The sequence below is a fragment of the Rhinolophus ferrumequinum genome, chromosome 2 (assembly GCF_004115265.2).
Source record: "Rhinolophus ferrumequinum isolate MPI-CBG mRhiFer1 chromosome 2, mRhiFer1_v1.p, whole genome shotgun sequence".
In the NCBI taxonomy this organism is placed as follows: Eukaryota; Metazoa; Chordata; class Mammalia; order Chiroptera; family Rhinolophidae; genus Rhinolophus; species Rhinolophus ferrumequinum.
This window is the reverse complement of record NC_046285.1, coordinates 24,526,545-24,814,902: the sequence shown is the minus strand read 5'-3', so window position 1 is coordinate 24,814,902 and position 288,358 is coordinate 24,526,545. Positions and strand designations below refer to the sequence as shown.

General features: G+C 36.2%; 4 protein-coding genes and 1 pseudogene across 6 annotated transcripts; 2 read left to right on the top strand and 3 right to left on the bottom strand.

Moving 5' to 3' along the window:
* Nucleotides 1-97,449: 97,449 nt before the first annotated feature.
* NSUN3 (NOP2/Sun RNA methyltransferase 3) lies at nt 97,450-141,368 on the bottom strand. Of its 2 annotated transcripts, XM_033121346.1 has the most exons (7): nt 141,207-141,368; nt 141,127-141,156; nt 140,197-140,306; nt 132,676-133,019; nt 122,865-123,019; nt 122,014-122,135; nt 97,450-98,947 (listed from the first exon to the last, which is right to left on the bottom strand). In XM_033121346.1, exons 2-7 carry the CDS (start codon nt 141,139-141,141, stop codon nt 98,677-98,679), a joined length of 1,017 nt encoding a protein of 338 aa, XP_032977237.1. In that variant the 5' UTR covers nt 141,142-141,156; nt 141,207-141,368; the 3' UTR covers nt 97,450-98,676. The 2 variants fall into 2 exon arrangements, with proteins under 2 accessions (XP_032977237.1, XP_032977229.1); XM_033121338.1 differs by having other exon boundaries at nt 141,127-141,368.
* A 4,662-nt stretch (nt 141,369-146,030) lies between these two features.
* Nucleotides 146,031-211,088, bottom strand: ARL13B (ADP ribosylation factor like GTPase 13B). Of its 2 annotated transcripts, XM_033087477.1 has the most exons (10): nt 210,747-211,088; nt 193,060-193,130; nt 190,123-190,372; nt 164,383-164,488; nt 163,249-163,451; nt 160,431-160,545; nt 157,044-157,269; nt 154,426-154,542; nt 153,376-153,444; nt 146,031-148,257 (listed from the first exon to the last, which is right to left on the bottom strand). In XM_033087477.1, exons 1-10 carry the CDS (start codon nt 210,803-210,805, stop codon nt 148,181-148,183), a joined length of 1,293 nt encoding a protein of 430 aa, XP_032943368.1. In that variant the 5' UTR covers nt 210,806-211,088; the 3' UTR covers nt 146,031-148,180. The 2 variants fall into 2 exon arrangements, with proteins under 2 accessions (XP_032943368.1, XP_032943377.1); XM_033087486.1 differs by lacking the exon at nt 153,376-153,444.
* STX19 (syntaxin 19) lies at nt 168,956-181,060 on the top strand. Its single transcript, XM_033087496.1, has 2 exons — nt 168,956-169,205; nt 180,151-181,060. The coding sequence occupies exon 2, from the start codon at nt 180,164-180,166 to the stop codon at nt 181,046-181,048; it is 885 nt and encodes a 294-aa protein (XP_032943387.1). The 5' UTR covers nt 168,956-169,205; nt 180,151-180,163; the 3' UTR covers nt 181,049-181,060.
* Nucleotides 205,230-209,790, bottom strand: LOC117037524 (heat shock cognate 71 kDa protein-like; annotated as a pseudogene).
* Nucleotides 211,089-218,361: 7,273 nt separating the features above from the next.
* On the top strand, nt 218,362-286,504 carry PROS1 (protein S). Its single transcript, XM_033135377.1, has 15 exons — nt 218,362-218,741; nt 243,486-243,643; nt 247,116-247,140; nt 255,281-255,367; nt 256,937-257,059; nt 257,159-257,290; nt 260,321-260,446; nt 263,128-263,249; nt 265,313-265,428; nt 270,283-270,472; nt 275,192-275,359; nt 276,650-276,818; nt 280,546-280,694; nt 282,620-282,845; nt 285,745-286,504. Exons 1-15 carry the CDS (start codon nt 218,666-218,668, stop codon nt 285,903-285,905), a joined length of 2,028 nt encoding a protein of 675 aa, XP_032991268.1. The 5' UTR covers nt 218,362-218,665; the 3' UTR covers nt 285,906-286,504.
* Nucleotides 286,505-288,358: the final 1,854 nt, after the last annotated feature.

The window sequence follows — 288,358 nt, the reverse complement described above, 5'->3', positions numbered from 1 at the left end:
GCAGGAGAGAAGACTCTAGGGTCCTATAAGAAGCATTTATTATTAGTGACAAGGAATCTGAATTGGTGATTCAGGCTGATTCAGTGAGGCTTGGTTCTGGTACAACATGTAGCTGAAGTTGGTTGCTCGTTTTAGCCAATACGAATCATACTCTGGAAACAACAGCTGAGCATGTGAATGTGAACTAAAATGATGCAAACCTAAGAGAAAATGTGGACCACCCTTGGCTGAAGGAGTGAGGTTAACCTCTATCAGAGAACCTGCGCAAGGATCTGGACCAGTTAAGCATAAATGCTGCAGCAGATCCTGCCAAACCAATTTATAAAAGCAACACTGTACACCAGTTACAGAAACAATAGAAGCAGATAAATGAGTCCCACTCGTGAATCAGTCAGTTTTCCAATTCTCTCTCAGTGAGGCAATTGTAAGCACAATCTGCCCTTTTGAGTAGTCCTCTGGAGTCATTAAACAATTCTGAAGAGAAAGAAAAAAGGTCCTGGACAACCTGCTGTTTTGGAAATTATGAAATTGAGTGGGATTTAATTTATTTTTTTTTGTTTCCAGGTAAATATGGTCAATTAATGCATTATAGGCCTCTGCTGTCTTCTAAAAACCCTGTAAGCTGTATTTTTAAAAAATAAAGGCATGAAATCACACGGACAAAGAGTATTTGGAAAAGATAAAAAATTGACAATTTTAGAAGCTAGAAAGCAGCTGGATGAGTGGTAAATTACTTGACAAATCTGAGAAAGCTTAATTGTAAGCCAGCAGAAGCAAAAGCTGAGAAGCAACATGATACATGCGCTAGAATCCTCCAAGACCCAAGATTTAGTAGACCAGGTATCTCTGGAAAAACTGGGGATGATAAAAAACAGCAAGACTATTTGAGAGCCATTTTTGAGGAAAAAAATTAGACCTCCTGGACCCTCACCAATCCTGTGAAGATAAACAACCATTCCTCTCTCACTCTGGCAGACTAGAAGTTTACTCTACAGAGTAAAACAGGTTGTCTCTACTAGAGGACCACCAGGCAGAATTTCAGGAAAAGGTACCATAATGGAAATAGGGGAATTCAATGAAAGTTCCCATACTGAATGTTGAGGCCCCCAGCTTCCCACCCCATCCCCACCCCACCCTCCCCACACACACATGTACACATAACACACTCTCAGAATGCTAGCTCTGAGGACTATACCTTCCAAGCAGGAGGTCAAAAGCAATTTTTCTGGGCAATATTGCCAGTCCAAGACAAAAGACTTAAAAAGGCTCTCATAAAGGATTTCTCAACGAGACATACTAGTCAAATCACTCTATTCTGAACCCTATGGTCCACGTACCCCCACATATGCTCACAACTTCCACACAGGAGATTTTTGTGCTCTCTTCTTAAATATAAATGGCCAATAAAGATATTTGAGGCGAGCCCTAAATGATAGAATGGCCAAACCAAATATTCCTAAAAGCAACTTGAAGGAAACAATACTACACTGGAAGAAGAAAAGTAAATTTTTAAAAGAACATTAATACATGCTCAGAGAAATAAAAGCAGATATTGAATGAACTAAGCAAACTAATAATAATACATTAATTAAGGAATTCTAACTGCTACGATAGAAACACTTTGGCAAACTCAATGTCTTAACACAGATATTTATTTCTTACCTATATAAAGTCCACTTAGCAATGGTGGATGAGCGTTGTTCCACAGAGTCCTTCAGGGTCCCAGGCTCCCTCCATTTGTGACTTCTCCGTCTCTTTGGTCCTTAGAGTTTTATCTATTCATCTGTAAATGATGAAAGAAATGTCAAAGGAAGCACATCTAGTCCCTAACTCTTTAGCCTAGAAAAACATACGCTATTTTTGTTCACTTTCCATTAGCAAGATGCAAGAGGATCTTAGAAATGTGGTTCCTGATTGAGCAGTCACTTTGCACCAGCAATTCTATTTTAAGGAAAGAGATACAAATCTATATTGGATAACTAACTATCTATGCCACACTACTAAAAGAAAAGGTGGGGGGAAAGGGAAGGAGGAAGGAAGAAAGGAAAGCAAAATAGATCTTGGAAAATAAAAGTATAATAGCAATTGTTATACAATCAATGTAAGATCTGGAAGATGAAATTGAGAAAACATGGCAGAAATTATAGCAATAAGGCAAAGGGATGGAAAATAGCACAAAAGCATTAAAAAAATATTAGAAGTCAGTTAATAAGGTCTATTATCAAAATAATAGGAGTTCCAGATAGAAAAATAGAGGGAAAAGAGTGGAGGAAAATAATCACGTCAACAATTCAAGACAGATTCATAGAGCTAAAATGTATGAATCACTAGTTTGAAAATTTTCACCAAAGGTCTGACACAGTAGATAAAATAGACCTACACCCACAAGATACATTACAAGATGTTTAAGATCACTAAGGAAAACAAAAAGATTTTTAAAATATTAAGAGCAATAAATCATATATCATACAATGATCAAGAATTAGAATGACCCTGGATTTCTCAATACAGAAGAGAGTGGAGCATTGTGATCAGAATTACAAAGGGACATAATTTTCAACCTAGAAATTCTAGAACCAGCCAAACTAGCAATTAAGAGGGATGGTACAATATAAAAACAGTTTTAAACATCCCAAGCCTCAAAATATTTACCTATCATGCAACCATATTCAGAATGGTGTAGAAATTGTGTTCCACCAGCACAAGGAATGAACTGAGAAAAGAAAAGCCAGAGAGCTACAAAAATAGGATCCGATATGAAAGAGAAATGAAGAGCATCTTCAGGATAATGGAAAACAGAGATGTCAAGACGGCAACTGTGCGTCAGACCCAAAAATCAGCCAATCTATATAGAATCAGGGAAATGTATCATTTAAAAGATGAAATTGATAGTATATCTGCAATACTGACATTATGTTAAGAGAATAGTTAAATAGCAAGGAGAAAGCCGGAGATAAATTAGTCATAGTAGTAGTACTGGTAGTAACAGCAATAGCAGTAGTGGTAGTATTACAAAAAAAAAAAAAAAAAGAAAATTAATTTACTTAAAACTGGCTGAAGGAAAAAAAAACTGTGAAGGAAAAGAATGAATTAAACAACATGCGTATGTATGAAATACTGGTAATATAAATAATTGTGTAGTCAGGTAAAATTGCAGATTTTGTAAAATGTCTAGCTCTGCCTTAAAATATATAGGTTGATTATTTTAATTTTTCACATTCAGTTTGTTGCAGTTTTCAGGGACTCATCCTCTCTGAAAGCAGAAGGCCTATGTTGCCCCTATGGAGATAGATGCACATTTTCCTTCCAGGCGTGGCCTAGTTTTCACTTTCTCCTAATTGTCGCCTTTAATATGCAGCACTAAATTGAAATCATTTGGTAACCCCTGTAAAAATATTGGCAACATTTTTCAAGATTTTATTAAAATTTTGATCTTTTAAAGTTTGAATTATGTCCTTTGAGGAAAGGTATTGGCAATTCCTTGTGAATGTTATGCAAAATAAAATTAATCTTTAATAATTAAGAAGGAGAAAGGCAAGCTGGAACTCTGCAAAAGTAGGAGACCTACCTATCCATCTGGTACAATTTGTGCCAGCCATACCAATTAGAACAAATTTAATACTTGCAAGAAATTTTCTATAGTAAGTAAAAAAATAAGCCATGTTACCCTGACCTAGCTTTCAGGAATCATCTTTGCTTATTCATACCATAGCCAGGCTTACGTGAGAGGAAAATAATACCCCTATCTTGTTTAAGGTAGGGGATTTGTTTGTTTGTTTGTTTGTTTGTTTGTTATGTGCATCTTCACTCAATTTTTGATTGTTGAAGACACCAAAATACATTCCCACCCGCCCCCCCCCCACTCCCACACCAAACAGCGGTGGGTCAGATAACGTAGCATGAAGCACTGCTTAGGGGGAAAGGTTAACAGGGTTTCTCAAAGGGCATCTTGTGAATTACATACCTAAGAACTGTCTGAGTGTTTGTTAAAAATACAAATTCTTAGGCCCTGACACAGAACAACTGATTCAAAATCTCTCTGGTAGTTCTGAACTTTTGATTTTTTTTTTATTTATAAATATCCCATGTGATTCTCATGCAGCTGAAATCTGAAGACACACTGATTTAGGATGTAGGATCTAAAGGTCAGATCACTCATTACAGAAGTTTTACTGCCACAGAGTTCAAGCAAAGGCACGGGAGTCCCATTCTCAGAGACAGAAGCAAGATAAGTTTCCTTTGGAAGTCACAGAGTCACTGAAATTGGAGAGTCAGAAACAAGCCTTGAAGATACGAGTTGCATGGACATCTTGGACAGCTTTATTATTTTATTACTTTTATAACTCTAATTTTACAAATTTTATTTTTTTTAAATAAAGAATTAAGATAAAGTAATGGGGGGTGGTGGTATGTTTCGGTGCCTTTAACTGTTAGGATTGAGTATAGCTGACTATATAAGAAAAATAACCCTGGCTTAAGCAAGATGGGAGTTTTATTTTCCTTTTACATAAGAGCTGATCAAGCAAGCCCACACTTCCTCAGTAGCCTGTGCTCCTTCCAGGTCTTTGCTATACCATCCTGATAGTCTGGCTAGGAGCTTGGCACATATTATGGTTGTTGGGGCTCCAGGCATCGTATCCTGTTCCACGCAGCAAGAAGGACCAATGGCAAAAATGTGCGTATCAACCAAGTCAGCCCCTTAAGGCACTTTTCCAGAAGCCCTACAAAACAACTACTAACTACATCTTGTCAGCCAGTTAATTTCTATCTGCTATGCAAAAAAGCCTGTGAAATGTAGTTTGGGCTGGGCACATTGCAATCTCCAGCAAAACTGGAGTTCCATTGCTCAAAAAAAAGGGGAGAATGGATATTGAGTAGGTACGTAGAAGTCCAAATTCTGTTCTGTACTTAATATTTAGGCCATCTTCCCTAGGCCTCAGTTTACTCATGTGTAAAACAAAAATGGATGCTTACTTTTCATCAATGTTATAACATTAGAAATAACACATGTAAAAGTCTTGACAGATAGAAGGTATTTAATAAATGAAACAATTACCAAAAAAGCTCTAACTTCTAAAATATATTTTTGTAGTTATTGAACAATGTCATAGAAAGGTTAACTATCTGATTATGTATAATACTATCAAATACTGGAATTAACATCACACTGCCTCACCAGTGTAGTTCAACTACTCACCAGTGTAGTTCAACTACTATCTAATTCCATTATCTCCACCCCACCCTCTGGGGAAGTGCTGGTTAGGAGTTAACAGACTCTTACAAGGTTAGTCAACTGCTAAACTAAGTAGCTAGGAATAATGGAAAAGACTAATTAATAATGAAGAGATCCACACAGCATATGTGATGGGTAATCCAAGCCCATATAACCCTTTACTCACCACCAAAACAGTGGTCTCAGTAGCCCAACAGACATTTTGTCTTAAGTAGATACCACTTTCCTATTTTAAAAATTTCAAGTCCAGTCTTCTCCAGTAATGTTTCTATGAGGAGACCACATAATCTAAGCCTGTCTCTTTTACTACCATGTTTCCCCAAAAATAAGACCTATCCAGACCATCAGCTCTAATGCGTCTTTTGGAGCAAAAATTAATATAAGACCCGGTCTTATATTACATTATGTTAGATAAGACCCGGTCTTATATTATATTAAAATAAGGCCGGGTCTTATATTAATTTTTGCTCCAAAAGACTCATCAGAGCTGATGGTCTGCCTAAGTCTTATTTTCGGGGAAACATGGTATTATTCATTTCTCTACTTGTTTTTTTGGTTTTTTTTTTAATAACAAAAAACATGACCACCAAGTCCTCCCATCCCTGTATACATACCCCTTTGCAAACTGACTTATCATTCTTCCTATCAAGAGTTGGATTCTGTTTCCAGACCTCTTGAATCTGAGCAGATCTTGGCCTTGCTTTGACCAATAGAAAGTGTGAAAAGTGACGTGCTATAACTTACAAGACTGGGTAGGCCTCAGTAGGCCTTACAGTTCTGGCTTTACCCACTTGGAGCAGTGCCCTGAGACCACCCAGTAAGAAAGTAGGTCTAGCCTACGCGGGGGCAGGCATTAAGTGCTCTGGCGCTCTGGGGGACAGCGCCACCTGCCAGACATGTGAGTTAGGACATCTTAGACCTTCTAACCCAGGAGATCCTCCAGCAAAGTGCAACTGCATGTGAGTGAGTGAGCCCAGAAGAAATTAGCAGAGGGACCACTGAGCCAACAGACAAAACAGAAGTAATAAACCGTCCTTACTGTATTCCATTAAGCTTTGAAGTGATTTGTTACACAGCAATATAAAATGAAATAATATTACTCTGGGAAGAAATAATTGAAGCTTTTATTTGCCTTACAGTGATCTTTGACTCTGTAAAAGGAAACGTAATAAAGTCTTAGCACATAGTGGGTGCTCAGTAATTACTTGTAAAATGAATGAATAAATAAGTCATGATGAGCCTCCCTGAACTCAGTAAAGAGCCATGGTTTTTAATCTGCGTCATTACATCTCCACCAGAATCAACATCAGAGCACCATCTGTTGGTCAGTCAGATAACTTAGAAGAGGCAAAGTAAGGACCAGCTCCCAATCGCTTCTTTTTAATGTGAAACTTAATAATTCAGAAATACTTTTGAGTTAGTCATATGCTCGCCTCAGAGAAGAAAAACATTTTTTTGATAAACTGGGGCTTTTTTCTTCTACTCTCTCCCTTATATTAGGAGCAGCTTCAACATACAATGGTTTCCACTATTTTATTGCTATTTAAAAAGCTACCCCAAGACAAAATTCACCCTTTGTGGACTCAGACTCTCCAATGTCAAATGGGATTATTTCTAACTTTTCCTATGTAAAACATAACATATAGTTACCTGGTGTGCATTTTATATCTAGTTACCATTAGAAACCCTTAGGAATTTACATGGCTCAAAAGTAAATGTTTTAGGAATATCTCACTGAGAATTGTTTTTAATCACCACAATGGAAGATCGGTAAAATATCCTTTGAAATCTTTACAGGCTTAAATCACTGTGCCTGTGCTCTATGATGGAGAACTTTAGTGCATCAATTGCCCATCTGAGTGTTGGAGTAAACTCAAATTGTCTTGCTAGGAAAATCTTGGCCTTGTGCACAAAATCTCATCAGGCTCATATCTGCAAAAGGTTGTGTGGCCTTCGAATCAGATGTATGTGCTGTGAGGGGAAAAAAGATTCTCCCTTTACTGCTGACCTTTATGCAGCCCGTAGAAATGGGCAGGGTGCTCAGCAGTACCTCATCTCCACAAGCCATTTGGTACCTTTTAATTGGCACTTTACAGACCTCTTCCCAGCTTGAACAAGCAGTCAGGTATCCCCTTTATGAAACAGACTTCCTTTGTGGTTAGGGGTCTCCTTTTCTAACAACTATTTTTCCCTTTACTGTGATCATAGGTTTCTTTGTGACAGGAGAATCAGTGTAATTTGTATAGTGTAGGAGTTCCTTGTTATACAGGGAAAACTGGTTAGGGCACCTTGTAACAAAACAGTACTCTGGGTAGAAATGTCACATTACAAAGAGGAGTTGAAGCCAAAGGTAACATAGGTGGGCTTCAGAAACTCTCTGAAGCGTAGAGGTGATTGTGTCTTTGTTAATGCTTAAATGTCAGGAGAGATTTCAGTTAACTGGTGAAGCACATACAGGATTTGTGCCCTTAAAACTATGACCGGGAAATGTAATCCAAAATCCCTTCCATTTAATTCTTATTCTTATCAGAAGTGTGTGTGTGTGTGTGTGTGTGTGTGTGTGTGTCTCTGTGTGTGTGTGTGTGTGTGTGTGTGTGTGTGTGTGTGAGAGAGAGAGAGAGACAGAGAGAGAGCGAGATCATTATACTACTCCTAGTTGATTCCCTGAGGCCATGTCATGCTTCCATTCCTCTAATTATTCTAAAATGTATTCCTAGATTGAGCCAGACCATAAGAGGAAAGGATATGTGTATTTCATCATTTTAACCATCATATAATTTTTTTTTTCATTTGAGCAACTATCATCTTTTTTCAGAATTTCCTACAATGTCCTCTTCGCTGGTCTTTCCATATCTGTTTTTACTCCCCTGTCATGCTTCTCTACGTACTAATCAGACTATTCCTTGAAAAATCCAAATCCTAACTTGTCACATGTCTGCTTCAAAACTCTGCGACTTCCTAACAAACTTCACGTTAAAGATAAAATCTTTAACATTACCCACAGGACCATGCGTTATCTCATCCTTACCCACCCAGTTTCCCCGAAAATAAGACCTAGCCGGACCATCAGCTCTAACATGTATTTTGGAGCAAAAATTAATATAAGACCCGATATTATATTATATGACCCCGTCTTACAGTAAAATAAGACTGGGTCTTATATTAATTTTTGCTCCAAAAGACGCATTAGAGCTGATGGTCCGGCTAGGTCTTATTTTCGGGAAACACGGTACCTCTACAGTTTCTTTCTTAGTCACTTGTCCTCTTTCAGTAACCTAATGGAGTTATAAGGGAGGAGGTCCAGAAAACAATGTTCCTCTTCTCTATACAAGTTCTACAACTGTTTAGCAAAAGGCAAAAGAGCAAGATAAATGAGAGACATTTTTAAAAATCGTTCTTACATATTACATTGGTATTGGAGGATATAACCTTTAAATAAAAGGAATTTCTGAAGACTAAACCTGAGAATCAGGCAGCGCTGAATGACTCTCCTCATGGGCAGAGAGCCTCAGCTACTAAGTTTAGCTCCTGGCTATAATTCAGGAGAGCTGAAGTATCAAACGATCCCAAAATCTCAGTGACTTAAAGCCACAAAGGCCCATTTCTTGCTCATGTCTATCACAGGTCAGCTGAGACCTCTGGGACCCAGACCGAAGGAGCAACCACCATGTCAAACTATGCTGGTTGCCATGGCAGAAAGATAAGACACGGCTTTGGAAAGTCTGTCTTTCTGGCTATCACATGCTCTGCTACAAAAGCGAATCACACCATTTTCAATCCCAACCCAGGGGATACAACTAATAAAATGACCCCAGCAGGAAATTTTGCCTTCCTTGTGCCCAGAGAAGAGAACAGGATATTGGTGAGACACAATAGTGACTGTCTCCATCACCAAGAGCAGCTGTGAACAAGTGCTCTCTGCAGGCCTGCTGGCCTAAGAGACACAGGGTGAGAGGTGCCAGTCTACACATACCACACGGGGCCACTCACAGTTTCCTGTAGATGTATGAGGTGAAATGTCTTTAGTGAAATCCTTCCTCATGGAAACTAGATGAATGGGGAAAAGGTATTCCCCCTGATGGGAACAACTGTGAAAATTTGACATTTGAGTTCAGCTGGGATTATAAATTAAGCACAGCTGGAATTAGGCATTGTTTTGAAAATGTGGGCCGCTTCACAAAGAAAAACACATTACAGAGATCATGCCAAGTGTGTAGGAGGCTCCCAACAAATGGTATAACCAACATGGATTCCAGAAATTATAATGCAGATCATTAACCCTCCAGGAATAAAGAAAGAAATTTGTTTCTGCAACTCGATTTTTACAAGGTTTGCCCCATAGTTTTCCAAAAGGGAGGCTCTGAGACAACGAATAATGCAGTATGTTTGTGCATCATGCCATTTTCCTTGATAAAATTTTAACTAAAATATTGTGTACACACAGAAAAGTATAGAAATCATAAATGGACAGTCTGATATATTTTCCCAAAATGAGTACATCTGGGTAATCAAGCACCCAGATCATTGTTATCACCTGAAACCCCCTTGTGTTTCCTTTCATCACTAATACCACCTCCCAAACTGTAATATAGACAGTGATTATACTATTGAGGAGGAGAGTGGGAGTGGAAAGGTAGGTAAGGAGAAAATTTCAAATTTTGCCATGTGTCGTTTTGATTTTTCACATCAAGAATATAACTATATATTATTTTTGCAACAAAACAATTTAAACCCTACTATCTTGACCCAGTGATCCCCTCTTCTGATCCTGTATTATCAGGTTCCATTCAGGTGCAGTGATTATGAGCACAGCCTCTGGAGTAAAACAGAAAGGAGTTGAAGTCATATCACACCAATACAAAACAGTTTCTGGGCCTCGGTCAAGTTACTCATACTCTCAAAGCCCGAATTCCGTCATCTACAAAATTATAGCAATAACAATAATTAGTCATAAAAGAGAAATGAGATAATATTTTTAAAGTACTTAAAAGAATACCAGAAACATACTAAGAGCTCTATAAATTGTACCTGTTATTATTGTGTGAAATAAGAATATCAGATAACTGGCCTTTGGATATTAAATAATATACTCTATTCAAATCATTCAATTAAAAATGTATTTATTCTCTTTTTACTTTGAATAGTTGAAGATAATGACTGGCATTCATTCACCATGCAGTGTCCGAGAAACAAAGAGCTAGTTAATGCTATCTTAGAAATCATCAGATTCATTCATTCATTTGTTTATTTACACAAATGAATAAGCTGAAACCAAGACAGTTGATGACTGATTTCGACTCACACCATTTGTTGGCCAAAAAGCCAAGAACCAGATTTCAATTTCTCTGACTTCCAGTCCAGTGCTTTCTCCACTATACTATGATCCATTCACATAGACATACCCTAGTAGAGCTAACAGTTATTGAGTGTCTTATCAGTACACGCCAATAAAATTCAGACCAAAATGCCCCTCCGAGGAAAAGACGGAAAAACACTTTCTATTAGATCAAGCTGACTTCTATTTATTCCATCAGCAGCATCTGTGCTTACTGGAAAGGCCTGCAAGAAGATTACCTCTGTATTAGAAGATTGCTAATATGTGGTATTAAAAATTAATTCTGGGTTGAGGGGTGGCTCGGTTGGTTAGAGCACGAGTGCTGGGCAATGGAGCTGCCGGTTCAATTCCCACATGGGTCCTCCACAACTAGAATGAAGTCAATGAGCTGCCTGCCACTCAGCTTCCGGGTGGCCATATGACTCAGTTGGTTGGAGCGTGTCATCTCAACCACAAGGTTGCTGGTTCGACTCCCGGAAGGGATGGTGGGCTGCGCCTCCTGCAACTAACAACAGCCACTGGAGCTGGAGCTGAGCTGCGCCCTCCACAACTAAGATCGAAAGGACAACAATTTGATTTGGAAAAGTCCTGCAAGTACACACTGTTCCCCAATAAAGTCCTGTTCCCCTTCCCCAATAAAATCTTTAAAAAAAAAAATTAATTCTATTTCTGAATATACTGAACAAAAGAGGATCTCTTATCAGCCATCTGCTGCTGAGTCCTCTGTTGTCCTGGTTGCTTATATTTATGCTAATGAAAAATCAGCCCTCAGAGCTCACAAAATCTTTTTCTTTCTTCCTTATACATATCCTACCTGGAGAAAGAAACTGAGACTGAAATTAGAGAGTTGTGAATTCAACTTTAGTGGACAAACATAAGGAGACAAGTTGGGTTGCCTCAGGAAGGAAGGCAGCAGAATTTCCTCAAGTATCGATGTCTTTGGTTTGGAGATGGGAACTTGTGATTTACTTCCGAAAAAAGCTTGGAACTTGTGTTTGAATCTTGACTTCTTGGAGTTGAATCTTACTGTCAATTCTGTGGCATCATTTTAGTCCCTTCTTTTACTTGGCATTCATTTCCTCATCCCCAGAACAACTTCTATAACTGATCTCTGAAACTAATATAATTTTCAGCAGCGATAAGATGAAAGGATTTTAAACTGTTTAAAATATAAAGAAAGCACTGAACGTACTACACAGTTAAATTTGTCTCATAATTATTACTTTTATTGTTCTCTCTTAAATCTTATAGACAAATCAGGGAAAACTTCTTTCCTTTCAAAATATTTAAGATTGAGAAGAGTACATTTCCTGTATTTTCTTTTAATACATAGAAAGGAGTACTGTAATCAGCAAAGAAGATGCATTGGAGATGCATATATTGGCAGATCAAATAACTATTAATATTTAATACACTGGAATAAACATAGGGGAGTAGAAAAAGAAACTTTTCTTAACTACTACATGCTTTTTATCAAGTGACCATATATTTTATGTTCTTTCAAAAGCATAATGCATGGAGATAGCATCAATAAGTCCAAGTAGCTATTTTGTTAATGGACAATTTTTCCCTCAACAATAGATAAACAAAAGGCAGCTATGGATCCAGTAATTCCACTCCTAGGTATCTATCCGGAGAAATCCAAAACTCCAATTCAAAAATCTTTATGCACTCCTATGTTTATTGCAGCACTATACACAATAGCCAAGACATGGAAACAACCGAAATGCCCATCAGTAGATGACTGGATTAAGAAACTGTGGTACATTTATACAATGGAGTACTACGCAGCCATAAAGAAGAAAGAAATCTTACCATTTGCAACAACATGGATGGACCTAGAGAACATTATGTTAAGTGAAATAAGTCAGACAGAGAAAGATAAGTACCATATGATCTCACTTATATGCGGAATCTAAAGAAAAGAATTAGTGAATGAACTAATCAGAAACAGTTTTGGAGACAAAGAAGAAAAACTGAGGGTTGCTAGATGGGAGGGGGGGTGGGGATAAGGGGGAAGGTGAGGGGATTAGAAAACAATCAGTAACCACAAGATGGCCATGGGGTTTTGAAAATTAATCTGGGGAACGTAATCAATAATGTTTAAAGATTTTGTAGGGTATCCGATAGACACGTGTCCCATTTGGGAGACCACCTCAGGGATGATGTAGATGCCTGATCACTTCACTGTACACCTGAAGCTGAACAATAATGAATGCCAACTATAATATTATATATATATATATATGTATATATAGGTATGTATACATTTACAAGAGGCAGAGTACAGCATTGGCAGTGGAGATAGTGGAAATGGGATGGCTCGGTGCGATGTCAGAGGGGTAGTGGATGGGGGAGGGGGGTCCACAGTGTGAGGGATATAAATGATAAACGTCTAAGGAAAAAAAAAAAACCTCATAGACACGGACAATGGTTTGGTGGTTACCTTTGGGTAAGGGGGGTGGGGGGTGGGAGATGAGGGTAAGGGGGATCAAATATATGGTGATGGAAGGAGAACTGACTCTGGATGGTGAACACACAATGTAATTTATAGATGATGTGATACAGAATTGTCCACCTGAAATCTATGTAATTTTACTAACAATTGTCACCCCAATAAATTTAAAAAAAAAAAATAGTCATAGCAAAAAAAAAAAAGGCAGTTATGGGATGATCTTGTTAGTATAGTATTAAAAATAAGTAGTATCACCCTATAGCCTTCTGTGAAACACTTCAAAGAGATGTATTCCTTATGTGTATGCATTCATAGTACTGACTCTCAAACGTCAAACACTATTGAAAGCACACAAGAATCATCCTGAAAACAAACTTTGATTTCCATCTTAATAGTCGGGTATATTTATAAGAGTAACATTTTCAAGGAATTTTATTCAATAAAACATCAAAAACGTAGTGGTTAATAACCATAAAGGCTTAATTAATCTTTAATAGAAAGTTTCCTTTTTTCCTGTTTATATTCTTCACAGTGAACAGATATGTTGGTTTATATCATCCAAAGAATAATAGATTAAGGAATCCTTTTTGAAGTAATTTTATCTACCCTTATTGTGAAGTACCATACTCACAAAAAGTACATTAAACACAAATACACAATATGGTGAATAAATATAAAGCAAATACCCATGTATCGACCACCCAGATGAAGACATACAGTGATGACGGCCCTATAGATGTCTCCCATGAGTTTCTTTTTGTATATATGCCCTCTCTTCCCACTTGGGATAACCACTGCCATGACTTTTACTGCCATAATATCACTTCTTTTTCTTTATACTATTATCACCAATGTATTTGTTTCTAAAAATACAGTTTACTGAGTGTGTTTTGATTGGGATGTATTATTTTATGACTTGCTTCTTTTTTCCAGCAGTATGCTTATATAGTTCACCCATATTACTGTATAGTTTTAGTTCGTTCACTTGTGTATACAATGCATACAATTTCGTTGTATAAATGTTCACAATGTATTTATCTATTCTAATGTTGACAGATATTTGGTTTGTTTCCAGTTTGTGGATATCACAAGCCATTCTGTTCTGAATATTCTTGTAATATACCTTGGTACAAATGTGCACACATTTCTCTAGGTGTCAAAAATTGTGGAAGTTTTGAGATTATACCCTGCTTGCATGCCAACAAGTCAATCTGCCACAGTTTCGTGAATGTTGGTAAAAGACATGAGATTCCTGTATCAAAAGCAAAGGACAGTATATTTTTCACAGGAGTAGTATTAGCCAGAAAGTCAGCATTTGCAGTGGCTCTCTGAGCCTTAAAAGTTGACACAAAGAGGGCTAGATGGATGTCTGTAAACAAAGAGGGCTGCATTACAGAAGAGGAACCCTAAGCTCAGGAAACACAAATTCTTGTAATAGACGATAAGCCTAACCAACCTTTGCTCCAGTAGGAACACTATCTCTATCTTCCAAGTTTATTTTCTGGAAAAGATAGTCAGGAAAAAGACAGTGCCTCTTCCCAAAAGATGTACAGAAATGTAAGAAATCCATGGAGAATTATCTCCCAATATTAGGTCAAGACAATTTTTATCTTTTCTTTTTCTTTTTACTTTTAATAGCTATGAGAGGTATTCATGAATTGTGAAGGTATTAAGATTTCCACTTATAAAATATATTTTAAAACATGAAATGAATTATTAGAGGCATTTTAAATTTTTTCTCTTTTAAAAACTCTAAATTTCGTGGTTTAAACATAGCTCAGAATATAACTTTTGTTTTCTTTTCTTACATTATAGCTGGTAAAATAAAATTACCTGCAAGCTGTTTTTTATTTCCTCAAATTCTTAAGGAAAATTCTATTTCCATGCTCCATTCTCTAATCCATTTTAGGTAACATTTCATCACTGTAATGCAACTGTAAATGCATTAGTGGTTTGCAGAGCAGATAAAAGTGAGTCATCACACAGAAGGCGGAAAATCCTAAACTTTAATCATGACTGAAATCCATTCCTAAAACCAAGGTGAGCTCCAGGTGATTACATAGAATGCTATCATGACCCTCTGCACATTACCTTAACTCTAATGTCTCCCCTATCCAAGCCCTTCTGCATAGTTATGTCAGAGAATTTGTTTTTAAAAACAGATTACATTACATTACAGCCTTGCTCAAGCATGTCAAGTGCCACAAATCAGGTTGTGTTTCCTTGGTGTTGTTTTGTTTTAAACATTTACCAACTATATTAAGCATGTCTGTCTCTTCTGATGCTTAGACATCTTAGGTCCTCGCTGACATTGAAAGAGACTGCCCCTTCCAAGGTTGGCTAATTCCTAGAGATAACAACTTGCCTGAGACCTTGTCTTTTCTATGCAAGCCAATCAATCCAGGGCCCGTGCCCCACAACTTCCTCCTTTATCTAGCTCTTATACTAGAAGCCACTCTTCGGCTACCCAGGTCCAGGTACCAGATAACTCGGGACAACTCTTGTTTCCCAAAGCCCACTAAAGTTATTTAAACTAACCAATTCTAAACCTGCTTAACCCACTTCACCCATTCCCTGTCATTGTTCTGGAAATCTTAGTCAATGTAAAAAAAAGCAAGAAAATTAAATAAAAGAGAAGAATACTTAACTCCCAGATTTCAGTTTCTAAATACTTTCCTCCAACAAAAGGAACCAGAGCTCCAGAAGGGATGCCTCTTTCCCACACTGTCTTCCAGTCCCTCTGCTTCTGACCAGTCCTGGTGTTTCTCTTATGTGGCCAACCATGGTGTGCCTCACGTTTCTAGCGATCTGTGAGTATAAACACATCTTCCATCATGACAGTCATTTCTGTGTCTGTGTGTTATTAAACCTGATTAAAACAAATCCAAGGTATATTTTTAAACACCAGTGCACCTCTCATAGCCACCAACTCTAACTACACCTTACCCACACAAGGGTATTTTTATAATCATCAAGAGTTCCCTTTCTTCCTGCTTATTTTCTAATGTTGGTTTAGAAATGATGAAGGTAGAGAGAGGACACACTTTTGACTATACTTTAAATATAAGAAAAGAAGGCAATAAAGGGTGAAACTCAGCATGAAGATCCCTGCCAGGCTATACCCAAGGAAGAATTCTTCTAGTATGATTACGTAACATGGACTCCAAAGAATCTACAAGAGAGTTTTTAATTGGGTTGCTCAGGACAACAAAGTCAGTTATACACACACCCCTCTCTATGCAGCTCATTATGTCCCATTGTATTTGTCTCTGTGTCACACAAAAATGGAGAACATGAGTCTTTCCAAAGTTGGAACTCTCCTGCGATTAATTTCTCAGGGATTTTGCAAATGATTGTCTGGAGAAGTGTTCTTGAAGGGTAAGTAAGTCAGCAAAAGGATATTTTGCCATGAGTCTTATAGGGGCAATTCAGGTTTCATATTTAAGGAAATGTATCCCAACATCTTGCTTTTATGAGCTAGAACTGGAGAGACCCATCTGGAACAGAAAGAATCTAATATAGCTAGTATATGTAGGGAAGAATCTTAAGAGAGTGCTATGACGTGAACACTTGTCTCTTATGATGAAATTTATTTAAGAAAATATCGACTCAGATTTATTATAGAGCCAGATTCAGTATTGAGAACTTATGAGGAAATCCAGCAAGAGTCTGGTAAGCAGTTATTACCCAAGGAAAAAGCGTACAGGAAAAAGAGGAGACCCAGGAAAGAGTGCTGGCTGTGATTATGGCCAGGTTACCGGAGGAATTAAAATGCAGCAGAAAAGAAAGGGAGATGCTCATAAATGAGGAGGAGAACAGAAGATTATTACTATACTGTCCCCCAACTCTCTCACAGTGCTACGAAGAAAGGCAACCACAGATCTGAAATGATTGCAGGCAGCCAAGGAGGTCAAGAAGGAAAGAGATGGGAGGTCTCTGAATAAGCAAGTCATTTGGGAAGAATCTAGACAAGAAACTAACCTCTTCCAGATCAGGGCACATACTCTTATGTTGTTGGTTCCAGGGAAGAGCACTTTTACAAAAGCCTGTCACTGTAAGTTAGACTAGGACATTTGTTTACCCAGCAATGTGCCAGAAGCAGAAAGAGGACTGCATAGGCTGAATAGAGAAGCACTTACTATATTTAACCAAATCTGAGGGTGAACTTGGGAATCTGTCTCAGTGCAAAACAAGACAAATAGGAGAAGAGCAGAAGGGCAGTCAGGCGCTAGCTGAGTCACGCGGGAAATGACTAAAATCATTGTGGAGACAATGACTGTCTCTCTAATGTGAGATCACAGACTCCACGACGATAAATTGAGTTTGAAAAAAAAGGTGGCGGGGAGACAGTGACTGGTTCAGAAACAGCAGTTCTCAAGCCTGCAGCACAGTTTCCCAGTCAAAGATTCCAGTGCTTTCATTTGGCCAGAGACCATCAAAAGATCAAGGAGCAAGGAGAGGAAAATGGATGTTATGAGTAGCTGGATACCTATTAGCGTAATAAAATAAAAATGTAAGCACTGCATTTCATTTGACATTCTTTGCCAGCAAGGCAATTATTTCGTCTGGATAAAATAAGTCATAACCTTAAAAGTTCTATCACTTGTACAAATGTGTACAAATGCCCCTCTCTAAAACCACCCTTCAGGGGTCCGCTCCCACTTCATCTTTGAAGTTGTTACCAGTTTTTCCGCCTTTACTAATACCTTCTAATTTTTAAATTCTATCAGTTAGTACCATAGAGATTACCACCTAATTGCTTTCTAATTATTTCATGTGTGCTAATTGCCAGTTCTCAACTAGCTTATCAGATCTTTGAGGAAAGGTATCATATCTTCCCCAAGCCCTTTTAATTCCCAGACCTCCTGGAATAGCACTAAGGCTTAAAGTAAGCCCTCCATGAAGAACTGTTTTTAGAGGCTCCTCAATTATGCCTTAACCAACATTTTTTTTTTTCACTTTAAAAGGAGATAGTAGAGTAGGCTGAAAAATAAAATTTCACTAGTTAAAAGAAGCATTTGTAAGAGACTGGCTCCAAAATTTTGGCTTAATATTCAGAATTTTCCTAACTTAGTAAGGGCAAAATTGAAACTGAAATGCAGTCCCACTACTACAAAGCTCTTCTTATAGGGAATTAAGGTGGTTAAGATGAGAATCTCGGAATCAGAATGACTTGCAGCCTGTCTATCACTTAATGAGCAGGTGCTACTGGGTATAGTCACATAACTATGGCAGAACCAATTTCCTCATTTTTAAAATGAGCATATTAATGATACCTACCTCAGAAATGACGTTGGGATTAAATGAGAAAATGCATATAAAAAGTCTTAGCGTAGTGTTTTGCACATAGTCACTACTCAATACACGTTAGCTAGTTAGAACCTTTATTCAGCTACTGGACATCCCATTATATATATATGTGGGACATTTACAAATTCTAATCAACATCAAAGATATTGGCTCAGTTTTGAAATTTTTAAGATTATTAAATAAAGTTGTACCTTTAATTTAGTTATGTTTCAAATAAAATGTGAAAAAAACATTACTATGACTCGTCCTTGTCATGTGAAGTCAGTATTTGGTTAGTATTCATCATGCGCATTCACAAGTGACTGAAATAAAAAGTTTTAGATACATATGATAAGTGAGATAATACTAGGTACAGGATGTGTAGAAAGAAAAAAGTAATAAGACGTAATTTCTGAATTTGTAAAAGACAATAATCTTGAGAGCCAGAGAAGCCAAGAAGAGATGTATACTAAATGCCTCAGTTTTCATTCAGTAAGTACTTTTCTTCAGACTGAGAAAGATACACACAAAAATATGGGACTTGGTCAATGAACTTTAGGAGGCAACCAGGTTGAAAATGAAGCGTAGATTAATTTTTAAAGCATTTATTTTAGTACATAAAGAAGGGTCCAAATGAGTGATACAAAAAGTAAGCTGGTTCGAACAATCAGAGATTTAGAGGTAGTAGGAGTGGTGTGCTGGTTTAAACACTGGTTCTGTGCAGGATTTTATATTTGCTCATTGCTGCTGTATAAATATCTCCACCACTGCTGATTTTAAACCACTAATGAGATATCACTGAATGCAGAGTTGAAAAGAGATGTACACACTTGACTCAGGCTTCAGCACACCAATGTCGGAATTTGAGGGGAATCTGGAAGGACTGACCGCCTCAGAAGAAATTAGAGAGTAGAAAAAGTTCCAAGTGGAGAAAAATAACTGGAATAAATCCTCTGAGAGAGGATGAAGTACAATATGTTAAGGGAGATGGTGCAATGTTAGTCGGATTAGAGTATAAATGGTGAGTTTAGAAAAGTGGATTCAGACAAGCTTTTGGCAATTTCTTTTTTTTTGAATTAAAGTTTATTGGGGTGACATTGGTTAGTAAAGTTACATAGATTTCAAGTGTACAATTCTGTATTACATCATCTATATATCACATTCTGTGTTCACCACTCAGTCAGTTCTACTTCCATCACGATATATTTGATCCCATTTACTCTCATCTATCACACCCCTCCCCCCTTACCCTCTAGTAACCACTAAAGTCTATGTCTATCAGTTTTTGTTTGTTTGTCTTGTTACTTTGTTACTTTCAGTTTTATCATACCAGTGAAATCATATGGTTCTTGACTTTTTCTGTCTTATTTATTTCGCTTAGCATAATAATCTCAAGATCCATCCATGTTGTCACAAATGGCACTATTTCATCTTTTCTTACAGCAGAATAGTATTCCATTGTGGAATAGTATTCTACCATATCATCTTTATCCAATCATCTATCAAAGGACACTTTGGTTGTTTCCATGTCTTGGCCACCGTAAATAAAACCATAATGAACATTGGAGAACATATATCTTTATGGATAAATGTTTCCAGATTTTTTGGGTAGATAACCAGGAGAGGAATTGCTGGGTCATATGGTAATTCTATTCCTAATTTTTTGAGGAACCTCCACACTGCCTTCAGTAGTGGGTGCAGCAATCTGCATTCCCACCAATAGTGTTTAAAGGTTCCTTTTTCTCCACAGCCTCTCCAACACTTGTTATAAATTTCAAGTAGAGTAAATGGTCTGAACTTCATGTAGTAGCAAATGGGGATCAGCAAAAATTTATGAAGAAACAGTTGGCCTCCTGCAAGTGATCCTTTAAGAGGAGTGATTGTTCTGTCGTATTCTGTAAGTGTACGAGTAAGAAAAGGGAAATGATTGGAGACCTGAAGACTTGGTGCAAGGTGACAGCAGCGGGACTATAGCGGCAGCACTAAGTGAAAAGGCAGAGAAAATTGGAAGTGTCATTGTGGGGGGAATAAATTTGATGGCATCTGAAGACGTCTTGGATATGGAAGATACAGAAGAAAGAAAAGAGAACAATGACTAAAACTTTCATGTCAGAGTTTAGAGTAGAATTGTCACATCACTGAACAACTTAGGAGAATTAATTGACAGAAACTAGTTTATGGGAGCAACCAATAACTTCCCCTTTACACATATCCACTCAAGACCCCAGTAATGTTGGCTCTACTCTCCGCCCTTCAAAATTCCATGGGCCACAGAGATATAGGTCCTCCTGCCCGTTTACTGTGCCCTGTTATCCTCAAAACCCAAAGACCATACCAGAATTCTCTGCAATTAAATGATACAGCAGAGATCTTAAATTATTTTTCTTGTTGGAATCATCCCCTCCCTTCCCTTTTATTGTTTTTGCTCCTACCCTCTCCATCTACTTACTCTCTTTACAATCTGAATCTGAGAATCTTTCTTTTATAGTAAATGTCCTCACTTTTGAAAAAAAAATTCCTTTCTGTAGTACATTCCAGTACTAAAGGAGTAGTGTAGTGTGATAATCCATATTTTGAATATCTCACTTTAGATATACTGGTGTATTTATTATTCCACTCACTCTTCTACAATATCCTATGAGATATGTAAGGTAGCTATAATTAAGCTCATTCTGTAAATAGAGAGCCAAGGCATAAGAATAATTAATATAATCACTTAACTGATTTAGAGGCAATCACTGATTTAGGATTTCCTTCTCAATAAACAAAAAAGTTTCCTACTCAATAAACAAAATTTTGCTTTCAACCTCTTAATTTCCTTAAAAGATAGTACACACATTTATTTTTGTTGTGTATGGTAATATAATTTCAATTATACAAGGTAAAATCTAAAGGAGAATTAAGAATTAATGCCTCTTAATGAAAATTCCATTGCTTTTTCCCAAACTTGACTTGCTTTTATAGGATTATTTATAACAACCAAAGGAGAAGACTACTAAACAAAATTCTAAAAGAAGATAATTCTAATGATTTTGATCTTGTGTGCCATAAGTTACTACTCAAATAGGATAAAATAGAAACAAAGCACTTAGCTTGCATTACCATCTCTAGCCTGAACATAAAAACCGTATAATTTTTAGTATATCTTTTTAGGTAATAGAATATGTTTAAACACAAACAACAGGATAGAAAGGAGGAAACGATGCAAGCCAGTTTGGGGTCCAAGAGGTGCTTCACTGTAAGTATCTCAAACGGGAGTCTCCTCACGTCTCAGTTCCTCAGCAAAAGCATGCAATCAAGCCTCCATTCTGCGCTGAATGTTTCTAACTTATTAATTCTAACACACAAGATAAGGGGAAAGAAAGCCTCTGAAGCATATAAATTCCATTGTTTTAATGTTAAAGCAGTTTTAACCCTGAAAGGTAGCTAACCTACTATCGAGGAGCCCTCGAATGCTGAATGATGTTCTTCATTTTGAGTTCAACACAATTATTCTGTCTATGGGCAACTGTTCCTGCAAACACTGGCTTTAAAATTTAGACCAGTTGTTCTCAACACTGGGAGGCAGATATCTGAGAAACAATAGGGTTACAAGGTCTGAAGCAATAGGGACGTAAGTACATTGAATGTAGACTGAGAGAATCGTACTCTGCATTTACAGAATGAGGTTAATTAGAGCTACCCTCAGTTATCTCATAGGACTTCTCTAGGAAAACGAATGGAATATTAAACATTCCAGCATAATTCATAGTAGATTTGCTAATTATGTATTTTCCAACCAATGAACCTAAAAGTGCAAGTTCTATCTTTCTGACATCTTTAAAGTATTTTGCCACTGTGCAAGGATTTTCATACTATAAAAAAGTCAGCATCCATTACTTCCATTTTAGAGTGGGCAGAGTGTTATACTACTGGAAGGATTATTATCATTTAACATTTTCCGATATTTCCATTTTATATATTTTGGAATATATTTTTAAATCAACAAATAAACATGAGAGCCATGTATGATAAGCAAAACATGTAAAATATAAAGAGACAAATGTTATTATAAGGGTCCCTCAAATTTGCGTGTTACTGTGAACTATCTCTATAATACGTCCCACTTGAAAAATGGGAATATAGCTACTTTACCATTTCCTTATCTGTGGAACTATTTTTCAACATTTTGATTTTTTATATTAATGGTGAAGTCATATTTATAAAGTGCTTTGAACTCCTTGGAGAAAGGGACAATGTAAATGCAAAGCCTCACTATTATTATTCTGTAATAAATCCTAGCTAACATAGTAGACAATTAAGGGGGAGAGCTGGGGAGTAATTAAAAGTAATTGATATCTCAGTGTCCTTGCAAGGTGCTGTTTTTGCTGTTCCTTGATACCTTCAAAGTAGTGTCAAGTACAAAAAATAAATAAATAATTCTTAGATGAAAGCAGAAATCTGTCAAGTGTCCTTTTTCTAACCAGGATATTCTGAGACATGCCATCACCAACCTGAGAGGCCCTTACAGTAACTCATGGACCTTGTTATTAACAGAAAATAAGTCAGAGGTTTCAGAGTCCACAATGACATCTAGGCTCTTTGTGCTTCTCACACAAGTGGCGAGTGTTAATGCACTGACTGGTATAGTCTGAACACTCAACTGTTTTCTGATTTGTTGGGATACAAAATAAGTTATTCAGAGCTCAAAAACACAGATTGCCTAATTGCATGAGTTATAAGGAAGTCAAGTTTGTGGGTGTTGAGATTTTTGACAGTGATTCCTCCAGTCCCCTTTACTTCCAGCTGAAACCTCACTACCTGGTCTTTAAATTTTGAATAAGCCAGGATCATCCCCGCTGACATAAGTTTATGTCTCAAATAAGAATGACCTGCCTGTTTTTCCCTCTACTCAAAGTCTGTCCCTCACTCAAGTCCTGCTTTCCCATGATTTCATTTTTTTCAGATAGAATTCAGATGTGTCTTCGTAGGATCGTGTTTAGAATTGCTTGCTCCCAAACCTTAACGAATGCTAAGGACCCCAGCCACACAACAACAGACAGTGCTGATATTTAGGCAATATTATCTGAATGAGGTTATGGGATGCAGGCTTTCTGGAATCGGGAACCTAAAGGAGGTTTGAAAATGTTTTGGTATTCTTTCAGACTGTTACGGTGTTAAGTCTTTAGCAATCCACATGAAATCATGCTGGAGTAAAACAGTAGGGCAGGCAAAATTGACCTGTGCCAGCAATCTTGTTATGCAGGAGGAATCTCTGAGATTGTTTTAGCCTTGGGTAAACCCTGGCCCATAACAAGCAGCACGAAACAGTATTTCTTCTGCCCTGACACTACGTCTGCAGGTTGGCTTCAGCATTTCCTCCAACTACTTCTTTTAACCTACAGGAAATGCCTACATATTTAGTTATCAACACAGTTCTTTCAATGGTAACATTTTGGTTTTCTTCCCCCTCTGCTATAGCTCCTTGTGACAGCTACTCCTGAAGTTATCATGTTGGTGAAGCCACCAGCTCTACTGAGACAGCTTCTTGCCCAAGGCACCTTCACTGCTGGTTGTGATGGCTTGCAGGGGCTGCCAAAGTCTGCGGATATGTCTGGACAAGTCCAACTCCTTGGGAGGCTGTTCCTGTCCAAGTTGAGATTCCCAAATGGTGGCCAGCTAAGGCAGATACAAAGAAAAAATAAATTTCCGTTCGTAGAAATTTCTATGCCAGCCAGGTATTAATAGGTGGTTCATCCTTATTTCAGTAGGCCTTACAATAATCTTGTTGAGGACATAGAGACTTGGAAAAGGTAAGTGGTTTTCCCAAGGTCACATTATTTCAGAGCCAGAAATGCAACTCAGGTCTGAGTCCCTTCAAAGCTCTGCTTTCCATTGTGCACATGTGCATGGTCTTGGTGTCTGAAAAGCACGAAGTCCACTGAAAGTGCCACAAAAGTAAGCAGCTGGGAGAGCTCAGACCATTTGTTCTCTGAACTGTTTTCACTGCTGGTTGAGTGTAGAGATTTTGGGTTTACCCATGGTGATTATAACCAGCTTCTAGAAACTGCAGGTAAATAGATCTGCCATTCGGGGAACCTAGGACAGACAGGATGGAATTCTCTCCCAAATGTAAGTGGAAAGGATAAAATAAATAGAACGCAACACTGTGTTCCAGTCTTCAGAGAATACATATTAGTCAGTAATGTTATAGCAATGGCTGCTGTAGATACAGGGGTTTCTACCACTGTGAGACAGTTGCCTTTCTCATTCACAGCACCCCTTAAGTTGAAGCACTGTGAGAGACATGACAAATGCATGTCACCAGAGATTGGCTTGCTGTTTTCTATGAATTTGACATATCCCTGCTTTCCCATATGCCTTGCCTCTTCCTGCCACACATTGCCTCCCACTCTCCCTCCTCCTCTTCATTTGTCACCTTCTGTTCCCTCCCCTGCTTCTTCTGTTTTCAGTTTAGTGATGCTAAATGTTTTAAGTGTGAAATAATATGCATAATACCAAGGCTCTTCAGGAGAACAATAGAAATATATATGTACCATCACTCTCAATGTGTGTGTGATTATAGTGCATAAGCCACCGCAATAATATTCATAATCATATGGTATGAAACCTGAAATAAATGTGCGATGGGTGAGTTAAGGTGTTAATAAAAACATAAAGCATGTCTCAGAGCACTCTAACTGTCCTTCTTTGGACCTTGATATCCACTGCTATCCATGTATCATTACAAAAGCATTGGCAAATGCAAGAAGCTCTGATAATTATTTTGCAGAGTAGTATAAAGGTCTGCATGGCTCTGATATGTTTTGAATATATCAGCATGGCAACAGAGCATCTACTTGGGTATCAGTAGGATGTCAGTAAGGATGTAGATAAGTTCGAGCACAATATATTTCTCCGATTTTAAAAACCTCAGAGTACTTTATAGATGACAAAATTTACAGACAGAGATCTCAAGCTCAATGATAAAGTGTCCTTTATATGAGTAATCTTTAAAAACTGGTGATCTCTGAGACAGGGTTCATAGTACAAGGATATCTGGATTAACATAAATTTTCCTGAATCAAAGGTCAGGTATGGACATGGTTGGAATAACTGTTGCTGTTCTTAGTACAAGGTCAGCTGAAATAACAAATGAGGAAGATGAGATAGTGGTGATCTTTTCAAGCAGATTAATTCTGGGTCTGGCTGACACAAAGGCACGGTCTGGGGCCCTGCAGAAAGGCCCATTCACCTGGGAAGTAGGGAGCATGGTGAGCTGCTAGGTTTGATCTTGCTTTGCTTCCAAGGGGAATTGGAACGTTCAAACACTGAAGGGTGGGAACTGAATAAATAGAAAAAGAGAAATAGTCAAAGAGGAAAATTCCTTCCAAAGATAATTATAGGATGGGATCTACCTTCTGAAACATTTCCCAATCCTTTCTATATTGTTTATTAGCAGGACTAGCAGAGCAGTGCAGGTAGACTTTGTAAGAAATAACTGCAAGTCCATGTGACAAGTGCTGTAATGCTATGGTGGTAGAAGATAGAATCCCTTCTTTGGCTTTGAGATGGGAGGATTTTAGGAAAGCTTCCAGAGAAGAGGTTATGTTAGAGCAGATGTTAAATCATGCATTGGTTTTTGGGCAGAATAATAGGATAGAAACTTCTGATGGTGGGGAAAGCATATGCAAACACAACGAGGGTATTTTGGAAATGACAAGGAAGCTGGCTATGAGCAGGACAGGGCCAGCTGTGGGAAGCATTGAGGATAGAGTTGAAATGTATGATAGGCTCGATACAGAAGTGTTCTGTAAGTCAATCTACAGGGTTTGGACCTAGAGCTAATATTAAGCAGGAGTGTGACATGATCAGGTTTTTGTTTTTAAAAAATAAGTCAGAAAACCATATGAATCATCAATTAGGGTGATGAGATGTTGGAAAACAAATAAAACTACTGAATGCTTACTGAGGAGTCAAGGAAAGAGATTACATAATCTAATTTGTACTGGAAGTATAGAAAGGAGGAAAGGATGGATAGAGGAGAAACTAAGGGGGTGGAGATCCTGGGTGTACAGATTAGACGTACAGTGTTAGGGAGAGAAAAGAGACAAGTAGGACATTAAGATTTCTCTGCTTAAGGGACAAAGTAGGTAGCGATGTTTTTAAACAAAGCAGAATACTCATATATAGCCCAAATGTTCATTGTTTCAATAGTCTTCTATCTGCTAGCAGTAGACCCTCAGCTTCTTCCTCAAAGTTTTCTTTCTTTCTTTTTTAATGTAACCACTAATCAGTAAGTCAGCTAAAGTCAGTAAGTTGCACCTCCCTTGTTCTAGAAAGGACTTGCTTGGGCTCCCACTCACCCACATCTGCTGCCTGAAAAGAAACTTGGAAGAACTTCCCCATCTGCCACAAGAACATGCCTTGTCGATGACCAAATCAAAGACACGATATCTGAATGATCTTAAGGCTTCCATGTGTACAGCCTCCAGAATGGCACTGCCTTCCACGCCAAGGCAGAACACTGGGCAAAAGTGGGCTCACCCACTAGAATTTCTCCTTCACTAAAATGTATGCTCTCTGACTGCAAAGACTTTTATGTTTAATTTACTAGAACACTGTCTGTATCTATAGTTCCTGGCACATAACAGGTGCTCAATAAATATTTTTAATTAAAGTTTTTATTTTAAGGTAACTGTAGCCTCACATGCCATTGTAAGGAATAACATAGAGGGATCCAATGTACCCTTTAGCAATCTCCCCAATGGTAACATCTTGAAAATCTATAGTACAGTATCACAGCCAGATATGGATGTTAACGCAGGCAAGATACAGAATATTTCCATCACCACAAAGACCCTTCACGTTGACCTTTTATAGCTGCACCCACTTCCCTCCGAAGAAATTTGCTCCAAATATTACTATCAAATGAGCCCCACGGGAAGCAAATGTAGAAGATCACAGATCGTCTACAAGAATGCTAAACTCATTGTCTCACAATTAATTTAACTTTACATCAGTTTAAAGAATCTTAAATGTGTCCAGCTGAGACTGCGGTTTAACGAAAAGGAAAAACGAAAAAAAGGACAAAAAGGAATTCTAATCAGTGTAGCTGACGTTAGGGCCAATTAGATATTGGTCCTATCTCAAAACATTCACAATTTATTTTTATTTACAGTATATTTATTTAGGTTAAAGTAGCATTAAAGGTGTATATACTTATTTTAAGGTGATTACTCCATATTTTATAAAACCTTTTTGATTAAGCAACTACTGGTCCCAAATGTCTTGTGTTAAAAGCCTCCTACCTTAGGTTCATCACTGAATTACATCTTTCTCTTTCAAGATGGGTCCAAACCTCAGGGAACAGAGGGCGACAATTCCCTTTCTCTTGTTTCACTTTCCTTCTTTTTAGCCTTTTCTGCCATCTCAAGTTTTGTTCTCTTCTAACTACAAAAAAAAAAAAATTCCATGAATATGATTTAAAATATTGATGTGAGATATTGAGGAGGAGGAGGAATAAAGGTCACCATCTTTAAGCAGCAGCAAGCCACAAATCCTCTCTTACTGAAATAGAAAAAAATTGAAGCAATAAGACACTTAGGGGGAGCTGGCAGTCAGAAAATAGGTTCGAGACTGAAGATGTTATGTTTCCAAACTTGTCTCCTCGTATCCAATCTCCACAGAGCCATAAACGTGCGTGTGTAACTCCCTTGCTTGACTCCCCACTGCCTGAAGACAATGTCCAAAGTCATTCACATGGTCTATTGAGATCCTTCATGTTCTGATCCCTGGCCATTTCTCCTGTTTTCACCTGTCGCTCCTGCCATGTACTTCCCTCTCCATAAACACCAAATAGCATTTTTCTACACACACACTGTGTCTCCCTTCAGAACCTCTGCTGGTACTATTCCTGCTACCCTAGCTGCACGCTCACACCCACCTTCGACTTTATCCTCACACTTCCTCTGGCTAGAAACTGATTCTTTTTGTGTTTTTTTTTTTTTTTAGTTTCAGGTGCACAAAACAATGTAATAGTTGGACATTTATACCTCTCACAAAGTAATAACCCCCTCCCCCCATCCACTACCCCTCTGACATCGTATAGAGCTGTTACACTTCCACTGACTCTATTCCTTTATGCTGTACTCCACAACTATATATAAAATTATAGTTGACATTCATTATTATTCAACTTCAGCTTCAAGTGTTCACTGCACTGGTCAGGCACCTATTCGCTTACTTCTTATTCACTTCACACATTACTTTTCCACAAAGCTTTTCTGGAAGCCTTCCCTGTCACCTACTAAGTTCGATAACTTGAGTCTCTTAATAAGTGTTCCTTTTCTCTAAGCCAAGAAACCCAATTCAAATGAGCTTAGGAGAACAAAGAAAGTCTATGTCACTCAAATATAAATTATGGAAAGAGCATCCTATAGATGTCCATTCTCCTGTGAAAAACCTGCACTCTTTTACTTAATGCATGCTCTTAGCATCTGTTTATGTTTCTATCTTCCTCCATCTATAGACCTGAAGTTATTCATCTTAGGATTTCCTAATATCAAACACAATGTCCAGTGTAGTAGAAGTTGAATATATGCTGGTTTTATAAAGGAAATCATTACATTTCTATTGGAAATTCAGGAAAGTCATATCTAGAGGAAATATTCTAAATATAGGAGGTCTTGTTTATAAGTATAAATAAAGAACTTGGTGAACAGAATTTCAGAATGAAAGAAAAATGATTCTATGCTTACATTTTGAACTTGGGGGAAAATAGGAATGCCTTTCCATTGAAACAGGAGGTAAGAAGGTAAAGTCAGTGATGATGCAAGTGAGATCAGCTCAGAAGTGAAGAGATGAGTTGAAAGAACTCATACCTGCGGGTCTCTCCTTCCTCTTGAGGAAAGTTGGCAGTGTCATCTGTTGAAGAGGAAGAAGACAGTGGTATTTGGAACTGAGGTAGGAGGACGAAGGAAAATGGTAACTTATTGAAAAAGCTGCTGAGGAAAAGAAGAAGTTTCTTTCAAGGAACAAGGAAAAGTAAAGTGGAGGGATGATTTAATTCCTGCGTTACCACAGGCCCCACAGTTCAGCCAAAACAACCTGGCCAGGAAACTCCATAAATGTTGATGCATGATTTCACCCACTAAGTTGGCTCTTCCTAGAAAGCAGTCCTTTCTATTTACTTGTGTATTCATACCTATATTTTTACCTGTCTTCCTCCGTTCCCACTTCCTATGAATAGTCTCATCTTACTTATCCTAAAAAGGAGCTTTTCCTTTCCATGTAACTTAAGTCTTTTCTCCTTCTTCTCATCCTACGAATTTTTGCAGAGTGGTAATTATCTACTCTCTCCTATTACTTACTTTCCATTTACTCTCTCGTCTACTGCTCTCTGGCTTTGGCTCCAGTGATACTGAAATAGCTTTTGCAACAGTCACTATCATGTAGTTACAAAGAACCATGGCCTTTTTTTCTCAATATTCCTTTTTCTCGTGTTTCTGAAAGACTTTCAGCCCAATGACAATCCCCTCCTTTTGAACCAGTCTCATCCTCTGGCTTTGGACATAGAAATCAGAATCAACACATGGAAGGAGAAACTGTCATGGGACAATGCAAAGACGGTAGCCTGAATCCAGCCATGCAGTTTCCTCACTGTGTGGTGATAGAGAACTTAACTGGTAACTGCACACCTCAGTTTATGGAGCTGCAAAACAGATATAATGCCCACTTAGCAGTACTGCCCTCAGAACGCAATCATTTAACACTTAAGAAATACCGAACACCTGCTATGTACCTATGTACCTGAGTGTTTGGGATAGATCAAAGGGAAAAAAATAAAAAACAGACAAAAGTCCCTGCATTATTGAACTGACAAAGAGAGACAGACACTAAAGAATAAATATAATAAATACATATATGGTGTAGCATGCTAGACGGTAATTATGATATAGAACAACAGAAGCCAGGGAAGGGAATTGAAAGAGTCACAGTGGAGGAATGGATTTCAATTTTACGAGGCCGGGGCAGGCCTTACTGAGAAAGTGACATTTGAGCAAGCAATGTAGAGGGCAGGAAATGAATCATGTAGAAATTTGAGAAAAGAGTGTTTCTGGCAGAAGAAACAGACTGTGTAAAGGTCAGTAGGAGATGAGTCTGGAGAGGAAAGAGTGGGGTGTGCTCTTGCAGACCATTGTGATTATTTTGCCTTTTACGTTGAGTAAAATTGAAAGCCTATGGCGGATTTTGAACAGGGAAGTGACATGGTTTCTCATGTGCATTAACATAACAGGACCACTCTGGCTGATGTGTAGAAAACAAACTACATGAGGTAAGGACAAAAGCCAGAAACTAGGACACTATTTCAACAATCCTCATGAAAGATTATGGTGGCAAATATCAGACAGATGGTGGCAAGTTGTGGTGTAAGTGGTAAGAAGTAATTGGACTGCAGACAGATTTTGAAAGTAGAAATGAAAGGATTGGACTGATTGTAACAGCAACAGAAAAGAAATGCATTATCCCAAGGTAGGTCTGCCATTTTCTGTGATGGGAAGACTTTACGGGGAATAAATGTCACATAATAAAATGGGTAGAGTGAAATATTCTTCTGTTTTTGAATTTGCCTCTTTGATTCAAAGATTTGAAGTAATTGTTCCCTTTCTTATCACATAGCCTTGCTTCATTCTTAAAGTAAATTCATACACAAAATTTCACATGTTTTGATATTTATAGCCAATTTTTTTCAGAAAGAAAGAATATATATAATTATTCCCCACGTAACACATGAAACGATTAAGGCTCAGAAAAGCTATGAGATAGCTTTTAACTCAACATGGTTGGAATAGATTACGCACTTAAACCTTGAGTTTTTTGTCTCTTTATCTGGTACACTTTAAATCATATAATGCTTTCCAAGAATCAGGGCAGTGTAAGATAACTTTAAGACCATGCGGTCCAAACTATTCTACATTATACCTGAAGAAACTAACTCAGAGAATCCATGTAATCTGCTCTGAGTCACTCGTTTTTGCTTTTGAAATCTTCCAGAAACTCTCAAAAGACTTTCTATTGAGATTCCATTTTGGTATGTTGAATGACTAACGTGCTACATTTTTCAATCAGAAAAATTCCTAGGGGGATAGGAAGAAAAGTAGAAGAGAGCAAAATCCTGGAAGCCAAATGAAGAAAGTGTATGGGAAAGGGCAATCCTCCGTGCCAACTTCTGCTAACTGAGCAAGAAGAATGAGGCCTGAGAATTGGCCACTGGTTAGCAACATGACGATTACTGGGACCTAGACAGGAGCAGTTTCAGAGCAGTGGTGAGGGCAAAAGCCTGAATGGAGAGGTTAAAAGTGAAGAGAAGAGAAAACTTGGAGACAACAAAGAGTATATTACAAATGAGAGCAGAAATATGGAGTCAAGAGAAAAGGTTTCTTTTTCTCTCTCTCTTTTTTAAGATGGGGGAAAAAAGCAAGTTTGTGTGCTAATTCAAAGAGCCACTGGGCAATGGAAAAAATGGCGATGGACGAGAGAGAAGTAAGAATCACGAGGGTAATGTCTTTGAGTGGGCAAGAGGGATGAAATCTAGTGTCCAAAGGGAAGGATTGACATTAGAATGAGATGTGTGTAGTTCTTCAATGTAACAGGTGGATAGTAAAAGTATGCAGACACAAAGGCCACTAGGCAGGAAGACAAGGGGACATCGGTGAGGGTTGTCTCTGGGCGTTTCTGGGTGCATAGTGAGGTAGGAGACACGTCATGTGCAGAAAGTGATGATGAAGGAGAAGGAGTTGAAAGTTAGAGGAGAGGAAAGTGATGTAAAATAGACACATAAAAGATTCAGTGAATGGATGACCCAGGTAAAGACAGCATGATTGTCAGGGTAAACTTAAAGATGAACTTGCTGTGCCTGGTCCAAGGCCATGGGAGTGTCCACAGTCCAGGGTGGGTAGCCCAGCACCAAAGGTTCCCTGTGTGCTCAGCAGTGGTAGCTATTATTACTGTGTTATTCAAAAGTGTCCTCTTCCTTAATAGAGGTGTTAGAGAACACTGAATTATCTACATGGAAATTGCTCAACATTGTTTAGGCAAAAATTTAAGAATTTCTTCTTTAATGTCCAATTATTTGGCATTTCCATAATCCTTTATATTTTCAAATTGCTCCACAGTCATGCTCATTATGTATGCTTTACCATATCACTGACTTACACACAGAATAAAATCAAGTGAAGTGAATCAGAGGAAATGCTTTGCTCAGTCAGTGCTTGGCAGCAGGGAACACATAGGATCTATCCTGAATTCAACAGTTTACAGCAGTATTTCCTCAACATATATTTTTAATGGCATACAATTAAGTCTACAATTAATCCCAAAACATGCTCCATGAGTAAGAGTTATATGGTCAAATAAGTGTGGGAACTTCACATGGTATATCCTACTTTTAGACTTTCACGATACACATTAGCATCTTCCAGAAGCCTGGTGTTAAAGACATCTCCTTAATTTTATTTCTGAGGCTTATTTGACCACAATTTTATTTTTTTTTTTAAAGGGAGCCTACTTTTACACGTGTACGTAGTATTCATTGACGGGTCAGTTCCCATGTCTATTTATCCCTTCTTCCTTTGCAGCAGAATTCCAGTTTTAGCTAGGCACATGACTGCTGAGCCAAAAGGTTTTATTTCCAGCTCCCTTTGCAGCTAGTCCTGGCCACGTAACTAAGTTCTTATCAATAAGATGTAAGTGGAAATGATACACGTGACAACCTAGAAATAGCCTTAAAGGAAGAAGGCACTCCTTCCTTGGACCACCCACCTTCCTCCCCTTGGCAGGGCAGAATGCAGAGTAATGGCTACCGCCATAGCAGTGGAACCAGTAGGAGGCTACTGCAAGAAAGACAAGAAAGCTGCAAGACACTTGCAGCTTGATCACTGTGGAGCCACCACCCTGGCCACAGAGTGCCTACCTCCAGACTCCTGTAAGTGAGGGAGAATCTTCAATCTTGCATTCAGCACTGTTACTTTTTTTTCTTTTTCTGTTAGCCTGAATCAAACTCTAACTAATACAGTGTAATGCCTACCGTCATCTCCTGGAACCGCGTCCTTCAGAAACACTTTGAGAAGTGCTGATCTCAACTCAGCCACTGAAACTTCAGCCTCTTTCCTCCCAACAAAAGCATCTTTGTCTGAGTCCAGACTCATGAAATCTGCATTTGTGTCTGGTATTTTCATGACATTCCAAATATTCTCATACAAAAAGCCGTAAGGAACTGGAGTGAGTAATGGCGTATGTCAAAAAAGAAGCATTCAAGTCCCAACTCTGCTTCTTGACCCTGGACAGGTATTCTAAACTTTGTTCCTCAGTTTCCCTGAAGGCATAGTAGTAATAATATGTTCTCTGCTTCACACAGTTGTTATAATGGTTAATGAGTTATATACCTCCCGCCCGCTCAGAAAAAAAATCCTAAGTGTTACGTAGCACAGTACACAAAATATTTTACTGTAATTGTTATTCCACCATACCAGAGGGAGCTCTGGTCCCAAACTTACTAATGTGTGGGTGTGTGGACTTGAGCTCTCTCCCATCATTTCTATAGGCGTCCATCTCTGTGGACAGGTACAACCTGATAGGGTCCTTGGTCCTATTCCAATGCAATTCTAAGTGCAAAGGGCACTCTTAGAATCTTACGCTAGGTGGGGCCTTTGGGGGCTCCTTAAGTCTATGTCTCTACATTAAGGTGAGAGATCACCTACACTATGCTGGAATTACAAATGTATTTGTTTATAAAGACCTTGAGAGAATAAATTTTAAATCCTTGCCTTCAAGAACATATCTGAGAATTTAACAGCCTTGGCTATAAGAAAATTGCTCCTCAGAATTAAATTTAAATTCTTTATCCTAATTTAAGTCTCAGGTTCTCTTGTGTATACTTTGATAGTCAGCATAAAGCTGCTATAATTTGTTCAATATTCATCTTTTTTGTGTTTGAAGACAGTTCTTAAGACAATCCTCACATGAATACTGAGCCTAAAACTCATACTTGCCATGGCAACTGCTGTTTTCTATAGCCTAAAAAAATCATGCAAGATACCTAACTCACTGACGAGGACTTTCATGAACATAATAGAAGTAACTTACTTATAAAGTTATGGATATTTAGATATCTATTTATAAAGAAAAGAGATTGGGTAACAAATTTGCAAATTAAAACATGCTTTTAAAGGCTAAAATTATCATTTCTAAACTAAGTAGCTGAAAAATATAAGGCTATTAGTTAAAATAGGTACATACATTATGCAAATGATATAGCTAACATTTTAAGCTTAAAATAAATGAAAAACAAATGTCTAATTGATACTCATTTATTCTTGTCACTATGTAACCAGAACAGTGCAAACTAGTTTTGTATGGCATCATTCACAGACAGAGTGTCCCTACATCTTTTACAAATTAAAATAATGCATAATACTAATTTTGTTTGTTTTCAGTTTTAGGATACATGTGACATATATTACTGGGTATATTTAGTCTCAATTTGCTGTTTTTATTGTAAATCCTGATGAAGGGGTATTAGCATTGCATTCAACAAAATTCATCAAATGATTGCTTTTCTTAAACCAATATGAAATTAGCCTAATAAAATGGAATTACTTAAAAACATTAGTTAAATGTTGGTGTTTGCTTATCAACCCTGATCCCCGGTGTACTATTTAACTGTATAACTCTACAACACCACAGTCTCCATTTGTCTCTACTGACAAATTTACTTTTATGAGATCTGAATCGCAAGGAAAGTTGAAGTTACAAGTAGGGGCAAAAGGGCCATAAGAGGAGAGTGCTTCTTTGGTAACCATCGAAAGTCATATTTATATGTAAACATATTGTGGCAATGAGAGGGAGTTGTCTCACTGCTAGAGATCTGAGTTACAAATAAAGAAAGAAAGAAGGCTGGAATGAACTCTGTTGTAGTTGACTGGAATCAGAGGTATTTATATCAGTTTTTTAAATATAAAGATGAATAGATAGATATAAACATACAGGTATGTCTGTATGCATAGTTTACATACATATATTTTCCAGCCCTGTCCACTGAGAGAGTCTAGTAGCAATACTGTTCCAGTAGTTATGAGAATACCTAGCTCCCAGATTTTAGTTTCTAAATATTTTCCTCTAATAAAATGAACCAGGGCTGTTGGAGGAATGGTGGATTTCAGGGCTCAAGCAGGGAAAATACCAGACAATCCTGTAATATCTTGTGGTGCCAGAAAGAAAAGAAATGCTAGAAAATGATGGAAGCACACTGAAGAACAACATAAAGAATTTGAACGGCCACATCTAGGTCAATTCGAACAATAAAATAAATGATAGATTATAATCCATATTCCAACATGATATAAATAAATAATTGAATAAATAAACAAATGAAGGAGAAGGGACAGCTTTTGTTACAGTCCAATTTTAATTATAAATGTAGAAGGAATGATGAAAATAGAAAATCATCATGAGGCAAATACCACAATAATAATTGTTGCAGGCAACAGTCACAGATGGATGCTAAAATTAGCAGATAAAATATGATAAGAAACAGGCTATTTGCATAGTTTCAAAATATGTCCTCACAAGTTACTTATTAATTATGAAGGGAACCAAAGATTCACCACCCCAAAAATGTGCCTTTTCAGATATTGATTTTAAGGTGGTTATTAAGAAACAAAAGACTTAGAAACAACTTTGACCCTCCCAGTTCCCTACCTAAGAGGTTTAAGATGGAAAGGCTTACTCCAAAAAGGGAATCTTAGCATATTCACCTTAGCATTAAATCGGAAGGGTACAAGAAGGGGCCTGCTAGGTAGATTCCCCTCAATGTGTCCCACTGTTTCTAAGTTGCTCAACAGAAATGTGTTTGCCACGTGTGTTCCACTCTTTTCAGCTACCTGTTAATTGCCTTTTTCTCCCTTTTGAAATCCCAGACCCCTGCCCCTTTTGTCCTTTGTCCATAATGTCATATAAGCCTCAATTGCCCAATGCATTTCCAGTCTCATTCTTATGGCACCCCCAAATGTGCATTCAAATAATAAATTTTGGACATTTTCTCCTGTTAGTCTGTTCATTTGATTATTAGTCAACTTAGAAGATGGGAGAAAATTTATTTTTTAGTCCCCACAATTACAAGTGAAAAAATAACCTTACAATGGAGAAACCTGGCAGACACAACCTTAACTTTTAAGTGATAAAAGTTAAAATTGCATAAGACCCAATGAATTAAGACATGTCTTAATGCTGCGCCTCCTGATATGACACACTGTGAAGGTTACAACATTACTTCTGTGATATTCTTGCCAAAAATGCATAACTTGAATTTAATCATGAGGAAACATCAGATAAACCCAAATTGTGACATTCTACAAAATAACTGGTCCATGCTCTTCAAAATGTCAAGGTCAAAAAAGACAAGCAAAGACAGAGGAATTATAATAGATTTGAAAAGGCTAACAAAATACAACTAAAGGCAAAGTGGGATTCCAGATTGAATCTTGTACTAGAAAAAAGGCATAAATTGTACAACTAGAAAAATTCAAAGGCTCTAGGTTAGTTAACAATATTATTATACAAATATTCATTTTTGGTGTCATTAATTTCACTGTGATTATGCAAGATGTTGACATTAGAACCTGGGTTAATGGTATATAAGAGCTATTCATGCTATTTTTGCAACTTTGTAAGTGTAATATGATTTCAAATGAAACCTCATTTAAATAAGTTCATCTTCAACCTCATCTCCATGAGTTTCAGTTGACAATACCTTTGCAGTGTGATGGTCTATTGCTGTGAAATAAACCACTTCAATCAATAATGTTTGTTATTATGTCTCATGGTCCTGGAGGTTTAATTTGAAATCACCTTATACTTCTAGAAAGTAGCAAAAATAACACAGAGAGCTTTTATATACCATTCACTGACCTTTCTGTAATGTTAATATCTCATATAACCGTAATAAAATTAGTTACCTCAAAAATGAACACTGATCAAATGATATCATTATTATGTCTCATGGTTGTAGGGGTTGATTAGACTGGGTGGTTCTCACTCAGAGTTCTTCATGTGGCTCAGGTCAGATAGTGACGGAGTTTGGAGTCATCTAAAGGGTTCAATTACTGTATCTGTAGTACATGTCCTGTATTTTGAGAAATATCAATCTATCTGAACTCTCTCCAATATGAGCATTCTTGATTGTATCTATTCTCTTTGTTATAATCATTGTTCTCTTTCTAACACCTATGCACTTAGGGGGCTCTGTAAAATATCCTTTAGAAGAAATATTCACTTTCCCCTTATAACTAATAATTAAATTAGAAAAACACACACAAAAAAGCAATAACTAAAGCACAAATTCACAATTTTTAATTATTTATAATTTTTATAAGAATAGCATACTAAAACAAGACAAACATTTATCTAATAACAACAACTACAAAAAAAAAACCCATAGGAAACATAATAATTATAAAATATCTGATGCAATAAAACCAGGCACAGCACAATACAATTTGTTGCTGTCATTGTTCTATAAATCTTAATCAATGTAACAAGGCAAAAAAAATTAAATAAAGTAAACAATTTAAAGAGAGAGACAAAATTTTTTTCTCAGATACCATATAACTGTCAACATATAAAAACAGAATAGCATAAACAGGTAAACTTAGAAAAATAAGAAAGCTTGATGAATTTTCTGGATGTCAGGATAACATATAGAATCAACAGCATTTTCATAATTCAGTAACAACAAATCAGTTAATGAAAAAATGTGAAGAATAGCATGAAAAACTATAAAGTCTCTAGGAACAATTTTTACAAAGGTAGGAAAGATATTTATGAAAAACATTACAAAATATGGCAGAAGACTTTTTAAAAGACCTAAATAAGTGGAAAGGTATATACTCTTATCACCCAGGAAATAAAAGAGATTTAGAAGCTATGTGTCAGGAGCTGGAGTCAAAGACCAAATATTACAATAAAAGATGGTCCTAGTGTTCTTGTCACTTAGGAAATTACAAGGGTTTTAGGAGCACTGTGCCAGGAACCAGGGACAGATATATATATATATATATATATATATATATATATATATATATATATATATATATCTCATTCTATGAGACCAACATTATCCTATTACCAAAACCAGACACTTTATATATATATATACACACAAACACTTTATATATATGTGTATGTATATATGTATATATATCTATATATCTATATATAGATATATATATATCAAAATAGATCTATATATATATAGATATATACATACATATATGTATTTTTTATATTATTTCACAACATCCTTCTATCAAAAATGGACAGATTTGGAAGGCAGAAAATCAGTAAAGGCCTAGTTGAATTCAACCGCTCCATCAATCAAGTGGATATCATTAATATCTATAAACTATTTTATCCAACAGCAAGTTACACATTCTTTGCAAGCTCACATGGAATGTCCATCAAGATAGATCATTTATGTGGGTCATAAAACACATTTTAATAAATTTAAAAGAACAGATATTACACTATCTCTGCTCGCAGTCTAAAATGAATTAAACTAGAGATCAATAACAGAAAGATAGCTGCAAAATCCCAAAATACATGATAATTAAATAACACACTTCTAAACAATACATGAGTCAAAAAAGTAATCCCAGGAGAAATTTTTAAATATTTGAACTAAATTAAAATGAAAATAAAACTTAATCAAAATGTGTGGGATGCAGCAAAAGTAGTGCTTTATAGGGAAATTTATAGTAAGTAGTGAATGTATATTTTAGAAAAGATGAAAGAGCTAAAATTAATAATCTAAACTTATACCTTAGAAAATGAGAAAAAGAAGAACAAATTTAAATCCAAAGTAGCAGAAAAAAGAAAAGAAAAAAAGAATTAGAGCAGAAATCAATGAAATTGAAAATAGGAAACCAGTAGAGAAAATCAATAAAACTAAAAGCTGATTCTTTGAAAAAATCAATAAAATTGAGAAGCTTCTGTCCAGGTTAACTAAGATAAAAAAGAGAGAAGACATAAATTACTATATCAGAAATGAAAGACAGTACATCACTACAGATACTATGGACATTAAAAGGATAATAAATTAATATTTGAACAACTGTAAGCCCACAAATTTGATAACCTAGATGAAATGGACCAATTCTTTGAAAGACAGAATCTGACATAATTCACACATGAAGAAATAGACAATTGGAATAGACCTGTATCTATTAAAGAAATTTAATTTAATAACTAATAACCTTCCAAATCATAAAACACCCAGCTCAAATGGGTTCACTAGTGAATTTTACCAAACATTTAAAAAAGAAGTTATACCAATTCTTTACAATCTCTTCCAGATGATAGAATCAGAGGGAATATTACTTAACTCATTCTATGAGACCAACATTATCCTATTACCAAAACCAGACAAACACTTTACAAGAAAAGTACAGACCAATAACTCTCATGAACATAGATGCATAATTCCTCAACAAAATATTAGCAAAATAAATCCAACAATGGTATAAAATTATTATACACTATAACCAAGGGGATTTATAATAGGTATATGAGGCTGGCTCAACATTCAAAAATCTATTAATGTAATCCATCACATCAACAAGATAAAAAAGAAAACTCACATGATTATATCAATAGATGCAGGAAAAGCATTTAACAAAATCCAACAACCATCCATGATAAAATTCTCAAGAAGCTAAGAATAGAGGGGAATTTCCTGAACTTGACAAAGAACATCTACAAGAAAACTGAAGTTAACATCATAATTAATGATGACAAACTTAAAGCTTTCCAGCTAATATCAGGAATAAGGCAAGTGTGTCCTTCCCTTGTCACTACTGCTTTTCAACATTGTATTAGAAATCCTAGGTAATGTAACAAAACAAGAAAAGGAAACAAAAGGTATACATATTAGGAAGGAAGAAATAAAGTTTTCCTTGTATGTAGATGAAATAAAGTTTTCCTTGTATGTAGGTGCCGTAACAGTCTATTTAGAAAAAATATATATATCAAAAAAAAAGAAAGAAAAAAAAAACTGGAACTAATAAGCAATTATTCCAAGGTTGCAGGATACAAGATTAATGTATAAAATTCAATCATTTTCCTAGTACTAGCAAAGAACAAGTGAAATTTGAAATTAAAAACACATTATCATTTACTTTAGCTTTCAAAAAACTGAAATAAAATATTTACAACATATACAGTATGTATAAGATCTTTATGAGAGAAACTACAAAACTCTAATGAAAGCTATCAAAAAAGAACTAAATAAATGCAGAGATAATTCATGTTCATGAATAGGAAGTTTCAATATTGTCAAGTTGTCGATTCTAGCCAACTTGATCCACAGATTTAACACAATCAAAACCTCAGCAAGTTATTTCATTGATGCCAAGAAATTCATCCTAAAGTTTATAAAGTTCTAGAAAAGCCAATTCATTATTGAAGAGAAACAAAATTGGAGAACTTACACCATCAGACTTCAAGATTTATTATAAGGCTACAATAATCGAAACAGTGTGACATTGTTGAAATAATAAACAAATAGATCAATGAAACAGAGTAGAATCCAGAAATAGACCCACATACATACAATCAACTGATCTTTGATAAAGGAGCAAGAAAGGCAATACAATGGGGCAAAGATAGTCTTTTCAACATATAGGGCTGTAGTAACTGGACATGCATATGCAAAAAAAAAAAAAAAAAAAACAGAGAGAGAGAGAGAGAGAGAGAGAGAGAGAGAGAGAGAGAGAGACTTAAGATACAAACCTTATACTCTTCACAAAAATTAGTTCAAAAGTGATCATAGTCCTAAATGTAAAACACAAAACTATAAAACTCCTAGAGGATAACAAAGGAAGAAACCTAGATGACCTCAGATATGGTGATAACGTTTTAGATAAAATACCAAAGGCATGATCCATGAAAGAAAGAATTGATAAACTGGACTTCATTAAAATTAGAAACTTATACTTTATGAAAGGTAATGCTAAGAGAATGAAAAGATGAGCCCCAGAGTGGGATAAAATATTTGCAAAAGACATTTGATAAATACTGTAATCCAAAATATACAAAGAACTCTGAAAACTCAACAATAAAAAAACAAACAGCCTGATTAAAAAATGGGCAAAAGATCTGAAGAGACAGTTTATAAAAGAAGATATACAGATGGCAGTAAGCATATGAAAAGATATTCAAATCATATGTCATTAGGCAATTACAAATTAAAACAACAGTGATATGTCACCACTCAAATATTGAAATGGCCCAAATCCAAAACATTGACAACACCAAATTCTGGTGAGGTTATGGAGCCAGAAACTCTCATTCATTGCTGGTGGGAATGCAAAATGCTACAGCTACTGTAGATGACAGTTTGGCAGATTCTTACAAAAGTAAACATTCTCTTACCATATGATCCAGCAATCATATTCCTTGGTATTTACCCAAATGAATTGAAAACTTATGTTCACACAAAAATGTGCACATGGATGGCTATAGCAGCTCTATTCACATTTATTCACAATTGCCAAAATGGAAGCAACTAAGGTGTTCTTCAGTAGGTGAATAGATAATCTGTGGTACATCCAGATAATGGAATATTATTCAACATTAAAAAGAAGTGAGCTATCAAGTCATGAAAAGACATGGAGGAAACTTAAATGCATGTTACTAAGTAAAACAAACAAATATGAAAAGGCAACATACTGAATAATTCTAACTATATAACCTTTTAGAAAAGACAAAACTATAGAGACAGTTAAAAAGATCAGTGGTTTCCAGGGTTAGGGTGGAGAGTGGGATGAATAGAATAGGAAGAGCACAGAGTATTTTTAAGGCAGTGAAGCTATTCTGTATGATAGTACAATGATGGATACATGTCATTATATATTTGTCAAAACACATAGAATGTGCCACACCAAGAGTGAACCCTAATGCAAGATAAGGACTTTGGGTAATAGCAATGTGTTAATCACTCTTAATAAATGCAGCACTCTAGTGTGGGATGTCGATAGTGGAAACGTCGGACATGTGTGAGGATGGGGGCATATGGGAACTCTTGGTATTTCCACTCAATTTTGCTGTGAACCTAAAACTGCTCTAAAACACAAAGGTGATTAATTATTTTAAAATTTTAATTAAAAATGGGTAAATATGACATTTTATGGAACTACTTCTTAAGCAAAACACAAGAGGTGCCAACAACAAAGGAAAAGATAGATACATGTGATTAAAATTAGGAACTTCTGTCAACAAAAGACACCACAAAACAAATTTAAAAAAATAAAAAAAGCTGCAGTCCGGAAGAAAATATTTCTAACTCATTCATGTCCAGAATAACTGTAAGAAAATACAAACAATTCAATAGAAAAGTAGTAAAGGAAATGAAGACATCCACAAAAGAGGAAACCCAAAAGATTAACAGAAATAAAACAGATGCATAACCTCACCAGGAATTAAGAAAATACAAGTTAAAACCTCAGTGAGATATCATTTCACATCCATCAATTCAGCAAAACAATTTTAAAGTCTAAAATTACTAACATTTGGTGTGGATGTGAAAAATAAAAATCTTTTATCTAGTGATGGGAGGATAAATTGTTACAGCTTCTTTAAAGAGCAATTTAGCAAAATCTCATAAAGATGAAAATATTCAGCCATTCCTTGAGATACTTTTTCCCATGTGAACAAAAATGTATCTACAGAAAATGTTTATTACAACAAGGTTTAATCTAACTGTCCACCAGCAGGAAATGATAAAGTAAATGATGATATATTCATTCAGTGAAGCACTATACAACTGTTAAAATAACTGACTTAGAATTCAGTATCTCATCATGGACCAATCTCAAAACCTGAGTTGAGTGAAAAAAGTGATTAATTGAAAGGTATGTATAGTATAATATGTTTATTTAAAGCTAGAAAATATGCAGAACAGTGCAATGTATTGTTTAATGAATACATGGAATTTTAGTTACTGTGTAAAAACTTGCAAAAGAATGATAAATACTAACTTGGGCTTATCTCAGGAGACAGAAGAAGAGTGAAGAGTGAAACTACCCAGCGTAATTTCAGCTTTACCTGCAAAGTTTCATTTCATTATTTTTTTTATTTAAAGCAAGTAGAACAAAAGTATATTTTATATAATGTTCTTTGAAATGTTCTGTGTGGCTGAAATATTTTTTAATTAAGAAGAAATAATCAAATCAAACAATTAAAAAATTTCTGTTTTCTCTCTGCTCATTACCTCCTGTCCTTGGCCTGGGCAGGATATTGCTCCTGAATTTTACAGCGGGAACAGGAGAAATTTTGTAATCTGATTTTGACCTGAGAAAATGAAAGTAGGATCTAAAATCAGGACATAAATTTGTAAGGAAAATACATAGCCATGAATTCCCCACACCATGACAATGAAAGAATGCCTCAAGACATCATCTTTCACGGTTCAGTCAGAGATGAAACCTGACAGAAATTGAGTTTACCAAACACAATATTTTATTTGCTTCTCTAGTTATTAGATGAAATTTCATTCAGGAATTGAAAGGCAAAATTATGCAGAGATGCCATCTGAAAGTGTATGAGTCATTATAGTAAATGAAAGACTAGCCTAGCATCCTGGATTTAGAAATTAAAAATCATGCCTAGATGAGAGTCTAAATTAACATGCAGTAATTTTGTACCTTGCGTTTGATGGTGGAAGTTCTGTGCAGAAGAGGCAATGATAGGTCAAATAGTTTTGCCGCAGGACCATCCAAGGACTGTATTGCCACTAGGGAAAAGGAAGAGTTAGTTATATTCCAAAGAGAAATGTATTCAAGAAAAACTCAATCCTTTTGATTAGCTTCCCTATTTCTTCTATTCTTACACTATTATTTATTTCTCATAGATTAGTTTATAGGTATCCCAAGGCCTGCATCCTTGAACTGAATGAAAAGGTGGAAAGGCATAATGTCCTCAAATGTTATTTTCACAACCTGCACAGACCGCCCACCCCCCCCACCCTGTCCCCTCCCCACATACACCTCACCGCCTACAGAGTGAGGCCTGAAAAGGAAGATGATGTCCTATGTTCCTGAGCTTTTGCATGATTTCATTCAAATTATATTTGTTTTTTGCATTTCATCAAGTACCAAGAAGTACATATTTTATCAGCTTCAACCCTAGGACTAAAATAGAGCTAAGAAAAGTTCCTAAACTATTAAACTATTTACTTTTTTAAAAATTTAGTTTTCATTTCTCTGGGGTTTTTCATTGCAGTATAATGACTCTCAGGTGGGATCTAATGACATCTTCAGACATCCAAATTAAATGTAAAGATTCATGAAAAACCTAGATATTGTATGCTTTAATTACAGATAAGGTTATATAGTAGAGAGGGTTACTACCTAAGTAAGTCGATTTTTTTTTCATTCCTATGTTTCATGTTCTTTAACTTTAATTTATATAACAGATACATTTTTACAATGAGAAAATGGATAACATTAGCAAAGAGTGAGATTATTTTCCCAGTAGTTAATTTTCAATTAATTTTCCCAGTAACTCTTCTCTTGCCATTTCTTTTACAATCTCAAATCACGCAGGGTGCATCACACAATTCAGGAGAAACCTTTATATTTGAAACAATGGAACACCTGCAGCATACTCTCTTATAGCGCTGTTTGGGTTACAGCTTCCGCCAGAAGAGGACAAAAAAAGTCTATAATACTGATGCTTTAAGTACTTGAGTTCTGCCCATTCACACCAACTCCGAATGATGAACCAAGGACTTACACCTATGATCCCCACACCTTCTGCCTCATGCAGTGTTCTGACTCAGTTGCGTGCCTTAAGGATAAAGACCATATTTTTGCATTCGTTTTCTTTTCTTGCACTAGTGGAGTGCCTGGCATATAGTTGCGTCTCAATAAATATGACAGCAACAAACAACTTCTTCATGTTTCACAGATGTGGAAGCTGAGATTCAGAGAGGTATAGGGGCTTCTGCAAGGTGGAAAGACAAATCCCAAGCCAGGTGACTTCAGCAGTGCCCTCGCTCTCATCCATGTTAAAGTACAGAGGGCCCCTGACGCCATGCTGTCCTGTTAGGCAGCTTCCTGGAAAGGCTTTCAGGGCAACAGATTTCTCCTGTTCCTCAAATGAAAGGTGGCTCAGAGAGTGAAACCTAATTAATAGGATATAATGTGGTAAAATACCACTTACAATAGTGATAACATCCTTCTCAAGTAAAGCAGTGATGAAATTTCTGACTGCTACCTTACTTTGTAAAGCTGCTAAAATGGGTAATTTTCTGTTCCTATGTGATTAAAATCCCTTGAGATCCATTTCCAATTAATGTAATCTAAGAACAAAAATAAACGCTGCTCCCTGCCACATGTACTTTGAAGCATTTTCTCTTTAGGAGGGTTACATAACAGACATCTTTCAGATAGTTCTGTCAATTAATAGAAAGCAACCTTAATTGTGATTAAGGATAGTTAAACAAGCTGTAATTTCCTGGCTGTGTGTAGCCCAATCTCCTGCAGACCCTTTCCGTATAACACATCTCAGTTCGATCTGATGTAGGTAGATGGGAATACATTTCAGTTTACTGCGGTACAGTAAGTTTCCAGCAGAATTTTGACAGTGCAATTTCACACAGTGGGTGGGCATGTGTGTTCTGCATATTAGGAAAGGTTCTTGTTTGCCAGTGCAACAGGTTTTCATTCTGAATTCATTTAAAGCCTCAAATGAGGTTACAAGGGTAAATAGCACAGAGGAAAAAGTTATCAATGACAGTCACAGTTCCAAATATCTTGGCTGTGTCCACCAAACCATTTAGGGAGGAAACTTGCTATGTGCTGTGCTCTCTTTCAGCTGCTTACTCTCAAGATAGCAATATGAATTAGTAAGGGTCTGATTATTTTTATTAATGGGAAAAATTTTTGTTGCCTTTTACTGCTTATAAATTAAATTCATGGAGAAGTGGGATTAACTCTCATTTCTTACTTTACACATTTTATATTGTTTGAATTTTCAAATAGCATGTGCTGCTTTAGTGATTTTATATATTATTGAAATAATTTTGTTAATAATGTACATATTTTGAAATAAGTAAACACAAGCAATACCTGCTTTTTTAAAAAAATTCAGACAATACCAAAATATACAAAATACGCAACCCCACCATCTAGAGATGTCAACTGAGAACATTAGTATATACATATTTTTTTAAATTAAACTGTGAAGATAGTTTTAACTTGGCTAATATAGTTTTGTTATATATTTCATTCCTTAATAATATATAATGACCTTCTTTCCATATTAATTTATGAGTCTCCACATTATTTTTAATGGTTTCAAAATATTCCATTATGGGAATGTCTTAAATATTTTTTTTTTATTTTAACTTAATATTAACTAATTAACTCAACACATTGTAATTATTGGGCAGTTTTTTTATTAAATTTATTAGGGTGACATTAGTTAATAAAATTATATAGGTTTCAAGTGCACAGTTCTATTGTGTGTTCACCACTCAAAGTCAAATCTTTTTCCATCACCATATATCTGGTTTGCTTTCAATTCTTCAATATTATAAATAATGCTACATTAAACATTTATAACTTCTCTGATTAATTCTTTACGATAAGGAGGTTGAAGAAGATGTAGATTTTAAGTCTCTTACTACACGTCCTCAGAGTATCATGCTAACGATTGAATCTACCCACAATATAGTAAAGTTACAATCCATTTACAAGAGTTCTACTATTTCAGCACAAAAAAAAAAAAATTTTTTTTTTTTTTTTATTTTAGTTAGTGACAACCAAAGCTAGAGAAGAAAGAATACTAACACCAGTAGCAGCTTTGTTCAAATTCCTTTCCTTGGGAGGAAAGGTGGAACTAACTACAATTTGCTGGGTCCTTTTAATGAACCAGTCACTATGCAAAGTGCTTGACATAAGGCATTCCACAATAACCTTAGAAATAAATACTTATTATTATCTCCATGTTACAGATAAGGCAAGTGAGGTTCATGAAGGCTGAGTATTTTGACCAAGTTTACATAGATAACCTAGACTCTGGAATGTTTTGACCCTGGGATGTATAGGCAGATTTGTCTGGCATCCTGTTCTCTTTGTCATTCATGTCTGAAGTTCTCCACCAGATTCCCAACTGTCTACCATGTTAATGACACCTGACTTTGCTGAGTTTCATATAATGCAAGGTACTAGTCTCGGGACTGGCAGAAATACCTTGCTAAACATTTACATCTTTTATAGAAAAACACATGAAGCAATTAAGGAGGAAATTAGGGACGATATTACTTGATAACATTTTCACATAATTTTCAACTCGGGTCATTGATACTCTGTAAAACTTCTCAGTTTCAGACATACAATTTTTCAAATAGATTTTGGGGAAAGATGTTTTAAGCTACACACTTTTGCCTTAAATAATAAAATACACTAACTTATTATGAGTATGGTCCTTGAGAAATAAATGGCAGAGCAAAATAAAACGGCAAAAGGAGAGCCAAGGAAGCAGTGCTATCTATACATCAGGAATATGCACTTCAGAACAATAGTGACAACTTCTAATGCATAACTCAAGTCCCACGCACCCACATGAAAGGCAAAATCCTAAGTAATAGGCTTAGCTGACAATTATAATATCTGTTCTCATGTTTAGTGTTAACAAAACTAGAGCAGCAGGAGAGGAATGCACTTTTTATTTGTTTTGTTTTGTGTTTTTCTGGAATGCATTTTTTTTTTAGAAATAATTGGGTAATTTCATTTGCTCCAACTTTTTAGGTTCCCTTTGTTGGCTACACTTTCAGATTTTTCATGTTGGAATTTAATCATAAAGTTATCATTTTTAAAAGAGAATTATCATCTTGTAACACCCAATGCAGTATCATGCTAAAGTATATGACTTAAGTTCAGTTTCCTACAAAAATGATTACTCTTAACCTGGCAGGTGAATGAAGTAGGCAGAGAGCAACACAAAGATTCTGAGAGGTTTTTTTTCCAGGCTTTTCCCACCCTGCACAGTAAGGCATCCCTGACAAATGCCAAATTGTAAATCAGCTGATTGTGAAATCTCCTATTTCTCATTATTTCAACAATATATTTCCCACTTTTCTTCCAATATCACAAAACACACACACACACACACACACACACACAAAACGTATGCAATGCCCTAATTCTTATAGGAAATTCTGGAAACTTATAGGATACTAATCTTGCTCTTTTTTTCTTTTTCTTTTCATTTTTTTTCCTAATCTTGCTTTTTATTTCACAACTTTGCTTTACAAAATGACAAACTAAAGTCAGAAAAGAAAGAAATTAGGAAAATCCTAGCTGATTTACACTTGGGAGAAATAAATGTGTTTTTTTTTTTTCTTTTTCTGTTTGCACATATAAGCCTAAAGAAAAAAATTAGGAGCCGAAGTGATGTTGATATTCACATCTAATCTGATAGATATCTGAAAAGCAAATCTTCATTTTTATTTATTTATGCTGTGGGAAATTGTTTTTCACCACACTTTGACAAAAGGCGTCTTCCAGACTCCTGATATTGATGCACATAGGGTGGTTATCTTTAATTCGAGACCAGGGTAAGAGTGTTTTCCTCCTACCCACTTCTCTCCCACCCCCAACCACACACAGGGTACCTGCCTTCCTCATAGAAAAACCTCTGGAGTGCCCCATGTCATTCAACCTGTATTATCACAACACTCATCTTAACTAAAGCACTGCCTATATAAAATCAATTCTTTCAATTCTCTGAAAGAAATCTCCCCAAATAAACAAATACTACAATAGTATGGCCTTATTTTGACGGAGGATCAGGAGTTTTAGATTTAACAATATGCAGTATTGTGAAAAAAATGAATGACTTCCCTACAGATACAAGACATTGGGGGGATGTTGTTCACACTATTAGAAGGGGGAAAAAAAGATATGATTATGCTATATCTGATGAATCCCAATTTTAAAAGCCACATGTTTAATGTCACTCATATTGATCAGAAAGCATCCTTCAATTCTCTCAGACATATTGCAAACTTAGCCTCACCTGCTCCCATGTCCCTGCCTGTGTGGAAGCAGTAATTCAAACAGTGAGAATTCTGTCATTAAAACATGGAGGAGGAGGGACACCTGGGCTCAGGCTGGCAGACAGTGTTTGTTAGAGCTCTAAGAAGTGAGATCTCTCACCAACTCAAACAACTTTTATTTACTTAACACCTAGAAAACCCATACAGAAAGAATAGGTAGCCTTCAGGCTATTCCTAAATTACTCCAGGAATATAAGGACTCTTCATTTCTGCTGGGTAGGGAATCCACGTACATTTCCAGAGAGGGGTTCTACTTTCCCATTCACTTTTATTGACAGCAGCATTGGTCTTCTCCTACTGAGTTTCCGGCCTGGGGGTATTTTTTAATTAGCGTAGATGGAAGCTCCTTAACATTCTTTCCATCTCTTGACCCAACTGCCCTAATGCCTTGTGTAGGACAACACTCAGATTAGAGGCTGGTGTTCATATGCAAACTATATATGCATTCTTGCTGCGTTACAAGAATGTAGTATTGAGAGATCCAAGATGGCAGTATGTATGGACCTGGAGGGTATTGTGCTAAGTGGAGTATTTCAGGCAGAGAAAGACAGATGCAATGTGATTTCACTTATATGTGGAATCTAAAGAACAAAAGTAACAATTGAAGCAGAAACAAACTGATAGATACAGAAAACATTTTGATGGTTGCCAGATGGGAAGGGGGTTGGGGGTGTGGGTGAAAAAAGGTGAAGGGACTAAGAAGCACAAATTGGTAGTTACAAAATAATCATGGGGATGTAAAGTAAAGCACAGGGAGTATAGTCAATGATATGGTAATAACTATAGTTATTAGATTAGTCAGGGGGATACTAGATTAGTCAGGGGGATCACTTCTTAACTTATGTAAATGTCTAACCACTACGCTGTACACCTGAAATTAATATAAAATAATATTGAATTAAAAAAAATGTTAATGCAGGATTGAAATATTGAAAATGATGGAAAGGGTATACTTAAAATCATTTGGTTATTTTCCAGACCAAGAAAACTTTACCTGTGAGCCAGACCTGACATTAATCATCAAAATGCATGTTAAGGCGTGGATGGAGCAGAGGAACAGGGGAGGAGGCTGAGGAGGCTTACAGATTGGAGAAGGGAAGGAAATTCAAAATTTACTCCACTCTAAATTGTTGTCATCTCTTATAAGTAAGAAGTATTTGAAAGTATTATTTTAAAGTTTACATTCAATGTTTTATATATTTCAGAAAAGATCATCTCAAAGTGTACTATTAGGTTGGTGCAGAAGTAATTGCAGTTTAACAGGTTAAAATAACTGCAAAAACCGCAATAACTTTTGCACCAACTTAATATATGTATATTAGTGAGCAAATATAAAGAGCAAACACATAGTGCTTCCATAGTACTAGGCACTGATCCAAGTGCTTTACGCATATTAAACCCCCTTAATCCTCACAACCTACAAGGTCGTATTAGAGTTATCAGACTCTTTACAGAGTAGGGAAGTGAAAGGTTAGGTAACTTACCCAAGGTCACACAACTAGTAAACTAGTTAGCAAAGCTGGGTTCACACCTAGGCATTCTAGCTCCAGAGTTCATGCTCTTAACTACCTCATTATATTTCAGAAAATAAAGTTTCCTTCTTTTAAATCACCATACAGAGATATTAAGTTGATTTATTCTCAGCACCCAATCCTTCCCTCCATCTCCAAGTTCCCTGTTTTTATTTTCTCAGAGATGATTTTGTAAACAGCATATAGTTTTCTGAAATTCCCAGCTAAATGCAAATAAAATTTTGAATCAATAGTTGATGCAGTAACAAGCTGTGCCAAAACAATTTTTATCACTACAAAAGAAAAGTTTCAATGTTCCAATGATCCTTTTGTTTATTTGTTTATTCAATTATTTATTTATAATATCTAGAGCATATAATCTTTTGGGTTAATTTTACAGATGAAAAACCTCATAAAGATTGGAGAAAATAACAGATGGCGTTATTCCAGGAAAGGTCAGGAAACTTGTAGTTTTCTGCATAGCGATTTAAAGTAAAATTCATGTCGAAACTGAAACATATGACTAGTTGAAGCAAATATGAAGAGCAACCTGTTGTCTGGGTTAGAGTTTACAGAAAAAAGCTTAAGTACCACCAATAAACACATCATCTCTGACTCCAGGACGTACCCACACCTTCTAATTGGCGCCATTCTGTACCAATCAATACATCACAAGCATCTAATAGGCACTCCTGCAAATCCTGGGGAAACAACTCACACCACAGAAAGCACTGTAGCCCTGAATATTCATACCCAAGTGCAAATGTTAATTCATGCAGTGTTTGCGTTAAACTGGTCTAATTATCTACTGAAGGAATCTATTAAAGGCATGCTGTCAATCCTACCAAATGGGTTCAGCAAAGTGAAACTGAATTGCATGCCTTTTTAGCTAATCACAAAATTCTGCCTGACATGCTTTAAGAACGATCAAAAAATGTACAGACAGCCAAGATAGAGCTCCCCAACGTATACTATGTCTCCTCTTATCAATCAAGAAAATACAGGACCTGATGACATAGGAAGAGAAGTACAACCTAGGAGACCTGTGTCCTTTCATTACATCTCTTATGGTCTCATAAGGAATGTGGCATGCCACAAATAACCAGATTTTACACACACACACACACACACACACACACACACACACACACACACACACACATATAATTGGTTTTTCATTGTAGAGTTTGAGACAATAACCAATAATTTTTAAACACTTAGAGATATTCCTTGGTGTCTGTGTTTAGTATTTGTATATATTTAGCTAAAAAGAATTCTATCTACACAATTCTTTTTTGCTTTTGTCTCCAATATTAAACTAGAAAATCAAGAGGAAAGTAGGATTCTTCCTTTCTGCTTCCCCCACATTCTCTAGCTTTACTGGGTCTCAAGTTTCTATCAGCTCATCCCACACTCAGATAATGCTGTGTAGAATTTATAAGGAGGACAGAGAAAGCAGTTTCTAACACGGCAATATCTGGACAATGTTCCAAAATATTTTGTGGGGTGGGGCCAACCTGCTTTCAAAATCAGACATTCTTTTCCTCTACCTGGAAATGTTCACTATCACCCCTTCCAGCCAGATTTTTCATATCCTCCTCTCATATAGGTTTTATACCATCCACCCCCATATTTAAAACAGATATAAACACTCAAGTTTAAAATAATAAACTAAGGCATCAAATAGGCTGCTTGTGCATCAGCATGTTGTTACCGAAGCCCTGCAGCATTTAGGGAGATTTTACAAATATTACTCACAATGATGGATAAAGGATTGATGATTAAGTTATTCAGAAAATTCACTATATAATGATTCATATCTTGTTCTTCTTTCTCTCACATCAAGTGTCTGAATATATCAGCAAATCCCATTGGTTTTACCTTAAAAATCTACCCAGATTCTGTTTGTTACCACCTCTACTATAACCATGTTCAAGGTACCACCATCTATTGCCTATAGTACTGCAGCAGCCTCAGAGTCTGTGCTTCTGCTTCCACCTTTGTCCCTATCTTAGTCTATATCTCCTTCATACAAAAGCCAGAACATAAAGATAATATAATAATTAAGACAAAAATATAAAAATCATGTCAAAATGAAATAAGCCAGTCACAAAATGACAAATACTGTATGATTCCCCTTAGATGAGGTATGTAAGTAATCAAACTCATAAACAGAGAAAATAGAATGGTGATTTCCAGGCATGTGTCACAGGGAAAAATGGGGAGTATAGAGTGTCATTTATGCAAGACGAAAACATGTTTGAGATCTATTGCACAATGTAAATATAAATCACACTACTGAACTATGCACTTAGAAGTGGTAAAAAAGTAAAATAAAATAAAAATAAAATCATGGTAGAGTTTATCTTTCCACTACTCAAAATCCTCTCATGGCTTCACATATACTCAGTGAAATTCCTGAACCTTTTCCTTGGCCGAGAAGGCTGAGCATGATTGGCCGTCACTGCCCTCTACAGGGTCCACACCACCATGCACATCCAGCTGCGGACCTTACCTCCCACTGTGCTCTCACTGGGTCTCTCCAGACAAACTGACCTTCCCCTCCTTTTTTAACTCACCAAGTACATGCCTTTGGGAAGCACACTCTTTCCTCTAGAGTCACACCATTCACTCATTTATTCCATACGGGGCTCTGAGCGAATATACCTGTTAGGGATAATGCCACCAAACTATCTAAAATCACACCTGTCATTGAGTATCTTACTCCTGATTTACTTTTGGTCTAGCATTTATCAGTCCCTGATCAATTTTCTATCTATTTCTTCTCTGTCTCTCCCAACTAAACATGTCAACTCCAAGAGATCAAAATTTTGTTTTCTTCACTGCTCTGTCCCCAGTGGTTACAACAGTACCTGGAACATTGTGGCTGCTCAATAAATATTTAGTGAATAAATGAATGAATAAGTGGTATGAGTGAATGTGACTGTGGATAACTGAACTATAAAGATAAATTTCATTAATTTTGTTTTTATCTTTACCCCAATTCCTGACCTGTTTCCCTAAGGATGTTCAGCTTAACTCAATACTATTTTATTTACTAAAGTGGAAAAATGATTTATCGGGACTGGGAAATATAATATATGAAGCATAAAAGTAGTTTCGTCTAGTTTTTGATGTTGTGTATTTTTTCATTCTTCTGAGATCACAATGTACCCCCATGTATCACGTGATATGAGCAGTAGTGCTTAGTAGTGCTGTCCTGTCATAAGTATTAATAGTCGCATTTCTGCCAGAGGGGACACACTGGGCAGTAGTCATAAATTATAGGTCTATCACTCTTACACACACACACACACACACGCACAGCTTGAAGTCTGTGTGCTGTCTAACGCTAAAAGTATTAACTTTAGCCTGCCACCCTAACTGCTGATATGCATTGGTGCCAAGAGGTCTGTAAGGATGGACTTAAAAAAAAAAAAGTGGGGAGGTAAATAAAGATGAGGAACATAGTTAATAAAACTGGAGCAAAGGTGGAAACAAAGAACACTTAATCTGTAACAGGCTGTGTCATGCGGGGTCTCTGGTCCTGCGCACAAGAATGCAGGATAAGGTAAGGAAGCAGGAGCCACATGACCCCCAATCTGCTGGCCGCTTCTCTGCCACCCACCCAACCAACCAACCAACCAACCACCCACCCAACCAACCAACCAACCAACCAACCAACCAACCAACCAACCAACGTAGCCACGGCAGTTATATTAGTGGCTAATGGCTAACAGATGACAGCTGATGGCCATCTAATAACTGAGCCAGCACCTTTCCACGTGAGGCCGAGAGCCTGGAAACTGCTCTCTGGGATTCTGTCCCCCCAGGCAGGTAAATCAGAGCCTCTTTAAATTGTAATGAAAAAAATGCAGAAATGCAATATCAGAAGTTAAATAAGGTCATTCATAAGAGAGTATCTGTAGCATATTTCCAACCTACTGTGGGAGTAAAACTCATGAATAATATTAAAGGTATTTACATGATCCACTGTTCTCCTGAATAGTATTTGCCTAATGTAATAAGATCTGGATTGCTTGAGCAAAATACAAATTTGGGGTTGTAAGACCTAAATTTGACTGCCCATGTTATTAAAAAAGAAGATAAACTTTTTTGAATACGGTAGTTTACATAAATATTATCACTTTGTTCTACTGGTTATAGATTATTGTGATTAGATTAATACTCTTTAATAACTATAGTATACTACCCATGACAGAGATTCTACTCTCCTTTTTTAGTATACCTTGATATTGGTTGCATTTAAACAATTCCAATCTTCCTTTGTAAAGTAAATGCCATGTGAGAAAATATAGTCTATCCTTAAAAAGTAGAAAAAATTTTAATAAACAAAAATCTAACTAAAAATTACTCATCTCTCTAACATTTCTAAAGTTACTTTTTAAAACATACATCTATCTCATTTCCTTCCAACTTTTAAAAAATGACAAAATTACGTTCAAAATGCAAAAGCAGATATTTATAGCTAAGAAACTTTCCTCTTTCTTTTTTCTTTTCTTTCTTTCTTTTTTTTTTTTAATCTTATCTACGTTCATATACTTACATAAAAATCCTTGGGGGAAATGAGAAAAAAAATCCTTTATTAATATAAGAGTTGTCTAGCAATAACATGTCTCTCAAATTCTATGAGTGAGGATATCTTGTCTTTCTAACTTACCTGTATTTTATCTTTTTACCTGGACCTTATCTCCAGATAAGGCCTGTGGGAGTACTTTACATGCTTTTTGTGAAAGTCTTGTTTCATCCTATATTAACATCGTTAGTTTGGTGCAACTAAGGCAAGCGTTTCACGGATTTTTTTTTTTAACCCCACCTCCCCTCTTCCCCCAAGCACAGGGCTATATGGCTTTTGCTCTACCCATTTTAACTTTACTGTTGCACAGGGCAGGACCTCTGGTCCCTCTGTTTCCCTTGCTGGTTGTTTTGCTTTTGATTTGTATTGTTCTCAAGCCACATTTTAACTACCTGAAGAAATCAATCCTTATCTCTTCTCAGAAGCACCAGATGACTATTAACGAGTCAAGTTGAATGTGTTTCAGCTCTTTTTCCCATTAAATAGGGAAGTATTTCAGTTATCCAAATAATATTGGGAAAGCACTTTGAGTTACAATGTTTCCATGTTCCTTTTAAGCCACATAGATATGAAAAAGACATCTCAACATGATGCTCCCTGTTCTTGTTATTGAAGATTCATATAATTGATTCAGCAAATAATTGATTCAGCAAAAACTTTGAGAGTCTATTCTGTGCAATATGCTATGGAAGGGGAGGAGATGGGTTAGGTATGTTCCTTGTTTACATTTTAGTTTTATGTATCACAGTAAGTTGTGAAACATAAAGAGAAATAAGATAGCTGTGTAAAATGACTGACAAGAAAAAAATCTGTGTAAACATTCTATCAGATACTGAATCTTCAAAGAAGGGAATTGTGGCAGATTGATTGCCAAAATGTCCCCAATTCCTCACTCCCATTCATGCCTTTTGCAATATGACCAGCTCCTCCTTTCCAAAGGTAGAATCTGTTTCCCTACCCCTTGAATCTGGACTAGCTTCATAACTTGCTTTGGCAAACAGAAAGTGCCAGAAGAGTCTATGTGCCAGTTCTGAGCTTAGGTTTCAAGTGGCTTAGATCTCTTCTGTTCTCTCCCTTGAAACCTTGCCACCTGTGTGTGAACAAGCCTAAGCTAGAAAGCTAGATGGTGAGATATATCTGGCCCAGTCACCTCATCACCCCAACCAGCAAGCTGCACACAGCCAGACATGAGTAAGGCTATTCTAAATGAGGCAGCCTCCCGCTGATCTGCCAGATTTCCACAGATGTGTGAGCTAGCCCAGCTGGGATCAGCTGAGCCTGGTCCAGATCAGAACTGTCAGTTGACTCATAGATTTATGAGCAATAATACAAGTTTATTCTTTTGAGCCAATGAGCTTGGATGGTTTATTGCACAGTAATAATGCATTGCTGTGGTGATACTTAACTGATACAGCATTTGCAAATGCAGGGAGAACCGTGGTTTTCTCTGCTAGTAGTATGAGACTGCGTCTACATAATTTGAGCTGTATATATATTTAAATGTTAAAAATAAAACAAATGAAATTTTACGAACAGAAATGTAGTAAAAGAAATATAAGTTCCATGTGAGCATGATTATATTTTTCCATTTTATTCATTGATGTAGCCGAAGCATCAAAAAAAATGACTGGCAGAGTCTCAAAATTTTTTCTTGTTGTAGATAAAATAAAGGCATTAAACCAAATATTTATTTGATTATCTCTGAATGCAGAGTTAAAGCCTCAGAAAAGGCATATAAATGGATTCCGAGGAAGTGAGTAGACTCCAGGAGGAAAACAGAAAGCTGTAGTGATACTCCAGATACCCTATAATAGATCTTCAATTAGGGTGGTGACAGTACAAAGAAAAGAGGAAGGAAGGATCAAATTGGCCCATGAGATGGGCTGAACTTGCTCAAAATGTGTGTAACAACACATTCTCTAAAATCCTTTCACATCCATTTCAAATTATCAATGAAAATGTGATAGAGTTTCTAATTTCAAGTATTCACAGTCTAATGATGGAAACATTTTAGCCATCCCTTCTGTGTATTACAAGCTAATTTGACAGTGCTATGATAAAGGGAAATACAGGCAGGGAATGCGGATGTAGTAGAGACATTTTCCTGGAAAGACGTGATCTGTTGCTGAAGCCAAAGGAAATACCTAGATAAATAATCAGGTAAAAGATGTGTCAGGGAGAAGAACTAACAAACACCAAGACCCAAGGCGAGAGAGGGCATGGTTAGTCATAGGAATCACAACTAATTTAGTCTGGCTGGAGTAAAGCTTCCGAGGAGAAGTGAGGCAAGAGACGTGAAGAAGTAATCAGAGGTTAGTCCATAAAAGACATTGCAGACCATGAAAAATGTTCAGGTCACTCTTAAGCTATGAGGAACGTCTGAGGGTGTTTATGGCAGAGTGGAGCCATAATGAGGTGTAGAGTTTAGAAAGATCTTCCTAAGTGTACTGTGCTGGATGAATGCAGAGGTGCAAGAACGATGCCAAGGAGAGTACTCAGTAAACTGCTACGGTGGCCCCAGTGAGACATGCTGGTGCCTGATGAATATACTAGCACTAAAGATGTATGCAAATAAATGGTTGTGATGTTTTGGGAAGAAAATATGAGGGAGCGAGTAGATAAATTAAATTATGACTTTGGCAACTTATGGGTGGAAATGCAAAGCATGAAACTGGAAGGTACAGGAGGGGTAGTGGGCTAGAGGAAAGATAATAAGTTCACTCTCCGACATGCTATGTTTGAGACCATTTAAATCCTGAAGTAAAGATGTGCAAAGAGAGGCCATCAATTTCCTTAGCACTTTGTCTAGATGTGCATGGTGCCTAACCAACAACAAGTGCTTAATAACTCATTTGTGAATGAATGAACAAAAAAATCTCAGACAAGAGATCTGGACTTGAATCTAGAAAAGGGAATTCATATATGCCTGGGAGAATTTTTACTATGGGAGTGAATTAGATCATTTCTGCTCAAAGTGGGGACTGCAGACAATGCTGATCCTCAAACGGTCGCCTGTCCTCAATGACATAAGTACAGATATTAAAAGGAAGCATTTGGAAATTTTCATAGCAATTTAACAGAGTAATTTTATGTCTGTTTTATCTAATGTAAAGAAATTGAGTTCATCTTTTGAGTCTTCATTTTCTGTTTCTAACTTTACTTTTTTTGTAATTATTTTTTATTTTTACAAAAGATTTGGTCTGTAATGAAATGAGTATGTTCAAAATGAACAAACAAACAAACAAAAATCCTGGTCCATCCCCACAGGTACCTTAAGCATTGAATTAGACCATTTGGGGAAAACGTTTATGTATGGCAGCACATCTTTTATCTGTTCTCACTTCCTACTCTTCCTTCTTGTCTGTTTTTCTAAACCCAACTTTATTCCCTCCCTAGTATACCCATAGTGAACTAAACCCTCTTTTGTGCATTTTGTACGCTTATTCAATTTGGCTCCAAAATTGTTCCTATAGCGTGGATAAAAGGCACTTCTTTCCCTGACTGAGTCCTATAGAAAGAACAGTGTAGTAGACAAAATTCCAAGAGAGCTCCCTAGTGTTATGCTCTGCAAAGTCCCTATCCTTTGAGTGTGTTCAGGACCTACACCTTGCCTCTAGCCAAAAGAATATTTTAAGAGTGGTTCAATTTCACTTCTTGATTAAGGTAGATACAAACATGCATACATACATACATACATACACAGAGATAGGCAATATATCTTCTGGCAAATTTACTCTTACATTGGCACTGAAGAAGCAAGCCACCATTAGTCTTAAAGCTGGAGAGAGAGAGAGAGAGAGAGAGAGAGAGAGAAGGGAGGGAAGGAGGAAGGAAGAATTCTACCAACAACCTGCAGAGCTTAGAAGTGGATCCTTTCCCAGCCGAGTCTTCAGATGAGTCCTCACTCTCAGCCAATATCTATCTTTATCTCTAGCTTTATGAGACCCCAAGCAAAGGACCCAGTTAGCCATGCCTGTCATCCTGACCCAGAGAAAATGTGAGATAATAAATGTATGTTGTTTTAAGCTGCTAAGTTTGTGGTAATTTGTTATGCAGCACAGAAAACTAATACAATCAGGCAGGTGGTAGTTACTTGGATTCAGGTGAAGAGAAACTTAGGCATATGGGCATTATGGTGCTATTTCTATCATTCAAGCCATGAAAAAAAGAAAAAAAAATGTGGAGGGAATAAAAATTAATTTTAGACAGAATGAATCTAAGCACTAAAACTAATAAAACATCTAAATACATTACTATTATAACTTAGAAGAGGCACAAGTTTGTTATAAAATGTTTGAGTGACTCAAATGAAACATCATACAACAGAAGAACATAGAGAGGTTGGAAAGAAGAGCCATGGAGTAGCTAAAGGAGTCATGAAAAAGTCTTGGAAATGAAGAAAAGAATTCATGAAGAAAATTGAAAACTAAGTCAAGTGCTTAAGAGATGTCAAAAAGAAGAACTATGAAAGACCATTGTATTTTATAAGAAAATGAAAAATGGTCACCGGGGTCTTTTGAGAGAGTAGCTTCACCAGAGTATGGAGCTTCAAAATCGATATTGTAAGGACCTGGAGAGGAGATGGATGGTGCAAACTTGGAGTTACTGAATATAGATGAATAGAACAATTTGGGGAAGTTAAAGAAAGAAAAAAATGTTTAATGGAAGTTGGGTGATGCAAAGGGCAGTATTAAGGAAGGTATATTTCAAGATGATGGAAGTAGAGAGAAAGGATGAAGTAGAGAAAAAAGACTAGTGATGCTGGAGCGGGAGGTGTTTACAGCCTGACACTGAGGGCTCAAGTAAAAGCATTAGCCCTGAAGAAAGACACTTTTTACTCTCAGGCTGTTAAAAAAAAAAAAAAAAATAGACAAAAGGAGATGTAAAGAAGAGAGGAGACTTTTAAAAAGCTCGCCTAGAATAGTCTCTATAACTTCTTGATAAAGAAGGGAAGTTGTCCACTTCCAAATGAGCAGGAAGGATGGGACCCTGGATTGGAAGTGAGCGAAGGTGTGGAATAGCTCTTCTGCAGACTGTGGTAGAGGATCAACAAGAGATTAATGAAAGGATTAAGAAGCAATTAAAGTCAGGCAGTGAGAATTGGTAGGAGGCCAAGTCGGCAGTGTTGCTGGAAATCTGTCACTGACGCTGGGTAACAGCTAATAGAGAAGCTGGACTGATGGAGTCGGCGGCTCCCAGAAAGCGCCCCACACATCAGTGAGGATGAGACCTGCACACACCACTCGATTCCAACAGGACAGCCAAGAAATGGAGATTTTTAACTACAGATGGCAGATGTGCCTTCTGCCAGCTATGACATGGGCACATTTTTAAAATTCAACCAGGAGGAAACAGAAAATACCCTAAACTATTTTAATCACAGCCTCTTTTAGTATTGTCCTTAATAATCCAGTTAACTTCCCTAGCGCAGTCCTTTTTATTCCCCCCGTTTCTTGTATATTTTATTTAAAAATGTGTATGAGGAATTGCTATTTTCTTTAAATGTTTTAAACAGAAGCAGCATGGTCTACTAGGAGTTTGTATGTAGCATTTAGCCTCCTGATTCTGTAACTTAACTAGCTGCATTGGAAAAGTTATTTCATCTCTCTCTGTGCCTTAGGTTCCTTATCATAAGCGGGGATAATAATCTCTAACTCTCAGTATAGATGTGATAATTAAAAGAGATAATTTATGTATTGGTACCACGGCATGTATAATGGATATTTAAATAATGTTATTTAAATTTTTTCGTTGAAGCAATGTAATTCCAATGTAAGACCATTTTTGTGTTCTAGAACAACCCAGTAAAAAATACTGAGAAAAATTAGAAAACACGGAAAAGTAAAAAAGAAAGAAGATAAAAATGATCAAAAATCCATGCATTAAAACTTAATATTTTGGTACCAAGTGTAAAATTTTATAACTAGAGAGACTGTTTTGAGACCGTAAAGTTCGGTCCCTGCATTTTACAGAGGAGAAAATTAAGGAGCAGAGAATACAGCCGCCTTTTCTAAGGGCACACAGCGTATTAGCTATAGAGCCAGGGCTAGAAATGAGGTCTTCCATCTCCAGTGCTTTTGCACTCACTGTGATGAGATAGGTAAAAAGCTACTCTGTCAACGACGAATATTTTTGGGTCCACACATACTCAGAGTACCCATAGTTCTGGGTATATAACCCTTATTTGTTATAATACCACACCTATTAAGAATCCAGTTGAAGGTATACATGTAGATCAGCAAAAAGACAATCCTTCTATATAAAATAGAAAAAAAAAAACACCTTATACCTATGCCTGAGGCATAAGCTGTACAAAATTCATTTCCTCCAGTATCCTAGTTTGCAAAAAGTCTATAGTCTATTTTTTGGCAAGAGGAAAACATCAATTTTTCAACTATCCTTGATATCAAGGAAAGCGTGATAGCTGTAAGTCATTCACTTTGTAAGCTCTTAAAACTCAGTCCCAAGGGCTCCTGCGCCTTATCAACAGGCCTAAATGATGTAAATTAGTCCACAGAAAGTTCAGAAGAAATATGTTCCCAGATTGTTGAAGACCTCAGGCCTAGCCCACGGATTCCACACTTAGCCTGCAATGTGGTAAGGCTCAAACTAGCTTTTAGAGGTAAACAAGGGAAAAGAAAGGTACAAAGCAACCAGAAAATGATGTTCCCTGGAGGTTCATGTTTGAGTTCATTGGCAGATGATCATCAGCAAAGAAATAACTGCAGCAGCATATTCTCTTGTAATGATTTAGACATTACTTCCCCAAATCTTGTTTGTGCATTTTTTAAAAGTTATTTGTAAAAAAGAAAAAAAAACACTTCTGTCTGCTTCTTTTAAAACACTAAGAAGTTGAGGATTATTAATTGGACAGTGCAACAAGTATTACCCAGGCCACCAGCCTAGAGCTACCCTCCAGCTCAAAGTACGTTTATGGAAGTGTGTACACTGTGTGTATGATCGGTGCAAAGAGTACACTTTGGTTAGTGGAACAGAATTTTAATTTGAGTTAATGAATACTCATTATATGCCTACTGTGTGTCAGATATTTTAGGCCCTTGAGTATACAAAACTTGCCATCTAGAATTCTACAATACTCTGAGAAAGGCAAACACATAAACAGATAATTCCAATATGTTAAATTAGAGATATAATAAGGGCGTTCTTTGGAGCACAAATAGATGGGGTGGGGAGGTGGGCAGTAGTGCGCCTCATCTTTGGTTTATGATTCCTGAAGAAGAACATGATACATGTACTGGACCACACAACTAGAGAGATACAGCAAGGTAGTAAAAGATGAGAAAGGCATCCAGGCATGAACAAAGACCTAAGGCACGAGCCAGCATGGTGTGTTCTGAAAACTGCAAGCCACTTGGTACTGCTAAATAACAAAGTTCAAAGTAGAACGTAGAAAGAATTAAGGATAAAGAAATACTTAAGGGCAGTTTTTGGAGAGACTCATATACTACGCTGAGTAGCTAAAGAGCTTCAGTGGTAGAAAGTTCCTTCTAAGCAGTGTGTGGGGGCATGAATTTTAAAAGGATTGGATGATTGGGTGAGGAGGACAGGACCAGCTAGAAGGGTCCAGATGAGATATGGTGAGGATATGATGCAAGGTAATGAGTGTGTATGAAAGGAGTTAACAGACGCGAGAACAACTGAAGAGGTAAGCTTAGAGGGAGCCCTGATGTGTCAGAGGAGGAGCGGGTGATGCCGTGGTTTCTGATGTGCCTACCTTGATGTTACTATGTATGGTTAGGAAGACAAGAAAGAACAGGGCAAGGGGAAAGAAAATTAGGTGAATTTGGGACTGGTGAAAGTAAGGTGTCTGTGAAACATGCAAGATAAATGGACTGGCAGATAGAATCTTTTGAAGACTGATGTTCTGGGGTTTCTCTTTTTTTTTTTTAAGATTTTTTTGGGGAAGGGGAACAGGACTTTATTGGGGAACAGTGTGTACTTCCAGGACTTTTTTCCAAGTCAAGTTGTCCTTTCAGTCTTAGTTGTGGAGGGTGCAGCTCAGCTCTAGATCCAGTTGCCATTGCTAGTTGCAGGGAGCGCAGCGCACCATCCCTTGCGGGACTCAAGGAATTGAACTGGCAACCTTGTGGTTGAGAGCCCACTGGCCCATGTGGGAATCGAACAGGCAGCCCTTGGAGTAAGGAGCATGGAGCTCTAACCTCCTGAGCCACGAGGTTGGCCTCTGGGGTTTCTCTTGATGACCATCTTCCTCCTGTTCTGGTAGCTTGTGAAAACTCCTTCTGGCTACCTGCCCCAGGAAGAACTAACCCAGAGAGTCCAGGCAGAATATAGCCCCTTTGTACTTAGGATATATTACCTCCTAGGAAGGCTGTTCCACTTTGGAGAGAAAGTAGGGCTCTGGATAGGGTCCAAGAGACGCCAATAGGACTGTGTGGCAGATAAAAACTGTGGTGCCTCATGGGACCACTGCCACTCCCAGCAAGCTATATCTGTCAGCCTGTTTCTGCTACCATGTGGGACAGCGTCAGGTACTGAATCATTGGGGTAGCCAACCATCTCCCCCTAGCTTTGATCCCAGCACATCTGTGGCCTCTTCCTTTTTTTTTTTTTTGTCTCCCTATCTCATAGCAGAACCCCTTCTGATGGAACTGAATTACTCAAAACAATATTCATGTCTGATCTGATCTCCCAGAAACCCTCCTTTCCCTCTCCCCTCACTTCATGCCAGATGCTTCTCTTTCCCACTTCTGACTCACCCGTTGCTCATTTGATCTTGCATTTGACTCACAACATGGAGAATTCTAAATATAAGTTTTATTTAGTAACAGATTTTATTTTTCTGCTCCCATCTTACACTTTGCAGCCTACTTTGTAAACCCACAGGCTTTTTATTTGTGGCAATGTAACACAGTGAATCTGGATTTCAATCCCAACCCAGATGGGCAAATCACATAAGCATAGTGAGACTTAGTTTCCTTATTTGTAAAAATGGAGGTAAAAATACTTTCTTTTCAACATTGTTGTGAAAATTAGATGAGGAAACCTTAAAAGGACTGGCAGGTGGTAGATAGACAATAAACATCCTTTCCCTTCCTGCCCTCTCTTTTCAATTCTGTCTCTCATCCTTTCTTCATAGTGCATTTCATTTTGTGTTCTTCTGCTTTCATACTTTCTACAGTTGTATTTCCTTCATCCAGTCCTCTAGCTTCCTTTCTTTCTCCTTAGTAACTCCTCCCTGGTTCATCCTCCCAGTGCAGAGATGGAGTAGAGCCATGGAGAGAAACCTAGACTGTAAAACAGGTACACTTATGATGTCACTGTTTCCTTCTCATAGTTCTAATTTCTTTTAATAATAATGTCTCCCGGAGCAGGACATGTCTCTACTTGATTTACTTCTATAGCTAAGTAGCCATCAAATAGGCACTTAGTAAGCTTTTGTAAAGCATTGCTGATATGTAAGTTAAATATAAGTGAGTCTCCTTTTTCTCCACCAATTTTCTATTTTGCTCCTCTTGTTCCTATACGCCAGACGTCCTCTGCTCATTAGTGCCTGTGTTCCTCACCCTGCTGTCCTGAGACACCTTCTCTATAACAAAAGGTTGCAGGTTCCTTTGTGCATTCATTAATATCAAGCTTGTGGCTATGCAGCTCACCCCACAAATTAAATTACATAGATTCATAAGATCTCAGGTCTCCTAAGTTCTTTGGTGTTTCTTTAACCATGACATGCAAGGAGATATTTGTGTGGGCTGTTTAATTAAAGCAGTAAGAAAATGGCAGTCACCCCCATAGAAAAAAACTTTCTCTCTGCAAATTCAGAGTACAGTAGAACCTTTGTTTTCGAACATCTCTGTTGACGACCGTTTTGGTTTATGAATGCCGTAACCCGGAAGTAAATGCTTCAGTTTTCTAACACGACTCAGAAGTTGAATATGTCACACAGCTTCCCCTGAGTGCAAGATTCTGAGGCCTAGCTGTCTCCTGTTTTCGAATGTTTCAGAGCTCGTGGATTACGTTCGAAAACTGAGGTACCACTGTGTTTGGTTGCATCAAACACACTTTCAGCTTCAATGAACAGAAACCTGACTTAAAGTTTTAAATAGCTAAAAACTTTATCTCATGTTTTCAAAGTCTAGAGGTAGGGCTCAATTGTGGTTCGTTTAGCAGATCAACCTTGTCATTAAGGACCTGGGTGTTTGAAATTGCTCAATCTGCCCTCTCCAACAAGCCAACAACCCATCCCTCGTGCTTACAAATGGTTGTAGCAGGGTTAATCATCGTGTGCCAACAAGACCATGTTTCCCAAAGAACAAAGGCTTCCTTCCTGTGTATTCCTCTAGATTAGGGAGGACGACTTTCCTAGGAGCACCTCAGCAGAATTCCCCCAAGTCCCACTCACCAGGATTGGATCACATGCTCATGGGAACCAATCCCTGGCAAGAGGCCTGGGGTACCTGTTTGTCTTCGACTTATCCTGAATGAAAGGTCATGACTCACCCCCTTGGGCAGGGCAGGAACCCATTCCAGAACACAGAACTCTATGGAGGCACCTGAATAAAACTCGGTCTGTATCAGCATGACAAACAGGAGAGAGATGACGATTAGGATTGGGACAACAGTGCCTTCCCAGAGCCATAGCAAATATTGGGAGGTAGTACGCCAGCATAATGCTATGGGCCAGGGCCGAGATGAGAGCCCTGGGGCACAAAATTTAAGAAGATATTTGCTCTCTGACTTGCATGACCCTGAGTAAATGCCTCCTTAAATTTTGTGTCCTAGGAACCTGGCCGGCTCCCACCTAGTCCTGACAGCTGTAGACATGGTATAAGCTCAATCAATGTGTTTATTTAATTTTTAGGTGTGTTAGGAAACCCATGTTGCCCATAAATATCTCAACTGATTCCTGAAATTCTATCACTAGCAGTATATTCCTTTATGGAAAGTCTTCCCTTCTCTCTGTCACATATTTTTTCTACATGAAAATGTCCCTAAAGAAGTTGTTTATTATGCTATCACAATCTTTCTTCCTAACAGAATAGATACATTTTGGAATCAGACCAGGGGGTTATTTGCACACATTATCTGTGTTAGATAGCTTCTCCGCCATCTCAGTGAGAAAATGATGTCGGGCAAAGGTGGGAAAGGAATGAGGTACTTCAGCAGACTGCCTGCAGAGCACTGTGGTATTTCCAGAAGCTTTGAGGACAATATTGCTGGAAAAGGATGAAGTAGGAGGGGAAAGGGAAGGGTATTGTAAACAGCTAGCGTCTGCTGAAACAAACCACCACACAACATAGAGGCTTAAAACAACAAACATGTATTATTGCTCTAGATTCTATGCCTCAGCTGGGAGTGTCTGCTGCTTTAAGACAGATTCAGCTTATATTCCCTGGGCTCACTCGTGTGTGGTTTGGACAGGAGCTGCACGGTCTAGGAGAGTCTCACTCTTATGGGCCATCATCCAGCAGGCAAGCCCTGGCTTAAAACCTTTTTCTTTCTCAGGTTATAAGAACAAAGGAGCAAACCCCAAGGTGCACTCATGACTCCTAAAGTACTTTTGAAGGCCCTGCTTGTGCCATTTTGCTCATGTCCCATTGGCCAAAGCTCAAGGTGAGAAGTGGGGTGTGTGTGTGTGTGTGTGTGTGTGTGTGTGTGTGTGTACGTGTGTGTGTTTATGGCCATTTTTGTAATATAACACAGAAAGGGTTCTCATGTGGGAGCATCCATAAGGTACCTGCTGAAGGGTTAAGGACATTGTTGGGAGGCTTGCTGTGAACACAGATAAACTGAAGGAAAACCTAGTAAAGAAAGAAAGAGTATGTCATTCAGAGCAGTTGTTTCAAAAGGAGACAGACAAAGCTGCCATTGTGACAAATAATGGCAGTATCCATCGAAGTCCCATCGGGGGAGGGACACCCAGAAAATCCAAACAGACCTTCTTTTCACTATTTACTGCCCCCTATAGCAATGGAGGTATCAGGTTATTTGAATCATAACCACCTTTCTGTACTTCTTGCTCATAAAGCAAACTCCCTGTGCTTTAACTTCTTATGAATTTGGCCTATAAAGGGAACAATGCACTAAAGACAATAGGAAGACTTGGTCTGCGTGATAGTTATATCCCTCTGTGAAAACTGCTACATTAGCATTCTAGCTTGTATACTTCATCATTGTAGGAGATTTTAGCAGTACCTAAGGTTTTGTTTCCAAAACAAATCTCATATCTTTTCATATCACATTGTGCATGAAAAATTATTTGCAAAAATATTTATGCTCATCACTACTTCACTAGATCTTGTTATACATTGAGTTAATAAAGAAGCATATATTACCATAGCACACATGTTTTATAATTTTATAGCTGTATTTTAACATAATATTTTTTCATATAAACAGTCACTGGCAAGCGTATTTTATTTTATGACTTAAAAAATTATTCTGCGACTAGGTCCTTGGGCTTAATAAGATTGCAAAGGGGGACAGGGCTTTAAAAAGGTTAATATCCTGAGCTACTATGAGACAGCTTCACCTAGTGTAATAAAATCTAAAACACTGATAAGAGTTATTGAGTTGCAAAGCCAAGAGGTAGATCCTAAACCAAGTAAAATCGCCAAGGACATGCCACTCTTTGTAGTATACTGGTACATAGATGTCCTCCCATACTTAACAGTGAACTAGAAATGCTCTGGTTGATCATTTAAGTGCGGGTGTGGGAATCGCACAAGGCCACTGCAGTCCAACGTTCTACAGTTTTATAACTCTGTCCTGCCTCAAGCCCTGGACAGTAGTCATAATTAAATGGAGAAACGTATTTGGTCTTCTAGAGTAAGATCACAAACTCCCACCCCCGGGTACTCTGTTTTGTCCTGTTTTGTGAGCTAAGAATGTTTTCTACACTTTTAGTGGTTGAAGATGTCAAAAGAAGAATAATGTTTCACGATACTTCAAAATTACATGAAATTGAAATTTTAATGCCAATCAATGTCGCTTTATTGAATACCACTATGTCAATTCCTTTACATGCTGCCTATGGCTGTTTTTGTACGGCACTGGCCAAGTCGAGTTTACACATCAGAGACCATATGGTTTGCAGAGTCTAAAATATTTACTCTCTGGCCCTTTATAGAAAAAAGATTGGCCACCCCTGTCCGGGAGGAAGAAAACTTAGTATCTGATCCTGTGTTTCTCCATTCCTATTAATGTCTGATCATTTCACTAAACGTTCCTTCTCAGATTAAGCAGACCTTAAAATAATGCGTTCTCCTCCCTACATCTACTGCTGTGCGGAGAGGTTTTAGTGTGTGTTCCATTTCACAAGTAGCGTGTCAGGCAAATCATGCATATAATTCCCATTTTAAACAAGTTAATTATTTAAGTGCTCCGTCTTGCCGTCCGCCCATGAGCCAGCATTACAATGAGGAAATGAATAAACATGAGGGCCCTTCATACCCCTCCCACCGTCATTCATTAGAAACATTCAGACACTCATTAGTCAGCAGCGCAAGCAGCCTTTATAGTAGGCTGATAAGATGCCAGACGTTACTCTCCAAACTACACGAGTATCACCTAAATGGAGGGAGGGAAATTCCTATCAGCTCAGTAGAAATTAACTGTGACTCAGCCTCTCACTGCCTTTCTCTAGCTCTTCAGGAAAATCTAATTCCATCGCTGTGATTTATTTAAGTTGCTGCAAAAAATGATTACGCGAATAAAGCACTGGGATGCATAAAACGAAGTGTCACTTGCATACCATGGAGTGCTTTCTGTTCTATCACCAGGAAAGGAAAAAGAGTAAGAAAAAAAGGGCAGTCGTTAAAGGGATTTTAAATCAGAACACTGCATACCCCAACTCTCTCATGACTCCTAAAATTGTACTTTGTCCCTTTTATGGTGTTAAGATGGCAAAAGTATTCTCATTCTTTAAATTTACTTTCCAAAACACATTGTCACTTTTCAACATCCACACTGGCAGTGCCTCCTGAGTAGCTTGCACTAAAAGGCACACAATTGTCTGTGTCTTGTTCTTTTCTTCTTGTTGGTTCTCCCCCTAGTCTCACAACGCATATATTGTAGCAGTGCTGTGGACAGTGACCTTCTGAAAAGTCCCTTGGGCCCATTTTATGATAATTAGTTTTTATGGCCTCTTGCAGTTTTTCTGGTCTCATCTGGTTGTTGTGCTCATTTGGGGGCTTATTAAACAGAGCATTGTATTTCAATAAAGGAGAAATCACTTGAGAGGGGTAATGAGGAAGAGGTTTGTGCTTCCATTTTTTAACAAAATGTCAAGGTCCAGGGAATGAAAGAAAATGAAGGCCTTGTGAGTGCTTAGAGTTTTCACACCTCCTCTTAGTGTTGCAAATCCCGTGAGTTCAGCCCGTGTACCCAGCGCCAGGGTGGCAGCTGTTAGCAAAGGTGGAACAGATTAATTTGTAGACTCCTGATAGCTGGCTTCACATTCCAAGGGTTGATAGTGTATGCTTGGTGGGGAGAAAGGTTTATTTTGGCACCGAGGGGAAAGGACAACAGATTGGAGCCAATGTGAACAGAAAAGCAATAATGCAGCCTTGTGCTGCCACTTAAAATTAAAGTCTGCCCACCTCCTACGAAATGGTAGCACTTGGCAGTGAAGCCCTTCCAATGGAAAATAATGAGCTCTCTCATTAAAAAGTAATAGTTTGTAAAGTGAAATTTCAAAGCATAATTAACGAGCTTGTGAAAAGTGCCAGCAAAACAGTAGCCTAAATGTCAGTGTTGAGAGTTACACAAGTTTATATGTGGCAAAGGATATTTGCTGGCAAGTTTTGAAGGCTTACCCAAAACCTCAATCTATTTTTTTTCTTTTATAGAAGTATTTTGCTACTCTCTTTACCAGATATTGTTGATCATGTTCCCCTTGAATTTCGCCTCTAGCACATATTAATTAAAGATTTTAAAAACATACATAGATTGTCATGTAAATACTACCAATATGTTCTTTTGTGAGAGCCGATCACTGCATGCCTTAGAGTAGAATGATGTAAAGTCCAATCCAAAACTTTGAACACATAGTCACACAGTGGGATAGATTATTTGAAATCAGGATTGTTCCAGAAAATCCAGGATATTTGGCTACCTTAAGAAAAGTTAAATATAATATTGTAAATGCCTTTATTCTTAGTGTTGTAAACCATGGTAGCTACTGTGTTTGTCTGTTTAGTATGCAAGAATTCCTTCCCTCCTTTTCTGTTGACAGTACTGCCCAATCCCCTACCTCCTGCCAAAAGAATGACTACTGATTTTTCATGGGAGCACCCATACCATTCTGACCTCTGTGATTCATTCACTGGTGTCTAAGTGACCAAGCAAGGATCCAACAGACGCCTTCCTGGGATTCCAAAATGGACAGTGGGGGAAAAGGGTTGGCTCTCTTTATTTGAAGATACTAAGCTAGTATTCTATAGGCCTGGGGGTGACAGCAGAAGAAAGCTGGAAAGCAATAGGAGAATTTGAGGCTAACACAAAAAGAGAGGCAGATCTGAGTAGAGGAGAGAAAAAGATCTGAAGATACCATTCGTATCCTGGATTTGGTCATACCTGGTGCCATTTCCTTTTGTTCTCTACCAGGTGCTTAATCAATAAAGTCCATTGTTTTGCTTCGGCTGGTTTGAGTATCTGTGTTTTATAACTTAAAAGATCTAGCAATCTGTCGATAGGCAAGATAATCCCTCATAAAGAGTGCAAGGTCTAGCTATAATGAGAAAGTTATTGAAACTGTATTTAATCAATTCCACAGCTCTGTATACCAGGGAATGATATAATTTGCTCTTTCCCAGTTAAAATAAAGAAGATATTGAGTAGGAAGAAATGGAAGATTAATGATAGCTATATTCAGAATATTATTGCCATAGAATAATGTTAGATGAACGGACCACCTTAGAGAGTCTACAGAATTCATTAAGAGGGGGATTTTGAAACTATAAAACAGACAATAACAGGTATAATAATTCTGTTGAATTTTCAGAATTTGGGGGCTTTTGTAATTTTCCCATGTTTATTATCTCAGTGCCCCATAGATGTTTCTCAAATTTGATTAAAAGGAAAAGCCTCTAAAAGTTCCCTGTCGAAATAGGGCATATGAAAACCGAGGATATATACATGAAAGCAAAGCAATGTCTAAGACTGGGGAGCCAAAACTTTCTCTTGCTAGAGAAAAAAACTTTTAAAACAATGATTTCAAGCTTGCACAATCTTAAAATTTGTTATATATACATGTTGACAGCACATGCATTTCCTCAGCAGCACAGACCATAACTGAGTCTAGTTAGCAAGACAAATTAGTCAAAAAGAGGAAGCTGCCAGATGGTACACATTGTTAATAACGCCCATCTGTGAATTACAAAGCTGATTTGTGAGTGCATTTGATGCTTCTTTTCTTGGACAGCAGAGTTGCTAGGAACAGCTTTCTGGAGGTGCCTGGGTGCTCTAGTGGCTTCATAGGTAACTGAGTTTATTCTCAACCTGGGATTTTGAAGAAAAGTTGCTTCTTCTAGCCCAACAGAATCTTGTGCTGCAACAAAGGAACAAGCTGTGTCATTAATACTTGGTGTTATTAGTGAATGGCTCCCCTTTTTCAAATCTAGGAAGTTCATAAAATGACAAAGCCTTTAGAGTGTTAAACTGTAACCTGCAGAAGGATATAGATATGCAAAGTCACACAAAGGAGCCAGTCCTCTAGAGAAAGGAGTTTGCTGTACAGACAGGAAGCAAAGAGAAAGAAAAGGAACAGGGCTCTGTCTTGACAGAGCTTCACTTTGGCAATAAGTAAAAAAAGGCAGCCTCAACACTTCAGCAGATTTCAAAGAGTCCTAGTCCCATTGGTGAGGTTGGGTGGAGGTGGAATATGGAAGTTGTAAGCAATGGTCGGTACATAGACATTTCAGGCTATCTTATTCTGGTGCCGTTAGACAGCTTAATTTTTCTGATTCCTCTTATTCTGATTCCAAAAGCAAACTTCTGACTCCACCACTGGCCAGTCTATACTGTAGAAGGTTCTAATTATTCAAACTTTAAGTGTTTCTATGACTGTGATAGTAATTTCAAACTTAATAAAATGGTTATTGATTATTATTGTCTTCCATGTATTAAGTTAAACCTTATAAGTGTGCTAATACTTGACTACTTTTTTAATCTACAAAATAATACTTTTATGGCTTGGCTACATCAAGAAAATGAATTAATAACCCAGACTTCAAGAATTTGTCCACATGTCACTTAATTTATTTTGCAAGTTAATAAACTGGTATTCTCGTGTCTACTCCAGAATCATTTGCTTTTTAATTAGGGTAATACACAGAATCATGGAAAGTCAGAAAAGAAAGGTACCAGATATCAATTAGTACAATTCTCTAATTTTACAAAAGAGTACATCAAAGCTCAGATCTGTTAAGCGACTCATTTGAAGGTGCAGAGCTTGTCAGCGTCAGAAGCACGACCTCAGCCTGGCTTCCAGTAGTGTTGTCTCTCTATCACATTATGCTGATTGTACTATGTACCAGACACAGCTAAGGAAAAAAAAGAAACACTGATGTACATAAGGGAGACCAAGTCTTGTTCCAGTTCTTCCTTCAACCTTAAACTGTTTATGCTTATTTTATAAGCATTGTATAAACACTTATTTGTAAGGACTTATTTATAAGCACTGTAAAAGGCTCTATACTATTAAATATACATATAGTATTCTAGTTATAAGTGTAAATGTCTTTATCATAGAAAAGTTGGAAATGCATAAATATATGCAAAATAATAAATATTATCTATACTTCTATCCATTATCTATAATTTATCCACATCTAATCAGTATTAACATTTGGTATATATCTTTCCAGAACTTTTTTCTAGGCATACACTTGTGTATTTTGTTTCCTCTCCAGTGTCCAAACAGTACCTAGCAAAGAAGAGGAAAAACCTACGTGGATTAAGAACACACTCACAGCAATTGATTGTGCTCTGATTGTACTGACCATGTGACCTTAGGTAATTAATCAGTGTCTGTCCCACTTATGAGGTCAAAAAGCTCCTAACTCATTACAAAGTCATAAAGATTCAAGGACATTAATATGTGGAAATGCTTAGAATAGTGCCAGGAATATAATAAGTGCTAGATAAATGTTTATAAAATAAACAAATAGGTGCTTAATAAATATTTATGGATAAATAAATATATGTGTGTGTACAGAATTTAAAACTGTAATACTGAATATACATTTTATACCCTGCTTGTTTCACCGAATACTACATAATTAACATTTCCTATGTTAATAAAAGAAAACCTATTTCATCAATTTTTCACTTTCTACTGTATCATTCCTATCAGTTGACACACTTACTATTTCGGTCCAGATATCTGCAGGGCTAACAGCATCACCAAGTCTCTGAGACCTACGCTGCCCACTCTGCAGCCACCAGCCCTAACCCTCCATACTTTTACTTCATGTTTCCCCATAGCACTCATTCCCTTCTACCATATTGTATTTTATAAATATCTATTATATTTGTATTTATGTCTATCTTCCCCACTGGTCCATAAACAACCTGGGAGCAGGGAAATGATTTTGCTCACTGACATATCCCAAACACCTAGAAGAAAATGTTACAGAGCTGGCGTTCAGTAAATATTTGCTAAATTAAAAGGGTTCTCACCTCCCTTTTTTTCCCCACTATTATAAATAATGTTGTGATGAGCATTTCTGTATGTAAAGTTTGCTCACAATATCTATTTCTAACTTTCATATCCTAGAAGTGAAATTGTTAGAGCAAATGACATGAACACCTTTATAGTTCCAACTATTTATTGCCAAATAGTTACCCAGAAAGTTTTCCAGTTCTTTCCTAGGGAAGATAAATTTACCAATTGTATAGTCGGGGCAGGGGCGGAAGTGGGGGTGGTGGGAAATAACAGCCACCAGTCCTCTCTCTGTTCTTCTGCTGCTCAGCCCACTGCTGAGTCAACCGGCTCCCCAAGCAGTGAGGGTTTGCTAATCTGATTGATTCAAATCCTGGACAGTGATTGGGCAAAACCGTAGTGAATGAGGCAACTCTGTATTAAAATGATGCATCCGTGTACATTCTTTCTCAAGCAATTTTCAGTAACTATAAAAGCACACTTCCTGAAGCAGCTAATTAATTTCTTACTTCTTTTGATTCATTCTATTTTCTTCTATGCATAGGTTTTAGGTCCATATTTTAAAACTTAACAAAAATATAAACCTTGAATCCACAGAGCTCATTAAATATTTGAAAATGTGTCTCATGTGACATAGATTTTGAATACTCCAACATCTTAAATTTTCTTATCTGAGTATAGCTTCATTTGTTTCTATTCCTTTCACAATTTGCTATTCAAAATATAATGCAATATCCCAACAACTGTCTGAGGAGAGTATGCTTATCACCTTCCTCATTCTAGATAGCATTCTTCTCTTAATACTCACTAGTTTTGTTGGCTGCCATAACACCCTGCCGGTTCATTAAGTTTCCTGCTGAATATACCTCCCATTTGGCTATTTGTGCTGATGACACCCAACCTCCTCTTGTCTATACTATGTCCTTGTCTTTTGGAGTCAAGTTCAAGGTCTCATATAATGCTAGTGCCCACAGAAAAGAGATTATTATATATATTACAACAAGCATTTGTTCATTTCTAGACAGTTTTCCCAACTCCATTGTAATTTCATGTTTATAAGAAGCATTGTTCAAAAAGAAAATGAGATATGGTGAATTTTATGTGGGGTATATGCGATACACAATCAGCAAGGGATTTTTCAGCATTTTCTGTAGCAAAATTCTAAGCCAATTTTAAAGGATGCTGACTGTAGAAAACTGGCACAGGAAATAAGTCAGCAAAAGAATTTAAAACACAAAGGACAACAGGAGCACTGAGCACAAAAATGGCAATAGGAGGTGGTTTATATAATTGGCAAAATTAAACTGTCATCTTAAGCACTCATTAGTTAGATCTTCAGCTTGCATCTGTTTCACAGACATAAGTTTTGTGTCTAAATCTCATGACAACATTTTAAACAATCAGAATATATATCTACATTACTTTGGTGGGGTACCGCTAAGAAAATTACATTAATTACATTTAATCCTATTCCAGACTGATAGAGAGGCATCCTAATATAATAGGGGAGTGGATGTGGATAAAGTTCAGGTCAAGGATTTCTTATGTTCTTACATATTTCTTCTGTTCTTTCCTCCACTATTGGATATAACCATTTTGAAGATTAATGTGAAACACTAGAGTAGAAAATCCAGAAAAACTGAGGAAGCTATTGGCCACTTACTTTTGAAGAACTGTAGCTTTCTTTGAAGGCCAGACTTTGTGCAGATTTTGTGAAATGACAGATTATTTTTCACATTTTAAAATCATGATTTCTGTGTATGTCACTACCTCAATGTCACTACCCCTGATCTCCTTCTACCATCCAAACTTCCCTCTCTTGTGTTCCATTCCGTTGGGAACCAGAAAGTTGACTAGCCAATTAATAACTTAGCATGAGAAAAGGATTATTATTACAGAGAACCTATATATTTACCTTAGGGATACTTTGAGAAGCTTTGGATAATTCTTAAAACTCAAAGTACCTAGGGGCTCTCACTTTGTGCCTTAAAACGAACATAACTGAAAGTGGTTCGTGGTTGCCAGTTTTCCAGGTGCCGTGTTCAGACAGGACCAGCAATAGCCTTGTATACTAAAGGTCACACTACTCAGAACAGCATCATAATTAAAACTAAAGTCTGTGTTAAAATTCTAACTCTTCTACTCACTAGATATGTGATGAAACCTTTCTGGGCCTCCATTTTCTCATCCATACAATGAGGGTATGACAACCACCTCAGAGGATTAGAGGGTAAGTACAAGAATAAAATCATACACTTGCCTGTACATGGAAGGCATTCAAGAAGTGCAGTGATGATCGTATTCATTAACTACTGCTGTGTAACAAATTAGTTCAAAATTTAATAGCTTAAAACAACAAAAAATAACTTTTTCTATCTCATAGTTCCTATGAGTCAGGAGTTGGGAGCAGCTTAGCTGGATGGTTCTGGCTCAGAGTCTCTCATGAAAGCGTAGACAATATTGCTGAGGGCTGCCATTGTCTGAAGCCTTGACTACGACTAGAGGATGCACTTCCAAGACACTACTGGCAGGAGGCCTCAGTTCCTTGCCACTTGGATCTCTCCGGAGGTCCAGATTATTTTAATGCCCTCTTGACATGACACCTGGTTTCCCCAAAAGCAAATAATCCAAGAAATAAAAGCTGAAGAAGCTGCCGTGTCTTTTATGACCAGATAATTTATGACCAGAAATTATACATAATCATTTTCACAATATCCTATTGGTTGCACAGGTCATCCCTATTCAGTATAGAAGAGGGCTACAAGAGTGTGAATTCCAGAAGGTGAGAATCAGTAAGAACCATCTTGGAGACCAGCTGTCATGACGAAGATGATAATGGTGAAGGTGACGATGATGATAGCACAGACCCCAGGAGATCAAGAGCTCACATAGAATCCAGAGGGAGTGACACTTCCTTTGTCTCAGGGTACAGAAGAAAGGAGCTGGATATTTAATATGAACCTTTGATAATTTTAAGTGCCCCAAGAAAGGTCCTGAGTGACCTATTATCTGGAAGACCTATATAACTTACCAGTTTCCACATTCCTAATATATAGTATATTCTAAATTCTCAATAAATATTACTAAGTGCTAGGAACTGCTCTATTTGCTTGAGCCATATCAGTGAGCACAACAGACAAAGATCTTTGCCCTAGTAAAGCATCTATTACAGTGGAGAGAAAGGCAATGAAAATAATAAATTATGTGTTATGCTAATGATACGTGAAAAAAAGAGAAGGTGCACAGTATAATGGGGGATCTGTAATGTTGGGGTGGAGTAGGGGACTCATTGCAGGGCTAAATATTTATTGAATAAATGAATGAATGAATGAACAAGTCATGGGCCTGCTTCTGGGAGAAAGAACTTCAAGTTTCATATACACCGAGGAAAAGCAACTTAGAACACTATTGGACTACATCAAACTTAAAAGCTTCTGCACAGCAAAAGAAACCATTGACAAACTAAAGAGGCAACCAACTGAATGGGAGAAGATTTTTGCAAACAGTGCCTCCGATAAAGGGCTAATATCCAAAGTATACAAGGAACTCATGCAACTCAACAACCAAAAAACAAACAACACAATTGAAAAATGGGCAGACGACCTGAGGAGACATTTCTCCAAAGAGGACATACAAATGGCAAATAGACACATGAAAAAATGCTCAACATCACTAATCATCAGAGAAATGCAAATAAAAACCACAATGAGATATCACCTCACCCCTGTCAGAATGGCTATCATCAACAAGACAAATAACAACAAGTGTTGGAGAGGCTGTGGAGAAAAAGGAACCCTCATACACTGTTGGAGGGAATGCAGATTGGTGCAGCCGTTATGGAAGGCAGTGTGGGGGTTCCTCAAAAAATTACGAATAGAATTACCATATGACCCAGGAATCCCTCTCCTGGGTATCTACCCAAAAAATCTGAAAACATTTATACATAAAGACACGTGTGCTCCAATGTTCATTGCAGCTTTCTTTACCGTGGCCAAGACATGGAAACAACCAAAATGTCCTTTGATAAATGAATGGATAAAGTGGTAGTATATATACACAATGGAATACTATTCGGCGGTAAGAAAAGATGAAATAGGAGCATTTCTGACAACATGGATGGATCTTGAGAGTATAATGCTAAGCGAAATAAGTCAGACAGAAAAAGCAGAGAACCATATGATTTCACTGATATGTGGTATGTAAACCAAAAACAGCAAAAGAACAAGACAAACAAATGAAGAAACAAAAACTCACAGACACAGACAATAGTTTAGTGGTTACCAGAGGGTAAGGGGAGTGGGGGGTGGGAGATGAGGGTAAAGGGGATCAAATATATGGTGATGGAAGGAGAACTGACTCTGGGTGGTGAACACACAATGGGATTTACAGATGATGTATTACAGAGTTGTACACCTGAAATCTATGTAATTTTACTAACAATTGTCACCCCAATAAAATTAAAAAACAAAACAAAAAAAATCACTGTTGGAAGCAGTAGCTTATAGGACCTGAAACACATATACTCCATGAGGTGCTGAGCCACAGAACACCAATGAGAGTGGCTGTTAGACTGGAAACACTAAGAATACAGAACAGTACACGGTGCTGAGCACTGTGTGTGGCAACCAGCAATTATCCAGGGCAGCAGAATCACTGTGGATTAGGCCCAGCCGAGAGAAAGGGAGAGGGACTAGCAAGTGTCTACTACCTGGATGTCTTCAAATTCTAGGCCAGGCATTAACCTTGAAGACACAGTAAGCATCTACATTCACAGAAGAGAAAAACAACTATTCTGAAGCCAAATGGCTTATTAGGCATCTGACTCATTTCAAAGACTGTCTGCTTCCCTTAGTGCACATCTCTTCTTCTAAAATCTTCTTGGACGTGTGATGGGTAAATAATAGTGTTGGTAAGGGACCTAACTACACAAAGGCATTATTTGTGATTCTAAATGTGGGACTCAAGACGGGACCACAAACTTAAAATTTATAAATGCAATAGGGCCTGTAGTGTCTGTTCTGATCTCCTCTTATCATCTCAAACAAGATTTCTTAAGCTTCATGAAGCACTGACACAGAACCTCCTGTTTCTGTTCTCTACCAGTGGGTCTGCAAATAACAGAACACAGAGATTGCCTTGAGCACATGGAACTTCGAGAATTCCCTTTATGTACTTGTGGGAAAGGGAGGGTCACACTCCCCAGAACAGCCTGAATTCAACATGACAGCAGTAGCTAGTGTAACGGAGAAAAAGTTTTTCCTCAAGCCTGTTAGGATCCCTGGCTGGGCCTGAGAATTAAACTTACAAAGAAAGATTAACAGGAGAAAATCATACAAATTTATTTCATGTAAGTTTTACATGACATGGAAACCTTCCTACAGAAACGAAGACCCAAAGAAATGATTAAACATGAGTGTTTTTATGCTAGGTGTCATGAAGACCAGAAAGACACAGGAAAATGTGATGGGACAAAAGGATATGAGGTAAGGGTGGTAAACTGAGGGAAACAGCAATACTGTTCCTTCAGATTCTTCTCCGAGACCCTTTGGAGATAAGGATCCTTACCTCTGGGTAGAGGGAGTGCACCTGTCACATAAAGGTCTTAGGACCTGCTGGGTGGAGAAGAGGTAGGTCAGAGAGTCCTTCCTGTACCTGCGGGTTCTCAAATTCCTTTAACTTAACATACTCAAATGCCAAGGTCTATATTTTGGGGTAGCATGTTCAGAATCCCATGACTATGAATTGGATCAAATAAATGGTTTGTACTTAATCAGCTCTGTTGACAAGTAAGCAGAATAAAATGAGTCCTTAATACCCCATTGGAAAGTTTCATATGTGATCATACTCATGATTATTACTTAGTAAAGAAGGACTAGGCAATTTATAATTCTGATGTTTGACACACAAATAGCTTGACGGCTAAAACAGCTGGCTAAACTGGAGAGAGAGATAGGGAGAACTTGGATATGTATGTCCAAAGACTTTCAAAAGGCTAGTGGTCCTTACATCAATTTTCCACTTGCCAGAGGTAAAGACCACTCTATGTAGCACTAGTAGACAAGAGGGTGAGACAGAGATGACAGCTAAAGTATTCATGCTTTTAGGAACAAAATGAATGGTCTAGAATATCCATCACAACATGGAGAGGCTGCTCTCATCCCACAGAATTCTTGGCAGACTTCCTGCAGTGTCCCCCGGCAGTGAGCCTCTGCCCTCGTTTGGGGGCTACGTAGGTGTCCTCGCTGCACAGTAATAAATAAGTGTACGTGACATACAAAATGTATGCCAATGGCTTAAAAGTAAAAGAAGTCAGCATTAACTGAACAAATAAATACAATTTCAATCTCATCTTGCTCTTTGTCAAAAAAAAATCATGTATTCCTACGCATAAATCATAAACCCACTGAGCACCGCCTCATCATTTGACACCAATCTTTTCTCTTGAGAGTCCTTACTCAGGTTCTCATCTTTGAAAGAGAACAGTGGCATTTTTGCTTAAAAAAGAACTCATTTTAATTTTAACTCCGACCCACCCTGCATTTTAAATCCTGCAGTGTGAGCTGTGAAATGGTTGCCTCTTCCCAACAGGCCCAGAGAAGACAGTGCAGGGGATGAAGGGAAATAGCTGTCAAGCCCTTGAGAGCCCGAGGACACACAGGGAGGGCAAGAGGCCTCACTGACCACCACGAGGTTTTGACAGTTGTTGCATCTCTGTTGTCGTATCACCTTTGCCAGTTTTAGCTCTTACCATATTCAAGAATTAAATTCTCAACTCTGAGGCGGGGGTCAAAGAAGAGAGACAATGTTCCCCATACTCTTAACTCTGGTTTGCCAAGCTGATTTCTGAATACATAAGTACTCTGCACATGGAGATGTAAAAGACTGTCTTCTTAGTCTTGTTAAAGATAGGAATTAAGGGACTGATGGCTCAGTTGGTTGGAGCGCGTCCTCTCAACCACAAGCTTGCTGGTTGGACTCCCACAAGGGATGGTGGGCTGCGCCCCTTGCAACTAACGACAGAAACTGGACCTGGAGCTGAGCTGTGCCCTCCACAACTAAGATTGAAAGGACAACAACTTGACTTGGAAAAAAGGCCTGGAAGTATACACTGTACCCCAATAAAGTCCTGTTGCCCTTCCCCAATAAAATCTTTTTTTAAAAAAAGATAGGAATTAAGCCAGAATGTTCTCAGGGTAGGCTGACACAGAAGCCAGGGAGGTATATTTCCACTAGTGTAGCTATTGAAGTTAGTTTATCTAGAAATCTTGACAAAATAACCAGGTACTTTGTAATAGCTGTTTTTGAAAAACAGGTTTGCATAGATGCAGGTGGGAGGATAGGAGCAAATAAAGAGCTTTAAGGAGAAAGAGTGTTCCACTGTTGACAGCCTTTCGTTCCGAGGTACTCACCAGTGAGGCAGGTAGCCTAATGCATGGCTCCCTGAGCAGAGCGGGGGCCTTTGCTTAGCAATATCGGGCTTCTGGCGAGACACTGGGGAGTCATTAGGCCTTTGAGGTATTTTAATCTGGCAGTGCTAGAAATCCGTGATATTAGGTGCTTTGAGTTGAGAGCACATCACACTCAGGAAAGAAAACTATCTTCTTACAGTGCAGAGCGAAATATATGATTAGTACTTTGCACATTTCTTGAAATCAAGCATATCTGTGCACTGAATTTGGAAAAGTAGTTAAGCCATTTTCAACAGAGACCTTCCAAATAAGGCTGGACTTTCTGGTACATCGTTTTGCCCTCTAGACTGCATTTCAGAAGAGACAGAAAGCCCAAAAGCAGACTGAATAGCTAAGAAATATATGACCAGAATATTAGAGAGCCAGGATAAATGCATTCTTCCACCACCCCGATGACCTCCTTTCCAAGTCCCAAATATTTATTAAAGGTTACTGACACACACAGAAGTAAAATTTGTTAACAATTCTGAGGGACAGTTCAGATTTGTTTCTTTGATTTAGAGCTACTATCATATTTACAAATACGCTGAGGGCTATTTCTATTGGAATTGAGTCAGAAAAACAAGCACCAGCTACGTGAAGCTTGGGCCAAATATCTTTTCTCACCACTGTTTCTTGAGGTTTACTGAATATTGCATTCCTTCCTTCCTTCCTTCATTCATTCCTTCCTTCATTCATTCAACAAGCATTTATTAAACGCATACTATGTTCCAGACATTGTTCTAGGGTTCCAGAGATAAAAGGCAAACTAAAATCCCTGCATTTAAGGAACTCACTATCTTGTGGTGCTCCTCTCAAGCTGTTTGGATTCTGCAAATTATAGCGATTAAGCCTAAGAAAAAACGAAACTACTGAAAGAGTTTATGGATAGGGCAGCTGATCCTCTGTAATGGATATTGATACAAAGTAACAATTCATTGGCTCACTGAAAGTTAAAATATATGAATGTGTAATATTTTCAGTTCCCCATGAAATACCAATTGTATGAGAGACAAGTTAGTGTCAAGAAAAATGCTTTGTAATAAAAACACCAGCATATATTATATACATTATACATATAGATAGATTATAGATATAGATATAGATGATATAGATATAGATATATAGATATAGATATAGACACACACTATATATATATATATATAATATACATATATATAAATAGGTTGCTGCAAAAGTAATTGCGGTTTTTGCAATTATTTTTAACCTTTTAAACTGCCGTTCCTTTGCACCAACCTAATATATTGCCTTTTTCTACATGAGCTGGGCGGTAGAGGAGTACTTGCTTCTGTACAAAAGGGGCTGCAGGAACATCTAAAGGCATCATTCAAACAGCACCCTTAGGTGAGTCTCCTGCTTGGACATTTAAGGCATAGCAGAAACAGCATTCCACTGGGAGTCTCCGTACTCACATTCTAGTCTTCATTTGCCACTAATTCACCATTATCAGAATCTTAACTGCTTCAGAGATATCAGCATCCTTAACTGCAATGCAAGAGCCATAAAATATATGATCAAATTTAGCTATGAAACTCTATGATTCTTTGAATCTTGTGTTCCTGGATCAATCAGCAGCGGGCATAATCAAAGAGGAATAAAATCTATATAGGCCACTTCCCTTCTCCCCTTAAATCCTCAAGGCTCCTGTTCTCACCTCTCTGCTAGCAGCTCAGCCTACACAGTCACCATTTTGAACCTCAGAATTACCAAATCCAATCTGTTTGCTGTTACTGTTCTTTTCTATGACCTCTCCGTAGCCCTTGACTCTGGTGATCGACTGCTCCGTCTTAAAATTAGTACTTTCCTTGGTGCTCTGGATCTATCCTGCTTCTTTTCCATCTCAAACTATTCCGACTGACTCAGCTTTCACTCAGACTAAGCATGTGCACTGTGATAGCTTTTAGTCAGGGCTTTCCATCACGCACACTGCATGCATACTCCATTTCAGGAATCTCCTCGCTGTTTTTTCCCCTTCCCCAAAGTCTTTCCAGGAGATTTCATTCCTACTCCTGGTTTACAGCTTCACTTATAGATGTCTCTTATTCATTTGCCTAAAATTCCAGTCGAGTATCTCCAATTGCCTGGAAAACAGTCTCACTTGGATGTGAAAAACCACCTCAAACCCAACATATCTAAAATGAACACTCTGTCCCCTCAGAGTGGCTCTATATTTCTTTTCCATCAACAGCAGTGCAGTTTCATACCCTATATCCTCTATCCCAAACCTTTGAGTTGTATATAATTTGAAATTAAATATTTTCAAACATTAGAAAAATAATATATTTTACATACCATATATTTTTTTAACACTCCCAGGAATATCTCAGTCAGTATCCAAATTTGTTCCTTTGTTCGAGCTAGATAAGAAGATGGGGGCTGCTGTTATATTTACAAATATGCTAAGGAGTTGAGTCAGGGAAACAAGCAAAGCTAGGTCATGAGGTTAAACCAATTCTCTTTCCTCACTCTAAATATATTAATATTTAGGGAGCAAAACATAGTTTTTTACACAATAAATAAAAATTCAAATAACTGCTCAGTTCAGGTCACTTTTTGGTACTAAAAGACCTCAGGTTGGGTTACTAAATATATTATCAAAACATTTTTAAAAAGGGGTTTCTAGAGAGCTTCCAGGTTGTTGGACACGTAGAGATTTAGGGAGAGTGGTGTTCAGGGACAGCACAGAAGCTCCACATCCTTTCCCAATACCTCACCCCATGCATCACCTGAGCTGGGTACTCCAGGTGTGTCCCTTGTGTGTGTTGTGTGTACCCACCTCTTGTAGTTGAGCCTTGGTTGCTGTCTGCATGTCAATGGGAGACATTGACCCTCAGGCTCACTGGTTGTAAAGACTGGCTGTGACTACAGTGGAGGAGTTGTTTTGCAGGGCCTGATCCTATGGAGCAGAATTTGCTTTAGCGGGGCTCCGGTGCCTGCCCAGTCTGCCCTTTGGGTGTGTCATTTGTGGAGGTGGTTGGGTGGTGCTCTTTTGTGGTCTGAAGCTGGCCACCCGGTGTGTTGGTTCTGGGGCCTCTTGGGAGGGTCTCTGTTCCAGGCCAAGGTCAGCTGCTGCCTGTGCCTGATGCAGAGACATATTTATATGTGCACCTCAAATGAGACTATATTTATGGGAGTTTCCTGGTTCCATAAAATTAGGAAATAAAGGAATCCTTAACTAATTGTATACATGCTTCTAAAATTTTAGATGGTACCAATAGCTTCATTTATTGTCCCCTTACTGTAGGTTAAATACTGTTGTAAGTACTTAAAAGCATTCTCATTTAGCTTTCACAAAAATCTATGTTATATATATATATATATATATATATATATATATATATATATATATTATTATTATTATTGTTATTATTATTTTACTGATAATGAAACTAAGATACAAAGACGTTAAGTAACTTATCTAACACCACAAACTCAGCTGTTTGACTCTGGTGCATATACCCTTATCCAGTATATCTTCCATAAGATGACCATTTCATTTATGAAGGAGGACAAAGGGAGAATAAAAGCCATGTGGAGAATGGGGTAGGTGAAGCAAGACAAGTAAAGATATTTGCTGCAATTGATCATAGAATTTAGCTGTGTTTCTCAGCACCCAAGGCAAAATGAGGAAAAACTCGATTTATATAGGCTTCCTAATCTAAAAACATTTACTGAAATCTAACAGAAATTTATAATTAGGGTCCTTATATGGGGAGGACTTTGAAGGACATAATACACAATGTCATATATAAAATTTTTTTAAATGTTTTGAAATTGACTATTACTTAAATCAAGAACAAACTAGTAAATTGAAGTTCTGTGAAGACATGTGGAAATGAATAAACATAGCACAGTTATATACCCTTTTACTTAATTTCAGACAGAAGAAATGGCTGGGTAACAGTGCTTCCAAACTTCAGGTTATAAACCATTAGTGGATCATGAAATCAACTGAGTGAGTCACAACTAGATTCTTAAAAAGTATACAGATATACATAAATGTGGGGTGGGGTACATTTCAAGTTTAAGGATAAATATTATGTAAAAAAAAAATGTTGTGTTCCATCGGTGTATATGTGTATCATTTTATAACTTTTTCAAAAGTTTGAAAGCTACTGCCTTAGCCTAGACTATTCATCTTGACAGTTATCCCACCTTGATTATCTCAGCTGGGATCTTGTCAAAGCTCCATAAAAAATAACATTGGATTGGAGTCATTAGAGAGTGTTTGGAGTGTAGCATTTGAGTTGTTGATTAAAAGGAGACCCTCATGCTTTAGATTTCAGGCAGAGAAGTGGAAAGGAAGTCATTTTGTAACTAAAGAGGTTTTTATTTGTGCTGAGATGGAGAAGCATCTCATTTCTGTAGAGAGGCAGGACTGCAAGAAAGTGTGCAAGGACAAAAACACTTTTCATGAAGCATGATATCTATTTGATCTATTTGAATGTGGGAGTGCCCACCTTCACACTTAGGGTGACACATGACCTATGTGCCCCCTGATAGTCCTAGTTACATTGGTTGTCCTGGTGTAATTAATAGCTTGCCTTTCCACTCTCAAAAATATTCTGATGGGATGATAAATTATATGACCACTCTTCCCCTAAGAAAGGAAAAAAAAAATGTTCCTGGCCTGGAAAAAAAGATTTGTAGGGAAGGGCTCTGTACCAAAGATGTTCTATCTTTTTAGTCAAATTATAATTTCACTGCGTTTCTCTTTCTCCTGGCAAACCTGAGACATACTCGTCAGAGGAAACACCACATTTTCCTACTCAGGAGTGTCAATAAAGACCAGAGAAGTGTTTCTCAAACCAAATCTCATGGACTTGGGGATTCTTAGATGATTCTCAGTTTACTGAGCACCCTATGGGAATTTAGATAATTTTATATTCCATTTGATGCTATTCTAAATTAAAAAAAAAAAGTATAAAAAATGTAGCCATACTCTGCATCATCTAGATGAGTACTAGAATAAGATTCCAGTCCATAAGATGTTTCTGTTGTTATCTAGTTAAAATCAAACAGTATTATTTTAATATTTGTGACATAATTAAAAAACCCCAAATGTGTTCTTAATATGTAAATTCTGTACTCATTAAAAGTTGGAGACAAAATGGTATGAAAGGACACCAAAAAGACGAAGGTTTTTCTGTAGTCCAAATAGAAAAAATTGGTGAAAGAATTCAGAAATTATGGTTAAGAGAGGCTGAACTTCAAAGCCCTATGTCTAAATAGTAAGTACCATGCTCAGATTTCAAGTGGCAATCTAGTTTCAACAGAATGACATTACCTAAAATGTTAAATTAATGCTATTTATGTCAACTTTATTTTTCAATTTTTAAAATATTTATAGGGCGTTTGGACTTTAGAGTTGTATAAAATTATATGTATATAAAACTTTACACACCAGTCTATTTTTACGTAAATACTTGATGAAACACGGAGGCCTCGGAGAATGTTTTTGCTCTTTATAAAGGGTACTTATATTACCAAAGTATGAGATACAAAAGAATGAAAAACATCATACTTGGAAACAAAGACTGTTTTTCTGCAAAAAAGGAACAGAAGCAACCAGCCTTTCTGGCATGTTGGCTTAACAGAAATGCCAGTTTAGCAAAATGCTAATTGCCACGCCTGTGAACTAATATGGGCATTGGTCCTCTTCAACTAGGCTCTTCTGCCTGCTTCTGCCTTCTCAGTCCCATTGCCTACTCAGACCTTACTCTTCTATTTATCAACTCTTTAGACCTATTTTTGTTTTCCACTACTGTCTATTTTCCTTCTTGACTTTTGTAAACATTATTAGCCCTTTGCCTCAATCTTAGTTATAGGCCAGAAAACTTTTAGAAAGAAAAAAGATTGGATTAAATAAAATAACAAGTATGTAAATACTCAGAACAATGCCTGCAATATAGTAATGGCCCAAAACATATTCACTTCCCTTATAGATAGTCTATTTTGCTTTAAACATTAGGCAACCAAGATTTAGAAAGTCTGACAATAGTTTAGTGGTTACCAGAGGGTAAGGGGGGAGGGGGAATAGTAGAAGAGGACAAACAGGGTCAAATATGTAGTGATGGAAGGAGAACTGACTCTGGGTAGTGAACACACAATGTGATATATAGATGAGGTATCACAGAATTGTGTGTTTGAAACCTATATAATTTTACTAACCATTGTCACCCCAATTAATTTAATTAAAAAAAAAGATTTAGAAAGTCTGAGACCTATTTAATGTAACAGATCAAGTTAAAGGTAGAAATAGATCCAAATCACACTAATTTTCAAATTTCAAAAAACCAAGAAAAACTCTGGAGTAACTGATAAGTTTATATAGAATAAGATTTTTCTATAATTTCTGCAAGTGCTACTTTAATAATCTATTTTTGACTATCCTTGATGTGCTGAAGTGCAATTTCTTTTTCTATTTTAAGACATTCTCATCTGCTGTTCTGCCTTTTGATATTCCTTGTAGGTTTGAAGTATCCTCCAGAAGACAATCATGGATTTATCCATTGGCATTCCAATCTTTATTATTGAGCCCATTTCATTTTGAAATTTTCCCACACTGTATGCATGTCTAAGCATGCCCATAATACAGTGGATTCTCTTTTTAATTTACAACTCAGTCCAATGAACAAGCGTTTGAAAATAATTTGACTGTTCTTTCAATTCACTATGGAAAAACTAAGTAGTACAGCCTAAAATATACCGAGATTGTTTTCAAATGAAAGTATAAGAACAAAAAGACTATACATTTAAATATCTATAACACTTAGAAAAAAATATCATCAGATCCTCTAGTAGAACTCTAGTTAATTTTAGAGGAGGAAATGTGGCAAATTACTCAGATGGTATCCCAACCAATAAGTTGGGACCCTTTATACATTGTGATGTTAGGTTTCAGTTTCCTCAGTAGGATTATTCAAATTTTGATTAAGTTAAAGAGGATGTAATTGTGTGTGTGTGTGTGTGTGTGTGTGTGTGTGTGTGTGTGTGTGAAAGAGAGTGAAAGTGAGAAATATACAAATCTCAAAGCCAGAGGACATAGTATGAAATGTTAAGGGTTAGGATTTGATCCTGTAGGTAACAGGGAGACATTGAATGAAGACTTTTAAGCAGGGTAATAACATGTTGAGATTTTGTAGGAAGAGCCCTTCAGTAACAATACAGAGTGTGGATTGTGAGGTGTGAGGCAGTGTCATGTGGGGTGTCATGCAGGGTCTCTAGTCCTGCTCCCCACATAAGAATGCAGGATATGGTGAGGTCAAAAAGGAACACCAACGGAGCCATAGATAAGGGAGTCATACCGCTATATTCTCGCTGGCGGCTGGGTTGGAGACACAAAGCAGGAGCCACACAATCGGCAATCTGCCGTCCGCTTCTCTGCCAACCGACCCCACTTGCTAACTGCAATCCGCCATTGCTAGTTTAGCAGTTATATCAGTGGCTAATGGCTAACCAGTAACAGCTGATGGCCAACTAGTCACAGCTGATGGCCATCTACTACCTGAGCTAGCACCTTTCCATATGAGGCCTAGGGCTTAGAAACTGCTCTCTGGGACTCTGACTCCACAGGCAAAATGTGGGAAAAAGAATTGGGAAAAAAATTTAATAGCCCAGATGACCTTAACTAAGGCAATGCCAATAGCACTAGGTTAAGCAAGAACAATTTTTAAAAGTTAAAATTTGGTTATTATTTAGAAGTGATAATGAAGAAGAAGATTGAGAAAAACTGAACATGAAGAGCCAATCAAGATGGCTGAGTAGGTAAACACTGTACTTACCTTCTCTCATGACCACATCAAAATTACAGCTGAACTACAAAACAACCATCATTGAGAATTATGTGAAATCTTGCTGAACTGAAGCCCTGCAACTAAGGACATGCACATGAGGCCTCCTTGAGACTGGAATGAGGGGCGGAGAAGCCGAATGGGCTGGTCTCACACCTGCATGTGACCATTAAAAATCGGGAGGGATATCTTGGCTGCAGAGGTCCCCCCCAGAGGAGCATGGAGATCCAGCCAACAAAAACCAGGCTCCCCAGCCCAAGGTTTCAGTGCCTGGGGAAAAAGTCGCCATAATTTCTAGTTGTGAAAACCAGCAGAGATTTTCACTGAGATAGATGGAGGGCGGATACACTTCCAGGTACTTCTCTTAAAGGGACTATGCATAGACTTACTCAGCTACAGAATCACAAGCTCTGAGTTTCAGCACTGGGGCAGCACCTGGAGAGGCAACAGGGACATATGGAGGTAGGGGATGTAACTGAGTTGTCAGCTGCAGGATGAGGGCAGGAGGGGCAGCTTTCTACCCAGAGGAGGAGCCAGCAGAAGCCATTGTTTCTTTGGTGAGTCCTCCCCGTTCCGGGCATGTAGATCCAGGTGGGAATGATATCTGAGTCTCCATCAAGCTAGCTGACACCATTTTTTTGCCACGTCCTGGTGATTCTGAGACCTCACCCCATCCAACTTTTGGGCATACCCGAGCTGCTTCTAGTGGCTTTTTCATACAAACCACCTGCCTTGGCTTATGCTGAAGACTTTCCTAGGGTCTCTCAAAGGTTCTTAGAACCCAGACAAGTAGCACCTGGCTTGAGCATGTCCCATATCTCTGGCTGAGCAGCTCTAAGCCGAGCACTAGCAGCAGCCAACCTGGCGGTTGGCCTCTCAAGGCACCTCCAAGCACAGAATGGATAGCAGCCATCTCCAGATTGCTTTGTGGCTCCTGCTGGGTGGCTCCTGGTGGGGCATGGGCTTCTGTTGAACTTGACTAGCAGTGAGTCCCTTTCCAGGTGGCCCTGGGGCTGGCATGACCAGTGGCCAGCTTGGAAACGAGAGGGAGCATAACCCAGCCACCTCCAAGGATGACACACCCAAGGGGCAGATGAGGCAGACATCAGAGCCCTGCTGAGCAGATCCTGCTCTGTAGGGTCAACCTCTATACCACAGCTCCTCCACAGTAGTCATGGCCAGTCCTCACAACCAGTGAGCCTGAGGGCTAATCCCTCCCACTGATATACAAACAGCAACCAAGGCTGAACTATAAGAGGAGGGCACACACACCACACACAAAAGACACACCTGGAATGCATGGCTGAGGTGACCAGGAAGACTGAGCCACTGAGACCCACAGCACACCTACCACCTAAGGCCACCCTACTGAGACTGGGAGACATTCTACTAAGACCAATACATAGAAACAAACACAGGGAGGCAGCCAAAATGGGGAGACAAAGGAACATGTCCCAAATGAAAGAACAGAAAAAATGTCCAGAAAAAGAACTAAACAAACTGGAGAGAAACAATCTGCCAGATGCAGACTTCCAAACACTGGTTATAAGGATGCTCAATAATCTCAGGGAGAACTTTCAACAAAGAGATAGGAAACATAAAAATGGAGAGAAAGAACATAAAAAATGACCAGTCATAAATGAAGACTGCAATAATAGAAATGAAGACTACATTACAGGGAATCAACAGTAGATTAGATAAAATCTAATCAAATCACAAATTTAGAAGATAAGGTAGCAGAAAACACCCAAACAGAACAGCAAAAAGAAAAAATAATTTAAAAAAATGACGAGAATTTAAGGGGCCTCTGGGACAACATCAAGCATACCAACATTTGCGTTATACGGATATCAGAAGAAGAGAGAGACCAAGAAATTGAAAACCTATTTGAAGAAATAATGATGGAAAACTTCCTGAACCTGGCAAAGGAAATATACAAGCCAAGAAAGTGCAGAGAGACCCAAAGATGAACCCAAACAGGCCCACTGTAAGACACATCATAATTAAAATGCCAAAAGTTAAAGACAAAGAAAGAATCTTAAAAAGCAGCAAGAGAAAGAAAAGCAGTTACCTAGAAAGGAGCTCCCATAAGACTATCAGCTCATTTCTCTATAAACTTTGCAGGCCAGTAGGGATTGGCAGGAAATATTCAAAGTGATAAAAAGTAAAGACCTACAACTAAGATTATACTACCCAAAGCCATCATTTAGAATCAAAGGATAGATAAAGAGCTTCCCAGATAAGAAAAAGCTAATGGAGTTTATCACCACCAAAACAGTATTACAAGAAATCTTAGAGGGATTTCTTTAAGATGAAAAAGATAAAAAATATGAATAACAAAATGGCAATAACTACATACTTATCAACAATTACTTTCAATGTAAATGGATTAAATGCTCCAATCAAAAGATAGTGGAGTTGAATGGATAGGAAAACAAAACCCTTACATATGCTGCCTACAAGAGACTCACTTCAGATTGAAAGACACACACTGACTGAATGTAAAGGATGGGAAAAGATATTTCATGAAAATGGAAACAAACAAACAAACAAAAAGCTGGGGTAGCAATACTTATACCAGACAAAATAGACTTTAAAACAAAGACTATTACAAGAGACAAAGAAGGACCCAGTAATCCCACTTCTGGGTATTTATTTGAAGAAACCCAAAACACTACTTCAAGAGGACAAGCTCATCCATATGTTCATTGTAGCATTATTTACAATAGAGAAGATACGAAGGCAACCTGGGTGTCCCTGAATGGATGAATGGATAAAGAAGAGGTGGTACATATATACAAAGGAACGTTACTCAGCTGTAAAACATAACGAAATCTTGCCGTCTGCATCGGCATGGATGTATGTACCTAGAGAATATTATGCTGGGTGGAGTAAGTCAGAGAAAGACAGATGCCATATGATTTCATTTATATGTAGAATCTAAAGAAGAAAACAAATAAACAAACGAAACAGAAACAAACTCATGGATACAGAGAACATTTTGGTGGTTAACAGATGAGAGTTGATTTGCAGGTGGGTGAAAGAGGGGGAGGGATTAAAAAGTACAAATTTGTTGTTATAGTCATGGGAATGTAGGGTATAGCATAAGAAATATAGTCAATAATCTTATACTAACTGTGTAGTGGCAGATGGGTACTAGATTTGTTGGGGTGATAGAGGGGAGGGAGGTTGGGGCAGGGTGAAAAGAAACACAAATTGGTATTTATGAAATAGTCATGGGGATGTAATGTATAGCATAGGGAATATAATCAATAATATGGTAATCTCTATGTATAGTGCCAGATGGGTATAACTTTTGAATAACTACAATGTACACCTGAACTAATATAATACTGTATGTTAACTATATTTTAATAAAAATCTTAAAAAAAAAAAAACTGAGTGCGACTCCCAGGTTTCTAACTTGTGAAGCCAGATGGACAGTGGTGCTTCTAAATAAAATGAGGAATATGCACAGGAAAGATTTAGGACATTTACTGTTGTGGCCACAGTTTTCTCAAGAAACTAGGAGGCAGGGCCATCTTTTGAGAAAAGAGGCACATGTTTATATAGGAGAGTTGTAGAGAATAGTGGAAGTCTGGAAAGGTCACTAAAGGGAATGGAAAAAAGAAGCTGGCCAAAGAAGAGCTAAAGTGATGAGCAGTGTTAAGTCCTAGGAGAGGCAGGTGAGCATGAATTAGTAGTGAAATCAACATACACAGGAGTGTAAATTTGTAGTGACAGCGATCTTCACTGCTGTATGCTTTTCTTTTTCTCCAAACAATGCTCATCCACCTAGGTATACAGGTGGAGGCATGGACTGTTGGGCTGATCTAGAGTTGAAAGTTGAAATATCAGATGCAGTGGAATACAAGATTATAAAAGAGATGAAAGCACTATGAAAACAAGTTTTGAGGTGTCAATCACAGGCTTTGGGATCAAGAAGGAAAGGAGACCAGAAGAGGAAAGGATCGTCTTAGGGGATGAAGGTTTAAAAAGATGTCAAGGAAAAGGGACTGTAGCTTTGAGAATAAGAAATCTGGAAGAACAGAAGGTACTGAAATTTTCCTACGAGGAGAAATTCTAGCTCTGTGCTGTCCAGTATGTTAGTCACTAGCCATATGAGGCTACTTATATTTAAATTAGTTAAAATTATGTTCGCCAGTCACACTAGCCACACTTCAAGGGCTCAATAGTCACACATGGCTACAATATTGTCCATATTGGACAGGGTAGATAAAGCATTTCCATCATGTAGAGAGGTCCATTGTAGAGTGTAGTTCTAGATAAGTTCTAGGAAATTCCCAGGAGTTTGAGTTGCTGAGGACAGTGGAGACAAAGGCGATTGAGGCAGAGGCAGTAAATAAATCAGGAAGGTAGGATATTGGATGGCTTTTCCATAGAGATGTTGAACTCAGCCTGTGACAGAAGTTCCAATGGAGGAGATATGAGCTAGATGCTAACGTCCTCAGTAAATATAAGGGGTGTGACCAGATAGATGAACATATTAACATTGTTGTAAGTTATAATGTGCTTCCTGACAATGTATCCCAAACCCTTCAAATTTATCAGTGTCGTTTTCTTCTGTACATGCTTGATTGACTCAATCTGGACCCTACTCCAGGGTGATGGTCTAGATCCCACTTAAACCTCTCCTGAACCACGCTCCTCCTTCAAAAATTACCTCTTCTGAAACTGTTTCAAGTTGCTTCAGCCAACTCAGTACTGTGGGATGGGAAAGGAACCCGTTAACTCTATATGGTCAAGTTAGCTACGTAGTTGAAAATAGTGCACCCCTGCGCATTCTTGCAGCTTTATATGGAAGATTTAACATAGATTATCTGTACTAGTATATATGACAAAAACAATTTTTTTATGTTTGTTGTATTTATTGACTCCTCCATAGCAATATGCAGCAGAAAATTCCTTTGACAAGCCATAGCAAGTTTAATTGAGTCATGACGTATTCCACCAAGCAGCTTCCAGTAAGGCAAGCAGTCCTCTTACTAAGGTAGCATATGCTTTCACACATTTTCAACATGACTATATGGTTTCACATGACTAAGTAAATTACTTTCTTCATTTGTAAAAAGTTACAGAAAGGTAGGAAGATATTTAATTGAGCTAATTAAATTTTAAAGAGGTATACACTCTACTAGGCTTTCTTCCTCACTGCATTTAGTAAAACCTAGTTCTTATAAAACAGCACTGAATTACAGGTCAATTTTTCTTTTTTTTTTTCTTTTTTACACTATTGTTTAAGTATTCCCTAATGAGAATCCCAAATCAATTCTTTTTCATTTTATTCTAAATGTCACACAATAAGTAATATTAACAAAAACTATTCTGTTAAATTTTTTTAAAAATTTATTGAGGTAACACTGGTTAATAACTTTATATAAATTTCTGGTGTAAGGAATGCAAATTGGTGCAGCTACTACAGAAAACACTATGGAGGTTTCTTTAACAATTAACAATATAACTACCTTATGATCCAGTGATTCCTCTTCTGGGCATTTACCCAAAAAATGTAACAACATTCATTCATTCAATTCATTTGTAAAAAGTATTTCTGATTCCCTCTCAATGACTTTGTAGCCTGAAGCCATTTCAAATTATGATACTACTTTTAACGTTATCAGAACAGATGCTGTTAGGGCTTGCAGCACAAGTGGTGATTAGCAGACATTCGTTAATTTATGAACCTTCATCTAAATATCCTTCAGATACCCGTGGGACCTGGGAGGTGTTATAGCTCAAGTCAAGTCAGCCTGAAGAGTAACATCATCCTTACTTCCCGCCCCAATGCAGCAGTAAGGCAAGGCAAGGGAGACTATAAACCATTGATTTAAGCCATATAAATGGGTTGAAAATAAAATGCGCTGTTAGATTTGTCCCCAAAGCCAAATTTACCTAACACATAATACAAGTAGTTCCATTCAACTGCATCAAAGGACTTCCTGGCATCTAATAAAATCATTCCTATTGGTTCCAATTTTCTTTGTATTCCAGATGAGTTGCATTTGCCTATGAAGATTATCTGATGTTTATCTCCCAGGATAAATCCTAGTTGGATAAGGGCCTATTAGATTTGTGATTACTTTATTTAGTCACATAGCAAGTCATCTGGTATCTATTATTTTATGCCTACTCACATTGTATAAAAGGATATTTTTCACAATACTGCTGAGATGGTAACATGCAATCTTGAGTATAAGGTTATACAGACATATGTAATAGGATAAAGGACTGTGGACCGCCTGATTCCAAAGTACAGATATCTGATGCTTTAAAAATTTACTATAAACCATTTAAATGCATTACATTTATTCAGTCTATTTCTGAAACCAGTGGCTGTTCATGGTGTTGATGGCAGAGAGAAGTTAATGTGTTGGTAAGCAACCTACATTTTTCTAGAGCTATTGTGAAAGTAACTCAATGCCACAGAAAGTAATACCAATTACTCCTTTCTTTTCAATTGACATTGCAAGGCTGCTCCAAATTTCTATTCTTCAGTTCAGCATCTGCAAAGAAAAGGAAGGCACAGAATACCTCCTTGGGAGACTTCTGGGTATTACAATCACAAGAAGTATTTCCTTAGAACACACCCTGAAATATTTCAAAGGGTTTTTAGCCCAAGTATTGATTAACCCCGTGATGCCCAGGGTATAGGGAATTTTGCACAAGTAGAAAACTGAGCAACGGAGAACAAGGGTAAAGCCAGCTGATAATCTTGAGGGCTCCTATAAGCTATATCCTGTGAGACAGCATGGCGTAGGGAGAAAGGCCTGGCCTTTGGAGCTAGTTTTAATCTTGGAGCCGCCCTTTACTTACCAGTGTAAGCTTGGCAAGCTTATGAATAAGCACTAAGCTTGCGTTTTCTCATTCACAAAAGGCAGTTACAATACTCATTTCTGAAGTTGTTTTAAAGATCAAAAAAGATAACATACATAAAAAACTTAATCAAATATTTAATGTTTAATAAGTGTCAGCTACTTCATAATTATTTTTAATAAAGTGAGCTATATATCTATAGCTATATACACACACACACAGACACACACACACACACACACATACATAACCATACACACACTGGAGATGTCAAAAAATGTACACTTTTTTTTTAATTAAAGTTTATTGTGGTGACAATGGTTAGTAAAGTTACATAAATTTCAGGTATACAATTCTGTAATACACCATCTATATATCACATTGTACACATCTTAAGAGATGTTATCTATGTATTACTTTTAGAAGTTGAATTATGGTAGCAATGTGTAGTAGTATGACATTCACTCAAAAGACGGCATTAATCAAATGAATGCTAGTGTCATTCATTGTATTATGATTTTAATCCAGTTTTTTCCTTTCTTAAAATGTGCATACATTTCTTTGGCCATATATATATATATATATATACATACACACACACACACATATATTATGTATATGTGTATATGTATGTATGTATGTTTGTATTCTTTCAACATGAAGGTCTAACCCAGTGGCACACTGAGTGTTCAGAATAGGCTTCACGGCATGATATTGGGAAAAGAATGACATTCAACACAGTGCACCGTGAAAATTTACTTTGTGATTAACCTACACCAAATAAATGTACTTTTTAAACCTATAGTATCTAAAAACAGGATTTCAAATTGAAAACACACACCAATAAGCACACATACAAAAAAACTCACAAAAATTAAAAATCTTTTTCATTATTATTAATCTTCTGTATTAATCCAGTACATTTGATTGACTCTAAAAGATACAGCTTTTCTTCCAAAATATTGGTTAGGTATAAAGAAAAAAAATGATTAATGAAATGAAGGTACAGAAAAAACACTCTTCCTAGGACTTCCCAGTTATAGGAACCCAGTTATATATGCTTATAAAACAAACAACAGTTAATAAGCAAATAGTCTCTAGTTTAAGTGCACAGAATGTAATAACCAGTTCATCAGAATTTTGCATTTATACAGAGTTGTATTTTTTTTTTTAAAAAAAAGCTTAATTTCCAAACAGAGATAATCTTTTGAAGTATGCTGTATACTTTTTCCTAATAGTTAGAAAAATATTTTTGGACTCTAAGTGAAGCAATTTCTAGGGAAAACACACGATCCAAACCTAAAGCTAAAACTGTTAGTACAGGTACAGAAATGTGCACAATATTCCCAGGATATACGTAAACAGGGAGAGTCACTAAGTAAATGGTATTGGGTTTTGGTAACAGTATAATCCACTCCCATCAGGCATCTCCCTCTTGTGCATTAATATGTGACATCATACGCTCATATAACATTTCACAACAGAGTGAAATAAAAAGCCCCTCCAGATTGCAACTGTAAGATAATCAGATTCTATAGTGTTCATTATGACTGCAATTATGTAACAAAACTCTCCGAATATAGTTCAGTTATTGCAGTTATTAATCATTCTGGTTTTGTTTCAAGTACTTGCTTTATAGCCTGCTGGATAGACTCCATTATTCTACAAGCTGAATGTAGAAAGTCAAACATGTGCATGTGAGTCTGCTGCTCTAATGGCCTTTCAACATAATTTACCCTTTCAATTTGTATTTGTGAATACAAAAACGTGGAGAAATAAAGCTGGTGTCAATGGAGTCACTGACCTTTGCAGTAAACAGAAGATGGTCCTTAACGAAAAACAACTTAGCAAAACTTATTTTGCTAGAACTAGAAATAGTGCTACTGAAGAAGTTAGTCTCAGAATACTAATCAGTTCTTACTAAAAGGTGGGAAAAACTCTAAAAGAATCTGTATATGTGATAAGAGAAAAATGATAAGAGGGCCAGCAAATGTGCATTTTTAATGGTTCAAAGTACCAAAACCATGAATAGAATGTATTTCTAAACATCTTATGTATAAAACCATGTAGATTAATTTTAGTACAAAATGCCAAGTAGAAGACAGCAGATTTATTACAAAGATCGAACACCATCTGCACCACCTTAAATCATTGCTATAGATACAGTTCTGAGAAGCATACACACCTGGAAAATTCTCAAGCCTAAATTCTGAGATGCTCAAATACTGTATTAACTAAATAGGATTACAAACAAATCCAATATTTAAACAGACTCCATATTTAAATGTTAACATGTAGAGAGGCCAGAAAAATAAATACAATAATACATTAAAACATTTCACAAAATGCGCACCATCAATTTCATATAGTCCATGATTTTTTCAATTTGGCTACGTACATTGGGCCCCAGGCTCTGCCCTTATCAGGAATCACCAAGAGCCCACATTCCTGCCCAGTGGGAGCAAATGTGAAGTCTTGGGAGCAAGTCCTTGCCATTTCCTTAATGTCCACAGGCATCATGTTACTGCAGGAGTTTAAAATTTCACTGATCACATCTTGATTTTCTGCCTTGGAAAGTGTGCATGTAGAGTACACAAGTAACCCTCCTGGACGTAAGGCTTTAACTGCAGACCTGCATGTAATTAGGAAAACAAATTGGATTGGTTAGGTACACTAAAAGCAAACACGGGGTCTGAAGGCAAGGAAGCTTACGTATTGACACTAACCTTACTCTGACTCAGATGGGAATGACTTTGGAGGGTTCTAGCCTCATAACTGTTTCTTTCTAATGTATCCCTGGGTGACTTCGGAAATGATAACCAGATCAATCAACATGGAAAGACAGAGAGTGTGTTTGACTGGTTCACTGTTTTGTTCTTTTAAGAATAGGAGAATGGGGGCAGAGCATGGGATAATGAGTTTGTATTTGAATACACTGCGTGGTTCCAATGGGTAGGTGGAAGGAACATCTGAACTTTAGGAAGGGGGATGGGGCTCAGTGATACCTGAAGTCATGGGATAAATAGGATTTCCCAGGAAAAGAGTAAGGAAAAATGTGGATGGTCTAAAAACAGACCCTCAGAGAATGCCTACATTTAAAGGAAAGGAGAATTTAGGACATCAGGAAGGCTTCACCGGATGAAAGTGTAGCTTCTGGGAAAAGATGGGAAAAAAGGTTTTGTCTTTGTTTTTTTTAAGAGTAAGACTTGTGCATATTTATAAATGCAAATCCGGGAGAAGAAGAGTTCCAGGCTTCAGATTGCAAATGAAGGCGTTAACGTTAGAAAATATGGGGTTCAGCTCTTCATCTGGAGCAACTTGGGAGCACGAACAGGGAACCAGGATGTTTTAAGGTAAATGCGAGTTCATGATAGATAGCCTTGAGCAGAAGAGTGGAGTGGGTGGTAAGTCATCTACTGATACATAAAACCAGAAAACTTTTAGTCCTGCTGATGCGGTGGTAACTCAGGAGCAATTTCTAATCAAAAACTTTTTTTAAAAAGAAAAAGAATTCATGTTCCAGAACCTCTGCTGGATTTAAGAGTGCAGTCAGCTCATGCCTCACATCTATATTTACACAACTAGAGCAAATCCCAATGACTGAGGTTTATAATGAAAATCTACCTGGCAAAACGGTATTTGTGATTAAATTAAGGCTTTTGGATGGGAAGATTATCCCGGGCGGGCCCAGGATATGAGCGGGCCCAACATAATCACAAAGATCCTTATAAATGGAAAAAGGAAGCAGGAGAGCCAGAGAAAGAAATGTGATGACTGAAGCTGAAACTGGAATAACAGGATTGCTGGCCAAAGGCCATGAGCCAAGGAATGTAGGCTGATTCTGGAAGCTGGAACAGGTAAGGAAATTATTCTCCCTGTCTTAGTCCTTTCAGGCTTCTATAACAAAAATACCTCGTTCTGGGTGACTTAAATAATAAATGTGTATTTCTCTCTGTTATGGAAGTTGGGAAATCCAAGATTAAGGTTCTGGCAGGTTCGGCATCTGGTGAGGACCTACTTCCTAGTTCACAGATGGCCGTGTGTCCTCACATGGCAGAAGGGGCGAGGGAGCCCTCTGGGGTCTCTTTTCTAAGGGCACTGATCCCATTCGTGAGGGCTCCACCTTCATAACCGAATCACCGCCCAAAGTCCCCACTGCCTAACATCTGAGGAGTTCAATATGCAAATTGGAGACAGGAGGGGGCACATTCAGTTTATAGCGTGCCCAAGGGCCTCCAGAAGCAATTAGAACTCTGCCAGCACCACTCTGATTTTGAACTTATGACCTCCAGAAGTATAAATTTGTGTTATTTTAAGCCACTAAGTTTGTGATAATTTGTTACAGCAGCAATAACAAACTCATACACACTTGGTGATGGCATTTTATGTTTTTCATTGACATACTAAGACATTAGTAGATTTTACTAAAATTGTAAGTTACAATAACAGTCATTTTGGATCATTTTCTACTGACTATAGCAATGGATATAAGATTTTCTTTTTAAAAAGTTAGATTATGTGGAAGGGATATATGTAGATTTGGATGCAGATATCTTTAAACTCTCATTAAAAGGAATTTTTTAAAATTCACATTCCACAATTAGCAAAGCCAATACCTAATGAAGTAATTCTTTCTCATTACAGTTGTACAACTGTACATAGAAACCTCATCATTTACAAACAATATGTTCCTGGCTTGATGCAAATTTAAATTAATTTCTATAATGTTGCCAATGTTGGCTGATTCTTCTGCTTTATTTTCATTCCAACATTTATAATTTATCTTTCTAAAACGAGGCTGGTATAACTTAACTGGTCATATTTTTTAAACAATAAAATGGTATATGGTAACACAAAGGCTTTTTTACAGCCTGTGTTCATCTCAACACTCTTGGGCAAAATGTTAGGAATGTCTGTGGAATTGTTGTAGCATTTTTGTTGCTGATGACTGTCCTTTAAATACCATTTTTTGTCCTTTTGCTTGTATTAGTTATGAATTTCAAAAATAACACAATTTTATATTCAAGTATCAAGGAAAATAGGCAATGTGAAAAAAACTCACCCAGGGTTCATATAGCCAAGAGTTTTCCACACAGAATTATTTTATGCCACAGAAGGCATTTTCCTCATGAACTGAACCAGTGCATATTGAGGCCCACCACTGGTTTTGCAGAAAGTATAAATCTATCTCTATAATTAGCATTTATCAGTACATATAAGAGTTTCTTCACTTTTGATACATAAATGGCAATAGGTACTCAATTTTAGTTAAGGCTAAAGTATTTAAAAACTCTATAATCAAATTAGTCCAATGATTTAAAAACCAATGCCTCTGGTATTGGTATTCTAATAAAAATTAAAAGATATTTAGTATGTTTTACAATATGCTACATGAAAATTAACACATGCCAAACATATAAGTACCTAAACATGAGGTACTCTGCCCACTACAGTAGTATCTACTGTAAGTAAATACTTACAGAGTATTTACGCAGAGTAAACCATCTGCGTCCATAACAATTCACATATATTTTGAAAGAGTCCATGAGAACCAAGCTATTATTATGATAAATTTCATCCAAACCACAAAAAGAAGACTATATACGTATTTGCAGGACGGTTAGACAGCAAGGTGTGAGAAGGGTTGTGTTGTTTAAAAAGAATGGAAGAAAGATACTGCTTAGTAGTTCTTAACAAGTCCAGTAAGAAATTTAAAATTCTGGACGGTGAAAAAAAAAACATTTAGAAGTTAGAGAGACATGAATAATACTAATAAACTGGCAAAGCTGTGGTAATGACCATTTAAAAAGATAAGTCAGGAGTAGAAAGAAAAACAAAACATGTTGGTCTGGGTTCTAACAGAAGGAAAAGGGATCTCTATGCTTGTACAAATTTCTGTGCTATGCAAAGGTATTCTTTCTCTCTCTCTCTAATAAGAGGAAGGAAAAACAAACATTAACTAAGCAACATGCATTTGACAAAATGGTATTCTCTGCTAATCTTCTCCAAATGAGCTGAGCCCCCCTTGGCTTCTCAATGATTTTAAGTTTCATGGCTTAACGAGATCATGAATAAGGGGTTATTTTTCACCTGTTCTATACCACTAACTATACTGCATGAAATTACTAAAAATCAAGTTGTATTATACTTGGCATTATTTACATTGAACTAAAAACTGATGGTAGAAAGAGGGTTAGTAGAGCTTTCTAATCATACTTACCAGTAGAAGGCAGAAAAAGATATGACTAACTACAGGAGATGAAGCAAAAGTATTATTTTGATCAGGTTAGGTAGAAGGCAAACCTAATACTTTAAAATGAAATGGAAACTCGCAGACATTATCTTGGGTTTAATGTATTATTCAACATACAACGTCCAATTGTAATGCAGAGCTGGGGGAAGTACTTCTAGAGGAAGCAGAATTGCCACATAATACAATCCCTCCATCATTTCCTTGAAACATATAGTATATTCCCTTCAGAAGCCTCCTACATCAGGCTTAACCCTACTTAAGGTACGAAATGAGATTCTACCTCACAACACTGCTATAGGAAATACAGTTGATTTTGATTACTAACATAGCATAAAATAGAATGGAAAATGCTTTTACCCCAAGTACTCCTAAGAGAAAAAGGACGATGGCTTTCTTGCCACAGAATGTATGCCAGATACCCTATTGCTTTATAGCAGACACTGGCTGTCTCCAAATCTTTGGTTGTCTTTCAGTGTATTATGGAATAGGCTGAAATACATTTTGTGTCTGAACTACCTAGTTAATAAAGCAGCTAAAACTAGAACAAAACATATTCTTAAAAAAGAAACCATTAAATAGAATGTTAAATTAAAATTTCCCCATTTACAAACAAAACTGTAATTGATTTTTGGCAGTTCACAAAGTAGATCTCAATGGTACATCAAGTCTACTATCTCTGATATACCACCGTGAAACTAAACAAGCTCTGCAACCTACAGTTTTTTTCTTAAGTGTGTTGCAAACTCATTTGGCCTCAAAAATCTGACCTAAATTGATGTAAAGCTATTTATGGTCAAGACTTAGCCCCTGTGGTGTAACTATTCATAAGTTTTGCTGAAACCATATTAATATTTGATTACAAGATGCTGCCCCAGACACTACTGGGGGCAGTGGGTGATGTGTTACACCAAATATATACTTTATACCTTTTAAAATCCACCCCTTCAAACAAAGTTGAAATTCTGAAATACATCTGGCCTCAAAGATTTTAAATAAGATTTTGGACTTGCATTTTAGATTCAAATGAGTTACGATGCCAAGCTATATAAAATATCTTCTGTTCTACATCTACATGATATGAGGTCAGACCATTAAGTTTGCGAACTCATTCTAGAAAAAATGCTACATACCTCATTGCTGAATATCACTACAGTCACCCTTGGGAAGCTATGCACCGATGCCAGTGCCTAGTCCACCCTTCAAAGCAATTTTGGAACTTTTTCTGGAATGGCCATCAGAACTGTTGTCATATTACCCTTGATGTCCTGAATGTCATCAAAATGTCTTCCTTTCAATATTTCCTTTATCTTCAGGTAAAGAAAGAAGTCATTGGGCGCCAGATCAGGTGAGTAGGGAGGGTGTTCCAATACAGTTATTTGTTTACTGGCTCAAAACTCCCTCACAGACAGTGCCCTGTGAGCTGGTACCTTGCTGTGATGCAAAAGCCATGAATTATTGGTGAAAAGTTCAGGTCGTCTAACTTTTTCAAGCAGGCTTTTCAGCACTTCCAAATAGTACATTTGGTTAATTGTTTGTCCAGTTGGTACAAATTCATAATGAATAATCCCTCTGATATCAAAAAAGGTTAGCAACATCGTTGCAACAAGTTCTCGAACTTGATTGTCACACCTGGTAAAATAGCCACATCTGATGAAAGCTTAATTTATTTACTTTTTAAAAGTAAATCATTTAAATACTAAGTTTAAAAAGTATCAGATAGCCAAATCTGCAGTCTATATACAGGAGTCCATGAGTGTTTTCTTATTTCAATATAAAGTATAAAGGAAAACTGGATTGTTCTGTATTTTCTCAATACATCAAGGCTTTCTCTCCACCTCCCCCCCAAAAGTATTTTAACTTGTATGTTTGTACTTTTTAAAGAACATTTTGTACAATCAATAATAAAGTGACTTTTTTCATGAATTTAGTGCTTTTCATGAATTTTGTTCAGTGCTTTTCACTGAATTTTTCCATCCTTGAAAGATCTGCTTAGAAAAAAACAGAGAATCAAGTCCCAAGAGTCATTTAAGATACTGGCTTAGAAACAAGATGAGAAAGTGTTGCTTTCCCAGCACAAGAAGAGACTACCTTTACATTTTCAGACTAGTCCATAGCTTTCCAACTATCAGTAAGTAAAATATAATGACCCAAGAAAAATAAAAATAATCACCTGACTTTAATACCTTGAAAAAAAAGTATTACCTTAATGAAAGCATAAATTCAATGACCTTGAAAAACTAAAACAAACAGATGAAAAAACGAAACCATCCTGGAACCCTGACAGCTATCAAAGTTCCAAAGGGAGAGTATTTCAAACTTGAGGAAACTGGAAACTGAAAACGATGCAAGGTGTCCTGTTGTTCCTGTGGCAAATCTCTGAGTCTCAGAGAATGTTCGTTTTATAAATGGCTGTTAAAGCAACCCAACACATTTTAAAAATATAAATTCCACTTTTCTGGTCTATTCTTCTGGCCCTTGATTAGAAAGCTGGCATTCTGTCAGGAGGGTCAGTGTTAATTATATCATTAAATTTAACTGTTTTCTCCAGTTAAAAAGACTGAGCCCAAACTGCAGAGGAAAACAATCAGCACAGCAACAGTGACATCTTTTGACCAAAGCAGATAGTGATTTTTCTCCCCTTTTCATTAATTCCTCATGATTTAGCATCAGGAGACGTACAACCTCTTTTTATTTCTTCCATGTTTGAAGTTACAGTTACTGTCTCTCCTACAATTTCTGTTGCAGAAGTAGAGCTATCATAGATATTTGTACTCTTGAAAAATTAAGATGTATTCCTCATCTTTCTTCCTTTCCCTCCTTTCACCATTAAAGCATCAAGACAATAGCTACCATTCTTTCAGATGTAAATATAGGGAAGCAATCTAAAGAAACAGACTTAAAGATTCCTTTATCGCCACAATATTAGCAAGCCTGTTCCCCTCATCTTAGAAACTCTAGCATTAAACATTTTTTTAAACCAAGTTAAGACTGTAGTGATTTCAAAAATGTAAAACGAGCCTTGGAGCATCAATCCTACAATTGTTTCCTTGTAACCATTTAATATTCAATTAATATTTCAGAGATTCTATATAAGGCTCCTTTATAAGGTGACTTGTATGAAAGCTACTGGCAGCCTTTGTATCATTCTGCCCAAATGAGAATTAAACAAAATCCAAAACTGAAAAGGTGAAATGCTTCCACAGGACCTTGCACACATGGAACATATTCCTCCATGAGGAAATGCTTCCTTTCCTTAGAGTAGGATAGAATATTCCTGATCAATGGGCATGTGATTTGGTTCAGCCATCAAATGAGATGGTGTTCTTATGCTAAGCGAATGAAGGACAAGTGATCAGCCTAATTAATAATAATATTACCTTACGTTTATTTGGTGCTTAAAGAGCACTTCACACATGAGTCTTAATAAAACCTTATGAGGTGTACAGGGTAAATAGTCTGACCCAATTTATCAAACAGAGGGTCAAAAAGACTCAGGGATTTGCCTGAAGTTACACAGCTAATTAATGCAGCAGAGACTGCCAGCCTCATCTAATACCAGGAAAAGGACCATAGCTTTACCAGGGCTGTCTACCCCGAAGCAAATATTACCACTGCTAAAATAAGTATGGAATCTGCGGCAGGAAGACAGAGAACGCTGCATGAATACATTTTACCATCCCAACTATCCCAAATACTCACTGAAGGTAAATAATAACTGTGTACTTTTAGGAACTTGTAACATAAAGAACCAGGAATTAATACGTCTGACACTATGACCTGAGAATCTTGGCTACCGGCTCCTTTTATAGAACATACGACCTTCACCTATTAAAGTGCCATTGCACAGAATTTATGGGGAGGCAAGTGAAAGCAAATACCTCTCGTTGAGACATAATTTGAAACTCTTCATCACAGACTAACATCTAAACCATAATTTTAAAGAATTTTAACAAATTAGACTCAATGGTTAGAAAATCAAAGGTGGTTACTTCATTAAAATTCCAAATAATTTGGTAATTATTCCAAATAAGCTGGTAATTCATTTAACCAAATTTTGTTTCCATAACTCTAAAAGGTAGATAAAAATAGGATTTCCTCAGAAGCTTTTTGACAATGTGAGAACAAAAACAGCCTAGTTAAAAGGCTTCCTTTCAGCCCTCATCTCACTATACTATTTGATTTTGTCATTCATCCTCGACTTCCCGAAACTTTCTCCCACTGTGGCTTCCTGGACATGACTCTTCTTTGTTCATGTCCTACTTCTCTGAAGTTCCCTTCTGGTCTCCTTATGTACCTTTCTTTTCTTCCTATCCCTTAAATATCAGTCTTCCCTAGAACTTTATTCTTTGTTTATCTTTTTCCCCAAAGTTAAATGTTTTATATATGTTATTTCATTCAATTTTAAGTTTTAAGATATGAATTATTATTCTCATTTTGCAGATGAGAAAATCAAGGCAAGAGAGTTACGGAACTTGTACAAGTCCACTCAGTTACTAAGTGTCCAAACCAGGATTCAAATACCGGCACTACAGCTGTACACCGCGTGGATCCCTGACGACTCCAATCTGGCAATCAGCTGATTGCCAGAACCACTCTGGGAAGCCTATCAGACTTTTACTTAGGTCACTATTGTTTTGAGTCTGTCTTTGTCTCTCTCTATTTCTTTCTTCTCTGTTATATTAAAAGAAAAAATTATCTTAACTGATACTGAATTTCGTACCAGATGTGGAGTTGTTTAGCGGAATCTGAAATGCAGAACTGGCTTAATAAGCAGGCAATATAGGAGGCAAAGTCAAACAAATACGACAGGCTAGAAAGCCAAGGATTACTGTATTTTTGTGTCAACATGGCTGAGCCATGGTGCTGAGATATCTGGGTAAACATTATTTTGGATGTTTCTATGAGGGTATTGTTGGATAAAAATTGACATTGAAATTGGTGGACTTTGAGTAAAGCAGGCTGCCCTTGATAATGTGGGTGGGCCTCACCGAGTCAGCTAAAGGCCTGAAAAGAACAAAATGCTGACCTCCCTTGAACAGGAAGGAATTCTGCCAGCGGACGGATGGCCTTCAGACCTGACCCACAACATCGACTCTTCTCGGGATCCTCAGCCTGCTGGCCCACTCTGCAGATTTTGAATGTGCCATCCTCCATAATCATGTGAGCCAATGCCTTAAAAAAAAAATGAATCCCTTTATACACACACACACACACACACATCCTTTTGGTTCTGTTTCTCTAGAGAACCCTGATACAGCCAGTAAGCCTTATTATGCCACGGAATAACATTTAATAAAAGCACTGTTTATGATATCTTGGAAGACAGATCACATGCTAAAACAAAGCTTATATAATGCTGGGGTGACTAGAAAAAAATCTCACAATGTTAGTGTGTGTGAATGAGAGAAGGCTCAGGATAGATCTTGGGAACTGGAAGCAGAGATGGAAGGAATACAGCTCTGCTAAGGAACCTCTATGCCTGTGGATTATAATCTAAATTGACTAAGAATTCAGTAATTTGGATTGGGAAAAGGCAACAGATTCTGTGCCCCAACATGAAGCAGTGGTGAAAGGTATCCCTGAAGAGGCAGCTCTTACAGAGATAAGACCGGGCCTCAAGTCTCCCTCAAGCACTTCTGAATAAATGCTCTTATCTGGGCAGTAGGAGTCAGTCCAAATGCAAAGATGTTGCTTTCATACTTCACCTAATAAAATGGAACAAACTTCTGATACACACAATATATGAATGGACTTCAAAAACATTATGCTGAGGGGAAAAAAATCCCAGATAAAAAAGAGTACATGTTGTTTGATTACATTTTTATGTAGTTTGAGAATAGGCAAAGCTAACCTACAGTAAAATAAATCAGAACAATGGTTGCCTTTGTGAGTGAACGGATTCTGAAGGAGCCCTAGGTCATCACTCTGGGGTGATGAAAACATTCTGTAACTTGGCAGGGTTGTGGGTCATGCAGTTTAGTGTACCTACGTGTCACAGACCCGCTGGATCAACTTGTTGGTGGGGTGGGAGCAACTCCTCCAGCAATCCTGGGACCTTTCTACAGCTTCTCTGAAGTCTAAACCCAGCTCCACGACAAAATGCACCAGCTCTTCTGCAGATCACTAAAGCTAAATGCTTAGTGGTGGTAAGAGACCTATGCAGGTTCTGGTGACAGAAAGACGGGTTCCTCTTTCGCCTTCTGGGTTCTAGTGTGCCTTTGTTCCTTCCCTCTTCTTGTGCTGGCTACCGACCCTGCTAACTTCATGCCCCATACCAGAAGCAGGGGCGCGATTATACACATCTTCTACAGACAGCTTAACCACCTCCTACGATTAAGATCTGATTCCTATAAGAAATCCCTTACATCCCTCTGGCCAAACTCCAACTGTGATATCTCTGCCCTTGGAGAGTAGGACAAACACTGCTGTGCAATTAACTGTCAAGTCAAGGAGTTCAAGTTCATTCTTTGCCTCATCTATCTAGACGCATAGCACATTGTAAAGCTTACCGAATTCTTGTTCAGTTTCCTTTTAATGATGACAACTTTTATTCATCCTTCTAGACCCACTTCAAAACTCACATAATCTCTAAAACCTTCACTAATCCCCCACAGACTTCCTCCCTGTTCTATTTTTCCCAAGCAATAAATTTTCAGCTCCTTGGAAACAGGGTTTATATTAGATTTGTTTTGTATTTTTATACTGGGGGTGCCAAGAAGTGTATACACATTTTAAGAGGTGTTATCTATGCTCAAGTAGTAGTTCGCTGTAAGCAGAAGTGTTTGGATGTTGATGGTAACCATTTTAAGCACCTCTTTAAATGCAGAAGTCAAACATGACTTGTATTCATCTTTTGTTATCAGTATATGTTAAGTATTACAAATAATTAATACAGTTTTTTCCTTTCTTAAAATGTGTACACATTATTTGGCACCCACTGTATATAGCATAACTGGAAAGTATGTTCTCGAAATGTATTTATTAAACAAGTGAATGAATGAGTGTTACCTAAATTAAGTGGTTCAGGCAGATAACTTTTCAGTGTACAAAGGAGTATGTATATTAATTGCAACTAACACTCAAAAATTCGGAATAGGGAACAACTGAAACAACCTTCAACTCTTAAGTTATAGAACAGATGAAATCTATAGAGGCCAGAAACTTTATTTGGAAAAAATAATAAAACTTTTGCCAACAATTAATTTATAAAATGAGAAAGAAGGGATTTTTTCCCCGTCTTGTCAACAGGGGTCATGGATAAATAGCTACAGAAAGCAAAACAATCCTGTTAATGAAGGTTGTATTTAATCATTGTGGTCTCCTTTCTGACTCAGTTGAAAAGTTGGGTACCTTTTAGTAAGTGAACTTGACCCTGGAAAACCTGGCCACTACTTTCAAAATGAGATTATGTGGTTCTGTGGTAGGTACTGTGATTTGTAATTAAAAATATGTATTTGGTTTTCATCCCCTTTTCTGGCTTAAAGCTCCTAAAATCTTGGGATTTCCTAAGTGATGAGAGCAACAAATGTGTCTTTTATTATGCTTATGAGGCGACAAGGGGACTGCACCAAAGGATGGGGGCTGGTTGCCAGGGGAACCAGCCCTGTGACTAGAGGTTTGGAACTTTTAGTCCCACCCCTTGACCTCTGGGGAGGGGAGAGGGGCTGGAAGTTGAATCAACTGCCAATGGCCAATGAGTTAATCAATCAAGCCTATGTAATGAAGCTTTCGTAAGAAACAAAAAGGACAGGGTTCTGAGAGCTTCTGGGTAGGTGAACACGTGGAGGTGTTGGGAGAGTGACCTGCCTAGAGAGAGCATGGAAGCTCGGTTCCCCTTCCCATGTACTCTGCCCCATGCATCTCTTCCATCTGGCTGTTCATCTGTATCCTTTATCATATCCTTTAGTAGACTGGTAAGTGAAAGTAAACTGTTTTCCTGAGCTCTGTGAACCTCTCTAGCAAATCAACCAAACTCAAGGAATGGGAACGTCCAATTTATGGCTGACTGGCCAGAAGCAAAGGTGACCACCCAGACTTGCAATTGGCATCTGAAGTGGGGTGGCGGCAATGTTGTGGGACTGACCTCTTAACCTATGGGATCTGACACTATCTCTAGGCAGACAGTGTCAGAGTTGAGTTAAACTGTAAGACACCCAGCTGGTATTGCAGAGAATTGCTCGGTGGTGTGGGGGGAAACTCCCATCACCACATTGGAGTTGGTACCAAAACCCTTTTAGGTACCTAAAAGGCTATTAAGTCATATTTAAAAAACAAATGTGATCCCTAACACTGCCTTTTTGGAAACAGAAAAGTAATCTAACATAGTAGGTTAGTCTGGGAGGCAGGCAGTCTGCTTTAAAAGGAAGAAAATAAAACTAGTCCTTTTTTTTAATTAGCCTAATCTGTTGTACCAATAGAAATATTTAATTACTACAAGGTAATTTAACAAATGGTAAAACTACCACTTTAACCAACTGTTATCAGCTCCACAAAGTTTTTATCTCTAAGTTGTTCCTTTTATGCCTCACCTCACCCTAAATGTTTATTTCTCTGAATTTCATGATTTATTTTTCTCTAAGCATTTCAGAGATTTTTGTTTCATTTACTTTTTCCTTACCATTCCATATTTTTGTCTATGTTACATTGCTAGGTTCTAGTATTCCCTTCCAATTTGTCCATTTTTGTTCCTTTTCAGCAGTTCCCATTTTCCCACTGCCTGTTTCTAATCATTTCACTCATTTGGTACATTTGTATCGGTTTACTATTTCTGCTGGTAAACAGGAGTCTGGGCGAGAAAGCAAATAAACAGTTCCTACCACTATTGTGTAATACAAACAAAGAAAACATTAAGGTGAAAAGTTGAAGCTCGTATACAATCTATCAAATAAATGCAGATTTAAAATTAAGTTTCACATACTATACGCATCTGAAGCACAGACATTTCTGGGTTTATAGTTACCCAGTGTTATTCTCAGTTTCAAAAGTATTGTTTTACAAGCCTTGAGGGTACTCTTTACTGTGCTCACAGTAAGTAATCAAATTTCTAGATATCAAACTGTTTATTACCAAAGAAGTTCTGTAAATTCAAGATAAAGAAACCTAGTTTGATATTTTCAGAGACGCCATACCCAGCAGCTGCTTTTGTCGACCTAAGAAACAAAAACAATGCTGATGATTATCCACTGTCCACTGGCAGTAAGTCTTTCGCTTAAAGAAAGGATGCTTTTTATATAGTGCTGGTAGAGCAGAGTAATGACACTAAATACTGCTGAAATAGATTACAAATGACAAGTGCTAACATTTATTATCGGTTTCTATACTTGGATCTCAAGTTTAATACATCTTTTCACCAGTTAATTACCTCATTAAGATGGATATGGGCAATGCTTAGGGATTACAATTCTGCTGAGATTAAACATAAGGAATCCAGTTTTGGGTTGCTTAAATCAGAAAAGAGTGACAATAGACACATTAAGGCCTAACTTTAAGATAGGGTCTTTGATCTACTATCAAATATAGTCTCTTCACTCACACAAAGAAAAAGAACTAAAAAGCTTTCAAGAAAACCACCAGAGGTCACTTGATTTGGGCCCATAGAAAATGTCCTTATAAATGAATAGCGATTACTAATCACTGATGTAAATGATTTTCTTAAAGTTTTTTACAAACTTTTTTTTTTAAATAAGAAGAAACTTTCTCCATATGAAATCCAACAAGTGTAACCAGATAAAGTCCTCACACCTCTCAATGGTTGGATTTGGTGTGGTGAATTAAGAGGCCCTGCTGGTCATCCTCCTCCCGTCCCTCCAGATGGCTCCTGAAACAATGCTACAGAATCCCTACGTCTCTCCAAAGCAAAGGTTAAAAACCACTATCCTACTAAATTCTTTGGAAGAAAACAACAGCTGTTTCCTATTAAAGAATAAAGTCATTTGATTCCTGCAGTGGCCAGGTTATAAAATAATTAAAAGCCCATAAAGTTTACTAAAGGCATTTTAGTGATTCTATTTAGGTCATAGCAAGGCAAGTTCAGATACCTGTGGCGCGTGGCAGAATGAGGCCAAGTGCCAAGAAAACCATTCTGATGGAAGAAGCAAGGTTTTCATTTTGTTTGATATCCACTAGAGGCCTTTCAAGTTATTAAGGAAAAATAATTTAAACTCTTATTAACATCAATGATATTTTACAAATTGAATAACTATGATGAGTTAATGAAATGCTTACATATCATCTTATTTTGAATATCTTTATTTTTTAACTTTAACCTACTGGTAATCATAACTTACCTTGAAAATTTCAGTAACTTCCTAATTAGCTTTCCTTTGTGTATTTGCTCCCTTGTGTCCACCCTCTATGTGAAATAAATTAATCTATCTAAAATAAATGTAATCATGTTACTCTGTTATCAATAATACTTAAGCAACTCCCCACTAGACGTGAGTGTGTGTGTGTGTGTGTGTACAAAACAGTTGTACTGTTATGGAATAAGCTATTAAATTAAATATTACCGAAAAGCACAGGCAATTAAAACAAATAGAAGCAGCACTGTCTAGCCCAAGACTAACTAGGGACAGTAGAGCCCCGCCTTTTAACAGCCAAAATAAGGTGACTCTTAAGGGTTCTGGAGATAGCATGAAAACCACTAACAAAATTAAGTTTGTATGCTTCTAATGATATGAGCTTAAAATATATAAAGCACAACTTTACAGAACTACAAAGAGAAATGTATGAATCCAAATCATACTTGGAGATTTTAACATACCTCTTTCAGTAATTAACTGGAGATCAGGTTCTGTTTTTGTTTTTTCAGGTAGTAATACAGATGATTTGAATAACAGAATTAAAAATGCTATCTAATAAACATGTACAGAATACTGTATTAATAAAACAAATGTAAAATTCACATTCTTCTCAAGCACAAATAAATATTTATAAAAATTGACCTAATAAAAGGCTATGAAGCAAGTCAAAATAAATTTTAGAGAGTTATTTTATAAGTTTTAGATTTTTATATATATATATATATATATATATATATATATATATATATATATATATATATATAAGTTTTAGAGAGTAAATTTATACTAAATTTAATATAGTTCATGTTCTCTAATCACAATTAAAAAAAGAAAATAATAAGAAAGATAACCAGCAAATCCCTGCATGTCTGGAAATAGAAAACAAACCTACAATTAAAAAGATAAACAAAGATAAATGTTGGATCTTGGAAGGATGTAAAAATTTGATAAATCTCAGGTAAGACTAATTAACAAAAATAAAAAAGAACACATCATTATAAGTCCTGAAGACATTAAAAAAGATAACAAAGAGAAATTGTACACAACTTTATATCAACATATTTGTAGACTTGAATAAAATGGGAAAATTACTTAAAAACAAACAAACAAACAAAAAACAAAACAAACCTAGAATTCATAGAACTGATTCAAGACAGAGAGAACATTTAAGAGTCCTGTAACCATTAAAGAAACTGAATGAATGGTAAAAAAATTTTCCTACAAAGAAACCTCCAGGCTCACAAGGTTTTAGCAGGTTCTATCAAATAGTAAAAAATGAATAATAATTGTAATGTTACACAAACCGTTTTCAGAGAATATAAATAAATGAAAGTCCACTCCTAGATTCATTTTATGAGACTAGTAGAACCTTGATTCTAAATTATAATAAGAATATTTCAAGAATGAGAAATTATAGGCCAGTCTCACACATGGAAAAATCCTAAGTAAAACGTTATACAGAATCCAGAAAAAAATTCACACACACACACACACACACACACACACACACCTATATATTAAAGAACTATGAAAGTTTTTGAAAACAATCTATATAGACAAATTTTGAGACTTAATAAACTTATCAATATTATGAAATACTGGAAAATGTCAAAACTCTCAAAATTAATACATTTAATGTAATTCCAATCAAAATCCCAACAAGTTTTTCATTAAACTTGACAAGCTGATTCTAAAATGTACATAGAAATGCAAAGGGGTCAAAAATAGCCAAGATACTCTTAACAAACAAAACAAAATAAAACAATCAAACAAGGGAAGATTTGATATTAATACCATGGTAATTAAGTTTGCGTTTGAGGATCAATAAATCAGCGGTTAAATGGACTGGAAATCAGATCTATGTTAATGGGGACATTTGACTTATAACAGAAGCAGTACTACAGAGTACTGGAAAAAGGACAGACTTTTCAATAAATGCTATTCCGACCACAGTATCCACATGCAAGAAAAACAGGAGAAAGTTAGGAAGGGAGGGAGGGAAAGAAACTAGATTCCTACCCCATGCTAATAAGCAAAAATCAACTTGATATGGATTTTAGACCTAAATGTGGGTGTTAAAAAATAAAGCCTCCAGAAAATAAAATGAGATTACTTGGCTATGGAAAGATTTTTTAAACAGGGCACAGAAAAACATTAATCATAAATGAAAATATAAATATAGTAAATTACATAAAAAGTAATAACCTCTTTTTGTAAACCCTCCAAAAAAAAAACACAAAAACCCACCAGAGAGTAAAGGGTAAGGCACCACGCCTCCAGATGGGAGAAGATATTTGCACCCCAATGTCAAAAACTTTGAAGGGACTGTTATTTTATCCTGCTTGCAAGCTAAAAAGTTATCCTGTCAGTTTCATGGATGTTGGCAGAGAACATGAGACTCCTGATTCAGAAATGATGGACAGTTCATTACACACAATAATAGCAGCCAAGTCAAACAAGGTTTGAATCTGCCCTGTTGACTACTGGTGCCTGGAACATAAAAGACACTCAATAGATCCTTAAGAAAAAATAAATGGTTGGAGGAGAACCGTCACTATCCTTGCCTCATGTTTCTATAAGGGAGATTTCTCCTCTCCTACCCACAAGGCAGAAGGTAGGCATTTTGCTGGAGTAAACAATTCAAGACTCTCTCTACCTATTTACTTGAGCCTCTACAAACAAGGACAGAAGGAGAAGTAGCTAATATAGTCAATGAATGGCATCGATTGTTATTATTTGACTAGTTGATGGTGCCAGAGTGGATAAAGTCACGAATCACGAGCATCACGACCTCTCATGTTCTCTTAGACCCGCCTGAGCTTTGGCACAACAGGTCCTATCCCTTCATCCGTTTCATCATGTTTCCATGCAGAGGATATACGGGGACAGCGCTTACTTTCTGTCTAATAGCTGGCCGGACGAGATGACTGAGTTCCAAGATTTAGATGTGGGGCTGGAATAAGAGGCTTGTACTTGGGACTCAGGTCCAAATCATGTTTCTCGATTTAGTTTCAGCAGAGGAGCTCGCTGGGGTTTAAGGGTGAGTTAACACAAAGGATGGATTGTCAAATCAGATTCTCTTGAACTGGAGATCTTAGCCATTCTCAGGCTTTACTAATAATTTCGAGTGGCACCAAGAGAAGCAGGGACATCTGATGTGGCTTCCTAAGTCTTGCATCTAGCTCAGCATGTTTTCTAGCTCAGAATAATAGATGAGCTCTCTAAGCAAAGTTCACAGGTCACCTCACACAATGGGGAGCATTTAGGTTGTCACATCTCCCCTGTACCTTAGGGAGCTGAACAGCTTCTATGACATTCTCCAGGATGTCATGCCTCACAAATCTATAGAGTCTAAGTTGTGTTTATCTTAGGCAACTCTAACCAGGGACAGTCTCCTCAAAGCACGCCATAAGTAAGAGTTCTCCTCTTAGCAAAATTCAGTAGTCTATTTACCAAGGAGGTCAGTTATCACCATGCTTAACTGGATTACCTGCCTTCATTCTTTCTGTGGAGAATGAATCTCTCCAAGAAATTCTCTCTGGGAGAATCTCTCAAGAAATCAAAAGAAAAATGGATTATAGGCCAGCTGCTAACTCCTTTCCCAAAGAGTCATCAAGCTCTTGCCTGGATCATTAAAAAAGCTGATGTTTTAATCTCCATTAAGGTATGTTTTTGTATCTACTTCTTGCATTAATGGGATTCTATCACTAGAAAGAACAGTCTTTTTGATACTCCTAACTACATGAATGAATGAATGAATGATTTAGTATATAGCCATTTCATAACTACATTTTCAAAGACTAATATTTAATAATTAAAATGTTCATAATAAATTAAGTGGAAAAAGGGTATCAAACTGTATATCACTGATTTCTATTATTGTAAGTACTACATGTAGTCAAAGGAAATTAAGTCAGTATAATAACCGTTTCTTTCAATAGATGGCTTAATTTCTTTACATTTCATATATATTCCAAATGCTTCATGAGACTATATTACTTTCATGATTAGGAAAAATATCTTCCCTTTAAATATGTATCTGATGCTTATTTGGTAAAACACACTTTATGAGACCCGCACCACGTCCCCAACCTCGGCAAAGTAAGCCGTGCCTCCTCTTGCTCCCTCTACACCCTAACTGTTCCTGCCATTATTATGTTCTCACCACATTTTTTAGGATAACTGCCGTGAAGACTTTGAGAGCACAGATCATTTCCTATATATTTTAGCATCTGCAGTCCCTAGCAGAGTTCCTGATACAAAGTAGATACTTAATACATGTTGGATAAATTCATAAGTGCTTATAAATATCTTATTTTCAATATTGTATTTCACACCGTGAATCGACACTTGAGATATAGTTTTATGACTCAAAATACAATAGCTACAAACTATAGCTATAGATGTCTCTTCAACCTTTCACAATTTCATTTAATGTGGAATATTTTCATCTGTAAATTCTTACTAAAAAGAAGCACGTAGCGGGCCGGCCCGGTTGCTCAGGCGGTTGGAGCTCCCTGCTCCTAACTCCGAAGGCTCCCGGTTCAATTCCCACATGGGCCAGTGGGTTCTCAACCACAAGGTTGCTGGTTCAACTTGAGTCCCATAAGGGATGGTGGACTCCGCCCCCTGCCACTAAGATTGAACAGGGCACCTTTGAGTTGAGCGGCCTCCCGGATAGCTCAGTAGGTTGGAGCGCGGGCTCTCAACCACAAGGTTGCCAGTTCGACTCCCGCAAAGGATGGTGGGCAGCGCCCCCTGCAACTAGCAATGGCAACTGGATGGGGAGCTGAGCTGTGCCCTCCACAACTAAGACTGAAAGGACAACAACTTGACTTGGGAAAAAAAAAAGTCCTGGAAGTACACACTGTTGCCCAATAAAGTCCTGTTCCCCTTCCCCAATAAAATCTTAAAAAAAAAAAAAAAAGCATGTACTGTGCCCAAATGACAGATTTCCAATCTTAGAACCTCTGACTCCTGCCACCTAACTTAAAGAAAAAGTAGGAGGAGGATTAGCAGTAGTAATAGTAGCTGTAGTAGTAATAATTGTTGGCTTTAGTCTTCTGGATTCTAAACATAAGACTAAGCATATGATGATAGCATGCAAAGTTAACTGAGTTACTTGAACTTTTAAAAGAAAATACGTATATAGTTGAAATAGTGGTGAAAATACTCCATTCTAATAGAACCATATGTCCAAAGATTATTTTTCCAATAGGAACACATAACCATTTTGGTCACTAGGTATCGCTTATTTCGAGAGCATGACAGACAGAGGTTGGTGATTTTTTTTTTTAATGTTTCTTTTAAAATACAATTTTTACTGTCAGAGTACCACTTTTTAAGAGTTGTTATCTGGATGATTTATACAAATTTCCAAAATGTTACAAAATAATCTAAGCTTCCTTTTTCAATGAGTTCACAAATTGGATTTTACTTGTCAAGTGGTGAGAAAAGAAAACCAGAAGGGGTCAGTATTTTAAACATGATTGATTTCCTCCGAGGAAATGGATGACATGATACATTACTGCAATAAGATACCTATATTTTTGTTATAAATCATACTCTTCAGTTTGTGCTTTCCCACCTAAAAATCATGTAAACTTATCTTGCACAAACATCACAGCCACTTTCTAAAAAGACTACGTATATATCATTTCTAGCATATTTTCCCACTGTTTTTCTTAATATGTTTAAATAAAAACGAGGCAAGAGAATCTGATTATGTAGTGTGTACATACACAGCGTGTAATAGAAATGACTAGTCTCAGAAGTTATTTTGAGAAACGGTAAAGGTGTACCTTTAAAAGGCACTCTTTATTAATCGAATTGGCGTATGTTCAATTATTCCTTATATCTTTCCCCACATTCTCCTCTTCTGAAAATGGTTGGGGGGGACACATGTGTAAGAGAGTTGAATATATCTCTTTTTCATGTTCTATAAATTTAATAAAAGATTCTAATTTTTCCACTTCTATAGGATAAATCAAAGAGTGAGTCCTCATAAGTGTACAATGAACTCGTATGCTTTGTGATCTTTCTCCTGTCATTACTGTATCTTCCAGTAAGCTTTTCACGCTAAAAAAAACCTCAGGTTAGATTACTATTTTCATGAAAATATGTTATATATTTTCTTTATGAAGACTGATTTTTTAAAGAATTAGAAAAAGATTCTTACATACCTATTTACTACCCCATATCTACTAACATTACTTCTTTAAAAAAATTTAACATCAAGAAACTTCTATTAGTGGCGGCCAGATGGCTCAGTTGGTTAAAGCGTGAGCTCTTGAACAACAGGGTTGCCAGTTTGATTCCAACATGGGCCAGTGAGCTGTGCCCTCCACAACTAGTAGATTGAAAACAACAAGCTGCTGCTGAGTTTCCAGCGGGGCAGATGGATGGCTCAGTTGGTTAGAGCACGAGCTCTCAACAACAAGGTTGCCGGTTCAATTCCCACATGGGATGGTGAGCAGTGCCCCCTGCAACTAAAGACTGAAAATGGTGACTGGACTTGGAGCTGAGCTGCGCCCTCCCCAACTAGATTGAAGGACAACTTGGAGCTGATGGGCCCTGGAGAAACACACTGTTCCCCAGTATTCCCCAATTAAAAAAAAAAGAAAGAAAGAAACTTCTATTAAGTAAAGTATCAATTTTCATTTAAGTATCACATTCATAAAAATGTGTATAAAATTAATATTTGGTTGTAGAACATAGTGTTTTCAAAAGCTAAAATTCTGAACAGTTTGCAAGCTGCCTATTTAATGTAAATATGAATGATTTCTAGTAAGGTAAATGAATATACAGCCATGAAAGGCATAAGGTACATTTAAGCATCTGTCCAGCAAACAAGTGAAGATACAAGTCTAGTCTTTGATAAAATAGCACAATTCAAAAAATTCTGCTTATTTGCTCTCAACTATCCTTTCCACTCCCTTTCTCCCTTCTGAGTGCCATCTTCTGTCCATAGTACCAGGATAGGCAATGCTTGCTTGCTTTCCCACTGTTCTTTGCAAATGCAAATAAGGATCTATCTACTATCAAGCCTTTACACTTTTGACTAAAACTCACACACATCAGTGTATTTACTGTCCTACATATGTTTGCATTTAAAATCTTTTATTATTGTGGGGGGGAAAAAAGATTGGGTTTTTTTAAGGGAAGGTAACACAATAACTGGGTGAGGAAGATCTAAAGAAAGAGAAACTTCCCTGTATGTGACATAGTGATAGGGCTATCCCTGATGAGAAAATTACCACAGACATTTTTTTCCTTCATTTTTTGGAGTCAGAAGATAGAGCTTATGGCTGGAATTATCATTTTTTTCCTTTATCTTTTTAACCCCCAGATTTGTAGATGTTAGAGAATAGAAGCATTATCTGTGCCTATAGCTTGAGTACCCGCTCTTCCCCCTTTTTCATTATAATTACACAGCTAAGGGACTCAGAGTTTCAGCTGCATTGAGTGGCTCCAAAACCTCTCACATAGACCAGGCCGCAGAGGTAGAGAATACAGATTAGCTGCTCAAGGAAAAGAATGGAAGATTTCTGGTATGATGGTCTTTCCCAATCCCATGATGACATGAAAACCTACAGTCATAGTGACCGAGACGTCAAGTGTGGGCCCTGTCAATATGCTACAAAAGTGATGTGGAGCTAAAGCCGTTCCTCTTTGTGGAGCAAGATGATGGGAGAGAGGAGTGGCTACGAAAGGAGAGCCTCAGTTGTTAGGGCGTGAGGATGCACCCATGTGAGCTTTACAGAAAGGCACGACCGTCATGATGATCACTGGGAAATGTATTACGTGGGGGAAAAAGCTAAACTAAAACTAAAACCACACTTTGCTTATGCAAAAGCAACACTCATCAAATTACATGAACTGCTTTATATTTATGCCTAATTACCATGCAGCACAATAACGATCCTATCATTATTTTTGCCAGATTAACTTCTGCCAGATTAACTATTAATTTAATTACAGATGTAAATTATAAATACTTAACCCTTACAATTTAGTATTTTTAAGCAATTTTTGACTGACAACATTCTACACGCCAGACGACAAGTTATATAATGGGAATAAAAACCATCAGACAGCCCCTGCTCCCACAGGACTTAGAGTCTTGGTGAGGAGAGAGACTGGGCAAATGTCAAGCAGAGGAACTGACAATCATATTTTTAAGTAAAAATAAAGACATGAGGGGAATATCAATCTCAGTCCCAGGGAGTCAGGTAAGGCTTCTACAAGGAGGTATCAGAGCTGATTTTTGAAGAACCAGCAGAGTTAACCAAGAGAAAGGGGAGGATGAGTTAGAGGAAGAACTCTTGAAGCAAAAGGAACAGGAACTGACCGGCCTCAGAAGTGAGACACTGGAAGGAGAGTCTGAGGAGCTGCTGAGATGGAACACAATGCATCAGTTAAAAGTAAGAAGTAAAGCATGTTGTCAGCAAGCACAGAACTGTCACTCATTTTCATGCCACGTGTAAGAAGTAATGAGTGATAAGGCATCATTTTAACTGTATTTTAAAGATTCCAGAGAATTTGTGTTCAGCATTAAACAGAGATTACTTGGGAGTAAAGTGTAAGTGGAAGTATTTTTTGAAACGAGGACAGGATATCCCAAAATGCCTCTGCTATGAAGGAAACCAAGTATCTCTTGGTGGTCGTGCCCTTCTGGAAAATTCTTAGAGGGGAGAGAAGTGCTAACAATGAACTACCACTTCGCAGGAGGCTGACTCATCCAAAACAATGTGTCCATCATACACAAAAAAGCATCCTGGTCTGAAGCTACTCTTGGAGGCCTCTCAAATTCTGGTGAAACAATAGGGTGACGAACCCTAGGCTTGGAATGGGCCTCATAAGCAAACAATTTTAAACCACAGTAAAATCATATGTGCCCTTTAAAAGACAATGCACAATAATACTGTCTTTCATTGACAGGGACGGAGTGGGGACAGAGGGGACATTACAGGATGACAGCTGAAAGGGAAGAGGTTAAGAATTTTCTGGGTGCAGCCTTAGGAGAAATAAGTACTGACACGGACACAGGGAACCTACTGGGGGGCCTTCCCTGTGTCATGTTTTGTCACGGCTATTTAAATTACATTAGAAAGCAAAATAGACATTTGTATTAATAGCCCTCACCTTAAAAGTTCTATCTGTAGTACAGGTAAATTCCTCCTTTGGCTTATCCTGCAGGCGGCCTTCTGAGAATCAGAAGAGAACAACCAACTTCGATCATTGGAACACGGAGCATCGACTAACACCTAGAGAGGAAAAAGGGCACATAATGCAAATATGTGCTGAAAATATATCCTCAGACACAAAGCATATGGGAAGCTATGCAAGACATGACAAAAAATGGCAAATAAATACATTTATTTTAAAACCCAAAACACACCATAGTAAGTTCTTTGTGACATTTCTTTACTAATACATTTCAGAAAAATTTCCTCTGCACTTTTAGTGTTTGGTTTTTTGCGGGGAGGAAGGGAATGAGAGCACTAAAAGTTTATTAATGCCTACTAACAGTTTATATTCTTGACAACTACACAAAAACTTTTTTGAAAGTTACTCATTTTAAACAGACATTACTGTATTTTTGAATTCTCAGCATTTATTTTTAGGAACTAACATTTCAATTTCAGTTTACTGAAATGTTCTGTTTTTCTTCAACTGCCAGACTCTGATATTAAAGCAATACAGTGCACATCTCTGTGTACTGACCCAAATAATATCTGATCTTCTCCTAAGTATCTTTGAGGTACACGGAAATAAAAAACATTCTATAATCACCGACCCCAATGTTACCGCTTCCTATGAACCATGCTGACCATCAAATGAAAACTGCTTCCATGTTCACTTTATCAAAATTTCCCAGGGCACTGAAAAATTGTATCTGGCTCTGTCTGGAAGAAGATGGAAAACAATAACAAAGCCACATAACAGTGGTATCGCGGGGAGACCATCAGTTAGTCACAATGTAATAAAAGTACCTTGTCAAACGTTTCAGGCTGGACATCCCCCATTTCTCTGCCATCCAATTCAGACACTTTAATTACATTTACGAAAGGCTGTGGGATGAAAGATTCTAACGTCTGCCTCAGCCACTTCAATCTCAGACTATCGTATTCATTACAATGAAGATAACCTAAAGATAAAGGATTAAAACGTTTTAATATGAAACTTAAATTTCTACTTTTGATCAAATAAATTTCAAAAATAAATCAATTTATCATAAGTATGCAGAAATAGGGCTCAGAGGTAAATATTATGATTATCATATCCTGAAAAAGCAGAAAAGAAACACACACTACATAAAACATTAATAATCATGCCTACACAGCCTCTCAGAAGTTCTCACCACCTACTCATTCAAATTTAATTTTGGAGGTGAAAACCTTTAGAGAATTATGGATTCCTAAAGATACGCTGTACAACCAGTACCTCAGACACAGTTCTCCCCTAAAACTCTGAAGAGCAAAATTCTATGACAGACACCTGTCCCTCCAGGAAAGACAGCTTTATTTTGAATAAAGGAAAGTATGTAGTACGTAAAATGCTATTGGCTCTATGGTTAGAAAGACGTGGGCTCAAATTATGAGCTGAGAGACTTTGGTGGGTAGCGCATACGGCTTGGATATGCTAAACAAAGCAATGATTCACATCTGGGGCAAGACAGAGCAGAACAGTGCAAGATTTCATCACGCTACTCAGAACGGCACACAATTTAGAGCTCATGGTTTATTTCTAGAATTTTCCATTTCATATTTTCAGACCATGGTTGACCATGGGTAACTGAAACCATGGAAAGAGAAACTGTGGATAACGGGAAACTACTTTATGGAAGGTACTTAGCAAATAATTGATCCCTAATAAAACAGTTGTTTTGTTATTTTCTTTATTTAAATATATACTTATATATTTATAAATATTTTATGTTTATTATATAATATAAATTATATATAACACAATTATATAATGTATATATTTAAATACAAGCATATCTTTAAAAATTCATAGAAGTATAAAGGAAAAACATCAAAAACTACCTGAAATTCATAGTCTTCAGTTACTGCCATTTAACATTTTGAAAAATAACCATACCATATCTCTTTATGCATACACCCACATATAAAATTCACATAAATGGAATAATATATTTTTGTTGTGTCATTTTTTTCACCTCACCCTTCATCTACGCCCTCCCAACTGCCAAACTCCTCCATCAAAAACAACCTGTGAGTGTGTGAGTGTGTGTGTGTGTGTGTGTGTGTACCGAGGGTACCAAAAAAATGTATACAAGTGGACACTTTGGTCAGCATTGCTCAAGCAGTAGTTCGCCATGATCAGAAGTGTCTCGACGCTGATGGTAACCACTTTGAGCACCTCTTGTAATTGCAGAAGTCAAACGTGATTTATATTCATCTTTTGTTATCGGTATATATTATTACAATTTTAATAGTTTTTTCCTTTCTTAATCTGTATACCTTTTTTTGGCAGTATATATATAGATTGATAGATATAGATATATATATATCTTACATAATTATGTACATACTCAGGATTCTTTTACACACTTCTCTGCTCCCTTCCTCCCCACATATGCCAATACTTCAAAGGAAATACCACCCAGTCTATTTGTGGAGATAATTTTTAAAGGCTGCTAAGTAGTGCATAGAATAGATGCATCACCCTTTATTCTACCATTCCCAGTTTCTGGGCATTCACACTGTTGTCACTAATAACATTCAATAAACATCTTTATACGACTGTTTTTTCATAATGTGATTTGACTAGAGGCCAGTGCCAGAGGAATGGATAGGTGTGGGGAGGGGAAGTTTTAGTTTTATTACATACTACTATGTCCCAGCACCAAAGTCCCCTAAGTATTATTAGTTGTAGTACAATCCTTGATTTCTAACACAGTTCAGCATCTCTTCATTTGTTTATTCATTTGTTTTGCTTTTATGTCAAGTGCCTATTCTTATCTGTTGCCTTTTTTCCATTGCTGTATTTATTTTTCTTATTAACAAGACATATCTAATATTATAGATATTAACCCTTTATCTGCCATCTGATTTCTAAATATGTTTCCTAAATTGTCCTCTGCATTTATTTGTGGTATCTTTTTTAATGTACAAGTTTCACAATTTTTTTATAGCCAGTCATATCAACTTTTATAATTTCTAGGTTTTGGGTCTTATTTACGGTGGTCTTTTCGACCACTACATTTTCATCAGATTCAACTAAACATTCAAGTAGGCACGTTTGTCATCTTCCTACACAGGACAGGAACCTCAGCTCGCCAAAAGGGCTGGGTAAGACATGCATCTTTCGTGGAAGGCCTTGTGGTGGTCCACACAGGTGGTAATTCAGGTTCAAGAAGGTAAGGCTCATATTGGGCAGGTGAAGGAGCTGTCCTGTCTTAAAAACCTCATGTCCCACAGGTGCCAACACCTCTTCTAGTAACTCCACAGACACAGCTTCCAGGGTCCCCAGAATAGACACGCTCAATTACAAAAATCACTGCACTCAGGGAGGCTAAAAGCATGGCATTCACATCTTGTCGCTAGTGTTGATTTACTCTTTCTCCCCGTGCACTGCACCAGTCGGGGTCATTTTTGCCATAAGCAATGTTCCCTGGAAATAGTGATGATCTCTGTCAGGTCACCAGGGAAACAGAGACATCTAACTGAAGGTGAAATTCTAATGTAGAGGGGGAGAAATTTTTTGTAAACCCTTTGCTCAAATACATATATGTACATACAACTATATGTGTGTATACATCTATATACCTATATATCTATACACGTGTTGTTTTTTTCTGATTGTTACTCCACTGTTAAAAACTTTTAATAACTTCCCATCATCCACTAAATAAAGTTCAGACACTTAGTCTTTAATTCAAGGTCTATAATACTGAGATCTCAAGACAACCTTTCGATTTGAACCTCCCACTATTTCACAAGCATACTGTGCTCCACCAAACCCGACTGACTAGTCCATTTCTAAAACATACTTTTTCCTCTCCTATAGAACTCACTATATTTTATCTCATATGAGAGGTGTTCATATGTATTACTAACCTTTTCTACTAGCAGGGCTCCAAATTTCCATATGGAAAGAGCTCAGGAGATGGCATCAATTTGTCAGAAATGGGGGAAGCAGTAGAAAATCGCCTTAAAGCTGCATTTGCACAGGTGGTACACTATTTACTATTTAGTTACATCTTTATTTGGGGCGGTTTTTGGAGGATTCGCTAATGCAGCTTATCAATAGGTGTCTGAAAGTTCTTGTTTTAGCCGGAGATCACTAGAAAACAGTCTAAGACAAAAGCTTATGTTATGGCAGGGGTGGAATCCCAGGGAAGCAAAAGCGAGAGAGAAAAAAAGTAAATCATTCAAGGAGGGAGAACAAATATAAGAGGGTTTGTAATCAAGCTGACTACAGCTTTGGTTAGTCTGTCAGGATAGGTCCAGAGTTTGACATTACTGAGCCTTGGGAGACATTGTGAGGTTTAGTGGAATCGGGAGAAAGAATAAATAATCTGGGGGCTTCTTCCAGTCTCCTGCCTCTCATTGGTTCAAGTCCATTCCAAGAGCTGAAAACTCCTACCCGCTTTGGGTTTGTGTTACCTGGCCCCTCCAGGCAAGTGCTCAGGAAGCCAGAGAGTCCCAAGGCCAGGTTCAGCAAGCACCCAGGTGTGGTAACCTCTGCTTGTCAGCTGGCACCTTTCGGAGGCTCCTCAATTTGTGGCACTGGTAGGAAGCATTAGGGGCAGAGGCCTGCAGGAACGGCATAAGCCTTTGCCAGGGTTTGTCCAGTCTGGAAACAATTCCAAGCTGCTCAGGCCTTGAGGTGAGGGGGGGGAAGGTGACACTAAATGCATCTGTGGTGGGTCATAAACTGGGAACAAGGGAGCCCCCCAAAGTCACCCCTTGTCTCCACCACTGCTTACCAGATACTAAGAGCCTCAAAGAAAACAAAACGTCTTAATTATCTTTCATTGCATTTCTCCCTTTTTTTGGTTTAAATATTTTACATTCCATTTCTATTCTTTTAGTAGTAACCCTAAAGGTTTTAACATGGATATGCAAAAGAAATTCTAAACTAAGTCCATCTTCACCATTTTTCCTAAAAGATAACAAGAATCTTATAAGACTCCTTCCCAAATTAGATGCTATTTTTATTATACATTTGGGTTTTATTTGGGCTTACATTTTTTAACTGCACAAAACATTATCATTGTCTTCTATAGTGAACGACTATTAGATTTTCCCATATATTTCCCACCTTCTTTGCTCTTCATTTCTTTTTGTATCTTCTACCTTCCAACTAGAATGACTTTCCTTTTTCCTGAAGCACATCCTTCAGAATTGTTGGTGACAAGCTCTTACACTCTCTCTGTCTAAAAAAATGTCCATTTCACTTTGGCTCTTCTGAGATACTCAGGTGAATATATTTCGGGATTCGTAGTCATCTTTTCTGAGCACATGGAAAACATCATTCCTCTGTTACTCTCAAAGGTCAACCCCGTCTAACATCTGTCCCTCTGCAGTCTGTCCTCTCAGGCTCCCATAACATCTTCTCTTTATTTTCAGTGTTCTGCAATCTTGCTAGAATGGTGGACATTGGCTTAACTGTGGTTACAAAATTTCAGAGGGTGTTTCCAATCCTCCCCACTCCCACCAAAGTTGAAGACAGTTTTCCTTTCAGTCCCTTGGAGAGGACAATTTCTTCCCAGTTTACCTTCCCTGGAGGGAATAGCACTATGGTGTCTCAGCTCTATGTAACGTAGTCTCCTAGTAGATGCACTACTTGGGCAGGCTCTGGCTTTCTCCTCTAGTCCCGCATTTTCATGAAATCCACATGCATGTTTTTCAGGGTAAGCAAATGCACTCAAGCCAAAACCTGGCTTTGATGCTCTATTTACCTTCTAGGTTCCTTCCCTCTGTCTCTTAGATTTTGGCCAGTGAATATTTGGAGATGATTAACACATTTAAAAAAGATTTTGTTTTCCTTAAATATTATAGCCTACATTTTCTAGGTTGTTTGCAGCAGGAAGGCTGGTTAGGAGACTGTTACACTGCAGTCTGTCACACTGCCGGCAACAGAAGTCTTAGTCATTTCTGTATCCTTCACAGCTCTACACCTACCATTCAATGCCAAGCATGTAGTATGTGCTCACTAAGTGGGGCTGACTTGATTTGAAACATGCCATTGTAATAAAGAATACTAAAATTGCTACAACTGAAAATCAGGCAGCTTTCTAATAAATTATAGCTTTAGTAAAGATTCTCAATGCAGCATTTTTAAATAGGTCACAGTTGAAATACAACTTTATGATATATTGTTGTTTTGCTTAGACATGGATTTTATTTGAAATAGTCTGACGTTGGTTAAACTTTTTAGTATATGCACTATAAGGCATCCATGTTTCATATAGATACTAAGACTTGCCACATTGAGATCAAATTAATTTTATGCTTAGACTGTGAAAAATAAAGAAAATCTTGGTATTTTTTTTTCATCTAAGTATGAAAGGGGGTGAATTTACCAAATTCCTGAATAAATCATTGAGGCTTTATGTGTGGCAGCCTTTGGTCCATGGAAAGGAACTGAAACTAGAAGTTCCATTCGTTTATTTATTTTGAAATACCTAACTTAGACGACACCAATTCTGCTTGTTTTCAGTTCCGCTAACTATTCCTTGGAGCATAAGCTGTAACACAATTGTTTTATATGTTCCTTTCAATGTAAAAATTGGAATGATACTTTCCATATACTAAAAGTGCTGTAAAGGCTAATAAGATTCTTTGAGCTACCTGGAAACAATGTTAACAAATTCACAAAATAATCCAAAATGGTAATAACGAACTTGTTAAAACGTGGTAGACGACAGATTAATACACACTTGAGAGTATAACCATTATAGGGTTCTGGTTTATTAAGCACCTGTTATGGACTGGGCAGTGTTAGCTGCTACAGACACAAAAATGAGCCTGAACAAGCTGTGCAACGGAGGATGCTGGATAAAGCAGCAACTGAGTTCCACTGCCAGCATGCAGAACACGTCAAGGAGTTACATATTAGTGAAAACTGGAGTTCAGATCCCAGCTCTGCCACTCACCTACGGCCATTCAGTTCACTTCTCTTTGTCGTTTTATTTTTTAAATGAAGATAGTAATGTCCAAATCATGGGTTGCAGAGTTCAATGAGATCATGTACACCAGTGACAGTCACACTGTGTTCCTCAGAGCCCTATGACGTCCGAGAGATGCAACCTATGACGCTGGAAGCAGACGACTACAAGCGTCTGAACAACACAGACTTATGCAATGTGATTAATACAGTACGTGGCACATGCTCAGTGTTCCAAAATGCTTATTACTTTTCTTATTACCACAAAGAAGGTACACCTAAGTCAGGGGATTGAGAAAAGGCTTTCCAGGAAAGTTGATTCCTGAGTGAAAACCTAAAGAATGAAAAGGAATAGGCAGGGGAGGAGGGCAAGGAAAATGGTACCTACATATACATGTGAGAAAGGCCTGGAGGTATGAGGTCCCTGGAAGGAGGGCTAAGCAATTCAGTAAAGAAAGGAGTGCTTCTAATCTTCTCTGTCAAAAAGTTTTCACTGACAGCAGAGAGATTTCATGCCCAGAGGGATACAGCTCTCAGCAAGAAAGTTAAGCCACTCCACCAAGCTAGGTCATTCTTCGTCTATTAATGTTTTCCTACTTAGAATCTGATTTGTTTGCTCTTTTTCTGTTAAACCAGGACATATCAAAGGCTGTGCTGACAAACACCCAAACAAACGAATAAAAACAATGGACAGTCTGTCACTGCACTAACAGGTGGAAGCAGCTGGACCAACAGAGAAGTGGAATGATTTTTTAAATCATCTTAAAACATGAGGTTTTTAATCATGCAGAGCTGTGAGCCTCCTGGCCCAGAATGAAGGCCAATACTGATCTAAGGAAATCTGGTGTATAAATGCTCCTTTACTGTAGCCATCAGTTTAAGTTTTGCTTATGAAAGGTTTGATTCGCACTGCTTCTGCATTCCAAATCCAAGCACTGCAGCTAACCTAATTTGGTCTTTGAGCATCAGCATGAAGACATCTATATTTCTTAGTAAACCATTATCATTAGTCCTACTTAGATGAAAAGCTACTTTACTTGGAACACTGCCTGTGGCTCATTGCCCTTGAGGTAGGACAGGAAGGTTCTTGCCACTTAAAAATCCTACAATGCATCAGTTTGCCTTTGGATTCCTGATCAAATCACCTTCCCTACGTAAGGATATAAGATATTTATAGTCTACTAATAAGAACAATTTAGGATTAAAATGCCCTTTCTTCAAAACAGTACCAAAAAATTGACATTTCTCTCCCATCTTTTACGATACTAAAAATTCTATTTTCAAAACTGATTTAACAACCAAAAAAATACTGTCAAAGAACACAGAAAGAGTGAAAGTAAAGATAAATACTCCTTATGATTCCGTAAAACTTCATTTCAAATTATAAAAATGATAAAATACCTTTTCAAAATAATCTCTTTTGTTATGATTTCTTACCGTAAAAAATACAGCAAGTCTGAAAACAGAGTTTTAACCACAATTCTGAAACACACAGGATGTTTTCTCCTAAATATACAGTTAACTGATACATTTATTTGCACCACTGCTTAGTACACCTGAATTCACAGTTCTCATAAAATGATTTTGTAACCTCTTTCAACAGGGAGTGCTCTCCAATGGAGATATAAATTAGCAGTCTTCAAACTGGGGTATGCATGCCCTGGGGATACATAACAACTTTCTAAGGAAAATGGGGGCATGGACAGTTTCAAAAGAATCCATTTTCAGATCCACTTCCTACAGGAGGAGAAGCCTTGAGTCAGAGCATCTCCTTTCACAAGGGCCGTTCCCCAACTTGACAAATGAGGAGCAAGCTTCCCACCCATCCAGACTCGTACAAGGGCAAACTGTGCCAGGGTGTGGAAACCTCCAAAGCACCTAAGTTCAACACACTGGTACCTTGTGAGAACAGGAATGAGTCTGACAACTAAGGGACAGACACAGCCTTTTGTCATTGAGATGATTCCAATCTTTTGCCTCCTACAAAATAAAAACAGACCTAAAGAGTGCTCACCTAGTAGATCATTAAAATAAGGCTGGATGAAAAGTATGCGATGCAGGGTTATAACTCAGAAGTTTAAGGAACTAGTGAAACTACTATAACACAACTCCCACCATTTCCATCTTTTCCAGCATTTGCATTATAAAAACGAAACCATCAAACAAACAAAAACCAGACAGAATTGATGCTGAACTCTGTCTCATTTAGCCACAAGTAATATTCATCCAGGGAAACCTGAATTAAAAAAAAAAAAGGCCCCATAGTCTCGTTAAGAAAATAATTTAAGATGAATGTTGACTAATTACTTTTAACAAATATTTATGAAAGTGTATATTACATACATGCCATCATTTTTGTACTAATAATAATGGTAATGACACGTCATCTCTAAACAACTTTTAACATCTTTCCGAATTGCACTCTCCAGTACTACACCCACTTGCCGCATGGCGCTCTGAGCTTGCAGTGAGGCCAGTTAAAAGTGAAATGCACTGAAGTGTAAAATACACACCCATTGTGAGGACTCTGCAGTAAAATGGGAATGCAAAATATCTCATTAATAATTTTTTATTTTGATTTCATGTTGAAACGATATTTGGGATGTACTGGGTTATAATGTATTTTTAATTTCGTCTGTTTCTTTCTACCTTTCTAAGGAGATGAATGGAACCAAAGTTTTGCCACCCTAAAACGGCCTTTGGGGATACTGATTTTAAGCTGGTTATTAAGAAACAAGACTCAGAAAGATCGTTTGACCCTCCTGCCCAAGAGATCCACATGGAAAGACCTGCTCCAGAAAAGAAATCTTGCCATATGCCCCTTAGCCTAATGTGAATCGAGTATGATAGACAGGAAGGCTCCAAGTGGGGGGTGGGGGGGCACCTGCTCACTACACCACCTCCCCGGTCCCGCTGTTTCTGGGTTGTCTAGCAAGAATTTTCCTGCCTTGTGTGTTCTGCTCTCCTCAACTACCTGGCAATCACCTATTTCCTTTGAAATCTCAGGCCCCTGCCCTCTTTCTCCTTTGTCCATAACGACATACAAATCTCAACTGCCCAATGCGTTTGGGGTCTCACATCTTATGACACCCCCTTGCATGTACACACTAATAAGCTTTGGACATTTTCTCCTGTTAATCCGTCTCTGTTAATTTGATTATTAGCAAGGAAAAAATAGTTTTTTTAGCCCCCACAGAGACTACTCTAAATTTTTAAATGATACATAAACATCACATGATGCTTCTATTGGACCAAACTACCTTAGAACGTTATGGTCCAATGATTCAAAAAATGATTTTAAATGTATACATTTCTATTGCATAGAAGTATGACAAGGATAACAATAAAAGACTCTCAAGTATAAAAGTAATAAAATTAAAAAATCTTTGTCACTAGCCTATGAGGATTCATAGTATCTGATAGATTTTCAATCCCAAAATATTATTGTAGTTGTGTTCCCAATTACCTGCTAGGATTAAGTAGCTGGAAAAAAAAGGTTATTTACACTGATTTCCTCAACTAAAATTTCCATTCGTTCCACACTGGCCTGGTTTTCAGGTTTTCAAAATCTGCAAACTAAAGCTTACATTTCTCCCCATATACTTTCAAAGCATTTTACACCAGATGGAGAGTGGCCGATTACTGAAAGCGGCGCACACCTACCTGGATGAGCGCACTGCAGCAGAGCCACTGACTTGCCCCCAGGAGCAGCACACAGATCCAGAACCTTCTCTCCATCCCTTAATTCCAGAGCCAGGACTGGGAGAAGAGAGGCAGCATTCAGGAGATAGTATTTTTTTAGGTTTCCAATTTGGTGTCTTTCTGAAGGCATCCTGCTGGGAATTCTGCTCAGGTAACACTTCATTGATTTAGGATAATAGGGTAAAGATCCTTGGAAGAGTGTGTGATAGCCCTTCAAATGTAAATCCTTTTCCAGTTCAAAAGGGTAATTGAATCGGTTAAGAAGGACAGCATGTTGCCAGCACGATGGGGATGTGAGTACATACCTAGAAATAGGAAAGCAAGGGAACGTTATTATACACACCAATACAATTTCTACTACTCATCAAGCAAATGGGCCCGAGCTGCACACCTTACTTCCCTGAGATTTTCAGAGCCAGTATCAATATTACTGACTTTTTCTTCTACCTCAGGCTCTGACAGGACTCAACCCAGCACTTATGATCCCATCTCCATCTAAATGTTTGATATTTTGTTTATCATGGATTTTTTTTTTTGTACCAGTGTTGGCTATTAAAATATTTCTTATCTTGATCATCAGGTTTTAGTTACCCCTCAAATTCTGTACCACTAAGGAGTGCCTCACTTGCCTCAGCCAAGTCCCTGCAAGCAGAGTATCTTGCCAAAAAAACATCATGGTCTGCCTTTACACACCTCTACACCCATCAAAATAGATTTGAGTCTATCACTCTTGGCACCACAAAGTGTTTTTCTTAGAGACAACATTTAAAACCTGAGACTATTAATATTGGAAGGAAAAGTTCTATCATTACAGGGTGTTTGAATTAGGAGTGCTCCACGTTTCCTTATGAAGATTAAAGTATGGAAAGCTAACTACAGTGAACTCTACGTGACAGAGTTAACGAGGGGCTCAGTGGCTCAGCTGATACAAAAACTAAGGAGGGTTTAAAAATCACTTATGGATGGATACTGCACGTTCTCCCCCGCCCCCTGCAGAATTACCTTCCTAATTTTTTATTCGGTCCAACAGTTAGATCTCTTGACAATCACAGGATCACATCAACTGACAGATTATACAGCAGGAAATATTTAATTTATTTACGAGCTGACCTTTCTAGCTGAGTTATTTGGGAGCCTCATTAACCATGGTCAATTAAATAAACTGCAGCTGCTGCTCAGCCTGGAGTTGCCTATGTGAGGCTCGGCTGGATTGAAATGTAACAAGCCTATGACTTGAAGCGTGCCCTGTGAATTTTAATCAGGGCCTAGTAGTACGTGAAACTGCTTTCTCCTTGTGCTGCCTCTTACTATGATGACGCATCCTATTAGCCCGGTGTATCTGTTTCAGCCATTCTGGAAGACGGCCACCTCTTTCTTTGAGAATGTGCCTCACAAACTTTAGCATGCATCAAGTGTCTGTAAAAGACTGCCGGGCCCTCACCCCAGGGTTTCTGATGCAGTAGGGCTGAGGTGGGGCCTGAGAATTTGCATTTATAGCAAGTCTTCACCTGATACTGATATACTGCTGACCCCCAGGACCACCCTTTCGGAACCACTGCATTAAAATGGACCCCAAAGAAAAACCTGTGAACACCACTGTTGTAAATCTTATGTCAATCCATCCTAATCTTACCCTCTAAACTGGGTGAAAATCTACCCAGGGTTTTGAGTCATGTAGCAAAGACAACTACCGTGGTTCCCCAAAAATAAGACATAGCCGGATCATCAGCTCTAAAGTGTCTTTTGGAGCAAAAATTAATAATAAGACCGGGTCTTATATTATATTGCATAAGACTAGGTCTTATATTACAGTGAAATAAGACCCGTTTTATATTATATTGTATAAGACCCAGTCTTATATTATAGTGAAATAAGACTGGGTCTTATATTAATTTTTTGGCTAGGACTTATTTTTGGGGAAACATGGCATATAGGGCAGGTTGGAAAAGAAGAATATGCACCCCCTTAGGCATGTAATGGAGCTGAGTAATTTTCTGAAAGAGCTTATAAGGAAGTTGAGGATCTAGAAGTTGATTGCTCTAACTTGCCTGTGCCTATATATTTCTTGAAAAATTGCATAATGTATTGTCTGGACAATGTTTGTTATTTAATTATATGATTTTCATTCAAATTTTCTGTGACTTTAGTCTTTTCTGTTACTATTCTAATCTCCATCCTACCTTCCTGTATAATCATTTTATTTAGATATTGCTATATTCCTGCTGATTAGTATAAATAACTCTGCTGATCACAAAACCAATTAAAATTTTCATGGTTAAAAAAACAGCAATCCCTTTTGTTTTCTTGCTATTATAGTCCACTAGAGGGCGCTCATTCAATCATTTTTAAAGTCTGGTTTAGAAATGAATAAATCAATTCATGGAAGTGCACCAAAGTAGGTTTTCCAGCCATTTTATTTTTATTCTTCGAAAATTCTAATGATGAGCCAATTTCCTCCTACTCTTTTTTGGCATCGTTTCCTCCTTGTCTCTCATGGAAGAGCAATCTATGTTCATATTTGTTATCCACAGTACCTCAGATAAGAAGTCATGAGTGAAGGTTAGTGTTTCTGGCGGAGACAGCAAAACACTAAAAACACTGCATACAAGGAGTCTCTTACATGAGATGTGCGCAGGCAATCATGAGGCTGGGACTACAGACCTTCACACAGCACAATTGGTAAATGAAAAGGCACAGACTTGCAAGTCACAGGTTTGGATGGGCCATAAATAGACAATTTTTCTAACCTCCGACTTTAAAAGGGGCTATAATTACTACTGTGCAGGGATTTGCACAGATTAAGGTCGAAAATGTGTGTAAAACCGACAGAAGGACAAAATGAAAACCTAGCTACTAGTTCATTTCTGTTTTCTCCAACTACCCCACGCCACCCCCTTCACAGATTCTTGTAATGCAATCTGGTGATATAGTATTTTCCCTTTTATATGTGAACTATATGAACTCTGGGTTAGTGAAGACAGTGTCCAAATTAAAAAAAAAAATATGTATAGACAGGCCAGACTTAAAAGGGGCTTTTTTTTTCTTTGCTTTCACAAGTGCACACAAAATTCTCAAAGTTCATAAAGATTTCCAATTAATCCTCTTCTCATATATATTTGAGGGTAGAATGTACATAATCCGTCTTTGTATCCCCAGTGCTTAGCACAATGCCTAACTTGTGAACGAGTAGGTGACTTGCCCAAGTCTTAAGGTGTTAGTTTTTCAAGACCCTCCCTTGGCAGGAAAGAGACAAGTCAGTCACTAAATTATGACAATATAATCTTGAAAGAAATACAACAACTTTATCAACAAAATGCAATGGAAACACAAAGGGCAGAACTAATTTTGCCAAGGGTATAAGGACAGCTTGATGGAGATTTGGTTAATAACAGTAACAGTTAATAAAAATAACGCTAACATGTATCGGGGACTTACCATATGTCAAACAGTATTCTAAGCTCTTTACATATATAAAATTCATTTCACCTTCCCAAATAACTATGCAAAATACACACAGTTTTTCCAGTTTCACAAATAAGGGTATGAGGCCCAGAGATGTTAAGATGTTAAGGTATGTAGCATCAAGCACTGTAAGATGCAGAGGTGAAATCTGAACCCATACTTTAACCACTGTGCAGAGGAAGAAGGGAGAGGGTCATTCCTGGCAGACAGAACAGCATCTCCAGTCCCAAAGGAATGACAGAGCCTGTCTAGTTGTGATGAGATATTTAATCCCAACATAATACTGCAGGTGGCAGGGAAGCAAAGGTGGTTTGTACTCTAGAAGTGACACAATGGAATGTGGCAGCATTAAGCAGCAACATGACAGAGTGGATAAAACATACTCCCAAGGCTATTCCAAATGTGAGCTGTATATCACTTGGCAAGTTACTTAACCTCTATATGCCTCTCTTTGCCTGTCTGTAAAATGGAAATAATAACTACCCCAGAGGGTGGAACCGAGGATTATAAAGTGATTAGAATTATGTACAGTGATTAGGACATTGCCTGGCATACAGTGTCATAAAAGGGGTTGCTAAAATAAGCAAACAAATTAATACTACAGGTGGGAGACTATGGGAGGGGCCTGTTGCAATATGCCAGGTAAGAAGTGATGAGGGCTAACTAAAGAGTAATAGTGCGGACACAAAGGAGATCCCAATTAAGAAATTTCTCAGGTAGAACAAAATTCGGTGAGCACTTAGATTTTGATGGGGGCAGGTAGTGGTGTGTGGTAGTGCATAGGGAACCCCCAAAACCACCCTCACTTCTGACACCGACTGTAAGTTCAGGGTCCCCAAGACCACTCTCAGGTTTAGTGATTAGCTAGGAGGACACACAAAACTCACTGTTATACTCATGGTTATGGTTACGTTTTATAACAGCAAAAAGATACAGATTAAAAACAGTCAAGGTAAGAGATGCATGGCGCAGAGTGCAGGCAAGTTCAAAGCATGAAACTTCCAGTTGTCTTCTCCAGCGGAATCATGGACAAGGATAACTCTTCCCTGAAGCAACATGTGACAACACCCACAGGAGGATTGCCAAGCACGGAGGCTCACCAGAGCCTTGGTGTCTACATTTTAGTGGGGCTCAGTCACACAAACGTGATTAACAGCCCATTTGGCTGATATTTAGTCTCCCGCCCCTACAGAGGTCAGAGGTCAAAGGCCAGAGGCCAAGCTGATATCATTAGCTCTCACCATAAACCATGTTAGAAGACTTTCCCATGTGGCCCAAGCTCCCAGGTAAACAAAGACACTCTTAGGTAAGTCATGCCAGGGGCTTAGAGATCACCTCCAAGGACCTAAGGACAAATGCAAGACCCATTTTTGAGTAAGGTTCATTCTTTACTACAAAGGTAGTAAAGGTGTGGAAAAGGAGAGGGGAAACTGGATTGGTGGTGATGCCTTCAATTGAGATAAAGTATGCAAGTAGCCAAATGATAATACAGCTTTGGAAGGAAAAAAATAAAAATATGCTTTTGAGTTAGCCTGGAACGAAACTAAGTGAAATTGCCAGACAACACTTAGAAGTATGGGACTGAAGCTTGGGAAGGACTGCACAGCTGAGATGATAGCATATTGAGGGAAGTTTAAAGTCCTGTCATTATGAGCTCATCTGAAGCACAATATGTAGAGCAAAAACTGAACCAGGATAAACTCCAACTTTAAAAGGCTGCTCAGAGGGTGACTCAGTAAGAAAGGTTATTGCAAAAAAATAAAATTAAAATAAATACTGAATCTTACCCTCTACTATAGGAAACTGAAAATATTGAGTAAATTATTTTCTAGGTAGGACAAAAATGCACTCGCCTGTCCCTGGAAGCAGACTCTGCAAACTGGATTGCGAACACAATATTATGTCTTGCAAATAAGGAGTTAAAAAACAAAACTATTTCCGTTCTTATTTCCCTGTGCCATCTTCCATGCTCAGGCTGCTTTCTAAGCTGAGAAAGCCTTTATTTTGCCTGTGGCAAATTTAGCACATGTTTATGCAAAACTTAAATTACCATGAAAACCCAACAAAAAGGTAGATGAAGCAGAAGGCACAGTTAATTAAATGGATATGAGGTTCACTGGTCATTTTGTTTAGGGTCAAATAATAATTTATAAATCTGTCTGAGCACATTAAATAAAAAATACCTCATTACAGGGTATATGGACAGCCAGATTACTATAAAGTCTGAAGACAATATACCTCTTGAAATCTGTTTTTTGTTTTTTTTAAAAAAACAACTCATGTATGTCTAATTACATCACAGGTATGAAAGGCATATAGAATAGGGGTGAGCAAAGGGAGTTCTTGAACCAGAGAGCCTGGGCAAATCCCAATTCTACCACTTACTAGTTGAGTGAACTTGGGAAAGTTACTTAAACTCTGCAGTTTCCTCAGGTAAAAAATGGGAAACAAATCTAATAGGTTTATTTTGATGATCACACAAATTTAGTATTGCCTGGCACATACCATGTTTCCCTGATAAGACCTCGCCGGACAAGCAGCTCTAATGCGTCTTTTGGAGCAAAAATTAATACAAGACCCAGTCTTATTTTACTATAAAACGGGGTTGTAATATGATAATATAAGCATAATATATATAAAATATCATATATCATATCATATCAAGACCGGGTCTTACATTAATTTTTGCTCCAAAAGATGTATTAGAGCTGATTGTTCGGCTAGGTCTCATTTTTGGGGAAATGCAGTAACAAGCATGTAATAGGCTATTTTATTTGAGTACCTTTGCACTGAAAAACTCATGAATTTATTGCACACTTTACTACTGATTCTTTATCCTTCTCCGTGATAGAAGACGCTCATTTTAAAACGTAGTTTTGAAATAAAAACCACAATTATAAACTACACATTTTCATATTACAGTATTTACAAGTTACTAAAAAAAGCTTCAATTTTTCTAAAATTATCTCAGAACTACCTCAGACTGTATTAGTCAAGACTTAATTTCTGTCTTAAAAAAAATGCTCAAACCTGTGTTTTGTAAAAAAGAAATTCTTATTGTGTTGACCCCAAAAAGAGATGAATAAAACAACCATCTGACCAAGTTCCAGCTAGTCTATAGCCATGTAACTTTTTGCCCCTAACTTCACAATCAAATGCCTGGTTACTTTTGCCAAGGTAACTCCTGTAAGTCACCAAGACTTGGCTTCTCCTCATGCCTTTGCTGGTACCATCAGGCTTTGTTAGGTAAGATCGGTGCTCCAGCCCAGTCTACTTCTATCAGGATGCTGATGGAATTAGAGCTTTATATAGTTTTCACCATGCTCCTCCTCCCCTATGAACACCAGACTGAAAGCAAACTGACCATGGATACTGTCTTGCTCTTTGTATCCCACAGGCCACAGTTATGCTGTATCAGGAACTCAAAGGAAAGAATCCAGAGTAACATTCTGATGAAAGGCAAAACTCACTAAACGTTCAAATCAAACTTCTCTCCCTTCTATGGATTAAATGCTCCATATTTCTGTTTTATGTAATATATTTAAAGGATGTGTGTGTTTGTGTGCACATCTGTGTTCAAAACATGGCCAGCCAGACACAGCGAAGAAATATTGTTACCAAATGAAGTGACTTTGGCTAAGATAAAGCGGTGCTGCCTTTAAAGATCTGTTGTAGTATCTTCTGAATTTCAGAAACTAGTGGAATACTCTCAAAAGTGTTAAGATTGTTCTGTTACAACATAATTAATTTTGTCAAACTGGTGGGCATTCTTGTTGGAAAGATCAAAGCAATTGTTCAAGGCAAGGTGTAACAATTTTTGCTTATCATCACTACAGTTTTACCTCCTGTCAATCTCCCTATGATTCAATCTACTTCCTCCTAGTTCTTCCCTTCTGTAGTGATGGCGGGAAATGGAAGCCAGGATTAGCTTCCTTTATCTTTTATCCTCCCAGCACTCCTCCCGCCAAAGGGTTTATTTCTTATACTATCATAAAGCATCAAGAGATGAATTATACTAACCTTACTGTATTCCAGGCATCTCCAAGTTCTTTGGAATACTGCTTTTCAAAATGATCCAATACAACTTTGCAAATCTGTTTTGCAAGCTTCCTCTCTGATTGTGCTTTCAGCTATGATGATAAGAAAACATTGCTGACACACACTGATATTACAAATTTACTGAACTTCAACATTAGCAGTCTTTTTTCTTAAAAACACATTTTTAGATAATTATTAGTTCTTGAATGGGAGCAGGACCTCACACATAAGCAAACCGTATTACCATACACTATCTTATGAAAAAACAGGGTTTCTCCAGATGATTCTGGCTCAAACATAAAGCAATGGCACAGTCGAATCTAGTGGTGTTAACACAGAAAGCTGTGTCAAAGTATCAAAATTCATTGAAGTAAGTCACTCTAGATACTAACAGTAGGGGGAACTAGGTGAAAATCATATGGGAAGTTTGTGCTATCTTTGTAACTTTTTTTGTAAATGCAGAATTATTCCAAAATAAAGTTCATTTAGAAGAAAACTCACTCTAGTTTCCTTGGAAACTCCCTTGCAATTCTATTTACTCGTCCAAGAAAAGCTTATCGAGGGCCAACTATGGACGTAACAGGCATCTTCTAAGCTCCCAGGATAGGGGAGTGACAGTCCCAGCCCTCGAGGAGCTGACATCTCTGCTCCAAGTTGAAGGGAATAGCTTACACCCTTAATTACACTGCAAAGCTGAAGTCTGCGGGCAGGCCTGCAGTTATCTGGGGCGGAGGTAAGTCTTGGAAGTAAGTGACAGAGAATGCTCAGGAGCTCGGGCTTAGGTCTGGGAAACCAGAGAACCCCCGAGATCCCGAAGTTCCCACATCGCAGCCCCCGCCCTCGCCACCTCGACCCTTAAAGACTTCTGTGTCTGGTTCAGTCAGAGACGCCCGGCTGGGACCCAACCCTCACCCGGGTCAACATCATCCCGCCAGGAGATGCTAAACAAGATCCCGCCAGGAGATGCCAAACAAGATCCCGCCAGGAGATGCCAAACAAGATCCCGCCAGGAGATGCCAAACAAGATCCCGCCAGGAGATGCCAAACAAGAGGTCTACATCGCCCGACAGCCAAAGCCGCCCGGGAACCAGGAGAACAGCCTGATTTCAGAATGTCGTCGGAATTCGCTTCCTTCCAGCACTTTTCTGGTTCAACTTCTCGCGAGATACTGCTTTGCTTCAGTTACCGAAATCTCGCCAAAGAACACTAAATCTCGCGGGATGCACTCGCGAAGTTACATCTGCTCTTGGCTGAAGGAGGCGGTGCCTGCTTCTGGGGGCGTGGCCGGGGCCCTCGTACGGAGCCTGGGGCGGGGCGGCCTTAGCACGTCACGCTCTCGTTCAGAACGGTCTCCGACGCGGCGTGCATGGGGCCAGTGAGAGAATGGAAGTCTGTTACTGTTAGGTTTTGACCATTATTTTAAAGTGTTCTCAGAGGTGAAGCTATTTACTGAATTAATCTACCAAATCTTATGACCTCCGTTAGCCCAGATATTCAGAACTCAGGATAAAAGGATGGATATGATAAAAAAGAAATTAAGTCATACGTTTCATAGAGATAGCTCATTGGGATAATCTCTCTCTTTCACTGGGGAGGGTTAAATGATTAAATTGAAATACTCAAGTAAAGCGCTTAGGTCAGACTAGGGAACAGTAAACGCCCAAATGTCAGCTGCAGCTGTATTTTCACTATCGTGATCTTCCTGATGATTATCAAGTTCTGATAACCAAATCCCTGAAGTCCAGAATTACCCCATTCACTAACTCACCCACCTTTACTAGTGGCAGTATTACTGGTTCTCAGGAAGATGAGAGTATTAACACCCATTCTGATAGTAAGAGCAGTTTATTTGCTCTTTTAGTGTTACTCGTTTGTTGCTCCCTTGTAACAGCAATCCGCAATTTATCAGAGAAATTCAGTGCTTAACGTGATCCTTAATATTTAATAAGCAGCATCATTTGAGACCCATGATGCCCAAAATATCGTATAGGTGGCTACTATGGGTGCAAAACTTGGGGTCATGTAGAAAGATACATGTCATTACCATTAATGTGATTTGAACCTTAATATATTTATTTTTCAAACAAGTTCCCTAGGAATCTAAAAATTTAGCCCAAAAGAAAATATAGTGTTAAGGAGTGAAATAGTTAAACGCATACAGTTTGTTGGATGTTTAGGAAATACTAGTTTACCTTTCAGCCTCTATATGTAGAGGTTTTATATAATTTATTTTTTCTGCGGTTATTACATAAGCATAATGTTGCATTTAATGAATTAATATGGTAGATATTTGCAATGTAGACATATAAAAGACTTTAAAGGAGGTATTAGAAATCATATATATTTCTACTAGGGAAAGGAGATGTGCTATGCTTGGAAAGAGGTGATATTAGTTCTATTATATTGTATGACTTTTTAAGCATATTCCTATTTTCTGATTTTAAATGTTCATTGAAGAAAAGTATTTTTAAAGCCCATGAGGATGAAAATTAGTCATAATACCACTAGAGATAATCAGTAGCATTTCAGTATATTTCTCTATTATTATGCAGTTTGAAGGTTGATCAAACATAATGTATCCCGTTTTTATAAGCATTTTCTTAAAAAATTCTTCATATACGTTATTTCTAGAAGTTGCATAGTATTTGAAGGTATGGAGGTTATACTTATTAGCTGTCTCCTTATTCATAAACACTTGGGCTCATGAATTTTTGCACATCTGATAATCTTATAATTTTTCATTATGTCCTTAGTTTGTTAGGTTTTCAAATCTTAGTTATTATATCTTTTGTAAATTAATTACCTGCTCATGTCCACTCAATAAATCTTAGTGCTATTTTTATTTACATTAGAGATGTTAACTATATCATATTTTTCAAGTACTTTCCCAATTTTTCCTAGATCCACTTTAAGTGTGAAAATATTTTAAATTTTTATGCAATCAAGTTTTTAATTGATTCCATTGCTTTCAGACTTGAAAATTTCTTCGCATAAAGGAGAGCTACTTGTTTCTTCCCCCCGCTTTTTTACAGTTTAATCTTTAATTCATTAATCTATCTAGAATCAATACTAATGTATCATGAGAAGGTTAATAGATTTCCCCTATCCCATACCAAATTACTAAAGAATAAACAAAACTCCACATTGAGTTTTAAGAATAAAAACTGTTAAAAGCAGATTTGTTTAAATCACTGCAGACATAAAAAAATTAAGCTGACACAAAAGCCAGAAATTGTTTTTTTTCATAGTGTTAAAGAGAAAGGGGATGAAGAATGAAGCAGCGTGTTAAGGACTTAGTGCTAAACAGGAATTTTTACATATCTAAGCATTTTTATTGTGAAGTCATTTGATCTAAGAAATGTTTCAGAGTACGTACACTTTTATAGACTATCTCCTATACAGTTTTATACATTTTCATTTTTACATAAAACATCTTTCAAAAACCTTCATGAGGTTTATGTGTCAAAAGGTAAAAGTAGGCTTTGTAGTAAACCAATCTGTCTGACATTAAGAAAGAACGTTAGTGGTGGCCAGTTGCTTCAGTGGTTAGAGCACGGTGCTCATAGTAACACCAAGGTTGCCGGTTTGATTTCCACATGGGCCAGTGAGCTGCGCCCTCCACAACTAGATTGAAACAACAACAACAACAAAAAACAACTTGACATGGAGCTGATGGGTCCTGGAAAAACAGTGTTCCCCAATTAAAAATTTGAAAAAATGAGAGAGAACATTAGTGCTTTAAAATGGATGTCAGAAAAACCTGCCATCAAAGCAAGAGAACAAAGCATAGCTAGTTACAGGCAATCTAGGACTTTGACTTCAGTTTAGTAACTAGTTAGCCGGGGCTCTCATTTTATTATTTTAGGCCTCCATAGTGGTGTGTACAAACTCCAGCAGACAATCCACTGAGACTGGGAAGTAAACATAATAACTTGCATTTTAATTTAATTGTATCTAATCTTTTAAAAATGTTTAGAGGGACATGTGTACAAAGTGCAGCAAAACATGTATATAAATGTTACAGGCTGAAAGTTGTCCCATCAATATTCCTAGTATTGTAGCCCTAATCCCCCCAGTACCTCTGAATGTGACATACGTGTTTGGAAATAGGGTGTTTACAGAGGTGATTAAATTAAAAGGATGGCTTCAGGGTAGATCCTAATCCAATCTGATTGGTATCCTTATAAAAAGAGGAAATTTGAACACACTAAGACACTAGGAGAGAACACACACACAGAAAAGACCATGTGAGGACACAGAGAAGGAGGCCATCTGTAGGCCAAGGAAGAAAGGTTTCAGAGAAAACCACCCCTTACTAACACCTTGATCTGGATTTTCAGACTACAGAAATTATGAGAAAATAAATTTCTGTTGTTTAAAGCCGCACAGTCTGTGGTAATTTGTTGTGGCAGCCCTAGCAAACTAATATGACAACTTAAATGTATATTAAAAATCTTTACTGAAAAGGATGTATTATTATAAAAATTTGAAGACCATGAATTCATTTTCCTAGGTCATAAATTCTGTTTCTAATCAGCACTCAGAAAGAATTTACAACTCAAACTTTAAACAAATGATTTTTCTTCCTGTTTTTCCTTTAATTATAAGCTGATCCACTCATTAAAGGAAATTCATCTCTGATTTTTTTTTCTGGAAAAAACAGGCTTCTGTAATTCTGTTTCCACAAAGCTAATGGATTATTGCTACTTTGATAATTTATACCACACTTTAATATATGTTTTGAAATATCTGAATTTGTTATTTGGATCAGCTGGAATATATTCCTTGATAAATTAAACAGTATTAGCAGCATCTCAGTTGCAACGTATACTCCACTTAGAGAAAACTTAGATATTAAAGCCAAGGATAATAAACTTTGTAAGTTATAGCTTTATTTGTGTAAGCAGTTTCATGTTTGATAAGCTTTTGCCATTTGGAAGCATTGAATGGGAGAAACTGAACATAAATGGGTATAGCATATAGAACTGAGTAACAAATAAAATAGTCATAGTAAAAGAACACTTAGTAGAAGATCAGCTGCAAATATACGGGCATATTCTACAGTTGAATATGACTGGGCTATTCACAGGAAGTTTTACATATTAAGTGAATTATAGTCCTTTAGTTGGCACTTAAAAGAGCTCTTAATTTCAAACTTGCAGAAAACATGGCGATTATGAAATTACAAATCTGCTTCCCCCATTATAAAAGTCAAATTACAAAAATTAGTTTGAAAAATTGAGAGAAACACACAAACAATAACTCTAAAAAACTCATTAGCATTTTACAACACTTCTTTCTAGTGTTGCTTCCATGCAGTTTTATATTTAAAATCAATTACATACAATATTGTATATTATATATGTTATATGTGCATTTGACGCATAAAGGCATATAGAATTATTTTTTAAATAAGTAAAAATACATATTTTGATTAGTAGCTTTAATTCAAGACAGATAATGAATCACCTAGAATCATAAGATGATATGATCTTATTTTTAACTGCCTTTAAAATGACAACATTCTTTCCCATATATATGAAAACTTGTGCAAAGAAAAAACTTTCTCATGGGAAAATAACAAAAAAATTATTATTTTAATCTATTGACTTAAAATGTCGTTTAACAATCATATTTTAAAAACTGTTTCCTATTTTATTACCCCCCAAAATAATTTAAATTTATCAAATGAATAGAAAACAGCATACTGATATAAATTATTTTTATTGTGTGAAAATGTCATAATTCATGATGATTAAGAATAAAAATGCAGCATATAACAAAATAGGCATTTAATTGTTAAAAGCCACCAGGATTTACAAAACTTGTAAAATATTGTTAGAATGCTTTAAGAATACAAATTAACTTTTGAGATATATAAAACATTAATTCCACTTTATAATATATTTAATTTCAAAAACCACTTTTATTTTCTTAAGTGGACTCAGTAATTACTGTACAGTAATCACTGGTAGGAAACAAAAATGTTAAAAACATACATATTCTCAAACTAGATGAATATTAAAAAGATGGCAAAATATGAGTTTAGTGTTTTTAAAAATAAATAAATGTAAAGGTTTTGGTTTCTTCACAAAAGAAACCAAAATATGTGCAAACACGTTTGTTTTGTTCCTCTAAAATCCAGTTCAAAATCTACATCTGTTTCCTTGTGTTGATTTTCCTTACATTTCAGCCACCTGTCAAATTTAGGTTGTTATGAATTTTATATCTGAAGTAGAATGCTTTTTACTCAGTGTGCTAAGTAGGTCCCCATACAAAACACAAAAAAACTACATATGATTCTGACTAGAATAAGTGACCTGAAAAAAAAAAAAAAGAATAAGTGACCTGATTAATGAAAGTTCAGTGAATTAAAAAATGTGAATAAAATGTGATGCACTTTAGAAAAAAAAGTAAATAAGCATATTAAACGGCCTCAGACATACTTAATCATGTTACTGTCAGATACCAATATATGTCTGTTGTCAGTACAAGCTACCAAACTGATCAACTTTAACAAGGTGATATAGGAATCATACCGTTTATAGTATTTCCACCTTGACATAAATGTATGCTTTCAATTAAATGCAACATTCTGAATGCATTACTCAAAATATACCTCTAAAAGTTTGTCTAAATGCCAGATGATTAGAGACTCTTACAAAATGCCTGCCATTCTGCAGTGCAAGAGAAATGCTATTATTTTAAATTGAGAAATTATTTTGGAATTATTTCGTTATGAAAGTAATTTTAAACCTCCATTTTTGTTCTTATTGGTTTACTACTCAAACATTTTCCTGTTATAAAACACAAGTCTCTGGACCTATAGTAGCTTTTCCAGTCTTCTTGCCTTTAGTATCCAGGCATTAAAGAATTACAATGACCTAAGAGTCTCTGCAGCTGCTGGTAGAACCAGGGAATGATAAGGAGCACCTTGATCTCTGAATGGGTTTAAACTTTAAAAGAGGTGTTTATTAGGACTTTTAATAATATCTCACCTAACATTTTTACGAATTTACAAAGCATTTTGGTCAAGAAGGTATTCCAAGTCTCATTCATTTACTAGGATCATCACCAAAGAAATCAAACAGCAGAAAAAAGTTGAACTCTCTCCTTGGGTAGTGCTTTCAAATAATGTCATTTGTTAGAATTAAGATGTGAAATCTATTTTTAAAAAGTATTATTTTATAATTAGATCAAATTAGGATATACACGTCATGAACAATAGTATTACAAAACATACCTCAAGATATAAATATATCCTGTTTGTATAGTTTAAAATTAGGTCAAATTAGGATGTACATTTCAAGAACAATACTACTATAAAATATACCTCAAACCATATAAATATGTCCTATTTGTATAGTTAATGTTTGTCCAGTAAATCAACTCCATTTTCCAGACACAATTTAAACAAAGCATCTATAGAAAAGTATACAGTCAATATCATAGTAATCAAAATTCTTAAACAAAAGCTTTAGAAAAATATAAAATGTTAAAAATTTAAGTTATAAATTCCCAAGAGTTCCCCTTCCATGCATATGTATCTTACAAAAAACTGTTTAAGATACAGAAATAAAGACTATTAAATAGTAATGAAAGTGTGCAGAGTCCATTGGCTCTTTTTCTGAAAGGTTTTCCTTCCGGAATATGCCCATAAGTGAGGATGTATAAACCAGAGCCAATACTAACTCTTACTAACTTGGTTCAAATGCTCATCCCATCTTCTGGTCGTTTTGCTTCCTTTTTTTAAAAAAACAAACAAACAAAAAATACAAACCAAAAAAACACATGAAGAACACGGATAAGTAATCAGTCAGATTAATTTTTGGCTATTAATTTTTTCACTGAAACCCCTATGGTTGTCTTGCCCCAGTTATCAAAAGTCAGGGTTTTAGTTCTTTGCGAAAGATGGTCCTCCCTCCAGTTCATCTTGCCATTAAGAGAGCTCATCCACGTGATTTGGTTATGAGATCATGTCATGAACATCACTGTTAGGTCTCTGTCGCACAGCCAGGGGAGGCAGCGGCTTGCCATAGAAATCTATGTAAAGAAGGGATGCCAAAAATACAAAATAGTTATGGTAAATAGAGATTTTTGACACAATTCATCATTTGCCAACCAATACTTTAAAAAAAAACACACAAAAAACAGACAACAACTCTGACTTGACAGATGAAGCAATGGATGGGAAGAATAGGAAAAAAAATCATAATCCAAGTAAACTTGAATAAATTCAAAACACAACCAGTCAGGTAAATTCCTAGCCCTAGATTAAGCATTAATCTCTACTTGATTTGATAAAAAGATGCACCTAATATATATATTATTATTTTTCTTGCCAATTACACATTCACATAAGAAGAGAACAAAATAACAAATACTCAAAATCTATGGAACCTCTTGTCAAAGCCCTGATAAGTCAGTATTTGTACAATCTAGGTTCTTATCCAATGGCTATTACTTCTAGGTATTTTGGGAGAAGAATTAATTAATTACCTTAGAGTTCTGGTAAGTAGGAATCTTTTATAATGAAGCTTCAAAACAGTTCAGTGATTTAGGGCATATTTGATACAAAAAACTGAATTTTGTATTTCATAATAAGTTCTCATCCCTTCATTACCATAAATTGGCTTATAAATTTAATAGCATATGAGAACTTTCAGTAAGTAATTATTTCCTGGCCTATTCCCTTAAAATTGTTCAAGAAGCACAGGTGTTTGGGATCACTTGAAATAAATATATTGAAAATGTGTTAGGGGCTCATTTCCAGTTCCGCAGGTGTGTAGAGTTTAGCTAAGCTACTCCATGGTATTGCTGCCTCAACATCCATTTTGTTTGGCCAAGTGGCCTGTGAGGGCCTTAAATAGATACAATATCCCTCATGAAAGCATGTGCCCTACAAAGTAACATGCCTATAGACTCATAAGTAAATGTAAGTTTCTGATACGACTTCCCCAGTGGCCCTTGTGATCAACAGTCCCCCTTACCGTCCAGGGCCTCCTTAGATAAGACTTGGTGGAACTTACCAAAACTCCACTCCTTTTGGTTTGAATTGACCAATCTGGCCTTAGTCTGAGAACCCCAAAGCACTCCAAGCACAGACCATAATAAAGGTATGTGCCCCAGGTCCTATAGCTCTCTCTGCCTGCAGCCTGCTTTGAGCACCCCTTGTGGAACTCTCAAGGCATACCATGTACTTCCTCCAGGACCTGTGAGTAATACATTTCTCTATTTCAATTTCTCTTTTGGTCATTTAGAACCCAATTTTACCATCCAGTACCCAGGGGCTCTACATAACAATTGTTGATTTAACAAAATCATAATGGCACTCAAGGTGCTTGGAAATCGCCACTCCATCCTAACAAGAAGTAAAAAACTGTAACAGACTAAAAAATCAATAGCTCATCTCTGATCCCTAAGAGAGAAGAGGTCACAGGACAAACCACTGCCCCCAGTATTGGAGGCACAGACAGGCAAACACAGGGAGTCTCCACTTACTAGAGCAGACAGTCATGAACAGAAACTACCCAGGGAACCAGTACCAGGGTAGGAAAACCTGGCAAGAAGTATCTTTTTCCCTCCCAAGAAATTATTTTATTTTTGCAGTTGATTTTGTATTATTTTTTTGCCAGAAAATTAAATCATTATATACAGAGTAGGTTTCTTACTACCTTAACTGTAGGGGATATAAGTTGATCTCAGGGCCCAACTGTTATGACCAACTTAATTGTTAACACCCATTTTTATAAAGGGCTTCAAATACTTTAACGTGAAAATTGGACAGTAGAATACTAGATATTAAATTTTATCTTTGTTCACATCTTAAAATTTGAAAATATTCTTTACTGTGTGCATTTGGTGTTTTTATCTAAGAGAATCTCTTATTTATTTTTCAAAATGTATAACACATAACATGTCAATGAAGTACAGATTGAGAGTGTTTACAAAATGAAAATAGATTCTCTTTTTAACTCTCTTTTCTGAATGCATCTGTCTTACCTGTTACACTGAGCGAGCTTTACAGACAATAAAAGCAATTAGAAAAGTAGAATCAAATTGCTATCACGGTAAATGTCTATAATCAAATAATTAAGAATCTGCCTTAAAAATTCCCAATCTGACTGTAATAAATTGCTTTACATTTCAGTGAATTTTAAGTGCCAAAACAATTCCAATTAACTTTTAATTATCTACTCTAGTTCATCATGTATCTGTTGTCTACTTGCCATGAACCAAATGCAAAGAAATGTATACAAAGTTAGGGAAAAAAAGAAGATGTAATTATAATATTGGCACCTATCAGCATCTCAGATGAAGATCTCTTTATAAGCCCTGAAAGTTAATTTATTAAATTATTTTTTATTAAAATTTTTGTTAAAATTTTTAATTTATCATACCTGCTTCCTTCACAATTAATGTAAGCAGATGATCACAGACTATTTTTTAACCCAGTTTAGGTATACTTTAACTTAAAATTTATGGGCAAAAAAATAATACAGATATTTTAAAAACTTGTGAGGCTATAGTGTTTTCTTCTCTGCTATGGAAAGCTAAATTTATTGATACAAACTGAAAATTAACTGAAATACAGGAATATGGTGGTCTTAAATTAATTCTTTCCCAGGAGTTCTAATTTAAAAACAAACACAAGAAAGTGAGGAAAAGCAAAACAAAACAAAAACAACATTCTCAGCTCATTTTCAACTTGCCCTTAACTGTAATGTTCCCCTTTGATGCTACCATTAGCTATTGTCTCCTCATTCTATATACTTTCCCTCAGAAACAGGAAACTATGATTCCCTCAACGCATTCATTCAGTAAACAATTACAGAACATCCATTATAGTTAAATCATTCACATTGGGTGATAACAACTGTAACAAAAAATCTTCCTACATATCCTTGCATCCACCCAGGTCCCTTCTTTTCTCCTGAGCTCCAAAATCTTATTTATACTGGAGTACAGACATTTCCAAATAGATGAGCGTACAGATACCCACTTCTTCCTCGTGTATTTTTCTTTTCCTTCTCATGTATTTTCAAGCTTAGAGATAGCACCAACCTTCCAGCCCCTTGAGCCAAATAATCCTCTATTCCTCTCTCCCTCAGCCTACACATCCACTCATCAAATATTACTTATCATCATTGTTAAAATATTCATTGCATACATTTTTTATTCTCCATTTCCGTTTCTATTCCTCATTTCTCACTTTGACTACTCCAAGTCTCCTAACTGGGACCCTTCCTTACTTCAGGTGTGGCCACATCAAGTCTGTACTTCACACAGTGTCAAAAATTGGTTCCTAAACAACAAGTCTAGTAACACTACTTCCTTGCTAAAAATGTAGTGTCTCTTGTAAAATTATAGCAAATTCAGCCATCTTAACATATACTCCTATGTGAGACCATTCCCAACCTGGCCCTAAACCATAATTCCAGTTTCAATGCTCCCTATACAAATTTAAATCTCCTCTTTCTTACCCACATGAACATAAGCTCCAGTCACAAGTAACTTCACATTATTTTCCAAATATGCAATGTCCTTTTCCATCTCTCTACCTTTGAATAGTCTGTTTCTCCTGCTTATTGACTTTGCTCATTCTTCGGAGGCCCAGTTCTAATACCATTTGCATTAACTGTCCATGCAATTTGTGCACAGTACTCCAATTCTGCACCATATAATGTTTAACTGTATATTGTGAATTGTCATATATAATATAGTAAGCTGAAGTATTGTCTTCTCTATTAGACTAGCATCCCCAGAAAGGTAGAATTTATGTCTTATTCATCTGGGTATCACCAATATTTCAGGTGTTCTCAAATTCAAAATAGTTATTTGTTGGACACCTGATTCAGTAAGAGAAAAAATATCTGTCATAGGAAAAATTAATATTTTCTCTATATATGTATACATACATAAACACACATATTAACATTATCTAATTTTTTCTAACAACACAATAAATATTTAAACTGACAATGTATTCTAACCTATACAATTTCAGAGTATAATAAAACAGGAACTAACCTATCACAGTCAATAAAAACATTGTGATGTAAAGTAGTCAACCAAGCATAGATGTGCTCTCACTGCAATTCTGGTATAGTCTAAGGACAAAGTTTTCTGTCTTAAGAAATGAAAGCAAATCCTTTAAATTTTACTAATGATTATGAAAAAATATTTCATTACTGACCTATGGTATTCTGAAAAAGAAAGCAAACAGCACATTTATATTTATATACTTTTTGAATAAAAACATTTTATACAGTTTGATATAATTTCAAGTTATATGGTAAAGCTTTTCTAAAGATTAAACTTCTGACATTTTTTTCCTAATACATGGGAAAACAAGTTCTAGATTAGGTGACCAGGGTCATCAGAAAGAAAACTGGATTTTCTTGATGGAGAAGTTTATTGAGCTCTGTATATATAAGTATCATTTTGCATTCTGGAAATATTTATTGAAAGAATCTAGGCTGATGGTCTGAAATCAGAACTTCTGCCTGTTGCATAAGGCGGTCCCCTCCTCCCAAATAGTCCTTTCTCTAGTTTACTAGCTGTGGAGTTCTACTGCCATGTTCTGGCTGGACTACCCCTTAGGTTAATTTCATCCAAAGAAAATTATTTTCTTGAGGCAATAAAGTTTTCGGTAACTTTCTTTCTATTTAGGTGAACTTTACTGGGTATAATTGATTGATCTCTGATTCTGCAATTGTGTTGGTCTTTATTTGAATATTCAGCAGCTGGGTGTCTTATTAGAATCAGAGAAAGAACAATTTACGTGGCACCATTGAGTACATTGAGCATATATAGGACTATGCCGTTTTTTAGCACTAAAATCGTAATGTCTATTTAATTTAAATTGCTTTAAAACCTTTCCCTTTCCATCACTATTTACATAAATATATAATGGATACACACAAGGTATGATTATTTTTTACCTCTGTATTCTAAGGTAAATATCAAATCAAATTATATAGAGGCAAAGGGACTTAAGAATAAAAATAAATAAGTTAAATGAAAAAAGCAAAGTATAACGAATGAAAAAATATGGCTGTGGATTTGAAAGGCTTCCAAAAATAAACGTTTGTTGAAGTGCTGAGGTAAAGAAAAGTGAATGTGATGTACAGATATTTGAAAACTGATCCTTTTCATTACCATTATGACGTGTTTCACCAAGAAGCTCAAGTTTTGGAAGTCTAGTGACTTTGGGGGTTCCCCAGCCAACTAAAGAAAAAGAAAAACATTTAAAACACTGTTAAACAATGTCTCTTTGGGTCCGTTGGGAGGATCCCTCCCTCGACAGGAATGTATATAACATATGACATCGGTTCATATGTAAGAGTGACACAATACTGAATAGCCATAAATCCACTTAAAATAGCTTCTAGTTAAAAATGTAATTGTAGGTTGGTAACATTTGCTTTAAATTTTTATTTGCCTGTAGTTAAAAATATAAGCATCTTCACCACTATCATAAATAACCTTAGGCTATTATTGTCACTCCTAGCAGAGGCTAAAAGAAATGTTTACTTATCAAATGGAATACTAGAAATGAGTCTTCAAATAATTCTCAAAGGAAATGTTATCATTTAAAGCCTTCTAGCAGAGCTAAAAGGACACTAAAAACATACACATTTAGATATTTATTTACCATTTATACTATAAGTGGTACTATGCCTCATGCTAAAAAATTACAATTATTATGCAGTTAGTATGTCCCAGTGCTTTACATGCAATATTCCATTTAATCCTCATAACAACTTAGAAGGTCGGTATGTATGTTGGAAATATAATGGAAAAATTCACACATTTTGGTTTCAAATGTTAACTTTCAGGATGAAAGATGCAAATTTTTTTAAAGCTCCTATTAGCCATCCATTCATTAAACTTAAATTCCTTTTAGCAATCTGGGTCCTGATAGTTCACATGGGAATTGAATCCACTCTAGGAAGTACCTGGGTAAGGTTTTCTTATTACTGTTTACTTTTTTTTTAAACTTTAATAAAATATTTTTTATGGTTAAAAAAAGCAATAGATATTCATGTTGATGAATTTTGAACAAAGCAGACAGAGCAAAGAATTTTACCTTTTTTCACAAATTCGCAAGGTAATGAATCTACTGAATAAAAACTGCACAATTTCTTTCATTTTCTTCTTTGTTTAAGGCAGCATTTCTAAATTCAGTATCAACATCAATTTGCTCACCAGGAGGAGGAGGTGGGGGTGGTGGGGGGCTCTTAGGAGCAGAGTCATCTGTATTGACAGGTTCTACACGGTGACTCCTTTTTATTCTTAATTTCTTAGTTTTCTTTTTACTGTTATCTACAAGAACATAAACATGGAAATTTATTTATGCCTTTGGGGGAAAGTAAACTTCTATAATAAAAATTAAGACTAGAACTAGAATATTGATGTTATAATTACCACAGAAATATATCTTCAATTCAACTTTGTAATTATTACCAATAACAAAATGTGAACTTGCTTTTACTAAGAATGAATTTTTTGAAATCATTGCTTATTGAATGAGTTAACAAATACAATACAAACAACAAAAAGCCTATTTTCTAAATTCGATGATTATACAGAATACAAAAAAAGTTCACATTTCCAAAAGTAACTTATATTTTTCCAAATGCATATTAAATAAATGTAATTGTCTAATTGCAGAGATTTCCATAAAACTCAAAATGGCCCAGGGAAATAGGAGAGGTGTTAATTTATCTCAGTAGGATATATATAATGATTCTAGGTATAAATAGTCCAAAAATAATTATTTAAAAATGTGAAAAAAGATCCCAATCAAATCTAAACACATTACCCATTAAAATAACCCTCAAACAAGGTATGCCTAATATAAATATATACAACCAAAATCACATTATTGGACCCTGCAGAACTGAATTTTTGTTCTTCTTAATGATAACTTTTTACAGATTCTCACTTAAGCACATATAAACATTTTAAAGACATCTATGTTGTTAACATGTAAACTTAAACAGTGTAAAGCAGGATATCATGTAGATAAATAACCAAATCTCATAGTTACTGAAATATTTTCACTGACAATTCCAAACTGCTAAATTTATAGATATGTAATGTATTTTTGAAAATGAGTATTCTGTTACACAAGAAATGCTCAATCCATGAAACCTACAAAGCAATGAGAAATATAAACATACATATTTAGAAACATGTTATTTTTCTAAACAAATTAGTGTCATTTGAGACATTTTTCTCCAAATAGAAACAAAGACATTATTTTACAATTAAAGCTGGGAGCTTTACAGCTGGAGAAAGGAAAGACAGCCTCCTGAACGATCTGGTACTTTATAGCCTGGACAAGTAGCTCAAGGTCTTGGAAGAGCATAAGATAGAGAACACATGATCTGAAGTGGGGTCTCAGCCCAGTCACAGATGAGACATGATCTTAAATAAATTACTCAGTCTCTCCAAGTCCCTGGTGTCCTATTCTATGTAACGGGAATAATATGTCCTAGGATTTCTTTGTTAAATAATGTATACACACACACACACACACACACACACACACACATGGCATCTGAAACCATGTTCTAAATTATAAAATGCTAATAATAATAATAATAATAATAATAATAATAATAATTATAGTTATATGATTCACTATCTCAGATCTTTTTACGCTTTATTTTCAAGTCATCTGCCAAATCATTTTGCTCTTTAACAATGTAGTAGTGTAAAAAAGAGTTCTTTCAATATATTGAGAGGTCACTTTAGGTTTACTTTCTGTTAACTCCACTGTATAGCTACCCAAATTTCCCAACTTACAAAAAGTATAACTTTCAAATCTAATTATTTTTTATATAGCAAAACATTCAAGTTAGCTAATCTCCACTTCAGGGATTGAGAGCTTATTTTCACCAACTCTTTGATACTGTACAAAAATTCTTATATACTGTACAACGGAACCATATTGCTAACTAGCAATGGCAAGGAAGTCATGGTTATCGCGTATCTCCTATGTGTCAGGCCCTGTGCTAAGAACATAGGGTTATAAGTAACCCTAAAAGTCCTGTGAAAAAAGATGATGCTTATTTCCCTTTTGGACATGAAAGAAAAAAAAAAAAAAAAACAAGACTAAAGAACGTTATATAACGTAAGATATATCTAGCAGATGGAAAAGTCAGGATGTTGTATCAGGTTGTCTGATTCTAAACACAGGCTGTCTCTCTGAGACCAAAAGACATGAACTTCCTGTTAAATAACATAGCCACTTAGAAAAAGAAAAGTAATTATGACTTGAACATTTTATAAGAGGAAAATGGCTGTTTGATAAGACTTCTAAAATGTTCAAGTAATTATGTCTGCATGCTACAGAAATAGCAAGTTAATAAAGGAAATGGTGTTGATTGTCGCATTATGAGGCTTGAAGAGAAACACACAAACAAAAAACACAAATAGGCCTTAAAGGTATTAAATACACTCCAAGGATTCCTGGGGCTATGCTATTAGGTTGGTACAAAAGTAACTGCGGTGTTTGCAATTATTTTTAACCTTTTAAACCAGAATTACTTTTGTACCAAACTAATATATGCCAAATTTATGAAACTAAAATTAAAATTTCTGTTGAAATTCTTTTAAGTTACAAAAGACTACATTTTAAAGCATAGTGAATAAAAACACAATTTAGCAAATTAACTAATGAGTAACTAAAAACCATGATAAATACTGCACTTGGAGACAAAAAATATTACAGTACATTTTTTGTGAAAATAATCATGACAAATGAAAGAAGTATAATTAATATGTATATCTTTTTATTTAATGACTAGTTTTATCACCTGATTCTGATGATGGCTGGTCTGTCTCATCTTCATTCTCCAACTGCTGTGTTAATGCCTCCTTATAATTTTCTACTATTCCAAACTCATTGTTTTTTTGGCTACTGTCACTGATCTGGCTCTTGGTCTCTATGTGCTCATGCTCCATTTTATGTTTCAGTGGGTAGTCATCACTGTCTTTCTCCATATTTTGCCTCTTTTTCTCTTTTTCAAGTTTTTTTTCATTCTAACAAAAATGAAACATATCATCTTTAATATAACAGTTGCATTTAAGATAGTTTTAAGGGAGAAATCAAATAATCCAAGAGCATTCTATAGTTTCGGGGAACTGTGATATTACTATTAAAAAATTATTTGTTCAAGATATTTAAACATGCTAATTGGCAAACATTCAGAAAACAGATTGCATAAAGAAAGACATAAATATTACTGGTAATTCCACAATCTAGAGATGAGCACTATTTGGCGTATAATCAAGAGGTGCTTTTCTTTACCACACATACAGACATACACCACCCACAAACATACATAAATGTGATGGATTCTTCTTCTCTACATAATCATATTTGTGTTTGTTTTTTAAACAAAAAAAGAATTGAAGTTTTTATTTAAGAACATATATTTCTTTCCTTGTCAATGAATATATGAAGCGCTCAGAATAGTGCCTGATTGGGGCGGCCAGATGGCTCAGTTGGTTAGAGCACGAGCTCTGAGCAATGGGGTTGCTGGTTCGATTCCCACATGGGACGGTGGGCTGCGCCCTCCACAACTAGACTGAAGGACAATGATTTGGAGCTGATGGATCCTGGAGAAACACACTGTTCCCAATATTCCCCAATAAAATTTATATAAAAAAAAAAAAGAATAGTGCATGACACCTAGTAAAGTGTTACATAATGCTATATGCGTCAGCTATTATTACTTTCTTCAATTACATTATCATTTTGAATGGTTATAAAATAATTTATTTTACCGATTCCCAATCAATGGACAAAGAAATTACTTTCAACTTTTTGCTATTAAAAGAAATACTAAGATTGAATTAGTTCTTTAGAATAAATTCCTAACAGTAGAACTGTTGGATCAATGGGTAAGCACATTTTCAAATGTGACACACTACAAACTTCCATTAAGAAAAACTAAAGTCAATTTATACCCCAGGTAAAAGGTCAGGAGAGTAGTATTTCCCCATATATTTTTCAATGCTGTCTCATTATCAGTCTTTTATATCTGTCAAAGTAATAAATAAATGTTTTACCTCAGTTTTGGTTTGATTTAGCTTATTGTTTTTATTACTAGTGAAGATGAATCATTAAATACCTTATGGCCATTTTAATTTTTTTGTCAGGGAACTACCATGGTAACCCAATATCTACTTTTCTATTAGATTCTCATTATTTTCATAGTAATTTTTAAGGGTTCTTTTTTTGGCTTATGTGTCTCAAATATTTTTAATTAGGGTTTGCTTGGGTTTTATTGCCTTAAACTTTGTAGAACAGCTCTTAAAAATTTGACTGTAATAAGATCTATCTATTTTCACTTTGTGATTTGTGGCTTAATTACGCTGTTTTGAAAGTTTTTCCTCCTCCATACATATACAAATGTTTATAATATGTGCTAGTATTTTTAAGGCTTCTTTTTTTATACATTTAAGTCTTCTGGAATTTAATTTGTTACTAGTGTTTAATAATTTTACTTTTTTCCAAATAATTGTTCGGTTGTTCCAACCTCCTTTTCTCCCACATTTGAAACGTCACCTTTAACTTTCACAAAATGCTCATACATAATTAGATATATTCAGTGTTTATCAGTGTTCCATTGTTCTGTCTGTCTGTTCTGGAACCAACACCTCACCATTTTTATTATCTGTGGTAAAAATCAAAGGAATGTAGGTGCTTCTCTAAAATGCAAACATTTTAAAGGAGTTTTGTGGGGGGAAAAAGAAAATCTGCTTGGTATAAAAGAGACTATATGTAATTTGCTTTCATTTGTTTCATTTCTTTAATGATCATCTTCTTAAAATTATTGTAGCTTAAAAAGCACAATGACTCCTTTCCCCATGCCATTGATTAATTCAGAGACTTTCAATAGAAGGTACCCTATTCTGTATTGTGCACATCTTTATGCTGTGAAAAATACAATGGTCGTAGAAGCGCTAAGACCTTCTAAGTAACCATGGTACTACAAAATAATTGGTCATTATTTACAAGGTGAGCTTTATTATACCTGTAGAGAATATAACGTTTGAAAGTAAAAAATCAAACTTGATTTCCCTCTTCTCTATCAATATGTTTAAAGAGCATAAAATAAAACTTGACAAACATAATATTTTGTAGGATGGAGACAAAACAATCATTCAAGTTATTAAGATGGCTTTACTGTACTTAGAAAAGCACATGCTTAAGCTAAATACTAATAGGGCTAATAAAATTATTAAATACAATTAACTTTCTGGTGCCTAAACAACTTGAGACCAACTATTTCACATTACCATTATTTTGCAAAATAAAGAAATACCAAAATGATCCAATCGTCTTCTTACCTGCGGAGCTGCCTCCCTCAGCAGCAGCCCCAAGGAGAAACAAGCATCCACCTTTCCAGATGAGCACCTGTGTGGAAGGAGGCAGTGACAGGGGAAGAGGAATGGAGAACACACAGGCAGTGGGACCAGTGAGCCAGCTGCCACTTTGCGCTCCCAGTAAATGGTTTAGGAAGCTCTGCTCTGGGAAGGCATGGCTGCTGAGGGCCAGTGCCAAATCTGGACACCAGTAAAAAACGGAAACAAAGACACAGGTACACAGACACGTACACACGCACACACACAACCGCTCAACTTTGGCATGACTAAAAATCTACAAATGAATTTTGATAAAACTTCTGACAATTAAAATAAATAATATTTACAGAGAGAATAATTTATTATAGTTTCAAACATTCTTAAGTGTCCCGGGTAAATAATTAGGAAATCATTTGCATACTCTAATGCATCATAAGCATCTAAACATGACTGTAAAGAAACAGTAACAGCAATACAGGGACAAAGACAATGTAAATAAGAGTAAATATATTACTACCATATGAAATATATGACAAAAAAAAACATATACTAGAACAGTAACTATTATAGTTGCTACATTCAATCTTAATTTTCATTCTCAGTTAATTCTGAAGTCCTTTCCTTTTTATACTAGTTCAGAAGGAAAATTTGAAAAGGAAGCAAAAGCAGCAAACTTTTAACCCGTGTCTCCCATTTAATTCTTTTAGAAACAATCAGCTTCCGGTGAACACTTCTTTCTATCTCCCTGCCTCCTTTCTCAACTCCCCACTTTTCTTAACTTCCACCTTTATAACTTAAGAGATAAAAGTCACATTTGCCACTATCCATACCTCGATGATTACAGTTGCTATCGGCTGGAAAGGATTAACAATAATTGGTTCTGGGTCCACCTCAGCCAGACCACTGGTTCCATCGAGTTCAGCCTGCTCTCGCTCTCTTTGTTCTCTATTATTTGAGGAAAAAAATATGGAATTCCTGAGAAAATGCTGAACCATGTTTAAGAACACTTACAATAGGTTTAAGCGTTATTAAATGCAGTAATTTAAACATCAAGACATGGCTTTGAATTACTGAGAGATTTTTCAGAAATCCCTATGCAGGTAGAAGGTCTCTGCCCCTACGTAAAGATCAAACATTTAAATTTTAAAATAAAGAAATGTTGACAAAAATGACATTCCCTATGACCGATGCCTTAATGTCAATTGTGCATGTTAATTATTTTTCTATGTGTAAAGGATTTATATTTATCAGTTTATTAATTACCCTCCTAAACCTATGCTGTCCTCTTCACTGATGTTCACAGATAACTAAGTCCTCTTGTTAAACCTCTTCTTAAGGGCTGTGTCAAGTTTCATATATGAACGAAATAACAACTGTTGTTTTACCTAATAGAAGAGGCTATAAAAATAAGCTGTACTTATCCCTCAGATTAAATAAGTATTCCCATATCCGTTAGTACTGGAACGTTTACTGTCTCTGATTTATAGTTAATGTTGCCCCACCCATGAAGGGTAGGTAATAAGTTACAAAACAAGTGGCTGAAGACAGAACTACGAGTAGTATAGATGTGACCGAGGCTGCAAGGACAGTACAGCAATGTGAATGCTCATCACTGTGACATTTGTTAATTATATTCGCCAATGGAAAGATATATTCTTTATTCTGAACCTAGGAAACCAAGAGTTAGAGATTTGCAATTTACTACTCTGTGACCTTGGATGTGTATCTGGATCTTTAAGCCTCAGCTTTCCCATAAATGTGGATACAAATATCTACCTCATAGGGTTGTTTCAGCTAAAGTCACATATGTGAAAGCCCCCGTAAATGAGCATACTCATAGGACAGTACGTGTTATTAATGTGATTCATTTATTAGTAAGCAATAGTACTGAAATACTATTTTCAGATACCAACAATAACGTGTTTTACAGTCTTTCAAAAATGTCTGAACCTATTAGATTGGATTTAACAAAATAAAAAGTTTCTTTATAAATCACTCCTCTCTAAATGCCAATTTACTTTTAATTATGGAGACTGCTCAAGAGGAGAAGCATGGCTAGGAGAAAGGAGCAAAGGGGAATGGGTGTCAGAAAAGCCTGCCATAACGTGATTGGGAATATCTTTCTGGAAAAGGTAAGAACTTGGAAAAAAATGACTGACATTTGATTTCTTTTATCCAACTCAATTTTTTTGTTTGTTTTCTTAATGGAGGAAAAGCAAAGGGGTCGTCTGGAAAGTGTGCCCATGTATTTTATTTTTATAAATATATAAAAGGTACACTTACATGAGTGATTGGTTGTACTGAGCTTTATGTCATGAAAATACACAGTAAGACAGAAACCTCAAGATTCTCCCAGGAACTAAAACTTCATATCCATGTTAAGAGAGATCTAGATGAATGACCTCCGCATATTATTGAGCACTTGGGGATGGAGTGTTATCTCTAGAAACAATTCTCTCCTTTAAGTCCTATCTCTGAGTTAAATGAAAGATACCGTGTTTCCCCGAAAATAAGACCTAGCTGGACCATCAGCTCTAATGTGTCTGTTGGAGCAAAAATTAATATAAAACTTGGTCTTATTTTACTGTAATATAAGACCGGGTCTTATATAATATAGTATAATATAATATAATATAATATAATATAATATAATATAACATAACATAACATAACATAACATAACATAATATAATATAAAAGACTCGGTCTTATTTTACTGTAATATAAGACCCGGTCTTGTATTATATAAGACTGGGTCTTATATTAATTTTTGCTCCAAAAGACACAGTAGAGCTGATTGTCCAGCTAGGTCTTATTTTTGAGGAAACACGGTCCTAGTAATCAGAGGATTTCCTGGACAGTGTAAGAGAACGCCTCACAAAGGCACCACCAAGGGTAGTTTAGTAGGTTCGTGCCTTCCGGGCTGCAACTCTATTAAAGCGTATGGAAGGCAAGTTATTACTTAGGTAGATGGAAGACAACTTTGGATCTTATAGGAACTCACTTAAACATCTTTTCATTTCTCCCCTCCCCTACGGTGTAACAATCCAGAGGAGAAAAGAAAGAGAAATCTTCAGATTAAGCACTAAATTCAACTTCTAATCAAATCTGAGTACTTTCTTGCAGCATTAAAATTATTACAAGTGATTCTGTAGTAGAATTTATACAATCATTTTTTTTATTATTATTTTTTTTTAATTAAGAGCTTGCTAAGTTTAGTTTAAAAGTTTCCTTTCAGGGAATATATTTTTTAAATTATTGAAAAACAGATTTAAAGAAACTGAGATGGTACAATTTAGCCTGTTTTTTGACAAAACTAGTGTTGAAGATCAGGTTTTGCTTCAGTTGATTGATCCACTAACAGCTTACCTTCTATCTTTGTTGAGCTAGGTACCCATAAGAAATAGGAGATGCAATTTTGCTAACTCTGAGAGATAATGAATACCTAAGGAATAAATTTAACTACCATAATACTGCCAGGAAATTAGAACTCTATCTCCCAAACTGGTATAGCAAAAGATCCTTAGAAATAGCTGTCTTCCTTCACACAGAAAGAGGAAACTGAACAGATAACACTAAAAATTATTCATAAGGCGTTGGTATTTTTGACTTTTCAAATGCACTGTAGCACAAAATTAATCTACTTACCTTTCTTCCCGTAATTTTCGTACTCGTTCAGCCCTTTCTCGTTTCTCTTGTTCCTCAAGAGCACGTTGTTCTGTTGTATCTTTTTGGATGCGTTCATTTAAGGCATCAAAGTCTCTTGCAATGATATGTAGCAGCCAATAAAGGCCTTTTTTAATGGATTTGTCTATTTTCTTTCCAGATCCCAAGATTGCTGAACAAGGTTCCTAAAAAACAGCAATTAATTTGACTTAAAGATTAAGTTTTCCACAAAAAAATCTATTCATAAACCATAATTATCAGTAAATCAAAATTAACCCACTGAATTAATGACATGAAGCCCCTGTTTATTTAACTTACAAAACACACCTCTGCAATGATCACTAACATTAGTACATAGGAGTTGGAATATTTTATGTATAATATATATAAGCTATAAGAGATATTATGATGAAAGAAGTCAACTGTGTCAGTTATAAAAGTTTTATATATATAGTTATGTATATATATAATGTAATATATAATGATACACACACACACACATATATATAATATAATATATATATATACATATATAAAACAAACTCATTGGAAGACAAAATTAAATTGCCAGAACAAAATATCACCACTTATAAAAAATAGCACAAAGTTTTAATTCCTTATAACAGGTAGTTTATAACAGTAAATATCTTTTAAGATTGACAGTCTAATGACCATCTTCTGAAACCAGAATAAATTATTAAAATATCTGTCCAACTTTTTAAAGATTATATGATAGCTCTCCTGATGTGATTTTTGAAAAATGTAAACCTCTCTTATGTTCAAAGTTTGTATTTATATGTTTTCTTTACTGTTGACAAAATTTATAGCATGACGTGTTTGTATAGCTTATGGGTCCTGTCAGCAGTATCTTAAACAAAAAGCAAATCTAGAGTCTTTGAAATCACAAAACAGTGTTTATGAAAGAGAGTAACAACTAAATAGAAAACCGATATTACAGTATTGAGTAATATCAACAGAACAGTGGGTAAAAATAATTCTTTCAAAACACTAATGAATTATTGTTAGCTGCCTACCACCTAATTGCCTATCACCTTTACAAAAACTGAGTTATCCTCAACATATTTTATAGGGCAAAAAAACAAAACAAAAACTTACTATTTGACACAGGCACTTGTGCTCATTGACCAATTTTTCCAGAGATAGACATTCAATCACATCAGCTTCTCCTAAAGCCCCTTCCTTGTCTTGTTTATTTGCCAACCTAGAGAGGTACAAATGAAGTCATTTTATAGCAAATATATACACAGACAACCACTTAAAATATTTTGACCACGTTCTCAGTCCAAAGTTTTAAACCTACTGATTACAGAACATACTGATTTTAGACAGTATTAGAGTACATATTTCATCATTTTTATTTTACTGCCAAAATAAGTTTGTAAGAATTGGCATAAAAAAGGAGAAAGGTAAAGTATCAAGAAAACAAGAAATAGATTAACAGGCCAACCAAAAAAGCTGCAAGTAGAAAAAGAAGTAGACTAGTTTCTACAGCCCACAGGCATCAATTCTAATGTTCACATTAATTATGCCTTTATCTTCTTAAAAAACATTGCATCATGATGTAAATGCCTTATCTCAAGTCCTCATCTTCTTAAAACACAAACAGTATCATGTTTTAAATACCCAAATATTCATTCTGCACTTGTAATATTTGCAATTATGTGCATTTCCAGTATGTGAATGTGTACACATAAACGTCCAATTTACCGGAAAGGTGGGGCCACTTCTATGTAATTTACTTTGCATAGCACTAGACATAAAAAAAACCCATTATATTCAATTAGCAACAAATTAGGGAAAGACAAATGAAAAACCAAAATAAGTTCTAAAAAAGGAATTATGACAAAATATCACGATTTGCCTATCAGATGGCAGAGGTCAGAAGTTTAATAAAACACCATCTTGGTCGGGTTTGGTAGACATTTTAGACAAATATATTGGGGGTGCCAAAAAAATGTATGCACATTTTAAGAGATGTTATCTATGTATTACTTTTCGAAGCTGGATTGAATTACAGTAGCAATGTGTAGTATGACATTCGCTCAAAAGATGGCGTTAATCAAATGAATGGTAGCATCACCATGTGACAGGCAGGACAGTCAAAGAAAATAGCAGAAGCACAGTTGTTCAAGGAGCGCAAGACCATTTTGAAGTGGTATTTGAAATTCGAGAACGTTCTCCTGACTTAACACCCCTTGACTTCTACCTATGGGGGCCTTAAAGGATGTGGTGTACCATAGAAAACCAGCTACACTGGCGGTACTTCAGGAAGAAACTGAAACAGCATGCGCAACAATATAAGTGGACACTTTGGTCAACGTTGCAAGCAGTAATTCACTGTAATCAGAAGTGTCTGGACACTGATGGTAACCACTTTGAGCACTTTTTATAATTGCAGAAGTCAAATGTGACTTGTATTCATCTTTTGTTATCGGTATATATTGAGTATTACAATTTTAATACAGGTTTTTTCCTTTCTTAAAATGTGTATACATTGTTTTGGTGCCCTTTGTATATTACTTAATAAATACACAGAACAAATCTAATGAACCCTTATCACCTGTCTTTAAAAATTATCAACATCGTGCCATTCTTGCTCCTCTACATATCTTCCACATTTCCCCTAGTCATGTCACTTCACCCCAAAATTTAAAAATTAAAAACATTACCACAATACTATTACAACAAAGAATATTAATATTCCTCAATATCTTTTTACAAGTGTTACGTCCAAATTCAGATTTAAAATAAATATACATTACAATTTATTCTTTTAAATAGTTTTGAATCAATATCGCCCCCAGCCACAAAATCCCCAAACCCTGGAATACCACTACCACCTCCTCCTTTCCTCCGATAACATGTACTTGTAAAATAAGTCATTCTTCCCCCTGTATTTTTGTTCTGTTTGTTCGTTTATTAGGGAGACCACTTCATAGACTGTGTAGATGCCTGACCACTGCGCTATACACTTGATGCTAAAGCTGAATAACATTGAATGTCAACTATAATTAAACATATATATTTAATTATATATTAATTAAATGTGGAGTACAGCATAGGGAATACAGTCAACGGCATTGTAACAGCTATATATGATGTCAGAGGGGTAGTATAATAGATTGGGGGTGTATCACTTTGTGAGGGGTATAAATGTCTAACTATTACATTGTTTTGTACACCTGAAACTAATTAAAAAAAAGTCGTATTTCTTTAGAATTTCTTGTGTTTAGTATTTGGTTGATTTGACACCTTCCGTATGAGGTCATTTAACATACATACTTTGTATTTCCTACATTTGGTAGTTAGATGTACAGGCTGGATGAGTTTAAAGCTGAAATCTTTTGGCAAACATATTTCATAGATGGTGCTGGTACTTGGGAGGATTATACTACTATTTCTAGTGATGTTAAAATGGGTCAGTGGATTCTGCTGGAGTCAGCCTGATTCATCCAAAATAAAGTTCCCATTAACCTTTATCTAACAATTTTAGCAACCATTGATGATGACCTTTGTTAAAATTCCATTATTTTATAAGAGCTTATAAAATCATGACTTTTCTAGTTCTATATTCCTTCTGAACTTACTAGCTGGATTTTTGCTAAAAAGTAAGCTTTCATCAACTACTTGCTTACTCTTACTTAAATACAATTCAGAGAAAAATCAAGATAAATCTTTGATCCTTTGCCTTCATTTCCTAATTTTTACAATAATAAGTTGATGCCCTGTCAGCCTCCAAAGGTGATCAAGTTGTTTTCTTTGGTTTGTGGGGGATATCATTAGGACTCATGGATTTTTAAAATATACTTGATAATGTTTTAATTTATTGTAGTTACTGTTCTTTTTGAGGCTCAAAGTTACCCATTTTTGGTCAGAGGGAGTCCCTTTTGTGTTGGCTCCTGTGTTCTTTTGGTACAACTCCAATGGTCTTTGATATCTTCTTGCTTTTTTGTTGAGATAATATTCCAGACCTCGGATCATCCATTTCCCTAAGGAGTCCTGGTTCCTTTCAGTAGGAACTGGTATTTTAAAGACCACAATCTGGATGCTATGGACATTTACTGCAATTGACTTGCCATTGTTTTCTAGACTCTTTCAGTGGATAAAGCTAGGGGAAATGTAGTTTTTTTTAAGAAAGAAAAATTAAATTATGAGCTTACATTGATTTTTCCATTTTAAATCAAATATTACCCAGTTTTTACTTAGCTTCTTAAGTAAGACACTAAGGAGGATAAGATCTCTTTGTGGTTATTCTTGTCTCTAAGATTTATCCCACAAGAGATGCATAGTCAAAATATTGGGTTTTAAAATTACTTGAAATAATCCTCTGTGTGGTTATGCCACCATCTAGATATATAGCGAAGTTCATTTGTTTCAGGCTTTTTTTGCTTTTTAGAAATAGTTTTATTTTTAAGATTTAATTTTTAAAACATTCATGTGGTTCCAAATTCAAAGTTATAAAAACAAAGTACAACCAGAAAGAACTGTTTTCCATCTCCATCCCTTTTCCTCTATTTCATCCATTTTCCTACAAAGTAACCATTTTCATTAGTTTTTCTTCCTATTATTTCTTTTTGAAAATATAACTATGTATATGGATTAAATGGTATTTTAAAGACCCCAATTTGGGCACTATGGGTATTCACTGCTATTGCCTGCGGGTGGGGGGGTTCTTCTTCAAAAACTAGCTATACACCCTCTAGTCCAATTTTTTTTTTTAACAGTAAATCCTAAAATTACCCTGAAGCCATGTAAAAAAATCTCCTTTATTACTATATTCCCTATTAATGAGCAAAATGCTCTTTGTACGGATGTTTCATCATTTATTCAGCCAAGCCCACACTGCCCACTTCAGTGGTTGTTCCCAGTGTTTTGTTTTTACAAAGAGTTCTGTGAAGAGTAAGTGTGTAAAGGACTTACTTCTTATTTTGGGAACACATTCCAGGAAGTGGGACTGCTAAATCAAAGAATAAATGCAAATGCTATTTTGACAGATATGCTGGCAATGGCCCTCCTCTAACCTTTAAATCATAAAAATCAGGCAGACAAAAAGGGAGAGTAAGGAAATTTAGTGTTGTGAGAGACATTTCATTTCTAATTTTTCCCCAAATAATTTCTTTTTGGTAAAATTAATTTTGAATTATTATATTGATATAGTAAACAGTGTAAGATATATTGCTGCACAACTTTAGTTTTTTTTTATATTGAAAACTATGGAAGAAACTTATTTTAAATAATAAAAATAGGTATAGTAAAAAGAAAAGTGGTGTGAAAGGTTTAAAGACAGGAGCTCTTTCCTGGCGGTTGTAGTTCTGAAATTCAATGATTTTATGAGTTACGCTCTTGGAATTTCCTAAAATAGCATAGAATTCAATCATAATAAAGTAAATGGAACAAATAGCCTTTACAACAAGTTTCTTTCCATTCCTATTTATTCCAAGTTCTGTATATTTAGCAAGTTGTGATACCTAAAGAAAACAAATGTCTATTTAAATACAAACCCTCCTTTTATATATATAAAACAGGATTAGAATTACAGAGCCTGCGCCAAACACTCCATGTAGGCAGTTTAACAAGGATTTCCTGTTACCAGCGAGCTCCAATGAAACTGAGCTTCCTTTAATCTAAAGCAAGGGCAGTTAACAGGCAGAACCGGATTCTCCAGGTGTGAAGTAAGCAATTTGTTCTTCTCATTTGATATTAACAGCAAAAGGACTTTATCTCTAACTTATTTGGCTTCATTATTTGGCTTTCAATTACATTAACTACATGAAAACCTTACAGAAATTGCCTGTGAAGTATAAGATAGAGACTTAAAACAATTTGATCAAAACGTTAACAGATGAAACTCAGTTTTTCTCTCAAAGGCAGGACTCCAACAACGCAGGTGGAAAAGCAACAAAAGGAACAAGACAAAGGTAAATAAACCACATGCTTTTTTGTATTTTTAATGTGAGAGACATCAACAGCCTGAAATCCAGGATATTTAAAGAAAGCGCAACAGAAAATTAAAATTGTTTTACTCAGATTTGAACCAGGCTACAGGCAGCTGATCTGCTCATATATAGTACTGATAAACTGACTGGGATTTGGGTTTAGAACACTATAATAAATATTAACTTTCTTTTAAATCCTTTAAAAAATAGCTTCTCGTTTTGAAAACACTAGAAAGATCCTTTAAAAAGAACAACTTAAAATTCTTTCTTTTATAGACTGACTATAAATTAGTCATACCGTGTTTGCTTTAAAGAACACTTTAACATTTAATTCTGAAAAGAAGTTTATGCCCAAATTTGACACATACAACCTTTAAAAACTTAAGATAATTTTCTAGGAAGTCTTAATTTCTTCATTGTTGTTTCCCAGAATCATTTAAAATTAATTTGAAGAAATAAGAAAATAATCTTCTTGGAAAAGGACTACTGTAAAATATGAAAGTACTCACTTTTTCAATGTTTTAGCTAGTGTATTAAAAGTATGTAATTATAAAATTTAATATATTGTATTTGACTTGATAGTTTTAAAAATTTAAGTCAGCATCATTTAAATGCAACATATGAGTAGATAAGTAGGTCTGATACTTTCAAAATTAAGCAATATATAGAGGCTTAACCAAAACATGCTTATTTTCTAATATTTCTTCAGTTATTTTATAATTGTTACCATGTTAGAATTTAATAAATAACCCATTTCAAATCGAAATAATAATGGCTTTTAATAAGTGTTTTAAGGGTGGATTTGAAAGTGAGCTATATAATAGCTATAACTCATTATCTTCATGGCTATGCAGTTGTAAATTTAATACAAAATTATCTTATGTATGTACAGTGTACTTTAATCAGATGTGAGTTCAAAATGACAGCAGTCTTAATATTGAAACAAAAATGATCTTATTGTTACATTAAACAAGTTAGTGCACAATTAATTTATTTAAATTAAATACAACATAGAAAAAAAAAGGTCCTGAAAGACTGCATTACAAAAAAAATCAGATAATTTAAACTTAGAGAAAATATATGCAACCTGCAGTAATTTTTTGTTTTCCTCAGTTAAGAGGTGACTATTCCAATAATCGCTCCTTTCACCTTGAACTAGGGAAATGTTGCAAGCTGTCGTCACACATAAAAGCAAAAGAATACTCCATTTTAAGTTGGATAAGAACTGGTTATATTTCTTGAAATATTTTATTTAATCAATATGTAACTACAGAAAGAATATACCTAACTTAAAAAACTTAAAAAAAAACTTTAAATCTATAAAGTATTTATCACGGTGTATTTCTCAAAGCATAGGTGATTTTTATTCATGTTTCTGTTCCTGGGAATGTTCCCTGTTTGTAATAGGGTGGAGAAACTTTTATTTGAGTCATACAAGTTTATTTTTCTATTTCCCAGAACAAATTGTCAAAGTCAGTTACCAAATTTAAAAGTCAGTGTTCTTTTTTTTTGCAAATATCATGTTCAACCTCAAAGATATAGTCAGTTATTTACAGTAGAATTCAAAACTGTACAGCAATGCAGTAAATTAAACTTGCTGAAAGATGATTCATATTTGAATAGAATTATTCCAAGATTAAGAAAATAAATTTAAGGCACAGAAAAGATTGTGTAAAATGGTAGTCTCATCAATTTCACCTAGCCTAAGCAATTAAATGATTTAACAACTCTGAACTTAATATTTTATGCCTTAATGAACTTCGTCTCTTACAACTTTTAAATTCTAATATGCTTAGATGTCTCACTTTGCTTAATATTCTATTTATAAAGATATATGATTAAGCAAGTAAATTGGAAAGAGTTATAATGTTATAAAGCAAACAACACCAAACTCCAAAATGAACACATAATGAAAAAGAAAAATAAAACAAACCCATGAGTATGCAACTACTAGAAAATGCAATTTATATACAGCATGTAAGTGCACCTGAGTACCTATATTAAGTCAATTTCTGCAGAGATGAACAAGAATTTGGGGAACATTCTGAATAATGTTAACTCTGTAAAGATAAGCACCTATGACCTTCAGTCAAGATGCACAGAACAGAAATTCCTCCCTCTTTTACATACAGAAGTGTTTACTATAATCTTAAGAAAAAAGACAAATTCTAAAATCACATCATACATTTAAAGAAAGGGAAATTTCCCAGTGCCAGAAATCAAGAGAGAACACACTCATAGCCCAAGTAGAGAGCAGGAATTAAAACAACTCCATGAGCCACTAGAAGCTGAGGTTAGGGTTTGTGCATAATAGGCAACTAAAACTGAGTTTCCTAGATGAAGTAGTGAACTAGAAAAAAATTGAACGTAATCTGTATACAGAGACAGGAAAATCTCTGTTGGCTTGACCAGGATTACAACAAGAAGTGAGGTATCCACTAAGGCAATAAAAATCACTCCAGAAAAATCAGGCTCATATTTATACTCCCTGGGCTACAATAGGCAAACTCCATGGGACCCTAGTAGTGACAACCACAAAGGCAGGGTAAGAATGTATCCACAACACAGGACACTGCAGACATTCTTGTATAATTTCCCATTGAAGATAAACTACTTTCAAAGTTCATGAAATCCACTTGCTCACCACCAAGCAAAACAGTTGGTGGCTACAACAAGCACATATATTTATTCCTCAGAATCAAGAAACAACCTAATAATGTAAATGACCTTTAACATAAATATTGTTTAAACATTCAAAACAAATAAATGAATAGGATCCATAAACCAAGACGGACACAGTATAGTATTTACAATTGATGTTATATAAACACCATGCATACCATGATATATATAGCACTGAAAGGAAATCTGACTCTGTTTCCCCTGTAATATCAGTAACATACAAAAAAGATTCAGAATATTCATTTTTTATTTCTAGTAAGTTTATTAAGATTAATGAATGCAAAATATGTATCAATGTGTTTTGAAGTTCCTTAAAGTACCATTTATTCAAATAGGAAAGTATGGTGCTCCTTCAGGAGAGTTCTTCCATGGACAGGAACCCAGGAAAAAACAACCTTTACAAGGGTCAGAGTCAAATATCTTGGTTTCCAAAATCAGGGACAGTAAAATTCACCTTCCAGAAGCATTTTGCAAAGGTTTACTGTGCCACAGTATCAATTTGAAATATTCCATGTCTTAAAAGAAAAAAAAAATTAAACTATGATGCTTCAGGGAAAAAAAAGGCTTTTGATAGAATTGATCATTTATTTCCAATGAAAAAAAAAATCTATCCAGTCAAAAAAATGTTAGAGGGGATTGTTTCAGGATTTGTTCCAAGTCATGCTATCAAAGAGAAATCTGGAGACACTGCAGTTCTTGAAACCTGTGAGATTTAAAGTTTATTAAGCGTTTCTAGCCATTATATATAAAGTGTGATCAAAACATATGGTGAATGTTTAAATAAAAAAAAATATTACAGTAAAGGACACATTGCCATTAATCCCTCTTAAAATACTCCCTCTTACTTCAAACATACTTATCCCATCATTCCTGTCACTTTCTGAAGCAATTCTGGAAGTCCTCTTTCATGAGTGTCTTTAGTTGTACTGTCATGGGTACCTCGATGTCCTAAATCATTCTGACTTTGGGGAAGAGCCAGAAGTCGCAAGGTGCCAGCTCTGGTAAATAAGGCGGATGAAGACACACCGTAATGTTTTTCTTTAACAGAAATTGCCATATACCAAAAGCAATGTGTGACTCGGAGCCTTGTCATGATGGAGGATGATTTACTACACAGTTTAACACACATATTCTCCAACCGTAGCTCACACCCAACTGACTGCACTGAACAAGGTGAAATTTGTCACGCATTTACTAAGGTTCAATACACCGCTTCCAGTATTGAAGATCCCTGCCTTTCCCTTGGATGGCACTCGGCAGCAGCATTCACAGTATTTATTGATCACAATGAAAAGGCTCCATGTCACACATTCCTTCTGGTACAGCAATTTCTGTCAAATAAAAACATTACGATATGTCCTTATTTACCTTATTCACCGGATCTGGCACCGTGCAACTTCTGGCTCTTCCCCTAAGTCAATATGACCATAAAAAGTAAACGTTTTGAATTGATTCAGGACATCGAGGCAGCCACGACAGCACAACTAAAGACACCCAGGAAAGAGGACTACCAGAACTGCTTCAGAAAGTGGCAAGAACAACGGGATGAGTGTGTTAGAAGTGAGGGGAATTATTTTGAGGGGGATTAATGGCAACGTGTTTTTTACTGTAATTTTTTTATTATTTAAACATTCACCGTATTGTTTAATCACACCTCATAAGTATTAGAAAAGACTTAATTCTCATGAATTTAAAAAAAAAAGTTTTGTTTTGATCCCTTCCATTTCGCATCTGAATGTCCAATACTATTGCTCTTTTCCTTCTCCCAAATTATCAGGAACGCAAATCAGTTAAAATAAAATAGTGCAAAAGCGTATCTGTTATATATACTTTGTAGCTGTTAGAATTCATAGTAACAGGTTAGTACAAGAATAGGAAACAGAAATCTTTGCACATAAATAGGAATGAAGCATACCTCACTTTGTCTATGTTACCTCAGCCTATGACTATGAGCTAAAGCAGAAGAAAATATAAGAATCCCAATCTTCACATGGTGCCAAAGATAGGATTCAAAATTTCTCAGAGACTTTCTGTGACATGAGTCTATGAGATCAGAACTAATTCCTTTTTTTCTTCTCAACTGTAAAGAGCTCAATTTGGTCTGATTATATTAAAGATCCTAATAAAGCTGTAAACAACATAATCATTTTAGATCTGATATGCTATATTACTTCCTGTAGGAACTTTTTTCTTTTAAACATAGTATTTATAATAATAACATAATACAATATTTGATACAGATCAACTTCATTTGTAGTATGTTTCACTAGGATAGTCTCCTTTAATCACTATGGAATAGAGAAAAATGAATAAATCTACATCAGACAGATTTATATCTGAATGTAGGCTCTGCCACTTTTTAGTTGTGTGGTCTCTGACAAGTCACTTTATCTTTCAGACACTAGGAAAACTAGGGAGTAATTAAGAAAGTCACCATCCAACTAAGGGGAATTTCAAAGAAAAACATACAAAAAAAATGGAGATGAGGTTCTTTAAAAAATTAGACTCCTCTCCCCTTGCCCTTCCAAAACAATCCTAAATACATAAATTTTCAGATTGAAAAGAACTACTAAATGTTTAGCAAATAATGCAAAAAGACTTACCCCAAGTATATAAGTGTGAAATTTCAGAACACCAGGAATAAACAGAAAACATCAAGAGTTTCATGAAATGAAATTAAAAAAAAAAAATCTTACACAAAACATCAGGAATCAGATGGCAGTTTTCTCAAGCGCAACAAAGGCAGAAGAAAATACAGCAAAATTTTCAAAATTCCAAGGGACTATATAATAATGTTAAAGTAAGAATTATATCCACAGAAAATACGTCATTTAGATGTAAAGATAGAATAGACACATTTTCAGAAATGCAAGTTTTTACCACATTTATATTTTGAAAGGAAGCTATGGTGTGGCCCCAAATCAAGGAGCTAAACCAGGAATAGATATGAGGAACCAGGAATCAGGAGACGATAATACACAACAAAGGAGAGAAAAAAAATCTCACACCTATTTGGTAAATCAGATCACACACTAAAGGTTCTAGGAAAGAAGCCTCAAAAGATAAATAAAATGAAATAAAAGAAACACAGTACCTATTATATTTAAATATGTTAAGACGATATTTTCAGTTACATTTAAAAATTTAGAATGAATTAGTGATGCACATGTATAAAATGAAGCAACAAAAAACTTAGGTAATTAATAATTTCAAGAAAAATTAAAAAGCTAAATGGTTCTTCATGTTTGGTAATCATACGGGTGTGCTCACTTGTGAAAAATCATCAAATTATACACTTACGTTTTGGGTACTTTCTCTATATGTGTAAATACAACAATGAAAAGCTTTCTTAGGGGCCGGCCCGGTGGCTCAGGCGGTTAGAGCTCCATGCTCCTAACTCTGAAGGCTGCTGGTTCGATTCCCACATGGGCCAGTGGGCTCAACCACAAGGTTGCCGGTTCAACTCCTCGAGTCCCGCAAGGGATGGTGGGCTCCGCCCGCTGCAACTAAGATTGAACAGGGCACCTTGAGCTGAGCTGCCTCCCGGATGGCTCAGTTGGTTGGAGCGCGTCCTCTCAACTACAACATTGCCAGTTCGACTCCCGTAAGAGATGGTGGGCTGTGCCCCCTGCAACTAGAAAATGGCAAGTGGACCTGGAGCTGAGCTGCGCCCGACACAACTAAGACTGAAAGGACAACAACTTGAAGCTGAACGGCATCCTCCACAACTAAGATTGAAAGGACAACAACTTGACTTGGGAAAAAATCCTGGAAGTACACACTGTTCCACAATAAAGTCCTGTTCCCCTTCCCCAATAAAATCTTAAAAAAAAAAAAAAAAACCCTTAAAAAAAACCCAACAACACAGCTTTCTTAAAATAAAAGTATTTAAAAAAAATAAAAGTATATATTTCCTAGCTTTATCCACTGAACTGGCTTAGAAACACTGAAAAAACTTATTTGAGGAAGGAAATATAACCATATTACCTTACGTGACTCTGGTATATATAATATTTGGATAGTCATAATAATATAGACACAGAATATTGATTAACCAAAAATTATGATGTAACTACATGTTGAGAGGTAAAAATTAAGGGAAGGATGGTGGTGTAAGAAAAAGTTAAAGCCACATCTTTCATAGTAGAGATTCAATATAATTTTTAAAACTGAAAAAGCAGAAACAACTACATAAGCAAATTACCTAGAAATACAGAGTTTAAAAGCAACATATGTATCTGAGGAACTGCAAATGACTCCCTTTGGGAGCTGGAAACTGAAAATGATGTGTGATGGGGCAGGCAGGGGTTGGTTGTTTATCTTCATAAGCCTTGAAATGATGTGACTTCTTAAACTGTGTAGATTATTAATTTGAGGAAAATAAAAAAACAGTTAAAAAGAGCCAGTTGAAAAAAGAAAAAGCTTATGGCTATATCAAAAGTGACATGACATCTTAAACAGTTTTTGGAGAAATTTATTTTCAGCGTCAATATAGTAATACCAGGGAGAGCATATAGGTAAGGAAGTGATAAATAACACTAAACCAAATAAAGAACAGTAGGGAGCTATTCAAGATAAATCATTAAGCAAACCTGACTAGCACCACCTCCCTCTACACTGGAAAAAAGGTGAGTCTTTATCAGAGGTATATAATAAATCATGGGTGGTAATTCTGCTTTCACTAAGTTGCCACATGAGAAAAAGTTGCTACGATTACTTCCCAATGATTTCAGGTGTTTCTAAATATGTTATCAGCATAATCATCAAATATTTAATAAAATAATAAATACAAAAGAGCATATAGATGATCCCAACTTTATGTAATATATATGTTCTAAGAAATTTATATTATATATTTTACAGTGGAAAAATCACTGGTCTAGCAACCAGGAAGCTTGCATTATTATACCAGTACTACTACTAACAAGCTCTAAGTAGGACATTTAACCTTTCTGATTCTCAACTTCCCAATAAGAATGAGGAAATTGATTAGTTAACCTTTAAAGATTCTTTCTGGAATCAAATTAAAATATCCAATGGATGTGGAAGAAATCATGTTCACCTCTCCTTTGGGGAACAAGGGAGGACTACGTATTACTGCCACCCTTCGGCAGCTGGTTGTGGAGTTGTAAGGGGGAAAAAACAACAACACAAAACTGCATCATTTCAGGGCTGTAGAATTTTAATGTCTATGAGAGACTCTCCAGTACTTCCAGGACCTTGGAAACTTACCGTATTCAGAAAGGTGGAGCTTAGGTCTCTGAGTGACCAAGATGGGAAACAGAGCCCTTGCCAAACCAACATGGACATGAAGTGTGAGCAAGAAATACATCTTTGTTGTTATAATGCACCAAGCTTTTACGACTGGATATTACATAAATATTATGCTTGTGGCATACTCAAGCATGTCTTGTGTGATAAAATGTGATCAGGCAGAATTTGTCATAAACTCAGTTATTTAAAACTCACAAAAAAATTCAAAATTAAATTACTTTATAAAGCTAAAAATCTTTCCAACTTATCTCTTAAAATCTGGATTTTTATATAAAGGCTTATATTAGGTTAATTACAATTAACTGTAATTATAAATAACTTCATATGCACAATTATTTTTACTTATAAATTAACTTATTTATTATAGTTTTAAAAAAGAGAAAATAAGAATATCAAACTTTCCGCACATTTATTTGATTGCTCTAGTACCGAAAACTTTCTCAATTAAAATCACTTTTTAGTAATTTACTGGTAGTTTGCTCACATACATATTTCCTCTATTTTGCTTATTTACTACTTATGAGGACAAAGGACAAGAAATACACTCCTAGAAGACATGTCCAATATATTGATCAATAACTACTGTTTTATATTCATCTACTTTGCTATCTACATTGCCTGCTTATAGTCCTCCTTAACTAATCTTCCCTTCACAAATTTTCCAGGCTTAATATTGTAACTTATTATTTTCCCCACAGATCTTAATAAACCAGTAGCTTTGGTCAGTTCTATTCCTAAGGTACAGAAATTATTCTTTGCAAGTAAGGTGGAATACAGAAAATAAAATGGTGGGGAGAGATAGGGGATGAAATCCCTCCCAAACTTAGAAGTCTCTTATTTGAATAAATTGCACAGGCTACAACTTTTTTTAAAACTTTTAATATAGCAAATCAATGGTGAAATAAAACAATTTAAGCTATTTGAATCAAGGTTTTTTAAAATATTTAAAATAAAGAGCAGATACCTATAAGAGCATTATAGGCAACAAAAACTTGCTCTGAAATGTTTCCAGCCAGTACTTAAAATGCTCAGTAATACAGGTGCACAGCAAATGTTTCTGAATAAACTGTTAATAGCTTTAAAAAAAACTTTTTCCATTAAAAACAGATTTCATGGTCTTACTCCTTGTGATCTGGCTTCTTTCCCAACTACTTCACTTACCTAATTGCCCCTTCTCACAACCCATCTGAGTGATCGCTACAGAGCACCTGACACCACTGAAAAAGGCTTTATTGCAGAGTCCTTCTAACTAGACTGCCTGGATTTGAATCCCGACTGTATGATGAGCTGATGTCTTAGCTATATAAGCTCAAGTCTTAATATCATTATTACAAAATACAGATAATAACACTAATTCTGAGTTCTTAAAAGAACATACTTGTACACTTAGAACAGTGCCTGGCACATAGTAAATGCTCAAGAAATCATAAGATATCAAGAGTTCAGTATCAGAACTTGAATAAATATCAGACTCATCAATATTTATTCATTCCCAGAATGAATAAATATTCTTGCCCTCATGGAGCTTATTTGGGGGCGGGGAGAGACAGCAGACAACAAATGGTCCAACATTCATGCAATACAGACATTTTCTACAATATACTTGACTGGGTCATCATTCAAGAACATCTCCAGTGATAGCAAGCTTATTATCTCCTGAAATACCTAGTTCATTCCATCTTGGGATAGTTTTATTTGTTTGAAGAGTCTTCTTTATACTAAATTAAACCTCTCTCCTTATAATTTTCACCCACTGCCCTTTGGAGTTAATTCCAAGTAAGTCTAATTCCTTTCACATACCCAGACCTACACATCTTAGAAAACAGCTGTAGATATTCCCTACATCTTCTCTTTTGCAGGACAAATATTTCCATTTTTTTTCAATAATTCTCCATATACTAGTGGTCTTCCAATCTCATCCTTTCCATAAGTTTGGAAATTCCTAATTTATAAATTTTCATCTCAAAATAGCACGCTTAGAATTTAACATAATCCCTCTCCCATTTGCTTTGACCGGCATAGAGTCCGTGGAACAAATACATTTCTTATTCAATCTAGTCATTACACTATTATTCATGAAAGCATGACTATTCTGATAGAAAGCTTGTGATTAAATAGAAACTCTCGTAATTTTCATAAGCACGGCTATGAATGCAAGGGCCTTCCATTTTGTAGATGTGAAGGTGTTTTCTAAACAACTTGGTACAATATTTTACATCTACCCTGGTAAAACATATTTTACCAGACATTTTAAGATAAATTCAACATTGTTGCTTAAAGCTCTCATATGAAATCTGCCCTGTCACTATCGAGGTTTTAACTAAATTTTGCATATTGCAAATAGCAATCATATAGCAAAATGAGTTTGTTTTTAACATTACATAGACCCAATTAACTGGGAACAGTATATTTGGTAATGGGGTACTTTCGGAGTACCTTTTTTTTTTTTTTTAAGGAGGCGCAGCTCACAGTGACCCATGCCGGAACCGAACTGGCAACCCTGCTGCCACTAGTACTACGCTCTAACCAACTGAGCTAACCGGTTACCCCCTGAATACCCCCTTTTAATTGTGAAAGTTAAAGATATGGGCAAGTCAAATCTTTCATTCTAAGATATATCTGTCTATACCAAGAAAAATCTGTTGTTATGTGGCAGTATCATTGCACAAAAATTTATTTGCGGGCAACTGTCTATCTACGTATCACTGCTTTCTCAGCTACTTCCCTCAACTGAATGGGACTCAAAGTAGCCCTGCATTAGGCACAGTGATTTACAAATTATTGTACATTACTTTCCCTATTTTCACCATCTTTATGAAGAAATCTTATTGATTTTTCTAATTTTTTAACATCTTTCCAGAAAACTAGGAGGATTTTTCCTGGGAGATAAATATAGCTATGTGAAGCCAACTGCTATTGGGGGGAAATACCAAACTCTTCTTTGTTCAACACAATCATTTTTGCTTCTTAGGAGGAAAGGGAAGATGAAGGACCGACTTCAAGAACTAAAGCAACGAACAAAGGAAATCGAACTCTCTAAAAACAGGCATGTGTCAAGTACAGAAGCAGAGGAAAAAGGAATAATTCTGCAGCAAGCCATTATTTATGAAAGAGAGCCGGTAGCTGAGAGACACCTCCATGAGATCCAAAAACTACAGGAGAGTATTAATGATTTGACGGATGCTGTTCAAAAATTTGGGCAGCAACAGAAGAGTTTGGCGGCTTCAATGAGAAGGTTTAGTCTACTTAAGAGAGAGTCTAGTATTACAAAGGAGATAAAAGCCCAAGCAGAACACATTAATAGAGGATTGGATAATTTAGGAAAAGACATTACAAAATCAGAGGCTGAAAATGGTCCGTCATCAGTGGTTACCAGGATACTGAAGTCTCAGCACGCTGCGATGTTCCACCATTTCCAGCAAACTATGTTTGCGTACAATGACACAATAGCAGCAAAGCAAGAGAAGTGCAAGAGATTCATTTTCCGTCAGCTTGAAGTTGCGGGAAAAGAAGTGCCTGAAGAAGAAGTGAATGATATGCTTCATCAAGGGAAATGGGAAGTTTTTAATGAAAGCTTGCTTACAGAAAGCAGTATTACTAAAGCACAACTCTCAGAGATAGAACAGAGGCACAAGGAACTTGTTAATTTGGAGAACCAAATCAACGATTTAAGGGTGCTTTTCGTTCAGATATCTCTTTTAGTAGAAGAACAAGGAGAAAGCATCAACAATATTGAAATGATAGTTAATGGTACAAAAGAATATGTTAACACTACTACGGAGAAATTTGGACTAGCTGTAAAATACAAAAAAAGAAATCCTTGCAGGGTCCTGTGTTGTTGGTGTTGTCCATGCTGTGGCTCAAAATAAAGACGCTATTTTGGAATTTTTTCCAGCTTTAGAATGAAGGGTATCCCGTATTTCAGTATCTTGTTCTTCTTCATTTCACAGATCCATTCACATACCTTTTATCACAATTAAGTTATAATTTTACCCGTTAGCCCTTACCCGCTAGAATTACAGAAACTTCTGAAGCCAGTGACATAAAACAAGTCTTCATTTGCTAAACTAAAAAAGTATATTTAGCTTTAAACTCACAGGTTAACTACTAAAAATGAGATGAATAATCTTAAGTTTCTGATCAAGTATCAAGCTCTATTGTAATTCTGTATTTTCTTATGCCTTTATAAGATGAATGTCAATAAGTGACAAGTACTTAAACAATCCTTTTGGCTCATTTGAGAGTATTTTCATAGCTAAGAATTGTGTAAAACAAGACTTCAAAGGGTGCTATATTCAAGCAAAATTAAACCAGAAGCCATATCAAATCTTTTATGCTCAGATAGGTCAGGTAAGTCAGTGGTCAACAAATCCTGATAAAATTCAACTACGTACTTGATGAAGAGTTTGGTTGGTAACTGGGAGCTGAATCTAGTTGAAGACTTAAGAAGGCAAACTAAGGCACTGTTTTCTTGAACTTGGGTCCATTCAGGTCACAGTATTGCAGATCAGGAGGGTTGGCAAATAAAGCAAAAATAAAGGCAATATTGTATTCTCGAAAGTCTCTCCATCACTCTGTTATGAAGCCAGGCACTGAACTAACGATGGGCTAGGGATATAGTTTGAACTCACAAAAAGATAGAGATCTGTAACTCACATTCTAGTGGAGAAAACAGATAACCAATACAAATATTAGGTCAGGTTAAGTTCTTGGCAGAGACTTAAAAATCAGGGTCTGATGAGCTAGAGACCATCAGCGTGGCTACTTTGGTTGGGTGGTCAGTGAAGACCTCTCTGAAAGGTAATATTAAGTGAAGGCCTGAATGATGACACAGGAGGGCACATTCCAGGCACAGGACACACATGGGAGGAAGACCCTGAGGAGGGTGTAATTTACTCCGTTCAAAGAAAAATGACCAGTACAGCTGTATCATAGTGGTAAGAGCAGTAAAGTAAGAGATGAAGTTAAGAAAGGTCAGCAGGGGTAGAGTTAAGGTTTTGTAAGCCACGTAAGTCTGAAGTTTACTGCAAATAATATCAATGCAAAGCCCTCAGACTGTTTTTTGGTCTGGGGTTAATGTATAGTTTATATTTGAGAACAATCCTTCTGTCTCCTGCATGGAAAGTGGATTAGAATGGACTGGGGGCAGCTGAGTAGAGGAAACAGGTATAGAAAACAATTAAAGGTTAATGCAGTAGTCCCAGTAGGAAGTAATGGAGGCTTGGGCCATGGTAATGAAGGTGGTAGCAGCAGTGCTAATATCCAGATTAATGAAGTACTTGCTTTGTCCCAGCATTGTTCTAATAATTTTACAAGTTTACCAACAAGAACACTAAGATACAGCAAGGTTAAGTAACCTGCCCCAGGTCACAGAAACTGTATAATTAGAATCAGGATTTGAATCCAGGCAGTATGACTCCAGACCCAGTTCTTAACTACTATATAGTAAAGAGTGGTGATGGAGAAAAAAAAAAAATGAGACTAACTTGTGATAGATTTAAGAGCTAGAAACTACTGGATACTGATTGGGTTATATTGCCATTTACTGAGATGGGAAAAGACAGAAAAGTCACCTAAAAAGTATGTAGATATGGTGAAACACTGGAAGCCCAGAAAAGAGCCTGGAACATTCCAAAATTTAGACTTAAAGCAGAAGAGGGGTCAATAAAGGAGGCTGAGAAGGAACCATCAGTGACGTAGAAGGAAAACAAAAAAATGAGCTGCGATGCAGAAGAAGTGTTTAAGAAGAACAAAGCTGAGAAAACTGTCAATTTAAGGTCGAATAAGAACGGCAAAGTGACAGTGGATTTGGCAACATGGAGATAATCTGTTGATTTCAACAAGAACAGTTTCAAGGAATTGTATGTAGAGATGGAAACCCAAGTGGAGTACACTGGGGAACAGATGTGACAGGAAGAATTACAATAGCCACTAGAGATGATTCTTTCCAGGAGTCTGACTAGAGGACGATAAAAAGGAGTCAACAGCTGGAGAGTCAATGCAGAGTCCAAGGCTTCTGTAACATTTAAAGTTAAGAAACACAACAGCACATTCTGCTGACAGAAATGATCCAGAGAGAGAGAAACCCTTGATAAAGAAAAGGGATAACACGGAAAAGTAGAAAGGAGTAGGATCTGGAGTCCAAGTGGAGAAGCTGGCCTTGGATAGAAGCAGAAATAATTCTTCCATATATAGGAAGGCAGGCAAGGTTTAGGGATAAAAGCAGACAGTTGAGCAAATTTGGTAGTGGGACAATGAGAGAGTTCTTATGTGACAGTTTCTGTTTCCTCAAACTGAGGCAAAATTATTAACTGAAAGCACAGTGGGACTAAGGGAGAACAAAAATATACATACGTGTACCTCCTAACACTATAAAATAATTTTTAATTTATACAATATAAGGAAATTGAAGAGCCCTCCACTGTGTCAGTTATCAAGCATTACTGAAAAAAAAAGGTATTTCACATGTCAGCTTCAACTGTCTAAGAAGCATTATAAAAAAGAAACATTTAAAGCTGATGATAAACTCCCCAGCTAAACAGGTAGTGACATATTTCTTCTGTTCTTTCTAAAGTTGTGCTATATCCTTTCATCTATTACCTTACCAACACTTGTTTACAATTGTTCCTAAATTGCTTATCATGAAAATTAAGAATATTAAGTAATATATAATACTCATTACCATAATTATATCCAGATGGATTTATAAAATAATAATTTTCTATTAGCATTTATATCTGTACATAGGGCTTTTAAAGGAAGTCTTCAGCACAGGAATTTTCAAAGCACTGTATCGCATACAATTTTCATTTTTATACTTTAAAATCATAGCATCACCCTAAACTAAGCAACAAGAATAACACGATATTTAAATAATTAGTTGCTGAACATTCTGTATACTTTATTCACACACTTAGTAGGCACTAAAAGTAATAATTTTTTCCTCAAAATTACTACCTCAATGTAAAAAAATGCTTAAGCATTGGAAGCACAATATTAGTCATCCACTGGTTCTGAAAGTATGCAACATTAAAAATAATAAAAAGTATTATGAGCACTTGGGCGCATATTCTTACCCACTAAGCAATATTATTTTCTGCAACCAAAAACTTCATGTAGCCTGAATTAATATGACACTTTAAAACTGGATCTCCGAATTCATCTCCATCTGGACACAACATATCATCAATAACCATTTACACCCACCATTGCATTTATATAACACTAGTAAAATACCACACGAGATGCTTTAAACACATTATTTGGAATTTGTTTCCATTACAACATAGGTATTAAAATCCGTACACACAAGTAGAGACACAGCAGCTCAGAAAGATTACGTGAGCTACCCACTGCCTAAAAGCCCACACTTTCCCCTACCAGTTCTCAAGTTTTGCTGTGTATCAGAATGATTGGGAAAACCTGAGACTGAAGCCAGAGGCATCCCTGGCCCTACCCTCTCACAGTCAGGAGGCCTGGGTGGTGCTGATGCAAGTGTGCTCTAGACGACATCGTGCCGTCAACCAACAAGTTTTTGTCGTTTTGTCTTTAAATAGAGTGTGTTGGGGCGGGAAGGGAAAGATGGGGACCCCTACAGGCTCCTTGTGCATAAATTACCTAGGAAGCCAACCAGCTGCAAAGCTTTACTGTGAACTACAGCTGCTCTGAGTGATGCTGGATGCCGCAGGAGACAAAAGGAAGCCCCTCAGCAAGAAGTTTGGAGGTGAGTCAATATGACTAAATATGGTTTATGAAGATGACAGCTTGGCAAGTTTCCATTGAAAGAAGAGAAATCTGAAGTCAACAGATGCTATAAATACAGTGAGTAGGGGATTCAGATGGTAAAAATAGTAAATTAAAGGACTCACCACTATGCCGAAGAATCAAGTGATTCAGTGACAAAGGTCGTCCATACTTCCATATTTACGGGTTTCCAGCATTCTAAAAAGGACCCAGGTTCTCCTATTTATTATTTAAAGGTCTAACTTAGTAAAAATACATTTTACTCAAATTCTAATGAAAGTATTAGGAAAATCCATAACCTAGTTAACTTCTTCTGGACACTTATAATAAAGAATATGATTTTAAAAAAGCTTGCAAACTAACATTTTCCTGTAATGTTGTCTAGAAGGTGAGTCAAGTAAACATATAAAGGTCAGAGACAAATATCCCATATTGAAAAAGTAAAAGCTTGGTTGTTGTTTCTCCTAATAGGGAAACTCAGTGTCATGGTTTTTAACCTTTTTGGCCATGAAATGCTTTCAGAATTTGACGAGAGCCAGGATGTGGTCCCAAGAAAAATCCACATGTACTCAGAATTGTATGTGTGATTTCAGAGGGTCCTGGGAGTCCCCCCATAGTGCAGAGAACTCCAGGTCAAAAAACTCTTTTATTGAAATGTTCATAACACCTAGTAAAGTCTTTTCAGAGATACTGTTTTCTTCCTTGAATGAAACTCCTGTATATTTACCAGTTTTGTTGTGAAGCATCCAATTTGTAAGGTTCAGCCAAAAGTTTAGTTAGGTCATATAACTCCAAAAAAGCAGGCAGTCCGTAATGAGAAAGTGGCACCATTCCAAGAGTTCAAGTGTGCTAACACAAGCAGAATTGTTATTATTCTGGGAGGACATTTTAGCCTGTGGGTCTCCAGAGTTATTCCAATGATACATATTAGGAGATTCAACCACAAAAAAGGAGGGTAATTTACTATTTCTCTAAGGCCAACTTTCAGGACTATACTGGAGAGGGGAGACGTAGAAAAAGCATGCGCCTTCTTACAGCAGTGTAACCTTGCGCTGCTGAAAATTTCAGTAGGTTCAGATGTTTAAAATACCTCCCGACTCAGTTCTTCCTGTAGGTAATCTGCTGATAGTGCCTTGTGTTATTAATGGAACATTTCTATGTGGATGTTGAGCTTCAAATTTGGGGTTAATGCTGATTTCAGTGCTGTAAGTAACTGCGAAAGTTGTTCCTTTTTCTCTTGGAAAGGCCTTTATCTGTCAACAGTATCTAGTTTTAGGTTTTACATTAAGTTATAAATGGTTAAAGCAAGAGTAAGGGGTGCGTGAGGGTAGATAACATAATTCATACCTTAGTTAATCAGAGTAAAGGTAATCTCTATAGTGGATATGAGAGAAAAAAGACTTTCTAGGTAAATAAACAGGTGAACATGATTACAGACAGAGCAGAATGTTTGCATGGCATCTATTTTTGCTCTTTAGAAGGAATACAAATCACTTTTACCTTTTTACTGAAATGGATTTTGGGATAGCTACAGTATAGTTCACATTATTATATACAGCTGAATACAAATGCAGAATTCCAATATCTGACAGCTACTTTTATTACAGCAGAGGCATTCAGTCACTAAGTCCAAAGAAGTAAACTGACTTGCCAAGATCAGAAACAAATTCACACTAGCTTTTAGAATCTAGGTTCCAGAATCTTCGTCTTCTGTCTAAATGCACAGTTTTTCAACTTTTCACCACTTATTTCAGAGATTTTAATTAAAATATTACACTGATTAAATGGTAAATGCTATAAAACTGCCAAACAGAGCTTCTGAGCTAACAAAACACAGAAACCTAGTGATGTTCTACGATTCTGATCTTTCAAGAGAACCCTCAAGTCTATGACATCAAGTGACATTTGGCTGGGGCTTCATTTGCAGTGACATATGCTGTCTGGCTGGGGTGCTAGTATGCAGAAGCAAGTGAGGCAGGGACAGCGATGGTCCGGGGCCTGCTCCTGCGGCCATCCACTCTGCTTCCCATAGCATGAATGACTCTGGCTCCACCGATCTGTGACTCTGTGATTATACACAAGGTTCTAATTCTTCAGGTTTACTTCCTCCTGTTGAATGACTGAATCTTCTCAGAGTTCTGTGGTTGTTCTCTATTTGCTTATTAGAGAGTGGGCAAAGAAAGTTATCTAGGTATTTAAGTGAGTTCTGAGAGGCTTAGTAGGAGCGAAATCAACTAATTAGGCTCAGACGAGATGGGAATTGGATTTTGCAGTTGAGAAGTCCATGTCTGTGAGCAGGAAGCAAGCAGCTGTGTGCAACCAGGAGGACGGCAGATTGTCTCCTGCTTCACGGACCCTCCCTGTACGTCACAACCCACCAGCCCCCAGCACCGAGCGTAGTAGGGTTTTCCCGGAAGCCCTTCCCACTTACTGTACAGTGGACTTTTCAACGCCATATCTAATTAGGTGCTAGAGTTATATCAGTTAAAATACAGAATTTCCCAGCTGCATGGAGCTATAAAGGCAACCTGAAGGACTTTAAGCACAGAAGGAGTAGTGAAATGATGCAATTTGCAGTTTAGAAAGAATGCTCATATTCTTTATATAGTTTTGCATTATTTCACTTGTTAAAGCATATACCTGCTTTGTAATTTGAAAACCATCAAATAAAGAAAAGAGCTCCTGGTAGGAATGTAGAGGAGAGCTTAGGGGATAGGCGAGACTGACTGCTGGCAAGGAGGAAGACTCCTTAGGAGACTGCTGCTACCGTGTTTTCCCAAAAATAAGAACTAGCCAGAAAAATCAGTTCTAATGCATCTTTTGGAGCAAAAATTAATACTATAAGACCCGGTTTTATTTTACTATAAGACCGGGTATAATATAATATAACATATATAATAAATATAATTAATGTAATTAAATATAATATAATACTGGGTCTTATATTAATTTTTTGTTCCAAAAGACGCATTAGAGCTGATTGTCCGGCTAGGTCTTATTTTCGGGGAAACAGGGGGAGTGAAAGGGGATGAAAGGAGGTAACACCAAAGGAAATAGAGAGTTGTAAGGAGAACTTCCAAATATGGGACGTGGGTATATGTTCAAGAGGAATTTATAAACATAAAAAGGGTGGGCTATAAAGTTTTATGTATTATATGATCAATTCATGCATTACATGTTTTACAAAAATATGCACAGGAAATTCATCAAACTGTTAGTAGAAGTGGTTTGCTCCTCATGGCAGGTCGATCATTTTTTAAAAACTCATTCTTTGGTATATCTTCTTAATTTAATACGAATATATTTTTTTTTGTACATTTTGTATATTCTTGAAGCACATTCATTTGAAAAGGCAGTTTACCTTTACTAATAAAAATTCTATGCTGTAAAACTCCAACTCCCTTGAGAAAAACTGATCACATGACAAACCTTTCTATACTTCATAAACATACCATCCATAATTAATTCTCATGTCTTTGTGAGATCTGACTATGAAACTGTAATGGTGAAGCAATCACCCTAGTTGTGGGTTTTTTGTTTTGTTTTGTTTCTATTCTGGAAATTTACTAGCTGAAAGAGGCAAAAGAACTGAAAGCAGCAGATAATCTTGCTGAAGTCATCTGATTACTCAGTAATCACTGGAGTCACTTACGAACTGCATGCCCCGGCCTTGGGCCTTTTCCACATACATCTGCGTGACTGACTCACCCCCAGTATCATCTTCTCCGTAACAACTACTATGTTTATCCTGATTATAAAAGTAACATACATGCCCCTTTCCCCACCATCACCATGGGATTCCCAATCTTCTTTTACCTGCTTTGTTTTTCAACATGTTTATCACCTAATGTATGACATAATGTATTTATTACGTTTATTGTGGGTCTCACCCCCTAGAATATGGGTTTCTGAGGTCATATGTGGATTTTTATTGTTTTTGTTCCCAAATGTATCCCCATCACCAGAACGATTCTTGGCACATAGTGGATGGTTAATAAATATTTGCTGAATTCACACATGTATAAATAAATAAATGCATGAAATAAATTAAATGAATGACTATTAGTTTTAAAAGAACCATACATAATTACTTTACAAAAGAATATCAGTCATTAACACTTTTTACTTTAGAAGTCACTGGTTTTCTGTTTAAACATCTACAGATGTTTTTGTAGAGACTAATTTAGCCTATCGGCTTCAACAAAGTTCACTCTTTGTGTATGTCTATTAAAGTTTCCTTCAGATTCAAAAAGGTGAGATTGATTATATAAATCAAATAACTTCTCTAACTGGTTATGTGTAAAAATTAAACAGTATAAGCTTTACCAATAAATGATGCAATGAAGTTTTACATTTTGTAATCAGAACTTCCAAACTTCCTCATTTTAAAATGTTCGTTTACTATTGTGGACCACTGAGAAACTCTGCTTACAATTTCTCATTTAACCACATTTGTTTGTTTTAATCCTTAATAATGAATCACAAGAATGAGAGCAAATGGACAAGATGACTAGGACACACATTGAACTTACTCCGATTTTAACAGCAAAGCACTTGCACTTTACTCTGTCACAGTTATAGCACCATCTGGTGTTTACTGTACAGAAATACAATGAGGGCTGGTAACGCAAAAGTCCTTTGCCACTTAGTTTTCAAAAAAAGGTTTAGGCAGCTAGACAACATGATGTAAACACGTGACTAAGTAACAGGTCACATGTTTAATTTGGAACTATAGAAGTAAATATTGAGAAATCAATGTGGTATTCGAAGAATAAACCATTTAAATAACTTTTAAACAAGAATACTCTTCAAGAAAAAAAGGACAATGGCAAAACCAATTAGTTATTAAAGGAGGAAACATTTGAAAAGCATTCTAGAACACTGTTAACAAACCATTTAAAATGCAAAATTTGATAAAAGGTAAATTATCCAATAAAAAGCTTATATTTGAATACCCAGGAGATCCAGTTACAAGACTTCCTCGTAACACAGCCCCAACCCTTAATCCCCATGGAAAGCGTTATAACAAGGCCTCAGTGTACTGACAACTCCTCGTTAATTACACACATTTTGTTACACTAGAGTATGACTATTTTAGCTTAGTCTTTTGTATTAGCTTTAGTCTTTTGTAACTTAGGTAAATTTCTTCACTGGCTAATGCCACTGACTCTACGTTTACAATGACCGCAATAGTACTTACACCAATATAGGCTTCCCTGATATCCTAGGATGTCTTAGCACTTCTGACATGGTCTCTTTTGTCTCTTCCATTCTCTCTTCATCACTGGAATCCACAACAAATATTACCCCATAGGACTCAGCATAGTAATTCTTCCAGATTCCCCGAATTCTTTTTCCACCTCCCAAGTCAAAGATGGTGATTTCAAACTTTCCTTGTCTGAGGTCAATTTTGGAAAATCCAACAGTAGGAGCTACGTCTTCAGGATACTCTGTTTCAAATGATACAAAAGAAACAATGTTTAGACTCTAAATGAGTAATAATTTAACTTCACAACTTAAATGACATAAAAAGTATCAGACATTAATACTAAATGGAATGTTTATTCTTTTCTTATACAATAAACATTACATCTAAGCAGAGTGGATACTATAAAATATCAAACCACAATTTACACTCCATGCAGATAGGAATTTCTCTGTTTTTATTGCTATAACCCCAGGTACTAGAATAATGCCTACCATATAACAACTCACTTAATAAGTGTCTGTATAATGAATAAGTGAACTTCTGCCTTTAAGGCTATAGACTCACCAAGTTACAAACAAAAATTTCAACCCTTCAACAACACCACAGACATCCCTAGGGACCATTACATCCTCTGCGGAGTTATAAAGACAATCTGAACATCTAGAGAACAGCTTAAAAGAACTGATGAATGGGCAAAGCTACAAAGAGTAGGACCACTGTTTTTTAATTAACTGAATTCAAGCTATAATTGGAATAAAGAGACTTGTGAGGGCAACTTACAAATATAAAGAATAGATTTCATTACTTCCACAGGAATATGTTTTGGAAGTTCTTTTAAATTTTTAACTGATTTTTTTTTTTAACTTCTGTATATGACAACACAAAGAAGGTACAGGGTGTATCAGTATATGATTGTAACTGCCAAAGAGTGGTACTGACAATCAGAAATTAAAAAGATCACTAAGGTTCAAGAAAGACTTGAACTAGAAGTTGGGACTTAGGCCTTAAAGCTAAACTGGCTTTAGACAGAAGAGTGATCTAAATAACAGAAATTGCACAGGCAAGAAGTACATACAAGTTCAACACTGTGGTTGGAGCAAACCCTTGAGACTGTGAAAGCAAACTGAAAAGGGCTCTGAAGATACAGAATTGGGAGCCAGTCCTTTATGAAGGACTTCATAAAGGAGACTACATAACAAAAACACATCTTTAGAGATAAGATATTCTATCTTTAATGGTAAGTAGATATTCTCTCTAGAAAAACAAGTGGGAACAGCATAAACAAAAATACAAACACATGAAAAGGCTCAGCGTGGAAAACTTCAAGTAGTTGTATATAACTAGTATCTTTAAAAAAAGAAAAAACGTAAGAAAACAGTCACTAGAGTAAGCTGAAGAGTAAACAGGAGATGAAGAATAACAACAACAACAAAATCAGAGCCAGAGGGGAGTACAAAGCACAAAGTTGAAGACAGCTTTGACTATTTGGTCATGATGTGACATCTTGAGCATTTTCTAAACTCAGGTAAAGAAACTGATGGTGTCTGGAGTGGGATTCAGAAGAGGAAGAGCCTAGTGGAAAGAGGATATTCTAAATACACACAACAAATGACATGGTCTTATTAACAGATTCTTAGGTTTCTGCTCCCTTGAATATAAGGCTCTGAAGTAATGGAAGAAGGGAAGGAGTCATGGCCTGCAGGCCAAATCAGGCTCACCACTTGTTTTTATATAGCCCTAAGGCTAATAATAATGTGTTTTACATTATTATTATATTATTATATTATATTACTATATTATATTATTATATTAAAATACTACAAAAAATTAAAAGAATAATATTTCATAACACATCAAATTTTAGTGCCCATTAATAAAGTTTCATTGAAACACGACCATGATCCTTTGTTTACACACTGTCTATGGTTGACCAGTATGTCAGAGTTATAGAGCTGGGAAAGAGAGCATATGGCCCCCAAAGAACTAAGCATTTAGTATGTAGCTCTGTACATACAAAAGTTTGCCAACACTGATTTAGATGAGGACAGTGAGTGGTCTGCAAGGATATAACCGAGGAGCATGACAGGTACCAAAATGCGTTAGATGAATCCATAGACAATAATACATCATTTACATCTAATGCTACATAGTAAAATTTGGAGTCACAAAATGTTTTTTTCCAACAGAAAGTTTTGCAAGGTGTTAATTTTCTTTCATAAATTAAAGCCCCCTGACTATCTGTATGCATGTATCTTGTTGCAAAATCCATTATTCAGAAACAAATATGTTAGGTTCCCTCCCTATTCATACCTTAAGATGCTTGGCTGGTGCTAAATCTTCGAGGTACACAAAAAAGTCACTATCAGTTACTTCTATATTGTAATACAAAGCATTAAATTAAAACTAAATAAAATCATCCAATGAGTTGTAATACACATAACATAAAACCTTTTAATGTCACAGAGGCCCGATCCTTATTCCAAAAATTACTTATATTGAAAAAAAATCAAGACATACAAAGACAGCTGTGCAGGCTAACTGTATTTTGACCTCCCTTTCATTTAGGTATAGTCTTGTGACTATAATTATATGTGTGAAGAAAATGTAGGTAGAAAATGGGTATCCTTAAAAGCAGATGCATGTCCTCTTTTTTACTTTTTCCTTCCTATGGGCTAGAAGACAGATGTGATCCCTATTAACTGACAAAAGACCTCAAGGAGGCTCTGCATCTTCGCATTTATTCACACCTGAAACATGGTAACAGGCTGGTATTTGTAAGCCAAAAATCTATTCACCACATTTGCCACAAGCATGACAAAAATAAAAGCAATGGAGGTATGCACTGTCTGCACCCAATGAATATGTAATAAAGCAATGTAAACAAAATACTAATTCGGAATAATTTAGTAATACATCTTTTCAGCTTACCTCCTTGGATTCCCTTTGCCGTTGCCGTTTTCCCAGCATTATCAAGTCCCACCATCACAAGAGTCACCTTTCTTAAAAGAATAAAAATTTAAAAATCACTTTCTGAGTTATTTCAATATTGGGAAAAAAATAAAAGTAAATTCATTCATTCAAACAACACTGAAGAAGCGTGTACAAGGCAATGTTAGATACTAGGGGTAAAATGATGAATAAAATACTGATCGAAAAAGCAAAATTTATGAAGAATACCTTTAAAGTGTTATCCTTTTGTTCTCTAAGCAAAAAAAGGGAAATTGTACAACAGATAACCACCCCCCCCCAAAAAAAAACAGAGAAGAAATAAGGGTAAAAAAAAGAGAAATGTAGGGAAGGAGGTGGAGTCTAACATGAGTTATTTATCATGGCTAAAGACTCAATTAATTGGCTAGTTCATTAAATTCTAAGGATTATCACAAATCTGTTTTTTCTTGTGAAATTACATAAGAAGAATTCTAAGAACCACTTGTGTGCTCAACTCTGTTTTTCTAGATACGGACACCACCTTACCAAGTAGAAATCTGAAATATGGTATAGTAACATAATTAGTAACCTAAGAGCTAACATTTTGAAAGAGGACTACAGTTATAATGCTTAAAATGTTTCTGATGAAATAAACTTCACAGAGTCACAAAACAAAATACAGTCTAGTTCAACTTTACAACGGAAGAAACGTAAGCCCAAAGTCATAAAACATAAGACAATGAGAACAAAGTCAGAAGCAGAACCTAATTCACCTAACTCCTAGGGACTTCTTAAACCTGGGACAGGTATAAAGGAACAAACCTATTATACTGGTTCTAATAACCTGATGATTCCATCTGCCACTAAAGCTCATTTCTGTTCTAGGCTAAACCACTGCACAATATAAGAGGTGAGACCGTGCATTAACACCATGGATTTGGGACTACAGAGAGAAAGCCACAGCATAACGTGGCTGCCCTGTTAAAACCACAGGGCCACACTCCTACGGGGTAGAAGCAGGGTTTCTGCCAAGTACAGTCATTCTTCACTGGCAATCAATCCAAGATGGGTTAAAAAACACAACTGAGATTGTAAGAAACGGTTTTTCTTTTATTCTTTTATCTTTCTGGGCCTGGCTCTCTTGGATCTGGACTTTTTTCTTAAATTCCAGATGTGTTCTAAGGGTCCATATAACAAAGAGAAAGGACAGAGACGAGGGTGTGAGGCAGTCCAGTTACGGGTCGCAAGATGAGGAAGAACAAACTCAGTCCTATAAAAACCAAACTGATCATTTATTAAGCTAATAGTTACTGACCATCTTTTCTATACCAGACACCAACCAGTGTTTTAGGTGCTTGAGATACACCTGTTTAGTAAAATGACCAAAACAAAGAAAAACAAACAAAACTAGATTAAAAAACTCTTCCTTTACTAAACGTCCATTTTAGTGGCAGGAGACAAACAACAATAATAAACATAAAAATTAAGTAAATTATAAGTTCCATAGTATGTTGCAAGGGGATTCAGCACTATAGAAATAATAGAGCCAGGGAAGGGGAGCAGGAGCTGGGACAGGAGGGGGTTGCAACTTCATGGAGGGGTGTCAAGGAGGCCTCAGGAGCAGGTGAAGTCTGACCAAGGCCCTGAAGGAGGGAGTCAGTCATGCAAACATCTGGGGCAAGAGAGAACACTGGGGCAAAGGCACCAAGGTGGGCGCATGCCAGAATGTTCAAGCAAGGAAGCCAGTGTGGTAAAACCCAGTGAGAAAGGGGCAGGGAAGAAGAACAAGAGATCAGATGCACTTCTAATGCAACATCCTGTAGGGCCTTTAGTCCATGGTGAGGGCTTTGGCTTTTGTGAGAGAAATTAATTTACTGCCCATGTTAATTTCCTTCGTTATCCAGGAGGCTACGTCTTTTCTAAATGTTTCACGCATCCCTCCCCACCTTGGGGAATAAATGGAAGTATGTCTACACTTGAGTCAGTGCAAGAATAAAGTAAGTCGCAATTAGCAGCACCCCCAGGCCCCATCCCCAGTCAGCCAGTGGTGGGGTCGGTGAGAAAGCCAAAGAGATCAACAGGATTATGAATTAAAGGAGCTGAGGTCGTATGTGAGGTCTAGGTAGCTCTCTATCCCTGTGGAAATATTACCTGCATTATCAACTTTGAAATATATGACCTTGCTTCTTAAGGAAGCTGTTGAGATAATTAGAGTATACGTTTATTATTTTGTTTGAAGAATTGAAATATCAAAGAACAAGATTAAAGTACAAAATAATTTCCTAAACAAAATACAGTAAGTGTCTACCCAAAATAAAGATGAATGATGTAGCATTTTAAACACTATTTCAGAAAATTCAATATACTAGATAGACAATGAATTTGACTAAAATTATATTAAAGCTAATTCAATTGCTCTTTAATAATTTATAATGCATTTCAGAATCTACAGTGCTTCAAACATCACCATGAAGGAAAACAGTTCCTTTTAGGAGCAAATCACCATTTTATGCTTGTTTGTATCATTTATTCTATGAATATTGATTAAGCACCTATTATACAGCAGCAAACAAACATCCACAATTCCCGGCCCTCGTAAACCTTAGAGCTGAACAAAAAAGCAGGCATTGGGGAGGTAATTATGTATGCTGACTGTTGTAGAACACAGGCAGCCACAGGAAGACACAGCAGGCAGCTGTGCCTATTCTAGAAGCCACGGAAGACCATGCTACAAACATACAGCCACTGTGTCAGCAGTTCCTAGAAATATCATAAAACCTTTTCCTATCCCTTATGAGCCAAAGTAAAAAATCTCAAACACACCTTTTCAAGGAAAATGGCCCCTTATCCTCTATTACACAGGTAGCATCTTATATTTCCCCCTATTCTTGTAAAGATTTCACTTAAAAAACAAACAAAAAAAACTATCAAATTATTACTATTACACATTGTTTTTAAAGCTAGTAAGCTACCAAGGAAAACATTGGTAGAAGTTTTTTTAATAGGATATTAGGTTCACACAAAAAAGTCCTTCAAACATGATAATCACTTTGGAAAATGGTAATCATGCTGAGACTGGCACAAAATAAGCCTCTCTGGATTTCTATTTTTACTTTGACTAAACTTGTAGTAGTTAATTTTTAAGATCATTAAGCCATATACTTGAAAACATGGCTTTAATTAAATTTTGAGGTAATTAAAGTCTTAATGAATACACATAACATTAGCAAATAAAAATCACAGCATGAAGTACTGCAGTGCCTAATAACATTACATTTACATGTTCATAATACAATGGGTTTAAAAGGTTAACATTTACCTAACACTCAAAATTCTATGTAACTCTTTAAATAATGAAGAGGTACAATCTACTGTGTTTCCCCCAAAATAAGACCTAACCGGAAAATAAGCCCTAGCATGATTTTTCAGGATGACATCCCCTGAACATAAGCCCTAATGCGTCTTGTGGAGCAAACATTAATATAAGACCCGGTCTTATTTTTAGGGAAACACGGTAACACATGCTAAAATGTACATGCCATTATAGCTTTTTAAAATATGGTATTATCACTGATTGGAAAGTCTGGCTATGGTTACTGTATGACAACACTAAGATGAAAGATTGTCTATGTCTTTTACTCTTATGATTATTGATCAAATACATTAGCCCTTCGATTGAAGAAAAGAATAGACAGTGTTCTCAGGTTTATAGTGTCTAGAAAAGCTGATGCTAGTAATAAAATCAATCACTTAATTATTTGGTCAGACAGGAATTCAATAAAAGTACATTAGGCATTAGGTATTACAGACAGGAAAATGCCTGAGACATGTTTTCTATCCCAGAGTACTCATCCTCTAATGAGAGTGACTAAAACATAAACAAATATCAGTAAACTGTGACATGATGGCAGTTTAAAATGCTCATCTATATACACTAGATGCTATAGGAAAACAGAGCAAGATACGAGAGAAGGTCAGGGAAGCTTCTTACACAAGGTAATGCCTCAGCTAAGTTCTTAAAGTGGAGAAGTTTGCCAAGCAAAGGAAAGGTGAAAACAGAAAAAGGTAGAAGAGATTCCAGACTGAGAACTTGGCCTGAAAAGACACCACACCAAGGAGGCAAGAACTGGCAGGGTGCTGAATTGCTAACCCCAGGGGTTAGGAGCACAGTTCAGTAGAGAAACCATAAACAGAAGAGAACATACTTATTAGCCTCAGACATAATCACAAGTCAATACAACTATTCATTGAGTCTAATGGGAACTCGACAGAAACCTACCTAAGGAACCAGTATCATCACGTAGTTAATAATGTGACCTTTCCAGAAGTTGAAAGTGATCACTGTACTCTCATTACAGTTATCCCGGAGTCTTTAATTATATCCCAAACTAGAAAGGCAGAGATGGAAAGGACTGGTATTGTAAGATGTACAGTATATTAGACTAGTAAGTAACACAATCAGGATTGTTGGCACTCACTGATATAAAGCCACAAACCTGGTGTTAGAGAGACCTGTGTTCAAGTCCCAGATTTGCCATGTTCAAGTTATATGACCGGGGACACGTTTCATTTCTCAGAATTTCATCAGGGAAATGGGACAATAACAATATCCACTCCATAGGGATGTGGTGAAATTAAATAAGACAGTGAGACTAAGGGACGCAATGCCTGTGGCACACAGTAAATGCTCGGCCAAGAGCCATTCTTGTTACAGCATAAATTCAAGACAGGGAGTCCACGAGATGAAACCAGAGAGATGTGCAGGGACCACATAATGGAGGAGAAATGGGTTCAGTTTTACACACGTCTGAAGCTGGGACAGATGACTGGTTTATGTGACACATAGGCGTATGTGGCAGTTAAAACAATGAGGACATCTGAAAGAGTCCAGGGAGAGGCAGGAGGAACAGGAGCAGGGGACAGGGAACACGGAACCCTGAGAACCTTTGAACAAACCCTTAAAATTAGGGTCAGAAAGAAATGAGCTGGACAGAGAAATCACAGCACTGGGAACAGTTTCCAGAAAGGTTAAGAAGCGAACACCATCAAATACGGCAAAGTTTGGTAAAAATAAAAGTATCTTTTTGGTAATTGCCCCACAGTAAGTGCCTCAGAAATAAACGCTCTCAGTTCTTCCCAAACCCTGCATAATCAGCGCTGTGAAACTATACAGCATGTCTTGACAGCTCAAATTTATTTTACCGTGTCATTTATCCTCGGAGTGTCCCTACAAGTTACCCAAGGTTACAGCACTAACAAGAAGTTAGTCTGTAAAAACAATAATTATTATCATTTGAAAGGGTAACTTGAACCATTTTGTTTACTCTAAAATTTAATCACGTTTGTATAGCCAGGGAGTCTGGCTCATTTTCACCAAGATATCTTGCACTATTTCCGCCAGATTTAGGCCTATCACAATCCTGACTTAGTGCCTGGACCTAATAGAAGGGAGATTACCCAGTAATAAACAGGTAGGTTAACTAATGTCATAAATTGCATTCTGTTAATAAAAGCCACCCATGATGTTGATGAAAATCAAACCATGGCATTTTTCTGCTTAAAAACCTTAAACAGAATCAAGTCCAAACTCTGCAGCCTCCTCTTCTGCCACTCCCTGCAGCCTCCAAGGCCAGAGGTTTCCCCAGTCCCTGCTGACCACCCGCGCGAACACAGTGAGTACACCCTAACTTTCTCATGCAGCTTGTCATTCAGTCTCCTCTACTGTTACAACTATGACAACTACTACAACTTCTCAGGACCAAATGTGCTAGGCATTCATTAGGTATTTTTACTGAATGAAACGACATAAATGTAATTTCTGAGCCCCCATCTGCTGAGTAAACACTAATTAAAATATATAACTTTAAATTGAGAAAGTACTGTAATGAATTTAATTTGTAAAAACCTTTACATCAAGGTAAGAGTTCAATATTAGAGAATGTAATTCAAGTCACCTATCTTCTAACATCAAACTGGCAAAAGTTTTCTCAAAAAGTTTACATGCTCATGGTTTCAGGGTAACAATTAACAGTGTTAATTTCAATTAACAGAGAGACAGATTTTTAAAACTGAAATAATTCTAAGTAAAAAAAAAAAATTAAAAGTGAGGATTAAGAGACCAAAGTCCTGTTTTATATATTTTTCTCAGGGCTCATTTTTATATTAAAAATATATACAAATTAACATATCAGCAATATAAGCAACATAATATTGGAGTTTTGAACTGAGACTCAGAAAACATTTGAATTGTGAATCTTTTCTGAATGACATTACTGCAAACATTTGAACATCTACAACTCTACACCTCTTCATCTGTCAACCAAGGAAGACAATACTTCAAATGAGGTAATTACATAAAAGCTATTTCTAAGGAAAATATTATGGAAGTCAAAATATTTCACTAAAAAACAAAATTTGACACATCAAAACTGATACTTATTACTTAAAATATTTAAAACTACATCTAACTTCAAAAAGTAACATAAACACATATATGAAAAAACGGACTTGGAAACACTGTTTTATGACATATAGGTGAGAGAATGAAAAAAACCTACTACCAAAAAATTGATACAATGAAAAAAATTACCAAAAACACATATGGTGTGGTTTTATTGTACAAGTGGATGATTTTCTGACATTTTAATTCAGACCGTACACCTCAGAATATTGTTTCAAAATCACTACTAAATTTATAGAGCACTAATAAATAGTAAGAGGACCAAAAAACACAGGGTCATGTGCTAGCTTTGAAGTCTTGATCAAGTCAAATTCTTAGTGTCAGTTTGTTCATTTCTAAAATATAAAGGGGTGGAATCAGGATATCTCTAGGTCTCTATCTATCCTAAAATTCCTACTATGAATAAACAAGAAGCTATAGGGTGATATAAAGAAATCTAAGACATTCCTGTTCTGCATACAGCACATCAAGTAATCTTTGCTAATAGCAAAGAAATTAAGAACTCAGCGATTTCCATAAATGATCTAGATTTACAGTTATATGTATTTAGACCAAGAAAGATGGCTATTAGGGTGCTGTCCTCCCACTGAAAAAATTCCCAGCAGAGATGACACAGACCATGTCACAGTATGCTTTACCAGACACCAAGCTGATGCACAGAAACCATCAATCCACGTTGCTCACTGTGACACCTGAGGCTCTTCCTTTAGACTTGGCCACAATGAATAACAATTTATTAATAAATTTGAAGTAAAACTTGCTAGTCTAAAATAAGGTATCAAAAAACACAGATGGGCAAGGAAGTAGTTCCAGCTGGTAAGTACTTCTAGGGAGGAATGGTAGACGAATAGGGTGCAGTGAACTTCAAGGAATTTTTGTCTATTTCTTTAGGAAAAAAACTGAAATGTGATGAGCAAAGGTTAATATCTGTAAAACCTGGGTGGTGAGTACATGAGTATTTATTATATATTTTTGTTTAAATAATAGTAAAAAACACTTTTTATTATTTTAAATTATAATAGTATATAATTCTTGTTGCCAAAATTCTTTCATTTAATGTTAATTTTCTGCTTCTATTAAGTGGGCCATTTCTGAAACCAGGCTCGTAAGCTTTGGGAGCACAAATTCTTCAAACCCAGGTAAAGTTAACCCCCTTCCAAAATCCTGCTTCCAAGTTTTGCTAAAAATCTTGGAAACCATCTTTCAACTCTTGCATATTCTATCATATATTATATGCACTATTTCATCAACTAGATGCTACTTGGTATAAATAATAGGAGTTCAGATAATATGTAAGATAATATGTAAGGGAGAGGGCCTGCTTACAGATATTACTGATCCAGATATTTACTGAGCACAACTTAACAGACCTTGTGTTGAGCCCAGGAGGAAGGCTGCTCCCTACACACAAAATAAATCTCAATAGAGATTTAAATGTTAAAAATTAAAACATGAATATACTTTAAAAAAGTATAAGTGAATAGAATCCTCGAGAAGTATTTCCTAAAATATATATCACTGAAAAATATATCACTGAAAGAGTGATATATTTGAATATTTTTTAACTGTTTATGCTTCAAAAACCACCAAAAAATTAAAAAACATAATAGAAAAAAAAATCTTCGATATATACTGCAGAGACAGAGTTACTACTATAAACACTTAAAATCTCTTTTAGAAAATTCAGTAAGAAAATGCGGCTGCCCCAGTAGAAAACCTTCAAAGAAAATCGTTGGGAAATTCCCCAAAGAAGGAACATAAATGTCCGAGAAAAAACTTTTAATCTTACCAGTAATCAAGAAAATAAAAACTAAAAGTAAAAGGGTCCTTATGATTTTGATTAAATTTAGTTTTAAATCCTAGCTCTAAAATCATATCCCCCTCTCTCGCTACACCCCTCAGAGACCCAGCCTTTCTCCCTCCTCCCATTATCAGCAACCCCCTGTCACAGCCAAGACAGCAGAAGACAATAGCCAGGACCTGACTAATAGTCAAGGGCAGGCGAAAGGTAACATCTTGATCTAAGTTATGTTTCAGCTCCCGAGCCCTAAGGTGGAACACCCCCCTCCTCCCAGGCTACTTTTCCCTTTCCCCTGAGACTGCACACCAGAAAAGACCTCAGAACTGTTCTCAAGACCTGAAGAAATAATTTATTACCCTCACCTCACTTCCGACCAATGAGCGCCCAACACAACCCTGAATCTCTAATCCATGGTGTCTTGACTGCTGGTAGGAGTAAAAATTGGTTAAAAATAAAAGCCTTCTGAAGAACAATTTGACAATATATATCAATGCCTTAAACTTTTTCATATCATTTGATCTAGCATTTCATTTCCAAAGATAATTATATCTTTGCTCCCCAAAGTATTGTTGGTAAACAGTGAAAAATTTTAAACATTCTAAATATATAATAACAGGAATGATTAAACATACTGGTGAATATATGCAACACAACACTGTTATTAAAAAGATGAAGAAAAATACATATAGGTGCAAAAAGATGTGTTATACATTAAAGCCAAAAATAGTAAATAAAAAGCTATGAAACAGCATTCAATTATCTCACTATTGTTTAAAAATTTACATGTATGTGAGAGATTCTACACCAAAACACTAAATGGTAAACTCTAGGGGATGAGATTATGGGTAATTTAAATTTGCCACTTTTTGCTTACCTGTGCCTTCAATGTTCTACAATAAACAAGCATTACCTTTAAACAACAATAGTATATGCTACTTTCAAATGTTTTTAAATAACAAGCTCATCTATAAAACATCTTGAAAGACTAGTGAAAAGAGTTGAGTAAACATTTCATTCCATTACATAGGTAAGTAGAGACAAATACAAGGTACTAGACAAATACAATGAAAGGGTCAAGAATCTAGTAGCTGGATTTCAAAGACAGTTTCCCGAAGGAGAGCATCTCCCAGCTGAGATTTGAAGCATGATTAGGGATAGCCAAAGAAAAAAAGGGCACTTGGGAGGAAAAGAGAGGCTAGAGAAGTCAAGTATCCCAAATTTGGCATGATAGGAGGAGAAAGAATGGCTTACGAAGAGTCCATATAGCCCGGCTCAGGTCAAATCATGAGTAACTCATAAGTAAGAAATTTAGATGGTATCCTGAAGGCATGTAGGAAAGACTGAGGATTGAAAATATCTTGTATACTAAAAAGACCACTGACAGCAGTGGAGGATTGATCAGAAGGGAATAGTGGAAAGTCTGCCAACGAAATCTGGCAGAGAATGGAATAATGGAAACAGAGTAGTCGGTATGGAAAGGCTGAAAGAGTGCAAGATGTTTAAGTGGTAATAAGCAGGCAGATAGAAGCAATTCGGCATGGAAATGAGAGAGGATGTAAATTCAACTTTGGATGTGCTGGGATTGAGGATTCTGTGGCAACTGGATATGAATGTCTTCAACTTTGTGCTGGAAACAGACTTGGGAGTAAATGTTGAGGTGGTAGCTGAAGTCCCAATATAAGGTGAGATTGACCACAATGGGAGACTATGTAGAAGAAAAGAGAGTTGAAGACAGATCCTGGGACAAACCTGGGAGTCAGCTGAAGAAAGGCTAATTGGCAAAAACAGATAGAAAAGGAAACAGGCAGAAAGGTTAAGATTTAAAAATCCAGGAAAAAGAAATTAGAGAATTTCAAAAAGGAAGTAGTCTTAAGTGTCAAATGATGCCAAGAGACTGAAAAGAATCCATTGGATTCAATAAGCAGGTAGCATCTGGTACAGTAAGAACAAGTGAATTGAAGGGTCTGGGAAGAAGTCTTGTAATGAAGGAAGTTAAGGAATGCATGGGAAGGAAGGAAGTTGAGAAAGGGCCCGTAATCCATTGCCAATTGTTAAATCTGGGTGAAGGGAAGAAGGAAGGGTAGGGAAAGAGGGTTGTTCAATAAGGGAGACACAGAATAATGGCGTCCCAAAGATGTCCACATCCTAATTCCTGGAACCTGTGAATATGTCACCTTACGAGGCAAAAGGAATTTTGCTGACACGATTAAGTGAAGGTGCTTGGATGGAGAGTGTATCTGAGTATCCAGGTAATCACAAGATTCCTTTCAAGAGAGGCAGATCAGAGGAGAAGATGCTACGCTGTTGGCTTTGAAAACAGAGGAAGAGGGCCAGGCGCCAAAGAATGCAGGCAGCCTCTTTCTTTGCTGGAAAAGGCAAAGAAAAAAACGCTCCAGAAAGTATACAACTCTGCTGACCCATTTTAGACTTCTGAGGTCAAAACAGTAGGACAATGGATTTGTGCTGTTTGAAATCACTAACTTAATAGTAATGTGTTAGAGTAGCAACAGGAACCACTTAGTTTGGTTTGTTTTTTAGATAAGAAAGGCTTGAGCATGTTTACATACTAAAGAAAAAATAGCGAAGCTCAGATTTTTTTTTTTTAATAATAAAATTGAACAATAAATTTGGGATAAAAGTTTAGGTTTATTCTTGTATCCTAGAAGTACTCTCTGATCGTGGTCAAATGCTGAAGTAGTGAAGTTCACCAGAAAGTGGAAAGAAATGGAATAAAGAGCACAGGCATAAGAACTTGCCTTGGAAAAGAAAATGGACCCTTCTTCCACTAACATAGAAAGGGAGTAAGAAAGGGCATCTATATTGGTAAGTATAAAATGAATAGACGAGGGTAATTTACTAATCACCACTTATCTCCTAGGATTAGAAGCGTTACTTAGTAAGTACTATGTGCAAAACATCAAGTACTTACATAAATTTTACTTCTCAAAATGCTGCAAGTTAGTAATTACCCACATTTGACGGGGAAAAATTGCCCAAACTCCTAGGATCCACACAGATGTGTTTGACTCAGAACACTACACTGAGAAATCTGGCAGACACCACCATAACCAAGTGATCAAGGTGAACACTACCACTAATAAGAAATCCACATCACACACCCCTTGATGTGACGTACCGAGAAGGGACACCTCATCTCTGTGGCATCCCTCTGCCCAATAATATGACAACACCTTTATCAAATCACAAGAAAACAAATTGAAGTGTGTTCTACAAAAAAACTGACAAAGTCTCAAGGTTAGGAAAGACAAGGAAAGATTACTACAGATTGAGGAAGATCAAAGATCAAGGCAGTGTGGAATCCTGCATTAGGTCTCGGAGAGGAAAAAAAGGGCATGAGGTGTTAAAAATTAGGTGAACTCAGAATAAAGCCTGTGATTTAGTTAATAGTATCGTACCAAAGTTAATTTCTTAGCTTTGATCATTATATTATGGTATCAAAATAAAATGTTGAAAAAAAGAACACTATACTGTGCTGTGTCTACGGGAGCAAGACACTTAACTGTGGGTCTAGCTATTAGTCTGTTCATGACTAATTTACATAGCTTGAAAGGGTAGGTTCAGCATCTGACAATACCACGCATTTTGTCCCTGAATTGCCAGGCATCCTGGTCCTGAGTCCTGACTGACATTGAGGCCTTAACTCTTTTTTTTTTTCCAACTTTAAATAGCTTTATTTAAGACATAGCATTTACCACTTTACAATACAGTGCTTATAAAGTGCATCATTATTTCCTTTCCCTGTGCACATATTTCATATTCAAGTATCAAGAATGCCCAGTTTTTTTACAATATAGCAGCTCAACTTTAAAACTGCCATGGAATTTGCTACAAATTTGGGTCCTTCCATATTTTGTGTGGAATAATGTTAATTCCATGCTCAAGGTTGGCTTAATCAACCACTTCGATGGTGGGCCCAGAAGAAGCACCACTGGGGAACGCCCAGGCATCCCTCCTGGCATGTCCCCCATGCTCTGGTACAGCTTGGTAATGATGGGATTGCAGACTTTTTCCAGCTCTTTCTGCTGATGTTCAAATTCTTCCTTCTCTGCAGTCTGCTTCTCATCAAGCCAGTTGATTTCATTGCACTTGTCAATCTTCTGTTTGTCCCCATCATTGATCTTGCCTTGGAGTTTTTTCATCTTCAACAGTTGGTTTCATGTTGAATGCACAGAATTCAAGTGAATTCTTGGAAGACACCTTGTCCGGCTGCTTCTCGTCTTCAGCTCTGTACCTCTCAGCTTCTTGGTCCACGTGCTCAATGTCTTCCTTCCTCAGAGGACCCTGTCATTGGTGACGGTAATCTTGTTCTCTTTTCCTGTACTCTTACCCACAGCGGAGACAGTGAGGATGCCATTGGCATCAATATCAAAAGTGACTTCAATCTGAGGAACATCTCGAGGTGCAGGAGGTGTGCCTGTGAGGTCAAACTTGCCAAGCTGGTTGTTATCCTTGGTCGTGGCCCGCTCACCTTCGTAAACCGGAATGAGCGCACCAGGCTGGTGGTCAGAGCAGGTAGTGAAGGCCTGTGTCTGCTGGGTCGGGATGACAGCAGTGTGCTCGATGAGGACAGTCACGACTCCACAGCAGTTTCAATGTCAAGGGAAAGAGGACTGACATCCAACAGCCACAAATCTTGAACATTTTCAGATTTGTCTCCAGATAGGATGGCTGCCTGGGCATCTGCACCATAAGCAACAGCCTCATCAGGGTTGATGTTTTTATTCAACTCTTTTCCATTGAAGAAGTCCTGTCAGACTTTCTGAATCTTGCGGATATGGGTAGAACCACCCACCAGGACAATATCATGGATCTGGGACTTGTGGAGCATGGCATCCCAGAGGGCTTTCACTACAGGGGCCCAGGGTGCCACAGAAAAGGTCATCCCTCGATTCTTCAAATCAGGCACGGGGGAGAGAGGTATAGAGATCGATTCCTTCATAGAGCGAATCAATCTCAATACTGGCCTGGGTGCTGGAAGAGAGTAGTTTAGCAAGTTCACAAGCAGCACGGAGGTGACTGACAGCCGTCGTGTTCTCACCAATGTCCTTCTTATGCTTGCACGTGAACTCTGCAATAATGATTGTCAAAGTCTTCTCCACCTAAATGGTTAGCCCTAGCTATAGATTTGACCTCAAAGAATCCTTATGCAGTTGTGAGAATGGACACATCAAAAGTGCCACCTCCCAAGTCAAAGATCAGCACATTTCTTCCAGCTCCAACCTTTTGTCTAAGCCAGTGAGCAGCAGCAGCTGGCTCACTGATGAGACTAAGTACATTGAGACCAGCAATAGTTCCAGCATCTTTGGTAGCGTGACGCTGAGAGTCACCGAAGTAAGCAGGTACTGTGACGACAGCATTGGTAACAGTCTTCCCAAGGTAGGCTTCTGACATTTCCTTCATCTTTGTCAAAACCATAGATGACACTTCTTCTGATAGAAACTCTTTGTCTCTCCCTTGTATTCTACTTGGACCTTGGGCCTGTCAGCATCACTCACCACCATGAAGGGCCAATGCTTTCTATCAGACTGGAAAACAGCAGCATCATATCTATGTCCAATCAGGCATTTAACATCAACAACAGTGTTGGTGGGGTTCTTTGCAACTTGGTTCTTTGCGGCATTACCAATCAATTGTTAGGTATCAGCAAAGGTGACATAACTTGGGGAGATTTCGTTTCCCTGGTCGTTAGCAATTATTTCCATATAATCATGCTGGAAGACACCAACCAAGAGCAGGTGGTGCCAAGATCAATGCCAACTTCAGGTGGGTCCCTTAGACATGGTTGCTTCAGTGTAAGCGTGGCTTACTAAGAAGATAGATCCCAACAGCTGTCCCGTGTTCAATAAGCTTAACTCATTGAACTTAACTCTTGATCTCTGATTCCTATCTTATTCTTATGACACATTGTGAAAACTGTATCTAATCCCAGATCCCAGTTCTCTAGAATAATAGGCTCACTGGGAAAGTATTAAAGTGAGGACAGGTGGGTAAACCCAAAAAGTGCAAGATACATTAGATAAATTATCAAAGTAACCTAAGAACATAGTGTATTCATAAACATCATGTGCGCTCTTACACTCTCTTCTCACATTTGCAAACGTATCTTCATAAAATGTAAACATGAAGAAGAAACTCAATAAGGAGTAGCATAGCCAAAAACTTAAAAAATATACAATAGATCATAGAAGCACAAAATTTTATATGTACTTTAAATCAGCTTGCTCACCTCTCATTCATTCCAGTAAACGGAACTACTTGCTAATATTACTTTTGGATGATTATTGCTAAGGAGTGATCAAACTACACACAATATTTTGTAAATATTTATTCAGCCACTAGTACACACTAGGCATTGAACAAGGATGCATAAAAGATGGATGCAATCCAACTTGGTTTTAAGCCCTTTAGGAGTTAAGTATCCAACATTGAGAGATGTTTACCTCTGCCTTCTATATTAAGTCATGATCTAGATCAGGGAGGTTCAATAGAAATTAACCATAGACCACATATATTTTTAAATTATCCAGTTTAAATTTTCTAGTAAGTGTATTTTTTTAATACATTTTTTTGGGGGGGAAAGGGGAACAGGACTTTTTATTGGGGTACAGGGTGTACTTCCAGGACTTTTTTTTTTTTCCCAAGTCAAGTTGTTGTCCTTTCAATCTTAGTTGTGGAGGGTGCTGTTCAGCTTCAAGTTGTTGTCCTCTCAGTCTTAGTTGTGGAGGGCACAGCTCAGCTCCAGGTCCAGTTGCCGTTGCTAGTTACAGGGGACACAGTCCACCATCTCTTGTGGGAGTCGAAGTGGCAACCTTGTGGTTGAGAGGACACGCTCCCACCAACTGAGCCATCTGGGAGCTCAGCGGCAACTCAGCTCAAGGTGCCGTGTTCAATCTTAGTTGCAGGGGGCGCTGCCCACCATCCCTTGCGGGACTCGGGGAATCGAACTGGCAACCTTGTGGTTGAGAGCCCGTGCTCCACCCAACTGAGCCATCTGGGAGGCAGCTCAGCTCGAGGTGCCATGTTCAAGCTTAGTTGCAGGGGGCCGAGCCCACCATCCCTTGCAGGATTCGAGGACCAGCAACCTTGTGGTTGAGAGCCCACTGGCCCATGTGGGAATCGAACCGGCAGCCTTAGGAGTTAGGATCACAGAGCTCCAACCGCCTGAGCAACCGGGCCGGCCCCTCTAGTAAGTGTATGTTTTAAAAAGTGAAAATAAAAGGTGAAATTAATTTTAATATTATATTTTATTCAAACCTATATAATATACAAAAGTTATTTCCACATATAATCACATTAGAAAAATACTTATATTTACTTATTTTTTTAAAAATAATAAATCTCCTAAACCCATTTTGTATTATATGCTTATAGCATCTCAGTTCAGACTAGCCACATTTCAAATGCTCAACAGCCACAGGCAGCTGGTCACTACTGGACAACCCAGGTCTAGATGCTATTCGGACAGCAATACACTCTTCTTTTTTTCTGAACTCTGTCCTTTCTTCAAACACTCATACTAGAGATTACCAGATTTTGCTATGTATAATGCACACTTTTTGGTTTTTAATTCTTTTATTTATGCTTATGAGTTAAAAGTGTAATTATAGAAATCAATAACGATATCCACATGCAAAATAATACCCTGGAATATGGTAATTGGTTTTGTTGAACTTACAATGAACTTGCAATGACGAAGAGTTCTTGGCCTCCTATGATGCATAAATATCATAAATTTGTTACCAGTACATAACATTTCTTGTACCTCGTATCTGTTCTTGTGTTTTGCAATTATTTGTTACAAAATGTCTTGTGCCATAATATGTTAAAAAATAAATGCAAAAATTCCTTTATAATACAAAAAAACAAGTACATAAATGTAAACAAGTAAAAATTTGAATTAAAAAATTAAAACGAAAGATTTTTTTTTTCTCCTGAAAGTTTGGGCCAAAAACGTGGGTGCACATTATATATGGGAGCACATATACACGGCAAAACATGGTATATTATGTCCGCTAAGAGAAGCAAACATAAGGAATGATTAATTAAATTGAAAACCCCTTTGGAGTGTAAGCTTTTGGGGTGTTTTTAGTTAAAAGGACACATGGTATTGTGCCCTCTTCCAAAAACAAAACACATTTTTTAAAAAGCAGACATCAGAAAAAAAAACATACTGAGCCATTTATTATGAATGACCCTCAAGTCTCAGTAGAGACTCTGCAATCAGAACAGAATATGATTAAGACAAATCAGAATCTATACACACAAACCTCTTTGACTGTAACAATTATATCACTTATATTTAAAACATTCAAATCTAGTTAGGAGATAATAAAGGGGAAAGAATTACAAAAATTTCATTTAAAGCAAATTTCTTTTCTAAATGTAGGCATTTTTTCCTTATAATATACAAGCATAGCTTTACAGATTCATTCTTTAAAGGACAGTTCATCCTTACCACAAATATTAATACTATGTTTAAAATGTTAATGATTTAAAAACAAAAACCAAAAACTTTGCTACAATTTACCCTTGGCCTCATACTAAAGTAGAAGTATACCAAATTGGTATTATTTATAAAGAGCAACAACTTAAGCTTTCTTTATAAGTTGAGCCTCTCAATTTAAAACATCATTTTCCCTGATTCCTTCCAATGCCTGGCACATGATATTTGCTCAACAAGTGTTTGTTGAGAAATGATTGAATACCTAGTAACAAGCACTGCATATTAATATATCTAGCATTTTAAAATAAAAAGTTAAGCATTGGACTCTTTCAATTAAAAGGATTAACTAGATTTCATAAGAAAATTGACGCTACATTAACAGTTACCTAGGAAAACACTTTCCATCAATTATTCTCAACACTCCAAAGGCACAGATATTATCACCCTCATTTAACATGAGGAAGGTGGGGCCAAAAGTGTTTAAGTCATACACTGTAATTACTAAGAAGTGGAGCCAGAATTCAAGCCCAAGTAAGTCCTCAAACAAAACGTGCGTGCGCCGTGTAACAGATGTGTGATGTTATGAAAACTATACCCCATGCTTCTCTACTTTAAAAAAAAAAAAATGTCATTACAAAAGCTTCACAGGACAAACACACAATGGACAGTTTCCAATTCCACACACACACACACAAAATCCACAACTTTTTAAGAACTTCGAACCCATTTATATTACAACAATAGGCATTGTTGATGAGAATGAAAATGCAACTAGAATAAAAGGTTACCTCCTCTTAGCTCTCCCTCCCAAGGACAAGTCAAACTGGGAGCGAAAGCATCCCTCGCGGCCTGGGAGAGACTCGACCAGGCTCAGAGAGGTGAGGCGGCTCCCCTCCCGGCTCCTCGGGGCGCAGCTGTCCCCATCTCCTAGAACGGCGCCGGACCAGCCGGCTCCAGCCTACCTGACAGGCTCCTGCCGCCGCTTGAACCAGCTGCAGCAACCGGCCATCAGACTGAACATCCCAGGCCGCTCCTCCCTCCGCCTCCCATCCGAGCCTGGAGCGGGGGTGGGCCCCTAGTTGCCACGGGCCAAGTCCCGAAGCCGCCGCCGCTCGGAGGAGGCTCTAAGGCGGTTAGCCCCAAAGGAGAGACCGGGAGATGAAGGCGGTCAGTCCCAGCACAAAGCAGGGATGATCTCGTTAGTCCGGGGGCGGAAAACGACTGCCCTCCTTGCCGGGCGGCAGCCGACCCAAGGTGCAGATTCACAGAACCCAGCAGCGTTACGGGGCCCAACAGAAAAAAACCCCGCGTCGACGTGCTGACGTTTCTCCTAAGCGCGGAAGGCCCTCCCCAAGTACCGCCCATGCACTTCTCCAATCATCGTTCGAGGACCTGCGGTGGCGGCCCCTGAATGGCTGAAGGGGCCCAGGGAGTGGTCTAGAAGAAGGAGGTGGAGCTACGGAAAAGTGGTTCTCGTTACTAGGCAACGGAAGCGTCCAGAGATGAGCTGAGGGATCCTCAACGAATCTCGGTCAAAGTTTACCCGTGCGCCCCTCCAAAAGTGTGTTGTTGGCAGCCGCGGGTGCTGTTCCTCGTCTGTCTCCAACCACAGCTGAGATCCAAAGATCTCAGGTCTTCTGCATTCTTTGTTTTGTTTTGTTTTAGGCACAAGGGATGGAGATCCTCTGAGATTTTGGCTGACTCTGGATACACAACTATAGAAACAATACACAAAACAATTATTATAAAGACAAGGAAAAAAACTCATTTGCTAGTTATATCAATAGTTCAGACGAGTTTTAATCTATATAATGTCATTGCTGTTTGTTACGTAAAATGTGAAATAGAATTGTATGATATTTATTGTGTGTGAGGGGGAGGGGTAATGATCACTGAAGAAATATATGTCCGTTGTAGAAAATGTGAAAACACCAAAAAAGGAATAAGATAAAGAAAATAAGATCTCACACTCACCGCCCAAAGATAAACAGTGTTAACATTTTGACACATATTCTTTCCAGGATTTTTAGATATATAGATTATTAGTTATTTGGTTTCTGCAAGATGGAGCTGGTGATCTACTAGCCGTTTTGTAACATGTTTTATTTAAAGAGATATGTAATATCTTCATTTCTTTTTATATTCTTTGGGGAAAAAAATGAAAAGTATATTCCTATTGAAAAAATGTATGCATAATATATAGGGACCTGTATGTCCATTCAGTTTCTACTAATATATTTTCAAATCCTGATAAAAGGAGAGAAGGCCCTGGGGAAAGTAATAGTTTGGAACTATGATAGATCTAGGTTTAAAATCATTTTTTTTTACTTAAAATTATTACTAGCTCAAGTAATCCTAATTCAAACTCATATATGCATACATCTCTAGCAGCTTACTGTTTTGTAAATCAAAGAACCCCATCTGTAAAATAAAAATAATACCTACTTTGCAAGTTTATTAAGATGATGAAATGAAAGAAATAAAGCTCAAACGCAATTTCTAATAATAGACAACATATTTTGAAGTTGGTGTTGCTTTTCCCATAAACATTTATGGCACATATACTTGTAATTCTCTCCAAATTGGTAGGAATCTTGTTCACCATTCTCATTGTCCTCCCTTGACAACTTCAAGTTTCTTTCCAATTGCTCAAGGCTATGTGACCTCTACCAATTTTCCTAACAGAACTTGCCCTTCTTCAACAATGCTAGATGCTGCCTCTGCCCAGACTGTCCTATCAATATATTAATATACCTCTATTACTAATAGTACTAATACCTCTAGTACTAATGAAGAAAGTTAAACAATACGTTCTTGAATCTTTTTCCTTCCCTGCTGTCCCTATTTCTTCTTATTTTCCAATATCTCAAGACGTTCTCTTACCTCTTTTCCACGGCTAACCACTTTCCTGGGACTTCGACAAACATCATTTTTTCAACTTCTCTGAAATCCTGTTTCTTCAATTATTTCTTCTTGATCCAACATCTTAAATGTATCCCTCTCCATTTCTTTCCTAGATCTTAGCCTACAGTCTCCAGAGTGGGTTGAAGGAAAGAGGGAAGTGTAGGATAAGGCTGCAATTCCTCCTTAAGTGTGAGCCAGGTAAGTACTGTTCTGCTGACTCTTTAATTTCTCAACTCAACTTATTAATCTGGTGGTTTACAAACCCTAAAGCATTATTTTTGCTGTTCACTCTTTTTATCAATTCACCATGATTGGTCCCATCAAACTACTCAAAACACATTTTTTTCAATATAATTCATGTCTTCCTAATTATCAAATCAGTTCTCATTTTCTTTTTCATTATTTAATAAATTTAGTACATACAGTTCACTCCTTTAAAGCTCTTTCCTCCCTTGGCTTTTCACAATTAGGCACGATTCTGGCTCTCTTTTGATCTTATTGGTCATTCTTCCTTTAGCTTCCTGTGTATGTGTTCTCCCAGATCTACCATTATCCTTCTGCTTTCCTTTTTACAAACATGTTCTCTTATATAATCCATTTATCACTTCTGTGCCCGAGGGCTTAACTATGTGGATGTTTCTTGAGCATTTCTGGAACCATACTCAGCACCCTTTTTTTCCAAAAATATACCGAACCCAGTCATGGCTTCCCTAGTTCCGATAGTGATATATTACCAAACAAGTCGATGAAAACATACAGTCAGTCAGTTAGCTAACTAAATGGACTATTAGTTTTCAATATAGTAAGTGGATTGGTAAATAGTATTGCTCACTATTTGTAGCTCTCTTTTCCTTACAAGAACATGAAATAGTTATTCCCAGCCTCTTGAAGTCATTGGACTTGCTCTGTCCAGTGAAATGTACATGATAGTGGTTGTGTCACTTCTTGGAGAAATCATTTAAAAGTTGATACCCAATTCTCTATGTTCTCTCTTCCTTTGAAATGTTGATTTGGGAGCCCATGTTAACTTTGAAGTAATATAATATCAAAACAGCATGGAATGCTGAGCCAACGCATGGAGAACAGCTGCTTGGAGAGTTGTACAGTGAACTTCCCATGAGCAAGAAATAAGCCACTGTAATTTTGTGGCTGTTTTATCACATTAAAATCTAGTTTAAACTGATGAAGAAAACAGTCTTGCTGTCATAATTTCCAGTCGAGTCTTATTTTATCTCCCAGGGATTGTTGAAATAGCATCCTAAATGTTACCTGGCTTTTTTTTTTCTTTTAGCTTTATTGAAGGATAATTGGCAAATAAAATTGTAATGCATGTGTACAATAGAATGATTTGATATAAATCATTGAGAGATGATTCCCACAATTGAGTTAATTAGTACATTTATCACCTCACATACTTTTTTCTGGGGGGTGGGTGAGAACATCTGAAATCTGTCTTAGCAAATTTCAAATATTCAATACAGTATAAATAACTATAGTCATCATTCTGTACATCAGATCCTCAGAATTTATTAATCTCATAACTGAAAGTTTGGACCTTTTACCAACCTCTCCCCTTTTCCCCCACCTCCCAGACTCTGGCAACCACCACTCTATTTTCTGTTTCTACGATTTTGCCTTTTTTTTTTTTCCAATTTTACATATAACATAAATTATACCATATAGTATTTGTATTTCTCTGTCTGGCTTATTTCACTAGCATATTGCACTCCAGGTTCATCCACATGTCGCAAACAGCAGGATTTTCTTTTCTTTGTTTCTTTTTTTTTTTTTTTGTGTGTGTGTGTGTGTGTAATGCTTAGTAATATTCTATGATATATATGTGACATACATACAAAATATATGTAGTATATATGAGGCTGGACAATTAAGATCATGAACTCATCCTAGAAAAAGTGCTACATACCTTGTTGCTGAATATCACTACAGTCACCTTCTAAGTACTCCCCTTGGGAAGCTTTGTACCGACAACAGTGCCTAGTCCACCCTTCAAAGCAATTTTGGAACTCTTTTTCTGGAATGGCCATCAGAGTTGTCGTCGTATTACCCTTCAAGTCCTCAATGTCATCAAAATTTCTTCCTTTCAGTATTTCCTTTATCTTCGGGTAAAGAAAGAAGTCATTGGGGGCCAGATCAGGTGAGTAGGGAGGGTGTTCCAATACAGTTATTTGTTTGCTGGCTAAAAACTTCCTCACAGACAGTGCCCTGTGAGCTGGTGCATTGTCGTGATGCAAGAGCCATGAATTGTTGGCTAAGTTCAGGTTGTCTAACTTTTCATGCAGCCTTTTCAGCACTTCCAAACAGTAAACTTGGTTAACTATTGTCCATTTGGTACAAATTTGTAATGAATAATTCCTCTGACATCAAAAAATGGTTAGCAACATTGTTGCAATAAGTTCGAGAACTTAATTGTCAGACCTTGTGTGTGATATATATAACATATATAAATATATAATATATTTATATTAACAGTTGCTTTATTCATTCATTCATATGTGGATGCTTAGGTCATCTCCATATCTTGGCTATTGTGAATAGTGCTGCAATGAACATGAGAGTACAGATATCTCTTCGAGCTGGTGATTTTGTCTCCTTTGATTATATATTGAGAAGTGGGATTGTTGGATCATATAGCACTTCTGTATGTACTATAAATATAGTGGAGAAATATATATATATGTATATATATACAAATATATACATATATATTTCTATTTTTAGTAGAACTAAAATATATCATATATTTCTATTTTTACTAGAACTAAAATATATATTTTCCATATGGCTGCACCAATTTACATTTCCAACAACAGTGTACAAAGGTTCCCTTTTCTCCACATCCTTAACAACATTTATTTGTTGTCTAAATGTTACTTGGTTTCTAACCTTTCCCAGCTCTGATCCATTTTGAAAACATTTCATAAGGTAACATTCTTAAATTACAACCACAAAAATCATTATCCTTTTTAAAACAAACATATAGAAAACAAACAAACAAAACAAGCTAGTCCTCCCTGCCTATAGTTTAAAAATTTTAGCCTGATTATTTGTTTTCACCAAGGACATGTTAAAAGTTTATTGTAGGAAAATAAAATGTATAGATAGGCAAAAGGAAAATGACCCATAATCCCAGCACTGTAAATGATCACTATGGATGCTTTGGCATGAATATTCCCAGGCTTGCACTCTTCAATTGAATTTAGTTGAATGTTCCACTCACTGTTCTAGGCACTGGGAGTATAGTTGGAAATAAAACAAAAAATTCCTACCCTCCAGGATCTTACTTTCTAGTGGTGGGAAGGATGAGGAGGCAGATAATGACATAATTAATAAGTGAATTAGATAATATATTAGAAGATCATATGAAGAAATATAAAACTGGGTAAGGAAATGGAGCTAGGATTAGGACTGGGCCGGGGATTAGATTGGGAGTCAAATTTTGGATGAGATTTGGTTGCATAGTTAAAACTGTACCGAAAACAAATTTTGGCCAAATAAAACTGGCCAAGTGTTATTTGATTTTCAACTAAAGCCGGATATCACCATTACAGAGCGAAGTTCTGAGATAAATTTAAATCCCAAAATTTTATCCGAAGATATATTATTGAATTTTCACACTAAAAATTTCTGTATATAATTTTTCAAAGTTTGACATTACAATATAGGTAGGATAAAACATTTTTCAGCACTGACTACTCATGCTGGCACTGTGACACACTTTGCTTTACTAAAAAGATATTTACTTTCAGCTGAAGTCTTTGGGAGCATAAGATTTTTCTTTTAGGTACTCTCCTGTTTCTCTAACATTCCTTTCTTTATATTCATTTTTTATGTCTGTATTGGAGATGATTTGTTATGCATGTTATTGATTCACAATTCTGGAAGCTTTCCCTCCTTGTAAAATTTTGAGATCTCAAAGTTGATACTCTACTCTTAATTCTCCCTCAAGATGAAGAGATTCTCAAATCAAGCTTTTGCTTGAAAGATTCATGGCCTAAATACATTTAATAATTAAAAATAGTACTTAAAATTTATTTTGTCTAATGTTATGATTGCTAGCATACCAAATAAATCTACAGAGATTAGAATTATATTTATAATTAAATCATTTGGGGCTGGATATAAAGTGGTGAATAGACTGACATGGTAGAGTCAGACAGTAAAAAGGAAGATAACTGGAAAGAGAAAAAACAAAAAAATCAATAATTCCATTGCAAATATTCTTATTAAAAAAAATGACTAACATCAACTTCCATCCAGCTGAATCACAAAACCATAGAAAGCTACAAGTAGAGCTGGAAGAGACGCTTGAAAGATGATCAGCCTGTGGAATTTTGCTCACATACAAAGGAAATCAATTGATATGTTCATTTGGGCAGAAATACTAGAAGTGATAATAGTAAATATGCCTTAAGTACTATTTAACACACACTAATTGCTTTACATGTGTTATCTCTTTGAATCCTTACATTATGAAACGCTATGAAAACATATGCTTACCCCATTTTACAGATGATAGAACTGAGGCTTAGAGAGATTAATCGATTTCCTTAAAGTTACATAACTAGTAAGTTGCAGAGTATTGCGATTTGAATCCAGGCAGTTTAACTCCACGGCAGCCTTAAACATTAAATAACATATTGTTACAGGGAACGATGTTTTCCTTGACTCTTGTCTTCTTAAAGGAAAGAAATCAGTTAAGAGAAAGAGTTTGTGCAGCATAGGATATCAAAAAGTCTGTTAGTAAAAGCAAGCACACTCTGAGATAATGGAGTGGGATGACCCATGAGAGGGAAGCAGCCTCTTCTTACACTGTGTGAGGGTTTTTATCTCTATGGGTGGAATGGTCTCCCCCTCTAGGTCTTGTTTTCTCTCTCTTTCTTTGTTGAGGTGTATCATCCTCCCCTCTGGTTCTCAAGGTTGTTTTCTCAGGGCCTAAGCATGAACCTGTTAATTTTCCATGATTTATTTGAGAAGCTCCTTAAAAGTGGTCCTGAGAAGCAGGATGTATACCGTATTCTGATAAGAGGGAGGGCTTCTCTCCCTCTCTAGCATTTTTTTTATCTTCTAAGGACATATCTTGTTCTCAATATCTTGCTGAGCAAGCAAAGTGTTTGTACCCCAAGTGAGAGCAGCTGCAAGAGGCCTCCTAACTGGGGCTAGCTGCCTCCTCCTGCTCATTTCTACCTACCCTATCACTATTTCAATATGTATGTCCACTCACAAAAAGCAGAGGTAATATGTGAAAAAAACCAAACCAAAGTGCTCCAAGGTGATGGAATTTGACACATTCACTTTTTTCTCAAAACATTTTTTTTGCTGCATTTTTTTATACACCATACATGCAAGTACAAAATAAAAATGTTGATGATCAAAACTATTCCATTTGCTTCCATCATCTCTGTTCTTTGCAGTCTTCCTAGAGTCCTCCCTGGCTTCTAGGTTTCCGTTAAGTTCTCATCCCCAACGTCGATCTCTCACGAATTTTCCTTGTAGTAGGGATACCCTTTCCTCTGTGTCCTCAAAGTTCGCTTGGCCACTCAGCCTCCCACCCTCGCTGGCTGGGGCTTTTTTACTGCGACTAGTCGTTTCCCCTTCCCGCTGGGAAACTTCACATTCCGGAGCCTTGGAACGAAACGCTGGAGTTCGGGAAAGGGCGAGGAAGGGTGTCTCTAGTGTTTACTAGGCCTCCAACACTCTCCCTGAGCCCTGCCCCCAGCTCCGAAAAGCTTCCTGGAAATGTCCTCTCTATCACTTCCCCTCACGGGCTGGGGGCTGGGAGCGGGCGGTCCCCTCCGCCCCCGGCTCCCGCTGTTGCCGGGAGCGCTGGCTGGCTGGCGCTCTGCACCGCAGACCTCAGAGAGCCGCGCCTGGGCTCACAGCTCCATCGCACGCCGAGCGCTCGAGTCCCCACCACGACGTGCCACGGTCCCCGCCCCGCGCCTTTGCCGACCTGGCCATGAGGGTCCCGGGTGGGCGCTGCGGGGCGCTGCTGGCGTGCCTCGCCGTAGTGTTATCCGTCTCAGAGGCAAACTGTGAGTAATCAATAGCGTCTTCTCCTCCCAGCAATGCCAACTGAGCTTACCAGCCTTGTTGATAGAATTTTCTTTTCTGGGGCTGCAGCCTCGCAGAAAGTTTCCGGCAAGTCTGGACAATCAGACGGCTGATGGAAGCAGCCGTGGATCTAGCGGGCAGTGTAATGGTGGGGCAGGGGCAGTATTTGTGCCCTGTCTAGGAATCATGTGTTGCCTACAGGACAGAATCAAGAACCTGGGTAACACTGAATATCAGTGAAGGAATTAGAGCGCCTATCCATTCGACCCCAACAGCTGAACTTCCCAGTTAGAAGACGTGGATGAACGCATTCCAGTACAAAAGTAGGGAGGAAAAGGCAACCCGCTTTGCCTTCCCTTTGTACAGGCGCCTGTCCAACCAGCACCCCCTGCTGCAACCTACCACCGTTTTGCAATTGCTGAACTTTGAGCTTGGTTTACTTATCTCAACATTGACAAACTAATTGTTTTAGGATGATTACAGATTTGCCTACCAGTAAGCAGATGTCATTTTCTGACCTTGAAATCAAAAGGACTGTTTAATATGGTATTTCCCAGGTCATTTTGTCCTGAGGCTCTTTGACACTGAGTGCCACGGATCTGTGGTTGGGGCATGAGCTTTTTGTCTTTATCTTTGTTATTTCCAGTTCTTTATGTTCCTACGCAGGCCTGGATTCAAGAAACAATATTGAGTTTTCTCTGAAAAACAGGAGGAGTGTCAAGGCATTTAGAAGATTTTAGTTGTCAGTTAATACGTCTGTTTTCTAAAGCTTAAGTATGTTCATTGGTTAAAAATGCTGACTTGTGCTATGTTTTATTCTCAGGAAATGGCCTGGGAGAGATAAACTCTGAATTACAAATAACTTTTAGGCTTTCTAAAGCTCCATGGTAAATTTTTCAGAGAAGGTAATTTAAGGAGAATTAAATAGAAATTTACTAACATTCCACTAGTTCCTATTTATTACTGATCCGGATGAATGAGGTATTTTAAAATTCTAATTTAGAAGCTAAACTATTATTTGTTGATTTTAAAGAGCTGCAACAGCAGAACGTGAACATTCAAAATCTTTCATTAAGCCTATATGTAGACCATATGCACTGCATCGTTCTCTATATAGGTCATTAGGACAATCACGTATTTGCTTGTTAACCAGTGTTTTGGGGAGGAGAAACAGTCAGGCGAAAGTGGCTTGTCACCTTTACAGCTTGTCGTCACAGGAATTTGCTAGCCCCTTTGTTTTTATAGAGATTGTTACATTTTCATTGAATCTAGGCAGAGTTAAAAATTGTGTGTGTGTGTGTCTGTGTGTATTAAATGCAGGAGCGAGGGAAGGGGAGAGAGAGAGAGAGAGAGGAAGAAAGGCCATAAGATGCTGAGTGGATTTATTGGAAGGCTACTGAAGGTACGCTGAATAACCAGGCCAAGGGAAGCAAGGGACTTGGATGTTTAGGTGATCTATACAGTGGAAACTCATGTGCTCGCTATATTAGAAGTTCCCACCAAATGACTCAGTTCTAACTGCCTTCTAGTCCTGTGTGTCTCAATTCATGATTGAAATTCCTAGAAAAGAGAGCCTGGTCATTTTGGCTTAGCTTGTTTCTGGAGTCCTGTGATTGACAGCTCACTAGAATCAGGTAGAGTGCAGGACAGCTCCCACAAAGGAATGGATGCTGGGAAGGAAGCAAAAACAAGAGAAGTCTACACATTCTAATTATTGGTTGTACAACATACACACATTCCCTTCTTTCCATAAACACCATTTCCATAAACACCATTGAAAATATTTCAAATATGTGCAGATATTTCTAATATAATGTAAATAAGTGAAGTACAACAGAAATAGTACCAACCCTAATTCTAACCTCCTCAGTAGGTTTTGTCACCACACCCAGAGAGGAAGGCTCAAGCCTATCATTTCCTAGTTCAGTGTCATCAGGTGATGTCCATGCTTCCTCTTGTTCTGTCATGATCCCATGTCAATGGGCTATGCTTTAGGGATGAAATTATCCATTGTAGTGTACCAACGCATCCTATATGCCTAATAATAATAAAAATAATAATGTAAAGCAAGCAAAGAAATAAAGGTACTTGCTTTAGGGCTTGCCTATCTCTCTTGGTTATAAGCTGCAGCTGGTTTTATGGAAGGACTTTGTCCTTCACAACCTTCACAACTCTCTGACAGTTCCTGTGTTGGGTTTTTGTCTGCTCAATGAGATGAACCTACACCGTTATTCAGGAAGAATCGGAGCTTCTATAAACTGGGTGGCTTAAACAGTAGAATTGTTCTGACCTGTGGATGGTTGTATCCTTCTTTTACAATTTTACAATAGTTACTCTGGAGGACAATAACCCTGATTTTTATGTGACAACAACACTATTTTGCCTTATCATTCCAGTATAACCTCTCTTATTATTTTTAAAAACCAAGAGTAAAGCACTTTAAATGGCTTTAAAGCAGCTTCAACTTCTGTTTCGGTGGAGAATATATTAGGGCCCCGAGTGAATCTATTCCCCTCTGGTTTTCCAATTTCTAGATAAGCAGAACCCAGTTGTAAGGAAAGAAAGCTAAAAAATTGAGAATAGGTCTTTGAATTAGGTTCTTAGGGCTGCTGTGACAAAGTACTATAAACTGGGTGGCTTAAACAGTAGAATTTAGTCTCTCACGGTTCTGGAGGCTAGAAATCTGAAGTCAAGGTGTCAGCAGGATTGGTTCCTTTTGAGGGCTGTGAAGGGAGAATCTGTTCCAGGCTTCTCTCCCACCTTCTAGATGCCCAAGATATTCCTTGACTTTTAGAGGCATTCTTCCTATGTCTTCACATCATCTTTGCTCTGTACATGTATGTTTCTGTTCCAAATTTCCCTTTGATGAGGACGCCAGACATATTGGATTAGGATCAACCCGTATGACCTTGTCTTAACTTGATAATCTCCAAAGTCCCTATTTACAAATAGGTCATATTCACCAGTACTGGGAAATTAGGATTTCACTGTTTTTGTAGGAGACGCAGTTCAACCTGTAACAATCACTGAGCCTCAAATCATGACAAGTACTTCTTCCCTTTCTACCTTCATTCCTGATGTGTGTATTTTGGCTTTAGGAAGAAGAGCACCATATATTGGACTTAGCCCTCAATAATTGGTCAGTCCATCATTCCCTAAGGCTAGGTCCTTCCAGGCATTGGAGTACATGAAAAGACCAAGAAAACCATAATCATCCCATTGATTTATTTCCTTAATTGCAGACTTAATTCCTTAGAGGTTATGCTGTGTGGCTTAGCTTAAAGCTAAGTCTACCTACCAACAGTGGTGCCGACAGAAAAATGAAATCCTAATACAGAATAAATCTCTCTGTCTCTCTGAGTACAAATTGCTCTTCCTCCATGATAGAAAAGCCTTAACTAATCAACCATCCACTATGTATCGATTGAACTTTGCAATATGTACAATTTCCAACAGCTGAAGGAGTAGCAATTCTGACTTTTTTTTTTTTTTTTTTTTTTTTTTTTTAGTAGCGAAAGCCTGGTGGACCTTAGTGAGGGAAAGTCAGTGTAGCTCAGTTGACCTGTAGTAGCCATCCTTGCCACCATGGCTGCTTTTTTATTTTATGAGTATTGAATAAACATTGGACTGAATCACACAAAATAACAGCCTGAGGGCCATATATACTCACAGAATTGTGTGTCTGGTCCTCATGGCATTTTAAGAAATTAAAAAATTTCATCTAAAATTTTGGTTTTATAACTTGTGTTAACAAATAAAGGAAGCTCTGGCAACACTCCACATTCCAACATGGTAAGGTTCAGCTACAGCTGATTCAGAGCTGCCTTCTCTAGATAGAAATACTCTCTCCAGTTGGCCACAGTTGCAAGCATCTTCAATTGTCTTTTACCACATTCTCTTCCCTTGTTTATGGTACTATTCTGACAGTTAGAGGCTTTTGAGTTTGTCCTAGAGCCTTGAGAAGAAACATAACTGACCATCCTTAAATTGGTCATTCTGTCCCCTTTTATTAAGAACTTCTCTGGCATGGTGCTATATTGTGAACATTTGCCTGGAACACAAATATTCCCAGCTCTAGGCCGGTTCTTGCCCAGACTTCCTTGTCCCGAGGCCTGAAATATAGCTCTTTACAGTTCGCTGAACATTGGACATACCACTTGCAACAATTCAGAAAGTAATATAGAGTCTCTTTTCAAATAATTTCTCATTCTAGGCAAAGTGGACAATGAAAAATACTGCTTACATGCCTGCCCATTGTGAAGGTTTTGTTTCTCGGGTGCTTCTTAGGACCACCCTTGAAAGAGGCTGTAGTGTGTGTGTTTGTTTGTTTCTGGCTGTTGCAGGTTGGCCTCTGGCTGCAGCAGGTTGGTACGTCACAATATCTAATAATCACTAAACGTTTTTTAATCTCTTTCCTTAGTGCACTTATCCAGTGCAGTTATTTTGCTTTGGAGAAAACTAGGAGAATGTTTACAGTACTGTATAAAGCTTTATAGTATTACCGATATATATATATATATATATATATATATATATATATATATGTACACATATATATCATCTACATATATGGTTCTTTAAGGGCATCTCTCCTCTCTGTTTAAGAGGTTCTGGATCCATCAACTTATTCAAGTTTGGTAATTAAGGAGAAATGGTGATTTATTTGTTTTGTAACTGAAGTACAGTCCCTATTTGCTAACACCAGGGACATTTGGGGTGAAAGACTTCAGTGAAGAATTCTGTGAGTTGTCTTCCTATCCCATTCTTTGTTGTTGTTGTTGTTAATCCTTTCTCCAAGATTTGATCAATATACTCAACCTGACTTTCATTCAGGTGAGTCCAGGCTGCTACCTAAGCTCATCAGCCCCAGATTTCTCCCCTTCCACCTGAGATCTGGAAGTCCATTTCAACTGCAGCCCCTCTACCAGCATTTCCAATATAGGGAGGATAGTCAGTAAAATGCTTTTCAAAAACTTCAGTGATTTCCTCAATAATCTATTTCTATGATAATCATGGAAACATATCCTTTTCTTCTATATTGGGAGGTGGGATGAGTGAGTGAAGAAGTGAATAGGTAGGAATCGCATGAACAATTCAAGCCAGAATGTCTGTCTCCTAGACTTTTGTTGTGCCAAGGAATGTCTGGCTTTTCAGTGTTATTTTAGTGTGTGCAGAGCTTTCGTCTAGGATGGCATTAGCCATCCAAGCCAACTATAGGAACTGAAACTGGTGACCCTTGCTAGCCCATGAAATGAAATTGGCAATATTAATACGTTTGGCTGGATTCAAAATTATATATGTCTTTTTGTATTAGTTTTCTATTGCTGTGTAACAATGAACACAAACTTAGCATCTTAAAACAAAACAATTTATTATCTCATGGTTTTGTAAGTCAGAAGTCCAGGCACAAGTCCAGGGACATGCTCAGGGTCTCCCAAGGCTAAATAAAATCAAGAGGTCCACCAGGGCTGAGGTCTCATCTAAAGCTCTTCCAAGCTCATTGACTGTTGGCAGAATTCAGTTTCTCTTTCTGAGGCCTCCCACCAATCCCATCGTGTGGCTGTCTCCACAACATGGCGGTTTGCTTCTAAAAGGTCAGCAAGAGGCATCTGTTGGCTGCTTCTTGTCTCTTCTACTTCTGATATCTGAACCTGGCTGCCCGAGTAGGTTGAGTCCCGAGGGCAAGGTGTCTGTGCCTCGGGGAGCTGGAAGAAGATGCATGGAGCATCTTCTTTACAGGCTTCCTGGGATACAGCCAGAGTTTCTCACTACTGCTTCACACTGCTAGACGTTCTCAGGTTACAACCTGCAGCCAGCAGCAGCCTCATAACTCACAGCAGCCCGTTTCTCAGTAGCCCACACACTTTGGGCATGGCCCACATAACCAGCCGACGGTCTCCGCGTGTCTCCTCCGCTCCAGCCCTGTTTCCACGCCAACTGCCTCAACCCATCTCCGTTCTGTCCCCTAAAATGGCCGGACCCCTTTATACCATTCAGAGACAAAAGAGGCGCACAGCCAAGGTGCTTACACAAGCATATACACAAACAACATCTTCAGGATGGCTGGTGCTTGCGTGACATTCCATCTTATCGGACCGGTGGACTGGTCAGGGTCAGCCGCTAGCCAGGGGAGGGAGCCTGACCAATATTATTGTCCCTATACTCCACCCCTTCAGGGTTCCTCACTGGCCAGTCTGTCTGTTTAGGCTGGGACCTGCATCTCTGGCCTCTTGGACAGCAGGGCACTACTCTCCCTTGTGGTAGCCACTTGGCCACCCCCTCTGACATCACTGTACCTCATGGGTTAAACCAGCCCCCCCATGGGGCTACCAGGCCTAATCTAGGGATCCTATAAGATCCACTTGCCTTTGAGTGAGGGTCACCCTCCCTCACATAACCTATCGTATCTCCCAGGAGAGCTTCCGCCTGAACTCAGATGGCACAGTCGTGGCAGGTATCTGCTACCTCATGTCGTTTTAAGAGCAGCTCCCTATTTTTGTTCACTTGTCGCATGGTCCTGTTTTCAGTGTGCTGTAATGTTTTATGTAGCCAATGGGCCACATCAGTGGCGGGGGCCTGTTCCAACCACCAGACCCGTACTAATGTGTCTGCTCTAGCATTGTCTGGGGATGTTAAAGGGGAGTGAACTGTGACATGCAAGAGCGTTACCTCTTTTTTCTGTCTTAGGTCCCAGAGATCTTGTCACATGGTTTGACCCCATGCTGTGTCCTATCAAGTCCTATCAACCACACATGTGGGGAGCCACAACGTTAGGCTCTGGAACACCACCCAGCTGTCTGTACAAATAACCAGAGGTCTGGGCTCATGGCCGATTATCATGCCACTGGCTATTCTGGCCCACCCCAGTATCAAACCAAATGGTATCTGGTTTGGACGGTACACCAATAGCTGTCCAAACGACAGCGGCTCCCTTGCTGGAGCCATTAGTATACCGGGTATCTTTAGGTACTGGGGGGCTGTCCCTCCCCAGAGATTGAGGGCTCCAAGTCTTCCCCCCCTAGGTAGAGTACTCGGCACAGCATGGGCTACAAGCTCCACAGGCCCTAGGACCTGTTGTAGCTTTGTGCTCAAAGGGCTTGAAGCTACGTTGAAGAGGATGGTGGTCTGTGCCACCCCCACTCTGGGTCTTTGGGTCCAAGCATGGACCCACCCCTGGAGGGGACTGGGTGTATAAACCAACTCTCATGCCATCCCTGTGATGGCTTTTGTGGCCACCAAAGCTGTGTGCACAGCAGCCAACTATTTTTCTATCAAGGAGTAGCGGCAACCGGAGATGCTCTTACCGTTGCCAGAGGCCCCAACTGTACGCCTCTTGGGTTATGTGAACATCAAGTTCAAACAGGCGACGAGGGTCTACTACTTGCCAAGCCTGTGCCTGCTGCACTGTCCGTCTTGTGGCAATAAACTCTTGTTCTATAGTCTCTGTCCAATCCCATGAGACACATTTTGTTTTTACCATGGAATACAAGAGCCTTGTTATCTGTGCTAGATGGAATATAAACACCCACCAATACCCCAGTAGACCTAAATCTGTCTGCAGTTGGGAGACCTTAGTTGGCCAGGGAAATGTCTGTATCTTATCAATAACAGCTTCAGGTATGACCTTTGTCTTACCTGACCACAAAACACCCAAAAACTTGATGGATAAGCCAGGGCCTTGGACCTTTTCCTTGTTCACTGCCCAGCTACATGACTTCAGGTGGTGGAGAAGAGAGGGAACTGCTTGCTCTAAATCTGAAAGAGAATCAGATGTTAGTAAAACATCATCAACACAGTGAAACAGGGCAACAGATCCCTTTGTACCAAATCCTGGGCTATAAGCCCATGGCAAACATCGTCAGATCTACTATATAGTAGCACAGTCCCAGGTGAACAGTCAAGCAGTCCATCACATCATGGATTGCAGGCACTGCAGTGTGTAAAGTCCACAGTCATTTGCCAGGTTCCATCTTGCTTCTTGACAGGCCATACCAGGGAATTAAAGGGCTGTGCGTTGGCCTCACAATATGTGCCTTCTCTAGTTCCAAAATCGTGCGGCCAATCTCCTCCTGTCCCCGCGGCAGGTGGTACTGTTGCACTGTAACTACGCACCAGGGTTGTGGCAACACTTGAGGAGGTTGATGAACATGCCCACGTATCACCTCTTTTACCACCCGGATCCGGAGGCAGAACTCTGACCGACGTCTGTAAGCTGAGGCCATGTAGCACATCTACTCCTAGAATGTATTTCAGGATGGGGAAGACATACACCACGTAGGTACGGAGGGGGGGCGGGTGGGGGGAAGGAGAGGGGTTGGGGGGAGCCTTCCTATACTCAGTGGTAAGAAAACAGCTTTTACCGTCACAGTCTTTTCCCTGTAGCCATCAAGGTAGATTGTTGGTGTGGGGAACAGTTTTGTGTTTTTATGAATAAGACTAGTCTGTGTCGGTGTCTGTCAACTAGGGACAAAACCCTCTGTACATTAGAAGGGGACCAATGTATGGACAGTTTCATGTGGGGCCTCCAGTCCCCACTCGTCCCCTCTGACTGGGTACCTTGGTCCCTGCCCCAGTCAAACTGGAAGGAGCCGGCCTCAGGGACAGATGTATCGTCACAGAGGCTAGCTTTTCCATTTCATGCGCCAGCTGCCTCAGCCCATCTCTGTCCTGTCTCCTAAATGGCTGGACCCCTTTATACCCTACAAAGACAAAAGAGGCATACAGCCAAGGTGCTTACATAAGCATATACACAAACAACATTTTCAGGATGGATGGTGCTTGTGTGACATTCCATCTTATTGGACCGGTGGGCTGGTCAGGGGGAGGGAGCCCGACCAATTTTATTGTCCCTACACTGGCATACAAGGCTCATGATCCGGAGGCTTCCAGATCTTTTCCTTCCCTTCTCAAAGAGGGTCATTCTCTGTCCTCTCTACCCTGTGGTCTTTTCACATGTGAGTCCTCATGTTTGGAAGACTCTTCCTTTGATTGTCCCCACCCCCCACAACCATCCTAGGTGATCTGACTCAATGTTCCTCGAACTTTAGGGTATTTTATGAGATTTTGTTCCTCTTTTTTAAAGAGTCATGGATTGGTGTGTGATAAAGTGTTCTAGGATATTTATTTCCCCATTTATATTAAAGGATGATTTAGCACATAATTTTCTCAATTGTTATTTTCTAATATTTTAAATATATTTGGGGATTCTTTGTTTTTTGTTTTTGTTTTTTTACTCTTTTGCTTTATTGGTTATTTTGTTCAAGGAATAAACTGAAATACCCTGCCTTATCCAAGCATACTTTTGCTTTCAATCAAGCCCTCTGGTTTTTAGAATGAATGAAGGAGCAAATTAGCAGCACATAATTGAATAACCTGTTACAGGCATTAGTTTAAACTCTTCACAATCTCATAATAGTTAGGATAAGTATGCTATGGAGTAATAATACTTTAAGCCACAAATCTCCAAATTAATCTCCAAATTACCAAATCTTAGTAGTTTAACAAAATAAGAGTTTATTTCTCAATCATGTAAAGTCCAGTGTGGTTTGTGTACATCTCTTTCATCTTTAGTTATACTACCTGGTACACATGGCTGCCAATGTCCCTGCAAGAAGAGAGCAATAGAGGACATGTACTTGTTATTAACTGTCTTGACGTGGAAGTGACCAGATTCATTTCTGCCTTGGTTCAAATAGTGCCATCTCAAGGAAGCACATGAATATTTGGTCAGCATTGTCTCTGTTACAAACATTTTTCTTCTAAGGTTAAGATTACAGTTTCTTCCTCAAAGAGAAGTGCAAATATTTATTGCCTACCATGTTTCCCTGAAAATAAAACCTAGCTAGACAATCAGCTCTAATGCATCTTTTGGAGCAAAAATTAATATAAGTATATTTAAGTATATTTAATATACTATATAAAATATAGTATTTTTACTATAATATAAGACCAGGTCTAATAAAACATAATATAATATAATACAATATAATATAATATAATATAATATGATATAATATAATATGATATAATATAATAATGCTGGGTCTTATATTAATTTTTGCTCCAAAAGATGCGTTAGAGCTGATGGTCCGGCTAGGTCTTATTTTCGGGGAAACATGATATTTAAACTTCGGTAATATATATTACAAAGTGTGAGATTATTAGCTACGTGAATAAAATTTGTGACAGAGAGAGGGCATAATTAACTATGCTTATTAACATATCAGCTGGTGACGTAGTAGAATGCCATTGAGTTGGCTGTTATTGTAGCAGGGAGAAAAAATATATGGTAATAGCTGGTACTGAAATTATTTCTATGGTGAGAACTGCTATTATTTTAGAAATTACCTTGAAAAATGGCTTTAGGTTTAGAAAGTTAAGTTCTGAAAACATATTCTATAACTTTGCTATTCAGTGTAGTCCATGGACCAGCAGCAGTAGTACCTGGGAGCTTATTAGAAATGAAGTATCTCTGGCCCCACCCCATGTATTTTAACAAGACTCTCAGGTAACTCCTGTGCACACTTGAAGTTTGAATCATTGTGGTCTATAAGGAGATAGCAGGGAAGATAGATTAATGGTTCTAAGAAGTGAACAGATTGCACAGGAGGCAGTAGGGGACAACCAGGCAGAGAGAAGAGGAAAGGATGTCAGAGAAGGGAGAAAGGAAGTGAACCACATGGCAGAGAACACAGCTTGTGTGGAAGGTCTCCCATCAGAAATTATTAGATGAGAGGCGGACTAAAGATTTTTAGGAGCTGGCATTTCTAGGATTCAACCTGCAATTTTAGAAGTTGCTTTAATATAAAGTGCAGCCATTCCCACCTTGCCCCTGCCGCCTGCCTCCAGTGTTTCTTCAGAAGGGGTTGATTTCCACATTTAAGTTGATTAAAAACAGAGAGAAGAGGATTGTGAGATGAAGAGTTCAGTGAAAGCTAAGAGAGGAAGCCAATAGTGACCACAAAAACCGCAGCTCCAAACGAATGCGGATGTCTTAAAATTTTACCAGATATGGGTTTGGCATTTCAGGTCACCATTCAGGGACTCAAAAAGGCAGGATGACAACTGACGTTAGCAAAACTATATTATCTTTAAATTGTTAAGTTTTGGTTGAGGGTAATGCTTTGCTAAGCTAAAAGAAAAAAACACTTTGGTGCTGCAAAAACAAAAAAAAATACATCTTAACTCTTGTTCTAGGGTGATACAAATTTTTTAATCAAAATATTTCTGTTTTATTTTACAATTGCTGGGAAATATATATAATTATAATAATTTGGGGGCCTGGACAATAATTCATTTTTATTAAAATGAAATTGAAATATATTGGTTATATAACTCTAAATTTTAGTTGTACATTAGTTAATTTGATACATTTATATGTTGCAATATGGTTTCCATTAAGAATTCAATAATTTTAAATAAAAATATACTCTGTATAAAAGGTATAAGCTTTCAATTATAAAATAAATAAGACCTGGAGATGCAATGTACAGCGTGGTGACCATAGTTCATAATAATGTATTGTATATTCGAATGTTAAGAATGTAGAACTTAAAAGTTCTCATTCATTACACACAAAAATTTGTAACTATATGGGAGATGGATGTGAACTAGACTTATTGTGGTGGTCATTTCACGATATATACATATAGCAAATCAGGTCGTACACCTGAAACAAATATAATGTTAAATGTCAATTATATCTCAGTAAAAAAAAAAAAAAATCCTCGCATAACAAAAAGGAGTCAAAGGAAATAAAATAACATTTTAATAGTGTCTTTAGAAAGTAGAGTTATGATGCATTTTATTACTTGTTTACTTTTTTGGTTTAAAAAATGTAATAAATTTTTATTAACTCTAGTGTGGAGAAAACTTCTTTATTTAAGAGGTTTATTTATATTACATTGTTCTAAATATAGAAATTTAATCCTCCAAGCTTATGGGGAAGTAAAATACGTATAATTTATCTAAATAGATTCTGAGTATTTCTACAAATGAGTAAATGAATAGGAACCAGTTCTCACTAGTTCTAGGCCATCAGTATAAATGTTTATAGTCCTCGTCCATTTTTTTGGAATGAATTTTAAAAAGACGTGTTCAATAACAATGGCTTTTAAATTTTCATGAAAGTGGTAAAATTGTAACTTCCTTCATTTATATGATCTTTTCCATCTTTCAAAATGGCACATTTAGCATTTTTCCATTGGGTTTCACAGCAATTCTGTGGTGCATCTTCCCAAGTTTAGGAAAGTGTTATCTTGACTCTACCTCCATCTAAAGTTATTACGCCCTCTTTTTCTTCCTTGTCTCAACTGAGCTTCTTGAAGAAATAGTTTATTCTGGAGGGCTCTATTTCCTCTCACTGGTATTGGTGACAGAATATTTATGGTCATCCTATTGTTAAACCAGTTATCTTCTATGTCTTTAATTACGTACCTTGATTACCTTTGGAGTCATGTTCTATATGTTTCTCTTGTCCTTCTCTTTCATGCTGTACAGATTTTAACTCTCATCCTACATACTAGTAATTATTATTAATAAATTATTTCCAACATTTGACACTGTTGAAATTTATCTTTTTGAAATATAATAAGCATTATAGTCTTTAATTTTTTTTCCTCTCTCTACGTATGTGTTACTGATTATGCTTCTGTTGTTTTGATGACCTCTGCTTTTCCTTAAATATTAGTGTTTCCTGAGTTTCCCTTTTGACATTCTATCCATATTGGTCAGCAGTTTAAACCACTAGCCATATTCTACTGATTCCCTAACATTTTTAAACCATTCAGGTAATCTGTGATTAATATAATCTAATTTGGGAATACAGACATATGCTAAGAAGAAGAAAAAAAGAAAAAAAAAAGGCATATGAAGTCCTACTAGCCAGAGACCAATATAACATTTTGCTTTATATTCTTCTAAGCTCCTTTGTCTTCATATATACATTTTTAGAAATTAAAATATATAAATGAAAGAATGGAATTATGCTCTATATTTTATTTTTAACTTATTTCACCCAAAAATATGATTGTTTTCATATCAATAAATTAAAATCTATGTCACACTTTAAAATAGATTAATAATTTTCTTTATGTTTATCATAATGTATGTCCAAACCATATTTTTGTGCATTTAGATTATTTCCAGTGTTTTGCTTATATCAGTAACATTGTGATGCATATATTCATATATATTCCTTTGCATATGTCCATGTTCATTTCCTTAGGCTAATTTCCTAGAAATAGGATTATTAGCTGAATGTCTAAATAGTGTGCCTATTTTGAAGGTTTTGGATACATATTGTTAGCATTCTCCCTGAAATCTGCTTTTAAAAGTAGATTTTAAGAGTGCCTAATTCTTCTCATCTTTGCCAACATTGGATATTAACTTCTTTTTAAATTTTTGTCAGTGCAATGGGGCGGGGGAAGGGTGACATTTTTGGAGTGGGGAGGATAATTCATTCTGTTTTTCAGTTCACCCATTAACTTTTTATTTCAAAATCATATTTTAGTTCTCTACTTTTCCTTTGTCATAGCAGCCTGCTTTTGTTTTATGGATGCCAGATCCTCTTAATTTATTTAGGATATTAGTTATACATTTTTTTAAAGTTATCTTCTATGTCTTCAATTACGTACCTTGATTACCTTTGGAGTCATGTTCTATCTGTTTCTCTTGTCCTTCTCTTTCATGCTGTTAATTTTATGCAAATATCTGTTCATTTTTGGCTGTTAGCTCATATTTTTTAAATATAGCCCTAAGCTGATTAGATAGACTAGGTAGCTAGCTAGCATGTGGTTCTTCTGTGGTTGTTTAGGTTAGTTTCCCTAACAGGACGTTTTATGGACTGGGAAAACTGCTATCAGTCCTAGTTGAGGGGCAGGTGTGCCAGTAGCCAGGCTTCTCTTTAGGAGCTTATTTGGGAATTGGGCAGGATCAATTGCCAAAGTAAGGAGGGCATTACTCTTTGATAATAATCTTTTGAGTTGCTCTACCAGCTCTCTCCCACACTGTACTGAGATGAGGCTTGGAGTGACTGGAAGTTCTGCTTGTCTTTGTCATCCCAATTCCATACATGGATCCTTCCCAAGCAATATCTCTCTGATCTATAGGGAGCAGATTTCAGGTTTTATTTTAATGGCTAAACTCATGGTCTTTATCTTCTGTAAATGAATGGAGTTGTATAAATTAATCTGATGCTTATTCTTACTATTAGTTGATTCTGGAGCTTCTTTGGTGCTAGTTTTTTAAAAATTGCATCATACTATGTCTAAGTTGGTTTTCTTTTCACTCATTTGGTTTGGCACTCAGTAGACCCTCTTTACGTGAAAACTGGTATTTCTCATCAGTTCTGGAAAATTGTCTGCCTTTACTTATATGATAATTCCTTCCTTCCATATGATCTATTCTCTTTTTAGAAATCCTCTGGAATTGGTTCTTTATGACTTTGACTGTCATGTTTTCTGTCTCTTTGAAATTTTGCTCTTGGTTTCAGGAAATGTCTTTAGCTTCTTCGTTTCTTTCTTCTTTCTTCTTTCTTTCTTTCTTTCTTTCTTTCTTTCTTTCTTTCTTCTTTCTTTCTTTCTTTCTTTCTTTCTTCTTCTTTCTTTCTTTCTTTCTTCTTTCTTCTTTATCTCTCTCTCTCTTTCTCTCTCTCTCTCTCTCTCCTTCCTTCCTTCCTTCTTTCTTTCTTTTTTTCTTTCAACCCTTCTATTTTGACAATCATATTGTAAATTTCTCGAAGTATTTTTTCTTTGATTTTACTTTGTTTCATGGGGGCATTGTCTTCTTAAGTAGCTATTAGGATATTCATTAGCTTTTTAAAAGTTTTGAAGTTCTTTTCTGTGAATCACCTCTTTTTTCTCATGTCAGTTTTCTTTGTCATGCTGCTGGTAGCTGTTAATTTTGTCTTCCATATTTCTGATGATTCTTGGTTATCTCTTTTTATTTAAGCAATAGTACTGGATTGATTTTAGGTGACTTGTGAGGGTTTCTTCTGCTGTTTTATATATTGATCTGTAGTCCCACTAGTCTTCTAAATGGGAGAGTTAGCAGGTAGCTCTGTGTATACACATTGTTTGATTCATTTACACAATTAATGTTTACTGGGCTCATTCGGAGTATACTGCCTCGTGTACATTGGGGTGCACTGGGAAAGCAGTGCTGTGTGTGTTTGCTGGACTTTCAGATCAATCCCCCTGCTTCTAATTGCCTTTCTCCCACTCTCCCGCGAGCTGTATTATAAATTTTCTGAGGCTAATTTCCAAAAGGCAAAAAACATTCTTACTTTCATTTTGTCTCTGTGTGTATATTTTGGGTCAAGGCTTCCTCTCCTTTGTTTTATTCATCAACAGGTTTTTCACTAGCTTTTCAGCTTGGAGAATTGGCTGAAATCACTTATCTAACAAAAGTTTGCTTTCACTGATAGAACAAAATACCACGGACTACGTGGATTAAAGGACATAAATTTATTTTCTCAAAGTTCTGGAGGCTGGAAAGTCCAAGAGCAAGGTTCTGGCAGATTCGGTTTCTAGTGAGGGTTCTCTTCCTAGCTTATAGATGCTGCTTCGTAGTCTTCGCATGGCCTTTCCTGGGATTGTGCATGCATGTGTGGAGAGAGGGGTAGTCGGAGAGAGAGGGAGAACTCTCTGTCTTCTTATAAGAACACTAACCCAGTGGGATCAGGGCCCCACCCTTAATTACTTACTTAGAGAGTCCCATCTCCAAAATACAGTCACACTGGGGATTATAGCTTCCACTTATGAATTTGGGGGAGATACACACATTTAGCCCATAATGACTTGCAACTAAAACACAAATGCTTATTTTATTATTTTCATTACTATGAAAGAGGACAAGTTGGTTTTATACTTTGTCTGTGGTTACTTCTTTTTTTCAAGTGGGCCTGAGTTTCTATATGTTAAATGCACCATTCCTTATTACTTGTTTTATTTTCCTTCTTTTCCCTGACTCCTTATCCCAGTAATTTTCTCTCCTTTCCTTAATAAGTTATAATTTTATTCCATTGGTACTAAGGCTGTGTTTACAGAGTTTTGGAATGTCAACAGGGAGTTCTGAGAGGCTAGCAAAAATTGTATGGAATTAGAAACATCTACTCAATGATATACCAGTGTTCCACGTAATTTCATTTCCACATCAGCACTTTTTAAAAAAATAAATAATAGCCTAAGAGTCAAAAGGGAAGCCAATGAGATCTAGAGTCTTTGTAAACCTCCAAGCACACTTCAAACTTGCTTATTGGGGAGATCTGGGAGATAATGCAGGAAACGGAATATTGCAGAATTAGGCCAGCTCTTTCATTGTTGCCTTTAAAAATGTCCAGGAACAGTTTGCCTGTTGCTTTTCCAAACATAAATACAGACACAGGCCAGTGAACTAATAATATTAATTGATGCCATCCTAAAAAAATAGGTCAAATAGAACAGAAAACAAAACATTTCCTGTGCTGTAACCTCTTGGTACATGACGTCAAAATCAGATGGTATTTTGGTATCCTAGTGTGTAGGAGATAAAAAAAGACAAGGAAAACTGTGTGTGAATATCTTCCTGCACGTCATAAAAGAGACCACCCACTATAGTCTCAGGAAGTATAGCCAGTTGGCAATGTACTAGTCCAGAGAAGAAAAGAGAGGACTATAGAAAATTCCTCTTCATACCTCACCAAAATCTGAACTCTGATGAAGTATAGTATTTTATCAGTCACTGACAGCAAACAAGTCAAATACAAGAAGTGGTCAACGTCATTTTTTTTCTGGGTAATAAGCTTCCTGTTCTATCTTTTGGGTAGAAATATTTGTTGTTTTGAAAGGAATAAGTAACATGGACTGCTTTCTCTGTCTACGGTTAAATCAGTTTTAATCTTGCAGAGACAATGGCACAGTGTTTGATGTCTTCTACTTTTTTTTTCCCTAGAGGCTGTAAATTAGAGTTGTAATTATACCTTGGAGTAAGAAGAGGCTCATTTCACTTCTGTTATGGCTAAACACTTCGCGCATTGTTTCCCTATTTATTCATTGATCTATTCCGGATCGGAGATCAATGGTCACAGATTTTTTAATGTCACCAATAGCTTTCCTATTTCTAAATCAACATGAGTCATCAGCCCTTCTAAGCCAAATGTTTTAGAACTCACTTTAATATGTGCAGTATGTAGTTCCCAGATGATTTCCTCTTTTTCTTTCCTGGATTTAAATCCTTATCCAGACCGATCTCTTATGATCTTTGACTCTCTTAAAGTCAGCCTATTTATTGCTCACTCCTGAAGGACAGGCATAGTTCTCCTTTAGAGAATACTTTTAACATTTTTTTAATCCTTATCATAATAATAAGAGACGAATCAGTTGTTTAGCAACGTAGTCCTCAATGTGAAACAAAATGTGAAATTTAGAGAAAAGCAAGGGTAATAGCTTTCTTTAAAAAAGAAAAACTTAAAAAAATAATTTAAGGATAGCATACATACAGACATAGCATTTCTTTCTGAAGGCTAATACAAACTTTTCTGAAAGTTCATAATAATTCTATAGGATGATGAATGCCTAATTAAAAATTAGTCTTTAGGTTTTTCTTAATCTTTGCAACCTTCACTTTTTTTAATATCCCTCCTCAATTGGAAATCTTCTGTAATAGAAATAGTTATGAAAAAGCTGAAAGATTTTATAGTTAATGTGACAATTTAAAATAAAATTTGTAATATATGGCTATATGTTTTCCTAGCATTATTAACTGAATTCTACTTTTTTTTCAGGCTTTGATTAAGGAAAACATACTGTTCAACAGTTGAGACATGAGACACAATTATATCTCTAAGTATTATCTAGTTGTTTTATTTATATTTTGAAAGCCATTTTCCCTGACCTGGTCCCACACTGAAGCAGAAACAAAAATTCTAACACTCTGCCAACCCAAATGCTAGCCACAGATTCTCTCCTTAGACACCTTCTTTTAGGGGCAGTTTTTCATTTTTGGGCTGCATCAAATGAGAAGGGCCTGGGGAAAGGAGAGACAGAAAACAAAATTTAAAAAGGCATGAGCTTTTGGAGGGAGGATTTTTTGAATCATCTTTCTAAAGGACAAGCGAGCAGAATGGAAGAGATTCAGAGGATGAGCTGTCCTAACGCTTGGGCCTCCTCCATGTGCTACCTCATTCTCATCTGACTGATCAGTTTTGGGCAACCTGTAGACCAGTGGTTCTGACCTGCCAGAACAAAGCAAGACAACTAAGTGGGAAAGGGGCCTGAAGAAAGGATCTTGACTAAGGTCGAACTGAAGTGAACAGTGGAGGAATTTTCCTGTGAGTAGAGGCAATACTAACTCCACTATCCTTATTACAGGTGCTTCAGTGAAGTATCAATAATAAATTTCTTTTTTGGACATAAGGCAATGGAACATATGCTGAAAAAAAAACACTAAGATTTGCCCACACTGAAAATCTTGAAGGGGACACGTGAAGGCTGTGAAGACTTCAAAAGGGAATTTCAAAAGAGAATTTCAGTTAGTGTTTGAATAATTGTTATGTGATTGACATAACTGTTCAACCTGCTGTGGTCACTGTTTTGAAGCAGGGATGACTGATATGAGTTAAAAAAACAAGCAGATTCAGTCATGCTTCTAATCTTGAATGACTCATAACTAAACATTATAACCTAAAATTTTGAATCTGAATGTAACACTTTTCAAGCAACATAGTTGGGTTTTCACAAGGACTTTCTTGAAAAACTTCTTAATCTAAAGAAGTGAAACAAATGATTAGAGACAGTGTGGTAATGCAAAAATAGAACAGGTTTTGGAGGCAGGCTTGGTTGGCTCTGTTCTCAGCTGTGTGAACTTGGTAAAATTGAACTCAACTTCCCTGAGTTTTAGTTCATGTGTAAAATGGGAAAATTACTCTCTACTTAGAACAGCTGTGATTAGAATTAAAGGCGATCACGCAAAAATAGCATTTACCTGCTAATGTGCCATGGCTATTATTATGATAAATAACGGAACTTATTAGACATTCCTGCAGGCCCAGTAAGTGAATGTTTTGGGACAGATAGATTTTGAACCAGCTGTTAAAAGCACTTCTAACCACATATTTGTCTCATCCCACAGTTCTGTAGTTCTTACTAGTTTGGATCTGTTGTGTCTTGTTTATATCTTTTTGACAAGGAATAGTAGACTCCTACAAAAGCACACTCTGTTAAATGGATCGGTTTATTTTAAAAAGGACAGTGAATGTCTTATTTAAGATATCAAACGTGTCCACTTCACAACCACATAATTTCTTTTTTTTAAAAATTAAGTACATTGTGAGCATTTGAGTGACAGACTACACAGAAGAAAGAGCAGAGGGCTAGGAGGATAGATATATGTAAATTCTTGTTGCATTAGCACTACTTTATAGCTCTGTGACTTTGGGCAAATCATGTAACCTCTCTCCGCTCCAATGTCTTCAATAAGAAAATGGGGATGATAATTCTATGCTGTAATGTATTTCATTATTTATCTGAGGATCAAATGAAATAACTAACATACACTTTGAAAATTATTAAATACCATGCCAATTTGAAGGCTTATTGGGTTGAACCCAGAGGAAATAAAACATAAACATTCAAATTTAGATAAAATTAGCTTTTTTGTGTTGTTAGCTGCATGATCCTTTAGGTCAGAGGTGTAACAATTTTCCTTTTTAATATTCCTCTCATCAGTCGACTCAGAAACTTCTGCCTGTTTTCTGAGAAACATCAAATAGATGTTTGCAGGTCTGAGCATTGAAATGTCTGTGATCTAAGTCATACTTTTGCTATTTTTCAGCATTATAACATAGGGCAAGTATCTTTCATGTTCTTTACCGGATTTGCATCATCTCTGAAATCATGGAGGTTATTGTGTTTCCTTCTAGTTTTATAAACTTATGTGAGCATTCCTTTAAACCACAGCCATGGTTCTCCTTGTACATCTGAAAGCTTCCTCTTTCACAAACACGAATATAATATGTGTTATTATACCTGGTCTGTGTCCTGCAGTGGGGTTGGGGGCGGTCCTTGTAGGGAAAGAGAGATTCTTTTTTTTTAACTTTAAAAAAAATTAATATTACATTTAATAACTATCATTGATTAAAAGCTAATTCTGTGCCAGACTTTACAGAGTTATATATATTTATATCTCACAGAATGAATATACATACATATATTTATTTATTTATTTTTTATTAGTTTCAGTTATACAGAACAACATAGTGATCAGATACTTACATAACTTAGAAAGTGACAACCCCAGTAAGTCAACTACCCTACCCGACACTGTACAGTTTGTTATTAGATTATTGACTATATTTCCCATGCTGCACTACACATCCCCGTGACCATTTTAAAAAAACTATAGTTGACATTCAATATTTTAAGTTAGTTTCAGATGCGCAACATAGTAGTTAGACATTTATGTAATTTATGAAGTGATCCCCCAATAAATCTAGTACCCATCTGTAACTATACATAGTTCTTACAATACTACTGACTATATTCCTCAGACTGTACTTTACATCTCTGTGACTCTCCTGTAACTACAAATTTGTACTCCTTAATCCCTTCACCTTTCTCACCTACCACCTACCCGTCTTCCCATCTAGTAACCATCATTTTGTTTTCTGTATCTATGGATCTGTTTCTGTTTTGTTTGTTTGTTTATTTTCTTCTTTGGATTCCACATGAAAGTAAGATCATATGGTATTTTTCTTTCTCAGTCTGATTTATTTCACTAAGCATAATACCGTCTGGGTTTATCCATGTCGTCGCAAATGGTAATATTTTTCTTTTTTATGGCAGACTAGTATTCCATTGTTTATATGTACCACAATGTGTTTATCTAATCGCCTCCTGATGGGCATTTCAGTTGTTCCGTATCTTGGCTATTGTAAACAGCACTGCAGTGAACATAGGGCTGCATTATCTTTTTGAATTAGTGTTTTGGATTTCTTTGGATAAATACCCAGGAGTGTAATTCCTGGGTCATAAGGTAGCTAGCTCTATTTGTAATTTTTTGAGGAACCTCCATTCTGTTTTCCATAGCGGTTTCACCAATTTGCAATCCCACCAATAGTACACAAGCGTTCCCTTTTCTCCACATCCTTGCCAGCACTTGTTGTTTGTTGATTTATTGATGATGACCATCCTGACAGGTGTGAGGTGATATCTCATTGTGGTTTTAATTTGCATTTCTCTGATGATTAGTAATGTTGAACATTTTTTATATGTCTATTGGCCATCTGCATGTCCTGGGAAAGAGATATTCTTAAATGTCAATATTCTGTCAGGAAGAAATGCCAAAGAGTTATGTTTACGGTTTGTTTCCTAAGTGCATTTGACCTTGATATTTTTTTTAGTATTGAATTAGTGTATTCATCTTTCAAAGGAAGTGTTATTGTTTTCCCCAGAAAGACTCATGTATTTGCTTTGAAGTTCAGAAGGGCCGAGTTTTTGCTATATTTATTATAAAGTAGCATGCTTAAAACTACTTCAAATAAATGAGATAATTGCAAACGTCAAACTCTTTCATGGTTGATGGGGCTGCCATTTATCAGTGAGTAATATACTTGGTAGGTAGCATGCTCATAGAATGGCATCTTTAGATACACACAGCCTTGATTTAATCTTTACCTTAATGAGCATTGATAAAGATGATAAAAGACAGAGTTAAAAATATAATCCAACACTATTTATTTAGTTAGTTATCACTTTTAAACTTCTATTTGGCAACTAAGAGAGATAAAGTAACATTACTTAGTTAACTTTTGAAAGATGTTTAATTATTCAGCTAATAACTTTGGTGATTGTTGATTAATTAATCGTTTGCTTTTTTTCTTCTTTCTATTGTAAACTTTGAGTATTTATTTCATATTAACAGTTAATAAGAGAAATAAGAGAAAAATAAATTTAGCTATTTATATTACTTTCTCATCTCAGTGAAAGAAGTCTTTGTGTCTAAAATCAGGACTTAAAAAGTTTTTTATAGATTTTATTTGTGCTTTGAAAATTTTTCATTCAAAATTATGTTCTGTTCATATATTAAAATAAACACCTAAACCAAACTTTATACTCTGTTTTTTTTTTCCAAATATAATTGCAATTAGCAGTTTGAGTGTGTTTTCACTCTTTTCTGTATATTTGTCCACATAATATTTACATCTCTACAAATTTGACTGATATATATAGGATTATACTTTAGGTGTGGCAGTCCACAATTTCCATTTTTAAACTTAATATATCTTGGAGATCTTCAGTGCAAAAGTTATCTTCCTTCTTTGTAATAGCTGCTTATCATTCTCTGGTACAGATATATTTTATAGCTTATGTTTTCATTCCCTTCTTGATATTTAGGTTGTTTTTAAATTTTTTTGGTATTGCAATCTTTCAATGAACATTTTATGCATTGCATTTTCCAGCAGAAGTGTGTATCTGTAGCACATACTTAGGGCAAAATTGTTAAGTTGAAGAGTGTATGCACATGCTGTAAATTTTCAGGTACTACCAATATACCTTCCAATAATGTTTACCAGGTTATATTCCCACCACCAATGTACAAGAATACTTGGTTCCTTTTATCTTCACCAATACTTGACATTATCAGTCTTTTAAATTTTTGCAAATTGAATAGGCAAAAATCGAATTATTTTCTTAAATTTGTATTGAACATCTTTTCATATGTTTATTGCCCATGTAATTTTTCTCTGTAGTGATGTGTATATGATTTTATTTATATTGTTTTGTTTATATTTTATTTATACTATTTAAATTATTTTGTATTTAATCTTGTATATATTCTTGTACTGGTTGGCTTTTGTTGTTTTATTTTTTTTAATTTGCAAATTTGCTCATAATTTCTGAATGTAATTTTTTCTATTCTATATGATACAGATATTTTCCTCCAACCTGTTGCTTTATGTTGAATTTTGTTATATAATTTTTGTTATTGTTCAACTATTTAAAAATTTTTATGTAGTTGAAGTTACCAGTTTTTTAATTTGCCCTGTTTTTTCTTAGATATTCTATATAGTGATTCCATTAAAAATTTTTATGTAATTAATAAAATAAATGTTATAGTAACAAATCTGAAAAAGTAATGTATGAGTCATTTTTAATTATATTAATAAATTTTTTGAGAAAAGTTGGGCAAACTTATACATCCGTATTGATCTGTCACAATAATGAATAACATTAGTTAATTAGTTAAGTTCCACAAATTAACAATAATTTTGTCAAAACTGATCTTCACATATTCAAATGCCACAGATAGTATTGCCTGGTTTTTTAATCTTGGCTCATATTTGGTGAAAGAACATGTTTTATTAATTTTAATTATGGAAATTTTTAAATGAAAACAGATATACCAAAAATAACAGTTGAGGTGGTGAGAAGTGGTCATATCTCCTATAAATGTTGAAGAGAAAGCTGAGAGAATTTACGATGATGTAGAATTGGAATATGAGGGGGAAGAAGGAGGAATGGAGGATTATTTCAAGATTTTTTGCATACCTAGAAGTTACCATCAGCTGGGAGGCTTCAAATGGACCCATTCAGATGGAGTGAGGAAATTAAACGTTCAAACATGTGCGCCATGTTTGAGATTTTTATTGGTCATTCAGGTACAGATGTCCAGTCGCCAATTGGACATACCATCTGAAGTGAGGAGGGAGGCTAGAGATGGATGTTTAATGTATTATTACGATACAGCCGTGAAAGAGGATGAGATCATCAAAGGAGTGAATGTTGGTAGAGAATAAGACCAAGAAATAAATAGCCAATATTAAGAGGTCAGCAAAAGGAGATGAGTAGGGCCTGGCCCATGAGATGTAAAAATAATGAAAAAAGTCTGATGACTTGTAAACCAGGTTAAAATACTGTATCCAGGAAGCAATAATCAACACTGTCAAGTGTTACTGGCAGGTCATGTAAGATGAGGACTGATAATTAACCATTAGAATTAGTATTGTGACCTTGGTAAGAACAACATGATGGAGTCATGGATTGGTGTGAGTATATGAAAGAGTGGGAGGAGAGGATGTGGGGACATAAATATAGACAACTGTACCATGGGGAGCAAAGAATTGGGTGCATTTCTGATAGGATTCAAATGCCCTTCATTAGAGGATGAAGAAGGTCACAGAGGGCATGATAGGATTAGTCCCCGTGGATCCAAGAGCCTTCTTTATGGTCTTCCTTTTGCCACGAATTTTTATTTTACTGTTTGTATGAATAATTAAGTCTGTTAACCTATCAAGTATCTTTTCAATAGCTGATTGGACTATTCTCCTGCATGTCTGTATGTCCTCAGTGATCATGGAAACTTTCCATTAAAATTGAGAAAGTTTATTTCTCTAGCTTTAAAGATGGCATGGCTATGACTTTTGACATAGTTGTTTCAGCATGATGCTATTTCCAAACTAGTTTTAAAGTAAACAGTAAATATTGCCTGGTATGTTTGACCTCAAGCAGAAACTTGATTAATTTGTGTAGATCATTATACAAGTGCTGTAGCTGCACACCAAACCTACTTTTTGAGTTGTTAACCAAAGTGCTATTATCTACATTTTCTTCTCAGTTCAGCCATACTGATTTTAAATGCCGTACAATTTACAGGCAGAAAATAGTTTTAATTCTCATTGCTTAACAAAATAATATATTTTAGGTGGAGATATGAAAGATTTATTCATATACACTTATATTTTTCTTCAGTTTTGTCAAAGCAACATGCTTCACAAGTCCTGGTTAGGAAACGTCGGGCAAACAGTCTGTTTGAAGAAACCAAAAAGGGCAATCTTGAAAGAGAATGCATCGAAGAACTGTGCAGTAAAGAAGAAGCTAGGGAGGTCTTTGAAAATAACCCTGAAACGGTAAGAATTCATGAAAATTCATGTTAGCACACCTAGACATACAGTTACAGATGGAACATTTCTAGCTTCAGTCTTTGTTCCCTTGTGTTCCTTTTTAAAGTTAGTGATTGTGTATATCACGTTGCACATGAAACCACTGAAGCATTTCAGGAGGTAGTACCTTCAAAGGACGGTGTGCTTGTTAGGAAGACACTATTGCCAAAAGCAATGTGCTTTGACCAAACTGTAATTCAGTTATACCTCAGTATTATCAAGTAGCATAGACCTCATGGTTTGTAAATCCTTTCTCCCAACCAGAATTTGGTAGTATTGGGTGAGGGGGAAAGCCTTCTCAAGTATAGAATGCTTGTGTGTGAGCATGCACACACCCACATGATTGCATTGTTATCACTATACTTCATTGAATCTCTCCATTGGCATCTTTAAGGCTTTAATCTAGAGTTCGTACATAATGATTAGTCAGGGAATGCTTACTGAAGAATTCATTCAGTACTGTGTTCCCCAAGTATACTTTCATTTATTCCATAAACCCTTGGGAAGTTTCCTGAGCCATTTTATATCTTCAGTCATCCCTGGGGTTAGAATTTATATCTTTAGTGTAGAAATGTTTCCAAGTTAATTTTAAAATGTCTAATCATAAAGACCCCAAAATATCATACAGGAATATGGGGCCCTTAGACCTTATCTTTAGTCTTTTTATTTCCTAGGGGAGGATATTCTCTGACATGTTCTACAGGTAGCAGGAGAATAAACAATGCCTCTAAGAATTAGGGTTAGGGTGACATTGAGAAGTGAGGTTTGATAACCTTCACGGTTACCTCAGATATTTTTTCCTGAGATGAACGATATAACCAAAAGGAAATAAGGGAGAAAACATATAAAAAGTATCTCCTTTACCTCTGCTATGGCTTTAAGACAATGAAACTAGGTAAGAGATAATGAGAAAACCATTTCTCTAGTTAGAGAACTTGTCGAAGACAGTAATAACTTGAGTTCTCTTGTGTTACCACCGCCAACTCTAATAGGTTCAAAGGGAATTTTTTCCAAGGTAACTCAAAGATTCATTTTTAATACTCTCTGGAATTGAATTAAAATATTTCTCTCAGTGTTGTTGCTTTTGTGGATAAGCAATAATTAGCAAGACAAGAATATTTTATTCCACACAATACAGCAGAGTGTTCTTATTTTGTAGGAAATAGACACACACACACACACATTTATTTTTATCATGGAAATTTAAATATATAATAGAGAGAACAATATTATAAATTCCAATATACTTCTTCCCACTTTGACGATGATCAACAATCTGCCATACTTCTTTTACCTATTCTTTACCTCACCCACTCTAATTTTTTTTTTTTCTGGAACATTTTAAAGCAAGTCTGCGTGCCTGAGGTATAATATTATTATGTCACCCATAAATACTTGACTATATGTTTCTAACACTGTAGATATGTTCTTATAGCTTAGCCTCTGAGTAGCAAATTGAGAATGAGTTAGAAGACAATAAGGAAGAGAAAGGAAGATAGTGGAGAAGGGAAGTTCATCAATGTGCTTCCTCTCCTCTACTCATTTGACATTGGTTATACTAGCAGAAGAGAAAGACCTGATAGAGAGGGAAAGGAAGAAATGGGAGAAATGAAAGGAAAAAAACCAACATTTGGTTCTTTTCACTTCTCTCCTTTCCCAACCGCTCTCTATCCACATCCCTAACACCCTAGATCACATTCCCAATCTCTAACCTATCGTTTACCTCCCCATTGTCCTTAATATATTCCTTTCAACATCACGACATCTCTTTTTGAACCCATTCATTGTTGCTTATCCTCCTGGCTTTTGGTCTGTTGAAGACAACACTACTGTGTGAAATACTTGGTGGGAGATCCCATCCTTATAAACTAGTAGGTAAGTGTTGTGCAGGTTTATATTGAGAGGAGGAAGCGGTGAGGACTTTGACGCTGTACTGGATGAAGTTATGTTTTGTATAGGAATACCTTTTCGTGTAGAATACTGGTCATTCATGAGGTGTTTTTGTGCTATTAATATTACACAGATATATTATGGCTTACGAGGGCATTTATGAACTAGCCTGGGAACCCACTGTACTATTAAAAATCATTTTTGACATTTCATTCCTTAGTCCAAATTCTGATTTACAGACTAGCTTTTGGTACATAACCAATTACTGTATTTTGCCGTGTATGATGTGCACTTTCTTGCCCAAATTTGTAAGAGAAAAATAAGGATGTGCATTGTATGTGGGTAGTACTAATTCTGTATCTATATAAATGTTTTTAATTCTTTTATTTATGCTTATGATTCAAAAGTATAGCTCTAGAAATCAATAATGATATTCGTATGCAAAATAATACCCTGGAATACAATAATCGGTTTTGTTGAACTAACAATGAACTTGCAATGACGAAGAGTTCTTGGCCTTCTATTATGCGTCAATATCATAAATTTGTTACAAGTACACAAAATTTCTTGTACCTTTTATCTGTTCTTGTGTTTTGTAGTTTTTTGTTATATAAAATTTCTTGTACCATAAATGTTAAAAAATAAATGAAAAATTCCTTTATAATACAAAAAACAAGCACCTTAATGTAAACAAATAAAATTTTGAATTAAAAAAGTAAAACAAAAGATTTTTTCCCCTGCAAGTTTAGGCCAAAAATGTGGGTGCACATTATACACAAGAGCACATTATACATGGCAAAATGCAGTAATAAGTAAGGTATTACGTGTACCTGTGATGCTGAAAGAAAAATGTCTACTTCAATTCACTTCAGATGATGTCAGAGTTATTCAACATTGAACCTGGTGTGTGTAATTAGCATGACATGAAATCTGTCAAATGGGTATGTAATCATTATGGAAAAATTAATGGATTTACAAAAAAGGGGCACATATTATTACACTGAATAGCTTCATTAGAACCTGTTTTTAGATTGGAAGCTTTTGAAGCATGATTTAATTGATCAATATTGACTTAAGCCTAAGCATCTTGTTAATGTAACATTATGAGTTATCTACTTCTGGTGTATTTTATTATACCATGTTTCCCTGAAAATAAGACCTAGTTGGACCATCAGCTTTAATGCGTTTTTTGGAGCAAAAATTAATATAAGACCTGGTCTTATTTTAATATAATATTAGACTGGGTCTTATAATAGAGTAGAATAGAATAGAATAGAATAGAATAGAATAGAATAGAATAGAATAGAATAGAATAGAATAGAATGTAAGACCAGGTCCTATATTAATTTTTGCTCCAAAAGATGCATCAGAGCTGATGGTCCAGCTAGGTCTTATTTTCAGGGAAACATGGTAGAAAAAAAGGTTATAATATAGAAATTACAGTTACATGGAATTTATTTGCATCTTTAAAATAAAAAAATTAAAAATTGTTTTAACACTATAGTGAAATATGAAATACTAAGATATTTTTTCTTTTCTTTCTTTCTAGGAATATTTTTATCCAAAATATTTAGGTAAGTTCAAAATATTTCAGTCATATAATCTTAGAAATGGAAGAGAGCTTAGATGTGATAAAGTCCAACCCTTCACCCACGTATTTCATCCAATAGAATGTCGTTATCCTTTGGAGTAAGATCTCATTCTAAATGCAGTATTGCTGGGGCTTTTGGGGGGCTTTTGTGTGTGTGTGTTTTGTTTTTTTTTAAGTTATGTAGAAAAATTTGGAATGGTTCTTTAATTACTATGTGGCATTCTAACTTTTAGTCTTTCCAGTTTTGTGTCTCTCATAGAGTCATTGCACTAATGCTTAAGTTAGATTTAGGTCATGGGTTATCTTTTAATGAAAGGAGAAATCTTTGTACTCTCCAGGGCTTGTGGCATAAATAATTATCATTTACATATTTATAGAAGTTATTAACAACCTCTCCCTTTGCAACATGATTTCATCATTCCCTGCAGTATCCCTTCCCATGTTTTGCTTCTGTACATGATTCTGGATGCTCAAGGACTGAGGTGTCATTTCCATCCCGACAGATTAGATGATTTCAACAAAACATCAATTAAATATAAAAAGGTTTCAGTTTGCTTTAAGCGAATATAAAAATATTTTGTATTAACATTACTTGGGCTAGTTGTCAACATTTCCTAACAACAAAAGTCGAGTATAATTTGCATATCTCTTTTTGATGGGATTTTCTGTAGGTCCAGCCCACAAAGGTGCACTCTCCCTCCATTAGGCTCAGAGTATTCCCCATCTGTGCACCTTTCTGCCCCACTCGCATCCCATCCTACTGGAGCAGCAAGCCCTGCAGAAAATGAAAAGTGAATCTTCCTTGAAAAAAATGTAGAAGTGTATGCTGATATACATGAATAACTATGCAGCTTAAAACTTATTAAGATAACTTTATAAATAACTTTCTATTAAACCTTTATTTCTCTTGCAGTTTACAGTTTGGGGCTATCCTTTTAGTTGATTCTTTTTTGTTTCTGAATATGTATACAAACATTCCAGAGACCATGTTTAGGTGGGGTATATTTCTTTCCCTCTTTCCTAGGGAGGCTTACATTGAAATGATGGCATATACTTATATTTACCCTTCAGGACAATTAACCAGATAAGACCCTAAGATCACTGTGTAGAAGGCTCTTGTAGAGCCAAGTGCTCTTTTTCATAAGCCTGGAGTGGTTATAATTCCATTTTTTTGAGTGTCCATGATGGTCTGAATCTTATTTATATGGCACATGCTGAGCCAAGGAGACTCAACTATAATGCACTACATCTCATTTCACCCTCTCATCAACTACAAGGCCTCTCAGTTCAGTGGTATCTCTTTAGAACTCCATGACATGACCCATTTCTGTCCTATGGGCTGTTAGGTGTTTTCTGGTTGTCTTATTACAATTCTTTTTATAATTTCCAATCCAACATTTCTCCTGCAAGATCTTAAAGTGATTTAACCTCTATGAGCCACAGTCTTCTCATTTGTTACATGGCTAGGAGGAATTGAATAAGTTTTTAGCAAGAAATAAGATAATGTTTTCAAAGCACTTAACAAAATATGTGAAGCTAGTCCTCTTCATTTTTCTTCCCTAACATCTCTTCCCTTCCATTTTCTAGCTACTAATAACACACTTAAAGAGTTTTACTTAAATTTGGAAAGGGGACACTATAAAAACTGTGTAGTAATATTTATGTCTCTGGATTTATAAATGCAACAAGATTTTCTAAAACCCTTAGCTGCATGTTAAAAGAACAATGAGATATAGATATACATCCATGAAAAACATCTCTTCTTTTGACTTAGTTTCTAAAGCAAAAACTAAGGATTTGTACTGTGAAAGTGGAGAAAAGGTCGAATAGCAATACTATTTTAGCTTCTCCATTTTAGATAGAAATTTGAATATTTTGTAACTAAAACAGACAATATTTGGCTATTAAAAAATTGCAAGCTTGCATTAAAAAACATAATATTAATCCCTGTTTCTTAGGTCCTTCTATTGAGTCTGTAGACTCAATAGATGGACCTAAGATATTTTCAACATCTATTTTATGTTGAAAATATTTTCAACACTCTAGAAAATACATAACTTTGATCACAGAATACATTTGGATAAAGATAAATGACATTTAAACACAACATTATGTATTTTGGAAAAGTTCCTTAGATAAAATATTTTTCTTTTTTTCTGTTTTTGTCCTTCTCCACTTCCTCTTTGTTGACTTAACCCAACTTTCTCTTCTCTTTGCCTATCTTATTGGACAATATTGTGTAAAAGCTAAGTACCAAATGAATAAATAAGCAAATAAGATGTAAACTGTAGTCTCAGATCCAAAAATTTCTACTATTTCAGGGTTAGCAAATGAATTAACTTTTCAGGTTCTCTATTTAAATACACACTGTAATTGTATTTTCTAACTTCAGAGCTATGGGGAATACCAAATAAGTATAGGAAGATACACTTTTTACTGCAGCAAATTTCTTCAAATATAAAGTATTATTATTTAACCAATCCATAATATGAAACAAAAATATACTTTAATCATGATTTATTTTTTTATTCAAATTTTATATTTCGGTCTTTATTTATACATATGCAATAAATTCCACTATTGAAAACAGAAAACAAGTGCTCTACAAAGTTAAACTTTTCTGTTATTTGATATATACGAAGTTGGACAATTAAGTTTGTGAACTCATCCTAGAAGTAGTGCTACATACCTCCTTGCTGAATATCACTACAGTCACCTTCAAAGCACTCCCCTTGGGAAGCTATGCACCTATGCCAGTGCCTAGTCCACCCTTCAGAGCAATTTTGGAACTTTTTTTCTGGAATGGCCAACAGAGCTCTCATCATATAATCCTTGATGTCCTGAATGTCATCAAAATGTCTTCGTTTCAGTATTTCCTTTATCTTTGGATAAAGAAAGAAGTCATTGGGGGTCAGATCAGGTGAGTATGTTCCAATACAGTTATTTGTTTACTGGCTAAAAACTCCCTCACAGATAGTGCCGTGTGAGCTGGTGCATCGTCATGATGCAAGAGCCTGAATTGTTGGTGAAAAGTTCAGGTTGTCTAAGTTTTTCATGCAGCCTTTTCAACATTTCCAAATAAAAAACTTGGTTAACTGTTTGTCCCGTTGGTACAAATTCATAATGAATAATCCCTCTGATATGAAAAAAGGCTAACCACAGCGGTACAACAAGTTCGCGAACTTAATTGTCAGACCTTCGTGTGTGTGTGTGTGTGTGTGTGTGTGTGTGTGTGTGTGTGTGTGTGTGTGTGTGGTGTGTGTGTGTGTGTGTGTGTGTGTGTGGTGTGTGTGTATCAAATGCTCTATCCAAGTCAAACATTTCTGTTTTTTTGATATATATGTATATGTCCTAGTTGGAAAAAAACCCTTTATAATCCTGTCCCTGGTAAACCTAACAGTAGTTTTATTAATTACCACAGCCCATGCATGGAACTCCTTACAGTGAGATAAGGACACCCAAGAGATTAGACCACTAGTGACCCATACTTTTTGGACAGTATTTAGATTTAGAGTTTCAGGGATTTAAAGAGAACTTCAATGTATCCACATATCCTACTACTGCATTGAAAACATGGAATCTGGATAGTAATACTTGGGGCTTTATTATGCAAGCATAAATTTTTAAGTTGTGTTCTTTTCTTAGAAAATAGAATGAATAACTCTATTATCTTTATCATTGACCTTTAAAATATCACCTGATAGAGTGGAGTATTTTATCAATGGGAGAGAAACTTCTTGGAAAGAATGCTAAATTCTGAACCTAAATATAAACATTAGAAATAATTTTGTTTCTAGTTCTTGCCAAGTTGGTGAGCTCAGTCTGCTGACTCCTTCTCTTAAAATCATCTCAAGAGAGACAGTAGCATTCCAGGCACTAATAGTAATAAAATAAAATGAAAAAGAACAAGAAACATGAGAAACCCATGGGTAGACGAAAGACTGGCTTGACCTACCGTGTTTCCCCGAAAATAAGACCTAGCCAGACAATCAGCTCTAATGTGTCTTTTGGAGCAAAAATTAATATAAGATCTGTTCTTATTTTACTATAAATGCTCTAATAATATAATATAATACTGGGTCTTATTTTTGGGGAAACAGGATAGTATGTTCGTGTGGGAATGAGGGTGCTGACTGCTGAGGCAGCAGTAAGAGGACAAACTGGAATATTTTTTAAATGACCTAAGCATTCAAATCAAGAACATTTTTTAAAAGTACAATAAAGTAAATCCTGAGTAACAAGAAATAAAGAAATAACAAAAATGGGCATAGGAATAAGTTAAATGGAAAATAAAAGAGAAAATAAACAAAAGCAAAATCTCATTCTTTGAAAAGGCTTGAAAGTTAGACTGACATCTGGCAAGAATAATCAAGGAAAAAGAAAAAAAGCAAAGAGGAAATGCCAAAACACAAAGTGTAGTATAAAAATGAGAAATACTATAACCCATCATAGAATAGATTTATAATCATAAAATAAAGATCATCATAAAATAAAATATAATCAAGAGTATTATATATAGCTACACCATAATACATTTGGAAACTGGATAAAATAGATACATGCCTAGAAAAATGTAAAACATCTGTAATTTCACAGGAAGAAACAAATTATACAAATGAGTACTAAACACGCTAAAACCACATTCAAAACCTTCTTCTCCATGTCCCTCCAAATCCAGACTTAGGTGTTTTACAGACAACTTCTTCCACATTTCCGAGTAAATAAAGTGTTAAGTTTCCTCTTATAAAATTATCCTGGAAAATAGAAAAAGATCTATGTTGTGAGGATATTCTAAAAGGCTGTTGTAATCTTGATTTCAAAACCACAAAATAAAAACATAATTCCTTATAATTTGTGAGTGAATTCTAAATAAAATGATATCAAATCTAATCTAAAGTATATTAAAAATGATAAAATAGGTTTTATTCCTGAAATTCAAGGATGAGTTAACATCAGGAAATCCATTAATGTAATTCTCTACGTAGTTTATTATTACCTCAGTTCATACAGAAAAAGCAGTTGATAAAGTTCAACACTTAGTTATGATAAAAACTTTGGCAAACGATTATTGAAGAACTTTCTGAGCTTGGTAAAGGTTATATATAGAATAACTATATAATCTATCTTCCCTGTTTTGACATTTTGTCCAAATACTACAATAGATAAATGCCAAGTAAAAATAATAAAGTAGAGCTGTCCTGGGAAAATTGTCACTTATGGTCATACTAATGATATACACACAACATGAGAGAAAAATGGAAAGGAAGGAGGGAAGGAAGGATGGGGAACAAAACCTACAGTAAACATTATACTTAATGGATAAACTTTAGTCACAGTCTTTTTATGATTGAGAACAAGAGGAGAAGCACTGGAGGTTACAAGCAATTCAATAAGGAAAAAAACATTAATAACTGTGTAGATCATGAGGCAAAATATATGCCTATCATTATTTGTAATTGATATGATGATATACCTTAAAAATAGAGTCGTAGGCAAAACATTAGAACACATAAGAAATTTTAGATAGTTCTAAAACTATTCCATATAAATAAGTAGCGGTTCTTTACACAAATGACATTCCAGCAGAAAATGAAAGTTGATATTATTCTCAATAGCAGCAAATCCCATAGACTATCTCAAAATATCTTAAGAACATATAAGACCTCTATAGAGGAAATTTTAGAACTCAAATTGAGGATATAAAAGATGAACTGAAATCATAGAAATGATTTCAAAATCAAAATCTCATGATCTTGACTTGAGTGATGCTATAAAGAGATCAATAAATCTATATATTCAGAGCAATCCTGTTTAAAATTTCAGCTGGATTTTTTAAAAAGGAATTCAGTAACTTCACTAGTATTTAAATCAGAGAATAAAAGTCCACATATGCCTAAATTAACCTTAAAAATGTAAAAGGAGGATATACCTCATAAAATATTAATAATAAAAAGCTGTAGAAACAAAGCCACATACTGTTTTCAGAAGAACATGTAGACTAATGAACTTAACAAAGAGTTCAGAGACAGACCTAATTCTAAATGCATGTTTTCATAAAAACATCATCACATATATGAGTATAGACTTGTATGTAAGGCACAGTATGAGTTAAATCTACTTTGTAGTCTAGCTCGGGGTCCTAATCACCACATGAAACATTTCACCTGGACCTCCAACCTAAGGTCTTTCCTCTTGTCTAGAGGTGCAATCTGTTCAATATGTCTAGAGGTACAAAATGAGGCTTTCTCACAAAGGAGGATCATAATACAATATCTACATTAGAATGAGCTAATTCTGGGATTCAGTGATTTACAAGGAGGGATAAATTAACCTGGAGAAAGAATTATTCAAGATCTAAAACAGCTTAGGTCTCATTTGGCCTGCAGGAAGACCATTATAATGAAAGGTGTTATTTCTGTGGGAAAATATTCTAATTCACTGTGGTAGGCTGAGTAATGACGCCCCCAAAGATGTTTTTGTCCTAATCCTTAGAACCTGTGAATGTTACCTTATATGGCAAAAGGAAGTCTGAAAATTAAATTCAGGATCTGCAGATGGGGATATTATCTTGGATTATCTGAGTGGGCCCAATGTAATCATAAGGGGCTGTATACAAGGGAAGCAGCAGATCAGAGTCGATTGTAGGTTATATGACAATGAAGCAAAAGTTGGGAGTAATATGAGAATGGACCCATGAGCCAAGGTATGTAGGTGGTCTCTAGAAGCTGAAGAAAGCAAGGAAATATATTCTCCCTTGAAGTCTCCAGAAGAAACACAGCCCCGGTGACACCTTAATTTTAGACTTCTAATCCCTACAACTGTAACAGAATAAACTTGTGTTGTTTTAAGTCACTAAGATGGTGATAATTTGTCACAGCAGCAATTGGAAACTAATACCCACACTGACTTCAAATGATGCATGTGTGATAAATTTTATTTTCCAAAGATGGCTATAAAAATATCTCCCATCTCACGTACTTTTCCACAATTTCATCTTGCTGCTTCCCATTCACTACATGGAGTCTGTGCTCGCCACGTCTTCCTTGAATCTCAGTGGAACCTGGGACCACCTTGGTCAACAGAATATGGTGGAAGTGACAAAATGCCTCCTAACAGACCTGGCAGCTTTTGCTTTCTTCCCCTTGGAAGCTAGCTGCCATGCAAGAAGTTCCACTTTAGTACCAGCATGCTAAGAGAAACTCGGCCGCTCTGTAGCATGACTTACCAAATGGAGAGAGAGATGCCAAGGAGCCCGAGCTGTTAGACATGTGAATGAAAAGCCACCTTGGAGGAGGGTCCTCCAGTATGTACAGTAGAGACAAATCACCCAACCCAACCCTTTCCAAATATTTGACCCACAAATCATGAGCAAAATAGAGTGATTATTTTAAGCTATTAATTTTGGGGTTTGTTTGTTACTTAGCAAAAGATAATCAAATCCACCTTTTTACTAAGTCAGTGACTCTCTGCACAGTGAAGTGCTATATAAAATGTTGTCTTCCGTGGCTATTAAAAAATGTTATGTTGTTGGCACTAAGTGACCCCTAGTTACTTTAAAGTCTATAAGTATTTTATTTCTATTATTTCAGCTGTTATTTCAGCCTGATGGCTATATCTAGTTTCATAGAGTTGTATGTAGTGAGGAATAACATGAATGCAGTAAATCTTCTTTGCTTTGTAATATTGAGGCATTATGCAAATATTATTATATTAGTCTCTATGCAACATTGGAAGAATTGGACGTTGTCCGCAGTAACCAGAAACATTAACTCATTCTATTGACTTAATTATAGACACTTTTTAAAGCAGGTTCTTGTCTACAGATTAGAGGGTAACTTTAGGTCTCTGCTAAAGCGTTAAGAACATAGACTTACGTGACAATAAATGCCTCTGCTAATCCAAGAGCTTTTTCACTTCCGGCTTTAAAGTTCATTCTTCTCCAAAGAGAAGGTTCCATAAACCTGTTTTTCATGATTCTGTGTTTTTGTAATCTTGCTTTGAACGCTGAATCCTGTAAATCCACAGGAGCATAAATACTGTACCTCTCTGGATAATTTCTACCTTGATTTCAGATCAAGTAAGCCTATCTATTCTAAAAAGATAACATTTGTTTGTATTTACAGGTTGTCTTAGCTCTTTCCGAATTGGCTTATTCAGTCCTGCACGTCAGTCAACCGATGCTAGCCCTGACCTAAGGAGCTGCGTCAATGGTAAACACCTCTACAATCAATTTAAAAACAAAAGAAAATGAAAACATGCAAGTAAAGTACACCCATGTAAATATAACTATGGTTTAAAAATCAACAAATGAACCCTGGAAGGGTATGCCCAGCAATGAGGTATTCTCAAAACGCATTTAAAGAATGTATTTCAGATGTAAATGCTGCTGTTTTACTCAAAATGAAATTTTCCACCGAATGTTAAAATTGAACATGTGCCTTGTTTACTAAGCTTTAGGTCATTGACTTCAGAATTTTATTCTCCGCAGCTTTATTTTGGCTGTGGTTGCATAATCATGTAGTATGACCAAATGTTACAGTTGATTAATAGGTCAAAGTGGAGACATGTTTATTCTTTTAACTTTTGGCATCAATAGCTTAAATGTAGAAAATGTTATGATATCAAATTAGCCTTCTCCTTCTGAAGTTCATATAGGGTCTGGTAGATTATTTGTCTCTGATTTACCAATTTCCCAACTGAGAGTCAGAGAGAAGAAGGTGAAATTGCAAGATATAAATTGGGATGTTTGTCCAGTGACTATTTTACATGCAGCATTGGTAGTATCTAGATATTTGTCTGAATTTTTCTAAAGTTGGTTATAATTACATAAGTTTGTCTGATCACATATATTTAATTCATGCTTCATCTTTTTTTAAAATTTATCGAAGAACAGGGAAATAATTGATAATAATGTCCTGATTAATCTTTCTATCACTTTAAGTAATATCTAATTTATTACTACTTTTCAAAAAAACTTGATGCTTTTATGAGGACAATTTTTTTTTTTGAAAATTTTAGTTCTTAAGTTTCAGTTAGGTTTTAAAGTTTTGTTTTGTTTTGTTTTCAAGTAACAGAAATTTCCTCTGGCTAACTTAAGCAGAGGAGAATGTACTGGAAAGATGAAAGGAACTTGCAGAGTTGACTAAAAAGACTTGAAAAGCAGGTGTGGAAATGTGTAGGAACTGCAGTGTCTAGTGAAGAGGAAGAAACCACAAATGAATAAAGAAAGAAATGGGCATATCATTTAAGATAGTGATAAAGTGCTGTGATGTTTTATGAAGAAAATGTTCCTCCCCTAAGAATCATAGTACTCTGCTACCTGTTGTCCAATGTCTGAAAACCATTGTTTCATGTATGTTGACAAGAGTTCTATATATTTAAGACAGCAGGATAAATCTGGTCACTGTTACTCCATATTAGCCCAAATTGGAAGACCCCAATTTTTTTCTATTTTGATATTGAGAGTAGTTTTATTTGTTCTGCATATCTCATGGAATTGTTTTAAGGGTCAAATAAGGTAATATATATGAAAAAATATCTAAATTAGAGTATAAAATACTGTATATAGTTGCAGATATAAAAGTAGTTTCCTTTTGCAAAATAATTGCAAAGGTTTGTTTAATGGACTCACTTCTTCATGGAAAAGTATTATTTCAAGGAAGGAGTTACAGTTTTTTTAATTGTTATAGGCTTCATGCACTGGATTTCTATTAAAGGACATATAATTTTATTTTACCGTGGCATGTGGTAAAAATTAAATAGAGGTCTATTTCCTTCAGCCATTCCAGACCAGTGTAATCCTCTGCCATGCAATGAAGATGGATATAGGATCTGCAAAGATGGCCAAGCTTCATTCACTTGCATTTGTAAATCAGGTTGGCGAGGAAACAAGTGTGAATTTGGTATGTATAATAAACCCACCTGGCTTATCTGGATTGACCTGAAAAGTTTTCTGAAGGCTTTATGACTTTTAAAAATAATTTATTTCGCTCCCGTTTTAGATATAAATGAATGTGAAAATCCCTCAAATATCAATGGAGCTTGCAGTCAGATTTGTGTCAATACACTTGGAAGTTACCAATGTTCCTGTAAAAGTGGTTATATTATGCTTTCAAATAAAAAGGACTGCAAAGGTAAGAGAGGAAAAAGGTAGAATAAAAACGTATTTGCTGTGTGAGACCAAATTTAGAGAAATTTCCTCAGGAAATTATTGGAAAACTCTTTGGTTGTAAGTTGTTTTAATGAATATACATTATTATCCACTTTAAAGCCTTGTGATATTATGGGACTGCCTTTTAGTTTATTGTTTATAGGACATTTTATTATTTATAGAGTATTTCATTGTTTCTTATTGTGTGTATATGTGTGTGCACACAAATGAGCATGTTTTAATGAAGAATTTCATTATATGGTGATAAAGTAACGTTTCACTGCAAGTCCTTGTATACTACACTTCTTTTCAGACACTATAATATAATTTCCTTTATTCCAATAAGATAAACAATTACACAAAGAATGCCAGCACAATCCTGAATAATTTCTTTCATTTTATTTTATATTTCTTTGTCAGAAATACCTCTAATTTCCAATGTAAACCTTTCATCTTGCACCTCATTTCCTTTTGTGGTTTTGGGAAAAATGAAAATCTAGTTTTCTTTCTTTTTGTACATCTAAGATCACATCATTGGTCATAACTCTTTTTCTTTAAATTTCAGACCTAAATAATTCCTGTCAATTGAGCTTTCTAACAGTCATTTTACTAGTGTATTTCTTTTATTTTTCTTTCCCCTGAATTTTGACTTCTTCCTCTCTGCATAATGTCTTTTCCTTTACATTGCTTTAACTACCATAACTGAATCTTTAAATATAAGTGTTAGGTTTGTGGATCACTAAAAATGAAATTTTCCAGCCAGTAGTTAAATTTTACCTTTAGAAACTGGGAGTGAGTTTTTCTTTCTTCCCCTTCCTTCCTTTTCTCCTTCCTTCTTCATTTCATTTTCTTCTTTACTTTGTCCTTTCCTGCTTCCTTCCCTCTATCTCTTTCTTTTTCTCCTCTTCTTCCTCCTCCTCACTTTCTTCTTGCTACAAGGTAAAAACAAATTAGTAAGTTACAATGTAAACATTTCTCATTCAACTCAATTCATATCTGCTTTGGTAAATCCCCAAATTAAATTCATAGTTAAGAAATGGTCTGTCCCTCACTGCTTTGTAGTGTTTTGTTAGTATAGTTTATTACTTAAAGTGCAGCTAAATGACTAACGTGAACTATATTAACTAACAGTTTCTTCTAAACACATATCTAATTTGTGACCATATATCTTTCTCATTTGCCTGTTTGAAGGTCTTTTTGTGGTTAGAAATTTAGAATACTGATTGTCATTAGAACACCAGTTATCGGAAACCATCATAATGCAGGATACCACATATATCCCATAAGAAAATAATACCCATTCGTGCTTCTGCTTTCAAATACTTGAATAGTCTGTCCGTCTAAAGAATTTATGACTTATACTTTTAATTAATACATATTTAATACTTATCCATTGAATTTATACACGTGTATATAAACTATTTTACAAAAAATACTTTTATAAATAAGAACATCCCAGATGACAGAAAACATGGTCTTGTATATTTCATTTACATAGCTTTTTATCCATGATACCTAAGTAGAGTACAAAACTATTAGAATATATATATATATACATATACATATATATACATATATGTATATGTATATATATACACATATATATGTATATGTATATATATATATGTGTGTATATATATATATATATATATATATATATATATACACACACACACAACTGTTACAGCAGAGCTTTTGCCAAGATGGGGATATGCTTGGGATCAAGTTGCCAGTAAATGTCTAAAAATGCAAGAATAAAACTTTCCATCAGTCATTAGATGTCAGTATAGAGTCATAAAATCAAAAACAATGTGCTCTATAACCTGAGCTCATATGATTTAAATACTTCCTTGCCTCAGACCAGATAATTTAAGGCATATGTTTTTACTTTCTTTTAAAGGATTTTATAGCTCTTGTAAAAATATTAAATATTTTATTTTGAAGTAATTGTAGATTCACATGCTGTTTTAAGAAGTAATAAAAAGATATCCCATGTACCCTTTACCCAATTTTCCCCACTGAGTAACATTTTACACAACTATAGTACATTATCACGCCCAGAATACAGACACTGACACAATTAAGATACAGAAAAATTCCTTTACGACAGGGATTGATTCTGTTACTTTTGTGCATGTCATTTTAAATAAAACCATGTCTGAAATTTTGGCTATTAGTCTGGAAAAATTAAACTCTTAACTTTTTAGAGTAGAAAATATATTTTCCATTTTGAACTTGCCTTTCTCCAGAAAGTACAGATGAGAAAAATCCACTAATAATTAAATCTCCATTGAACTATTTCTGTCACTTGTTATGATTTTTTTCACAAGTGCTTATCTAGTAACTAATAGCAATCAATATTTTGTTTCCTACTCTACCATGAAATATAATAAATACATACGAAATTTCAGGAATAATAATTTAGCACTAAAATTTGTATAGTATTGCCTGCAATTTTATAAATACTTTGAGACCATGCTCAATCTCATTTTTCATTTGAATCACTCCTGATCGCTTTAGGCAACAATAGTGGTATGTAGTTTTAGCTATTGTCCATTTCCAAGAGAAAAATGTAAGACTGATGAGCCATCTCATTTTTATTTTTTATATTTGTGATAGTACAGAGTGAATATACTTTTAAGACTATAAATCAGAAATATGTATTTAGGAATACATAATAAGAATATGTTGAATCTCTTATCCCATTTATTTTCATGCTATAACCTGGTAGATAAAAAAAAAAAACAAAACAAAACCTGAAGCTTTCTCTTTCTTTTACATAACTACAAAGGAACATGGTAAACATCAATCAAGTTCTCTTTGTGTTTGTATAAAGAAATCATATTGAAGTGAATTAAAATATGATGATAGATTTAATATCTTGTTATTCCCAGGTATTCTGCTGTTTTATTTCATATATTAAACGAGATCCAGGAAACACAGATTAAGTGTTCTTTGCTAGCATCTTCTGGTATGGGAAAAATGTGTTTTAATATATTGGTTTCATTTATAGATGTGGATGAATGCTCTGTGATGCCAGACATTTGTGGCACAGCAGTGTGCAAGAACCTCCCAGGAGACTTTGAATGTGAATGCCCTGAAGGCTACACATACAATCCCTCATCAAAGTCTTGTAAAGGTAGAGTTGTGGTGGTGTCATTGTTGATGGTCGAGAAGGGTGGGTTTGAACTCTGATTTGATATTAGAAGCATTGGCTCTGTTTGACATCAACAATCAGATTTTCTAAGGTGGTAAAATCCATGATACAGTTTGGTCAGTTGGGTAGTCATTGGTTTCCTTGGAGAACAAAAGTATAGAAGACACATGGTCTTTAGGTTTAGTATTATGCGCTACGATTGGCCGTCTAAGCTACATATGGATTGGAGATCTCACATGTCTGATAAAAACAAAATAAATTCATTTTCACATCATTTAGATAATATTCAAAGATAAAAGAATTTCAAGCTGGAAGGAAAAACACACATGTCACAAAAAGGAAGACAAGTTTAAAAACCACATGGGTGTTACAAGGGTGGTTAGAAACCGATTTTATGCCAAGTTTATCAATGATTTTCTGGGCATGTATCAGTAATGTAATTTGTTGTAAAATAGAAATGACATAGTTCTGTTATAATTAAATACATATAAAAGAAAAATTTCATCATAACCAAATGATAAGTAAGCTCCAGAAATTAGAGAAGTACTGATTAGTAATGTTAGTGTCTGTGGATTAGGGTGAGTTCTTGGACTTGTTATTACTTCGTTTGGATGCAGTAGTGTTGCCTTGTTTGCCTCAGGTAGCTTTGATGGATTAGGGGACTTTTTTTTTTTTTTTATCATGAATATACACAGATTATCTCACATTCCCCAGTAAAATTTTTTAAATTTCAAAATGAATTTCATATCATGACTAAAATTAATCTAATCAATAGTAATTTTTCTATTGTGGCAAACTATATATAAGCTACAATATGCTCTCTTAACCATTTTTAACTGTACAATTCAGTGGCATTAATTACATTTCATACAGTTGCTCAGCCATTACCACTATCTGTTCCAAAACTTTTTCATCACCCCACACAGAACTCTGTAACCATTAGCAATAAATTGCCCTTCTTCCCTCTTCCCACCCCTGATAACCTCTAATCTACTTTCTGTCTCTATGAATTTGTCTAAATCAATAATAATTTTAGAATAGGGCTTTTTTTTTTCAATTACATATACTCCTCTTGAGATTTTGATGCCTTAGCTCCTCATTCACTCACCAAACCCCTCCCACACACATACCGTACCTACTTTCCCACCACTCCAGACAGAAATTACTGTGGTAAGCCCTATGTTTGTAGATTTATCATTAGCCAGACAACTTCATCATCTATATTGTAGTTTTATACAATGAATGACATATTTTTTTTAAAAAGATTTACATGACACATGTAATATTTTATTACTTTAATCATATATCATTCAATTATAATGGTATTGAGGCATCACTAATTTGGGGGTTCTATTTTAAAGAATTTCTTTTTTTTTTAACAAATTAGGTTTTTTTGTTGTTGTTGTTGTTTTAAGATTTATTGGGGAATATTGGAGAACAGTGTGTTTCTCCAGGGCCCATCAGCTCCAAGTTGTCCTTCAATCTAGATGTGGAGGGCGCAGCTCAACTCCAAGTCCAGTTGTCATTTTCAATCTTTAGTTGCAGGGGGCGCAGCCCACCATCCCTTGCGGGAGTCGAGGAATAGAACTGGCCACCTTGTGGTTGAGAGGATGCGTTCCAACCAACTGAGCCATTTGGGAGCTCAGTGGCAGCTCAGCTCAAGGTGCTGTGTTCAATTTTAGTTGCAGGGGGTGCTGCCCACCATCCCTTGCAGGACTCAAGGAATTGAACTGGCAACCTTGTGGTTGAGCCCACTGGCCCATGTGGGAATTGAACCGGCAGCCTTCAGAGTTAGGAGCATGGAGCTCTAACCGCCTGAGTCTCCGGGCCGGCTGTATTTTAAAGAATTTTAAATATTAAGGAAATTTTATGCTATAATAGCCCTTAGGACATTGGAAATTTTCAAGTATCACAGGGTACATTCATTGAAAAGGTCAAGGATCTTAGTAGCTCTGAAGTGGACTTCAGCTGAAGCATATTATTGCAGCTTTTAAAAAATGATATTCTCAAACTATGGAGTGGGGACAGAAGATTTTACAATATGGGAGGTAATATAGCATAGTGAGGTTTTTGTTTGTTTGTTTTTTAAAGATATGTTCAGAAAAAAATAAAGCTATGTCCTTAAATTTATTGCCACCATTAATCATTGCATGATGAAAAGTCAGGTGATTTTGATATTGTCATTTAATCCTCAATTACATTGACCTTCAGTTATAAGGGATCTTCCTTATCTTCCTATCCTCACCCCAACCCTTCCACTCCCCTCTCCTTTCCCTTCCCTTCCTTTTCTTTTCTTCAAAGTAAAGAATTGGGAGGTAGTCTCGATGGAATTATATAATCAGAAATGACAGCGAACTGGAGACTCTCAGTCTGTTTTTCCTTCAAATTCAAAATCAGAAATTAGCATACTTATTATATTTTTATTAATTATAATTAATGAATGTATACATTAAATTTGTTGTTTCAGGTTTGTAAATAAATAGAAATTACACTGGTAACTCATTTACATTTTCATGCCAAGTGTTTAAATGTAAATTGATGTCATAGAGATTTCTTTCACTAACAGTCTATTATCATTGGTGTCTCAAACTAAAATCAGAATACTCCTTCTGTTGGATTGAACATTTAAGAGCTACTAAGATTTATCTTCTCTTTTACTCCAGATGTGGATGAATGCTCTGAGCACATGTGTGCTCAACTTTGTGTCAATTACCCTGGAGGTTATTCTTGTTATTGTGATGGGAAGAAAGGATTCAAACTTTCCCAAGATCAGAAGAGTTGTGAGGTAACATTTTGCAACGTTAAACTTCCCATCTCTTTTCTAAAATAAGAGATCTTGGTACTTATTTCCACATAGCTGAGGTAAGTCAGGAAAATACAGATGTTCTACAATAATTGCTATAGTTCTACCGAGGCTATGAGTCACCATCTATTTACTAATTATGGTCATGGAAGTCATAAACATTGGGAGTGGCTGGGTAAAAAAAAGGCTGCAGGGTTACAGATCAAAGAGTGCTCACCTGCGTAGCATGTACATTTGCAAAATGTATGTTTATTTAAGAAACTTAAGGAAAGCTGAGGTTTATACTCCCCTGTGAGAAAAAAATCTTCCATAGAAACTTTAATGAAAACATTTCAATAGTGTCTACTTTTTTTTTATTGACAATTCTGACAAGTTTGATCACGTCTTAAGCATGTCAGTACTTGTAAGAGTGCTCATAAAATCTTAGGTGGAAACAACTTTGTCAGAATAGAAGATGTAGTGGTGTTTAAATATATCAAATTTCAGAGAGTTTGGTTTTGTTCATCTGTATCTCTCAACCTTACTTTTAGTTACTACGAATTAACACATAATTAGCCCAGAAATGGAATGTTGGGGGTAGGTTCTAGTTTTCCCTATATTGGAATAAATAGGTCAACCTCTGAAGCTATTTTTTTTCCTAAATAAGCATCATGTATTAGTGATCATTAGTGCAATTCTTGCATCTCTTTTATTTTTTACAAGTAAAGGTAAAATTTTATATGATTATGAGTAAAAAGAAAAAAAAATCCTAAATAATAACGATTTAATCATGTGTATACATATACCTCTTTATTATTAAGACAAAGCTGTTAGATGTCCAAAAAAATGTAGCGTTCAATATTATGCTACCTACTTGGTAAAGGAAGGTAAGGTAAGTTAGTTGGCATATGTAGTAACTTTGGTAGTAATTAACTGAAATGCCATGCTGTGTGAATATCTATTTTGTAATTTAGTCTCTTATTATTTCAGTATTTGTTGCAGTTACACATCACTATCTACCTTGCAATAGATTTATTAAAGTTCTAAGAGAAATGAGATGTTATTTCCGGACCTTGATTTAACACAGTGCTATGTACACGATTCCTTCCAAAATATCTATATATCTATCTACCATGTTTCCCTGAAAATAAGACCTAGCCGGACAATCAGCTCTCATGCGTCTTTTGGAGCAAAAATTAATATAAGACCTGGTATTATATTATATTATATTATATTATATTATATTATATTATATTATATTATATTAAAGACCTGGTCTTATATTAATTTTTGCTCCAAAAGACGCATGAGAGCTGATTATCTGGCTAGGTCTTATTCTCGGGGAAACACAGTATATATCTATATATCTATATCTATATCTATATCATCTATTTATGCCCAAGAACTTATCCCTAACAGGATTTCCATTTTAATGTTTATTTTTATTCTTAGGAAAAAAGTGCTTGATATCAGATTTAATGACTCAAAAATCACTTTTTTGTAGCTTCCTTGGAAACAAAGATATCTTATTTATATTTATCCCATGTAGGTTTTTCAATATTTCCTTTGCTATCTAGATAGCACAATTTTTGCTCAGAAAAATTTTGCTTAACAATGAATGAGTAAATGAATGAGGTGCTATTTATTGGTACATTATTTTTTCCACCTATTTCTGACTCCAAATGAAAATAATTTTCAGATATAATTTATAGAAGGTGTCATACCCATACCAGTTAGTTAAGGGGATATATGTTGTTACTAGAAGACAAAGTTTGTATTTCGTACTGGGATTTACAAAGGAAACATTAAGGACAAAAAATCTGAAGCCACACACATTGAACAAGAGTTTAAAACACACATATTCTTGGAGGGTATACTGATAGATTATATACAAGGAAGTAAAAGATATTGCTTTATTATTACCAAGGTGGACTTAATTTATTTTAGTGTATCACAGAGGGTACATTTGACAACACTAGGAAGGAACCAGAGAAAGGATGCATAATCTGCCAAAAACACCAAGCAGTAAACTGTGCAGTTTGTTTGTTTTCTTTTCTTTTCTCCAGGTTGTTCCAGTGTGCCTTCCCTTGAACCTTGACAAAAATTATGAACTACTTTACTTGGCAGAACAATTTGTAGGGGTTGTTTTATTTCTAAAATTTCGCCTGCCAGATGTCACCAGGTGAGATAATAATGTCAGGGATAATTTCTAGAAGTAAGTAGGTTAGAACGGAAGAAGGAAGTGACTGAAAAGGTTTGAAATGTATGAACTTGCATTATAAATCAGATAAATTTGGTATATGATCAATCAGATGACATCGGGAACCCTAAAGTGAATTTGCTCTTTCACATGTGTACTTTTCATGTTAGAACCAATTTGGGTCACTCTAGGCTGAGCTTCCCCAATGATCGTTTTACCTCATTCTTCCTTTTCTAGCGAGTATATATTTATTAAGAAGCTGGGAAAGTAGATTTAATGTTTATGTGTAAAATGTTCATTCTTCTTTATACGTGTTTTAAAAAGTAAGTAATGAGAACATACTCTAAGTGTTACTTTTAAATATGGTTATATTCATAGTTATTAATCAAAATTCATAAGATTGCTTACATGCATTTAAAGAAATATATCACATGATTTTAGTAGACTATCTGAGTACATTCTCTGCTATTCCTGTAGTTAGGTTGACTTTAGGGAGGAAGTTGTTGCTTATGTTTTTGAATCATGATTCTACTTTACTTATCAAATCTTCTCAGAGCCATACACTGTTTGAAAAAAGAAATTGGAGTTTTGTTGGAATAATGGAAAGGAAACATGTTTGAGAGTGATTCTAGACTGCAATTTTAAAATATATTAATTAAATAAACATGCATATTTAGAATTTAATTCATTAGATGTATTATTGGTTATTCATTAAATATAAATTCACTGAAATCTTAGCATTAAGCAACATTGAAATTTATACTAAGATTCACTGGTGTAATTATGCTGCTTCAACACTCCATTCTCCACTAAGACCTGATTTTCCCCTTTAACATCTCAGAGTAAATGATAGTGATTGGAGACAATGGTTCCTTGCAATGAAAATGAGAATGAGAAAGGAAAAAATAATTATTGCATACCTTCGGGCACGTTCAGACAATTCACAATAGCTTGGGCTCTAATGTTGGCTCAAATATTTATTCTTCCCAGTATTTATTTATTTAGATAGTTAGGTACTTAATTTAAGATTTTTATTCAAGTGTAATATATACAGAAATTACACGTCTTAAATGTACAGCTTGATGAATTTTTGTTAACTTCCACCTGTGTAACCAACACAAAGAACAGCTAGCGCTTTTTTGATTTTTTTCTTTTTTTGTTTTGCAAATTCCTTCAGCTCTGTTTCCCATGATCAAATACTTACCCTACCCAAAGATAACAAATTCAATCTTTTTTTTTCACTCTACAATACTTCTGAAAAGAATGAATTGTTCCCCAGTATAATGAATCAGTATGTTGATGTATTCCAGAAAGAAAGTATGCAGAACACAATTCTTTGAATTACTGGTTTAGCATGATTTTACAAAGAGGAGGAAATTATCTCCATAATAGGATCAACTTCTGTGAGATTCTGAGCATACACAGCTTTGGATCTTGGCAAGATAACACGTTTCACAGGAGCAAAATGTGATGATTATGAAAGAGTGTATTATAAGACTGTATTCTAAGGAAATTTTTTTAAATAAAATAATCTGAGTACAGTAAGTTTCTACTACATTATTATCCGCCCAATATACTTAACTCCAGATTTACCTCTTTAGAATATTTCCTTGGAATTCCAAGATTAAAAATTTATCCTATCACCTTTTCTTTGTTCCATTTGAGGTAGATCCATGCCCCATTGCAAAGGGAAAATCTCTATTGCTATTTGAACTACTATATGTGTGGAAAAGGGTGTGGAATTCTTTGCCTTATTTAGCTATTATCCAAAGTCCTGACTTTTTAACTTAAATTATCTTTATTTTAACTCTGATGACTAATAATTATACAACTACTTTTCCTATCGCTTGTTTGTCTTTTTTCAATCATTTTGACTTTTTGGTCCCTTGGAAACTTTCAAGTGTCCTAAAGGCACTGAATCAATACGTATTATCTAAAAATAACATCCCTAAGATTTTTCCTCCTTGTAATAGATATATATATCTCCAGAATCTTAATAGCAATAGGCATTGCCAGAGCTCAGATACCTCTGATGTCTTTTTTTTTGAGGTAAAATACCTCTGATGTCTTTTTTTTTTTTGAGGCAAAATTGGTATATAACATTATATAAGTTTCAGGTGTACACCATTATAATTCAACGTAAGTATACACTACAAAGGGATCACCATCAAAAGTCTCGTTGCCATCATTCACCATACAATTGACCCTCTTCACTCCTTTCATCCAATCCCCGACCTCTTTTCCCTCTGTTACCACCCTGTTCTCTGTGTTTATGAGTTTGTTTTGCATTCCACATATGAGCGAAATCATGCAGTATTTGTCTTTCTCCATCAGATTTATTTCACTTAGCATAATACCCTCGAGGTCCATCCATGGAAATAGAAAGATTTAATTCTCTTTTTACGGCTGAGTAGACGTTGTGTGTTTGTTGTGAGAATGCCACATCTTTATCCATTCATCTATCAATGAACACTGTGGTTGTTTTTATATTGCGGCTATTGTAAATAATGCTGCAGCAAACATAGGGGTGCATTTATCTTTTTAAATTAATGCTTTTATATTCTTCTGATAAAATTTTTAATCAGGTTGTTTGTTTTTGTTGTTGAGTTCTATGAGTTCTTTGTGTATTTTAGATATTAATTCCTTGTAGGATTGTGGTTTGCAAATATTATTTCCCATTCAGTAAGTTGCCTTTTCATTTTAATGATGGTTTCCTTTGCTGTGTAGAAGCTTTTTAGTTTGATATAGTCCCATTTGTTTATTTTGGCTTTTATTTCCTTTGACTTTGGAGTCAGATCCACAAATACATTGGTAAGACCAATATCAAGGAGTTTACCTCCTATGTCTTCTTTTATGTATTTTATAGTTTCAGGTCTTACATTCAAGTCTTTAATCACTTTGGAGTTAATTTTTGTGTATGGTGTGAGATTGTGCTGTAGTTTAATTCTTTTGCACAGGCTGTTCACTTTTTCCAACACTATTTATTGGAGAGACTGTCCTTTTTCCATTGTTTGTCCTTGACTCCTTTGTTATAAATTAGTTATCCCTATGTGTGGATTTATTTCTGGACTTTCAATTCTGTTCCATTGATCTGTACATCTGTTTTTATACTAATATACCATTTCGATTACTATAGCTTTGTAGTATAGTTTGAAATCAGACAGCATGATACCTTTAGCTTTGTTCTTCTTTCTCAAGATTGCTTTGGCTATTCGGGATCTTCTGTGGTTCCATACAAATTTTGGAATTGTTTGTTCTAGCTCTATGAAAACTGCTATTGGAATTTTGATAGGGATTGCTCTGAATCTGTAGATTGTTTTGGGTAGTATGGACATTTTAACAATATTAATTCTTCCAATCCATGCACCTCAAATGTTTTCCATTTATTAGCTTCTTCAATGTCTTGTATCAGTCAGTGTCATAGTTTTCAGTGTACAGATCTTTTCACCTCCTTGGTTAAATTTATTACTAGGTATTTTATTCTTTTTGAGGCAATTGTAAATAGGATTGTTTCTTAATTTCTCTTTCTGATTGTTTGTTATTAGTGTATAGAAACACCACAGGTATCTGTATATTGATTTTGTATCCTGCAACTTTGCTGAATTTATTTATTAGTTCTAAAAGTTTTTTGGTGAAGTCTTGATAGTTTTCTCTATATATTATCATGTTATGTGCAAATAGTGAGAGTTTTACTTCTTCCTTTCCAATTTGGATGCCTTTTATATCTTTCTCTAGCCTAATTTATGTGGCTAGGGCTTCTAATACTTTGTTGAATAAAAGTGGCGAAAGTGGACATCCTTGTCTTGTTGCTGATCATAGAGGAAAAGCTTTCACATTTTCCCCATTGAGTATGATGTTAGCTGTTGGTTTGTTATATATGGCCTTTATTATGTTGACGTACATTCTCTCTATACCCACTTCGTTGAGAATTTTTATCATAAATGGATGTTGAATTTTGTCAGATTTTTTTTGCATTTATTGAGATGATCATATGATTTTTATCCTTCATTTTGTTAATGTGGTGTATCACATTGATTTGTAGATGTTGGACCATCCTTGCATCTTTGGAATAAATCCTACTTGATCACGGTGTATGATCCTTTCAATGTATTGTTGAATTTGGTTTGCTAATATTAGACTATATCTTTTAAGCTCTCCTACCATGTATTCTAGTATGGTGATTTATGTAGTTAGAGTTTGGAGAGCTTTTGAAATCAAACTAATGGAATACACTTTTAAGTTTTTGATTTTACCTTCTTTACCACACATGAAAACTTAATTATGTTTGCAATCATCCAGATGCTATCTTGTATATCCCTATGAGTGATTCCTTCCTGACATATATGAAATCATAGGGAAAATATGCTTTTTGATGGATAAACCAATCGTGAAATTGTAATATCTTTTACTAATCACTTACAGATACAGCAAAAACAATCTTAATATCAGATTATATAGTGTATAAAAGACTCCGGGAGAGATACAATATGCCTCGTATTTGTACATGTGTATTAATTCCAACATTTGAAAGCATGGCTTCAAAACAAAGGCCAGAAAAAGATGAAAAATTACCAAAGCATCTGTTCGTTGAGAAAAAGACTCCAAGAATAAGCAAGAAAATATAGTAACTTGATTTTAAACACACATGGAGCCAGAGATAATAAACACACAGTCTAATTCTGTCCTTCTCTTTTATTAGTTCCAGGGACAGAAATAGTTGACTTTTTTTTTTTAACATATTCCTGTTTGCCAGTACAAAAAAAAAAAAAAAAAGAATTATACATTGAGCCTTCCGTATTTCTCAGTATTAAGGCTCTCTCTTTGTCCATTGTTTAGATTTTCAGCCAAATTTGATTTCCGGACATATGATTCAGAAGGTGTTATCCTGTATGCAGAATCTCTTGATCACTCAGCTTGGTTCCTGATTGCACTTCGTGATGGAAAGATTGAAATTCAGTTTAAGAATGAATATACAACCCAAATCACAACTGGAGGCAAAGTTATTAATAATGGTCTATGGAATATGGTACGTTATGCAGATTTCATAAAGAGTCTTTCCACTTTGGTGCAGTTTGTATAAAATCATTAGCAATTTATTTTTATACAGATGCCAAACCTAAATGGGGTTTAATCTGATGTTATATGAAATATATTTTACATACCATAAATCCTTGAAACAGCCTGAGAAAGGATGACCTCACTTAATATATTTAGGATTTCTCCAAAGTTGTTTTCAGTTATTCGTTTGAACTATTCTGTCTATAACTTCTAATACCCTTTTTAGTGGTTGTCTATGGGTGAACAATGGTTCTCTCCTATAGGTCAGGGATTATTACCTAGCATAACAGTTTATGCAATGACACCATTGATGAAGGACAATTGTACTGAATAACCAATATATTTTAAAATGAAAGAAAAATACATATAAGAACAAAATTAAAGTTAATTCAATTTTAAATATTAGCATATAATCAATTTATATGAACAGTATATATTAGCCAGTAGCAATTTGAGTGCCAAGAAACTAACATTTTCAGATAGTCCCTAAAAGTGAGCCTTTATTGTAATAATCAAGAACAGCATTTTAATCAGCTGGATTAAAATGGAACTTTTCTTGGAGAAGGGATGACTGCTAGTCGACAGTGGAGAAAATTCTTTTCTGCAGTAGAGTCATTGCTACTTGCAGCAGAGGATAGCTGAGAGAAGATCAGTTTCACCTTAGAATGTATGCAAAGGAGAAACTTTCTATGCCTGTGGCTGCTGATGAGATGTCCGTGTGGAGAAGCCATGTGAAGTCATCACTGAATATTTCATTCCTTTATTTACCCACTCATGCACTCGTGTATTCAAGAAGCTTTTAGTAAGCACTTTCAAGTGCTAAGTTCTCAAGTTCAACTATAGACAAGGTTCTCCTTGCTCTTGAGTTTAGTACCTCACAGTTTAGTATCTGATGCTGCCTTATGAACTAATACAATGTCATGTGAAATATGTTACAGTCAAGGTAGTACTAAAGAACAGTTAGGCACAGATGTGGTTCACCAAAAAGGGGGCTATCTGTCCTTTGGGCTCCTAATTCTGAAAGGATGATGTCTGCAGAGGATCAGATGCAACTGTCAGAGAAATCTCTAAAATTGTCTGGCTTCTGCTGATGCTCTCATTAGATGCTTTGCTACTATGTCTTTCCTAATACATCTATATCTAGAATATTTGATGCATTCACCTGAAGAATAAGTTTTACTGCCTAATGTCCCCAAATAATCTATCTAAAATCACTTTTTCAGGAAAAGAGAGTAAACAATTTCCCCCCCAATAAGTCTATACAATTTGAACATCTCAGCTGTTTGAGGGAGAATTTAGATAAATGTCTTGGTAGTCTATAATATGTATAAGGAAGAGGGTAAATGTTTACCTGTGAGGTTAATATCATGACTTGCAGATCGTGTTTATTAAAGAATTGTTTCATGAATGATGCTCTTAAAGACAGGGTTCTGGGCTGGATGGAAGACCGGTATTCAGTTCCATATTGTTTTTTTCTCCTATGTTTATGGTCCTTGTTAAGAAGAAGCTATTATTTAATGATATGTCCATGTTTTAATTAAAATACTTTAATTAAAGTCTCCCTTTATAAGCCGAATGCAATTTTATATAAAAAACAAAATTTAAGAACGATAAACGAGTCAGAGTAAAACTTTAACCTAGTAATACATTTAGTGCTGGTGGTTTTCCTTAAATTCTTAATTCAATATCTTAACAATTATGAATTTTTACCCTCCTCATGTAAGTAGGATTTCTTTTCTCACTTTTGTTTTAAAAATATTACCACATGATATTTACCAGTTTATAATCTTGATAGTTTATTAATAAATTACACTATTTCAAACAAATTTATGCAGCACAGAAATTAGTTCAAGTACATAAATATTTTAAGTAAGCATTTTAATCAACAAAGTTGTTAAGTTAAATTAATCTATAAACTGGACTATTTACTTGATAGTAATTGTTTCGCTAATTTTAAATTATTTCAAAATTTCAAATGAAACTCTTCAAAGATAAGAAATTAAAAATAAAATGTATACCTTAGAATTGTTTTATAATGCAGATAAATTAAATAAAATGTGTACTTATTAAGTACTTAGAATGGCTATAACCCATAGAAATAAATATTGCTCCTTGATTATATCTCATATTTGGGTTTAATACTAATATTGGGGGAAATCTGTAATTCATATCACAATTTCATCCATTCAAAAAAATATTTATTGAGCACTTTATGTGGTATTCCTTCTAGGTGGTGAGGATACAGCAGTGAGTAAAACAAAGTCACTGCTCTTATGGAGCTTGCATTCTAGTGGTGAGATGAAAACCACAAATGAATGAACAAATAGATATGTCAGATAGTGATCCATGCTATGAGGAATAAGAAAAGCAAGGCCAGGCAATAGAGAATTATGATGGTGAGTGTGCATATAGAATCAGAAAAGCCATTTCTGATGAATATCTGACCAAAGACTTGAGGCCACAAGTCATGAGAAATATGTGGGGGAAGATGATTCTGTGCTACATGAACAGCAAATACAGAGTCTTGAGCAAGAGGATGTGTCTGCTGTTTTTGAGGAACAACACAAAGGTCAGCGTAGGTGCAGTGGAGTGAGAGAGGGAAAGAGTAGTAGAAAATGAGGTCAGAAATGTGATCTGGAATAACGTAATATAGGGCCTTGAGGAACATAGTGAGGACTTGGATTTTATGCCAAATACAAAGATCTTGGATGATTTGGACATGTGACGTGATCTAATTTGCATTTTTACAGATAAATCTGTTCAGGACTTCATGGCTATGTGAAAACTAGATAGTAGTGAATAGCAACTTATGTTGGACTGTTGATGGTGGGAGTGGTGAGAAGTGATCACATTCTAGATATATTTTTAAGGTCAACCCAACAAGGTAGATATATACTTTTGAATATTCAGCATAAAGAGATCTAAATGCCGTGAGATTGGGTATGTCAATCTGTGGTTCTAAACTCTGTGTCATCCAAAGCCCAAATATTTGTAATGTGCCTTTACTGCCTATAATGAAATGCATCAATAATGTAAACTACATTCACATATCACTAATAGAAACTGATAAAATGCTCCAATTGTTATATAAATGAAGGAAGGTAACTTACAATAAAATAACACATATTTCAAAATGTAAATATTCAAGTGCAATACTTGTCAAATCTTTCTTCTGTACATATAATAACTACAAATGAAGATGCGTGCTGGGTGTTGTATTGGCAACTCAAATACCTTACGTGCATGAAGGATGTTGTCAGCAGTAATAGTAATTTTCCAAAATGGTGGGAAACTCTTGGTAAAGATCCAAACAAAACCAGCATCGATCCATCCTTGGTTTACAAGACTTAAATTCTTGAAAAATTCAGTGAATACTAAAATGGTAGAACACACATTTTGTGTTTATATTTACACAAACTCAGATAATTATAAGCATGAGTATACCCTACATGAATATCCAGTAGGGATATTTAGAAGGTTGCAGGATATTGAGTATTTTATTATTTGTTTTGCACGACTATCCTGCATATATTTCACAGTGTCTAGCATCTTGCAATGTCAGCATACCCCCTATTCATGTGACAACTATAAGTGTCCCCCAACCCCAAATTTTCCAAATGCCTTAGAGTGGAGCAATAGCATGCCCATTTAGAAATAGTTGCGTGGCTAAAGGGAAAAGGTCTGGAGGCTGAGCTCTGGGGCATATTATAGAAATTAAGAAGAGGAGAATCCAGCAAGAAGACTGAGAAGGAATGGTAAGAAAGTAGGAGTACCAAGGCAGACTGAGATCCTGGAGGCTATTAGGAACATCTTCCAAAAAAGGAATAGTCATTAGGGTAAAATGATGTGACTGGCTATATTAAGCACAGAGTGTACACTGATTAAATCTATACATGTTAACACATTTATTTTACTTTAGAGCATAATTTTTCTCTTCCTGCTATGGTGTTTTAATGTGCCTATTGTTTGGCTTCCATTAGGGGTTAGTTAATGCAGAGTTTGCATTTTGAGTGCTACAGCTTCACATGGGGATTGCAACAATAGTTCTTCGAATTGCCTTTATAGAAGGACTTTTTGTCGTTTGCCATCACTACCTAACTTTTTAAAAAAACCCAAACTACTTTTTGAAAAACAATAGCTTAATTTAATGTATTGTGCTTCCTCATGACCTGAATTACTTTTGAATTTTGAAGTAAAACATAAGTTGTGTGTAATGAACAGAATACTGAATATACTGATTTCTCAATTTATATTAAGAATTTATTTACATTATTGATTCCATATGTGTACTATCAGATAATTGCCAAATAAGAATACTTAAAAGCTTTCTAAAATTTTTGTAGAGTGACTCACTTTTTAAAAAAAATTGTTCATTTTATGGCATACTGGATTGAAAGACATATATTATAATTGGATGTTTAAATTTAACAGAATAACATTGATTTTTTTTTACTTTAAAATATGGTCATTTGATTTTTCAGTCCCTTTGATGCCTTTAAAACACATTTTTATCACCTTTATAATCATTTGATATTTCAATTGGATTGGAGAAAATTAATAATTACATTAAAATGATTACTTTGGTAATTATTTACTGGAAAAATAACAGGATTTTTTCAATCTTAATGTTTCAGATTACATGTAATGATGTTTGGTTGTTTGATAATTTTTGTCTCTTTAATTATAGGTCTCTGTGGAAGAATTAGAACAGAGTATTAGTGTGAAAATAGCTAAAGAAGCAGTAATGAATATAAATAAACCCCAAAGCATTTTTAAGCCTACAAATGGATTTCTAGAAACCAAAGTATACTTTGCAGCATTACCTCGGAAAATGGAGAATGCACTCATTAGACCGGTAATGATCCAAGCTAATATTATTCATCATGGATGAATTCCTTTTGTCTGTAATAGATTTGAAGATGTATTTTTCTGAGAGTCAAAAGAAGTTATTTTATTAACTTTTATGACAACCAATTGTGACATACCAACTGTGACAACTTGAATTGAACATGTGAAAATAACATTAGCGACCCTCGATACTATATTAAGGAAATAAGCTAATGTGTGTAGTATTTTTGAGCTCATTTAAATCCCCAGGATTTCTCATGGAGGAGTAGATTTTTAAAAATTCTCAAGCATCAATTTAGTGTTGACATAATAGTCCATACTTAACCATTAAGCATACAAAAAATACCTATTTTGAATCCAAAAATACATTATTTTGTAGAAGTCAGTCAAAGAACTTTCTTAGGTCTATTTTAGAACTTAAATTTGGGCAATAAGAATAGCACATGAGGTGGAACTTTTTTTTTTTTTAAAGAAATTTTTGCTGGGAATATAGCAGTAGCCTGTCATAAATTGAAGTTAGATAAAATAGATGATCTTCTAAATATGGTGTTTGTCCAATAACTTGGAATAGGTTTCATGAAGGAGACTCATCATTGTCCTTGAAGAGTTTAAAAATTTTATCTGAAGTCATGGACCTGCCAATTATATCCATCTTTCACTCATGACAATTCAGTTACCTTCACTGAAGTGATTTCTGCAATATAATATAAAACCTGAATTAGTTAACCCATGTCAGAGTGAATATAGCTGTCCTTTGAAATTGCTAAATCAAAACATTTTAATAGCAAAATAAATTATTCAAAAAGTATTTATGAAATGACTACTCCATGTCTTCAGTCTGGCTGGATGCTTTCGTGAGGCTCAAGAATGCAAGCTCTTTAGTTGCTGAAGAGGCTTTGAGTCTGATGGTGAGACAAACCTATGTGGTAAATGCAATTAAGGAAAAAAATGGAAAGCCACGTAGAGCCCAGGGTCACAGCTAGAAGCATATATGGAACTTGAAAGCGGAAAAGTTATCCCTGAATGACATAAAAGAGATAGGTAGGGCCTGAGGTGTTAAAAATTATTAGGATCCTAGGGGAGGCATGTGATGGCATAAACTCAGTTTTACTGAAAAAGACTGTCTATCTGAAGGACACTTTGAAAAGAAAAATTTATATAAAATTCAAAATATTTTAAATATTTTAAAATGTCATAAAAAATGTTTTCCCTCTAAACAAAAACATATATTAAGCCACTATCAGTCTGACTTGTTTACGTTAAAAATGCACTCTTGACCTATATTTTATTTTGTTAGATTAATCCTCGTCTAGATGGATGTATACGAGGCTGGAATTTGATGAATCAAGGCGCTTCGGGAGTAGAGGAAATTATTCAAGAGAAACAAAATAAGCATTGTTTTGTCTCTGTGGAGAAGGGTTCCTACTATCCTGGTTCTGGAGTGGCTCAATTTAGCATAGATTATAGTAAGTGATTTCCCATTTTATCTCTTCTCATTAATGACTAAATTTATTCATTGACAAACAGCAACAATTCCTATGTGTGCCTACTTCGTGCCATGCATAGTGTTAGGCTTATTCATACTGTTATATGTTTTTCATAAAAATTTCCCCGTATAGTGGAGGGAAAAAGTACTTGAATATACTTATGTTATTATTTAAAGATTATTGACATATAGCCTGATTAATTCGGGGTAAATTCTATTGACTTATTATAAGGTTCAACAATTTCTCAGTTGTATTGAGTTTACTGATTAAAGCATCAAAAGAATTCATCGTCATTTCTATCATTTCCATTTGATCCTTTCTTAAAATTTCCACCTCTTGAAATCTGTCATCTATTCATACATGTTGTCCACCTTTTTCCAACTAAGGCTTCAACATATTACTCATAATTATTTTAAATTCCCTGATACTGTGTTTCCCCGAAAATAAGACCTAGCTGGACAATCAGCTCTAATGCACCTTTTGGAGCAAAAATTAATATAAGACCCGGTCTTATTTTACTATAAGACCGGGTCTTATGATATAATATAATATAATATAACATAACATAACATAACATAACATAACATAATATAATATAATGCAATGTAATGTAGTATAGTATAATATAATAATATAATGTAATATAATAAAATATAACATAATACGGGGTCTTATATTAATTTTTGCTCCAAAAGACGCATTAGAGCTGATTGTCCAGCTAGGTAGGTCTTATTTTCGGGAAAACATGGTAGTTTCAACAAGCCTGGTCATGTTGATTATTTGTCTCTTGACTATGTGTTTTTTTTCCTTTCTTCCTTCTGTATCACATAATTTTTGTTTTAAAGGTGGGCATCTTATGTAGAATAGTAGAGACTGAGATAAATAATATTTAGATCTGGAAATGAGCATACCTCTGCTTCTGCTGGGCCCTTAATGATGGGTGTTGAATAAATTTTGTCAAGAATTGAGCAGCTTAGGTTTTGTTGTTTTTATAACTACTCTTTAAATTCCTTTAATATTGCCTCGTGCTTAGTTAAGGTCGCAGCTGGTTTGCCTGAGGGTTTTTTATAGCTGATCCATCCTCAACTTTAGGTATTCCCTTTATGATATGCATTAAGAAAGTATCTCTCTCCATGGGCTTGTCTCACCCAGCAGAGTGTTTTTACTTGTTCCTTGACATTTGCTAGCATATTAGAGGGGTCTGGGGGTTGAGGGCAGGGGCAGGAGAGCATTCTCTATTGTTCTTGTATAGGTTCAGTCTTAGGTGAGTGTTATATTCCTGGGTCTCAGGATGTGAACTTTATATTGTCTCTCTCCCCCCGACACAAGTAGAGGAGATTTGTAACGGTTAGGACTCAAGATGGGTCTTCACATGTGTTCTAATGGTGACAGGTTTGCTACCTTTTCCCCAATGCTTTAAGTCTTTTTGCATAGAGGAGACAGAGAAGCGTCTGGGTGAGACTTGGTCCCTTTCCTACATGTTGCTGCTCTTCTCCTCAGACCTGCACTAGGAAAGAGGCTTTCTCTAATCCCTTTCTCTGCCCCCAGTTTTTCTCCTGAGTACCCATAAGGTCCGTGAAGAAGAGCCTGTGAATAGGTATGAATTTCTCACGTGTCTTCAGTTCCCAGGAGTTCTATACTCTCACACCAGCTCTCACTAGAACTTTAGAAAGTTGTTAAAATTTTTACCTAAATTCTTCTTACCAAATTGTGTAGTGTCTGGTGGCTGCCTTGGGTAAGAGTACTCTCATCCTGTCTCTCCTTGGAAGCGCTTGTTCTTTAGGTTTCTAGTTAGTAGCTCTGAAATCTCAGTTCTTTGATAGTCCAAGAAAAGTTGTGATTATGTAGATAATTGGGCTCTTGATGTTGTCAGGGTGGGAGCAGTGGTCTTTCTAGTTTTCTACAGCCTAAGTGCGCTTACAAAACTGATCCCAGGTTTTTTACCTTTACAAATAATATTTCCATGGATATCCTTGGACATACATCTCTGTACCTTTATGTAATTGATTCTGTAGGACAGAATCTTAGATGATTTCTCTCAGAATTTATGCATGTATATAATTCTTAACTGTTTTGTCAGATTCTCTTCCAAAGATGTTTTATTAATTTATCCTACCAACAGAATAAGTAAGTTAATGCTTGTGACTTGTTTCCAATCAGTTGAAAAAGTAAATCTTATATATAGTTTTAAATATTATTATTCCAATTTCTACTGAAGTTGAATGTCTCTTCATATGGTATATCTTGCTTATTTTATTGGGTTCTTTGTCTTTTTCTTTCAGAAGTGTTTTTTGAACTACTAAAGGTTTGCCTTATAAATTTAGTGTGAATCTAGTATCTCTGCTTTAAGAAAAAATTGCATTTTAAATGTGTGTATTTTCAGTCTAAAAAAGTATTACTACAGTTTTAAGAAAGACCCTTACACTAGTACTTTCTGTTTTTCCAACATAAATTAACATAATATCTTTAACTTTAGCTCTGTTCTGTATATGAAGAATTTTTTTTTAAAATGTTTAAAATGGGTTGATGATTAAATACAGGCAGATAATTGACCCATGCTAATTTACTGAAAGGAAAAAAAATCTCAGAAAAAAATAAAAGTAAGAATTATATTGTGTCTGAAAAATTAGTTTCATTAGTAATTAGTTTTTCATGGATAATTTGAAAGGATCTACTTTTAAATTTGTATTTAATATTATATTATAATTCCTGTTTATTTGCATATTTTTAGCTTGACTTTGTTAATATATTGTAGTAAATTTACTTATTTCAAAATAATTATATATAATATATATTTTTATCTTGGGTGTAAATTAGAGAATTTTAATGGAAAATGCAGTAGCGTTAGATATGGCTAAATGGGAGAACATTTTGCCAAAGGAAAATTACTTTCTCTGTTCACATTCACCCTTTCAAAGCCTCCAAGTGGTATTTGAGCTATTGTTATATATTATTTTATATTAACTGAGGGAGACTTAATTCAGTTTGTGAACTAATATTTTAAGGAATCAAACTGTTTTTAGAAACATTAATTCAGCAAATATTTGTTGAGTGACTACTGTGGAAAAGTAATGGTAGAGAAGAGTAGCTATGATAGATAGTAAACCTAGTGATTAAGAAAAAGAATGTTAGGAATTGTGACAAGAGAATCACAAAGTAGAGTTTCTATTCAAATGTCAGAGTTAACTGCTGACTTCAGAGTTTTCCTCTACTATCAAACTACCCAATTCCCTTATTATATTAATCATATTTTTCTTTCTCACTGCTTTAACTTGACCCCTTTGTGGATGAGGAGTGGTGGGGTGGTGGTGGCAGCTATACTCAAATTTTCACTCAGAAACATTACAGTAAATTTGTTGAACTTCCTTCTAAATGTGTACTATAAAATATGACTACTCTGAGAGTTGATGAAAGGCAGAAGGAAGAGCTGCTAAAGAGCAAACATGGAAAACTTGTAATAATCGTAAGGACTACAATCCAGAATTCTATTTTAGGAAGAACGGAAGGATGGGGCTCCATTTAAGTGTTTTCTACGTTAAATTTTTTTCTTTTGTTTTGTTTTGCCTAGGTTATATAGATCATTGAGAAAGGACAACTAAAATCTCTAGTATTACACGTGTTACACAAAAATGGCTTAGAGTATTAATAAGAGTGTAATAATTCCTTCGAGGACATTGATCATGCTTCTGTTTCATTGCTTAAACAGATAATATATCCAATCCTGAGGCTTGGCAAGTAAATGTGACCTTGAATATTCGCCCATCCATGGGCACTGGTGTTATATTTGCCTTGATTTCTAATGACACAGTGCCCTTTGCCTTGTCTTTGGTGGATTCCGCCTCTGAAAAGCTTCAGGTAACTTTATTCTAAACCTTTATGATCCTTGGTTGTTGTTGTTGTATCTGTAAAATGGATATAATGTATTTACCTCAAAGTGCTATTTTGAAGATTGAATGAGGTAACTGATGTAAAGTATTTGACACAATCTCTAGTACATCACTGAGGTCTTAATAAATGTCCATTATTGTTACTTTTTTGCTGGCTTATTTCCATGGTCTGAACCAAGAGGTAAGGGGAGAAATTGAAAAAACCTATTGCATCTAGAGCTAAAATTAAGCACTCACACACAGGCTGCTTGGCGCCTTCCCAGAGTACATAGGGATCTTTCCTTGTTCACAGTCCTTGAGGTATCATGGGAATTAGTCTGTATTAACACAATAGAAGTGAGTCTGACTACAATCCATTCTCAGATATTCAGTGCTGAATTATAATGTTGTGTGCTTTCTGGCACACTGATTCTTTTCTTCCATTAGTAAATTAGGTAAGACTATAGAAAACGAAAACCAGTCCACTTGGCTTCTTGCTGGCAATTCTGATTTTCAATTAGGAGGAAGAACAGGGAAATAAACAAAAAACAAAAATACCTTTTGGATAAATGAAAACATGAGCGTTATCAGAAGATCTGTGTTATTCAGCCTTCCATTAGAGACAGATAGTTCTTTCCATGTGTCATCAGCAGTGGATTCCAAGTTACAGCAAGAAACTTCTTTGTGCCAGGGCTGGCTTAGATCTCTGCAGCTTTGGGAAAGAGATGTATAATTGAATAATGCCTGTAGTAATAAAAAGGGGTGCTGTTGCAACTTAAAGGGTGATTTGGAGGCGTTTCTGGTGGTTAATCATAAACAACCTAAAAGATTCTGCTGGGTTTTTATCTCCAGTCTATACCACAGCAGGTTACTTCATTTGGATGTCAGCTTTTGGTTTGTTTGTTTTGTTTTCTAAAACAAAATGGTATTCCTATCTTTAACACTATGTTCATGGAGTGGAGATTAACACATGCCATGTCTTTGATATTTATTTTATCTTATTGTGGTTGTCTCCATGGCTCCCTTTTATTTGCATGTCAGATTGCTTTCTCAAGATTTGTGTACACTGTTTTGTAACATTATTCCACATACTACTGACCATTATGGAACATTTTCTCAGCGGACCATCTTTAAGTCTTAATGAGTTCAAGAATATGGAATAGCAGATTTTCTCAAATAACCTGTATTTGTGAAGTACAGACTTCAGTTAACATAGATTTCTTAGTTTTGATTTTATTTTCTCTCTTATGTTAAACACTTCCTCCACACACATACAGGTTGTATGCATAGATCACTCTCAACAAATTGAGTAATTTTGTGTATCAGCTGTTTGAAAAGTTCACCCAAATGAATACATTTTATTTTTTGCTAATCTTCTCATAAATATTCTGTAATTGACTGCTGGTGATCCTTGGTTTTCCTCTCTCGGAGCTTCTTCATTCACTTTGTCCCAACTCTATAGGATTGCTTGGGTGGCACAAAAGTCCTTTCAGTCTTGCTGGAATGTGCTTACTAAAGCACTTCAAAGTTTCTAAGTCTTTTCCCCAACAAAGAGTAATTCAACTCCTTTTTTCATATACATATTTTGAAGTTAAGAAGGCTTATAAACAGAAAAATATTGCTTAAGACACTATTTTACGTTCCCATTGTTGGTACAACTCTGTTGGTTATTGAATTTTCAGAAGCCACTCACCATATATTTATATCTTAGCTAAACCTGAAGCTTGTTAAACTAATGCATATCCTAAAATTATGATTATGATAATAGTTTTTCTTTTTTTCATTTAAACTTGGAGGCTCTGTCACACATTATTCCCCTCATTGAAATTCAGTTTTTGAATTTGAAAAACTCAAAGTCACTCTTACGTGGCATTAATAGTATCTGCTTGTATTGAGTCTTCCCTTATTCTTCAGGATATCCTGGTATCTGTTCAAAGTACGGTACTATCTCGGATAGAGGCCGTAAACCTGTGTCCCGGTGAGCAATACCATATGGAATTCAGAGTCAACAGAAAATACTTGGAGCTGTCAACTCCACTTAGAAAAGATAGCATCTACTCTGAAGACCATCAAAGACAATTTGCCATCTTAGACAAAGCAATGGAAGGAACAGTGGTCACTTACTTGGGTGGCCTTCCAGGTATCTTTATTTTCTCTTCAGTTTTTAAAAAGTATATTTTTAACTGAATTGATGTTATTTTAAATATGTAACTTTAGTAAAAGGGCATCAGAGGGAAGATAACATTTCAGTATTCATTACTGTTTTCTTGAGGGCTTATATTGACATTTTATTGGTTTATTTTGATTTTTATTTTTTTACGGTGAACTGAAACCAAATTTTGCTTCATTTGACTATCGTAACCAGGAAAAATGTACTATTTCATTTTATCCTTTTAGTAATTTTATGAATTCAATATTGATTCTTCAATTCATCTATCAAACACTCAATATTTCTTATGAACCTACGTCCAGGCACTAGGGAAATAGTAATTAACAAGCAGAGGAGATCCCTGCTGTTGTGGCTTTTACAATCTAGAGGCAGGGACAGACATTAAACAAGGGATTAGGAAAATATAAAAAAAAATTAAAATTGTCATAACTTCTACGAAAGAAAAGTATGAGTTGCTTTTAAAGCCTGAAAATGGGGACTTGTTCCTGTCTAGTTATAGGGGCCAGAAGCAAGCTCTCTGAAGAAGAGGCTAGATATATATCTGATAGTGAAAGGATTAAATGAATTTAACCAGGTGGTGAGGGTGGGTATTGGCATTAGTATTCAAGTAAAATGGTTCGCGTGTGGGGAAAATGGGAAGGAAGGGGTTGACATACTTGAGGAATATACAGAAATCAGTGTGGTGCAAGCATATTGAGCGGGGGGATGGCCGTTCAGGATGAGGCTGTGAACTGGGTGGGGGTTGGGAGTAGGAGGTTTGTCGACCTGGTTCAGGGTCCTGAGTCTTATTTTAAGAGCCATGAAAATCATTTTTTAAAAAGTTTTAGGCAAGGAAGTCATGTATCAGTATTGCAGTTTAAAAAATCCACTGTGTATAATGGATGGAGATGGACCGGCGGGCGGAAAAGGTGGATGAGATGAGTTGGGGACTCCTGAAGTGGTCCAGAGGGAGAAGCAGCATTAGTAAGAGCAGCAACACCTATACTACCATCAATTGGTGCATAATAAACAGTCTGGGAAGTGTTCTGAGTGCTTCAAACATATCAACTCATTGAATTTTCAAAATAGTCCAGTGAGGGGGATGCTATTAGTGTCCCTGTTTTACAGATGAGGGAGCTGCTGGCCTCAGGTGATGGCAGTGGAGATGGTATATAGTAAACAGATTGGAAATGTGTATGAGAAATAAAATTAATAGGATTTAACGATTGAAAGGCAGGTATAGGATGTCTTAAGGAATCTGTCACGGGCATTATTAGCCTGGTGGAGATTTCATTTACCAAGATGGAGAAAACTGGAGGAAAAGCAGGTTTATCTTTAACTTAATATTGGAAAATATGAAATCGGCATAAACATTTTACTTCAGATGACAAAAAATTGAGGGAGACATTTCTTTAAAGGAATTTTCAAATACTATTTGCAGGTTATTCTCATGGGGAGAATTCTGAGTTTGATGTCTGGATTTGTTGTAACCTTCATTATATCACTTTAACTGATCAGAGACTTATTTCCTATATAGGGAATTTTTATCTGGGTTTTTGGGGAATAGTACTAAATAGACTACAAAAGTTTAGATAGGAAGATAGATAGGTAGATAGCCAAACATAGATAAGTTAGTATGATTTATTATTAGGGAGTTAGTTAAGTTAGCATGAATTCATTAATTTAAATATTAGGAATTATAATTTTATTTGAATGCAATTTTATGCGATCAAACAATGAAAGAGTTCAAAGAAGTGAAACTATAAAAATGTCAGTGGTTCCAGGACTTTGACCACAGCACTAAGGACTGACTTCAGGTAAGATGTTTTTAGAAAAAGGGTGAGGAAAAATTAAGGGGAACTGAAAATTGAGATATTAAAAGTATGTACTATGAGATGAATAAATTATAATTGACATGCAAAATAGGCATGCTCTAAATGAAATTCAGGGAAAATTGATGATTCTGAGGTTTTTAAATAATAGAGGCATAATCTATGATGCTCAACCAGACTTGAAAGGGCTTCTTAAAAAATGCTGTCAGCCCACAGAAAAGTATGGACTTTATTCACTGTATTGTCAATTTGGAGAAAATTTAAAGTTTGTGTAATTTTGCGTAAGATACTGAGGAAGAATAAGGGCTGAAGAATATCCATTGGGAATTAAAATTCATGGAGAATAGATGACAAAAAAAGAGAAAGCAATAGAAAGATTGATATTCTTAAGATGAACCATAGTTCTTAGGAATGTAAAGGTTTACCTAAGTATTAACTTTGATAAAGAGAATCAAAGTGTAGAAAGGTCCAAAGGCCATAAACTATTCACTGAAGCATTATTAAAATTGTCATTTTTAGAACACCAAACATTACATAAAAATGAATTCCCCATCATGACCTGTCATTGTATGCTCAGCAGGAAACTATTTCTTTGGAAACACATAGGAATTTAATTTTATGCCAGTAATAATAAAAGTGATATTTATTATGGCATTTAAAATAGATTTCCAAGTAGCTATAATTTAGAGTTGAAAAAAATGATTTAACAATGCTTTAACTGTTGGTTAAATTTAAAGAGATGATAATGAAGTAGAACATAATACGTAAGAATATGCTTTTTTCTACTCTTCTTTACATGTGTTTACCTTAAGTTTGGATAGAACTGATTGTGTTTATGAAATCAGAGGAACTCATGGATGCTGAATTCAATGCCAAGCACAATACCTTATATACATAGGCATCTCTTAATATAAATTTATTAAGTAGAATTCCATTATTAACTTTTCCTTTAGGACTAGAATTTGATTGGAACTGGGAGGTCTGAATAATTCTTCTAACTGTAAGCAAATGCAATGCTAAAAGTCTTGGGCTAATATTTTAATATTCTGTTTTTACAGATGTTCCATTCAGTGCAACACCAGTGAATGCCTTTTTTAATGGCTGCATGGAAGTGAACGTTAACGGTGTAGACTTGGATCTGGATGAAGCCGTTTCTAAACATAATGACATTAGAGCTCACTCATGTCCTTCAGTTTTGAAAAACAACATGAATACTTAAGACATCTTTTCTTTGTTGATAACATCTTTTTTCCTGGCTGTAATTATACTTGTGTTTCAATAATAGTCGAAGGGTTTTACTCATGATGTGCAGATCTTGATTATTTTATGGTACTTTGACCTAGGAATTTTAAAAAAGGTCCTTTTTCAAGAAAACAAGATTCTCTGGTGATATAAATTTCATTAAAACATTCTTACTTCTGTTGCTGTCTAGAAAATAAATAAAGAAACAGAGAAAATTTTAATTTGAATTTTTTGCTACAAATGATATTTCTTCATTTTTATGTTTGTAAAAGTCAAATTCAATTTTATCCTCATAAACTAGTGTTTAAATATATGTTTTTCTCAGAAGGCAAGGCAGAAAACCCAAACAAAAGTTCATGTGACTAAGTACTATTGATCATAGCAGGTACTATTTTATGTGTTTTTGTTTCTTCCTAACGAAGGCAGAAGAAGACAGTGGCCTATTCATTTGAATTGAGCAGAAGGCCTTAAAGCTTTATTCCAAAACAATTCCTCAGGGGGACCAGCGTTGGCTTCATCTTTTTTTCCCATGGCTTCACATTTGAAATAGTAGTTTTACTGAATTAAGAAAAATAAGTGGTACACATTTTCATGACAGTAGCACAGGAAATCTTGCCGATTAGTAATTGGACTCCAAGAGGATGAGGTACTAGATTGTGTTGGGTTGTGTGTGGAAAGCTGGGAAGGGGACATTCCTTAAATTTGGCTGTGTGGATCACACAAGTTCTAGATTAGAAAAGGCAGAACCTAATGACGGAAAGAATGAATAAGGTGGAAGTTCATAATTTTCCCTGAACTCAACTTTAATTTCCAGAGTAAGTTGTCAGAATGTGATTGTTGAAGGACAAAAGGAAGTACGAAAACTAGAACAGATTTTAATCAAAGGAGAACTACAGAGGGACGTAGTTAATATTGTGTCTTTGTAATATTGTGTCTTTGATGTAGGAGGTAAGATTGCCACATACTTGCTGGTCATGCATTTCAAGTGGCAGTTTTATCACTCCTCAGCCTACTGTTCACATAAGGCATGTATCAGATGTTTCACTGAGTTTTAGAAAATAATTTTTTTCCACTATAGATATTTTACATTATGTAAAACATAATAAATTGGTTTATATTTTAAAAATGTGTATGACTAATGTCTATATTCTATCAATTCTTTTCATAAAACATAAAATTACATAACACACATGGAACTCTACATGAAGCACGGTTGTTCTTTAGTTGAATATTTGATGAATTATTATGGCTGTTACACCCCAGCTCATAAAGAGAAGAAAAGCAAAAGTAACATGTATTGAGTATTTGACTCGTACCAGAAATTGTGCTAGATCATGTTACTGGATGTAATTTATCTCCCAAATACCACCATGTACTGTGGGTGATGAATTTCAGCAAGAAACTACTGATAATTATGTGGATGTGAAAAAGCAAGGAAGTAGAAAAACTGGATGTATATAAAGAGGAAAAATAAATAAATGAAGGAAGGGAGGGAAGGAAGGAAGGAAGGAAGAAAGGAAGGAAGGAAGGAAGGAAGGAAGGAAGGAAGGAAGAAAGGAAAGGAAAAGGAAGGAAAGAAGGAAGGAGGGAAGGAAAGAAGGAAGGAAAAAATGAAGTTTTGATGGGGAGAAGCTCTCTGATTCTCATTTAGTAATATCCAAACACACTCAGCTGTAGGGAACAATTCCACATTTCTCATCAGAAATAAAATACCTTCCAACATGCAGTAATCTTCATAGAGGCTCCGGCGACTCATTTATAAATTTCATCTATCTTTGAGATGAGCTCACATGTGGCTTAGCGGTGGTGGGGGTGGGGGAGGTGTCTAAACCTGAGGCTAAGAATCTTTCATTTGATCTTTGATCTTGATCTTTGTCAAGAAATATAGATTCCTACTTTTAAAGGGTTGTTAGAAAACAGTGGTTTCTTGAAGGCCAAGAAACATATTTGGTGTTATTTGAGCTTTGTGTCATGAGAAAAATCCAAGTGACAGGTTCATTACAGAGTCCCTTAGAACTTACTATTTTCAGAGATAGGTTATAGATCAGTAGAAATAATGGTTAATTTGTGAGAACAGTTATTTACCTCAGTTCCCCTGTCTGATATTATAATTATAGTCTCAGTTCCCATGAATCTTATAAAGTATTTCCAATTTTCTTTTCATTCTGGAACTGGCATTATTGCTGGAGACAGGGCTATTTTTATATATTTGTTTAACTATTGCCTTATTTCTTTTGGAAATCTCTTATGCCTTCAGTCTCTGTGGTTAGTACAGAAGACTGCGATATTTGAAATAATTTTATTTCGGATTTCTTGATATTGCTATTGATGTAGTGTTGGGAGAAGACAGGGTCACTTCGATTCTCTAAGGACAAGTGTAAAATTTCTAATTCATTCATTCCGCCACACATATTATGGAGAACCTCCTCT

What these genes read in the sequence shown, in the direction of transcription:
- NSUN3 (XM_033121338.1), bottom strand. An exon ending in GCTGCAGTGCGCTCATCCAG is followed by an intron (nt 123,020 to 132,675) that starts GTAGGTGTGCGC and finishes CTTTATCTTTAG; the next exon opens with GTTATCTTCATTGTAATGAA. An exon ending in AGCCTGAAACGTTTGACAAG is followed by an intron (nt 122,136 to 122,864) that starts GTACTTTTATTA and finishes TTTCCTCTCTAG; the next exon opens with GTGTTAGTCGATGCTCCGTG.
- STX19 (XM_033087496.1), top strand. Translation starts at nt 180,164, where the DNA reads ATGAAGGACCGACTTCAAGAACTAAAGCAACGAACAAAGGAAATCGAA.
- ARL13B (XM_033087477.1), bottom strand. Translation starts at nt 210,805, where the DNA reads ATGTTCAGTCTGATGGCCGGTTGCTGCAGCTGGTTCAAGCGGCGGCAG. An exon ending in ACAAGTGCCTGTGTCAAATA is followed by an intron (nt 163,452 to 164,382) that starts GTAAGTTTTTGT and finishes GCTGTTTTTTAG; the next exon opens with GAACCTTGTTCAGCAATCTT. An exon ending in TAGCAACTGTAATCATCGAG is followed by an intron (nt 157,270 to 160,430) that starts GTATGGATAGTG and finishes CATTTTTGTTAG; the next exon opens with AATGAAAAAAAACTTGAAAA.
- PROS1 (XM_033135377.1), top strand. Translation starts at nt 218,666, where the DNA reads ATGAGGGTCCCGGGTGGGCGCTGCGGGGCGCTGCTGGCGTGCCTCGCC. An exon ending in CCTAAGGAGCTGCGTCAATG is followed by an intron (nt 255,368 to 256,936) that starts GTAAACACCTCT and finishes TATTTCCTTCAG; the next exon opens with CCATTCCAGACCAGTGTAAT. An exon ending in AGAATGCACTCATTAGACCG is followed by an intron (nt 275,360 to 276,649) that starts GTAATGATCCAA and finishes TTATTTTGTTAG; the next exon opens with ATTAATCCTCGTCTAGATGG.